The sequence below is a fragment of the Bufo gargarizans genome, chromosome 11, assembly GCF_014858855.1.
Source record: "Bufo gargarizans isolate SCDJY-AF-19 chromosome 11, ASM1485885v1, whole genome shotgun sequence".
Taxonomy (NCBI): domain Eukaryota; kingdom Metazoa; phylum Chordata; class Amphibia; order Anura; family Bufonidae; genus Bufo; species Bufo gargarizans.
This window is the reverse complement of record NC_058090.1, coordinates 45,684,538-45,887,927: the sequence shown is the minus strand read 5'-3', so window position 1 is coordinate 45,887,927 and position 203,390 is coordinate 45,684,538. Positions and strand designations below refer to the sequence as shown.

At 42.5% G+C, this 203,390-nt stretch overlaps 1 protein-coding gene across 2 annotated transcripts; it reads right to left on the bottom strand.

Annotated features, from left to right (window-relative positions):
- Positions 1–1,890: 1,890 nt before the first annotated feature.
- Positions 1,891–182,242, bottom strand: SMOC1 (SPARC related modular calcium binding 1). Of its 2 annotated transcripts, none has more exons than XM_044272697.1 (13): positions 181,955–182,242; positions 119,274–119,445; positions 115,410–115,522; positions 83,362–83,461; positions 78,920–78,967; positions 50,185–50,274; positions 45,203–45,283; positions 29,323–29,515; positions 29,161–29,243; positions 14,804–14,909; positions 12,722–12,969; positions 7,952–8,005; positions 1,891–2,351 (listed from the first exon to the last, which is right to left on the bottom strand). In XM_044272697.1, the coding sequence occupies exons 1-13, from the start codon at positions 182,045–182,047 to the stop codon at positions 2,335–2,337; spliced, it is 1,398 nt and encodes a 465-aa protein (XP_044128632.1). In that variant the 5' UTR covers positions 182,048–182,242; the 3' UTR covers positions 1,891–2,334. The 2 variants fall into 2 exon arrangements, with proteins under 2 accessions (XP_044128632.1, XP_044128633.1); XM_044272698.1 differs by having other exon boundaries at positions 50,185–50,241.
- Between the last annotated feature and the right edge of the window lie 21,148 nt (positions 182,243–203,390).

Below are 203,390 nucleotides of genomic sequence, written 5' to 3'. Positions count from 1 at the left end.
CTGTGGATGATGCACTGTTATGGGGGATCTGTGGATGATGCACTGTTATGGGGGATCTGTGGATGAGGCACTGTTATGGGGGATCTGTGGATGACACACTGTTATGGGGGATCTGTGGATGACACACTGTTATGGGGGATCTGTGGATGACACTTATGGAGGGCATCTGTGGATGAGGCACTGTTATAGAGGCATCTGTGGATGATGCATTGTTATGGGGGATCTGTGGATGACGCACTGTTATGGGGGCATCTGTGGATGAGGCACTGTTATGGGGGATCTGTGGATGACGCACTGTTATGGGGGCATCTGTGGATGAGGCACTGTTATGGGGGATCTGTGGATGACACACTGTTATGGGGCATCTGTGGTTGAGGCACTGTTATTGGGGATCTGTGGATGACACACTGTTATGGGGGATCTGTGGATGATGCACTGTTATGGGGGCATCTGTGGATTATGCATTGTTATGGAGGATCTGTGGATGACACTGTTATGGAGGATCTGTGGGTGACACTGTTATGGGGGGAATCTGTGGATGACACATAGCATCTTATAGTGACCCCATTACACTGGGTGTCAGGAATCTAACCGTGTCCCAGGCGGTAGCCTCGCTCACTGAGCTACCGGCTACTCGGGATAGCTCCGCTCCTGAACCTAGTGAATAGTTTCCTAGTCTTGGACAATCTCCGCTCGTTTTGCCTAATCAGCCACAGCTTGGAACTTCCTATATAAACCAGACCTTGTCACTTCCTCCTTGCCAGATTATTGTGCTTCCTGCCTCTATCTAGCTCCTGAGCGTTATCCTAAACTGCTGTTTACTCGTGTACCGAATTTGGATTGTTACCTGACCACGCTTCTGCCTTATCCTGACTGCTGTGTTTACCTGTTACCAACTCGGACTGTTATTCGACACTGCTTGCCTCCGCTACTCCAGGGATCCAGATTGTCTCAGACATTGGACTCCTTACCTACCTTACAGGCCTAGACGATTCCTCATTTCAGGTGAGCAATTGTGACATCACTCTTACACCGGGCCCCGCTCACAGCAGTCTTTACATGTAAAGTGTGTTTATTCAATCCTTAACCAGTGGCTCTGGTTTGTTAAACTAGCGTAATCTTCTGTAGTAGTACTCACCATCAAAGCGGCGGGCAGGTAGGCAGCGTAACCTCTCTCACTCATTCATGCTCCTCCTGCTCCATTCATGAAGTGGCAGGCGCATGAATGAGTGAGGGAGGTTACGCTGCCTACCTGCCCGCCGCTTTGATAGTGAGTACTACTACAGAAGATTACGCTAGTTTAACAAACCAGAGCCACTGGCTAAGGATTAATGTCCAGGCAGCACAGAGGAGAAGGCGATCTTCCTGCTGCTCCGGCTGTGGTGAGTGAAGGACGTGTGGGCTGGCGGCAGTACAGCGCATACAGAGAAGCCACCAGCCCGCCCAACGATACTAAATGTCATGAATGGAAGCGCGGGCTGCTGGCATCATTTAGTGAAGCCGTCAGCCCGCGCAAGGTGCTGCTTAGTGCTGCTTAGTGCTGCAATGTATGCGCGGGCTCAAGGCTTCACTGAAGGCTCTGCTGCCAGCTTGCGCTAACTCCCACCCGCACACAGTTTCATAGCAGCTCAGGAGCCGTCAGTGAGAGCTCCTGAGCTGCCGCAGCCAGCACATTTGGGGTCACCTTGCGTTTATAAGACGCACTGACTTTTTACCTCCACTTTGGAGGGGAAAAAAGTGCGTCTTATAAAGCGAAAAATACGGTAATTCTCCAATGCAGTAAAATGGCCAATACAAATTAAATGTGAAATATCTGAGTGCTCTGACCCTTTCTGTACATTGCAGGGACGAGACCACCTGCTGGAAGACACGTTACTGCTGCATCTTTTTAATCATTATTTTAATTTACAAAATACACTGAAAATAAACAGGAATGCTATTATCACAAGACGAAAATCAGGAAAAGGGACAGGGGGCCGACTAGACTCGTATAATAGACCAAAGTGTTAAGACCTGTACAAATGAGACTGTACAATTCACATATACAATTATGTACAAAACTCTCCTATCCAGAGTCACAATGAGTTCAATTACTAACATGTCAGTAGCAGATTCTTTCATTTTTTTTTTTTTTCAATTAAAAAAAATCTAATAAGGAAAAACACAATGTTTCTCGTTCTCTCCACATCGGAAATTGGATTTAAAAAAAAAATGTTACGTATAAAGTCCACTTAAAAGTGCAAATATTGAGAGCTCCTCGGCTGCCTATGTGATTGGTCCGAATACGATGACGCTCTTTGCTTTTCTCCTTCGTTCTTAATATTGTAGGAATGTCTACACTAGACGACCTACTGGAAAAAATAAAAAACAAACGTGAGCGATAACTTGGAGATATTCTATAATGAAAATTTTTATCCTAAAAAACATTGCTGCTTAAATGGAACCTATCACTGGGATTTTGTGTATAGAGCTGAGGACATGGGTTGCTAGATGGCCACTAGCACAGTGTTTCCCAACCAGTGTGCCTCCAGCTCTTGCAAAACTACAACTCCCAGCATGCCCGCACAGCCAAAGGCTGTCCAGGCATGCTGGGAGTTGTAGTTTTGCAACAGCTGGAGGCACACTGGTTTGGAAACACTACGCTAGCACATCCGCAATACCCAGTGTGCTTTTATTGTGTCAAAAAAATAATTTGATACATATGCAAATTACCTTGAGATGAGTCCTGTCCCATATGTATCAAATCGTTTTTTTTTTTTTACACAATAAAAGCACACAGAGCTATGGGTACTGGGTATTGCGGATGTGCTAGTGGCCATCTAGCAACCCATGTCCTCAGCTCTATACACAAAATCCTGGTGACAGGTTCCCTTTAAAGGGCTTCTGTCACCCCACTAAACTGATTTTATATTTTTTTGTGTACTTATAATCCCTATCCTGCGATATTGCTATACCTTATGTTAATAATAATTTTCGTTCAGTAGATTTAGCAAAAAACTTACTTTTATGATATGCTAATTACCTGTCTACCAGCAAGTAGGGCGTCTACTTGCTGGTAGCAGCCGCAGAAAACCGCCCACTCGTCTTGTTGATTGACAGGCCTACTTGCTGGTAGAAAGGTAATTAGCATATCATAAAAGTACGTTTTTTGCAAAATCTACTGAACGAAAATTATTAATAACATAAGGTATAGCAATATTGCAGGATAGGGATTATAAGTACACAAAAAAAAAAAAAAGAGTTTAGTGGGGTGACAGAAGCTCTTTAAAGGGATTTTCAAGGAGTTCAATATTCATGGAATCCAAAACTGGAAACCAGCGCCGTATTAAAACTTCACGTTTATTTTATAAACTTAAAATCCATGCATCATAGACAAGCAGCAGGAGCACATACGCATGTAAAGGTACTTGCTGGGAAACGCTTTTCGGACCAGTAATTTATTACAGTTGTTCACAACTAATATTAATGGCCTTTCCTCAAGATAAGTTATTAATATCTGATCGGTGGGGTCCCCAACTCCCTGCACCACGGTGTACTGGTGAGCGCTGTGGCCTCCTCACTGCGCCGTACATTATATAGCGGCTGAGCTTGGTATTGTAGCCCAGGCCCATTCACTTGAATGTGACAGAGCTGCGCCTAGGCCATGTGACCGATAAACGTGATGTCACTGGCCTAAAAATAGGCCACAGTGTTGATGGGTGTGGGTGCCAGGTGTTGGACCCTGATAGGCCATCAATATCGAACATCTGGAAAATGTACCATGTACAACCGTTTTAAATGTATGGGGCATTTTTTACAGAAATGCTGTAATTCTACCCAAGAAGCATTGCTACACTGAGTATACCATACGGTGTATGTGTAATATAATAGAATAGACCACCACTCTATCAAGAGCTGCCCATTTTTAGTACTGCCATTACATCCTTGTGAGTTACAAAAATGCATTTTGCTAGTTTCCCAGTATAGACTGGTGACTACCAGTAGGTGGCAGCACGTACTTGTGACATATCAGTAAATTAAAGGGTTTTTACAGTTCTTTATAACTGATGGCCCGTCCTTCAATATAAGATCAATCAAGACATTAATATAAGATTAGTGTGAGTCCATGAATCGGCAGCCCCATCGACAGTCTGATATTATTGGTTAGTCTCATTCATTTCAGTGGGATGACGCTGTAGTGACTGTGATGCCAGTAAAAGGACTCCCAATGCTTCTTCAAATGGCTGATCAGCCGAGGTGCTGGAACATGGACCCCTACCAATCTATTACTGATTGCCTATGCTGCATAGTAGGGTACAAAGCAGGGCACATGTCTAAAATATAAACTACGTAAGGCTACATTCACATCAGTGCTATAGGATCTCAATACCGGAGGAAAACACTCAGTGGCGACTCTAGGATCAATATATAGGGGGGGCACAGAAGATACACAGTCAAAAATGGGGGGGCACTAATAATTTTCGCCAGCTAATCATACTACTGAAAAATACTAAAGCAGCCGCTTCCCCTGCAGCTACGCCCCTGATGCCGGGGTAATATAATTAAGGGGTATCAGGGTACATTGGGTATAATATAACTGAGGAGGGCTATCAGACATTATAAAGAGGTAATACAGCTTACATTACCCCTGTATTACGTCCCTGATAGGATAGCACTCCTCAGTTAGGTTACCCCTGTATAATGCACCCTGATACCCCTTAGTTATATTATATAACTAAGGGATATCAGGGTACATTACACAGGGGTAATATAACTGAGGAGGGCTATCATGGGACATTATACAGGATAAAATGTAAGCTATATTGCAACCGTATAATGCCTGATAGGCCTCCTGAGTTATATCACCCCTGTATAATAATGTACCCTGATACCCCTTAGTTATATTATATAACTAAGGGATATCAGGGTACATTATGCAGGGGTAACATAACTGAGGGGTATCAGGGTACATTATACAAGGGTAATATAACTGAGGAGGGCTATCATGGGACATTATACAGAGTTAATGTAAGCTATATTACCACCGTATAATGCCCGATAGGCCTCCTGAGTTATATTACCCATGTATAATAACGTACCCTGATACCCCTTAGTTATATAACCCCGCTGAGATCATATAACTAAGAGGTATCCTGGTACATAATTATACAAGGGTAATATAAGTTACTCAGGAGGCCTGTCAGGCATTATACAGTGGTAATATAAGTTATACAGTATTACCCCCTGTATAATGTACCCCGATACCCCTTGGTTATATTACCCCCATGTATAATGTACCCTGATTACCCTCAGTTATATAACTGAGGGGTATCAGTCAGGGGACATTATGGGTTATATTATAACTAAGGGGTATCAGGGTACATTATACAGGGGTAATATAACTAAGTTATAGGGGTAACCATATCATCAAGGACAGGTTGAGGAGGGGCTGGGCGCAAACCAAGCAGGAGGGAGGGCAGGCCATGAGGCGAGGTAGTGGGGGTATAGGGGTACATTTTTTTTAAAAACTTTTTAGCAGGAGCAGAGAGAACTCAGAGTCAGAACATGAAGGCAAGGCAAGGCACTCACTGGCAGGCGGCATATTACCCTTGTATAATGTACTACCAATTATACCCTAAGTTATAGGGGTAACCATATCATCAGGGATAGGTTGAGGAGGGTCTGGGCGCAAACCAAGTAGATGGGAGGGCAGGCCATGAGGCGAGGTAGTGGGGGTATAGGGGTACATTTTTTAAAAACTTTTTAGCAGGAGCAGAGAGAACGCAGAACATGAAGGGAAGGCAAGGTACTCACTGGCAGGCGGCAGCAATTTGCAAAGTCCGTTTGCGCGGGCGGGCAGGCACGCAGCAGCGCAGCTTTACGTGTTGACGACCGTGACGTCAAGTCGTCAACTCGTCTCTGCGGCTGCCACACTCCCAGCCTGCGCCCTGCACGCTCTGCCTCCGCGAGTCCGCTGGGTCCAAACGCCGCCCCCACCACGGCACCACCCCATCTGTCATGTGACTCCACTCCATAGCCGACGGACTGGCACTGACTGTATGTTACGTATCTGTGTGTTCTCTTCTCTGTCAGTGTGTGTACTTTTAGTGCGGGCGGCCGGCGCAGCAAGCAGCGATTAGCGCTAGACTCAGAGATATTCAGCGAATCAGCGGGGGGGCACCCGGGGGGGCAAGGAATGACCTGGGGGGGGCAATTGCCCCCCCTCGCCCCCCTGTAGCGACGCCACTGAAAACACTTCAGTTTTGTCCCTATTTATTGTCAATGGGGACAAAAGTGAATTGAACGGAATGGAGCGCATCGGAATGCATTCCGTTCTGTTTGGTCGCGTTTCCATGCTGGACACAAATCAAGACGGATCTGGCATGAAACACAATGTAAGTCAATGGTGCTGGGTCACACAATGTAAGTCAATGGTGCTGGAGCACACAATGTAAGTCAATGGTGCTGGGTCACACAATGTAAGTCAATGGTGCTGGGTCACACAATGTAAGTCAATGGTGCTGGAGCACACAATGTAAGTCAATGGTGCTGGGTCACACAATGTAAGTCAATGGTGCTGGGTCACACAATGTAAGTCAATGGTGCTGGGTCACACAATGTAAGTCAATGGTGCTGGGTCACACAATGTAAGTCAATGGTGCTGGGTCACACACTGTAAGTCAATGGTGCTGGGTCACACAATGTAAGTCAATGGTGCTGGGTCACACAATGTAAGTCAATGGTGCTGGGTCACACAATGTAAGTCAATGGTGCTGGGTCACACAATGTAAGTCAATGGTGCTGGGTCACACAATGTAAGTCAATGGTGCTGGGTCACACACTGTAAGTCAATGGTGCTGGGTCACACAATGTAAGTCAATGGTGCTGGGTCACACAATGTAAGTCAATGGTGCTGGGTCACACACTGTAAGTCAATGGTGCTGGGTCACACAATGTAAGTCAATGGTGCTGGGTCACACAATGTAAGTCAATGGTGCTGGGTCACACAATGTAAGTCGATGGTGCTGGGTCACACAATGTAAGTCGATGGTGCTGGGTCACACAATGTAAGTCAATGGTGCTGGGTCACACAATGTAAGTCAATGGTGCTGGGTCACACACTGTAAATCAATGGTGCTGGGTCACACACTGTAAGTCAATGGTGCTGGGTCACACAATGTAAGTCAATGGTGCTGGGTCACACAATGTAAGTCAATGGTGCTGGGTCACACACTGTAAGTCAATGGTGCTGGGTCACACAATGTAAGTCAATGGTGCTGGGTCACACAATGTAAGTCAATGGTGCTGGGTCACACAATGTAAGTCAATGGTGCTGGGTCACACAATGTAAGTCAATGGTGCTGGGTCACACAATGTAAGTCAATGGTGCTGGGTCACACAATGTAAGTCAATGGTGCTGGGTCACACAATGTAAGTCAATGGTGCTGGAGCACACAATGTAAGTCAATGGTGCTGGGTCACACAATGTAAGTCAATGGTGCTGGGTCACACAATGTAAGTCAATGGTGCTGGAGCACACAATGTAAGTCAATGGTGCTGGGTCACACAATGTAAGTCAATGGTGCTGGATCACACAATGTAAGTCAATGGTGCTGGATCACACAATGTAAGTCAATGGTGCTGGGTCACACAATGTAAGTCAATGGTGCTGGATCACACAATGTAAGTCAATGGTGCTGGGTCACACAATGTAAGTCAATGGTGCTGGGTCACACAATGTAAGTCAATGGTGCTGGGTCACACAATGTAAGTCAATGGTGCTGGGTCACAGGACACAAAAGGAAACAGATCCGACGCCCATTGACTTACAAATGGTTTTACTGCCGGATCCGTCATGATCATTTTAGAGATAATACAACCGGATCTGTTCATAACGGATGCATTTTTGCTGATCCCAGCAAAAACGCAGATGTGAAAGTAGCCTGTCCCAGTTATTATACCAATTACTTACTGAAAGGGTTAGAGCCTGGTCTCCTCCCAGGAGGAAAACTGCCAGCGCTGGTACCTGAAATAAAAGTGTACACGATTATTTTTCAAACTACAGCTCGCACCCGTCTAGAACATTTGCATGACATATAATGTCAGTTGATGGATCGGCGGGTTACAATCAGGACACAGACTTTTCCATTCAGATCTATAAGTTATTTTTTTGCAACACAACAGCTAATAATAATACAATTACTATTTAAAGGACCCGTCCCCTCTCCTGACACGTCTGCTTTAGTAACTCATTGCAATCCCCATGCAATACAAATTGTGGATCTGCATCTATTCTTATGACTCTATGTTGTGCCCTTCCTTTAGAAGTTAGGAAAGAATTACTAGCAGTTGGCAATGAAGGTCACAATGGGTGTTACCAGTTGAGGGTGTGTCCCTGTAGAGTTTGACTTTGGCAGCACTGATTGGATAATATCAGACAGTGCAGGGAAGCACCCCCTAACTGGTAGCACCCATCTGGACTTTTATTGCAAACTGCTAGCAATTCAGAATTCATAAGAATAGATGCTACAGAATTGTTATAACATGGGGAATAGAAGGAGTTGCAAAAACAGGAGAGGTGATCTCTAATATGTTCTGGCAAAAACTGTCTCACTGTATTCCCAGATTATGCTTTTTGCAGATCATGTTTTTCCACTATTTTACGGGAACTGTGGGCACAAGGATGGGAAAGGGGCAACAGCGTGCCAGGCTTTATAGCCCCCTTTTCTTTTTCCCCCCATCTGCATAAATGGGGAAGTATGCTAATGCTTGGAAGAATTCTGCCGCTTTTAAACACTAGAGGGCGGCAAACCCTGTCTGGTCCTTGGTAGGGAATTACATTGCATGCCATGAGCAATAGGAGAAGCAGAAAATGATGATTGGCTAATGATCAGGTCCAGTTGTCATGCAGCAAGTAATAATTGTGCGCTTTTCATCTTTACATATACATATGGAAATGCTGGTTAGTTGAGGGCTGTGATAACACAAATATGAGCATTAATAAGATGACATAATGTAAACCTCACCAGACTCCACTTACAATTTTCTGCCATAATCTCTTTTGTGGGGGATTAGCTCTGTTTTCTATTACTCATATAATTATGATGAATGCATGCCAAAGTACTTTATTAACCCATGCAAGGTTCAAACAGCGCGCCTTGGATTTAGGCAGCGTAAAGGACAACCAGCTGACATGAGCAGGGTTGTCCAGCCTTTTTGATGTGGGGGTCACGTATGGAGCAAAAGAGGGTGCAAGGGGAGACACAGCGGCATCTACAACTGGCTCTCTAAAGCACAGAAATGCTATATTAAAAACAAAAGCATTAGCTGAAGCTCTGCAACATAATACAGAGTTTTATGGTTCAGGCCCCATTCACATATTGCAGATTTGGTGATTATTTTGGAACAGAGGAAATATAATGGAACGAGTTATACTGCTCTTCTTTGCATTGGCTCCAGAATATGGCTTAAAAACAAACAAACTGACCACCTCTGCCATGTGCAAATGAGGCAGACAGTCTCCATGTGCCTCTAAGGGCTCATTCACACGACCATATCCGTTTTTGCAAAACATGGATACCGCCCGTGTGCATTCCACATTTTGCAGATCGGAACGTCCTGCCCTATGATAGAAATGCATATTCTTGTCCGTAAACCAGACAAGAATAGGAATCTTTTTTTGTGAGGAAAGTGCGGATGCAGACAGCACACGGTGTATACAATAGGTTTTCAGACTACTATGAGTAGTACTATGTCAGTGTGAAAACTTCAAGCTATCAAGATTTTTTTTTTAAATGCAAACAGTGATATGGAAAATTAGAATAAAAACACTAGAAATTCCTAGAAACTGTTTACAAAACCAGTTAGTATTACTTATAAATACTGTCAATGTATCCGCCGTTAAATCTGCCCATTAAGGCCTGGGCTACACTGCGACTCTTTGTAGCACGACTGATGGTGTTAACTATTGAACTACAGCTGCAGTCCAGATGACTGCATTCAGTTGAATGAAACCTTGCGGACTGCAGCTAGGGTGCAGTGCTGCTGTCTGAGCGTGAGCTACTGAAAGGGTGGACATCCCTGCGTCCGTCCAGGCCCTGCGCCGGACAGGGAGCCAGAAAACCGGACGTCTGGCCACCCTAACTGCAGCTGTCATTCAATAGTTAAAATCAATCAGTTGCGCTTCAAAAAGTCTCAGTGTAGCCCAGGCCTTAGGCTAGGTCTACACGACGACATTTGTCGCGCGACAAAAAGTCGCGCGACAGATAGGGCGCAACAGTTGTCGCGCGACATTTTGTTGCACTAATGTCGCGTGACAATTTTTATAATGGCAGTCTATGGTGTCGCACTGCAACAAGCGACATGTTGCGACTGCGACGCGACAGTCGCAGAAAAATCCATCTTGAATGGATTTTCTGCGACTGTCGCGTCGCAGTTGCAGCATGTCGCATGTTGCAGTGCGACACCATAGACTGCCATTATAAAAATTGTCGCGCGACATTGGTGCAACAAAATGTCGCGCAACAAATGTCGTCGTGTAGACCTAGCCTTATGCTGCAGTATGGATTTAAAGGGCTACAGATGGAGCTGTCAGAGCAGCTTTCAGGTGGATCTCAGTGAAAAGAAGGAACAGTCCACACAGTCTGCGAAACGTGAATGCTGCAGAAAACAAACTGTTTTCTAATAGAGAGCACCTCGGAAAATAATTTTTAGCCTAAGATAAGTAGGTAGGTAATAAAAAAAATGCACCCATAGCCTTTTTACGGTATGTACCACTGTATAACTAGACCGATTTACTATTTTGGACCCTCTGATTCGGTGGGATCTGTAATGGCCACTATATTAGTTGTCACTAGGGATGAGCGAATCGATTTGCCTAAAACTTTGTTTCAATACTGTACAGAGCGAGCACTCCGTACAGTATTAGAATGTATTGGCTCCGATGAGCCGAAGTTATCTCGCAAGACTTTGCATAATAACTTCAGAAATTGATTTATACTGTAAAAAAAACATTTCCCAAACTCTGGTTCAGTTTCAAGTGGTACCTTGGAACCGATAGTTTTTTACAGTATAAATCAATTTCTGAAGTTATTATGCGAAGTCTCGTGAGATAACTTCGGCTCATCGGAGCCAATACATTCTAATACTGTACTGTGCTCTCTCTGTACAGTATTGAAACAAAATTTAATGTGCATCTGAAGTCTATTCGCTCATTCCTATTTGTCACCCATACCCTAGTTTAAAGAGGACCTTTCACCGATTATGACAATGTGAACTAAGAATACAGACATGGAGAGCGGCGCCCGGGGATCTCACTGCACTTACTATTATCCCCGGGCGCCGCTCCGTTCTCCCGCTATGCCCTCCGGTATCTCCGGTCACTAAGTTATGGTAGGCGGAGTCTGCCCTTGTTCTGCTGCAGCGCTGGCCAATCGCAGCGCAGAGCTCACAGCCTGGGAGGTTATTTTCTCCCAGGCTGTGAGCTCTGCAATGCGATTGGCCAGCGCTACAGTAGAACAAGGGCAGACTCCGCCTACCATAACTTAGTGACTGAAATCTCCGCCTACTATAACTTAGTGAATGAAGATACCGGAGGGCATAGCGGGAGAACGGAGCGGCGCCCAGGGATAATAGTAAGTGCAGTGAGATCCCCGGGCGCCGCTCTACATGTCTGTATACTTAGTTCACAGTGTAATAATCGGTGAAAGGTCCTCTTTAATATGTTCAACTCCCAAAGAGCTGATCTCTACTGGATCTAAGGACGAATCAGTGTTTGGTAAGCTATGTATACGAGTAGACAGGCGGTCTAATATATGGTTAATGGAATTAGTCCCTTTACCAATAAGAGTAATGAAAAATACAGCAGGGTGACCATAGGCTCTACAATTTCCAGTAGCTTCCTATCAGTTTGCTATTTTATTCACATTCAAGGACTACATAGACTGGGGATTTCCTGCCTCCAGCTACTGTAAAACTACAACTGTCTAAGCCTGAACCTAAACCACCATGCTGGGAGTTGTTGTTTCACAACCGCTGGAGAGACATAGGTTGAAGATCAAGGATCTAGGTTGTACTTTGCTGGGAGAGACCCAGGAAAACCAGCCAAAAAGTTAAACTTTTCTTAGGCTACTTTCACACTTGCGGCAGTGTGATCCGGCAAGCAGTTCCGTCGTCAGAACTGCCTGCCGGATCCGCCGATCTAGATGTGACTGAAAGCATTTGTGAGACGCACCCGGATGCGGATACGTCTCACAAATGCATTGCAAGAAAGGATCCGTCTCTCCACTTGTCATGCGGACAGACAGATCTGTCTTGTATCTTTTTTCACATTTTTACCAGTCTGCGCAAGGACGGATCCGGCATTCCGGTATTTTGAATGCCGGATCCGGCACTAATACATTCCTATGGGGAAAAATGCCGGTTCTGGCATTCAGGCAAGTCTTCTGTTTTTTTCGCCGGAGATAAAACCATAGCATGCTGCGGTTTTATCTTTTTCCTGATCAGTCAAAATGACTGAACTGAAGACATCCTGATGCATCCTGAACGGATTGCTCTCCATTCAGAATGCATGGGGATATGCCTGATCAGTTATTTTCCGGTATAGAGACCTTAGGACGGAACTCAGTGCTGTAAAGGAAAAACGCTAGTGTGAAAGTACCCTTAGTTGTAAAATACGGCAAAATGCTATATTCCTGCGAGAAGTTTCTATGCGAGAAGAACACTGCAGATCAGAGGGAATTACCTGGATCTTTGCGTACACCTAGACATCCTTTAAGCTCTGCGAGTGAGATGGATTTGTCCTTGTTTAGGTCGCAGTAGTCGGTGAACTTCCTGCTGCATTTCTTGGGTTTGGCTTTCTTCTTTACATATCTTTTGAAGGGTTTCATCTCCTTTTTGTTGATGTCTTCACTGCCGTTGCTGTCTAGTTGGCTGAAATACCAAAGAACTACACGTTCCTCCAGTGTGTGGTTGGGATCAGGTTCTGAGAATCTGTAAAATAATATTTCTAACTTTACTGACTGTAAAGGCTTATAAGAAAATTATAGATTGAGGACCCCTCTTTTGAGGTGATGACCCAACTTTGGAGCCATTTATATATACAAAAATTGTACAAGGTCAGTTTTAGGGGGTGTCAAAGTGAGCAACTGCATAGGGAACCTGTTTCTGATGAAACCTAGAGGAGCAACCTGAGAGTAAGGGCTCATACACACGATTGTTTTTTTGCGTTCGGTATACGGAACCATTCATTTCAATGGGTCCGCAAAAGATGCGTACAGCACTCTGTGTGCTGTCCGCATCCGTTGCTCCGTTCTGTGGCCCTGCAAAAATTCTGAGGCATGTCCTATTCTTGTCCATTTGGCAGACAAGAATAGGCATTTCTATAATGGGCCTCCTGCTCCGTTCCGCAAATTGCAGAAGGCACATGAGCGGCATCCGTTGTTTGCGGATCCGCAATTTGCAGACCGCAAAAAAAAGCACAGTCGTGTGCATGAGCCCTTAAGCAGCAAAATATTCCTCTTCAAACTGCAGTATTATGCGAGCAATATATGGTAATTTTTGGATTGTGTATGGTGATATTTTATGAGCATGTTGTGTGGGTATTATATGGAGCTGGCTTCTCTAAAACTGGCCCTGGAATTGCAATTCAGTAATACAGTATATGTCTATATGTGATTCTGCTTATAGTCTTTGGTCGCAGGACAGGAGCTCACATAAGACATTGCTCTCCTGCTTGTGCCCGGTCTGCTAAGGCCTGACATATCACAGGCTTTAGTGGAGCTGGTACAGGCAGGAGAAGCAATGTGCTATAGAGCTCCTGCCTGTACATGTGGCTGAAGGAGAATCCGTATTCCCATACACAGCAATGCACGGGAGCACACATTCTAAAGCGCAATAAGCACCTGAACTAAAGGAGCCTATTTCTCTAGGAAAACCAAAAATAATAGTTAAAGCATATTAGAATAATTATTTTCAGCACATACAGAACATGTTTAAATAATGTTATTATTAGGTACACTTTAAGGAACCGTTGCACTATTTCCACTATTGCATCGGAGTGTAAATGAATGCATCCTACATAAGAATTGGTAAATCTTCCCCAATTTACCAAATTTTTCAGTAAAATTGTATAATTTACACAAAATGATATATTCAAATGTTTAATTGTGTAGAGATATCTGTGGTTACCTTTTTAGCACCCCTGCTTCCCCCATGACAATGCATCCTGTCCAAAGCTCTGGTGGCATGGGATTGTCATAGAGACATTTTGTCAACCAAAATCTCCATCCACCATAATTATCACATCTTGAAGGCCTGGACCAGGGTCAGAAAATACTCCATCCACCTACCCATCCATCATTAATTTGGTATCCTTAGTTAAAATGGTATAAAATAGTTGATGGTATCACATATTTCAAGTAAGGGATGAGTTTTTAAATTTTTGTTTCGTGAGATTTTTTATTTTTTTTTTACCCTTTCAAAACAGTAATTGATGTTCCCAAGCACAAAAGCGGTGATATTGGTAAATCGGGTCTGCCAGGTTTATGGCCTAAGGGGAAAGCTACAGGCATGCCTAATCCCTCTCAGTTTCCCTTAAATGCCATAAAAGTAACATTCTTGGGAGTCATATCTGACCCGTCTATTCATAAATATAACTGCAAACCCATGTTCTACACCAGGCATTAGGATCCCACATGACACAGGCATCATGACACTGCTGACTTGCAATGAAGATGATTTATGTTGTAATATTTCGGGGATTTTTATGACGCTTGGTTGGAATGCACCTGGGAACTCTTGGCCCTGTCTGTATTTGATGACCGACCTGCCGCCTGCTGCTGGGGCCGCTGAGTTGATTGCTTGCACCATGTCTGTGGTGAGGGCATCCAGTAAACTTGTGATGAATTCTAGTTTCTTCCCATCAGGACAACCTTTAAGAAGAACAAAAAAAATATTAGAATAGCTATTAACTGAGGACACATTCATTTTTTTCCGGCACTTTTACTTGAGGAGTTTTCCTCTGTGTTGTCCCTACAGTTCCATTCCATGCTGCCTTTGACAGGTAGGAGAGGCAGGAGGGGACTGTCTCCCCTTCTACCTCTAGTCTGACACTGCTAATCCTTGTAATTGAGCATGGTCTGACTAGGAAGAAGGTCCTATTATACTGCCACTCTGGCTATAGCTTCAGCCTGTGGATTGCAGGACTTGAAAAGAGTCAAACATCTCTTGTAAAGGCAACACATAGGGAGAAATCTTTTTTTTTTTTTAGGTGGCTTGTTCTGCCAGATGTATTTTTGGCCATGCTTGCCATCTTTTATGGAGAGGGGAGGCTGCAGAACAGGAAGAATGCGGCTAAAACAGTTTATTAAACCACACCTTCATTACTGCTGCAAACAACATGCCCCCTTTCTAATGGCTCCATGCCCCCTCAATGTACATTTGGGCATCAGGGGCTGTGTCTAGTGACATATCATCCTTGCACCACATATCATTGAAGTTCATGGATTGCTGCTTTCCAGGAGCAAGCAGGTCTCAGTGCTCGGGAGATTTGCCAGCTCGTCCAGGAGAGTTAGCATGTATAGAATAAGGGCAAGGATTTTTATTAGCCTGATTTATAGTCGAAGAAATCTGCAACATGTGAACACCTTTATTCCGTAGGCACCACTGACTGCGATGAGAGATGCAATACGAGGAGCTGCTCTAATGTGCTATAGGGTACTATGGCAGTCCTGCTCCTAAATCTGTATCTCACTGTGATCTGCACTGCAAGGAAGATACAGTGGATATAAAAAGTCTACACACCCCTGTTAAAATGTCAGGTTTCTGTGCTGTAAAAAAATGAGACAAAGATAAATCATTTCAGAACTTTTTCCACCTTGAATACCACTCAATTGAAAAACTGAAATCTTTTAGGTGGAGGGAAGAAAACATGTAGCTGTGTTCAGAATTAAGCAATCACATTCAAAATCATGTTAAATAGGAGTCAGCATACACCTGCCATCATTTAAAGTGCCTCCGATTAATCCCAAATAAACTTCTGCTGCTCTAGTTGGTCTTTCCTGAAAATTTCTTAGTCTCATCCCACAGCAAAAGCCATGGTCTACAGAGAGCTTCCAAAGCATCAGAGGGATCTCTTTGTTGAAAGGTATTAGTCAGGAAGGGGTACAAAAGAATTTCCAAGGCATTAGATATACCATGGAACACAGTGAAGACAGTCATTATCAAGTAGAGAAAATATGGTACAACAGTGACATTACCAAGAACTGGACGTCCCTCCAAAATTGATGAAAAGATGAGAAGAAAACTGGTCTGGGAGGCTACTAAGAGGCCTACAGCAACATTAAAGGAGCTGCAGGAATATCTGGCAAGTACTGGCTGTGTGGTACATGTGACAACAATCTCCCATATTCTTCATATGTCTGGGCTATGGGGTAGAGTGGCAAGACGAAAGCCTTTTCTTACGAAGAAAAACATCCAAGCCAGGCTACATTTTGCAAAAACACATCTGAAGTCTCCCAAAAGCATGTGGGAAAAAGTGTTATGGTCTGATGAAACCAATTCCCAAAAATATGTTTGGCCCAAAAACAACACTGCACATCACCAAAAGAACACCATACCCACGGTGAAGCATGGTGCTGGCAGCATCATGCCAAGGGGCTGTTTTTCTTCAGCTGGAACTGGGGCCTTAGTTAAGCTAGAGGGAATTATGAACAGTTCCAAATACCAGTCAATATTGGAACAAAACCTTCAGGCTTCTGCTAGAAAGCTGAACATGAAGAGGAACCTTATCTTTCAGCATGACAACGACCCAAAGCATACATCCAAATCAACAAAGGAATGGCTTCACCAGAAGAAGATTACAATTTTGGAATGGCCCAGCCAGAGCCCAGACCTGAATCCAATTGAAAATCTGTGGGGTGATCTGAAGAGGGCTGTGCACAGGAGATGCCCTCGCAATCTGACAGATTTGGAGTGTTTTTGCAAAGAAGAGTGGGCAAGTCTTGCCAAGTCAAAATGTGCCATGCTCATAGACTCATACCCAAAATGACTGAGTGCTGTAATAAAATCAAAAGGTGCTTCAACAAAGTATTAGTTTAAGGGTGTGCACACTTATGCAACCATATTATTTTATTTTTATATATTTTTTCTTCCCTCTACCTAAAAGATTTCAGTTTGTTTTTCAATTGAGTTATACAGTTTATAGGTCACATTAAAGGTGGAAAAAGTTCTGAAATGATTTATTTGTCTAATTTTTTCACATCACAGAAACATGACATTTTAACAGGGGTGTGTAGACTATTTATATCCACTATAGATGCAAGGTTTAGAGAAAAAATATCCTTGTGGAGATTCCAGGTATTTGTATATAGAAATGAGTCTCAGAACAATTCCTAGAAAGTTTTGGAAACAAATTACTACATAGAACACATGTCAAGCATGTGCCCCTATGCACTGTTGTGTAAAAGAGGTCTTACATAAAAAACCTTACAGATGGTATGGTAATCGTGTTCAGATGACATGTTGGATTTTGTAACTCTAGGTTTGAGCTGAGTGATAATTTCCCTGGAACCATCAGTGCAGTGATTCCCCCTGGGGAGCTGAAGTTGAGGGTAGGAGTGGTGTTGGTCTAAGGAGCCAGTGTAGAGGATGATGAAGGGCTGTGTCACAGTGCACTCCCTCAGGCCATTGCTCCCTGGAGATCGGTGCAGTGGAATTATAGTACTGAAGAATGAGGCCAGAGTCTAACTTAAGATACATACAGTAGCTGCAGGCTTTAGTGCAGTTCTTCTCTGGCATCAGCAATGATTTGGTGGCTGGCAATTCAACACTTCGGTGATACTGGTCTAGTGGTTGCTTGGCAATGGATGGTTTGGCTGTAATGCCTCACCTTGCAGCAGTGTCTGTAGAAGATGATGTAGCAGTTCATGCTGGTGTCTGGAATCTCAAGGCTTTACTTGAGGACTTTAGGAGTAGTGCTCCCTGGAGAAATCTGCATCAGGAGAAGGAGCACAGGAACTTAGTGCTTCCCCTCTTGGCAGTGAGCAGGACCAGCCTACTCCTACCAAGAGTGGAGGAACATGGTTGTTAGCCCTGTTCCTTGCCAACCATTCCTTGCTGGGAACTGCAACCAGAAGCAAACAGTAAAATATGATGCAAACTATATACAAATTGTAGTACCCCCAGGTCTGGGGTACTTACACAAGTGATTTAGTTTTTGGTTTATATAAGGCTTTGTGTAAACTTTGTTGTACTCCATTGCTTTATATAAGCATTTTCACATTTCATGTTTGCCAGACTTCATTTATGTACAAGTTAGATTTGCAACCAAATTTAGCTATTTATGTTCTACTACATAGTTATAGTCAGTCCAAAATTTGCTGGGATTGCTTTGAATTTTGAGATACAATCCCAGTAAAATTTGTCTGGTCCTGCCCAGAAGTGAGCAAGGCTTATGTAAAGCCTTTCCATAGGTTGGCATTCCTGGCTCGGTTTGGGCGTATTCGGGGTGGCTCCTTTGCATTAAGTGTCTTCAGGAAGGGCAACCATATTGGTTGTCATCATGTTTTGAATTAAACCATAACTTGCATTTTTCTATTGATATAAAAGCCCAACAAAATCTTAGCCTACTACCAGTTTCTGTGAAACTAACTCAAACCTGACAACCAATATGTCTGTACTTCCTGTTGTCACTTTTGCAAAAATGGCTGCAACAATAGAGAAATTGTTTCATAATAGTAAATAAAACTGATTTTGGCTGCTCCTCTAATATATGTCCATTTACATACCTAGCAACCAGCCAGACCCATACTAAATACAATTTATTTCATTTTCAGAAATATATTTAGATTGAGGACCTAATTACAACTGGCCACAGAGAACTATTGTTTTGCCCAAAGTAAAGATCTAGGTGAGTATCTGGTCATAGAGAGGGTGCAGGTAACCAGTTCCTAATTATTACCCTATAGATTTATGCCATGTTGTGATTCTCAGTCATCCTGACCCTTTCCATTCCCATAGAAAAGGAAGGGTCAGGACTATGCCCTGCTGTCAGAATGGTAACAAATCAGGAGGAAACAGATGTCTCGTCTATAGTGGATGTCAGTGAGGCAACTGGTGGCATCTATGACCACCTTCACATGGTTGCACTGTCCTCGATTTCTGATGCATTCAATTCTCCCATTTGGCTTTTATTAAGTGTCTGTAGCTAGACTGACTGGACAAAAGGTAATTCTACATTCATTCCTTTGCCCCCCCTCTCTGATATATTCTCCTTGCAATATCAACAGTCTTATAATCCATGTAAGAAGGTCAGATTCTCGAACAATGAGCAGAGATTGAGAGCAGAGCAAAGGGAAGCACAGATGCTTTTCATTTTGGCTGTCCGTGTAACTTATGGACCGAGGATTGCTTTTGTTAAAAGAATTTGTGTGCGCTACTCTACATCAGGGGAACAACGTCCCTTAACCCCTTAAATCCTGAACATGAATAGAGATTGGTGGTCAGGTACTATCAAAGCACTAGGGTAGGAATGTTTTAAACTCCCTGTACCAGAAAAGTAGCACCAAAAAGTCAAACATTATTGCGCACAAAATATAGCATTTTTGCTCATTTATGCCATGCTCACCACATTTCCAAAAGTGGATGGGGTGGAAGATGGCAGGGTCTATATGACCTGACCGAGTTAACACACCAGAAAACTGGTGCAAATCACACCTAAAATGTACTCCAATTCTTAGTTATTGTTATGTTATAAGGGAAAATAATAATGATCGGGTCTCCATCCCGATCGTCTCCTAGCAACCGTGCGTGAAAATCGCACAAAATAGAGCATGCTGCGATTTTCACGCAACGCATAAGTGATGCGTGAAAATCACCGCTCATGTGAACAGCCCCATAGAAATGAATGGGTTGGTATTCAGTGCGGGTGCAATGCGTTCAACTCGCGCATCGCATCCGCGCGGAATACTCGCCCGTGTGAAAGGGGCCTTATGCTTTTGTTGAGTGTGAATAAAACACTGAAGTTTGATTTACATCCTGGTTCCTTGCCTCTATACTTGTCACATCTGTGACAGGTCTCAGAAGGTCTGAAAGATTATCTACGCATTAGTGATCTGACAGCCTCTTTTGGTTTCACTTTGTCTGTGTGTTGCTGGTATGTCCACACCTCCTGTTCAGGTGTGGATCATGTGACCTTTACCTCTCCCTATTTAGTCTGACTTTTCACATCACTCCTTGCTTGGGATAGCTTCATTTGGTCTTGGAAGAGCTGGAGTGTGGTTCGTGTTGAAGTCTTGTTCATCCTTCATCCTCTGAAGTTAAGTGTTCTGCTTGTCGTGTTTTGTATCCCCCCCCCCTTCCTGGTTGTTTACTAGGCCTCAGTGAGACGCTAGTTCCTTCACCAAGGAAGGAATGGGTGGTCTCTGCCCTGTCATTATCTTTAGGGCATCTGAGGGTCACCAGGGTTTTCTAGGTTCCCGTGTATGGGTATCTCTACCATCGAGAGGTGCCCATACGGATAGGAGTTATGGCCAGGAGCAGGGTTTTATAGGTGGTGACCCTTTTCCTTCCTTAGCGGTGAGGCCTAGTGTCTTTCCCCTTCCTTCTTTATTGGCTTTTGGTGTTCTCCCCTACTACATCCGTGACAATACTGCGTCCGCTAACCTGTCTACCAGAGCAAATCCCCACAAGGCTTTCAAAATCCTGCTGAGTATTTGTGGACCACTTGCAGTACCTTGACCCTACCAGACTTCTTCAGTTACTTGGGCCACTGGAGAGAGTATTTCTGGATCAGTGGAGAGGTCCTTTGTATACTGCAATTGGTTGCTGACCACTGTCAGTGCCCTAACCATACCAGAATTATTCTGTTACTTGGGTCCACTGGTTAACATTCTCCTGGATCGGTGGAGAGGTCCTGTATGTCCTCCAAGTGTCTAGTTGTATCAAGGTAAGTGTAGCCATGCTGTCCTAGCCTGTGAGTGCGACCAGAGACCAAGGTAGTGACAGGATATGTCCTGTCATTTGCTCTGTGAGAGTAACAAAGACTGTGCTGCAAAGTTGTTTGTCTATTGAAGAGTGTAACTACCTTCTGTGTTTCACTTGTAACCACCAAGCAGCGTGCCCTTTAGAGACTGCAACCATCAAGCTGTGTGCCAATACTTGCAACCACCAAGCAGTTCGCCCAGTTGTGAGTGCAACCGCCAAACTACATGCCATTGTTTGTAACCATTAAACTTGCTGCACCAACTGGAGCAAATTTCAGTTCTTGTAAGCTCTCAATTGCTGTGCCACCCACAAATGGGGTACCATATAAGAGCCAAACACCAAAATAACGACCCTCTTACAGGCTCTTCTAGTTTTACCCCATCCTAGTATGTATTGTTCATGCACACGATTAGCACCCAACCCTGAGCTAAAAGGCTGCTTTAAGCAATACAAATGACCCAGTTTGCAGTGGATTATCCTTCAACAGGGCCTTGAAATGTATAATTCAGTATGGACACGCTCTTATTCCAAATAAGCTTTTCCAGTAACATTTTCTCCAGTGCAGAGTTTACAAAATGACTCGTGGACTCCAGGTGTTTGAGGTTAAAAACTGTCGGACTTGCCAAGACAAACTGAAGAAATGTACAAGATTGAGAAGGGCTGTGAAATCAATTATATATGTTACTGCCAGTAACTGTGCAGATAAAGTAACGGCTCAATTTATCCTACTGATATAAATGTTACAGATTATATTTATTCTATTCTTACTACTAAATGGGGAAAAGGCCAAATCTTGGTATAATTTCTGCTGGCTGGCATGTAGCGGAGAGTAATGCTATAAATTACAGCTCTGTCCCCACCTATTTTATTTTAACCTCCTGCATAGATCTTACACAAACTTGCCTTAAAATAGGGCTAACTTCACTAAAGGTTTGTAAAAACAGTGTGTGAAAACTAAAGCAATAGCATAAAAAAGTGTGGACAGTTGAATGTCAACACCTTGCTCCATGTATTACGGATCCCGAATATGGTGCCCCCTAGACTGCTATGGGTCCATATTGTACCACGGATTTTACACAGAGGTTCTGTCTATGTAAATCCATGATATGCAGAAATATATTTTTAGAATAGAAGCCTTGGTCCTAGAAGAGAATACAATGACTCCCAGATGGTAATACAGTCCCCTAGGCACTTCAAGTGCAGAACCCATGCACATGTTGTTGGTGTATACGCGAGCCCTTAGGGTGGGGGAGGGAGCCTTGCAGAGGTACAGATCTGCTGTAGTAGTATAGAAGTTACTAAAGCTTTACCATGGAAGACAATCGACCATGTTTAGGCCTTATACAAGGCGCTCACAATTTGAAAAGTATTGTGGCTTTGACAGAAAAACCTAGAATATTTGCAGCATATTAACATCTTCTCAGAAAAGAATGTATTCATTGGCCCATAGGAGGCACGGATGCCTAAGTCAACGTGACAACAGAAGCAAAGCGAGAAGTCCTCATAGTGACTGGTGTGAAGAATCTGACCTGACATGTTGGATGTTTTTTGGTGGTTGTCAGACGAAGTTGTTGGTAACACTTGTAAACTTCTTTATGCGAAACAACAGATTTTCACCCCATTTATAGAAGCACAGATCCAAGCAGAATCCCAGGTCACCTACTTGTCATTTGAAATTCTGGTGCTATCATTCAGAACGTTCACACACCAACCGTGAAAGTCGAACCATTTAGAAAACTGAAATCTCTAGTGTATAGAAAGCTTAAGGCATTGTGATCTACTCAGGATCTGTCAGGGAATTTACCAGTAGATCCTGGTCTTTTGGTTGCCTACCGAGACCTTCAGCATTTTGCAACTGTCTGCATACCTCTCAACTTTAGAAAATCGCAAAGAGGGACAATATATGCCGGCAATTTTTTTTCATACTAGGCCCCGCCTCTAACTCCGCCCAAAGCATAATTACTGACTCCTACAGAACTGCTGTAGCTGGGGATCGGTTTAGGTGAGTATAAGTTCCTTTTTTTCTTTACAGCATGTGGAGCCCCTGGGACAATTTTTTTTTTCTTGCACTATAAATCATTGGATTATAGATATTTTAAGGTCCAAATTGCACCAAATAATGAAGTTATGGCCTAATATACAGGTAGAAACCATACAGATAGTTTAGTAAGGAGAAATTTTGTAAATTTATTAATGCACAAGTATGCATTAATTCCCCGGGTCAGAAAGAGGGATATTTAAAGGGAACCTGTCACCGGGATTTTGTGTATAGAGCTGAGGACATGGGCTGCTAGATTGCCGCTAGCACATCCGCAATATCCAGTCCCCATAGCTCTGTGTGCTTTTATTGTGTAAAAAAAACGATTTGATACATATGCAAATTAACCTGAGATGAGTCCTGTATGTGAGATGAGTCAGGGACAGGACTCATCTCAGGGTAATTTGCATATGTATCAAATCGAGTTTGTTACACAATAAAAGCACACAGAGCTATGGGGACTGGATATTGCGGATGTGCTAGCGGCAATCTAGCAGCCCATGTCCTCAGCTCTATACACAAAATCCCGGTGACAGGTTCCCTTTAAGGATCAAAAGGGACATTAGAAGGGTCTAAAAGAGGGACTGTCCCTCCAAAGGAGGGACACTTGGGAGGCACGTGTCTAAGTTTTAAAAAAAAAATTTCATCTAAAGCTGGAGAAGCATATGCAGGTTAGGCTGGGGCTTCTCGCAACATGAAAATTGTGCAACACTGCATCTAAAGATTGTCAATGGTGTCATAGTGCGACACACGACATGCCGCGACTGTAATGCGACAATCGCAGAAAACCCAACACAGACCACAATGCACGCCACGTGCTACATGAGACTTGGCTGTTTCTTTACTGCCAATTCACAGCTATGATATAGTAACGTGACAGCAAATTGCTGAAATGTTTCTGGTCACACAACTTTTCTGAGACTTGCTGTTGCACGACATGTCGCAGTGTAGCCCCAGCCTTATTGTCATTATTTTACAGCTTACAGTAAATGCTGCTAATCCCTTCATATTTCTATTCTGGGTTGTAAACAATTATCACGTGAATTCATTATGGTTTGCAAACGTGTCAAAATCTTTGGTTATCCATAATTTTGGGATTTGGATAAGTTGTCCAGAAAGAGAGAATCAGGTCGACAACTTAGCAAGCCTAAGGCCCCTTTCACACGGGCGAGTTTTCCGCGCGGGTGCAATGTGCGAGTTGAATGCATTGCACCCGCACTGAATCCGGACCCATTCATTTCTATGGGGCTGTGCACATGAGCAGTGAGTTTCACGCATCACTTCTGCGTTGCGTGAAAATCGCAGCATGCTCCTCTTTGTGCGTTTTCCACGCAATGCAGGCCCCATAGAAGTGAATAGGGCTGCGTGAAAATCGCAAGCATGTGCGAATGCGGTGCGATTTTCACGCACGCTTGCTAGGAGACAATCGGGATGGGGACCCAATCATAATTATTTTCCATTATAACATAGTTATAAGGGAAAATAATAGCATTCTGAATACAGAATGCATAGTACAATAGGGCTGGAGGGGTTAAAAAAAATATATATAATTTAACCCACCTTAATCCACTTGTTCACGCAGCCCGGCTTCTCTTCTGTCTTGTTCTGTGAGGAATAGGACCTTTTGTTGACGTCACTACGTTCATCACGTGGTCCGTCACATGATCCATCACCATGGTAAAAGATCATGTGATGGACCATGTGATGAGCGTACTGACGTCATCAAAGGTCCTATTCCTCACAGAACAAGACAGAAGAGATGCTGGCTGTGCGAACAAGTGGATTAAGGCGAGTTAAATTATTTTTTTTATTTTTTAACCCCTCTAGCGCTATTGTACTATGCATTCTGTATTCAGAATGCTATTATTTTCCCTTATAACCATGTTATAAGGGAAAATAATACAATCTACACAACCTTGAATCCAAACCTAAACTTCTGTGAAGAAGTTCGGGTCTGGGTACCACATTCAGTTTTTTCTGACGCGCGTGCAGAACGCATTGCTCCCGCACGATAAAAACTGAACAACGAAACGCAATCGCAGTCAAAACTGACTGCAATTGCGTACATACTCGCGCGGGTTTGCCGCAACGCGTCTGGAACTTATCCGGACACGCTCGTGTGAAAGAGGCCTTAGGCTGGGCGTGACGGATTGGCTCAGGATGCGTTCAGGGTGCGTTCAGTGAAACTCGCACTATTTTGCAAGCAAGTTCAGTCAGTTTTGTCTGCGATTGCGTTCAGTTGTTCAGTTTTTTCCGCGCGGGTGCAATGCGTTTTGATGCGTTTTTTACGAGCGTGATAAAAAACTGAAAGTTTACAAACAATATCTCTTAGCAACCATCAGGTGAAAAACGCATCGCACCCGCACTTGCTTGTGGATGCAATGCGTTTTTCACGCAGCCCCATTCACTTCTATTGGGCCAGGGCTGCGTGAAAAACGCAGAATATAGAACATGCTGCGATTTTCACGCAATACAGAACTGATGCGGGAAAAACAATGCTCATGTACACAGAACCATTGAAATGAATGGGTCAGGATTCAGTGCGGGTGCTATGCGTTCACGTCACACATGGCACCCGCGCGGAAAACTCGCTCGTGTGAAAGGGACCTTAGGGTATGCTGCCAAGTACTGTTTTTACTGGTTTGAACATTGGTATTGCCATGCCTTTTCTTTTTGCATCTCCTCCAAATGTGGATCCTCAATGTGGTCTGGCAACACGTATTTTATTCTCTCAGCATCCACTAATTTTTCATAGTACATGTATTCTATTCATCTGTATCCTACACTGCAAAAAAAAAGTGTGCTTGTACTTGCTCTTATCAATTCTCATGACCACTTCTATCAGGGCAGTAAAACTGGAGAGAACTGAAAGCTGACTATGAATAATGACTCCTACAGTGTTCCCGAGTTGGTAGTGAGAGACCCAAACTTGCACCTAACCGTCTTATATTTGTCATTCTGGGTTATTTTGCAGTTCTGTGCTGGAAACAAGTGCCAGAATCACCGAATTATTGGATGCTGAGCTAATTTTCTTACATTTATATTTCACTTTGATTATTGAAGAGTTAAAAGATGGTAGATAGGTTTGATAGAGGGTATGTACACACAACATAGTTTTCTATCAGAATGATCAAAAATAGATTCCACAGCAGAAATCTGACGTTTTGAACCTCTGACTTACAGTCATGTGAAAAAATTAGGACACCCTTTGAAAGCATGTGTTTTTTTATAACATTTTTAATAAAAGGTTATTTCATCTCCGTTTCAACAATACAGAGAGATTAAAGTAATCCGACTAAACAAAGAAAACTGAAGAAAAGTCTTTTCAAGATCTTCTGTAAATGTCATTCTACAAAAATGCCTATTCTAACTGAGGAAAAAGATAGGACACCCTTGCCCCTAATAGCGAGTGTTACCTCCTTTGGCTGAAATAACTGCAGTGAGACGGTTCTTGTAGCCATCTACCAGTCTTCGACATCAGTCTGAGGAAATTTTACCCCACTCCTCAATGCAGAACTTTTTCAGCTGTGAGATGTTTGAGGGGTTTCTTGCACGTACAGCCCTTTTCAAGTCACCCCACAGCATCTCAATGGGATTCAAATCTGGACTTTGACTTGGCCATTCCAGGACTCTCCATTTCTTCTTTTTCAGCCAATCTTTGGTTGATTTACTAGTATGTTTTGGGTCATTGTCATGTTGCATGGTCCAGTTCCGCTTCAGCTTTAATTTTCTAACTGATGGTCTCACATGTTCTTCAAGCACCTTCTGATACACAGTAGAATTCATCGTGGATTCTATGATGGTGAGCTGACCAGGTCCTGCTGCAGCAAAGCAGCCCCAAACCATGACACTTCCACCTCCATGCTTCACAGTTGGTATGAGGTTCTTTTCTTGGAATGCTGTGTTTGGTTTACGCCAAACATGTCCTCTGCTGTTGTGTCCAAATAATTCAATTTTGGACTCATCTGTCCAAAGAACATTATTCCAGAAGTCCTGGTCTTTGTCAACTTTATCTCTGGCAAATGTCAGTCTGGCCTCGATGTTTCTCTTGGAAAGCAAAGGTTTCCTCCTTGCACACCTCCCATGCAAGTTAAACTTGTACAGTCTCTTTCTGATTGTAGAGGCATGTACTTCTACATCAACAGTAGCCAGAGCCTGCTGTAGTTCTCGAGATGACACTTTAGGGTTTTTGGAGACCTCTTTTAGCATCTTGCGGTCTGCTCTTGGGGTGAACTTGCTGGGGCGACCAGTCCTGGGCATGTTGGCAGTTGTTTTGAGAGCCCTCCACTTGTAGACTATCTTCCGGACAGTGGAATGGCTGATTTCAAAATCTTTTGAGATCTTTTTAAATCCCTTCCCAGACTCATAGGCTGCTACAATCTTTTTTCTGAAGTCCTCTGACAGTTCTTTTGCTCTCACCATGGTGCTCACTCTCACTTCAACAGTCAGGAGCACACCAAACTAAATGTCTGAGGTTTAAATAGGGCAAGCTTCATTCAACATGCAGAGTAACGATCTACTAATTATGTGCACCTGGTGTGATATACCTGTGTGAGATCTGAGCCAATTTAAGAGGGAATACATGTGAGGGTGTCCTATCTTTTTCCTCAGTTAGAATAGGCATTTTTGTAGAATGACATTTACAGAAGATCTTGAAAAGACTTTTCTTCAGTTTTCTTTGTTTAGTTGGATTACTTTAATCTCTCTGTATTGTTGAAACGGAGATGAAATAACCTTTTATTAAAAATGTTACAAAAAACCACATGCTTTCAAAGGGTGTCCTAATTTTTTCACATGACTGTATGTCATGGATTTACTTCATTCAATGGGGCTAGTCCATGATTGGCAACCAGTTCTTACACAAAAATAACCACCCTTTTTCACATGGTAAAATCAGTGCTGTATAAACTACAGCACGGATTTCCTACTGGCAACAATGAGTGGTGGATGCTAAGTGCAATCCATGTCACGTGAACATCTACAAATAGTACCCTAATATTTGTATGGACGCATCTCCTGCCCCATTGTTTGTACAATGATACAATCAGTTACAGAATTAGGAGCTGTATAGTATATATACCATCAAGGCAAATTAAAGTTATGTCTAGGCACTGAAATGAGATGAACTGTAGTGCTCACCGTTCCACTGTATCATTGCCAGGCTATATAGAAAACCAATTATGAAAGAGTTAAAAGGGATTCATAATATCCTCATCAGTTGTCTTACGAACTTTTGGAAACGTACTTAGGCCCAGTTCATGGTGGTAGTATTAGTGCTAGTCTTTTTTTATTCTTCCTTGCAAAATGCACTGGTACAGCCTAATAAGAGATGTATCATTAAAAGATTTATACATATTCTTTTAGGGATACTATTGTGAAGCGGGTGTGGACCCACTGTGTCACTGAACAGATTTGGCATGGGGCTACATTTCAGGGCATTATCTGGCACCAGGGAAAGATCCACCAGGGAAATCATAGTCAGTGGACGAGCCAAGGTCAGGGCAGGCAGAGTTCATTCAGTCCGGTTATCAGGTAAAAGGCTGAGGCAGGCAGCACGGGGTCAGATCTGATAAACAGTCACAGGATGGGCACATGACATCAGAACTTATGCACCTTAGTGGGGATTAACTAACTAGAACACCTGTTGCTCAGGTATAAAATAACCTAGGAAGGCTAGCAATAGGTTTGGGAGATTAGGACATGCTGACCCTTTAAGAATAGGAGGGAGCATGTGTGCCCTATGGACAGACAGAGGCACTGCAGGCACAGGAGCAGGCCACAGCCAGCATAGAGTGGATGGAGCAGCGCTAGTCCGCTGGCCATGCTCCCCAGGAAAGAGCATGGAGATGCTGGCAAGTGCGGGCTTCTGAAGCAGGGGGGAATCAGGTGAACATTCTGGTGGCCCTGCTCATAGGCAACAGGGAGATGCTGACAGCCACGGACCACCATTGTCACAAATATATTACCAGTTTGGGCTGGAAAAAAAATGCATAAAAAATTCTGTAAAAACTACAAAGTATGGGTTATAGAATAGCCACATAGAGGTGGCGCTGCAGAGAATATTCTTCCTTTTCAGAGCATTGTTTCTCTTGCAGACTTCTGTGGCTTTCCCCAAAAGTAGGATAATTAGAGGGGTGTACTCAACACAAAAGACTCCAAACCTGGTAACTCTCTGTCCTTAAATGGATCCTCGGCGTCTGTATTTTTCCACCTTGCATCACTTTCACACACTGGAGTTTCATATCTGTGATAAATTATAAATATAGATTTTAATAGCTTTTGTAGTTATCACATTTGAGAACAGTGGGTGAAAAATACCTTACCGTGTCGACGTTCCAGGTAATGGGCGACCTGTGTCTACTAAAACGCACCAGCAATAACCAGTGGACTGGTGACACTGTACTGGTTTGTAGAGACCTCCTGGTGCACACTCGGGAATCACAATTCCCTCCCTTGGATTTTCTCTGGCCTCTTCCAGAGCACTTTGCCTCTCCTGGTCACAGGAGTTTATTTTCTCTGCAAAGAAATTTGATATTCTTCAATTAGGGATTTGTAACGTATTAATAAATGAATGAAATACAGTGCTGCATGGGATCTGCATGTTGTAGAAATAATATACGGTAGTACATCGGGTGATCTGCTGCACCTTTAGACGAGCATTCCTGGTGACAATGACTCCTTATTATCCCTGTACACTGCCCTGAGTGCATTTACCACACTTGTACAGTGAAATCATTGGGTTCATTACACCTGGAACGTGACATCACTGCAGACATTATCCTTTCATTATGATGCTGTTTGACTATCCTATGACACCATTAACTGTTTTGTGACATCACAATAGGCAATAACCCTTTCCTATGACTTCAGCGTTATTGTGCATATGCTGTGACATCACTGGATTTGTTACTGCTGTTTTGTGATGTCACTTTGTGTATTATCTCTGCATTGTATCTGTTTTATGGCATCACAGTATTTTATCTCTAAACTGTGACATAAGTGTGTTCCTTATCTGTGCAGGGTAATATCATTGTGGGCATTATCCAAGTACTATGATAAAACTATAAATGTTATTTCTGTGCAGTGACGTCACTCCCATTTTTCAGTGTAAGTATATGAAGTACATACTTATATGTAATATATATATATATATATATATATATATATATATATATATAAAATATACACAGTCGTTCAAATAGAAACAATAAAGTCCAGCTTCCGGAAATGCAAAATTCTTTGTTTCATGCGGTAAAATCCAGTTGTAAGATCAGTTATACAGTCTACGCGTTTTGGACCACACAATCTTGGTCCTCACTCATGTTATGAGTAAGGACCGAGATTGTGTGGTCTGAAACACATAAACTGTATACCTAATCTTGCAACTGGATTTTACCGCATGAAATAAAGAATTTAGCATTTCAAGAAGCCTGACTTCATTGTTTCTATTTGAGCATTTGCATGGCCGAGTCCAGGCTGCGTCCTTGCTTCTACAGAAATCAATGCAGGTGAGCGCTGCATTCATCTATTTATATTTATATATATATATATATATATATATATATATATAGTCGTGGCTGAAAGTTTTGAGACTGACACAAATTTAGTTTTTCAAATAGTTTGCTGCTTCATTGTTTTTGGATCTCTTTGTCAGATGTTTTTATGGTATACTGAAGTACAACTATATGCATTTTATAAATTAACTTTCCTTGACAAATACATCAAGTTTAGGCAAAGATTTAATATTTCCAGTGTTGACTCTTCTTTTTCAAGACTTCCACAGTTTGCCCTGGCATGCTAGATATCAGCTTCTGGGCCAAATCCTGACTGATGGCAACCCATTCTTGTCTAATCCGTGCTTAGAGTTTATCACAATTTCTGTGTTTTTCGTTTGTCCACCTGCTTTTGTGAGGATTAAACAAAGGTTCTGAATGTGATTGATATCTAGGGAGTTTCCTGACCATGGATCTAATATAGTTTGTTCACCGAACCACTTGGTTATCACACTTGCCTTTTGACACAGTGCTCCATCATGCAGGGAAAAGCATTGTTCATCACCACTTTGCTCCTGGAAAGATGGGAGAAGTTGCTCTTGCTGGATGTTTTGAAACCATTCTTTATTCATGGCAGTGTTCTTAGACAAAATTGTGAGTGAGCCGACTCCCTAGGATGAAAAGCAACCTCACACATAGGGTCCAGAGAAAAAAAGGTGAGTCAATAAAGCATCCTGGGACCAATTACTTTTCCAGATGTCCCAAATGGTCTCAAGGGGGCTTTATCAGAGAAATTAACTTGACCCCAGTCCTCTGCAGTCCAATCCCTTTACTTCCTGCAGGTGAGAATATCAGTCTGTCCTTGAAGTTTTTCTTGGAGAGAAGTGGCTTTTTTGCTGTCCTTCTTGACACTAGGCCATCTGCCAAAAACCTTTGTCTCACTGTGCGTGCAGATGCGCTCACACCTGCCTGCTGCCATTCCTGAGCAAACTCTGCACTGGTGGTGACCTGATCCCGTAGCTGAATCCTCTTTAGCAGACTGTTCTGGCGCATGCCGGTCTTTCTTAGGTGCCTTGAAGCCTTCTTCAAGACAATTGAATCTCTCTCTTCGAAGTTCCTAATGATCCAATAAATGGGTGATTGAGGTGCAATCTTACAAGCAGCAATGTCCTTGCCTGTGAAATCCTTTTGATGCAAAGCAATGATGACTGCACATGTTTCTTTGGAGGTAACCATGGTTAACAGAGGAAGACAATGATTTCAAACATCCCCCCCTTTAAAATCAACCAGTCTGTTCTTCTGATTCAATCAGCATGACAAAGTGATTTTAGCTGGCTTGTCACGTTAAGACTTAATACTGAGCTAACCACAAGATCACTGAAATAATGTTAGCAGGTCATTTTGTGAAATGCAGTGGAAATGGAATTTTTGGGATTAAATACATTTTTCATGGCAAGGAATGATTTAGCAATTAATTGCAATTCATCTGATCACATAATCTAGAGTTAATGCAAATTGCTGCCATAAAATTTGAAGCGGCGAACCAAAATTTGTGCCTGCCTCCAACCTTTTGACTTTGCTGGTAGTGTATATTTATATACTCTAAATTGCATTGCATTAATTCCCTAGTGACATCAAAAATTGTGTGCAAAAAACTGTTGGATCTATGCTCCCACCCCGTTTTTGCAATGTTAGCGAACTGCCCTATGATTGAACCTATCTGTCATGTTTGCTTTGAAAACCTATTTGTTTGCATTCTATTGCAGTTTATGCTAGTTGAATTCAGTCGATTAAAAAGACCTTTTTAAGCATGCTGCAGTTGCAAAAAGTTATTCGAGTCTGTCGAAAGTTTCCTCTGAGAAGATGTTGAGATTTGCCATTTCTTATCAAACTGTATAAATAAAGTAGCACACTTGTGTATAGAAGCCAGTGGGCTATGTGTGAGAATATCAGCTCTGTACCTTATGTGACAGCCGGACAGCAGTGCTCTATATTAGCCATACACTTCTCAGTTCTGTTCTACAAGCAGCTGTACAGTTCAGCTAGGTTTTGGCTGTATGACAGATAGGCATAGCCCCAGAAAGGCTCGCGTTGGCCTTCTCCATGTACTGGCTGCCAGTCCAAGTCTTGGCGTCATTATTGTAACTGGAGAAAGCTTCTGCTTCTCAGACAGAATTAATTAGTTAGGAGACCAAGGGAACGTATTTCGAGTGACATGTCCCTTTATCCATAAAAGGAGAAGGCAGGTGAGTTATGAGAGGACATAGTTGCTTGGATATGGTCCAGATAGATTTCAAGCCAACTTACACACATTACTCAAGCGGCATGGCAGCACAGCATACCTGTATTCTATACAATCAGTATATTTACTTATAACAGCGCTGTTCTATTCATACTATAACACAACCCTGCATTATGCTGCAAACACTACCGTGCTGCTATAAAAAGCGAAAGGCCTTAATAAAACGCCATTATTCACCACCATTAAATATTTATGCTTGCTCCATTAGATGGAATGTCATATGAGATCACAGCGAGAGGACAGAGTACAGACTACTCTGTGCGGAGCTGTGGGATATTTTGGAGATTTATGCTAAGTAAGTAAATCTTGATATAACATTATTTCTGTAGGTAGCTGGATAATACACACTATACCTTAAAATTGCCCTCCTTTCCCCAAAAAAGTGAGCTTGGTGTTCATAATTTGTCATGTTTCATTTTAGCAGTGCAGTTTACAAAATTAAAATTGGTTTCTACGAAGAACAAGGAATCCTTCTGTCTAAGTCTTGATAAATTAGGCATGGTGGACCAGCAGTGTCCCTTAAATATGAAGGTATTTGTTTTGGATAGGTTGGAGAGGATACAGCTTGGTATTAGGGGTCAATATCAAAAAATCTTTTCTAAGCATCAGGTACAGTGTTGTCTTGAAGACTTTGCTTTGATCCAGTTTGCCAGATAGATGTATGACTGCATGTACCAGAAGATAGTACATATCATAATTGAAGATTTGGATCCACACAAGGTCTACATGACAGTACAACTTCCAAGACAACCACCTGTTTAGTTCTCATTCATCTAGGTCATGGTGCATCAGAAGTCAGAGCAACTGGACTTGTATTTTTTTTCCATTGAAGATGTTTCGCTACAAAACAGCAGCTTCATCTTAGCCTACATCTGTGGTCAGGACATAGTTGTGCACCTACATATTAAGGACACTCGTTTGATGACAGCAAGGTTTGCACCTTAAACAGAAAGGAGGACTGGTTCAGATGAGGTGTGAAAGAAGCCATCTATGGTAACTTAACTTGGAGAAACCAAGGCGAAATAGAAGTGGAGGGATGCAACATCTATTGTCTGCCACTTAAAATGCTGTTCAAACACCTCCCCCAAGGTAGTTTAATCAAACCTAATAGCTTCAGTCATGAAAGTGCAATCAACACGTCCAAAACTGAAGCATAAGTCAACAGTATTTAATGCCAGAGATTTTTCGTACAAGCCATTCTAATTCAGAAAGCCAATCGGATGACTAGTGAAACACCTTCAAGAACAAAATACAAGAATTCCAGTTGCTCTGGCTTATTCATACTGATATAACAATGTTCGTGTCACTTATCAAAAATGGTGGTCTATCTTTACCTAATTTTAGTTTGTATTATTCAGTATCCCAATTAAATTATTTGACTCTATTCCTTACATATTTAATGCAGGAAATTACAGGAAAAATTGCAATTTTATAAGGAGTGCTTCAATCAGGGAAACTCTGTTATAGTAAATGACTTTGCTTTCAACATCTGCTCTGCTACCCAAGAGCTGGACAAGGTTGAAAAGATAAAAAAAAAAATACCATTATCTCCTTTGAATTTACATCAAGGTGGAGTAATTGTCATTTCAATGTTTGCACACTTGGAAGCTTTTGCAACTTGTTGAAAATAAATGTTAGATAGATAAGTGAGGTTTTGGATGGAGGGAAAATTTTGGAATGACTCAAATATGATACACAATAGAAATAGATAAATTACTATGGGGTTTTTAAAAACCTGACAGAATCTAGTTTTGCAGATAAGAATCAAAACATATTTTGGACTACTGGGTAAAGTCGCTATAAACAAAAATCACTACCTCATTGCATACTCCTTTCTTCACTATTATTCTTTGGGCTGATGGTTCAGACCTTCTTCCACTGTTTGTATTCAGAGTACAGCAATGATGTGTCGGTGTACGGAATGTGACTGCTGCAACCAGTCACTGTTCTCAGCAGTATATGGCAGTGATTGGCTGCAGTGGTCACATATACTTCAACAGTGACCAGTTGATGGGAAGATGGATGAAGCTAAATACAGGACTATCCTGGAGGAAAACCTGGTGGAGGCTGCAAAAGACTTGAGAATGGAACGGAGGTTCGCCTTCCAGCAGGACAATGACCCTAAACATGCAGCCAGAGCTACAATGGAATGGTTTAGATCAAAGCATATTCACATGTTAGAAAGGCCCAGTGAAAGTCTGGACCTAAATCCTATTGAGAATCTGTAGCAAGATTTGAAAATTGCTGTTCCATCCAATCTGCCTCTAGATCTGCAAAGCTTGCAGGAACATACCCCCCAAAAACTTGCAGCTGTAATTGCAGCGAAAGGTGGTCCTACAAAGTATTAACTAAGGGGGGCTGAATACAAAATTTTAAAAACCATGTATCATTTTCTTTTGACTAACACATACTTGCTACTTTGTGTTGGTCTATCACATAGAATCCCAATAAAATACATTTAAGTTTGAGGGTGTAACATGATAAAATGTGGAAAAATTCAGGGGGTATGAATACATTTCCAAGGCACTGTAATTTCTTTAAGTTCTTTTAAATGCTCTTGATCCAGGCAGTTAGCAGATAAAGCTGGCCATGCTAACATTACCGCACATGTTGCGAAAAACCTCTTCTAAGAAAACACATGTAATGCATTAGGTCATTGCTTGCTGCGTGAAGAGTTTATATGAGTGCTCAATCTTTACCTGGCAGACGGCCGCAAGACAGTCATGAGACAGATTGACAGCTTGAAGGTTGTAAATAAATAGACTTATTTCTCTCCTTTGCCATAAGGCGGGCGTTTACAAGTGACCCCTTACAGATGTGACCTATGCCACTGCTAAGGTATCACAGCACACACCGCCATATATTATTACAGCATTGCACAAACTTTCCATAGCATTCATAAATAGTCATTGAAAGCGTCATTAAATTGTGGCGTTTCAGCTTTTGGAAGCAGAGGACATAACCCTTGGAGCACCAGAGGAAAACGTCTGAAGCTCAATATTTAAAAGGTTTATGTTATAAGCTTGAGTTGTCTATAAACACAAGTGTATGAGTTATAGGCCAAGATTGAGCTTTAAACAAAATGGGTTCAGGATTTAGAATAAAAAAAATAAAAAATTTCCTACAGATGTGTCTATCCATATATATAACCCAGGGTAGGCTTAAAAGCTCTGAGATATTATGCACAAATGCACTTTGTAGTCACTGTATTACAGATGGCAGACTCTCTGCAGATGTGTACCAGTATGGCTGTGCTTTATAATGGTATAATTCCTGCATGGCGGAGTAATTACTATTACTGGCTCCGTTATATCAGGCCGCTAGCAGTAAGGAGCCGTGTAATATGAAAGCAAATATAAAATCAATATTGGCTTTACAAATGAACATCCTTCATAGGAGCAATCAATTTTCCCAATTTAGCACCGACAGTGTAATTTATACATATTATTACAGAAGGGGGTGTGCAGCGATTTATATTGATGACCTATCCTCAGAAGGTCATCAATATCTGATCTGCAGGGTCCAACACCTGGGACCCCCGCTGATCAGCTGTTTGAAGAGGAGGTGGCGCTCTATGCGAGTGCCACTTTCCATTCATTACACTGCACTCCGTCTCAGAAGTGAAGTTTTAATGATGAGACAAATGGAGCGAGTACTTGTAATTACACTAGGCCGCTACTCCACAGGAGACGACGACATGTAATGTAATGACCTCTTCGTCAAATAGCTGATCGGGTCCTGGGTGTCGGACTCGGAGGAGAGGCAATACAGCTTGCTGGCATGGACCTGCTCTGTCCATCTCAGCAGACAAAAAGTATTGTCCCAATGCATCTTAAATAATAAATGTTAACGAGCATCTGTCAGCATGATCAACCCTATTAAACCAGGCATACTGCCTGGTAGAGTTGGTCTTGCTGAGTGCAACAACCCCTGTCTTGTAGCAATCCAATCTGTCATTTGAGAAAAAAACCTAATGTTATTTTTATGCTAATGAAGTGCTCGGAGCACCGAGGGTTGGACCTAGCATCGCTTTAACTCCCTCCCATTGATTGACAGGACAAGGCATAATTACTGGTCCAAGGCGTGACTCTGAAATGTCACGCATGCGCCAGCAAGAGTTTAATTGATGAGGTTCAGATGTCAGGGGCAAGGACAGCCAAAAGAGATCTACTGCGCATGCGCTGATTGAACTCTCTCCAGCGTATGCTTGAGACTTCAGTGACAGAGTGTGGGAGAGAAGGAGTCACTAAGGATGAAAGGCAGAGGTGAGGTGGTGATCAGAGGGGTTAGGCCCACACCTTGGTGCTCCAAGCACCTCATTAGCATAAACTTAAAGTAGTATTTTCTCTCAAATGACAGATCGGATTGCTACAAGACAGGGGTCGTTGCACTCAGCAAGACCAATCCTATTAGGCAGTATGCCAAGTATCTTTTCTTGAAAGTTGCATGGAACTGCTACTCACTTGCAGCATGGCATGTCCATATATTTGTTTGGCTGTCTAATGGGTGTTACAACTCTTAACCCCTTAAGGACCCTTGCCGTACATGTACATCACAGCTGAATGTGACTTAAGGACCAGCGATGTACATGTACGGTGGGCTGATCGGGCAGGTGCAGGAGCTGCGCCCGCCCGATCAGCGGCACGGACCCGGCAGTCACTGACAACCTGGTCCCTGCTGCATACGCCGGCATCGGTGAAGACACCGATGCCGGCGTATTAACTCCTTATATGTCGCAGTCAAAGCTGTCCGCGGCATGCAGAGGATTTGCGGAGGGTACGGGTGCCCTCCGCATCTTCATCGGATCCCCGCGCTGCAGTGGCGGGGACCCGGTGGCAGAGAAGGCAAGCCTGATGCCTTCCATAGGCATCGGGGATTGCCTCCTACAGAAGCCTGTGAGATCCAGCCCTTAGTCTGGGTCTCACAGGCAGGCTGTCAGCATAAAAGCTGACATGCAATGTATTACAATACAGGTTGTATTGTAATGCATTGCAGAGGGGATCAGACCCCACAAGGGTCCCATAGTGGGACAAAAATAAAAAATAAAGTGTTTTTCATAATATATATTTTTTTGTTTCAAGTAAAAAAAAGAAATTCCAAAATAAAACACATAAAATTGTGAAAAAAAATAGAAAAACAGACACATTGGGTATTGCCGCATCCGTAACGACCGGCTCTATAAAAATATCCACCTCCTCACCTGAACTCCATAGAAAAAATAAAAACAGCAAAAACAAAATTTTTTTGTCACCTTACATCACAAAAAGTGCAACACCAAGCGATCAAAAAGGCATATGCCCCCAAAATAGTACCAATCAAACAGTCACCTCATCCTGCAAAAAATTAGCCCCTACCTAAGACAGTTGTCCAAAAAATAAAGCTATGGCAGAATATGGAGACACTAAAACATGATTTATTTTGTTTCAAAAATGCATTTATTGTGTAAAACTTAAATAAATAAATAAAAGTTGACATATTAGGTATTGCCACGTCCGTAACAACCTGCTGTATAAAAATATCACATGACCCAACCCCTGAGATGAACACCGTAAAAAAATAAAAACTGTGTCAAAAAAAGCTATTTTTTTTCACCTTATATCACAAAAAGTGTAATACCAAGCGATCAAAAAGTCATATGCACCCTTAAGTAGTACTAATCAAGCCATCATCTCATACCGAAAAAAATGACCCCCTTCATAAGACAGTCGCCCAAAATAAAAAAACTATGGCTTTCAGAATATGGAGACACAAAAAAATATATATATTTTTTTAAAATGCTTTATTATGTAAAACTGAAACAAACAACCAAAAAAAGTAGTCCTATTTGGTATTGTCCGTAACAAACTGCTCTATAAAAATAGCACATGATCTAACCTGTCAGATGAACATTGCAAAAAATAAAAACGGTGCCAAAACAGCAATTTTTTGTTACCTTACCTCACAAAGTGTAATATAGAGCCACCAAAAATCATATGTACCCTAAAATACAGTCCTGATCAAAAGTTTAAGACCACCTGAAAAATTGCACAAAATCATATTTTACATTGTTGGAACTTAACAAGGTTCCAAGTAGAGCTTCAACATGCAATAAGAAGAAATGAGAGTCAGACAAAACATTTTTTGAGCATTCATTTAATTGAAAATAACGATTAAACTGAAACAGGCTGTTTTTCAGCTGATCCAAATTTTAGGACCACATGCCTTTAAAAGGCCAAATCTGTGCAAAGATGTGGATTCATTGTCATTTTCTGTCAGGTAGTCACACGTTGTGATGGCAAAGGCAAAAAACTCTCCCTTTTTGAATGTGGTCGGGTCGTTGAACTGCATAAGCAGGGTCTCTCACAGCGCGCCATCGCTGCTGAGGTGGGACGCAGTAAGACAGTAATTTGGAATTTCTTAAATAATCCTGAGGGTTATGGAACAAAAAAGTCAAGTGGAAGACCCAAAATAGTTTCATCAGCACTGAGCCGGAGGATCCAATTGGCTGTCCGTCAAGACACTGGACGATCCTCGACCCAAATTAAGGCCCTTACTGGTGCTGACTGCAGCCCCATAACCATCAGACGGCATCTGAGACTGAAGGGCTTCAAAAACAAAAAACGTCTTTAAAGACCTCGTCTCCTTGAACGCCACAGAACTGCTCGTTTGGACTTTGCAAGAGAGCACCAAACATGGGACATTCAAAGGTGGAAGAAAGTTTTATTCTCTGATGAGAAAAAATTTAACCTTGATGGTCCTGATGGTTTCCAACGTTACTGGTATGACAAGCAGATCCCACCTGAGATGTTTTCTACGCGCCACAGTGGAGGGGGCGCCATAATGGTCTGGGGTGCTTTTTCCTTCAGTGGAACAATGGAGATTCAGGAAGTGCAGGGGCGTCAAACGGCCGCTGGCTATGTCCAGATGTTGCAGAGAGCAGAGAGGGATAGATGGCAAGGAAAGTTTACAAAAATGGACAACAGTTCCAGACAGTAGATGGCCTTCGTGCGGCCGTCTTCACCACTTGGAGAAATGTTCCCACTCACCTCATGGAAACGCTTGCATCAAGCATGCCGAAACAAATTTTTGAAGTGATAAACAATAATGGCGGAGCTACTCATTACTGAGTTGATGTTTGGAAGTTGGATTTCCGTTTTGGCGGGGTTTAGTTTTTTTTGGAGGTGTGGTCCTAAACTTTTGATCAGCTGGAAAACAGCCTGTTTCAGTTTATTCGTTGTTTTCATTAAATTGAATGCTCAAAAAATGTTTTGTCTCACTCCCATTTCTTCTTGTTGCATGTTGAAGCTCTACTTGGAACTTTGTTAAGATCCAGCCATGCTAAATATGATTTTTTGCCATTTTTCAAGTGGTCTTAAACTTTTGATCAGGACTGTAGTACAAAACTGCCACCTTATCCCGTAGTTTACAAAATGGGGTCACTTTTTTGTAGTTTCTACTCTAGGGGAGCATCAGGGGGTCTTCAAATGTGACATGCCAACTTAAAATTATCCCAGTGAAATCTGCCTTCCAAAAACCATATGGCGTTCCTTTCCTTCTGCGCCCTGCCATGTGCCCGTACAGCAGTTTACGACCACATATGGTGTGTTTCTGTAAACTACAGAATCAGAGTAATAAATATTGAGTTTTGTTTGGCTGTTAACCCTTGCTTTGTTACTGGAAAAAATGGATTCAAATGGAAAATCTGCCCAAAAAGTGAAATTCTAAAATTTCATCCCTATTTTCCTTTAATTCTTTTGAAACACCTAAAGGGTTAACAAAGTTTGTCAAATCAGTTTTGAATACCTTGAGGGGTGTCGTTTCTAAAATGGGGCCATTTAAGTCTCACAAAGTGACTTCAGACCTGAACTGTTCTTTAAATATTGGGTTTTGGAAATTTTCGTAATTTTAAGATTTGCTTCTAAACTTCTAAGCCTTCTAACGTCCAAAAGAAGTGGACATATGGGAAATGTAAAGTAATGTCTATTTTAGGAGGTATCACTATCTGTTTTAAAAGCAGAGAAATTAACATTTAGAAAATTGCGACAAATTTTTGGTAAATTTTATTATTTTTTTATAAATAAAAATAAAATATTTTAATTCAAATTTACCACTGTCATGTAGTACAATATGTGATAAGAAAACAGTCCCAGAATGGCTTAGATAAGTAAAAGAAGCGTTTTAAAGTTATTACCACATAAAGTGACACGTCAGATTTGCCTGGTCCTTAAGGTGAAAAATGGCAGGTTCCTGAAGGGGTTAAAGTGCGTGTGCATCTTGTGGACTGCGAAATATATATGGCCGTGTGAATGCACCCCTATAATCACGCATCAGCAAGGTACAGACAAATTGTGTACATTTTGAGGGCTGTCGTGAGACCAAAGTTGCAGAGTAGTCAGAGTCTTTGGGGCACATTTTTTAACACGACATGAAGCGCTAAAATATTGGCTTAAAAGTGGATTAACTGATGTGCATCTAATTTATCAAGCAATTAAAACAAGAAATAATAAAAACAAGTAAAGTAGGCTTTTACCACCTTTTCTTTGGATAGTTGAAAAATGCTATTCAGAGGATAACCCCTTTAACTGTGCTCAGTTGTGTGGCTCCAACAAACATCGAAAGCACCATTCACATCAGTGTGCACAAACACATGACTATGGCTGCCACAATGTAAGCCAGCTCAGATGGGAATATTGATGTAAATGGGGATTTAGGTCCATAAGACTCACTGTCTATATAGAAACCTTCTGTTACCTGGATGCTGTAAAATCTAGCAAGCGTAGATTTGTGTAGATCTGGGAGAGTGGATGGCACTCAATGGAGATTACCGATACCTACCCCTGTTGTAAAATTTGTGTGATGGGCGCCATGCAGTAACTAATAAACAATTTTTGCTTACTAGCGCTCATTGGTTATTACCACCTCTTGTCCCTCAGTGATAAGTTATATCTGTGTGACAGGAGCCATGCAGTAACCAGTAAGCACTATCCCTTACTGGCACTCATTGGTTAACCCTTTAATAGCCAGGCCTGAAAATGCCTTAAAGGGGTTGTCTCACTTCAGCAAGTGGCATTTATTATGTAGAGAAAGTTAATACAAGGCGGCACTTACTAATGTATTGTTATTATTCATATTGCCTCCTTTGCTGTCTGGATTCATTTTTCCATCAAATTATACGCTGCTCGTTTTCATAGCTACGACCACCCTGCAATCCAGCAGCGGTGGTCGTACTTGCACACTATAGGGAAAAGTGCTGACTTCTCTAGTGGCCAGGACCATGGGAGCACATGGTCCTGGCCACTACTGCTTTTTCCGACAGTGTGCAAGCACAGCCACCACTGCTGGATTGCAGGGTGGTCATAACTATGAAAACGAGCAGCGTTTAATGTGATAGAAAAATTAATCCAGCCAGCAAAGGAAGTAATATGGACGATCACAATACATTAGTAAGTGCCTTGTATTAACTTTCTCTAAATGATAAATGCTATTTGCTGAAGTGAGACACCCCCTTTATTGACCAGACACTTTTTCGTGATTTAGCACACAGCTGTAACTTTTTATTTCTTATGTGACACACTGGACTTTAAATGATAAGGTGGCAGTTTTTAAATTTTTTTTTTTTTAGCATTTTTAATAAAAAAAATTTCTTTAGGGAAAACTGTATAAAAAATGTTTTTTTTGTTTTTTTTTAAACTGACACTAAAATAAATTATTAAAATTGGCTCCCTATATTGTGTCAGTCGTTTTAATATAGAATATGTATAGTTTCACATGAATAGGGGGATAACGGCCATAGTTTTGGTTGGCTGGGGTGTTTTTTAATTTTTCTCTAAATCTTATTATATTTTTTTACTTATTTTTTATTTATTTTTTATATAAGAAGTCATCAAAGCTTTTGGTGGACACTGACACTGTTGCTCTGTTTCCACTGTAACTTGGGCATCCAACGGTGCCCGACTGTGGGGGCATTTTACACAGGCTCTGCTATGCCTAAATCACCCGGAAATCACATGATTGCTGGGTCCCAATAGAGGAGGCATTATAGTCGCTTCCTCTATTAATTCCATAGCTATCATTGAGCACTATGCGTCGAGGAAAGGAGAAGACAGAAGCGGTAGTAAATTGCTTCCATCTTCTCCTCAGGGCACTGACAGCTGGGGACCTGACCTTCTCCTTCTTTGTTTCTGTCCAGCAGGATAGGGGTTGCAAAATGTAGCTGTGTGCACCCCTGGTATAGAGGATGGGTATCTCATCCCACCGGTCCATGCAACAGCAAAACTGTCATAAATAAAGAGTTAGAATGAAAGAGAATAGTCCATTATCCAATACAAATATGTCTGCTCATGGTCATGTTCCCCTGAATGTATGGGTATTATGCTAAAAAGCTCAGAAATAACTCAAAATACAAGGACTGTATGTTCAGTTTCTACTGCATTTCCCTGAATTAATCCCCCTAGTATCTCTGATGGGTTCAGTGACATTACTTAAGTCATTTATTTTCTTTCTCTCCTTCTTTCACTCTCATAGAAGAGGAGAGCTGAGGAAACCTAAATTCTTTCACAGTCATCTATCAAACCCTGCCAAGAGACCCTCATTTATTTTTCTAACCACATACAGTTTTAGCGCCAATGGCTAGATGTAGAATTTTTTTCTTTTTGGGAGTATATTACCCCTACCATCTTGTATACTTTACACCTTTTCATAAAGTAGATTAGCTGCTCTCTAGGGGAGTATTATTTATGACCTAGAAGTTGTCAGTCTCTGAAAGCTGAAGTTAAGCCTGCTGCTCTCCATTCCTGTAGCTAAGACCTGTAAAATCAGACGTCTTAATGCGCTCAATATTAGGGGCTAGCTTAATCTAACCATAACACCATTAATTCATTTTATGGCAGTGTATGACCAGCTAATGCATGTAAGCTGGTCATACACACTGGCATAGCTTATAGGGGGTGCAGCTCTAACCGGGCAAACAGGCCCATTCTACTGCAGTAAATAAGAAGACAGCAGAACTAAACAGTCCAGTCACATTATTCTGACCCCCAGCTAATATCCAGAGTAACCTCCATGTGCAGCACCGACAGCAGCTAGGTGGGCAGGGAGTGACTTAATAAGGTCCTGGTAGGTTGTCACAGGTATCTGGAGCCAGGCTGACTGCAGTGCATCCCAAGCTGCTGGACGTGAGTGGAGGAGGATCCATAGAGATGATCCCACAAATGTTCAATTGGGTCCAAGTCTGGGGAATTAGGGGTCCAGGGTAGTACTTGAAAGTCTTGGTCATGCTCTTCCAACCAATGTCAGACATTTCTAGCTGTGTGAAACGTTGCATTTTAGTGCTGGTAGATCCCATCCGCCCCAGGGAAGACAATCAGCATGTATTGGTGTACGTGATCTGCCAGAGGATGCCACGAAAACATTCCCCAGACCATAACGCTGCCATCAGCAGCTTGTGTTTTTCCAGCAATGGCTTCAGGGTGTTTGCTCTCTGATGTTTCTCACCTGACACGCCAACATCAATCTGTTTGATGAAGCAGAAAACGTGACTCATTGGAGAAGGCAACCCTTGGCCAATTAGTGGAAGTCCAATTTTGGCGGTGAGCTGCTCTACTATAGCGTGTCGTTCTGCCCTCGCATATCTTCGTAGCTGATGTTCACCTCACACATCAATGGTAAGTGGTGCTTCACAGTTTCCACGTTGTTTATTCACAATGCTGCTATTTGTCCACTCATGATACGCTTTCACCACAGCAGCACACAAACAGTTCACAAACCGTGCAGTTTCTGAAATACTGCCACCCTTGGCCCGAAAGCCAATAATCATGCCCTTTTGTAACTCTGAGAAATTGCCTCTTTTACCCATGACAACAATAAGGGCTATGTGTGCAGACAGCCTATTGCACACCTTATATACCCACCGGGTCAGCTCACCACACGGGACTTCTTTCATGAGCTAACGTGCTGCTGACATCGAAAAGTAGAAAGTGGTCATAATGTGACTCGACTGTGTATATGAGCTTCACGTGGAGGTACAAATGTGGACAACCCCTTTTAAATCTAGAGGTTATATAACCAGTGCATAACTTTTTGTCATATGATGATAAATATAGAACTGTAATAGTTAGACCCTGTAGACTGGACAATTTATATCAGACACACAATTGTTATCTAATGTTATGAACATCCCAGATATGTCTATCTCACATCTATCTATCTATCTATCTATCTCATAGCTATCTATCCATCACCTACATAGCAGACACTGACGTCCCATTATCCATAATTGTTGATTAATATACTATTGTCTTTGGACTGCTCAGTGACAACCACTATTGGCACTGTAACCATTCATCACATCAATAGGTTCACATTTGTTAGACCCCTGACTATAGAATAATAAATATCTATTTAAATAAAGGGTGATAAAATTCTTCATACCTGATTGCCTCATGCTAGAGCCATTTATTTTTGCATCTTTGATAACGAGGTGCTTGATCCATAGTGTCGGTGCTGTGATGTCTACAAAATAATAAGCTCATGCAATAAATGAGTTGTTTCCTTATGCAACAATATAATAACCAGATACATTTAGAAACAGTCTTGGCAGTGTCGAACTATGGTGCCAGGGGCCTACCAGTAAAATTCATTAAGGGGCCCACTGTGCAGCTGTATGCAAATATTACCTCTAAGGCTAATTTCACACTGGTGTTTTGGCTTTCCGTTTGTGAGATCTGTTCAGGGCTCTCACAAGCGGTCCAAAACGGATCAGTTCTGTGCCATGTGTTACTTGTGCAGCGGGTGGCGGACTAGGGGCGCACCGGGCAGTTTTCAGCTTTGTTTTCGCCAAGTCTGTGCTTAACTTTGAATGGTGCATGTCATCATAAATCCAAAATGCTCTTGCCTTATTTCTTAAAGGGGATTCAGGGTTCAACTTCCCTGAGATGAAGAATAGTAATGGTAGTAGTGGGTGTAGAGCCATCAGTATCCTATCAGTTGTGCCAGGCAAGAAGATCCACCACTGCAGTTAACCAATTTAACCGACCACATGATGTATCTGGACTCCCGTGTCTGAGGTCACACATATCAATTTTTTGGTGCAAGGTTTTTGTTTTAACCCCTAGGGTATGTACAACACTGCATGCTTCACTGTCATGGTGGGGAGTGGGGGAAACCCCCCACTGTACAATGTAAAGCAGACGGACAAGCAATTAGGCCTGAGGCTGGGATAAGGGAGTTGGTCACCTCCTATTGCATCCCTAATCCTCGCCCTAACTCCTCACCGTATGAGCGGACCTGGATGGTAGGACGGCTCATACCCTGGAAACCTAGGACCCTGAGTCACCCTGATAGTCCCTTAAATAGAGAAAGGGGATGAGATGACCTGTTCATCACAGACACGGATGAACAGGAATCTCATTGGCCTAGCTGCCAGGGAAGAGACAAACAGCGCACAGCTACTGGATCGGCAGGTAAGAGCCCCGAACAACACACTTACCTGCCGCTGCAACTACGATGACTGGACCCCATGCAGATGTACTGGAACCCGTTCACCTCACAGGACACAGCACAAAACACAAAAAAACGGAATCCAGCAAACCACAAACTGCCTGGACCCCCATGCGGATAGGATGCATGGCAGCCCCAGCAGAGCTGCACACTTATTAGTGGTTCCCCCTCCGAGGAACCCCTGAGACCCCCTCACCGGAGGTACAGACAATCAAGGAGGTGTCTAGCAACCATGCCGGGCATTACACCAAACATACCAGAACTAGAACACCAAACTAGGAATAACAACAAATCCCAAAAACAAACCCACACCAAACATAACAACAGGTAAGGTAGGGAACAAGGAGGACAACATAGGGAGAGATTCCTAAAGACCTTGGTGTTCCACAAGGAGGACCTCACGGACAGGTGAAACATCCAGAGAGCAGCAAAGCTCCTTCTCCTACAAAGGCAGACAAACAACTGACCTCATTCTCACATCTCCAACATAAGAAGAGCCATGAGGCCACACCCATCTCCACCTTGCACACTTCTTTAACCCTAAACAAAACAAAATGGGAAGGAACACCAGCCTTAAAGGGGAAGTATAAAATCATGCTAACAACACGTTGCCACCAGCAACAAGCATGCACGGCAAAAGTGTCATGGTCCACTACTACCTGACCATGACAGCCGTGACATCCACAGAGGGGTCCTGTTACTAGATCAATTGAGCAGATAGCCAGGGAAACCCATGGAACCGGTGCTGCGTTCCTCATTCAGTGGTACTACATCTTCTACTGGTTCAGTTACATCTATGCAGAGATGTGGAGCACCATGTCCACCACCGACTGGCTCATGAAGTTCTAAATAAGGTTAATTAGTCAATTCTGTAACTTTTTCAGGTTCCAGATGCTAACGTTTGGTTTGGAGCCACCTCTATACACAATATGTGAACATTGTTTTAGTTCACTCAAATCCCTTTTCAGAAGCAACAGACTTCTCTATGAATACATTTATTCATTTTCATACTGGCTGACGCAAATCTAGTCTAGAAATATTCTGGAACTGTTCCAAAGATGTGACAGCAAATGCAGCTTTATGCAAAACTCATTCCAATCAAGATGAAAGAGACCAAGCTGTGTGCGGCAATTGCAACAATCAACTGAATACAAGTATAAGATCCACATACTCTATAGTTGGTCTGCCCTTTGACCTTTTTTGGACCAATGGATATATTTGGCATGTGAAAATCTTTTTTTTTTTAAATGTTGATGAGGAAGAACTATGAAATAAAAATGTGAATTTAAAGGGCAATTCAGATTACATGTTATAGCATATAACTAGGATATACCATAACATCATGATTAATGGGTATGTATTATACAGCATATTGCCTATCTTGTACATTTATATATTGCCCCCACATTCCACAGAGCTGTACAGAGATGGTCACTGCTCGCATTGGTCCTGTTCTCCAATGGGGCTCACAATCTAAATTCCAATTTCACCTATTAGTATTTTTTTTTGTACTAGAGAAAAAAAGGGTGGCAGGGGAAGAATATAAAAGCTCAATGTAGACATTGCCCTTGGTCAGAAGTTTCTCATCTGATTCCACTTAGGTTTACCTTGGGGTTTGCATTTCCATGAGCAGCAGCTACGACGACGGCAGAGGCCCAGGGCGGATGTATGAGATCAGCCATAAGGGTGATCGCATACGTTTTAACCTTTCAAATGCCATGGTCAAATGTGACCACGGCATCTGAGCGGTGCAGACATGGGAACCGTGCGCTACCGTGCCCGTAACAGCGTTACCCGTCTGAGATCGGGGTGAAGAAAATAAAAAAATTGGTTTTTTTTCAGTATTAAAATGCAAAAAAAAACTATACAAGTGTGGTATCATTTTAATCGTACTGACCTGAAAAATGAAGGTAATAGGTAAATGTTACCATGCAGAGAGCACATGGAAAAATAAAAACAGCTATGGCTCTGGGAATGCAGGAAGTGAAAAATGAAAATGCAAAAACTGAAAATCGCAAGGTTAATGCTGTCTTCCTGTTGTGTCTAGCAGGTCTGAGATGACTGCAGGCATACTCAGTAGTGAACTTTCTACTGAACATGTGCAGCACAATGTCAGGCATGGCAACTAAGGGCCTTGGAGCAGCATGAAGATACCTCAAATATAGGACAGGGGGAGTGAGGACTGATTATCTATCACCACTAGAACATTCTGCTTATCACTAATTATAGTATAAGGACAGGAGAGAACCCAGGAGAGGTGAGAACTGATTCTCTATCACCACTAGAACACCCTGCTTATCACTGCTTATAGTATAAGGACAGAAGAGAACACAGGAGAGGGGACAACTGATTATCTATCACCACTAGAACACCCTGCTTATCATTGATTATAGTATAAGGACAGGAGAGAACACAGGAGACGGGACACATGATTATCTGTCACCACTATAACACCCTGCTTATCACTGCTTATAGTATAAGGGCAGGACAAAACACATTAGAGGGGATAACTGATTATCTATCACCACTAGAACACCCTGCTTATCAATGATTATAGTATGACAGGAGAGAACACAGGAGAGGTGAGAACTCATTATCATCACTAGAACACGCTGCTTATCTCCGATTATAGTACAAGGGAAAGGGGAGGAGACAGGAGAGATGAGAACTGATTATCTATCACCACTGGAACTCCCTTTTTATCGCTGATTTTGATAAATAAGGGATTTTGCTTAACAGAACATAAAAACATATTTATAATGAACATTTCCAAAATTTTACTAAATTTATATGAAAGTTAATACATGAATTACGCAAATTAATAGCAGGTAATATTTTTTTAAGGTGGGGTCGGAGTGGGTACATTTGCAAGTTGCGGTTGATAAATCTGGTGTACATCTAATTAACATAGCTAGCCACATCCACTTTTGAAAAGTGGCAAAAGCGGCATAAAATCATAAAAAGTCGCACATTTTTGCTAAAAATTATATGTGATAACTTTTGAAACTTTTTTCCACCATAATTCTATCTCAAAGGGAGTGATAAATTCCCCTTATGAGGAACCTCTGAGGGTCTTAGCAGGATTGTCCAAAGTGTATGTTTTCAAAGGGTGTTATTCCAATTTTAGCACTATATTGGGGAACTACTATTTATTATTCATTACATTTGTTTGCTCAAAATAAGTTACTTTTAATTTCTACATGTATTTCAACTAATGTAATAAAAACATGCCAGTGATATTTATTTAGCTAACTTAAAAATATCAAATGCTTAGTATTCCAACTAAACGAACTCAAACCTCAACATTGGGTATGATGTATTATCTTGTACACATTTTAACGGCATTATATTACTACTTGAATCAGCCTGTATTGCATGCAATGACATATGGCCTGCATTGTATATCACCAAATATAACCTGACCAGGATGGAGGTTATTTCCTGAGTCCAAAAATGAACCTGCCCCTGTGTTGAGAACAGGAAATTGCTGACCTGTAGGTCATTGTCACTTTTGGAAACCATCAAGTGGTGAAGAAAATGAAACAAGAAACAGGTGTTGATCACAGCTCCCAGGAAGGAGACAGTTGAATAGCTACAAGGCTTGCATGCAAAATACATGTGAAGTTTGGTGACATTATTTTGATTTGACACATGCCTGATAATGGCCAAATATCTTTGTTTTAGACTGTCCATACGTGATGCATCCCTGGCAGCAGGATTCACATGCCACTGACTCAATGCTAATTGCAGGGCCTTGCCTTCATGTGCAGCCAGGAAAGGTCTGGCCCGGTGATCGCCAGTGAGTGGCAGTGTAATGCTATGTAAATAACCATAAATATGCCAAAAGATGGAACAGGTAGGATTCATCAGATCATTATTAGGAGTGTAGTATTAATCAAGAAATTATTCCTTACCGTCTCCTTCAAATACAGGCCGCGTCTCCATGGTAGGCGTAGGTCTGGATCCGTCATCTGAATTTAGGGTTAGAAAGAAACGGAAAGAAACTACCATTATTGAGGTAAATGCTATCTACTCTACAGAACTGTTGAATGGTTCGGGTTTTGCATGTGGCCCGGCCACGTTAACAGACAAAAACAAGGACACACAAACAACAAATTGTTAATTGTAGTTAAAAACTAAAACTTTATCTACCAGAAACAGTAAAGGCATTAAAATTCTTAACCAGTAAGCTATTCAGTGGGGTGCTATAATAACTTCCTTCTTCCTTTCATCTGAGGTTCTGTGGTTAGATTTATGCACAGCAATATTGTCTGGGAAAATTTAGCACATAAGGGGCCACTAAACAACTCTGATGGGAAAGGGCATATATATATTTTACTGTGCCTCTGATAGTATAGAGATTCTTGACTTAGAGTGGGCCTAGTGTACCTTGGCTGCTGTTCTTTTCCACCTCTCTGTTGTAGCTCTCCAACTTTATTTCTTGTGCTTTCTGATCTTTTTTTTACCTCACTTATAGTCTAGTTATCCTGAGTTGTATTTAGATACCCCTTTTGGCAGACTTTCCCTTTATGTGACCCCCATACATTGTTTACCAGGACTGCCAAGTACATGGAATTCTGCCTGTCAAACAAAAATGGATGGTAGGACAGCACCACTTACTTGAATGCATTCAAGGTACTTTGCGGCAGTGCTCGCGACGCCAGGTCTCGGCCTCAGAGACCCCAAAATTACCAGTGAAGATGAAGAAAGTCATAGCACTCCAAAAGCTTGTTCAGTGTTCTTTAATTCACCAAAGGTTCAGCAGCAACGTTTCGACAACAGTCTTTATCAAGCTTGATAAAGACTGTTGTCGAAACGTTGCTGCTGAACCTTTGGTGAATTAAAGAACACTGAACAAGCTTTTGGAGTGCTGTGACTTTCTTAATCTTCACTGGAATTCTGCCTGAACACAACCTCTGACTTGTTGAAGACCACCCTGCTGACAACCACCTATGGATGAAATCTATATAGTTGTTGACTTGCATGTTATTGGCTGCTATTTTTCAATGACTTCTAGCCTTATTCTCGCCTCTTGTCTTGTTTGATGCTTGTCTTGCCTTACAATTAAGTCATATACCTTGGTTTCCAACCAAAAAAGTTATGATTTTCCAGACACCGGATTGTTTTTTTAAAACTTTTTTAACAGCCCCTCCAAACAGTAGCATTAAAGAAGAAAAGTTGCTGACTGGCAGTTGTTACCTTGTAAGGTCCTGGTCAGCAGTACTTGTTCCTGTCTACTGAACAGAGACATAGTGCTGCATATTGCAGAAGGTGCCTTGCCCATGTAGCCCAGGCTGCCAACTACTGGGTAGTGCAAAAGCTACAGTTCACCTTTCGTCCGATAAAATGACTGTGCCTGTACCAACATCTTCTTACACCAATGGTTTAGTTGCCTCTTGAACCTTTAACTTGTCATGCCACACTCATGTACACCTTTTCCAGCAACTTCACGTGTTACAAAAACACAACTGATAAGCACTGGCATTTCTTCTACATCTCCTACCTTATCCTTCTCATAGCACCATGCAGTGTTCTCCATGACCCTTCCTGCAATTTGCAGGTTTCCTGAGTGTAATACCCTACAGTCTATAAGCTCACATGTACAATGTGCCAGATAACAACCCATGCTCTGCTTCCATAGGTTCTTATTTGACCAATGGATATTTGTGAGACTCAATAAGACCCTAGATGAGAGAATTTTTTTTTCAACAATTGCAAAAGTTTTGGAAGCAAAGTATCCTATGATATCAGCACAAACATCAAGAGAAAGTTCTTCCTAGGGGAGCTGAGATGGACATTGCTCTTCAGCATCTGCTTTTCTAATATACTGTGTGATTAAAGAAAATCAGAGGGAAAGATCAGAACCTTTGTAATGATGATTTGATTAAACATATATAGTAATGTAAGAAATTACATCCATATATCAATAGACTTTGAGGATGAGCCAAGTTGCTGTACCTGAAGTTGGCATTTGAATTACAATAACCAGATTAAGGCATTTCTGTGCCCCAGACAAACTAAAACCTCTAGTTCCTAAAGACTTCATGTGCAGAATTTTAATATTTAAAAATGATGTGGTGGGTGGCATGACTCCATTCTGGCCTCTTAACTGATATATACAGCAAGGACTCTTGAAATATAACACAATGGCACACTCATGTTGTTCCACGCAAAAGTAATTGAAACAAGTCTTGTGAAATCCAGGATGTCTAGAAACCAATCATTGGATGATGAACATCAAAGGCAGCGGTCAGCCCTTGATCTTTTGTTTACCGCTACAGTACATAATGCGACCAAAGTATTAGTTGTGTGGGAAGATAACATTCCCTATGGACCCAAAAATGGCCATTGTTTTCATCTTTTGATAATCTGCACCTATTAAAGTACATCTCCGGTGAAAAGAAAAACTGCACAGTACCCTTAGAGCATCATATACAGTACCTTTGCACAACCTTTCTATGTTACCCTGTATGCATGGTGACATGACTGAGTGCATTTCACCTGCCTTGCTGTTTGTATAATTCCTGTGTTGTAACATTTCTGATTAGATTATCTCTGTGACATCAGTGTTTATTATTCCTGTACTGTGACATCATGGTGTGCATTATCCCCGTACTGTGACATCACTGTGCTCATTATCCCTGTATTGTGACATCACTGTGTTCATTATCTATGTACTGTGACATCACTGTAGTTATTGTCTCAGTACTGTGACATCATTGTACGTGTTAACCTTGTATTGTGACATCACTGTGTGCATTAACCCTTTACAGTGACATCACTGTTTGCATTATCCCTGTACTGTGACATCACTGTGCTCATTGTCTCAGTACTGTAATATCACAGTGCTCATTATTCCTGTATTGTGACATCACTCTGTTTATTATCTCTGTATTGTGACATCACTGTGCTTGTTAACCCTGTATTGTGACATTACTGTGTTCATTATCTATGTACTGTGACATCAATGTGTGCATTAGCAAAACCATTCATAAACTTTTTTGAACTTGCATCTGAAAGTGGTCCTGGTGGAGTGGGACCCCATGGTTATTTTTTACACCCTTGGTTGTCCATCCAAGATCTATCATCAAAGCTCTTTATATCACTACTCAAATATTTACCACTCAGTCCTAATGTAATAAATACAAATATTCAAATATTTACCACTCAGTCCAATGTAATAAATAAAAAAATACTCGAATGTTTACTACTCAGTTCAATATAATAAATAAAAATAAATGTACAGTTAGGTGCAGATATAACCTATAAATCCACAGCACTTGACTGACATAAGGGTGAATGAGCATGACCACCTTCCCGACAATGAACGACAAATGATCAAATAAACCATTCATTAGTTAACACAATGAGGTGTAACAAGCCAAATGGTGAACTTCTTGGCTGTCCACAAAACAAAGACCCAGTACAAAGAAAACCTAAATATACGAGAACAAAGAATACACTTTACAGCGAAAAGTCACGCTTCTTTAATGCTGCAGTTGGCTGAAAACAAGGCATAATACTGACATAATACCTTTGCTGGTACGCTCTCAGAGCTCCCATGTATGTCATGAGTAAGGGCAGACATCACAACAGCCCGAAACCAGTAGACGAGGATTTTGTTTAACTGGATGTTTGATTTTTAACAGCTGAAATAAAGTACCGTTGCATCGTCTGCGTATTGAGCTGGATTACCTTTCTTTCTACTGGATTTCCACTTACCTGCATCCAAGTGCGGTTGTTCCGTGCTCATAGCAGATGAAGAGCAGGTGAGAGACGTTTCATCTTTTTTGCTCTCGGAGTGAAGGTGCAGGTGAATGGAAATGGTAATGCGTGTGATTCTAAAATCCTTGCGTTTAATAAGATCTGGTTGTGTTTTGAAATGTATTTGGAAACCCATCGCCAAATTCAGTGACCTTCAAGCAGAGGCATAACTTTAAAGGGTTTCTGTCACCAGAATTAACCCTATTAAACTGGCTGACATTCGTGATGTGCTAATGTCAGCAGACCCTAACTGTACTATTTTTAGTACTGCCCCGGTTACTGCACAATTTTAACTTTGATGATATGCAAATTAGCCTCTAGGAGCAGGTGGGGCGTTGTTCCTGTTCCTAGAGGTTCCGTTCTCCCACCTCAAGTCACGCCCTGCTGTCCTTGATTGACAAGGCCAGGCAGCGGTTCGTCTCCTCCTGCTGGCCCTGTGTGCTGGGACTGTGCAGGCGCGAGATTTATCCAGTGCACAGGGCTGGCAGGAGAACATGAACACTGGCCCTGTCAATCAAGGACAGCAGGGTGTGACTTGAGATGGGAGAACGGAGCCTCTAGGAACAGGAACAACGCCCCGTCTGCTCCTAGAGGCTAATTTGCATATTCATCAAAGTTAAAATTGTGCAGTAACCGGGGCAGTACTAAAAATAGTACAGTTAGGGTCTGCTGACATTAGCACATCGCTAATGTCAGCCAGTTTAATACAGCTAATTCTGGTGACAGAAACCCTTTAAGAGGGCAAAAGTTGCAGCTGCACCTAAACCCTGGTGCCTGATGAAGCCCTCTGGGCCCCATGTAATGTACATAACATACTTGGAATGGACTAGTAAAGATTTAGAGATGTTGTGCCTCTGCTCCTAGGCTACCCCTAAGAGGGCAGGTTGTCTGATTGTAGACTTACACGATATAAGAAAAAAAGGAACATTTTTAACTGTACGTCTGGACAAAAAGCTGAAAATGCTTTCTACAAGCTGGGCAATATGTAAGTCCTCTTTCACATGAGCGAGTTTTACAGCGCGGGTGCAATGTGTGACGTGAACGCATAGGACCCGCACTGATTCTTGACCTATTAATTTCAATGTGTCTGTGTACATGAGCATTTTTTTCATGCAGTCAGTTCTGTGTTGCAGTGAAAAACACAGCATGTTCTATATTCATGTGTTTTTCACACAGCCCTGGCCCCATAGAAGTGAATGGGGCTTCAGGAAAAAAACGCATTGCATCCGCAAGCAAGTGCGCATGCAATGCGTTTTTCACTGATGGTTGCTAGGAGATGTTGTTGTTTGTAAACCTTCAGGTTTTTTATCGCGCGCGTGAAAAACGCATCAAAACACATTGCACCTCTGTGGAAAAAACTGAACAACTGAACGCAATTACAGACAAAACTGACTGAACTTGCTTGCAAAATGGTGCAAGTTTCACTGAACGCACCCTGAACGCATCCGGACCTAATTCGTCACGCTTGTGTGAAAGAGGCCTAAATGGGGTTTCTCCTTGCCTTATTATGACACATAATACCCTCAGTGTCTATACTGAATAATGTTATAACTAGTGTTAGTTGAGCACCAAAGTGCTTGGGTGCTCGAGTAGAACACCTCGGGATGCTAGGGGGGCTCTACCGAGCAACCAAGCACAATGGAAGTCAATGGGAGAACCCGAGCATTAAATCAGGCACCCCCTGCTCTGAAGGTCAGAAAAGGTCAGAAATTGATGGAAACACCACTGAAATGGTTTGGGAACAGCATGGAGAGTATGCTTGGATGCATCTTGGACTCCCAGGTCGCTGCTGGGATTTATGTTGTCCGAGTAGTACGCCACTTTTACAGACTGACAATAATACGCACAAAACCGAAGATAAAATCGATTTTAGAGGTAAGATTGTTAGAAAACATTCTTTCCTGTATATTTACTTGTATATAAAGTGCAAGTGCTGCCAGAAATTACAAGGAAGAGGTACTCCGATACAACCTGTATATCACATAATTGGAGGACCTCATTCACATTGTGGTACAATTGTTCAGGTAGTGGGACTCCTACACTCATAAAGCCTATGTACTAAGGGAAAGGGCTGCCAAAAATTACAAGGAACCGGAACCGGAATACACCCTTTATTACACATAAAACAGGGCATCATACACACCCTTGAAAAATTATGATTGATGGCCTGCTGGTGACCCTCAAAAACATTAGGAGCAAGGGCCTGCTGCCGAGCTGACCATCTAAAAAAAATTGTGGGCGAGGGCCTGCTGCTGAGCTGGCCCACTAAAACATTATGGTTGAGGGCCTGCTGGTGACCCTCAAAAACATTAGGAGTGAGGGCAGCCTAATAAGCATGTTGATATGATAAAGGAGGAGGACGAGAAAAGGGAGATTGAACCATATTCCTTTTTAGTGGTAGGAAGGGGTGCATTGAGAATACAGTGTATTCAATACACCATAAAAGCCACATTTAGAGTGGCTTTATGTTCAGCCGCTTTCCTCTGGTGGAGTAGAGAAGTCAGGGGCAATCCAGGCCTTGTTCATTTTTATAAGAGTCAACTGGTCAGCATTTTCAATGGACAGGTGGATGCGCTTATCAGTTATTATGCCCCTAGCAGCACTAAATACACACTGTGACAAAACGCTTGCGGCGGGGCAGGCCAGCACCTCCAAGGCGTAGAGCACCAGTTCGTGCCACGTGTCCAGCTTGGACACCCAATAGTTGTAAGGCACACAGGGATCACTGAGGACCCTGACATGGTCTGCTACATACTCCTTCACCATCTTCCAAAAATGTTCCCTCCTCGTGACACTAGGCCACGCATCAGGTTGAGGGTGCCGGCGGGGTGTCATAAAATTGTCCCAGGCCTTGGAGAGTGTTGCCCTGCCTCTGTTGGAACTGCTGTGTGTTCCCTCAGTCTCCCCTCCTCGGTTGGCCAAGGAACTACGTACTCTGCAGCCAGCGTTGTCATATGGAATTTTTTGGAGCCATTTTTACACAAGGACCTTCTGGTATTGCACCATTTTGCTCGTCCTCTCCACCACAGGAATGAGAGATGAGAAGTTCTCTTTGTAGCGGGGGTCGAGAAGGGTGAACAACCAGTAATCGGTGTTGGCCAAAATTCGTACAAAGCGAGGGTCACGGGAAAGGCAGCCTAACATTAAGTCAGCCATGGGTGCCAGAGTCCCAACAGACAAGACTTCTCTGTACTCATCAGGCGGATGACTCTCAATCGCCTCATCCTCTTCCTCCTCTTCTGCCCACCCACGCTGAACAAATGGGTACTACCCTCTGTAGCGTCGCATAACAGTCAGTGAGCTGGCAATTGCAAGCGCTGCTGCAGCATTGCCAGACCGGCGGAAGCTGTTGATGACTTGCAGAAATGGGCACACATGAGGCGCACCTTCACCAGTAGCTCAGACAAATTTGGGTAGGTTTTGAGAAACCACTGAACCACTAGGTTGAACACCTGGGCTAGGCATGGGATGTGTGTGAGCTTGCCGAGCTCCAACGCCACCACCAAGTTATGGCCCATTATCAGACACAACCATGCCTGGTTGTAGGTTGAGTGGTGAGAGCCACAGCTCAGTCTCGTCCCTTATCCCCTGCCACAGCTCTGCGGCGGTGTGCTGCTTGTCACCTAAGCAGATCAGTTTAAGCACGGCCTGTTGCCGTTTCCCCACTGCAGTGCTACACTGCTTTCAGCTACTGACTGATGGCTGACTGGTGCTGCAAGATGATAATTCAGGAGTGGAAGTGGAGGAGGAGGCGGAGGAGGAGAAGGGGGGGTTGCAGCCACTAACGTAGGTGGCGGTGGAAACCCTGATGGAAGTAGGGCCTGCAATCCTTGACGTCGGTAGCATTTGTGCCATCCCAGGGTACGACTTGCTCCCAGCGTCCACAACGTTCACCCAGTGTGCTGTCAGGGAAATATAGCGTCCCTGGCCAAAAGCACTTGTCCATGTGTCAGTCGTTAAGTGGACCTTCCCAATAACTGCGTTGGTCAGGGCACGGGTGATGTTACGTGACACATGCTGGTGTAAGGCTGGGACAGCACACCGTGAAAATATTGGCTGCTGGGGACAGAGTACCGTGGGACAGCCGCCGCCATCAGGCTGCAGAAAGCCTCAGTGTCCAGGAGGCAGTTGTGTGCCCAGCAGACACTGGTTGTGGACCCAGGCGTTCGGCCCACCTATTAGGGTGCTTTGATGCCATGTGGCAGATCATGCTGCTGGTGGTGAGGTTGCTAGTGTTCACACCCCTGCTCATTTTGGTACGGCACTGGTTGCAAATGACAATTCTTTTATCATCCGCACTTTCCTCAAAAAAATGCCAGACTGGGGAACACCTACCCCTTGGCAAGGTACATTGCCACAAAGGGATGCTCCGGGGAACAGTTGCAGGCCTGTTTGGTGTGGCCTGCCTTCTCCTTTTTAACACCCCACTGCCTCTTCCAGCCTATTGCGGTGCTGCGGATCACTCCCCCTCTGTACCGTTATCCTTGCTCGGCTTGTCACCTTCTCAGGTTGGGTCAGTGACTTTATCGTCCAGCACCTCCTCTTCCACTTCCTCACTCTGGTCATCCTCCTGACTTGTTGACATATCTTGAGATACTAATTGCGGTTGACTTATTGGCAACTGTGTCTCATCATCATCATCATCCACCTCGTGAAACACGAATTGCCGTTCCCCACCGTCATCTTCTTTTGGGAATTTTGGGAGTTTGGGAATCAAGGCACAAGATCTCCTCATTTCCCTCTTCAAGCGGGCTTGGCAAGAGGCCCAAATTAAGGAATGGTGATAAAAACAGCTCCTCGGAATATCCGAGTGTGGAATCACTTGTTTTCCAAGACTCTCCATGGTGGGTGGAAGGAGTATCAGGGTGAGGATTCTGTTGACCAGACTTGGCTACTCACACTGGACTTTGTGGAAGACAGGGTGTTGCTTAACCGACTGGAAGCATTATCTGCTGCAATCCAACCGACCACCTGGTCGCACTGGTCTGACTTCGAGAGTGGTGTCCTGCACCGCCCTGCAAACTGGGACATTAAGCTATGTATCGTGGATGAGTGTGTTTCTTGTGCTCTGGCAGCAGGCACAGTTTCACCGTGCCCAGGGCCACGACCCCTGCGTGCACCATCAGCAGCACGGCCACTTCCCCGTCCCTTACTGCTCGCCTTGCGCATATTAAATGGTATATATGCTTGCAAGTATGTCACACGTACAGTAGCGCAGGTTTTGTAAGTGTATGAGCAAATAAAGTACACAGAATGTCACAGATATTTTTATGATGCGCACAAGTTAAGCAGGAGGCATAGTGCAAGTAATGTCGCTGTCACCACCGCCTAATAAAAAATGACACTGAATTAATGTCACTGATATTAAGGATAGGCAAGCGTTATACTGGAGATGTAGCGCAGGTAATGTCGTTGCCACCAGCAGCAAAAAAATTCGACTGAATGTCACTGATATTTCGGACACGCAAATGTTATACAGGAGATGTAGTGCAGGTAATGTAACTGTCCGCAGCGGACACTGTCTACATAAAAAGTACTTTGAATGTCACAGATATTTTTAGGCTGTGCACACGTTACACAGGAGATGTAGCGCAGACACATAATCATAATGAGGTGGTTATTATGGGGGACTTCAACTACCCAGATTTAGACTGGGAAACTGAAACTTGTATATCTCATAAAGGAAACAGGTTCTTGGCAATAACCTCTCCCAACTGGTTTAGGACCTGACTAGAGGGACGGCCATACTGGACTTAGTATTAACCAATATGCCTGACAGAACAACAGATGTGCAGGTTGGGGGACAGCTGGGAAATAGTGACCATAAAGTAATAACCTTCCAATTATCATTCAAAAGAGCGTTTCTACAGGGAGAAACAAAAATACCAAACTTCAAAAAAGCTTAATTTAGCCAACTAAGAATGGCCATAGGCCTAACTAACTGGGACAGAGTCCTCAAAAATAAAAATACAGCCACAAAATGGGATATCTTTAAAAGCATCCTAAAATCTTATTGTGAGAGGTACATACCGTATGGGAATAAAAGGTTAAGGAACAAAAAGAAGCCAATGTAGATAAATAGAACTGTAAAGAAAGCAATAAATGACAAAAAGAACAGGAGGGTAGCATGGAAGCACTGAAAAACTATACAGAAAAAAATAGAACACGTAAAAAACAAATAAAAGCGGCCAAAATAGAGACAGAGAGATTAATTGCCAAAGAGAGTAAAACTAACCCTAAAATGTTCCTCAATTATATAAATGTTAAAAAGTATAAATCTGAAGGTGTCGGTCCTTTAAAGAGTAATGAGGGGGGAGTCGCAGAGAGCGACGAGGAGAAAGCAAAGCTATTAAATATTTTTTCTCCAATGTATTCACTGAGGAAAATAAACTGTCAGATGACATGCAGAATGCAAAAATAAATTCCCCATTAAAAGTGTCCTGTCTGACCCAGGAAGAAGTTCATCAGCGACTTAAAAAGATTAAAATAGACAAATCGCCAGGATCGGATGGCATACACCCCCGTATCCTAAAGGAATTAAGTAATGTCATAGCCAGACCCTTATTTCTGATATTTGCAGACTCTATACTGACAGGGAATGTCCCACAGGATTGGCGCATGGCAAATGTGGTGCCAATATTCAAAAAGGGTCCAAAAACAGAGCCTGGAAACTATAGGCCGGTAAGTTTAACATTTGTTGTGGGTAAACTGTTTGAAGGTTTTCTAAGAGATGCTATCATGGAGTACCTTAATGAAAATAAGAAAATAACGCCATATCTGCATGGCTTCATGAGGGATCGGTCATGCCAAACTAATTTAATCAGTTTCAATGAGGAGGTAAGTTCTAGACTTGACAGCGGCGAATCAATGGATGTCGTGTATCTGGACTTCTCCAAAGCATTTGACACTGTACCACATAAAAGGTTAGTATATAAAAAAATGAGAATTCTCGGACTGGGAGAAAACGTCTGTATGTGGGTAAGTAACTGGCTCAGTGATAGAAAACAGAGGGTGGGTATTAATGGTACACACTCAGATTGGGTCACTGTCACTAGTGGAGTACCTCAGGGGTCAGTACTGGGCCCTATTCTCTTCAATATATTTATTAATGATCTTGTAGAAGGCTTGCACAGTAAAGTATCCATTTTCGCAGATGACACTAAACTGTGTAAAGTAATTAACACTGAAGCGGACAATATACTGCTACAGAGGGATCTGAATAGATTGGAGGCTTGGGCAGATAAGTGGCAGATGAGGTTTAACACTGACAAATGTAAAGTTATGCACATGGGAAGGAATAATGCAAGTCACCCGTACATAGTAAATGGTAAAACACTCGGTAACACTGACATGGAAAAGGATCTAGGAATTTTAATAAACAGGAAACTAAGCTGCAAAAACCAGTGTCAGGCAGCTGCTGCCAAAGCTAATAAGATAATGGGAAGGGGAATAGATGCCCGTGATAAGAACATAGTCCTACCACTTTACAAATCATTAGTCAGACCACACATGGAGTACTGTGTACAGTTCTGGGCTCCTGTGAACAAGGCAGACATAGCAGAGCTGGAGAGGGTCCAGATGAGGGCAACTAAAGTAATAACTGGAATGGGGGGACTACAGTACCCTGAAAGATTATCAAAATTAGGGTTATTCCCTTTAGAAAAAAGACGACTGAGAGGAGATCTAATTAATATGTATAAATATATCAGGGGTCAGTACAGAGATCTGTCCCATCATCTATTTATCCCCAGGACTGTGACGAGGGGACATCCTCTGCGTCTGGAGGAAAGAAGGTTTGTACACAAACATAGAAGAGGATTCTTTACGGTAAGAGCAGTGAGACTATGGAACTCTCTGCCTGAGGAGGTGGTGATGGTGAGTACAATAAAGGAATTCAAGAGGGGCCTGGATGTATTTCTGGAGTGTAATAATATTACAGGCTATAGCTACTAGAGAGGGGTCGTTGATCCAGGGAGTTATTCTGATTGCCTGATTGGAGTCGGGAAGGAATTGTTTATTCCCCTAAAGTGAGGGAAAATTGGCTTCTACCTCACAGGTTTTTTTTTGCCTTCCTCTGGATAAACTTGCAGGATGACAGGCCGAACTGGATGGACAGATGTATTTTTTCGGCCTTATGTACTATGTATATGTTAGATAATGTCGCTGTCTGCAGCGGCCAAACAATTGCAAGCTATTTAGCGCAGGTTGCTCTAAAAATATATATTGCTGCCAGATACAACTATAGTCCATAAAAGGACTTTTGGGTCTCTAACAAGTTTTAGCAATTTAGCGCAGGTTGCGCTAAAAATATATATTGCTGCCACACACAATAGTCCTTAAAAGGACATCTGTGTCTATAACAAGTATAAAAACTAAAATATTGCTATTTCAATCCCTACACTATCTCTCCCTTCTGCTCAGCAGCTCTCCCTTACTAATACTGAGCCGAACATGTGTCATTGGGTGCTATAGCACCCGATGAAGCGTTCCGGCCAGCCAATCACTGTAATGTCAGCAGCCAACATGGCTACGGAATTACAGTGAATGGCAGTACTTACCTGCTCATTTATTGGCTGCGTAGCAGCCAACAAGCGCGCAGAGAGAAGACTTGAGCTTCGCGCTCGAGCACACACGGTATTCGTCCGAACACTGCAATGTGCCGAGCATTGCGATGCTTGAGCCAAACTAGTGTTCAGCCAAGTATGCTCGCCCAACTCTAGTTATAACCCACGCCACACACTTTATAATTGAATACTTCTTCTGTTGGATCAACTTTGCTAAAAAGCTCATGTCCTATTCAGAGATATGGGAGAGTCACAATTGCCTAGAGCAGGGGTCAGCAACCTTCGGCACTTCATTTCTATGGGAGTTCTGAGAAAACCAGAGCAAGTATGCTGGTGTACTAGGTTTGAATCCAACCAAAGACAACATCTGCACGGAGTTTGTATGTTCTCCCCGTGTTTGTGTGGTTTTCCTTCGGGTACTCCGATTCCCTCCCACACTCCAAAGACATACTGATAGGTAACAGATTGTGAGTCCCATTAGGGACAGTGTGATGCCAACGTCTGTAAAGCATTGCAGAATATAGCAGCGCTATATAAGCGCATAAAATAAATAAGTAAGCATGCTGGGAGTTGTAGTTTCACAACAGCTGGAGTGCCAGAGGTTACTGACCCCTGGCCTAGAGTTAGGGCTGTATTAGACCTGGAGATAGTCGGACAGATCATTGCTAATAAGCGTTCATAGCAACGCCCGTTAGTGATGATCTGACTGTGTAAAAGTGCCGCCGATTATCCAATAAACTAGAAAATGCTCTTTAATTGGGCAATCTCAATCGTTATGCAGGCTAAGAAATCATCATTTGGCAGCAGATCGTACTGTCTAATCATGGTCTGCTGACGGCAAATACTGATTCTGTATGGGGACGAACTGATGCTCTGACTCTCCTCACTGCAAAGGATGGACCTGAGACAGGCCCAAAGACTTCTATTGAGCCCATCTCCTGCAGCGAGGAGAGTGCGTTATGCGAGCGCTTCTCTCTCCTTGTTCTAGCAATCAGTGATGGTATTAGTACTCAAACCTCCACCAAAGGAAACTTTTGATATGTCTCTATGACATATCAAAGGTTTTCTGAAAACTCAGAGTCTTTAAAAGTGCGTGGCATATTACTTCTACGTTAAAGGAGCAAGCTCAGGTTCCATAGTGCCAGTATAATACTTGATCAAATAATAAAACCAGTCTAACCAGCTGATCAGCGTTTGGACACAAAATGTACCCATATGGGTTTCCCTGTAATTGTGCAAATATCGACATGTGTTTGTATAGAAAATAAAAAGTGCAAAAAAAAATACACACACAAAATATCAAATAATAAAAGCTAAAAATGAGTAAAAATTCACATGATTTCTTTGACTGTCTCTTTCTCAGCTGCTTTGTTGTTTCCAAAACATCAAAGGTCGCCAACTCTACAGATGTAAAATTAGCATGCAATAAGGCGGGATAGGGAACAATTCCCTGGGCTTTGTAGCGCTCACAAGTGTGTTTCCTTTTTTTTTAACACACTGTGCAGGTGCATGTTGGGGAGAATAGAGACCAATTCTAAGGATTGTGAGTGCAATGCACTGACTGTGCTTAATTGTGACAGCAATTCTTCTTTCTTCCCTCTTCTGATTAAAAGCCAGGCGAGGGAGACAGTGGGAAGCCCTCCTGACCCCTAATGGCACTGCTGAAAGCCTCTTATGTTTGCCTTTTTGATTCTTGATTGACAAATTCACTGTGTGGCTCAGGCAAATGCTACCATAAGGACTATTCTTGCATGGGACTTTAGAAGAGAAAAACACAAGCGCACAAGCTTTCTGAATTCAAGTCAAACAGAGTGAGAACGAGAGGACTCTGGGTTGACTATAGAGAAGTTAATTGTATGGAGTGTACAATATGTGTATTCTCATAGGACACAAAGAACTTTCTCAGCCCGGGTCCTTCAATAGCATCATGTCAAGAGTCTCTGTGCACACACACTTCACAGCATCAAAAGCTATTCCTTATTCCTGAGTGTACAGGGACATGACAAATTATGATCGCATCCAAGATCTAACAGTTTAAGCATAGTCATAATAATCATAAGTAATATATTACCGTTTCTAAATAGCTGACCAAGATTAGTGACAATATCCACATTTATTCCGTAACATCTACAAAGTACCATTTTTTTCCCTCCATTTCGTTTAGGCCAGTCCTAGAGCATGCAATGACATGTAACATCCAAAATATTCCTCCCTTATGTCACAGGTTAGTGGGTTTGGAATCAATGTGTCAGCCTGGTGTGGTTGACAGTTGACAATACTCATAGTCAACTAAAAAGACTATGCATTTTTTTAGATTGAATGTAATTTTGTTTAATAGCTGGCCATTTGTATATTTCTGTAGAATACTCATAGTCACTAAGAGTCCGAGGTCAGGACAGGCATAGTTAGTGAAAATATGTGAAGCAGGTCTGATGTCAGGGCAGGCAGCAAAGGGTCAATACGGTGAACAGGCAATGGTCAGGTCAGGCAGCAGAGGGTCAGAGTTGGTAAATGGGCAGAAGTTGGTACACGGGCAGACAAACAGAGCAGCACACTTTACACAGTGACTAGCAAGCTAAATACACCTATTTCTGAGACACCATCTCCCAGGGAACGTACTTAAATATGCACAATTGGCCAGCCATAGGCCAGAACAGACCAGGGTACACATGTGTTGGCCCTTTAACAGAGGGAGGGGGTACCTTGTCAGCAGGAGCAGGCAGCAACCTGCAGCAAGAAGGGGCTATGGAGGACTGGTGGGTCCAGAGCTTCGAAACCCTAGCAGCAGGAGGGTGAGAGATGTGGTGCATAACACCCTATCTTCACACAGTGATCTAGGAAGCTGTGAGTGTGAGCAGAATAGGAGTAGTAGTACATCCAACAGTAACAAAGCACAGTTCCATTTAGATCACAGTGCAATTCCTCCCAAATAGCAATGTATAGATAGCAGCAATGATGTAGGTTGTAGTACTTCTTCTCTCTGCAGAACCTTAGGTGGCAATGAGGTTCTTTTTCGGCAGTTTCAGGGCTGAGGAGTACAGATTTAAAATACAGTTGACCAAAACATCTCCAAGTGTGGAAGGGTGTGTTAAGCAATGTTCCCTCTCACAGCAGCAAAATCTTTATCGGCTGTAAACATGCACAATACCTTGCTGACTGACTCCAATGAAGGCCTTGTAAATTTTGGATCAACTAATTACCCTCTCTCTGGGGCATTTTTATGGTAAAGTTGCTTCCTTGGCTGTAGAACTACCAGAGATAAAAGTTCTCTGAGCTCGGGCCTAGCTCTGAGGAGCTTACACATGTAGGTCCTTAATGTTCCTGAGCCATAACTAGACACTCTCTCTCTCTGACTAACCAAGGGGTTGACCCAGGTCCATCTCCTGGCAACCTAAGAGGACGAACCAAGGTTGTTAACCCTAAACTGTCCATACAATGCTATTAGGTATACAAATACAACAAATCAGAACATTTAATTTAACAATATAACATTGTAGCAATTACTCTTTTGCAGTAACTCTGTTCTGGAGTACTGCATCAACACTGAAGAATATATAAAGACCTACATGCAGTAGAGATTCATCATTATAACTGGGGTGAGTGAATGAAAATCTAATATGAAAATGAAAATATTTTATATGGCACAGCAATTCTAGGTTCATTTGGGCCATACAATTTTTGTAACAGGGTTGCAGAGTAAGGCATCTGTGAATGGGCCAGTTCTTGTAATGTGTTCCCTATAGCAGAATTTTTTTTTATAAATACATACCGATTGTGTCATTTTATCTTCTATGATTAATGTTACTTTGTTAGCAGCTACAGACTTATATGATGTACTTTCATTATTGGATCTTGATTCCGCCTTCAAATCCTTTTAGCAATGAATCATTTTGTAAATCAGCAGCAGCAGCAGCAGGATAAAGTCACCGTATGACTGACATGGCAGCTATTACCTTTGTCCATCACACTGATTTTGGATGATTAATCATGGCCTGTCACTTTTTCCCCAAAACAGGAACACCTCCAGCACTTTCACACTATTTAAACTATGAAGTAAATGATGAGGTCTTACATTTGGCACTGCTACCTGGCAAGAGTCATACAAAAGTATAGGGGGTATTCTAAAATTAGGCGCCAAAGGATTAGGCAGGCCATAAAAAAGTAACTGCACTTAAAGGTACCTCGAATGCTACCAGCTTAGCTACTTGATACATTGTAGTCTAAGAGTTTGTTGTAAGTATCATGAGTACAACTATTAGGGTAGGTATAGCAGCTGCTTTAGGTCCAGCAACCTATGGTGCCCACTTCTACTCATAGGAAATGGATTGTCACTGTGAATACCGGAAGTGCAGAATAAAAGGATGAAGTGGAAAATCCAATGCAGATCATTGAGAGACCAAGTAAAAAAGACAGTGGGGCCCTTCATAATGAGATGTTCAAAACTTACTTGCTGCTATATCTGCTCATGAGCCTCATTCCTGTTTTGGGGATTCATGGTTTCTTATACTGTAAAACTCCAATTACAATTTAAAGGGATATTACCATCTGGGATATTGATGGCATATCGCTAGGGCACCTGATCTGAAGGGAGAGCATGGCGCGCATGAGTTCTGAAAACAGCCCAATGAGCGCGCTTGGCTATTTTCGGAAGTCCCATAGCGGAAAATATAAAGAGCTCCGCACAAGTGTGGTCATCTCTCCATTCACCGCTATAGGACTGCTGGATAAAGCTAAGCCAGTGCTCCGCTATTTTTGAAACTCCCCTAGTAGTGAAAAGAGGGGGGCCAAGCATGCGTGGCTGCTGTCTGTTCACTCTCCGTTATGGAGAGAGGAGTGGGACCCACACCTACCTGTCATTGACGGCATATCCTAGCAATATGCCACCTATGTCTCAGAAGGGAATACCCCTTTAATATGCCAGGAAAAATTGATTCTGTGTTAGGTCTAGTATAGGGCCAGATGTAGCAGAGTAGGAAAGCCACCCCCTCAGGTCCTGCACTTGACATAGAACACTGTATCAGGTTTTTTGGATAGTTTTTGTTTTAAATTATTCACTTACTTTTATATTCATTTTAACATATTAGGGATTTGCGATAAAATCAAATCATTTCTATGACGACAACCCCCTTTCAAAAAGAAACCGATGCAGCTGATCACCATGGGTGCAACCTCTCTCTCTTTGCTGGGGAAATGCTGGCCATTCAAATGGCCCGATTGGCCAGAGTGGGCAGTGGTTCTTACAGGGAGGTTCTGGCACATAGAGAGACGTTCCAAGCAGGGAACCCTACCTTAATGACCTACATATGCCTTAAAAGTGCATGTGCAATAGAGTTTTCCTGAGCAAACAAGACCTTTAAATACCTGTATTGTTCTCTTTAGACATGGGAGTGATTCAACAACAGTGAGCAGTAGTGGGGATTTTCAATTCCCTGCAGCTGCTCTTTTTGTGCATTCTTCAGAATACAGGTGTAAATGACACCATCATCACATTTTGGCAGCATCCCTCTGCCTGCATTTGGACTGGAGGGCAAGGGAATTTGATTTTTCCACTTATCACATTGTTTATGGGTATAGATGTATACTACAGTAACTCGTGGTATTCTACTTAATATACAGTATTACCTTAAGTAGTTCTTACTTTCCCAATCCACCCAGAATGTATGTTTTGAAAAACAGTAAATCCTAAAAATCACGTAACATGGAATGTTCTGTTAAGTGTCAAATGCCCAAACTCATAAAACTTACTGGATTATAGTTCCACTAAGGGGTTCTTTATAATAATTTTTGTTATATCTATTACACTATCATACTAGGGTGTTTTTAGATGTTTCTTGGTGCACCTTGTACCTCTTGATGTGTGATCAAATCATCAGGGTTGTATACAAAGGGCACCTTTTTTGTCCGTATGTCTGTTTGTTTATTTGGTAGTCCACCACGAGTCTACAGCCCACCCGCCGACACAAATCAAGGGTACAGTAGGAGGTGGTAGCTAAGGATCGAGGACAGGGAGTCCCCACCATTAGGGGCTGTCCCTGGGCAGAGGGTGTAAGCTTAGGGTAAGATTCCCCACCCAATATCAGCTAACACAGTTTTTGGTGGTTCTACCTAAATAGTCGAGTTTTGTACGTCATTCATGTATGATTATTATAAAAAATTTATATACTTTTTCATAAGGGTTATCTCTATTGCTGCACTTAGTTCCACTAATCACACTAAGTGGTAAACTCTAGGGAATTAAGTATTGAAAGTTTCAGTTTGCAAAAAAAGACATTTTAATTGCCCTATATATCAGGCATATACAGGGAGTGCAGAATTATTAGGCAAATGAGTATTTTGACCACATCATCCTCTTTATGCATGTTGTCTTACTCCAAGCTGTATAGGCTCGAAAGCCTACTACCAATTAAGCATATTAGGTGATGTGCATCTCTGTAATGAGAAGGGGTGTGGTCTAATGACATCAACACCCTATATCAGGTGTGCATAATTATTAGGCAACTTCCTTTCCTTTGGCAAAATGGGTCAAAAGAAGGACTTGACAGGCTCAGAAAAGTCAAAAATAGTGAGATATCTTGCAGAGGGATGCAGCACTCTTAAAATTGCAAAGCTTCTGAAGCGTGATCATCGAACAATCAAGCGTTTCATTCAAAATAGTCAACAGGGTCGCAAGAAGCGTGTGGAAAAACCAAGGCGCAAAATAACTGCCCATGAACTGAGAAAAGTCAAGCGTGCAGCTGCCAAGATGCCACTTGCCACCAGTTTGGCCATATTTCAGAGCTGCAACATCACTGGAGTGCCCAAAAGCACAAGGTGTGCAATACTCAGAGACATGGCCAAGGTAAGAAAGACTGAAAGACGACCACCACTGAACAAGACATATCTCAAGACTGATTTTTCTAAGGTTTTATGGACTGATGAAATGAGAGTGAATCTTGATGGGCCAGATGGATGGGCCCGTGGCTGGATTGGTAAAGGGCAGAGAGCTCCAGTCCGACTCAGACGCCAGCAAGGTGGAGGTGGAGTACTGGTTTGGGCTGGTATCATCAAAGATGAGCTTGTGGGGCCTTTTCGGGTTGAGGATGGAGTCAAGCTCAACTCCTAGTCCTACTGCCAGTTTCTGGAAGACACCTTTTTCAAGCAGTGGTACAGGAAGAAGTTTGCATCCTTCAAGAAAAACATGATTTTCATGCAGGACAATGCTCCATCACACGCGTCCAAGTACTCCACAGCGTGGCTGGCAAGAAAGGGTATAAAAGAAGAAAATCTAATGACATGGCCTCCTTGTTCACCTGATCTGAACCCCATTGAGAACCTGTGGTCTATCATCAAATGTGAGATTTACCAGGAGGGAAAACAGTACACCTCTCTGAACAGTGTCTGGGAGGCTGTGGTTGCTGCTGCACGCAATGTTGATGGTGAACAGATCAAAACTCTGACAGAATCCATGGATGGCAGGCTTTTGAGTGTCCTTGCAAAGAAAGGTGGCTATATTGGTCACTGATTTGTTTTTGTTTTGTTTTTGAATGTCAGAAATGTATATTTGTGAATGTTGAGATGTTATATTGGTTTCACTGGTAAAAATAAATAATTGAAATGGGTATATATTTGTTTTTTGTTAAGTTGCCTAATAAATATGCACAGTAATAGTCACCTGCACACACAGATTTCCCCCTAAAATAGCTAAAACTAAAAACAAACTAAAAACTACTTCCAAAAATATTCAGCTATGATATTAATGAGTTTTTTGGGTTCATTGAGAACATGGTTGTTGTTCAATAATAAAATTAATCCTCAAAAATACAACTTGCCTAATAATTCTGCACTCCCTGTATATTGATTAGAGTTGACCTTATCACGACACAACCAAATGGGTTTTTCTTCTTGAGGCTTGCTCACTCTGCCTCCTCCATACAACCCTATCTAAGATCAGTTGTCATGAAAGGGTAGGGAACAGTGCAGCCCTGTGTACGACCCGCAACACTGTGCCTACCCACTTGTACAATCCGTCCTAAGTGACAGCCCACAACTGGATGACAGTCCCTTCTTAGCTAAGTGCAGGGACCTTAACCAAAATGGGAATAGAGTAGTAAGACAGATGGAGATGAAAACCAGACAGGTAAAACCAGGACTGAATCAAAATGAAAAAAAAACTTGTACAAATACTCAGCAAAGTGAAACCAGGAAATGATGTCATAGGCAAAGGCGAGGTCACCGGCTAACAGAGTCAAATACCAGGAGGCAAAATCAGTAATCAGAGGCAATGTCAAAGAAACAGGCAAAAGTCAGTGATCCAGAGTAGCAAACACACAGCTAGGTATTGAGGCTTAGAAAACTAATCACAGGCAGCCATGGCCAGCAGCTGTTTCTTTAAATAGCCCGCCTCAGGAAGAATGTGATGCTGGCACAGAGCCTGATTGGTCCAGTGTCCCAGCTCCCTGATAGATCAAGCAGCCCCACTGTCAGCGGGGTTGGGTGCCATAGCACCCCGATCTCCCCTCCCCGGTGGGGCACTCCCGCTTATCTCTCTACGTTGACAGTTCCAGATTGACATTCTCACGATCAAACATCATTATATTTCACCGACATTGTTGTCTTTTAAGGTTAATTATTACCTATTAAATGTATGTCAGATCACCAATCCAGATAGAGAGGAGACGTGGATGGGCCTACGGAGAGTAGAAATGCAAATATATCGATATATGGACTAACGCATGGAAAACGCATAGATAACGCATGGACAGATATGTTTTATATGCGATATTATGTATGATTTGTGATATAGGAATCATTTGTAAGAAGTGCTTTGAATTAGTCATATAGTTTTATACGAATTTTATATATACTGTATAATAGGGTAATGTGTATTGATCATGTCCAACCAAGAGAGCAAACATTATAAATAATATAGTGGGAAAGATGGAGTTATGCCCGGGATACACCACATGCAGCCTGTAAGGTGTTTGGCCCAGAATCTGGATCTAGAATCCATATCTTGAGGACTGCTGACTATCCCAGCGAACATTGCGGTAGTGGGTATTTACACTATAAAAGAAATGCCGGTTCATTTACTGTCTAACCACTGAGGAAGGGGCATGTTGTAGCCCCGAAACGTGTTTGGTCGAGGACAGTGAAGAACCTATACTCCACTTGTGTGGCTCCAATATAAGGGCATCTTGTGGGAATCCGGAGATTGATGATTTCGGAACACCGACTGTGTTTATTATTGCAGCGGAGCGGCGAGACTCTAGGACCCAGAAGACACGTTCTGCTTCCTGCCTCCGTCACGTGGGACGCCACGAGGAGAAGGCTGGTTCACGTGGGACGCCGCGTAGGTCCTGGCAGGCCAAAGAGGAGGAATTAATCCTGAGACGACACAAGACCAAGCGCGAACAACCACGGCAGAGAGTACAAACACTCACCCTGAGGTTTTATTTGTTGCATGCGGCTAGATGACTGTATATATATTGATATTGATGTGGTGAGCGCATTGTCTGATACAGTATTAACTGATTATCAGAGATTGCGGACACAGTTTGAAAACTAAAGGAGGAGGAATCCAATTGAGAAGGATAAGAGTGGAGTAATACAGAGCACATTAAGTGGAACAGGGCAGGATTATGATCAGAATATCCACATAGATCTGGATAAACACCGTACCCATTAATAAATTCACTGTCTACCACCATATATGGGCATGATCATTTAATACAATACCTGAGATAGGAATATAGCTGCTTGCGGTTTTGATTGTATTATATTTATTTATATATTTTTAAGTGTATGCTGATTAACATTAAAGGGTTTTAATATTACATTTTTATAGTGGTCCGTATATTATTCTTGATATTGAGTGCCCCCTTAACTTTTATATAGCAACAGAGTGCCGCCTCTATATTGTGTCCAGAAACGCCGCTGGAGCACAGACAGGAAAGTGCGTGACATCAGTAGAGCATTTGCTCCTTTTACATCTTTCCATGAAAGAGTATAACCGACATCAGTTAACTTAGAGAATGTGTTTTTCTTCGTGACACAACCCCTTTGAAACAGAATTCTCCCTTTATCTTACTGCCATATTATTATTATTATTTTTTTGTTTTTATTTAGAGGGAACTTATTTAAAATAACAGTAAAACCGATTTGAGATGACCATCCAAAATTGCATTGAAAAATGGGATTCTAGGTGGTCTGTCCTCTCTAAGATGGCTAATATGCATAATATATAGTGGAACTGAAAATATGTCAAAGAAAATCTCAAAGAGGTAGTCTTTTAGAAGGTTTTGCTATATAACGTAACTCCAATTAAAGTTATTTTTTTCTTACTCTTATGGTGATTTATGCTGTCGGATACAGAAATTTGCTTCCAAAATTGTTTATTGATCTAAAAAGGAATAGTTAATATTTAGTCTTGTCTCAATACACGGAAATATTGTGTCACAGTTTGTCTTGGAAGCAGCCTACGGCTAGTAAAATTCTGCTAGATTTACTGCTGTAAGTTCGTAAAAGAGTCTGCATGGTAAGGTGCAGTATTTGAGCATGTAACTGTATTTTTTGACTGTATATTCAATTCAGTTTTAAGTATTTTCTGCAGAATTCCTTGCTACCCAAAAGCCAAGAATTGGACCAAGCCAGGTTAGGACGTCTTCTTCCTAGGGACCCATAGCAGCCCCGTTGGCTGCCTCTATGGTACGCGTGAACTTGACAGATGTCACTAAAGGTACCTTTACGCAATGTGATGATCGGTACGATTGAGCGACAAACAAGTCGTTTCTTGGTGTAGTGAACGTTTCAACAATGACCCTTTAGACCTTTAGACGCACTGATTATTGTTCACAAAATCGTAATTTCAATCACATATTTCATCGTTTTTCATCGATTCCTTTTTGCACATATGAGATCTTTAGTGTCCAACGATGATTTTTGTGCCCACACAAATGATTGAACCAACGAGAAATCTACAAATCGTCGGTTGTCGCTCTATAGTTCATTGTGTTTACACTGCTTGATAATCGTGAGTTTTTGCTCGATTTAATAATAATTTACATGATAATTGGCTTGTGTAAAGGTACCTTTAGCTTCATTTAAAGTTAACATATCAGTTGGTTTAAAAAGGACATTTTAGTAGTCATACACCATAGATAAGTGTTGTCTGAATGCTTGTTCAGCTCACAGCCCTTTCTCCCAAATCTCCACCCCATATAAATGCATGCTTGACTTGGCCAGGACACGTCTGACAGCAGCTAATCTCCCATGAGAGCAAAGAATTGGCCATGTTGAAATCCACCTTGCCTGAGTCTAATTTCCACCAAAATCTGCCAGGGAGAGACAGAATATACTTGACTTATTAGAAGGTCAACCAGTTTAGATGGCACTAAAGGGTACATAGAAAGGGTAAGAACTGCAAAGGAGGGGTCATAGGGCGATGTGGAGGTAGGTTAGGTATGAAGAAAGCCCATAGATAATTAGTTGGATAGTGGAAGAAAAAGAAGTTTAGGGCGGTCTATAAATAGTAAAGAAGTGGGAAAAGGATCTTACCTCCTACATTTCATGTGAAGACACTCACACTCCCTCTGCAATTTTGACTTTTCAGTTTTTGGACTTTTCGATTGTTACAGTTTTTGGTTAGTTTCTGCAGTTTTTTCCCCCTACTTTTGCAGATGTCACAGCAAGTGGGTTGTTCTGTGACTTTGAAAGGTAGCTGAGCTGTAGAACCCAGGCACAGTCAATACACGGTGGATGGAACCTTTTGTTAGTGGCTCCATCCTCTGTAAAGTCTCCGGTACTGGTGGCTTCCCAAAACAGCTGATTGTGGGGGTGCTGAATGTTGGACCGCCCACCCAGCACATAGGGATGACCTTCCGTGGTCAAGGGGTGGGGATATATAAAATTCAGCATGAAGTGAACAGTCAGTCATTGTTGGAAGCAGTAATAATGGTCAGGCGTAATGATCTGACCAACTTTAATTTGGGCCAAATTGTTATGACTAGATGACTGGGTCAGAGTACCTCCAACATTACAGGTCTTGTGAGGTGTCCCCGATATGCAGCAATTAGTACCTACCAAAAGTGGTCCATGAAAGAACAACTAGTGAGCCGGTAACAGGCTCATAAGTTCCAAAGGCTCATTGATGCACATGGGAGAGAAGGCTAGCCCATCTGGTCCATTCACACAGAATCATACAAATTGCTGAAAAAGTTAATACTGGCAATGATAAAAAAAAAAGTCAAAACACACAGCTGGTTGCATATAGAGCTGCATAGCTGCAGCGCCTGTGCTGACCCCTTGTCCACCACCATAAGTCCCTTCAATAGGTATGTAGGCAGAAGTACTGGTCTGGAACATTTTCTTGGGCATCATGTAGACAACTGGTTGCATGTGCATTGCTTACCTGAGGAAGAGATGTCACCAAGATGCACTATGGGAAGAAGGCAAGTCAGCTGAGGTAGTGAGATGCTTTGGACAATGTTCTGTTGGGAAACTTTTGGTTCTGGCATACATATGGATGTTACTTTGACATGTACCAGCTACCTAAACATTGTACAGACTAAGTACACCCCTTCATAGCAATTGTATTCTCTAATCGTAGCAACCTCTTTCAGTCAGATAATCTGCCATGGCCAGGACACAGAGCTCAAGGTGTTGAATTGGCCACCAAATTCCCTAGATCTCAATCTGATCGAGCCTCTGTGGAATGTACTGGAAAAACAAGTCCAATCTGTGGACGCCCCACCTCACAACTTTCAGGACTTAAAGGATCTACTGGAAACTTTTTGGTGCCAGATACCACAGGATACCTTCAGAGGTCTTGTGGGTCCACGCTTTGATGTAGAAGAGCTGTTTTGGCAGTACAATTGATAACTAAACAGGGTTTTAATGCTTATATAACCGTGCTGCAAATATAAACACTCTTGGTAATCCGTTAACTGGTATATACCCTTAAAAAAAAAATTTTGCTTTAGTACTGTCACATGGTCATAATCACATAGCAGGTCTACATCTTTGAAAGCATTTGCAGGGCCCATTCCTCCCATTGGTCTTAGTGCAAACTGTTCTGTTTCCGAGATTAGAACTATTTTTCCCACAACTTTCGCAAACGCGTGTCATCACTAAGGAAAGATCTGCACTTCACCTCTACATATTTAATGTTGTAAATTACCCTTACAATGTCTTGATGTTTCCCATGCTTTACTGTAATACTGCAGCTTAAGTCCAAATCCCTTATTGGGAGTGGAAATCTCAGGGTAATGTGGCAAACATCCATCAAACTGCAGGAGACTGGACACTAGTGGAATGTACATGATCAAACCCAGAAAATGACGTAATGAGATGATACCTCACTTCCAGCCATTAAGAAAAGGTTTTCGGGCCAACCCTGACAAGTCTCTTTGGAATACAAACATGAATGCTTTGCGGATTTGTCCTGACAGTGTGGATTATTATGGCTGTTATTATCATATCGTGATCACTTACCTTTTATTTTTCAACCTGCCTTGCAAAAAATACAGTTATTGGATAGTAATGAACAACAACACTTAACATGTAAGGGATATGGAACAGAGGCATTTCGGCACAATGATTCATGAAAGTGGAGGCGCACACCATTATGTGGCTTTCAAAATTATACTTACCTGATACTTCTATTCTTCGCTGATGGCTGCTTAGGCTGTTAACTTGGCTGCTCTAGAGCAGATTTGTAATGAGTGACTCCAGCTTTGCTACCATGTCTGCTGGTATCTATTGGTGTCAGAAATCTACATGCTGTCCCCAATGTCTCATTGGCCGATTTGGACATGATATGTAGAGGCCTACTTTTATGCCTCTAAGCAAAGTACAGCATGAAATCAATGGATGGAGGGCTGATTGCTACTTCAGCAGGGATCGAAACATTATAAACTTAGAAACTATAAGCCAAAAATTGGCAAAGAGAGAAATTATCAAATATAACCATCCCGGAGTTCCCTTTTAATTTAGACACACTGTATAGAGCAGGCCTAATTTCCTACAATTAATAATAATAATAATATACCTTGTTTTTTCACATTCATAATGCAGGTTGCACCTAAAGCGTAGCTAACCTTTCAACAAACTTTGCATGAAGCAATAGTACAGTGTGTGTACATGAGGAATAACACTATTGCTAGCCATTGTATGACTTGTATCTGGCATGTTTTAGCAGTGCTCCTCTGTGCATGCTGAATATCTAGTTTGCAATTCTCCCAGAGATGGTGGGAGGAGACTAGCTGCCATCCACTGCACACAGAAAGTAGAGGAGAATCTGCATCCTAACCTTATTCTACTCACTCACAGCCCCAAGATCATGGGGGCACTACAGAGAGGTACTGACCTGTATGGTTGTGAATACAGTGCTTAGGGAGTTTATATCTCAGTCCATGTAGCTTCAGCAACCTTCTTGTCTGTGTGTGCTCCTGCTCAGCCCCCCCCCTCACCCCTCCACAGACTTTGATTGACATGTGTAATATGATCCTCAGGTGGAGCTGCTCCCCTCTGCTCCTCTCTCTACATATTACCTTTGATGCACTTATTTCTCTGCCATAAACCCAGCACCTCCTTTAGCAACACCCAGATAGTTTATAGCTCCTCCCATCCAGCTAGTTACATAGACGTTCCCCTATCACTGCCCCTGTTGCTACTTTGACACGACCATAGACATAACATCAAGGAAATAAAAAATAGCCCAAAAAGGTATATATGCACAATAAAGGTAAAGCAAACTAATTACAAATCTACATCTACCTTCATAAATGAATATTTTACAGGACATTGATGCAAACCGGAAAACCCCTTTAAGGTTAGTTAGAAAGATAGCCAAACAGGGAAGGACTGACTATTAGGGCTACTGGACACCGCCAAAGGGCCTAGCATAAGAATGGCTGTCAGAATCACTGGTACTCAGTTACCATCACTGGATGACATCTTCACTGCTCGCAGCAGCAACAGGGCAAAAATTATCTGCGGGGATCCAACTCACCCAGGCCACAGCCTTTTCACTCCCCTACCCTCTGGTAGGCGTCTTAGAGCCCTACATGCCCGCACCACTAGGCTGAAGAACAGCTTTTACCCCAAAGCAATCAGTCTCCTAAATGCTCGGAGATTATTTCCCCTTCCTAGGATAGAAACTACCACAGACTGAAAGTAACTGCTGCATTCATGAACACATGATGACCTCTTGTCTGCAGTGATGTCTGAATCAGTGTATATATACTCACAAGCACTTCCTACTTTGCTCTTGCTATATATATGCTGTGAACTGTGAATATTAATGCCTTCTAGTGCAATGTTTTTTTTTTTTTTCTAGTGTAATGCTTTAGTTTAAATGTCAGTTCTTGTTCCTCTGTCCATGGCATCTAGGATTGCTCCAAACAACATTTCATTGTATTGTACATTGTATTACATTGTATTGTACAGTGACAATAAAGGCATCTTATCTTATCTTATATAAAAACTGCCCTGTGTGTCTTTATATATCACCTCCCCTGACATCTGTTTTAGTAACTGCTTGCATTACCCATGTAATAACAATTCTGGAGCATCTATTCTTATGGCTCTATGTTGTCCCATTCCTGTATTGTTCCTGCTAGATGTTTATGAATGAATTGTCAGCAGCTTGCAGTAAAAGTACAGATGGGTGCTACCAGTTGGGGATGTGTCCCTGCAGTCTGACACTAGCAGTACTGATTGGGTAGAGTCAGACACACCCGCTACTCATAACACCCAGCAGTACCTTTACTGCAGACTGCTGGCTATTTATTTGTAAACCACTAGCAGGAAAAATACAGGAATGGCACAACATAGAGTCATAAGAAGAGATGCTCCAGAATTGGTGTTACATGGGGAAAGCAAGTACTCACTAAAACTAATGATAGGTCATCTTTAAATTATATTAAATTGTAAACTTTTTGTCACTGCATAAATATTTATGTAGCTATGAAGTGGGGTTTGTACAAATCCATTTATTACGAGCTCCCCTAGAATTGTATTATGTAGCTACGCTATATGACTGTGTGAAAGGAACCATGAGATCTGGAGCCCTGTAGTCTTGCTATCATGTAATTGTATCATCAAAAGATTTTTAGTGGGGGGTAGTTGCCCAGATTGATGTTTCATGCATGGATGGCAATGTGATACCATGGGAGGATGTGACACTACTATATGGACACAAGTCCTAGTATTCATGGCAGCTGAACAACTGGAAACTAGGAGTGTATAAATATTAGACCTTTTTTTTTTAAATATATATATTTTTTTTGTCTGTCCCTAATAGACAATTATCACAATCCACATGACTTCATAAGACTTGAATTACCTTTCCGGCCTGCATTACCCTGGCTTGAGGGCTTATCCGTTACTGAACCTTCAAGAAAATAAATATATCAAATAATTACAGGTTGCACTTTTATATAATAGTATATATATATTCGGTAAAATTGGTAACATTTTGGATTTTACTTTATTCTGCAATAGTCTATTTGAACAATGAATGGATGAGCTTCTCAGCATGCAGTAAAATGTGGTAAGCACCTGACGTTCCTCCGTCGTATCATATATATGGACATACAGTGAGGAACAGAAGTATTTGAACACCCTGCAATTTTGCACGTTCTCCCTCTTAGAAATCATGGAGGGGTCTGAAATTCACATTGTAGGTGCATTCCCACTCTGAGAGACAGGATTAAAAAAATAAAAAAAACAGGAAATCACATTGTATGATTTTTAAAGAATTTATTTGTCTTGCACTGCTGAACATAAGTATTTGAACACCTGAGAAACAGCAAGAATTCTGGCTCTCAAAGACCTGTTACTGTGCCTATTAAAAAGTCCACCTCTACTCCACTCATTAATCTAACTTAGTAGCACCTGTCTGAGCTCTTTAAAGACACCTGTCCACCCCACAGTCAGTCAGACGCCAACTTCCACCATGGGCAAGACCTAAGAGCTGTCAAAAGACACCAGAGACAAAATTGTGGACCTCCACAAAGCTGGAAACGGCTACGGGGCAATTGCCAAGCAGCTTGGTAAAAATAGATCAACTGTAGCAATTGTTAGAAAACGGAAGGTGCTAAAGACGACTGTCAGTCTCCCTCGGACTGGGGCTCCATGCAAGATCTCACCCCGTGGGGTATCACTGATGATAAGAAAGGTGAGGAATCAGCACAGAACTACAAGGGAGGAGCTGGTCAATGACATGTAGAGAGTTGGGACCACAGTTTCAAAGGTTACTGTCGGTAGAACACTACGCCGTCATGGTTTCAAATCATGCATTGCACGGAAGGTTCCCCTGCTCAAGTCATCACATGTCCAGGCCCGTCTGAAGTTTGCCAATGACCATCTGGATGATTCAAGGGAGGCATGGGAGAAAGTCATGTGGTCAGATGAGACCAATGTGGAACTTTTTGGTCTAAACTTCACACGTCGTGTTTGGAGGAATAAGAAGGATGAGTTGCATCCCAAGAACACCATCCCTACTGTGAAGCATGGACGTGATAACATCATGCTTTGGGGGTGCTTTTCTGCGAAGGGGACAGGACGACTGCACTATATTAAGGAGAGGATGACTGGGGCCATTGATTGTGAGATTTTGGGCAACAACCTCCTTTCCTTAGTCAGAGCATTGAAAATGGGTCGTGGCTTGGTCTTCCAACATGACAACGACCCCAAGCACACAGCCAGGATAACCAAGGAGTGGCTCCATAAGAACCATATTAAGGTTCTGGAGTGGCCTAGCCAGTCTCCAGGCCTAAATCCAATAGAACATCTTTGGAGGAAGCTGAAACTCCATGTTGCTCAGCAACAGCCCTGAAACCTGACAGATCTAGAGGAGATCTGTGTGGAGGAGTGGCCCAAAATCCCTGTTGCAGTGTGTGCAAACCTGGTCAAGAACTACAGGAAACGTTTGACCTCTGTAATTGCAAACAAAGGCTTCTGTACCAAATATTAACACTGATTTTCTCAGGTGTTTAAATACTTATGTTCAGCAGTGCAAGACAAATAAATTCTTTTAAAATCATACAATGTGATTTCCTGATTTTTTTAATTCTGTCCCTCAGAGTGGGAACGCACCTACAATGTAAATTTCAGACCCCTCCTTGATTTCTATGTGGGAGAACTTCTGTGTGTTCAAATACTTCTGTTCCTCACTGTATGTATGAGAGAGCAAACTCAACTCATAGATCTTGATGGACCTCATGGATCAAATACAAAGATCATAGACCTCAGCTTATGTCAAGTTAAATGTTTTTTTGGGGAGTTTGATATTGAGGAGTTGTCCTCAGAATAGGTCATGAATATCAGATCTCAGATATCTCCCGGCCTGTTTCAGGAGGCTGCAGAGCTCCAGTGAGCACTGCGATCTCCTCACATCTTGTCAAGCGCATCGCCGTTCATTGTATAGTGGCTGTGCTTGGTACTTCCGATCAGGCCCATTTACTATTGTCCATAGGCTATGTGACTGATGAACGTCCTCAGCGGTCACTGGAGCTCCACAGCCTCTTCAAAGAGATGATCATCTGGGGTGCTGGGCGCTGACCCCCACCATTCAGATATTGTTGACCAATCCTCAGGAGAGGCCATTAATATATGAATCCTGGGAAACCCCTTTAACCAGCTGGGGGAAAATGAAAGCTGTACCCTGATTGGTTGTCCTGCTTAGTGCAGGAGCGCACGGTGTCATTAGTTGCTATGACGCCATGCGCTTTGTGCCGCCGCCGCAGTACAGTAATAGACTCTTATAGATCATACACATGTGTATTACTGTGCTGCGGCAGCGGCACAAAGCGCACAACGTCATAGCAACCAATGATGCTGTGCGCTCCTGCACTAAGCAGGATGCCAGTCCGGTGTTCCACGGACGTGTAAATGAAACCTTAGGCAGGGTGCTGAATCTGCTAAAAGAGACCAGTCCTTCATGGAGACTTAATGGAAGTGCTCCCTAGTATGGAGACTTATGGGTAATGCTCCATGGGAAATGAATATGCAAAGAGACATCTCCCAAGTAAGAGAACCTTCTTGTCAGCGCCACCCATGGAATTCAATATCCGAAAAAAAGTTTGGACTCATAGTGAGCCACTTCCGATAGGTGGTGCTGGCGAGATGGTTCTCTTGCATGGGAGATACCTCTTTGCATGCTCGTTTATCTCTGAAAGGAGATACTGAGAAACAGTAAAGCTGTCATGATATTCTCGGCTGTTCCTGACGAACTTGGATAGATGTGCTGATAAAAAGCTCTATGGCTGGCTTCGTGTGGTTTTTTGGTTCTTTGTAAGAAACAAAAACCCAACTAGCCGCAACATACGTAGCCCTGCTCTCGGGGGAGACGTGGATGCAACTGCATATAGTTAAAGGGTTGTCTGCCTTTTTCTTACCGATGATCTGTGCTTTGGATAGGTCATCATTATCTGATCAGCGGGGGTCAGACACCCAGGACCCCTGCCGATCATCTGTTTGAGAAGGCAGCAGGCTTTTTGCTGCTTTTCGCAGGCCAAGGACGTCACGTCTATAGGTCACGTGGCCTGGGCGCTGCTCAACTCCATTGAAATGAATAGGGGAAATCTGTGTCAACATGTCGAAGTACCCTTAAAGGGAATCTGTCACCTCGTTTTAGGTTATAGAGATGCGAACATGCACGGCTAGATCGCCGCTAGCATGTCCGCAATATACCGGTCCTATAGGGCTTTTAGAGATATGTAAATGAGCCTGGTAAGGTGCCCAAGGGGCTGCACTTACCTGGTGCCCAGCCACGACCCCGGTATAGTGTTCCTTCCCTGTTCTGGCATCATCCTCAGGGAAGGAACAGCGCATACGCGAGCTCGCACGTCGCGAGATTACGGCAATCTAACTGTGACGCAAGGAGGAGATTCAGAGGACATAGGTGGTACTGGGCTCCTTCACAGGGGGTCGTGGCTGGGCACCAGGAAGGTTAGTGCAGCCCATTGGGCTCCTTACAAAGCTCATTTACATATCTCAAAAATAATTTTTTTAACAAAATGAAAGGACACAGCCCCCTAGGACCGGTATATTGCGGACATGCTAGCAGCGATCTAGCCGTGCATGTCCGCAGCTCTATAACCGAAAATAAGGTGACAGAATCCCTTTAAAGGGGTTGTCTCACTGAAGTAGATGGCATTTATCATGTAGAGAAAGTTAATACAAGGCACTTACTAATGTATTAGGAATGTCCATATTGCCTCCTTTGCTGGCTTGATTCATTTTTCCATTACCTTATATACTGCTCATTTCCAAGGTCACAACCACCCTGCAATCCATCAGTGGTGGTCGTGCTTGCTCACTATAGGAAAAAGCGCCGGCCTCTATGGTGGCTGGGACTATGGGAGCGTGCATAGGCACACATGTGCAGCATCTCCCGTCCTGACAACCTCACATCTGTGCTGCAGGGTAGTCATAACCCCTGGAAAGGAGCCGTATATAATGTGATAGAAAAATAAATGAAGCCAGCAAAGGAGGCAATATGGACAATCACAATACATTAGTAAGTGCCTGGTATTAACTTTCTCTACATAATAAATGCCATTTGCTGAAGTGAGACACCACCTTTAAGAATGAAAATACAATTGGCAGATTTAATAAAGCCGTCCAACAGAAAGAAAAATGCAATGTTGCCCATAGCAACCAATCACAATGCAGCTTTTATTTTACCAGAGCAGCTCAGGCTATGAAACCTGAGCCCTGATTGGTTGCTATGGGCAACAGTTTTTTGCTTTTCCTCAGTCTTGCTATCGGCTGTTTTCTTACCTGAACATGTCGGTGTTTTGTTCTGCACCGAAGAGCCACTTACAGGTTTACCGTCTGAGGTAACACACCAGCAATATCCGGTATAAGTATGACACTGCACCTGCCAAATAAAATGAATAAATTACAATGGTGATAATCAGGTCTCTCCTCACACCCAGCACTCCAGAATTCTGGCTCCATAAACACCCAAAGTACTGTAGGATTTTGTGACTTTTCGAGTTATTTATGGCGTTGTGCATTTTTACACCACTCGCTCCAGTTCTGAAAAATAAAGTGGGCATGGTTGAGCCGATTTAAAGGGGTATTCCCATCCCTATATCAAGAACGGGGCCTTGCATTAATGGAGACCACACTGCGCATGTGCGTCCTCCTCTCCTTTCTCTGCTATGGCCTTGTAACCACCGATTCATTCATTTCTATGTGAATTCTGGATATAGATGAGTACAGTGCTCGGCTATCTCCGGAACTGCCATAGAAATAAATGGAGCGTCCGCACGCATGTGCGACCGGCTGCTTCGTTCTTTTCAGGGGGGCTGCAGGTGGTATGGAGCCACTGTACTCTTGAATGATGGGGGTCCCAGCATTAGGAGCCCCACCAATCTGATGGTTATCCCCTATCCTGTGGATAAGGGACAACTTTAACCAACCAGAATACCCCTTTAAGGGCTCATGCACACGACCGAATGGATTTTGCAGTCCGCAAAACACAGATCCGCAAAAAAACTAACAAATGACATCCGTGTGTTGTCCATGTTGCATCCGTTTTTTTGCAGATCCATTGTAACAATGCCTCTCCTTATCTGAAAAACAGACAAGAATAGGACATGTTCTATTTTTTTTTTTTTTTGTGGACATACAGAAATGGAATGCACACGGAGTCATTTCCGTTTTTTGGGGGGACCTATTGAAATAAATGGTTCCACATAACCCCTAAAAGCTTATGGATGGGCTAGAATATGCCTCCCAATGTCTGATAGCTGTGAGTTCCACAGGTGGGAGCCGCACCTATCTCTCAAACGGAGCCCACGAAAATAGCCGAGTGTCACGCCTGTAAGAAACAGTCATGTAATGTGTCTAAGTTTCGTTATCCTGGTAAACTGTGTTAAAATTTAATGTATAATGCTATTCTAGTAATACAGATAAATGTAAATGCCTGCAGTATTCGTTTGGTCAGTAGATGGCAGCATAGGACCAATTTGCATTGAAGTTTGCCATAGAGAAAGTGTATTAATGTGGTAGTGGCTCTTTAAAACAGCAGTTAAGTGTTGAAGTGACACGCCCCTTATGATGTCAGCCTGCCTCAGTGTGAGCAGGAAGAATGAGGAAGAGGGACTGAAACTATAACGGCTGCCATCTTGGCTAGATAGAAAGCAAGTTCTGTGCTGTGTAAGACGTGTGTGGAGATACTAAAGGACGTTCCTGTGCAGCCAAGCTGTGTGAACTTCAGTCTAGAGACGGATGGAGTATAAAGAGACCGTGCATTTAGTGAAGCCAAGTTAAAAAGGACTGTGTGCAGCAGCTAACCTGTGGAGCTGACATTGGGCTGACTGGATTGCCCCAAACAGTAAAGAGACTCACAGTGCTGTCGAGGTACCGGACAGTCACTGTAAAATTCTGGATTATATCCATCTGGTTTTCCGGCCTGCTGAGGAGGACTTCTTTGTTGCGGATCCTGCGCTGGTTATAAAGGAAAAGGACGACATCGGGCCCCACCGTGCACTTCCACAAACTGTAGGAGGTCCACTTGGACCACTGGGATAAGGGGGGTGCGCACCCGCTTGAAAGTTAGGGTCAGTTAGGGATAGTTCCTGGGACTGCTATTCCTTAGTGTCCGCACCGCGAGCACGGACACAGCAAAGGTGGAAATTGTTGTAGTATTTGACTTGAATTGTTCATACTGTTTTATTGTTAACCTGCTTTTATTAATTGATAGTAAATGCAATTTTCTTAATCTTGACTTCTGCGTACGCACTCTTTTCTGGTTGCGGAGTCATACCACCTGCCTTGCTCTCGGTTCACACGCCCACAGAGAGTCCCATAGAAACGAATGGCAAGCCCGCCACGCAAGCGCGGCCACAATTCCATTCGCTTTATGGGGCTGACGGAAATAGGCTGCCTTGGCTATTTTCGTCAGTCTCATAGAAATGAATGGAGGGCGGTCGCACATATGCGGTCTGCTCTCCTTCTCCGTTTTAGAGATAGGTGCAGGACCCACACCTATCAGACATTGGGGGCATATCCTAGCAATACACCCCAATGTATGAGATGGGCCAACTCCTTTAAGATGCACCAAATTTATCAAACATGTTTATATGGCTTGAGGTGCATTTTTTCTTTTTTTTTTTGCTGATTTTCTGCAAGAAAATCTGCGCTAAAAGGCCGTTGTGGGGCCGTTCCGTGCAGCGGGCCGAACCCATTCAACTTGAATGGGTCCGTAGTTTGTGACATGTCATATTTTTTTACGGTGCGGAACCACGGAAAGAAACACCACGGAAGCACTCCTTAGTGCTTCCGGTGTTCCGTTCCCTGACTCCGTTTCGCATCTCCAGAATTGCGGACCCAACGGCCGTGTGCAAGAGGCCAAAAATGCACGTAATCCACTACATGTGCAGGTACTCGAAGTATTCACACATGGCGGTATGCACTTGTCTTGTGCTCTGTTTTGCAGTGAATTACCACAGTCATAGGCCTCTTGCACACGAACGTATTTCTTTCCGCGTCTGTTCTGGGGTTTTTTTGCGGACCGTATGCGGAATCATTAACTTCAATGAGGCCGAAAAAAAACTGAAGTTACTCCGCGTACATTCAGTTTCCGTATGTCCGTTCCCCCAAAAATAGAACATGTCCTATTATTGTCTGCATTACGGACAAGGATAGTACTGTTCTATTAGGGGCCAGCTGTTCCGTTCCGCAAAATACGGAATGCACACGGATGTCATGCGTGTTTTTTGCGGATCCGTTTTTTGCAGATCGCAAAATACATACGGTCGTGTGCAAGAGGCCTTACAATGTGTTTTTTTGTCGGACCAGTAATTACAGATAAAACAAGGAAAGGAGATTCATCAAAACTGGTGTAAGTTACCCCTTGCAACCAATCAGATTCCTCCTTTCATTTTTCAGACCTCCTTTGGAAAATAAAAAGTTGGATCTGATTGGTTGCTATGGCCAACTAAGCCAGTTCTACTTTACACCAGTTTTGATAAACCTTCCCCAAGGTCATTTGCTGCAAAAGTGCACATTATTTTCCACAAGGCCCTACCGCTGTGTCTCTGTACATGTGAATGCGCTCTCCATAGTGTCCTAGAGCAGCCACCTGCTGAGGATTACCCCTGTGAAATGGCCAACGACAGCTCCTGCCAGTAATGACAGCATCAGCAGCCACCTGTGCAGCTCAGTCCATAGACAGGTGGGAGGCAGAGCTGTCTGTGTACTACCTCATGGCACTGCTCCCAGTGCAGACCACCAGGTAAGGCCTCTGAGGGGGAAAAGCTGCTGGAAAAAAACATGCAGTTGTCTTTTTGGGGATTTCTAGTCATTCTTAGTCTATTAGTACCTGCATAGCCCTGTTACATCTAGTTTTGCGCACATATACGACTCCATGGTGTGCACACAGGTTTTTTGTGTCTTATGTGTGATCCCTGTATTGATTTTTTTTGTTTTTCACCTGTTGCACGCTGCCTGGCTCCATTATAATGTTCCTTTCTATCTTTCACATGTCTAGTAATGTTCCCCATGCAGGGGCATAACTACCATAGTGGCAGACCATGTGACTGCTAGTGGGCCCAGGGCAAGATGGGGTCCAGTTGGGATCATCCCCTCTTCTACTGGGGGTGAAAACTTGGTCAGGACCAGTGATGGCCAGCGAACCCATGCGGGCTGCCATCTTGACCCACAAGTCCGGCGATGCATCGGTAAGCCCTGTGCTGGGAGCCGGTCTGAAACAAATGCAGTCGCTGGGAGAAGGCAGTTCCGAGAACAGCCGATGAAGGCCCCCGGCGGCTGTTCTCGGAACTGCCTGCTCCCGGTGACCGCATATGTTTCAGACTGGCTCCCAGCACAGGCATAGGTAAGGGCTTAGAACTGGCCATCACTGGTCAGGATGCTACCCTGAAGTCTAAAGGAACAACTTTTAGCAAATGAGGCAGTGGAAAAAATGGCGCAAGGGTCAACCCTCCTGTCCTGTGTGGGGGGCCTGGTTTGATCCTTGCTATGGGGCCCTTACTTCTTTATGCCACTGTCCCCATGTTAATACACAGCTTCCCTTCAAATACTAAAAGACGCCTCAGTAAGCTGTACGCAGAAAGTAATTTGACGCTTCCTGATTGATGTGACATAATACAGCCCAGGAAGGGCCTCCAGATCGAGGACATTTTTCACTCTGTTCTTCATGACCACGGTTATACATATTGGAGGCACATACGTTATATATCCCTTACACACATAAATTTGGCACTAGCAATTTTTTTATCAGTGAAAAAATGCCAGAATAAGTTCATGCATGACGGCTGGTCGCCCTGAAACCTACCCCCCTTCCCCCGCCGTAGTATACGGCTAATTAATGAATAGGTGAGCGCATGTCTTAAAAAATGAAGGCAGCCCCTGGCTGGTGTTTTTTCTTTTTCGCCTGTTTCCAGATGAAAAAGTAGTACATTTTCTGCCCCGCACTCCACCCCCATCCCACCCATCTGTCAGACTTGATGTAAAAACTCCTGTGCGGCAAAATATCGTCACACGGACATTAGAATAGTCCCAAAAATGCCATTTGCAGCAATTTTTTATGCAAGACGAACGCAAATAGCGATCCTCAATGCACGGGCTCCGGCCGTGAGCCCGTTGTTTGCGGATGTGAACCTATGGGCGTTAGTATTCCCTGAGGAACCGAATACTCGAGAAGAAAGCAAATTATTATTATTAAAGCACCATTCATTCCATAGCGCTGTACATATGATAAGGGGTAGACATACATAATACAGACAACTGCACTAATCATAAACAAGACGAGTTACAAACTGGTACAGGAGGAGAGAGGGCCCTGCCCGTGAGGGCTTACAATCTACATGGTATGGGAGAAGGACACAGTAGGTGCGGATCAGTTACTTTTACCACCAGTTAGGCTACATGCACATGACCGTATGTGTTTTGCGGTCCGTATGCCATCCATTTTTAGTTTTGTTTTGCGGATCCATTGTAAGGCTACTTTCACACTTGTGGCAAAGTGATCCGGCAAGTGATCCTGATCAGTCAGAAAAATGTATTGAAATGCCGGATCCGTCTTTCCGGTGTCCTCAGGAAAAACGTACCTGGCATACGCGCAGACCGGAAGGATGGATCCGGCATTCCAGTATTTTGAATGCCGGATCCAGCACTAATACATTCCTATAGAAAAAAATGACATTCAGGCAAGTCTTCAGTTTATTTGGCCGGAGATAAAACTGTAGCATGCTGCGGTATTTTCTCCGTCCTAAAACGTCAAAATGACTGAACTGAAGACGTCCTGATGCATCCTGAACGGATTGCTCTCCATTCAGAATGCATGGGGATAAAACTGATCAGTTCTTTTCCGGTATAGAGCCCCTGTGACGGAACTCAGCGCCGGAAAAGAATAACGCGTGTTTTGTGAGTGTGAAAGTACCCTAACAATGCCTAAAACGAACAAGAATAGGACATGTTCTATTATTTATTTTTTTTATGGGTCAAGTCAAGTTTGCCATGCAAATGATAAGAAAAAAAACAGACGCGCAGACGCGGATGACAATCTTGTGTGCCTCCGTGTTTTTTCACGGTCCCATTGACTTGAATGGGTCCGCAAACCGTTTTCCGTGAAAAAAATAGGACAGGTTATATTTTTTTGACGGACTGAAATCACGGACGCGGATGACAAACGGTGCATTAGCCGAGTTTTCAACGGACCCATTGACAGTCAATGGGTCCGCAGAAAATCACGAAAAACGGAACAACGGACACGGAATGAAACACCGGTCGTGTGCATGAGGCCTTATAGTTAGGAATACGCTGACATTTGAGTTTGCAGTTTATTTTTTTACATGTGTTGAATGCTCCATGCAATATGTAGGATGCACTACCAAACAGAATAAAACCAGGATATGGAAACCTTTATCTGACATACCTCATTATCAAACACGTAATGTTTCTTCTGCCACTCTGCATTTTGCCATTGTACATAAGGGTAACACAATGTTTTAGAGCACAGGGAGTGGAGAGGGTCACGCTCCCAGTTACCCTAAGTTCAGACCTGAGCGTTTTACAGCGCGTTCCTACGCGCTGTAAAACGCTCAACACAGAGAAACCAATGATTCCCTATGGGAATGGTTCTCACCTGGGCGTTTTACAGCGCGTACGATCGCGCTGTAAAACGCCCGACGCTCAAACAAGTACAGGAGCTTTTTTTGGCGCGTTTGTCGCGCGTTTGGGCCATAGACTCTTTGGACAACACTGCTGTCAATCACCCAAACGCGCGTCAAACGCGCGTTCACTATTAAAACAAACGCGCATAGAAACGCGCGTTTGAGAAACGCCTAGGTGTGAAACCAGGGTTAGGGAGAGGCATATTGGATGTTCGAACTTGGTAGCTGCTTTCCCACTGGCATGAACAAAAAATGTGATTTGATTTTACAATACTAATTAATTTGAGAAAGTTTCCTTGTTTGTTATTTTTTTCCCATTTCTCCTTTGTATATGTTTGGATTTGTTGTTCCACGTTTTGTGATCTGCCCATACCTGTTTTCCATGTGAGTGATTAGAGGAGGTGTATTTATATGGGAGAGTCACAGATAGATAGCATTTTATATCATGAGTAAGGCCTCTTTCACACGACCGTATGGCTTTTTCAGTGTTTTGCGGTCTGTTTTAAACGGATCCGTTGTTCCGTTTTTTGTTTCCGTTCGTTTTTCCGTTCCGTTTTTCCGTATGGCATATACAGCATACAGTAATTTCATAGAAAAAAATTGGGCTGGGCATAACATTTTAAATAGATGGCTCCGCAAAAAACGGAACGGATACGGATGCATTTCCGTATGTGTTCTGTTTTTTTTGCGGACCCATTGACTTGAATGGAGCCACGGAACGTGATTTGTGGGCAATAAGGGTCCATTCACACGTCCGTAATTTGGGTCCGCATTCGTTCCACAATTTGCGGACCCATTCACTTTTTAATGGGGCTGGAACAGATGCAAATCCACATTTCCTGGATCCGCATCCGTTTTTTCGGGATCCGCAATTATGTTCCTGAAAAAAATAGAACATGTCCTATTCTTGTCCGCAATTGCGGACCAGAAAAGGCATTTTCTATTATTGCGGATCGCACATTGCAGGTGTCAGTATTTTGCGGATCCGCAAACACTTACGGACGTGTGAATGGACCCTAATACGACATGTTCTATCTTTTAACGGAACGGAAATACGGAAACGGAATGCATACGGAGTACATTCTGTTTTTTTTTCGGAACCATTGAAATGAATGGTTCTGTATACGGAACGCAAAAAACGGCCCGCAAAACGGAAAAAAAAAACGGTCGTGTGAAAGAGGCCTAGGGACCGTTAACTTGGGATCCGAAACGCGTCGATTTTGAACTTATCTTGCACTGTATGGATTCTACCGCATCAAATAATAGATACAGTTTTATCAGAAGCAGGATCCTCCTACTTTTTGCACTTGAATGAATCCGCACCCAATTTTTGTTTAACCTGTTCTATTTTTTGTGGTGTGGAGATACAGACTGAAATCCCGCTCCGTAGTTCTTCTGTGGGCTAGTGCTCCGTGACTCCGCTACGTATCTTGCGGATTGTGGACCCATGTCTTCATTCGGAGATTAGACTACCATGACACCTTCTCTCAGTCGCGTCTTGTCTCTGCAGAGTTTCACAGAATTTTTTTTTTTTTAGATTCCTCACTTTACTATTATCCTCCCCTTCCTGGTGCCTAAATACTGTCATCCTGCTGCTACCTCCAATACTGAGCTAGTTCCATTCGAATAGTCCCCCATAATAACATGCTCCCAAACTGTCCTTAAGGGTCCATTCACATGTCCGTTTTTTCTTTCCTGATCTGTTCCGTTTTTTGCGGAACAGATCAGGACCAGATCTGGACCCATTCATTTTCAATGGGTCCGGGAAAAAATCGGACAGCACAATGTGTGCTGTCCGTTTCCGTTGTTCCGTTCCGCATGTCCGTTTAAATATAAAACATGTCCTATTCTTTTCCGCAAAATTCGGATCCTGGTACAATACAAAGTCAATGGATCCGCAAAAAACGGAAGACATTCGGATGTCATTCCGTATGTCATCCGTTTTATGCGGAATCCGTTCCTGGAAACACATAACAAATGTTTTGTTTTGTTTTTTTTTTCAAAGAAATCCAAACAACTTTATTTGATTATTGAAATTTAGGGTCCATTCACACGTCCGCAAAATGGATCCGCATCCGTTCTGCAATTTTGCGGAACGGGTGCAGACCCATTCATTTTCAATGAGGCCGGAATGTGCTGTCCGCATCCACATTTGCAGATCCGCACTTCCGCATCCGTGCTTCCGTTTCCGCAAAAAAATAGAACATGTCCTATTCTTGTCCGCAATTGCGGACAAGAACAGGCATATTCTATTAATGCCGGCAATGTGCGGTCCGCAAAATGCGGAACGCACATTGCCGCTTTCCGTGTTTTGCGGATCCGTGGCTCCGTGTATCCGCAAAACAGGTTGCGGATGTGTGAATGGAGCCTTATACATGTTTCTGTTTTTTGCGGATCCGCAAAGAACGGATGACATACGGATGACATACGGAAACATTTTCAGGAACAACGGATCCGCAAAAAACTGACCGAAAATCGGGATATAGGAAAATACTGACGTGTGAATGTAGCCTAATGGTAATAGCGTTCCATACAGCAGGGTTCCTCAACTCCAGTCCTCAAGGACCACCTGCTGGTCATGTGCTCAGGATTTCCTTAGTATTGAGCAGATGATACAATTGGTGTCAGTGCATCAGGATTTGCCACGGGTATTCATTCTGTGGGATACTCTCAAATCAGGACTGGACTTGAGGAACATTGCCCCCACAGTACCTCCAATAGCATCCCCATTAATATGTGCTCAATATTAATGCCCCCAGCAGTAACCAGGCCCCTTTATAAGATACCCCTATAAGAGCCTGCAATAGTAATAGTCCCCTATAGTGTCTGCAGTAGTTATAATACCTCCTATAGTGGTCCAAGTATTTTTATAAAGAGCCGCTGCAGTGCCCCATGTAGTTACAATGGCCCTCTGTAGTGCCACTAGATAAAAGACCTCCCCTCCCCCCGTAGTGCTCATATGTATAATGCCCTCAGTATTATTTTAATATATAATGGCCCCTCTGTATTATTATTATTATTATTATTATTATTATTATTAATATTATAATGGCCCCCGGTGTATTATTATTGTAATAATTATGGCCCCTATTCTCTATATATATATATATAATTGCCTCCATTGTATAATGTCCCCCAGTCCATGGCCCCCATTATTTCTCTATATGATTTCTTCCTTTGTATAATTTCCCCCACCCCAAAGTGCCCCCACTCCATGATCTGCCTATTAAATAAATACTCACCTCTCTTCCTTACTCCATCACCGCTTATGGCCTGTCTTCAAGTGTCCCGGCGAAGGCGCTCACAAACACATCGCCGTGACCTCCTGCGCCACGTCATCTCGCGAGAGCGGCGAGACCCACCGCAGGAGGTTGCGGCGAGGGAATCACGATCTCCTGCGCTGCTTTACTGCCTCATAGGCTGAACGGAGGGGACGGCAGCCATAGGCTCCCATGACCCATATTGAAAGTCATGCTGTTTGGCGCCCCCTGCAATTTTTCGCCCGAGACAACGCCCTCCTCCCCGCTACGCCACTGGTACCCGTATATACCCGCAGCATGTTCAATATTGAAGATGCTGCGATTTATGTTTTTTTTTTTTTTTTTTTTTTCTCCTGACTGCAGAGATGATCAGTGAAAAACGGCGCTCTTGTACACAGACCCATTGAAATGAAAAAGTCAGGATTCAGTCCGGATGCTGTCCGTTTGCAAAACAGATTGTGTCCAGACAGAAAACTCCCTTGTGTGAAGTAAAACAAAAATGGCCATTGAAAATGGCAGAACAGCCCAGCTGTTTTTTAACGGATGCTTTCTAAGAGATGGCCCCCTTTATTTGTATGGGATCTGTCGGTCCATGAAAATGGCCAAAATAAGACGTGTCATAGTTTAGAATTTTTTAATATTTTTTTACAGTTTATTAACGTTTAACCAAATTCCTGGATTCCATAGGTTTGACAGCAGAACCTTTGGTCTCCCCAAGGCGGTAAAGAATTTCCAGATACTTTATGATGTCTTACTGAGGTTGTGAATATTTTAGATGTGATCTTCAGGCAATTACAATCTCAGCAGCGAGTGTTTGCTTTGGGTCTGGACCACTTGCAAGGCATTCATTTCTATCCAATGCCAAAATCACATGTGAGGTGGCCAAAACTAACAGCATTTTTTACATGTTTTCTTAAAGAGTATATGCATAGCATCCATTTTTTATATCTCCGTAACCATACAGTGATTGAAATAAATTATTCTTAGTGGGATTATTCTTGGTAGTATGAATACACCACTCTACTCATATGTATAGAATTCTGTAAAAAAAAAAAAAAAAAAAAAAAAAGTATGAACATATGTGTGACTATGCATAGATTTCCTTTCACAAGGGTGTCAAGCTAGAGTAAAAAAGCAGAGTGGTTGTTGATTTTTATCTGAATAAGGGCTCATGCACACGACCGTTGTTGTTTTTCACTGATCCGTTGTTCCGTATCTGATTTATTTATTTTTTTCTGATTTAAGTCCTCTTCCGTTCCGTTATCGCACAAAACATATCCATATGGTTTCAGTTTTTGATCCGTTTTTGCAAATTATATACAGAAACAGTAACTTATTAATCACCAAACACATGAGCAATATGGGCTGGGCATAGCATTTCTACAGTATGGATCCACAAAATACGGATGTGTTCCGTGTGCGTTTCATATTTTTTTTGCGGACCTATTGACTTGAATGGGGCCTCGGACCATGATTTGCAGACAATAATAGGACATGCATTACTTTTTTTGCGGAACGGCCATGCGGACAAACAGAAACGGAATGCACACGTAGTAACTTCTGTATTTTCTACAGCCCCATTGCTCTGGAAAGCACTCTGTGATAATTGTATCTAAATCCTGCCCACCCACAGGAGCGGTTAATCCCCGAAATGTGTTATGGTTGGATTTCGATAACCGATAAAGATTCCTCTCTAGTTTAGGCCTCATGCACATGACCATTGTTGTGGTCTGCATCCAAGCCGCATTTTTTGCGGCTCGGGTGCGGAACCATTCACTTCAATGGGGCCGCAAAAGATGCTGTCCGCATCAGTTGCTCCGTTCCGTGGCCCCGCAAAAAAAAATACAGCATGTCCTATTCTTGTCTCTTTTGCGGACAAGAATAGGCATTTCTACTATGGGCTGCCCGTTCTGTAAATTGCGGAAGGCACATGGGCGGCTTTCGTTTGAACGGTCGTGTGCATGAGGCCTTACTAGCGCTCATCCAGGCATCTTTGGTATTTGTTAGAAGGGTCCTCCATCAAAAAGCTTGATTGCAAGCTGCCTCACTGCTGGAACCACCAGCGATCAGATACAGTATTTTTATCAATATGCAAATTACCTTACTTTGTGCCCAAGAGGCTGTCCCTCATTCAGTTCTGTGCCCAGCCGCGCCCCAACTGCCGTTTCCTAGTGCCGCCCAGCTCATTAGTATTCACTGCACTGGGCGGCTTTTTTTTCTCCCGACGCGGTGAAATCCTGCGCATGCCCAGTACTATCTTCCTGGCATCAGCCTCATCTTGTCACTCCGTGCCTGCACCGGATAAGGACCCGGCACCCTCCAGCTTTAGTAGAAGATAGTACTGGGCATGTGCGGGATTTCACTGAGTCGGGAGAAAAAAAAGCCGCCCAGTGCAGTGAATACTAATGAGCTGGGCGGCACTAGGAGATGGCAGTTGGGGTGTGGCTGGGCACAGAACTGAATGAGGGACAGCCCCATGGGCACAAAGTAAGGTCATTTGCATATTGATAAAACCACTTTTTATAAGTAACGGAAAGGCAGCGAGGGGTGATAATGGTATAGTTTAATTAAGCATATTAAGACCAATAGAAGAATAATATGTCACTTTATATGTCAGTGCCCCTTTAAAGTCAATGTGCTCGTCTTGTGATGCATGGACTTGATAAGTCCTCCAGAGAGGGAGACACCTCCTCTTTTCTAAGGGCTCATTCACACAACTGTATGGCTCCGCAATGCACGGGCACCAGCCCTGTCAATCCCATTGACTTGAATGAGTCCGCGATCCGCAAGATACAGCAAAAGTATACAACTACGGGCTCATGCACACAAACGTATTTTCTTTCCGCTTCCGTTCCGGGTTTTTTTGCGGACCGTATGCGGAACCATTCACTTCAATGGGACTGTAGAAAATACAGAAGTTACTCTGTGTGCATTCTGTTTCCGTTTTTTGCGGAACGGCTATGCAGACAAAGTAGTGCATGTCCAATTATTGTCCACAAATCATGGTCCGAGGCCCCATTCAAGTCAATGAGTCCGCAAAAAATATGGAACACATCCGTATGTCATCCGTATTTTGCGGATCCATACTGTAGAAATGCTATGCCCAGCCAATATTGCTTATGTGTCTGGTGATTCATAAGTTACTGTTTCTGTATACGATCCACAAAAAAAATTATCAAATACGGAAACCATACGGATATACGGTACAGACCAAAAGTTTGGACACACCTTCTCATTCAGAGTTTTCTTTATTTTCATGACTATGAAAATTGTAGATTCACACTGAAGGCATCAAAACTATGAATTAACACATGTGGCATTATATACATAACAAAAAAGTGTGAAACAACTGAAAATATGTCATATTCTAGGTTCTTCAAAGTAGCCACCTTTTGCTTTGATTACTGCTTTCCACACTCTTGGCATTCTCTTGATGAGCTTCAAGAGGTAGTCCCCTGAAATGGTTTTGACTTCACAGGTGTGCCCTGTCAGGTTTAATAAGTGGGATTTCTTGCCTTATAGATAGGGTTGGGACCATCAGTGGCGTTGAGGAGAAGTCAGGTGGATACACAGCTGATAGTCCTACTGAATAGACTGTTAGCATTTGTATTATGGCAAGAAAAAAGCAGCTAAGGAAAGAAAAACGAGTGGCCATCATTACTTTAAGAAATGAAGGTCAGTCAGTCTGAAAAATTGGGAAAACTTTGAAAGTAAGGGCTATTTGACCATGAAGGAGAGTGATGGGGTGCTGCGCCAGATGACCTGGCCTCCACAGTCACCGGACCTGAGCCCAGACGAGATGGTTTGGGGTGAGCTGGACCGCAGAGTGAAGGCAAAAGGGCCGACAAGTGCTAAGCATCTCTGGAAACTCCTTCAAGACTGTTGGAAGACCATTTCAGGTGACTACCTCCTTAAAGCTCATCAAGAGAATGCCAAGAGTGTGCAAAGCAGTAATCAAAGCAAAAGGTGGCTACTTTGAAGAACCTAGAATATGACATATTCTCAGTTGTTTCACACTTGTTTGTTATGTATATAATTCCACATGTGTTAATTCATAGTTTTGATGCCTTCATAGTCATGAAAATAAAGAAAACTCTTTGAATGAGAAGGTGTGTCCAAACTTTTGGTCTGTACTGTATTTTGTGCAATAACGGAATGGAAGAGGACTTAAATCAGAGAAAAAAAAACCTCAGATACGGAACAACGGATCAGTGGAAAACGGACCGCAAAACAACAACGGTTGTGTGCGTGAGTCCTAAGGCTGCTGATACCTATCAGAAAAATGTGTCCTGAAATGTCCAATTAGTCGACCGTATGGTTTCAACTCAGAATACAAGTATAAGGCATGATTGTCCGGATGTGGCCGATCATTTGCCACTGTGTTGTCTTACATGTACCTTTCTGATCCGCACATAAGCGGTCGGATTGTTCGTACAGGTGTCTGATCAGCTGCATTCCTGCTGATCCTTGTCTTTTGTCTATGGCCAGCCCAAGAACAACGTTCTCCATTAAATAATTGTAGGTTGTATGATTTATTTGTTGGAGATTTTTGATTCGGGACCCTCCTAGTATAAGAATGCCCTGTGTAACAGTAGTTCCTTCTTAACAATCCAGAGCATTGTACAAATTCTGTTCTGCCCTGCCTAGATCATGTAGTGAATAATACAAATCGTCTCACATTGACCCTCATTCCAGGGTTGTCTGAACTCGCATGGACCCAGTGTACTTTATATTGTTTTCTACTGCATTGCCCCGCAAGGAGCCTAAATATCTTCAGTATTTTTATGCTGTTGGAGCCTCTGTGCCTTTCCATATTTAATGGTCTGTTTAGTTTAGCTTTTTTGACTTGGACTTAATGACCGTAAGTCTGCAAACCTCGAATCTGCAAAATATGGATACCAGCCATGTGTATGCCACATTTACCTAATAGAGCTGCCTATTCTTGTCTGCAAAACGGACAAGAATAAGACATGTTATCTGATTTGCAGAATAGCCACGTGGATGCAGAGAGAACACAGATAACACGTCCACATTATTTGCGGCCCCATAGAAATTAATGGGTCCGCATGGGACCAATTAAAAAAAAAATACAGTTGTGTACATGAGTCCTTAGGGCTCATGCACACCACCATTTGTTTGGTCTGCATCCGATCCGCATTTTTTGTGGCTTGGATGCGGACCCATTCAATGGGTCCGCAAAAGATGCGGACAGCACACAGTGTACTGTCTGCATCTGCACATCTATTCCTCGGCCCCGTAAAATAGATAGAATATGTCCTATTCTTGTACATTTTGCAGACAACGATAGGACATTTCTATTGAAGGGAGAAAGAAAATGGCAGTATGCTCACAGCTGGGATCCGTGTTTTGCAGACTGCTAAACACTTATGGCTGCGTGAATGAGCCCTCAGGCCCCTTTCATACGGGTGAGAATTCCCACGCGGTTGCAATGCGTGAGATGAACGCATTGCACCGTCACTGAATCCGGACCCATTCACTTCAATGGGGCTGTTCAGATGTGCGGTGATTTTCACGCATCTCTTGTGCGTTGTGTGAAAAATCATAGCCTGTTCTATATTCTGCATTTTTCACGCAACGCAGGCCCCATAGAAATGAATAGGGATGCGTGAAAATCGCAAGCAAGTGCGGATGCAATGCGATTTACACGCATAGTTGCCAAGGAGACGAGGGATGAGTTACCTGGGACCCCATTTACTTTATATTATAACATGGTTACAATGGAAAATAATAAAATATACAGAACACCGACCCCAAACCCGAACTTCAGTGAAGAAATCCGGGTTCGGGTCTGGGTACCACAGTCAGTTTGTTATCACGCGCATGCAAAACGCATTGCACCCGCGCGATAAAAACTGAACATCGGAACGCAATCACAGTCAAAACTGACTGCAATTGCGTACCTACTCGCACGATTTTCCCAGATCGCAGACGCAACGTATCCGGACATGCTCGTCTGCAAGGGGCCTTAGGCTGTCGGCCAAACCTGATGCTTTCAGTGAAACTAGTCGACAGCCTTATGTGTAGGGGGGGCCCCTGACATTGGGGGAGCTTTGAATTTTAACTCCTAATTGTTTTGTTCTCCAGTAAGGAAAGCTTCCACCAGAGGTGTCTGGCAGCAGATATCTCCTCTATTCACATTCATAAAACATACACACTGGACCAAACCGAGTATGCATGTGTATGGAGAAATCGGGAGCTATGGCTGTCAGCTGAATGATGGTTCGTTCAACAGCTATTGAAAATATATGGACACCTTTAATTTCCATGCATGTCCTTCACTACTCTTTATAATAATCCATCAATCTATGGAGATTGCAGCCCACTCAACCACTTAGCAGTTTGGTTCTGCAACAAAAAAAAAAAAGCTTGGCCCCGTTCTTCAATTCACTGAGCATGTGCAGAGTACGGAGATGCCAGCAGTCGGCCAATAATCCATCCCTTCTCTTTCCTTCCGAAAGTCACTAGTTCTTGCTGACAAGATGATCCTTCCGCAAATCTATTAATGCCTGCCAAAGGCTTTGCGTTCGTGCCCTCACCCATCAGGAACAAGGGAACAGCTGCAGAAGACATGAATGCATTTCTGTACAGTTGTATTTAGATAAATCTGTTTATCTAAATACGAAACAGCTAATAATTGAACAATTTATCATACAGTAATATTATTCTAATTGTAAATCTGCTATATTGCTATTAGAAGATACTATAATATCAGGAAATTCAATAGCATGCATTTCCCTACAAACTAAATGCCCAATTGTGGGTCCTATTTGGAAAACAAAAATTGCCGTAATACCTTCCCTTAATACACCAGCACAATTGCATTTGTTCTTCCTCCCTTCCGTCCTGGTACAAAAAGGCTATCAATTGGGAGCCTCGGCAATCTCTTTAAGGCCCCCTATAAAAACATTTTTTCCATTTTATATTTATATATAAATTTATTTTCACTAAAAACAACCGCCATGGAACCATTTTAGTTTATTTTTCATACCGCATGTGGTTTTTCTATGGCCATTCTTTTTTTTTTTTTTTTTCCCTATATAGAATTAATTAAAAAAAAAATTATGCTAGAAAAATGCAGCCAAAATCTTCAACATGCTGCCTAAAAAGACAAAACTAAGAACACCACCCAATTAACAAAAATGCCAGCAGCGAAAAATGCTTATGTGTCCTGTATTTCATATCTTCCATAGTATTTCGACTTACATCTGGAGCTTTCATCGCAAGAAATGCCGCACACACTCAGGTGCAAAAAGTGCCACTAAAAACGCCAAAGTGCAGAAAAACACCAATGAACACTTACAGTGGATATAAAAAGTCTACACACCCCTGTTAAAATGTCAGGTTTCTGTGATGTAAAAAAATGAGACAAAGATAAATCATTTCAGAACTTTTTCCACCTTTAATGTGACCTATGAACTGTACAACTCAATTGAAAAACAAACTGAAATCTTTTAGGTGGAGGGAAGAAAACAAAACAAAAAACTAAAATAATGTAACTGGGGATGTAGCTGTTTTCAGAATTAAGCAATCACATTCCAAATCATGTTAAATAGGAGTCAGCACACACCTGCCATCATTTAAAGTGCCTCTGATTAACCCCAAATAAAGTTCAGCTGCTCTAGTTGGTCTTTCCTGAAATTTTCTTAGTCACATCCCACAGCAAAACCCATGGTCCACAGAGAGCTTCCAAAGCATCAGAGCGATCTCATTGTTAAAAGGTATCAGTCAGGAGAAGGGTACAAAAGAATTTCCAAGGTATTAGATATACCATGGAACACAGTGAAGACAGCCATCATCAAGGGGAGAAAACATGGCACAACAGTGACATTACCAATAACTGGATGTCCCTACAAAATTGATGAAAAGACGAGAAGAAAACTGGTCTGGGAGGCTACCAAGAGGAGCTGCAGGAATATCTGGCAAGTGCTGGCTGTGTGGTACATGTGACAACAATCTCCCGTATTCTTCGTATGTCTGGGCTATGGGGTAGAGTGGCAAGACGAAAGCCTTTTCTTACGAAGAAAAACATCCAAGCCAGGCTACATTTTGCAAAAACACATCTGAAGTCTCCCAAAAGCATGTGGGAAAAGGTGTTATGGTCTGAGGAAACCAAGGTTGAACTTTTTGGCCATAATTCCAAAAGATATGTTTGGCCCAAAAACAACACTGCACATCACCAAAAGAACACCATACCCACAGTGAAGCATGGTGGTGGCAGCATCGTGCCAAGGGGCTGTTTTTCTTCAGCTGGAACTGGGGCCTTAGTTAAGCTAGAGTGAATTATGAACAGTTCCAAATACCAGTCAATATTGGCACAAAACCTTCAGGCTTCTGCTAGAAAGCTGAACATGAAGAAGAACTTTATCTTTCAACATGACAACGACCCAAAGCATACATCCAAATCAACAAAGGAATGGCTTCCCTAGAACAGTGTTTCCCAACCAGTGTGCCTCCAGCTGTTGCAAAACTACAACTCCCAGCATGCCCACACAGCCAAAGGCTGTCCAGGCATGCTGGGAGTTGTAGTTTTGCAACAGCTGGAGGCACACTGGTTGGGAAACACTGCCCTAGAAGATTAAAGTTTTGGAATGGCCCAGCCAGAGCTCAGACCTGAATCCGATTAATAATCTGTGGGATGATCTGAAGAGGGCTGTGTCCAGGAGATGCCCTCGCAATCTGACAGATTTGGAGTGTTTTTGCAAAGAAGAGTGGGCAAATCTTGCCAAGTCAAAATGTGCCATGCTGATAGACTCATACCCAAAAAGACTGAGTGCTGTAATAAAATCCAAAGTTGCTTCAGCAAAGTATTAGTTTAAGGGTGTGCACACTTATGCAACCATATTATTTTATTTTTATATTTTTTCTTCTCTCCACCTAAAAGATTTCAGTTTGTTTTTCAATTGAGTTGTACAGTTTATAGGTCACATTAAAGGTGGAAAAAGTTATGAAATGATTTATCTTTGTTTTATTTATTTTTTTTACAGCACAGAAACCTGACATTTTAACAGGGGTGTGTAGACTTTTTATATCCACTGTACGTGTAAAAGTACTTTAAAGAACGTTCCATCCAAAGTTACTACTGCGTTTTGTCTAGTACAAGACTTTTAGGGTATGGCTACATGGCAACACTGGTCGCGCGACATCTGTCACGGCCAGGTTAGCAGAGTAGCAGTGATCCTAAGAAAATGAATGGGATCGCTGTGCGAGTCACAAAAAGTCCAGCAGTGCAGAATTTTTTGAGACTCTCACAGCGATTTATTCTTTTCTATGGGATCACTGCTACTCTGCTATACTGGCCATGATCGATATCGTGCGACCAGTGTCGTCATGTAGCTGTACCCTAAAGGTCCTGTACAAGACGGATGTCGTGCAACCAGTGTCGCCATGTAGCCATAACCTAAAGGTCCTATACTAGACAGATGTCATGCAACCCGTATCGCCATGTAGCCGTACCCTTATGGATTGTGTATGACACAGGGCTTTTTGGAAGTATCCTTCAGTCTTGGGCCTCTTTCACACTACCGTTTTTTTTTCCGTTTTGCGGTCCGTTTTTTGCATTCCGTATACGGAACCATTGATTTCAATGGTTCCGCAAAAAAACGGAATGTGTTCCGTATGCATTCCATTTCCGTATTTCCGTTTTTCCGTTCCGTTGAAAAGATAGAACATGTCCTATATTTGGCCGCAAATCACGGTCCGTGGCTCCATTCAAGTCAATGGGTCCGCAAAAAAAATGGAACACATACGGAAATGCATCCGTATGTCTTCCGTATCCGTTCCGTTTTTTGCGGAACCATCTATTGAAAATGTTATGCCCAGCCCAATTTTTTCTATGTAATTACTGTATACTGTATATGCCATACGGAAAAACGGAACGGAACGGAAACGGAACCACAACGGAAGCAAAAAACGGAACAACGGATCCGTGAAAAACGGAACGCAAAACACTGAATTCAACATACTGTAGTGTGAAAGAGGCCTTACGCTGCCCTATCTGGCCCTGTACTAGACATGAGAATGTATTATTTCTGGAGTGCTCCTTTAAGACTAGGGCCATACCCACTCCCACGGTTGGTAATTTTGCTTTCGTTGTTGAAAAGACCATTCAGACTGTAGTTTGGGAGATGGGGCCAACCTGCGCTCTCTCCACTGTAGATGCATTACAACAGGTTGTTCCTGCATATCCCATCTAAAACAAAAGTTAGTAGAGTCAACTTTTCTAGGGAATCGGGCTGGGATAACATTTGGAAATTGAAACCATGAAGGTTGGACTATCATTGCACTTCAAAACTGACTCCACAGTGTATAAGGAGACATACCTTTTAATTAGGGCTAAAGCCATTCGTTTAGATGCCTTTACATAAAGTAAGTGAGCTGTAATGGTGATAGTTACATTGCTCATTGCTAGGTCTCTAAAATTCCCGCTCTGATTTTGCTAGAACTGTAGCTGAAAGCCAGAAACTCAATTTGGGTGGTCAACCACTGCAGTAGTAGCCAGTATAAACCTTCAACTATATTTCTGTGTCTTAAAAATAACATGTTTTTCCTCTACCAAAATTCCTACAATCATCTAAAAGTAACACAACTAGTGATATAATGTAGTGCTGGGCACACAATCCCCATCCATAATGTTATTGTAAGCCAGCCTGTTCTTTAGCGGGATATTTCATGGATGGTAACGCTCTCCTTCTGATCATGCTGTGGTCTAACTTGAAATGCTTTTTGTAAATAATATTATTTTCTGTTAATGACCTAATAAATATCACCAGGAGTATGAATTACGATGTAATTGCCTCGGTAGCTTTGCAGCAAAGGCTCAGCTATGTCTAAGTAATCTCCAGATTTTCCTCTGAGTCGTATAAATATTGATGTCCCCCTTTCAATGTTCATGGTTGTTTTTTAAGAGATCACTAAGCTGAGCACAAAATTTTCGTGTTGTCACCAGCTCAGCAAGATTTGCTGCCGTAATGTTGCCTTATGTAAGCAGCTCTGTGCGGTTCCCTATATATCACTAAGCTTAGTGTGTCTGTGTGAAAACCAAGTCTTTCCAAAAGTCTGTCTGTGGTTTTAGTCCTGTGGTGTTGAATGGTACGTGATGGGTTACACATGCTGGAAGGGTCTAGAAAAATTTATAATTAGCTTAAAGGGGGGTATATGATAAATCTAGATCTCTCCAACAACAACATGTTTGACTAAGCCAGACACAAGGCCAGGGGTCGAGTGGAGGGGGAACGCATGGGAACGGCGTTCCTGCACTTTTTTCATGGCAGGAACGCCGTTCCCTTTCAGCCTCAGCCCTTTCACGGCTGAATCAGATTCACAGGGGGAGACGGAGCGCACTGTGCAGGGCAGGTTAAGGGTGGAGGGGCGGCTTCAGTTGAGAGGAAGCTGTCTGTGCCGCTGCCTGCGACTCCTCTCATGGCGCCCCGCCCCCTAATGACATCATCTCCTTCACTACGAGATCATTTAGAATGTCTTTTACAAAAGTTTGTCCTGGGATTCGAACTCACGACCTCTACACATCAGAGGAAGGCATTTACCCTCACAGCCATGAAAGCCGTCTAGGTAAATGCTTAAAAAAAAAAATATAAGACTTCTAATTATACCTAGTGTACTGATATCTAGTGTACAACCATACACATGACAGCTGCCCACTGTGTATGGATGTAGCAGAGCTGGGTGTGTTGGGGCAGCTGTCATGTGTATGGTTGTACACTAGATATCAGTACACTAGGTATAAGTAGAAGTCTTATTTTTTTTTTTTTAAACAGCTACCTTGACAGCTTTTATGGCTGTGAGGGTAAATGCCTTGCCTCTGATGTGTAGAGGTCATGAGTTCGAATCCCAGGACAAACTTTTCTAAAAGTGTTTTTTTTTTTTTATAAGACTTCTACTGATACCTAGTTTACTGATACCAAGTGTACAACCATACACATGACAGCTGCCCACTGTGTATGGATGTAGCAGGGCTGGGTGTGTTGGGGCAGCTGTCATGTGTATGGTTGTACACTAGGTATCAGTACACTAGGTATAAGTAGAAGTCTTAGTTTTTTTTTTTTTAAGCAACTACCTCAACAGCTTTTATGGCTGTGAGGGTAAATGCCTTGCCTGTAATGTGTAGAGGTCATGAGTTCGAATCCCAGGACAAACTTTTCTAAAAGTGTTTTTTTTTTTTTTATAAGACTTCTACTGATACCTAGTTTACTGATACCAAGTGTACAACCATACACATGACAGCTGCCCACTGTGTATGGATGTAGCAGAGCTGGGTGTGTTGGGGCAGCTGTCATGTGTATGGTTGTACACTAGGTATCAGTACACTAGGTATAAGTAGAAGTCTTAGTTTTTTTTTTTTTAAGCAACTACCTCAACAGCTTTTATGGCTGTGAGGGTAAATGCCTTGCCTGTAATGTGTAGAGGTCATGAGTTCGAATCCCAGGACAAACTAAAAGTGTTTTTTTTTCTTTTTCTGATACTTCTACTGATACCTTGTGTACTGATACCTAGTGTACAACCATACACATGACAGCTGCCCCAACACACCCAGCTCTGCTACATCCATACACAGTGGGCAAAGTTACCTACAGTAGAAGTCTTATATATATATATTTTTTAAGTAGCAAGCTAGACAGCTTTCATAGCTGTGAGGGCATATGCCTTGCTTCTGCTGTGTAGAGGTCATGAGATCGAATCCCAGGACAAACTTTTCTAAAAGTGCTATTTTTTTAATTTATTTTTTAGTCCGCAGCGACACAAATTACAGCATGCTAGATTTTCTGTGCTTTTTTATTTTTTGGAGGGGGGGGGGGGTTGCAGTGGATCTTGGGTGAGTTCCCACACTTTTTTTCCCAGGACTTGACCCCTGCACAAGGCCGTGCAAATTACCATGGCATCTCAAGTACCCCATGTTTTCTTATGTGCTACCAAAGCAATAGGAGAGAGTCTACTGTAATACCTCATGTACAGAAGCCTGGGTGGTCTTATAATGAGGCAGTTGTCTTGGTTAGGAGCATCCAAGCACTTGAAATCTGCTTATAATGTCAGTATTTCTACTGTATTAAAGGGCTTCTCCAGGATTTTACAAGTTAATGACCTATCCCTAGGGGCAGGGATCTGACACCCCATCTATTGCCAATCAGCTGTGCAGGAGTGACTGCTCCAGAAAGACACAGCTCTGCCCATTGTGTAGTGAAGGCTTCAATGCTGCTACACAGTAAGCAGAGCTGGCGCCCAGGGGTGTAGGGCCACAGCCAATCTGATATTGGTGGCCTTTGCTAGGGATAGGTCACTAAATCCAAAATCCTGGAGAATCCCTTTAATTTTAGAGGTTGATTATATAACAATAGACCCTATGGTGATAATATTGCAATAGTTTATATAGTACAATAGAAAAAAGAAACCCTTAGGCGTCTTTCAAAAACAAAATGGCTAAAAGAGTTATTTTAAAATTCCATGTGTTTTTTTTTTTTTCCTGGTGGTTTTTGAGACGTTTTAGTACATGTGGTTTTGTTTTCTTTGCAAGTATGGAGGTGAGAGTTTTGTGCCCCATGTGATTTTACCTTTTATGAGCTTGTTTTCATTATCTTTATAGTACGGTATATGGATTACAGAATTTTTATACCACCCTCTGCTGGTTGGTCTGCACTATTGTTTCTATTTCTTGTCTAATGCACATATTAGAGAATTGGGTAATTTTGTGCACCTCTGCGAACCTTTAAGCTGAGCTGACAGATTTTCGGGTAGAAAGCGATCCTTCTCGACAGTCAGCGGCTCGTTCGGTGAAGGAGACCGCTGCATGTAAATTCACTGTATCTCGTTCTCATACAGATTCATGGTGTCTGAGAAGCAAATCGCTGTTTAGACCGCACAATGTGCTGCCCAGAAGCCATGATCGGTGGTGCCTACATGAATGACAGGATCGCCCGATGAACGAGTCTTTCGCTCGTTCATTGGGTGATCAGCGGCACATTTACATGGCCAGATTGTCTAGATAGAACAACTGTTCGCAGGAACAGTCGTTCACAATAATCTGCCCGATTCTTGGGCCATGTAAATGCACCTTTTAGACAGAAGATGTCACGGCTGAGGATGGGGAAAACGCTTAGCCGTGCGATGCCAGAAGATGTTAGTGGCTGCTCGGCCAGGACGACAGAATTAGGGAGCAGGTCACCTCCTATCGCGTCCCTAATCTGACCCTGACTCCTAACCATATGAGTCAGCCCTAATGGTGGGAGGGCTCATACACCGGAACCTATAATCCCTGCTAGCCCTCGGAATTGCCCTGGAACAAGGAGCAGGGTAAGACTACCTGTTCCTCCTAGGCACGGAGGAACAGGAGTCTCACTGGCCAAGCTGCAAGGAAAAGGGGAACACAAACAGACATATGGATATGGCAGGTGAACTACACTAGTTCCAAACCCACCTGCCACAGCCTTGCTGACTGGATCCCGTTCACACATACATATACACACAGGAACCCATATCCACAGCTGCATAAAACATAGAAAGAAAATCAACATCAACTAAACATCACATATAACATTTATGACCACAAGGGTGGCCCTCACTGGCAGATGGTATACAAACCAGGAGGATGACTCCAGCAACATGCCTGGAGTACCCCTCAGACCTCTGCTCTGAACTGAGGCTAAATAGCCCATTTAGCCACACCCACACACAGACACACCCAGTGTTCACATAAAGAGGGAGTTAACCCTTCCTACACCAAGCAAGGGATAGAAGCCACTTAAAGGGAAAGTTCACACATAACTAAAACCCTGTGCACACCAGACATACAAAAGACACACCTAACAAAAACAGGTTGCCAGGTGCAACCACATGCACATTGCAACAAGCTGCCTACCACCAGCTCAGGCTGCTATACTGCGACATACAAAATAACAACTTGTTGCCCGTGGCAACCACAAGTGAGGCAACATACTAGCGGCCCTCACCTGTGGTTGAACAACCAAACCAAACCGCAGGCAACAGCATGCGAGTCAGGAGTCGCGACCATGACCATGGTCGTGACAGAAGACTGGAGACTTAATTGTGGGACCTGTGCACACCTGCATTCAGCTGCTGTGAAACTACAACTTCCAGCATGCAAACATGCTAGGCTGCTCTTTTAACTCTCACAGAAATGAATGAGAGAGTTTTTTTGGATCTTGGTGTATCTTGCAAGAATTTAGAGGGTGTGTCTGCACGGGACATTTCAGTGTGGAAAGTACGTTAAAATAAAATGTGGATTTTGCCACGAATTTCACCCTCTGAATTGCAAAGAGCAAAATGCATGGCATTTCAAGTTATGCATGGATTAGGTTCCAGAAATTTTCTGCAGCCAGTGGATGATATTTTTTAAAACACTTTCATTTTGGACAGCTCCTTTGGAAAATAAAAGGTGGAATCTGGTTGCTTTGGGCAACTAGGACAGTTCTACTTTACACCAGTTTGATAAATGACTCCATAAAAGTTTAAAAATATTTTACTTAATTTTTAAAATCTTATCCTCTTTGCTACTGTAAACACTGCAGATTGTCCATCCACAATCTGCAGCGTATATGCCACGTGTGAACATACCCAGACCCTACTCTTCCTTACATGAGCTCAATGCTGGCTTATTTCACAGGATTATTTTGTGCCAAAAATCTGGTGCACATAATTTATCTTTAAATTTTGCCCCTGCACGCCCACATTTATTAACATTATGCAAACTAAGCAAATAATTGGGACCCCAGGGACCAGAGGGCCCACCTCTGGTCACAAATGGTTGGCTGATAGAAACATTGAGAGGACCAGACAAGCTGCTTTACTAACTGTAGACAAGTAGCGGAAGTGCCCAGACGGCACTGCCAAGCTGAGAGTGGGGCTTAGCAGGCAAATGGCAGCTAAGTGGTGTGAAAGGGCCAAGAAGGGGCCTAGCTTTATGGGGTGCAGTCCCTACAGGGCCCAGGAGCCTTTGGGGGCCCAAAGACCCTTGTGCCACATAAGAAGACACCAGTATTATAGAAAGTATATGCTGGTCAAGTTACACCTCTGGCTGGAGGGAAGAGGTTAGGTCAAACATTTGGCATGGGTAGCCTGCCATTTCTATTTTTGCCTCAGGCAGCATGACGGCTGTGTGCTCCCCTGCCCCTAGCCACAAAGCACTGAGGAAAGGGGGGCCCAAGCTGAACCCTTGCACCAGGGCCCATGAGCCTTTAGCTACGCCTCTGGGGCCAAGCTTACCTCTGCGATGGGGTGGAGCTTAGTGGCACAATAGGGCCTTAAGACAGAACTTTTGCTTGAGGCCCTAGAAATGCCAAATTTGGCCCTAGGCGCATGGCTTGTGCATTTTGATTAGTACACCTCTCTCCTCTAGTATATTTCGCTTTGCTGGAGATTATAGAGAGATGACCTACGCCTGTACATCAAACAGGGACATAATGATTGAGGATACAGAGATAGCAGTCAGGGCCCTGGTGTCTGAGGGGGCTCCAAGGCCCCTCTGCCAGGTATGGAATACACCAGTGATGCCCAACCTATGGCCCTCCAGCTGTTGTAAAACTACAACTCCCACCGTGCCTTGCTGTAGGCGGACAGCGGTAGGCTGTCTGGGCATGCTGGGAGTTGTAGTTTTGCAACAGCTGGAGGGCCGCAGGTTGGTCATCCCTGGAATACACTAATGTAAACCAGACAAGGCAGGTGGGGGACCTGATACAGATATGGGCCCAGAAGCTTTATGTACTATGTGCTATTTATAATACCTGTGTCTATGTGAAAGAGTTAATTTTGGACCCTCTAAGGCACCTAGGCTGAGGTGGGACTGCCTTCTCTGCCCCTCTTCAATCACCTCCACCCCTGCACTTACATAATACAGGGTGCAGCTGCACATCACAATAGGCCAGAGCCTTTTCTATATTCAAAGAAAAGCTTTTGTAATCAAATGTGCTCCAATTGTCTATGGTGTAATTTCTCTTCTAACATTTCTTTAGACTTTCTTAGAAGATGGTTGTGGTAGACCTTTTATATAATGGTCAGTTGTATCATATGCCCAGGAAAACAGGGTAATGGTGTTTTACTTCTCCAAAGACTTATATTTCTCACCAGCAATTGCTAAAGTTTGCAAGAAAAATAGAATAAAAATAAGCAGAGTCCTAGAAAGGCAACATTCCTTTCCACCTGCCAACTTAAAAAACCACTAATGTAACAGAGGAGCTTTGTGCAGTGATTACGGTGGGTTACAGGACAATGAGAACAAGCAATGCGTAAGTTAAACTGTGGTAATCACTTCATGCCTTGCAATTTTTGATTTGTTTAGTTTAAAAAAAAAAAAAAACTCTGACAAGCTTCATGGTAAGCCCCCAACTGTGTTTACAGAAACACCAGGCCCGGGCATCTTGGAATTCTCCATTTAACATGTACAGAGCACTTGGAATGTGAATAAGACAGACTTGATAAATGCAGCTTCCAAATATTACACCTTAAAAGCTATGGACATCTTTGACATAGAGAAATAGATTTTTACATATGTTAGTGGTTACACTAAGTTTCAGTCTGCAACCTTCATTGCTCCATTTATTTATAGACCTCTTGATATCCAGTTTGCAACCTGCTGCTAATTTTAGACCTAACTTATGTGAGTGTGTTCCTCTCAGTGATATGTGCTGGATCTGTGTGTCCAGGATGCTGTTGTCTACCCCCCTTTCCTGTGAAAACTGACTTGTGTGCCCTTCTCCGCCCTTCTCCCTATCTACAACCTGTGTGAGCAGCCCTCCTTGGATCCTTTCCCCTCTCTCCACTCACATCTGCACCGGAAATGGGAGCAGAGCTCAGATTTAGAAGCACCACCAACTAGGCGAAAGCGCTACGTGGCGACATGTGTCGTACAACTACACTGCAACATTTGTCACGTGACCTTAACGTTGCAGCAATGTTGCGCGACATTTTATAATGCTAGTCTATAGCGTTTTTTTTTGCGACTGTCGCAGTTGCGGCATGTTGCAGTGTGACATCATAGACTAGCATTATAAAATATGTTGCGCGACATTACTGCGACAAATGTTTTTGTGTAGCCCTAACCTTAAGGCGCATTTACATGTGCTGACCAAGCAGGAAAATAACGGGAAGGGACTGTTCCTTCCTGATAGCCACCTGCTCGTAAGTGGAGGTAAGAGCTGCATTTGCAGCACCTCCACTGTTTGGGGGCGAGAGATGGCTACTGCCATCGCTTGGCCTCATGTAGATTAATTGTTTCTGGGCAGATGACCCCAGTTTACACAGCATATTCTGCTGGCCAGAAACGCTAATTGAGGTGCCCACATAAATTATGAATTGTGAATTAGTGTTTTGCTCATTCAACTGGTGATTTCCACAACATTTATACAGGGATATCATCATGCCCGGACACATCAGGACGACATGCTGCCACTTTTTTATTTATTTTTTGGCTGACAGGACACTCATAAAAGAGGCCAATTCTGCTGCTTTGCTAACACCATGAACTCCTACATTAGAGATCTGACAGGCATTCTTGAAGTTGTCTCTCTCTCTCTCTCTCTCTCTCTCTCTCTCTCTCTCTCTCTCTCTCTCTCTCTTCTCTCTTCTCTCTCCTCTCTTCCTCTCTCCCTCTCTTCCTCTCTCTCCTCTCTTCCTCTCTCTCTCTCTCTCCTCTCTCTCCTCTCTCTCCTCTCTCTCCTCTCTCTCCTCTCTCTCCTCTCTCCTCCTCTCTTCCTTCCTCCCTCTCTCTCTCCTCTCTCTCTCCTCTCTCTCTCCTCTCTCTCTCCTCTCTCTCTCCTCTCTCTCTCCTCTCTCTCTCCTCTCTCTCTCCTCTCTCTCGTGCAGGGAGGAAGCTTAAAGGGAACCTGTCATCTGGATTTTGTGTCTAGAGCTGAGGACATTGGTTGCTAGATCGCCCCTAGCACATCTGCAATACCCAGTCCCCATAGCTCTGTGTGCTTTTATTGTGTAAAAAAATCGATTTAATACATATGCAAATTAACCTGAGATGAGTCCACTCATCTCATGTACAGGACTCATCTCAGGTTAATTTGCATATGTATCAAATCGGTTTGTTGACACAATAAAAGCACACAGAGCTATAGGGACTGGGTATTGCGGATGTGCTAGATGCCATCTAGCAACCCATGTCCTCAGCTCTATACACAAAATCCCGATGACAGGTTCCCTTTAACCGATTTTCAACTCCCCTATCTTTTGCATATATTGGTCTTTTCTTTGACAGCACAACCTCATAGAAGACCATTTTTAACAGCAATTTTGGGTGGTTGTCTCAGAGAGGTTCCATGATAAATATGGGTCTGTATACATATGTACATTTTTATTTTTATTTTTTTCCGTATAATCGGACCCATGAGTATTTCATAAAATGGACAGATCTGCTGCTTTGTACCTGTTTGGAAATTCTAGATAATGATGACCTCTCAACCTTTGCAAAGCTCATGGATAAGGAATGTCCCTATTGTACAATCTATTTATTTAAAGTGATGTTCACTTTTGGACATCACACAATTTTTCAACATTTTCTCCTTCGTCCAAACAATACATTGATGCTACCTTATTGTGATTATATACAAAAGTGAGCAAACCATTTCTTAATTATAGCTAAGGAGGTGGGTAAATTTATTGGAGTCTTACTGCTGTATTTCCATGAAAGCTACGTCGCCTCACTCCAAATAAAGGAAACATAAAAAATCCTAATAAATGTATTAGAATAAGACTAGAACATCCACCGTTTTCAGTTCTTTTAGGTGAAATGCTTAAGCTCTTTCCACGTAATTGAATAATGTTACACAAGATTAGATTGCTGTTCCCAGTACATTAAAATTCATAGTTTACATAAATCCCTCAGTTTCTTGCCGTCTTGCTGACCCTTGCTATTGCCAAAAACATGATTGATGGGGCCGTTCAGAACAATATGTCCAGGACAGAAGCATCATTCATCTGATTTATGCGGCTTTGACAATAGAAAAGCTGCCAAATTAGCCACCAGTAGGGAGTAGAGTGGAGGCAACAGACCGGGTCTTACAACAACTTTCAAAGAAACTTGAGCTTACATTCAACCCCTACCTTTGCAGTGGAGCCTGGAATAGTCCTCACGCCAAACCATTATCTAATCTCTGGCCAAATCGTATTTAATACATCAAATCTAGGTAATAATTTTAATTTACAGTGTGCATATTTGGAAACTAGAACAATCATGCAAGAGTATAAAATTAAAATTGATTTAAAGCCTGTCACCTTTCAGAGAAAAAAACATTTGTTACAATGCTCAGGCAGAGTACACGCTGTGAGAATCGGCTTTGGTAGAGGCAGGATTGGCCGGCTTGCGAACAGAGACTGTGACACTTGAGTTGAAGTCCACTTTTTTTATGGTTTCAAATAACAGAAACAACAATAGGTTCTAAACAAATCAAATTTGTTTTAGGATTCGTCCTACACAAAACAAAATTGCTTCTGCTGTTTTACACATCAGAATACAGGGAAGATAGCCATAGACCTTACAGGGAAATTTCCTGGTGGGCCGATGCTCAGGGGGCCGCCTGAGCCCTCCTCACAGCCGGCCAGTGAAAGTTTTTTGGGATGTATTTTGTGCTGCTGGCGGTAGTATTTTGTGATGGACTGTGGTATTTGAGTTCAAAACAAGCCATCACTTTTACCGATACCACTGTGTGCTAATAAACACCGGCAGGCATCTGCCCCCAAAAGAGGATTATGATTGTGCAGAGTGCTTTTGAACAGGTTGTTTGATTACACCGTCTACCATCCGTATACCTATAGTTACTGTATGTACTACAGGTATATTCCCACTAAAGGGAATCTGTCACCCACTTTTTACAAATAACTTCCTGCTGTGGCCGGTAGTACATGCTTATATCATTCCACACGCTGTTTGACAAAGGTGTTCAGTGAATGCCCAGAAAAAGAACTGTTATCCATAAGCAACTCGGATCTAAAGTGCCCAGCTGAGCGGGCTTTCCTTTTCAAAGTGCCCAAGCCCTTCTCTCTTCCCTGATGTCTGCTTGTCTCCTAACCTCTCATGTCTTCCTCCCCTCTCCCCTTATGTCACGGCACTTTGATACCAAATCTCATGCACGCACCCTCTTAATCACTGATCATTAAAAGTGTAGGACCCCAGCACCTGTGCAGAACAGATCACTAAGGCAATAGCCCACAAAAGGGCAGGCGCCGGAAGACCATCTGAGGGTGCCTACATGATAGTTGGATACAAAGCGCTGTTACGTCAGGGGAGAGGGGAGGAAGGCTTAGGAAGTTAGAGGAGTAGAGCAGAGACGTCGGGGATAAGAGCAGGTCTTGGACACATTTAAAAAATTAAGCTTGTCCAGTTGGGCACGTTGGATCCAATTTGAATATGGATATTTTTTAACGTTTTTTTCTGGGTATTCACTGCACACCCTGGTGACAAACGAATATATTTACAATTGTGTTACCATGTACTGCGGCCACTGCAGGAATTTAATTAGTGAAAAGTGGGTGACATATTCCCTTTTAAAGAGCTTGACAGGGCTTGGATACACTACTAGGAGACCCCAGAGTGTTATCCACAACTTTTCAGGGCAGTTGGGGCACTTTCAATTCCGGATGAATTTATCCAGATGCAATAACTTCTGACGACTGAATCGATAGAATCGGACCCAAAATGAATTTCAGAAAATTTGCTCATCTCTAGTCTTGATGGTTTCAGCTAGAGCAGTGATGGCTGACCTCCGGCACTCCAGCTGAGGGGAAACTATGACTCCCAGCATGCTCTATTCATTTCTGTGGAGTTCTGAGAACAGCCAAGCAAGTGTGCATCTTGGGAGTTGTAGTTTTACCACAGCTGGTGTGTCGAGGTTAGCCATCACAGGCCTAGAAATTTTAGAAGGCAAAAAGTCAATTTAGACTTTTCTGGCAACTGTTTGGAAGACATGGACAAAAGCAGATAACTGTAAAAAAAGTTTTGTGCTTTAGACCTCTAATTAGGAGGCTTATTGGCTTGCTATGAAGTTGACATAAGGGCCTGATCATCTGGGAAATGAACGTTTACTCCAGAATCCCGAAATTTGCACAAGTAATGCCCAGAGTTCAGCCATAAAAACAAGCAAATGCTTAGTTCTTGTTCATCATATCTTTTATATGGATCAAAAAACAATCCTCATCCTTTTGTTTGGCACCAACGGGGGGAATGTGCTGCAACAAACAACTCTATATAACTCCAATCTTCCACCACAAGAATGATTGTTCCAACCCCTCCCAACAATTGTCAAGCGAGCACCTACAGTAGATTGTGAACCCAACACAAAGCAAGATATGATTTAAATCTGTGTACAGCACTGTGGAATATGTTGGTGCTGTAAAGATGACAGAAAATGCTAATAAAAATAAAAAATAAGCTATAATTTACTTGAGTGAAAGAGCCATCTTCATTGCACTCTGGGATGAAAACGGCCTCCTGCGGCTTCTTTGCTTGTTCCAGGGCCTGTGCTCTTTCCAGCCGACACTTGCTCTGTCCAGCATCTTAGAAACAAGATTCAATAGTTATTCTTCTGTCATGCTTTTTCCCCACTTTTTTCCCCCCATAGAAGCTGTGTTAAAATTGCATTGTATGAATGAGACTGTACAATTATAAGCGACAAAGGTCACTAAATCTGTGAAATGGTGACATAGTAGTCGTCCTGATGTGGCCAGCCTGTCCAACTCCGATGGGCACTGTTGGGGTAAAAAACTGATTGAACCTTTGTATCTATGGGGTGAAAGCCGCTGCAAGAGGGGCTGTTCTGTAGCTCATCTCTCCAAATGAAATAAACGGGCACATCACAGAGGCTAAAGGGGATATCTGGGAATTTTCTCAGGATAGGTCATCAATATCTGATCAGCGGAGGTCCAACTCCCGACACCCCGTTCATCAGCTGTTTGAAGAGGCCGTTGCATTCGCTGGAGCTCTGCGGCCCATCTGATCTGGTATTGATAAACTATCCTGAGGATACACCATCAACATCAAACTACCGGATAACCCCTTTTAAGTAAGAACATTTCGCCAAAAGCTGTCAAGTGTGCACATGGACGTAAATCACTGCTGTGTGAATCAGGCCCTAGGATGTTCAGTTATTTCACTTTTTAACTCTTTGGGGCACATTTACTAAGCCAGTCCAGTTTTTTTGGCATTAAAATGTTGCAAATATTGGAACAAACCTAAAGGTGACTTTTTGGAGGTTTTGCATCACACTTTCCACTTTTCAAAAAAGTTTTTATTTCACTATACATTTTGGGGGGAGCTAAGGTGACTGAGCCTATTAATTATTATTAATGCCAGAAAAGTTCTGGGGCACCGATGGCCCGAGATGTGGCATGTGCCTTTTAATAATTGTGTTGCATCTGGTGCCAGCAGACAACAGATTAAAATCAGCATATCAAATGCCAGTCATACAAAATGTTCTCCTATAACTATTCATGGCTTGTTTCAACCTCATGGTGATGATGATCGTGAGGAGACAGTTGGAAAGCCTTTATTTCCCTTTTTTTTTCCTGTTTTGATGTTTTTGCTGCAATAATGTGCGCCAAGAATCAGTGTCTCCATAAAGAGTGTCTGGAACTTGTAAAAAATCGTTTTTACGCTTTATAACTGACCCTAGTGACTCATCACTGACCAGAGATGTCTAACCATGATATATGAGGATGCTGTATATAATCAACAGTGGGCAGCTACATTAACATAATGGTTCCATTCTTCCTTCAGATTTTAGGCTTCTATGTGCAATCTGTGCCACAATGTATATTTAAAAGTTTTAAAGGGACACTAAACCTAGAATCCCCCCCCCCCAAAAAAAAAAACTAAAATAACATTATCTTCTTATGTGTCTTTATGTGTTCTTGTTTCATCATATATCCTGATTGTATAGAATATTAAATAGAAAAGCAGTGCAATGTTCTCTCAGCCTGCAGCCATGTCTTCTCCCTCTTCCCCCTCCCCCTCTGATGCTAGCGCACATGAGCCAGGAGGTTTAGGAGGAGGTGGCTGGGTTTGGGCTGCATAGTTTTTGTCTACACAGTTTGCATGGCCATTTTGTTGGAAGGAATCTCCTGTGGAATTGTAATAGGTACTGCAGAATGCTATATATAACAAGATAAAAGGCAGATTTGCCTTTTGGGATCCTGGGAAAGATGCTTTACAACCATGTGGGGCTGTAGTACAGAATGCAAAAAGCAACATCTACCAAGACAAATCCCCCTGTACCCTACTAAATAGTACCATAGCTAGGCAGATTTGCCTGTCAGGATACTAAGAAATTTAGGTTCTTGCAAAATGCAAGGGTAACACCTATATGGACCGTGTGCACAGCTCCACCAGACTTGTAATCCTGCTTTCCAACACTGATGAATGTCAGATTTGCCTAAATATACAGTGAGCAATCTTCCTGCCTATATGGGGAAACTTGACATTCAGGCACCTAATGAAAGGTGGAATCTGATTAGTTACTTTGGCTAACTAAGCCAGGTCTACTTTACACCAGTTTGACCCCATAAGTTTTGCAGTTTCTGGCTCTTTCACAGTGCTTTGGGCATCCTCTGAAGTGTATTGGTGTTAAGCCCCGTCCCTTTCCCCCCAAACTTCCTGTTTTGACTGTGAGGTCATGCTAGTGCGCATGACCTCACAAGTCCCAAGCCAAAGGTGGAGGTGCTGGGAGTAACGGAGGCACTTCTCTGACTGTAGGAAATTTGCTAAAACTGCTTTCTGCAGCACCTTGCAGATGTTCATGCAGAAAGAGCTAAAGACTCTTTCCTTAGCAGGTTATGATTCTTCTTTTTTATTGGTTTTTATGATTTAGTGGCCCTTTAAATATATGTGAAAATTGTGGCAAATATGGTTTCTAATATATCTAGGAAATAGCTCACCTCCTCGCAATCACGGAGAGGTGCTCAAGTCTATATTGATTCACCCTTCAAAATACAAAATAATATCCAGTACTAGAAGACTGGCACACTCAAAATATGGAGCTCTATGGATGGGTTTAAATCACAAAAAATGTATTATGCATAAAAATAAAATATTGATAGAAGGATAAAAAGGTGACAAATGCTTAATTATTCAAACATTATACAGTATAAACATTATAATAAACATTCGATATCTACAGTATTTCAATAAAAATCGCATGATGGCTATCTCAATATTTGCGTAATGAAATAGAATAGACCATAAATTTTCGCATCATATATTGTAGTACACCCTTGGTGTTGATAGAGTGTCTAACACCATTCGTGACCTATGACTATTCTCAGATAATTCTCCTACAATAACTAGCATAAGATAGCTTCATTAATTGTGTCCTTTACGGAGAAAAATGCGGGGAGGTTTGTTGTTCACTGCTGCAATGAAGTCAGTGTTGTAGCCAAGATAAGAGTTACTTAGTATTTCTTTAAGTATAGTTTTGTCCTTTTGTACAATATTGTTTGGTAGTCTTATAGGTTTTAGTGTCGGTAATGATGACCCACAATAGTGGGTCATCATCACCGACACTAAAACCTATATTGTACAAAAGGACAAAACTAAACTTAAAGAAATACCAAGTAACTCTTATCTTGGCTACAACACTGACTTCATTGCAGCAGTGAACAACAAACCTCCCCGCATTTTTCTCCATAAAGGACACAATTAATGAAGCTATCTTATGCTAGTTATTGTAGGCGAATTATCTGAGAATAGTCATAGGTCACGAATGGTGTTAGACACTCTATCAACCCCAAGGGTGTACTACAATATATGATGCGAAAATTTATGGTCTATTCTATTTCATTACGCGAATATTGAGATGCCATCATGCAATTTTTATTGAAAAAGATATTGAATGTTTATTATTATAATGTTTATACTGTATAATGTTTGAATAATTAAGCATTTGACACCTTTTTTTATCCTTCTATCAATATTTTATTTGTATGCATAATACATTTTTAGTGATTTAAACCCATCCATAGAGCTCCATATGTTGAGTGTGCCAGTCTTCTAGTACTAAATATGGTTTCTACACTGGCAAAATGTGGTAATACAATTTGACACTGCATACATATATGGTGAGGCTTACATAGTTTCATACTTAATATGGTTGAAAAAACAAAACAAAAAAAAACATAAGTCCATCAAGTGATAGGTGGGATGTGAGCCTTCTACTAGATTATGGAAGAAAGTTAACAAACTGAGATCTAAGGATAACATTACTGTTATACATCCGGTAAAAAAAAACTAAAATCGATCGACTCCCCTCGTTACCTTTGCATCTCCCTCGATGAACAATACTGAGGGCAGAATCCTTGCACTTGGCTCTTTGGTAATCGCACATAGACTCATAGGTTCGCCCATCTGAAGCACAAACCGGTTTGGACTGTGTTCTGGAGCAGTGAGGACTGCACTGTGGATCTCTGTCCCGGTCACTTATTAAAAACTATAAAAATAAAACACAAAATCGGCATTGTTAGTACAGAAAGAATACATAACCAGAATGTTGTCCAGATGATAATCGGAAAATATATGTGAAATGGTGTAAAAATCTTTTAGATGAGGGCTTGATATGTTCTTCATTGATGTCCACATGTTCTCATTATAAACACATATTGGTTGTATCTACAGATATTTGTGTGTATGTGCCCAAATATAGTGTGAAAAAAATAATTCAAGGTGCTTTTCAGGAGTAGCTATCCTCGGGATCTGTATCAATATCTGATTGGTGGGGGTACGTGTCCCTGCACCCCTGGGGATCAGCAGTTTAGAGAAACCTTGGCTCTCTTGTAAATGCTGGAGCCTCCTCACCAGGCTATGCTTGGTAGTGCAGCCCAGGCCCATTCACTTGACTGATGTACGTGACCTCTCTGGCCTAGAAAGAGCCTACATTGTTCACTGGAGTGCTACAGCCTCTTCAAACAGCTGATCAGCGGTGGTGTCGGCAGATGGACCTCCACCGATCAAATATTGGTGACCTATCCCAGCGATAGCTCATCAATATTCTACTCCAGGAAAACCTCTTTAGCGTTTCATACACCTCTTTTTACTCACAATAACAGTCTAAGCAAAGGCCAAGGCCAATCTCAAAATATCTAATCCTGAATTCCAGCAGCCAGACCAGCTTCCATCAGCCTAGCTCCTAGGGTGGCCGACATCTGTAGCCATCCTAGGCCGACTGATGACCAATTCCATGGCCATGTCTTTGCTCCCTGACTGTTGTTACGCAGCAATTGCTGCTTCCTAACCGGAGATCTTCATTCTTATTTCTCTACATGTTAACGTTTTTACCAACTTTCATATTTATGGACAATTACAGTGGTTTTTACAGGGCCGCTTATACATTCTTTATGCTTTTATTCTTTATGCTTAATGAATGGATTGCTAGCAGTTTGCAATGAAGATCCAGATGGGTGTTACCAGTTGAGGGGGGGTTCCTACATAGTTTAACACTGGCAGCACTGATTGGATAGTATCAGACTGTGCAGGAACATACCCAGAGCTGGTAACACCCAGATGGACCTTCATTGCAAACTGCTAGTAATTTATTCAAAACTTCTAGCAGGAAAAATAAAAGAATGGTAAAATATATAGTCAGAAAAATGCTCCAGAATTATTACATGGGGGAGTGCAAGTAGTTGCTAAAACAGAGTTGTCGGGAGAGATGATGGGTCCTCTTTAAATCTATTGATGGCCGATCCTTAGTATATGTCATCAGTATGTAATTGGCAAAGGTACATTATCCATCATTAAATTAATAGCCTTATTTGGCGATCGTTAATGTCGGGGGATTCTAACACTTTTTTTAAGGCCTCATGCACACAGCCGTATGTATTTTGCAGTCCACAAATTGTGGATCCACAAAGTACAGATACCGTCCATGTTGCATACGCATCTTATGTGGACCCATTGACTTCAATGGGTCCATGGTCCACATTTTGCGGACAAGTATAGGACACATCTTACAGATAATCTGTGTGCTTTCCGCAATTTTATGTTCATTTAGCAAAAAGGTAAAATGTGGACCACGGACCTTTTTGAAGTGAAAAAAAATGTGGATGCAACATGGACTGCATGTGTATTTTGCAGATCTGCAGGTTGCAGACCACAAAACTCACATGGTCGTGTGAACGAGGCCTTACTGAAGGAAAAATCGTTAATCCAACACTGATTTTGTATTTATAGATGGCATCATGTGTTTATAAGGGACGGTTACTGTATCATGCATAAGATCAGTGAGGTTTTGTAAGATCTCTGGCCTCTCTGAGACAGAACTGGCAGCCATGCTTAAAGTTTTGCTTGCAAAAATATATTCACTGTTGTTTTGTGCTTTAATCATAGTGCCCATAAATAAACCCTGGCTGTGAACTCGCAGTGACCTACACGCACGCTCACTGGCTCTGCATTGACCTGATCCCCATTATGTAGATGAAAAGACTGGAGAGATGCTCACCAACAAGTAAATATGACCCACAATGGTAATTAGGACATTTGCATGCTGTGTTTTTGGCAATCCGGGTGTTTTCTGACAGTGCCGAGTCCATTATTTAAAGGGCATCTGTCAGCAGATTTGCACCTATGACGCTGGCTGACCTGTTACATGTGCACTTGGCAGCTGAAGGCATCTGTGTTGGTCCCATGTTCACATGTGTCCGCATTGCTGAGAAAAATAAAGTTTTAATATATGTAAATGAGCCTCTAGGAGCAATGGAGGCGTTGTCGTTACACCTAGAGGCTCTGCTCTCTCTAGAACTGCCACACAGGGATGCACTACCATTGAGGCCAGGTGAGGCGATTGCCTCAGGCAGCACCAGGAAGGGGCAAGAGGGGGGGCAGCAGAAGGGCCATGGGCAATAAGCACTTTCATTGTGGAAACGCTCATCTCTACATATTTAACTGCATTGCTGTACTCAGGGCAATAATACAGTTGAATGCCGTGACGACAGTGATGTCTCCCTGGCCCACCGTTTCCTCTGATAGGCTTTAGTCCTAGTTCCTGTAGCCTATCAGAGGCCGGTGTCATCATTATTGCGCTGCCTGAGCCGGGCGTTTCAGTTTTCGCCTCAGGCAGCAGAAAGGCTAGGTGCACCCCTGCTGCCGTGCCCTCTGAATTCTGACTAATGGCCAGGCAATGAAAACGCCATCACACGCCTGGCGCTGTCAATCAAAGTGCAGAGGGTGCGGCAGAGAGAGCTGAGCCTCTAGGTGTAATGGCAACTCCCTCATTGCTCCTAGAGGATCATTTGCATATAGTAAAATATCATTTTTCTCAGCAATGCGGGCACGTATGAACATGAGATCAACACAGATGTCTTCATCTGCCAAGAGCACATGTAACAGGTCAGCCAGTGTCATAGGTACAAATCTGCTGACAGATGCCCTTTAAAATGTCTGAATATATATTTGTAATTGTCTTTTTGATATAATCTTATTATTAGCTTAAGCCCCGTTCACACAGGGTTTTTTGCCAGCGGAAATTAGGGTGGATTCTGATAGATTTATCAGCTGTCCTGTGGATCGGTGATGGATTGTTTTCATGTGAATTTTTTAAAATTTTTACTCTGGTCTCCAGCATGCATACAAAATCATATGTATTACTGCAGTCTTGAAGCTATCGTCTAGCCTCGGCATCTTCGCCGACTTGTGTCACAATGACTTCCACAGATATAAACAATATTAACACTGTTGTGGGGGCAAACCCTGGCTTCTCCTTTTTAAGTTCTGCCAGGCTAGCATACAATACAGGACTTGTCCTCTCTTACTCCACAATGGAGCTGGCACCAGACATTACCGTATATTTGAACGCCATTTCCAGCTTTGATAACGTATTTTAACAATGACACATTATAACATTTACAGAAACCCTCGTTTGTTCATCACTTGCTAGTTTACAGCGACATTTCCCACAGCCAGGTCTTCGCTCTAACAGACTAATGTTTGTATTTAGCCGAATGTAAAGCCAATTTGAAATCAGCAGTTGTGTTTCCGAAATATACTGTATATCTGGTCAAATTCAGTGGGCGACAAAATAATATAAGGTTTCTAAATACAGGGGTGAGGGAGGGAGAATCTTCACCCTATTCTGAGTTATGGAATAATTATAGAAATAATACATATTTTATTACCAGCTCTGTGGCTAAAAGGAGGCCAAATCCATAACTGATTGAGAATCCATTCATGTTTAGGGTTGTTCTGGGTTATTTTTTTTTCTTAAAGGGGTCGTCCAAGTTATATTTATTGATGACCTATCCTCAGGATAGGTCATCAATATCAGATCAGCGGGGGTCCGACACCCGGCATCCCTGCCGATCAGCTGTTTGAAGAGAAGGCGCGCGCTGTGCCAGCGCTGCCTCCTCTTCACTGTTTACCTGCTCGCCAGCACATCTGCGCAGTCCCATTCATTTCAATGGGACGACTCGTTACTAAACACTTCAAACAGCTGATTGGCAGGGGTGCCGGCTGTCGGATCCCCGCCGATCTGATATTTATGACATATCCTGAGGATGGGTCATCAATTAATATAACTTAGACAACCCCTTTAAGGGGGTTGTCTAGGGTTTAAGTGATGACCTAGTCTAAGAATAGGCCATCACTAGCTGATCAGTGGAGGTCCAACACCCCGCTCCCCCACTAATTAGCTGGTCTATGTAGCTCCATCAATGGAAGTCAGCGCCAGAGCTACACAGTGCCAGCAATATTGTAGCTGCAGGAGTGCGTTACTACTGCGCTGCACACAGTGAAGTCAATGGGAGCAGTGCAAACTTCTATCGATGGAGCCAAGCCAGAGAAGTTAATTGGTGCAGCCCCTGCTGATCAGATAGTGGAGGAGTTCTCCTTTCCAGTAGACATATACATAAATTAAGTCAAAGGAAAACAAATCCAAAATACTATAAGAATACAGTATACATTTAACCTAACTCTTCACACACGACATTATATACAGAGTAGCTTGAGCCTAGGATGAGTTACCTCATCCAAATGTGTTCACTCCACATACCAGTTATACCCATTAGGCTCCCATACATAGCGGCCTTCAGTCAGTGTTAGACTGGGGTTTCTTGGGCCCACCAGAGGAAATGATTCTGGGGCAGACCCTCTATCTATACAAAACATGTAAGTGTCCAAATTAAGCTTGCATTGTAAATGCAGATGTTTCCAGGACATATCGGTTATTTCTTAATCAACCCCCTAAGCAATAGAGCGTAGTGGCGCGTTTGTTTAGTAGACCTCTGGGGTCAACTGGAACATGTCCACACAGGACAGGAAAAAAATCCACCATAGATTTGCCACAACTCTGCTACAAAATCCAAACAAATTTGCCTGCATTACATAAGCATTTGTCGCACATTAGCAGTGGATTTCATCATATGCACTGGAAACGGTGAAGTCCCTGGTAAAAATTGGCAAAAGAAATTGACATGCTGCAGATTTTAAACCCTCACTGCAGGTGCATTTCTGTGCTGACTACCCCCTGCTTTATTACGCAACATGTGGATGAGATTTGATGAAATCTTATCCACTTCGCCCGGTAAAGTGTATGCTGATGATTTCCCTCAGGCAAAATCTGGATGGAAAGTCAAGAGCATGGGCACTCCATGTGCACATACCCTTATTGTGTCAGTAGCTGGGCCCACCTGAGGTTCTGCTGGTGCTCCATAGGGCCAATCGGACCCTAAGTATAGTTCATGGAATCTTGGGGCAGACAGACAGTTTAAAGCGTCTCTAACTTCTCACACAACTTTTGACCTGTCAAAAGTTGTGATTGGTGGAGGTCTGAGTGCTGAGACCCCCACCGTTCTCTAGAACAAGGGGAGAAAAGTGTTCACATATCAAGCTTTCTCTCCTCACTGGTGATGGATCACATCTCACGCAGTGGGGGAGAGAGAGAGAGAGAGAGAGCAATAGGCCTGCACTTCTCTCCCCTCATTTAGAAGTCTCTATGACGTATCAAAAGTTGTGTGAAAAGTTAGTAAACTGCCTATGTTTGTACCAAAATCCCATGAACAAACTGTACACAGGGTTGGACTAACCCGTTAGGGCACCAGTGGATCCTCCGGTAGGCTCAACTTTACACAATAAGGGTGTGTGCACATGGAGTCTCTATGACATATCATCATAAGTTGTGTGAAACATTTGTGATGCCTTAAATTTCAATGACTCCCTTGCTCTGTGTTGGAATCCCAGTTGTGGTCAGTGGGAGTAATCCTAAGTAATTGTAATTTCTTAAATGCTTTTGATTAAGGGTGAGAGAATCGATTCTCCCGATTCGGAATTCATCCCGAATTTCCCAAAAAGTTAAAATTCTAATGAATCCGAATGTTTTCTGATTTGTTTCAGGTGATCGCTCTTGTTCTCTCGTGCTCTTTCTCTCAAAATTAAATTCATGTCCGAACCAAATGTTTTTTTTTTAAAAACTGTGAATCTTAAAAGGTTCGCTCATCTCTACTTTTGATATTGATAGGCCATAAAAATTAGATTGGCAGCGTTCTGGCACCCCATACTCTCATACAAAAGCAGTTTTTTCTTGGAGCTCCAGTGCCAGAAGTAGGTACCAGAACTACACAGCTCTATTCATTGTGTAATGAGCTGATAACTGCTCCCAGCGAATGAGAACACCACTGCACAATGGACAGAGCCGTGCATTTCAGGGACCTACTTTTAGCATCGGAACAACAAGGAAACAGCTGATTGGCGGGGTGTCTGACCCATCAATATCAAAATCCTGGACAACCCCTTTTGTGTAAGTAACCGCTAAAACCAGAGAATACTCTAAATTACTTATAAAATTTTTTAAGGGTTTCCATTAAGATTTGCTCACCAAAACTTTCTTTTATAAAATGGAACTGGAGGCTTTTAGTAAAGTATTCTCAATATATCGCAGCTAAACCTGCAGAGCTTTATGAAAGGCTCTTATGTTGACGTATCGGAGCACGTATAAAATGTGTTCTGTATTACACAGCTCCACAGTCTGCATTATACACAGGTCATCGATATGCCACAGCAAATCATGCCGTAAGGTTAGGAAATGTCTTGATCCGGAAAAACGAAATAGCTTATGTGGGTATGTGTAAAAATGTCTCTTCCTCATAAATAACGCACATAATCCTGGATACATTTACGGGCATTTGCAGGATTAGGTCTAAACTTACAGATAATATCATCTTTGTAGTTTTTGCTTTTAAAATACCAGTGAATGAGTGATACATAGTTTACTCCCTGGTGGCCATTTCTATAAGTGGTGCATGTGACACAGCATGAAACTGGTTACATATGTCAGTAGGATTAAACAAAGTATGAAAAACAGTAATATCATTTTAAAGGGAAATCCTTGTTTTAACAAAGTAACCAAACTTGTATATAATCTGTGTCACAATATGGTCCATGAGAAGTCCTATTTGGCACTGCAGTGTTTCTTTACTAAATGCTTTTCTAGAAATCAATGTACCACAATTTGATTTAAGTAATATGCTGTGTTTGAATGCTTCCCATCCTTTGTAGCATACACAATACACAGTTAGATTTAACTAATCCTGTCTAAAATGTAGATTGCATACAATTAGACAGGCAGTCTAAAGGCGAGCCAAATTTATCACACTGGCTCAGACTGGATGATACATATGGTGCATGGCCAGACACTTTTGTCTTTCTCTATACTATGTTGCAAAGTAAGCCAATAAGTACAGAGTTTTATGCAGGGGCGTCGTTAGGTCAAAACATTCGTGGCTTGAGGATGTTTTGACCAGTGCCCCGAATGTTATGCTGGCACTGGCTGGGCCGGCCGGCGCTCTGACTCTCCTGCGCTACACCGGCCCCGCCGCTCACATATATTTATAAACTCTAAACTGTAATCCTAATCCGCCTGCAGACTTAACTTAACTTGAAATCTCATTACTCGATTCTTGCTCAGCTCCGGTAACAGCAGGCAGTGCGGGCGGCGCTCGCTCACTGAAGTCAGGCGCCTGCTTCTCCCACTAGGCGGCACAGGCGCGTGACGTCGGTGAGTGAGCACCGCGGCGCCCGCACTGCCTGTTACTGGAGCTGACTAGCTGAGAGTAAGATAGTAAAGACTAGAGATGAGCATTGATTTAAAGTTGTAGGATACGGATTAGGATTACAGTTTAAAATGTATACTCCTGTGAGTGGCGGGGAGAAGGATCTGTGGATGGCACTGTTATGTGGATAGCACTGTTATGGGGAGGGGGATCTGTGGATGGCACTGTTATGGAGGCTCTGTGGATGGCACTGTTATGGGGAGGGGGATCTGTGGATGGCACTGTTATGGAGGCTCTGTGGATGGCACTGTTATGGGGAGGGGGATCTGTGGATGGCACTGTTATGGGGAGGGGGATCTGTGGATGGCACTGTTATGGAGGCTCTGTGCATGGCACAGTCCTGTATGCTGGTGCGGCACTAGTAGCATTTTTGGCTATTATATTGAGTGGACCTGGTCCTGGGCAACCCCACAGTGGCACAGCCGCACAGATCATCCCCCAACCCCCCTTGTACTTGTTCTGCTACTTGCTGGCTGCGTGGGCATGAGTTCATAACTTCAGTCACTTTGGTCCGCAATTCTGTTCTGCGGCGCGTGATCCCGCGAGACCCGCCGCAGGAGGTCACAGGTCTTGCGGGATCATGCGCCGCAGAACAGAATTGCTGACCGAAGTGACAGAAGTTCTGAACTCATGCCCACGCAGCCTGCAAGTAGCAGAACAAGTACAAGGGGGGTTGATAGGTTCCAACTTCTGTGATTAGTTTATAGTTGGGGGGGTTGCTTAATTTTAAATTGGGCTGACCACAGGTTAGGATGATCTGTGGGGTTACCCAGACTGGCTAGGACTGAATACAATAGCATACGTCTGCCGTAGGCTGACTTTTGGCATGCAGTTGCCCACTAAAGTGTGTGGGTATTTCAGCATATATGTCTGTAAAGTTATCTAAGAACCGCCTATGCCTTTAAACTGCAAATCTAATTAAGCCGTTCCCTCCCTGTTGAAAGCAACCAGGGTCCCTAAAATACCTGAGAAACTTACAGTATATTTAGTTTTCACTCTGCATTTCCACATCAAGGTATGAACAGTCAAAAGTACACACAATGAAAACTTGGAATGATCATACAAGAGGATGTTTGGGAAATTATATTTGAGGTGGCAAGAAATACACGGTTTGTGGTTAAAGTAACTGGAAGATTCACTTGAAAAAATATTATGTAAAGCATACAGTAATAAAGACTGCAAAAGCTTCCTGGGGACATGACATCAATAACATCCGTAGCTCAAAAACAGGGATCCAACCTTTTAAACGATGATTCAGCAGCTACATATTCCTGTACTTTTTCTGTTTATCTTCATGCTGATCAACATGAGAGGTGGCTCTGCATACTGTCTACAATTTGAAGGCTTGTTTTAATTCTATCCTCCCCTGATGGCCATTTTTCTCCCTCTGTTTGTTTGATTGGTGCCTTTTTGATCCTATCTTCATGGGTCTCTTGTGCTCGGTTCAATTAATGGAAGGGCTGACATCATCAGAACAGCATAATCCTTGGCTTGGTTCCTCAAGTGCTGCAAGAAGTCTGTTCCTGACTTGCTAGGTTTGAGGGGTTGATCACCGGATCAAGGTAAAACCTAGATACGATTCCAAAATAGGACTTCTAAATGTGACATTAAAGGTGTTGGCCACTATATATATATTACTAGCTGCACATTTTCTGGGAACAGCACATACATGCAGCGAGCAAGAGCCATTGGTATCCATATAGGCTATGTCATTACAATAAAAGAAAACCAATATTGGCCCTTCCTTTTTGGGGTAGAAGGTTTGATATCAGAAAAAAAGGGTCCAAAATATTTGTCATATCTAGTGGTGATCCCTCAAAGCAGGAGAGATGGTCATAGACAAGAGTGGAAAAGACAAGTCTAACCAAAGATGTGAGCAAAATATGTTGAGAGGGCTGAGAGCAATTGGTGTGGGGAGAACAGCAGGCTAGTGTGAAGATCCGGGTTGGTTCTCCTGTTGTACCTACTGCCACTGGGGCAGCATTGAAGTTGCCGCCTGGTACTTAAAGGTCCTCTGTCAGCAGATTTGTACCTATGAAACTGGCTGACCTGTTACATGTGCGCTTGGCAGCTGAAGGCATCTTTGTTGGTCCCATGTTCATATGTGCCTGCACTGCTGAGAAAAATGATGTTTTATTATATGCAAATGAACCTCTAGGAGCAACGGGGGCGTTACCTATTACACCTAGAGGTGCTGCTCTCTGCAACTGCTGTGCCCTCTGCACTTTGATTGAAAGGGATCACATTTACACTGCTTGGTCCTGTGAAAGTGCAGAGGGCATGGCAGTTGCAGAGAGAAGTAGAGCCTCTAGGTGTAATGACGACGCCCCCGTTGCTCCTAGAGGCTCATGTGCATATATTAAAACATCATTTTTCTCAGCAATATGGGCACATATGAACATGGGACCAACACAGAGGCCTTCAGTTGCCAGGTGCACATGTAACAGGTCAGCCGGTTTCATAGGTACAAATCTGCTGACAGATGCCCTTTAATTGACAGTGCCTTAATTAATGTAAAAGATTCAAATCAGTCAAGATACATTATGTAGGAATAAACACAACTGTTTTTATTAACTAATTGGTTTAAACTAAAGGATAAAAATGGGTTTATGAACGTTACTGCCAAATTGCAAGCTTTATTGGCACCGAGACCTAAAATCCTTTGTCAAATCTTAGACATTAATGTGAGATTTTGAAAAGCATTGCCAAATCACTGGTTTAATGAGGTTTCTCTGCTGTTGTGTATTTAAGTAATAACCCATTCAATTCAGGCAGGTTTGATTTTAATAACTGCTCAGCCCCTTGCTAATGGGTTTAATGCTCTCATTTCTTGGATGAAAACTCTGATAGGCCTATGCAAGCTTTGGACACTCGTACCGAGATAATGACATTGTTATCAAACAGTTGGCTAAATATTCCAGAGGATCTAGCCCCAAAATGACCTTCATACTGTGATATGACCCTCTCGCCATCATTATTGGGCATGTCAGAAAACTTAAGCAATGTGAGGTCAATGGCCAAATAACTGGTTCTCAGTCCAACTCTTCCACCTAGACTGAGCAGTTATCCTGTGTAACAAGCCAAGAGGGGGCAGAAACTTTGAGCGGTCAACTGTTCAGACTTGGCACCGATGCATCCTACTTCTAGGCCGAAGTGCCAAGTCTGAATTTGTTTCCAGAAAGACATGGGCTGATTGGATTTGAAAATCCTAACATTGGCTTCTGTAAGATGTGTATGATGCCTTGAAGAAATCTTTTTAAAAAGAGAGAAAATGACTTGTAAATTATTCCCAGGCATTGTGTGTTTTTTATTACAGTATTTGCATGTGAAATAACTGAGACTATAAACCAATTTCCTCCCCTGGCCAAGTTGTTTAAATCCTTGAGCCGGTCATACACCTTCAATAGCTGTCAACCGAATGATCATTTGACCAACAGCTATCTCTCCCGACTTCCCCCATAGACATACACATTCAGGTAAGCGTCTATGTTGTTATCAATGGTCAGAGATCCGCTGACAGGTGGGTTATCTTCTAGTAAAACAAAAATATTGGGTAAAAAAAAATTCAGTTTGTCCAATCCTTCTCAATCATTTGTTGGGGGAGAGTCAGGAGCTCCCCATGAACCCTAAGTTGTCAGCCGTTCTCGGTGGGTTCAGCCATCAATACAGTAATGTGTATGGGAGACTTTATACCCATTCTGCAGTCTTCCTAGGCCATGTGACTGGTGAACATGACTTAACACGGTCTAAGCTAAGCTGAGAGAATGCAGGGACACCAAGGTGAGTGCCGGTGCCTTCTCAAACAGCTGGTTATCGGGAATCCCGGGTGTCGGGACATTTTAAAGGGCGCTGTTCCATTAGACTTTGATAAAACTGTTTCAAATACCCTAATAAAGGGGTTTTCTGAGATAATGAAAAATTTGGCCAAAGGAGTGTGGCAACATAAGTGCACTCCTGTTATTATACCTTTTGCCTCTTTGGTCCTCCCTAGTATGCAGTAGTAACATGCCCTTATACCCTCAATGGTCTCATACCATACATCGTTGAGGTCAGTGACTGGCTGCAATGGGCACGTCATCACTGCAGCTAAGTAATCCGAGGTTGGCAAGGATTGCTTGAGTTTGGGTCAATTTAAGAAGCAAGTGCTAGTTTTTCGTTTTATCTTTTTTTTTTTTTTCGGTGGCCTGCAAAGTTTGATTTCTCTATTACCTCTTGTTATGTTATCACATTCCCTCCCTTTGGACGAGTTTTTCATTATCTCAGAAAAACCCTTTAAAGTGCACCTGTCTACAGGATTAAACCTATCAAACCAGTTATACTGCCTAGCAGGGTTGACCTTGCTGATTAAAATGATTCCTGTCCAGTGAAAATCAGTACCAATGTTACTGAGAAAAATATATCTTATTCTTTATGCAACTGAAGGCTTCAGTGCACCGAGGGGTGAGACTAAGTCACTCAGTGCACCTCCGCTCCTCAACTTTCCAGTGCTGGCTGGACCCTCACTTCATTGAAGCCTCAGTTGCTTTAAAGAATAATTTTTTTATTATTTTTTCTCTGGAACTCCATAACTAATTTTCACAAGACGGGTATCATTTTAATGAGCAGAAATCAGGATCAACCCTTCCAGGCAGTATGCCTGGTTTAAAAGGGTTAATCCTAAGGATAGGTGCTCCTTAAAGAATTCTCAGTTAATAGATGGAGGGTCTCCCATTCAGGAACTTCATCCGGTAGTCTGCATTGAGAATGCTACAAAGAGTGCACTCAGTTCATTGATTTTAATGGGAATTGTGTAAAGTGTTAAGGCCGCCTACACATTAGTATATTGTTGGCTAAGCCCACCAAGAACGGTGAATTCAGCCAATAGTCTAAAGTGTATGGTGGGCTCCCAACATCTGTTGGGAGAGAGAAGGATCGGGCAAAGGTAATATTTTCATCTGATCCTTTTGTTTTCCTGGCATATAACCTACCACCAGAAGTGTCTGGCAGCATCTTTCTCCTCTCTCCCCACTGAATACTCTTTCAGCCAGACCGAACATGGATGTGTATGGGGGAATACGGAGAGATGGCTGTCGGCCAACAGCTATTGAAGGTGTATGGTGGCCTTTTATTTTGCTGTGGTACCACCAAAGGTAAAATTAACACTTTTTGCTAAATTTCTACACATATTACAGCTGGTTGCAGGTGGGTCCAGGAGCGGGACATCCTTTGATCTGCTTACGGCTGAAGGACCCTTCTAATAAGTACTTTGGGCAAAAATGACCTGGACTCCCATCATCATTGACTGTTATACTGTATGGTACTGCTAGAGCACTAAAGGGCTCTTTAAACTGTCTGATATTCTGGCAGATCATCTCTAAAGAGTGCTCTTAGGAATGCTCATTAGTGATAATCGGCCTATTTAAAGGTGCAACAGATTACCCATTGAACTAGCGAAAGGTTCGCTCATTGGGAAATAGATCATTGGTGCAGTCACCTAAATTATCAACTGTGGGCAGAATATCGTGCCGTCTAAACACCCTCTGCTGCCGGCAAACAATGATTTTGTATGGGGACGAGCGATGGCATTGGCAATCATTCCTAACCATACTGTGGAGGTGATCGCTGTAAATGCAGCGGTCACCTCCACTGACAAGCAGGTGATTGTCAGGAATGAACCCTTCCTTCCATGACAATTGTCTGCTCCATCAAGATCACCATGAAATTTGCAATGTTTCCAGTTCCTTTAAAGTCATATGTAAACCTTACACATCTGGAATTACAGTTGTGCAATTTAAGAAAGTATAGGGATAATCAATGCATTAGCGATCGCTCGCCCCTATACTGAGGAGGAGATCACTGCATGTAATAACAGTGGTCTCCTCTAGTGAGCAGGCCGTTGACGGAAGGGAGCGCTTCCCTCTCGACAATGTTCTGCTCTATCTGCCTGTGTATTAGCGCCCTAAGTCAAGATACAGAACACAAAAGGTGTATTTGTAGAAGTGTGGATGGGATTAATCAAGCACAGTAGTCCGGCAAACATAGCACCTCCTGCATCGGTAAACACTGAATTAACTCTGCACAATCTGTCCAGTAAACTCATTCAATCACTTTTCCATTAAACATTCATTTATTGTTCACCTCTAAAGAATCACATTTGCGTCCAGCATTTTTACAGCTTAAAATTCACTAATGAAATTCCTGCAGCAGCCAAAAAGTTGACAAAGGCTACACGTTGGACATCTACAGACACTTAGTTAATTTAGTTTACTGACCACATTTAGATGCTCCTGACAATTGACTACTTTTCTTTCAGTTTCGTTTGCATACAATGCACAGAGGTTAGTAGACGTACACTTTACATATATAGGTGATAGGACAACTTCTGCTTTCTTTGCATTTAGATGTAGACATTGTGTCTTTGTTAATTTCTTGTGGTTAAATCCGTGCTAATTACGTCATTGCCATCCATATGAGAACTTCATCAGCCATACATGGGACAATATTAGAGCCCAATATCAGGCCCAGATATTGAAAACCACCAGATGTGTACCAGATGATTGAACATGTCAGAAAATCTCTCATCATTGTATGATCCTTCACCTTTCTCATGAAGGCCCCAACCCTCATTGTCACTGAATCATCTCAAAATTTAGGGTCAGTTATACACCGAATACTATGGAAGTAGTAGAAAAGCCTTTGCTTGGAGAGCTGCATGGTAAGTACTTAACCATGGTACAGAAATGTAAATTTTCAATCCTTGATGTGCTACACAGAGCCATGATGTGTGGAAAATGCTTCCAAAAAGTGTGCTGAGGTAACAGTCATATGCTCAATATCCGCATCCTCAAGCACTTCACCCTTTTTGTTCTAGGTGGTAAGTGGTCTGAAATTTATTTTATTTTCTTTTTTTTCTCTTTTGTTAATTAATGTATAAAGATATACAAAAATGTCATATAAAACACATACTGTATCGTTACATAATTCTGTCTGTAGTCATGGCTTGAGGATATTAAATTTTTTATACAAAAGCATCTTTATACATTAATCAATAAAAGAGGAAGAAAAAACAAACGAGGGAAAAAAATAGGGAAAATACATTGAAGTGTAGCGAGATCTCATGGACAACCAGCTTTACTGCAAATTCGTCAAACTTGAAGATCCTATCTGTTGCTCGTGTGTGTTTCAACTTGTAGTTTACTTTGAGTATTTCTTTATATCCTAAACATGTTAAAGTTGGACTTTCCCTTAAGGGACCGGAGAACGACATCTATATTGTCCACTAGATGTCACTGGAAGAGTTGAGGGACACAACCTTTTGTCTTGTTTCTTTCTGCATCATTGCGGAAATCAATTTTAAATAAAACTCCTAAAGTAGTACATTAAATATTATAAACTGAATGGAAGTGCAGGATGGTATATTAGTTGGTTTTATATTTTGTATGTTTTTTATCTAAAATATTTTCTCATATATTGTATAATTAGTATGTGTATGTATGTGTGTATATGTATATGTGTATATATATATATATCCATAGAAAAATTCAGGCAGCACTCCCTTCAGTGCAGATATAATAATGCAGGTGCCCGCGGTGGTCCCTCGATATGGGACAAATTCAATAGAAAAGGAAAGTCCGCAGCACTCCTTTAAGTAAAAAAGTGAAATTTATTCACACATGTCAGACAACGTTTCGGTCCTCTCACAGGACCTTTTTCAAGTTCACTTGACTTGAAAAAGGTCCTGTGAGAGGACCGAAACGTTGTCTGACATGTGTGAATAAATTTCACTTTTTTACTTAAAGGAGTGCTGCGGACTTTCCTTTTCTATATATATATATATATATATATATATATATATATATATATATATATATATATATATATATAATATCATATCTCAATGTGCAAACTGCTTATGCAACGTTTCATTCCTATCACAGGACCTTTCTCAAGCGCTTTTCTTTAAGAGTACTGCAGATTTCCTTTTTTATTACTCTACCTGATTGGGATCAAATACTGGATCTTTTTGAATTCCTGATATGTATAGTCAAGTCAAAAGAATGTCATTTGTCCCTATATGCACTGGACCTCCACGCTACTAGAGTTGTCAACTCTGTTGACTCTTAACGGATATCTCTGTATCATTTTGGGTGATTTCCCTAATTACTTACAGCAGAAGAAATGCTATACATAGAGCATATGCTGGTTTGATAAAATTGTCACCCAAAAAGGCTGCAAAAACTCAACAAACTAAAAAGCTGTGTGTATAGACATTTAGCATGTACAAAAATGTTCATATTCCCTTTAAATGCCAATGTTGGCATGGCATATATAACGCCGGAAAACTAGGCATTCTAAGGACAGGTCATCAATATAAGACTGGCGGGAGTCCAACACTCCACACCACCAATGAACTGTTTGGAAGTAGCTCCAGCACCAGAACTGCACACCTCTGTCCTTCCTGTAGTGACCAAGACTGGTTACTGCAGGGCTGCTCCCAATTGAGTGAATGCTTTCAGATTACAGAATTTGTCTTTCTATTGTTTAATATAGGCAGCTTGGCGAACTTTTTCTATGTTGATTCATAAGGGCCCGTTAAGTCAAACAGAGTTAATAGAATTTGCTAATGATGATTAATAGCCTAATAAACTGTGTCAAATTTGTCACTAATTTGCAAATGTGTATTTATAGGCGTCAACTGAGTGAATTGCCTCCTGTACCTTGGTTTTGTGAAATGGAGCACAAGAAGAATGGGAATGCTATTGACAAGATGTGCCTTTATGTGGACAGTGTGAATTACTGTGGCTGTAATTGTGATGGAGACCTCAATAGAAACTCTCTAGAGCTTTTCTTGGTTTTATGGTTGATCAGGGACTATCCTCAGACCTGTCTGCATACCTTGCAGAGTCCGCCATAACATCGGCCTTTCATCTATAGAGGGAGCAGCTGTAGATGCTGCCCTTTTATTTATACCGCACAACAGTACACATTCAGAGACCAGCAAGGATTGATTTCCTGGCATCTAATATACATAGAGGATGGAACCTACAAACAATTACCAGACCATGAATTAATGTCATTTTATTACATGATTACAAATATCTCGCAAACATGATTAAAAGAATATAGGTGCAGGGGAAAAGCGACATCATCTGGAGGATAAACACAGCGGATACTACGTCCATCTATATACATATCCTGGAGGAAGCACAGCATGGGTAACCATTCAATGTCCTTTTGATTGTGAATGAGCATGGTTTTTGCACTTTATTGCTAATCATGTGTATATAGATGGACTGATCTATGGACGTAGTATCCCCTGTGTTTATCCTCCAGATGATGTCGCTTTTTCCCTGCACCTATGTTCTTTTAATCATGTTTGTAAGATATTTGTAATCATGCAATAAAACGACATTAATTCATGAGCGGTCTGGTAATTGTTTGTAGGTTCCATATTATGGTGTATACCATAGGCTTATGCTGGTTATTTACTCTGAGTAGTGCAAGAATCCCTGTCGGGGCATATATTGGGTTTTATACATAGAGCATATAAAGCAAAGAAGCATTTCTTTAGACTATAGCAATAGATGACAATGAGCCCTCATACCTATAGATCAAATTAGTAGAATGAGTGAGCCACCATGAAAAGCATTACCAATGATTTTCTCACATACTTTTATTAATAGCTATTATGCTAGAGTATGGAACCCAGGAAGTTTAGGGGAAGGATGGGTTTTGGCTGGATAATTTTTCTCTACACAGTGAGCATGGCCATTTTGTTGGAAGTAATCTTCTAGTTACTGATAGTACAAAATAGAGTTGATAACTGTGCCGGCCATAGTACCAGCTGCAGTATATGCTGTACATGGTATCACCCATAGTACATACAGCTGAATAGCTAATCTCCCCAGTTATGCAGTGATAATTCCCATATTCACTTCATAATTGTGCAGATTTGCCTTTCAGCAGCTTTGGAAAGCTGGGGAGCATGTAGAAGTATGCTGGAGATCAAAGAACATATATAGCATATACTCATGTTGGCTTAATTTTATATTTTTAGCTGTATGTACCACGTGTGGCCTTTATTAAATCGCTGCAGTTTTTACCCAATATACCATCATCAGCGCCCCACAGAGATTGTTACCCAGCTTTCCCAGACTGCAGAATGCCAGATCAGTCTATTTATGAATTGGTGTATATTCAATATTGTAGAATACCTAGCTGGATTTGCTAGCCAGGTGCCTGGAAAAGCTGAGTAATAATCCCCATGACAAATATTCCATACTGTAGCATAGCTAGACAGATTTGTCATTCAACGTTCTGGGAAAGCTGGGCTGTCACTATGTGGCATTGTAATAGACTGTGGAATACTAAATCTACTAAGATATGTCCCAGTCCTCACTTGTATATAGTGCCGTGGCTAGGCAAATTTGCCTTTTAGTGTCCTAGGAAAGCTGGGCTACCACCATGTGATGCTGTACTAGTGACTGCAGCATACTAAATCTATCAAGATAAATCCTCTTCCCTACTCCTAAATAGTGCCATAGCTTGGCAGAATTGCCTTTATGGGTCCTGGGGAAGCTGTGTTACTTGCACTATGTAAAGGTGCCAGTATATAGACAGTGTGTAGAACTTTTGCAGTTTTCAGCTCTTTCATAGTGCTCTGGGTGTCTATTGATCTATATTGCCATTAAGCCCTATCTCTATCCTAAATTTCCTGTTTTGACTGTGACGTCATGCTAGTGTACAGAGTCGGCCCCCTGCCGAAGATGGAGGGGGTGGGGCTGGGAAGAAGGAGGCATCTCGCTGACTGCAGGAAATCTGCTAAAACTTCTTTCTGTATCAGTTTGCAGATATCCACGGAGAAAGAGTTATATGCAAACTACTTTGCAGGCAATGCCTTTTCCCTTGTTTTTCAGCCTTTTTTCTTGTCCCCTTAAGGGTACGGCCACACAGTCAGGTTTCTGCATGCTGTTTTGGAAGCCAAAATCAGGAGAGGATCATAAAAGGAGAGAAAGAAGTACAGAACAGATAGGACCTCTTTTTTTTTTAATTCACACCTGATTTTGACCTCCAAAACTGCATCCAGAAACCTGACCGTGCTGCCGTACAACTTCCGAAAATACCAGGTTGGAAAACGGACTCAAACCATTTTTGTCAATAGGTTGGCAACTAGCGGTTCCACATTCAGCCAACATTCCTTTTAAACTGCCTTCACATATATTTAGGGTAATTGGGGACTGATCTGACAGAATTATGTGCTGAACTGATAAATGTATTCCTTCTATATTAAAACTTCTGCAGATAGTTTGAGATTTAAGCATTTCCTTCCCTTGCAAGGATTCAATTCACCTTAGAATATAGCCAAAGGATGGTAAGCATTTTACCCTCAGACAAAAAAAGCACATAATTTTCCACTTTCATAATGATGCTGGCATTGTATTTGGTACAGTATGCCAGCTTCAATATTGTTCAACTGCTCCCATATGTTAAAAATGTGCATGCCATTGAGATTTGTGAAATTCTTTTTAAAATAACACACGATTACAAGGGTGCAGATGACGAATTATTAATAATTCTTCTAAACCGTTTTTTTACTTATCCATTTCTTTCCCCATTCATCCATAAGTAATAAAAAGAAATGGTGTCCACTAAAACTAGCTCCACCACTCAGAGTTCCCAGTCTCCTAAATGGTCTGTATGTCTGTAGCATGTATGTATGGACAGCAGAGAAACAGTAATTCCTATCACACTACCTAACACCCTGCACTGGACCAGTTACAGCTACACTATATCAGGATATAACCTACACTGACTATCTCCCACTAACTATCTGTATTATATATATATGAGCTATCTAACTATCTGATGTAATTGGATAAGGAATAGGATCCAGGTGAAGGCACAGAGCACAGCAATGTCACTGCTCTCTCTCTCTCAGAACTGCAAAAAAGTGCAGAAAATGTCTGCTGGGGAGTTTCTTAAATAGTAAGGGGTAGGCAACTTTCCTATTGTTTGTTAGGGATGTTGCTAAGCTCAGACAAAGACATTGCAGCCTTTTCATTGGCCCACAAGCAAGAAGGGAGGTTACTGATGAAAATAAATCTAGACTATTCACAATTACGAATATATAGCACTATATTCTACACCTTTGCGAATTCTTGAAGTGCCGATATCTGCGATAAAAATTTGTGATTAGAATATTCGCGATTAACACTACTAACTGCGTTGTCATGTTGATACTGCACACAGAGAGGGAGCATCCCCGTCACCCACCCAGATTCTCTGTGCTCAAGCGTTATCACTTTGTTTTCTGTGGTGTTACATTAGTCTGCAGGTGTCATCTACTCAGGGGTGGACTGGGAACTTAAAATTGGCCTCAATGTTGTAGGTGGGCCCATATTGATAGAAGGTGGGGCAAGACAAGTAGATGGCACCAAGTTGGAAGGGTAAGTAATACCACAGTGTGGTGCAAAATGTCTCCCCAGCAGCTCTCCCTCTGTGGTGGCTATCAATGGCTGACAAGTTCTGTCCTCCTATTCCAATTGTCTCTAATATGGATATAGAGCAGGGAGCTTAGGAGGTAAGATGTGGGCCACAACACTAAGCCAGCCCTACGTTTATCATACTGCCTGGACTTCCTCTAATAATGACCTCTATAGTTTCCACAGTATGGATCAGCGGCAGTGAGGAGGGCACGGGTGGCCCTGTGGGCATCGGCCCAAGAGAAAATTCCCTGTAGGGTCTATGGCCAGTCTGCCCCTGCATCTACTACATTACCTGTGGTGTTACATAGGACGGCAGGTTGGTAAAAAGGGGCATGTATTGGTTAGAGGTCACAATACTTGGCTTGCCCCGGGCACTGGAAACCCAACCTATCCAATAGTCAGGAGGCCCCCATACAGAAAGTAAGAGCCACACGACTTCGTCATATCTGTATTAGATTTTTACCATTTTACTATCCGGCGAGATTGTGGCTCAAAACCACCTGTCTCATTGAAAATAGAGAGTTTGGGGTCCTCCAGCACTACATTATGGGCAATGTCTATAGTTCACATTGAATCCAGATATACTTCCCCATAGGGTAGAGTGTCTTGTTTTACAATCGCCAATTATGGATGGTTAGTTGGAAAAAAAATTATTCATTGGTATAGATCCAACATTGTTATAATGTCCGTTAAGAGGGGTATAGGGGGTTAAGATGGAGTCAAAATATGGAAAAAGTAGACGATGAGGTAGCAATCCATCTGAAGGGAAGTTTTCCAAACATACAGAGCAGAATAAACACTGCGGATTAAACGATTTTCATTATTAATCATCCTGTTCATCCTAGAAGAAACAGTTCACCAGTATGGCTCGCATTCAGATGACATTAATGCGTAATATGAAGATTACACAATACAATTTCTGTTAAGTTTCTGGGAATCTGTTATTTCATGATGGATACTGCCCTTTGAAAAATAGAAATATTCCTTTGTGCTAACGCATTTCACAGTGCTGTAGAACAATACTGATGGTGATTTGGGTGGATTTCATAAGACCACTTTACTGTGCCTAGAGGTCCTCTGTTTAGCAACTGGTCAGCTACAGGTTTCTGTAATCACAGCAAGACCATTATGACTGGCTACCAATAGAAGCTCGCAGACCCTTAGTCTCCACATACACACAGTTTTACACCAGATTTTCATAACAACCCAGCCATTTTTTTTTACTGCTGTAGGTCAGCTTTAAAAAGCCAGGGTGCTGTGGATGACACTGTTATGGGAGCAGAGTGCTGTGGAGGTCACAGTTAAGAATGCAAAAGGCAAACTTAAAAACCCTGCCCCCAGGTCCCACTAAGCCACGCCCTCACCGGTTAGGTCACACCCCCTTCCACTCCGCAGCTGGCGGGGTTTAAAAAATGAAGGTAAAAATCAACTTCTGCCACCTGCAGGGGTGGTAGGAAGGGTGACTTTCTCCCTGCAGCTCAAGCTCAGACAGCACAGTGCTGCTGTCTGAGAGTGATCTGTTCAAAAGGACATCCCTATGTCTGTCCAGGCTCTGTGCCAGACGAAAGACAGCGAGTCTGAAAGACGGACTGTCCGGCCTAAAACCGGACCTCTGGCCACCCTAGGGGCAGGCTGCTGTGGAGGTCACAGTTAAGGGGACATTCCGCTATGGAGGTCCGTGTTAAAGGAAAGATTGCTGTAGAGGCCACTGTTAAGGGGACAGGGGTGTTGTGGAAATCACTGTTAAGGAGATGGGGTACTGTGGAGGTCACTAATAAAGGGGCGGATGGCAGTGGAGGTCACTGTTAAGGGGACGGGATGCTGTGGAGGTAGCTGTTAAGGAAGTGGGATGCTGTGGAAGTCACTGTTAAAGGGGCAGGCGCTGTTGAGGTCTCTGTTAAAGGGGCACGGAACTATGGAGGTCACAGTTAGGGGGACGGTCCGCTATGGAGGTCAGTGTTAAGGGGCGGGGTGCTGTAGAGGTCACTGTTCAGGGGGCAGGGTGTTGTGGAGGTCACATTTTAAGGGAACGGAGATCTGTGGAGGTCACTGTTAAGGGGCGGGTTATTGTGGAAATCACCGTTAACGATACGGGGTACTGTGGAGGTCACTAATAAAGGGGCGGCCGCTGTGGAGGTCACTGTTAAAGGGGAGGGTGCTGTGGATGTTATTGTTTAGGGGGCAGGCCGTTGTGGAGTTCACTGTTAAAGGGGCGGGGTACTGTAGATGTCACTGTTATAGTGGATACTGTTTTTATCTTATAAATACACACACAAATATGAAATATACCCGTGCAAAGCTGCGCCCTTTTATATATATATTGGGGACTCGCTCTGCTAGACCGGATTAGTGGAGGCAGTATAGAGGCATCAACAAGTTCTTTGGATCAAGTTTAGTGTTTTATTCACACTTTAGGCAAGTGACAAAACAAGCAGTCATAGTCAAACAAAAAGTCACCTTGCGGTGTTGGTGGTAATTCACACCATGCGGCAATTCTGCCTCAGAGTCCTTGCTGATAGCAGCACCAACATGTTTTCATGCCAAACAAGCATCAAGCCTTCATCCAGACACAAGGTTCCCAGATCCCAACACAGAGACCCAGTTTTGAGCCCAGCTGCCTATTTAAGGACAGCCAGGTGCTGCCAAAACCCTGACCGTCATTTCAAATCCGGTCCAGTATTTGACCTCACCTGGCTGTAAATCAGCTTAGCCGGGAGGAAAATACCTGTTTTCCCAGACCAAACCTCTCACTGTGTCACTATATATATATATATATATATATATATATACAGTACAGACCAAAAGTTTGGACACACCTTCTCATGCAAAGAGTTTTCTTTATTTTCATGACTATGAAAATTGTAGATTCACACTGAAGGCATCAAAAGTATGAATTAACACATGTGGAATTATATACATAACAAAAGAGTGTGAAACAACTGAAAATGTCATATTCTAGGTTCTTCAAAGTAGCCACCTTTTGCTTTGATTACTGCTTTGCACACTCTTGGCATTCTCTTGATGAGCTTCAAGAGGTAGTCACCTGAAATGGTCTTCCAACAGTCTTGAAGGAGTTCCCAGAGATGCTTAGCACTTGTTGGCCCTTTTGCCTTCACTCTGCGGTCCAGCTCACCCCCAAACCATCTCGATTGGGTTCAGGTCCAGTGACTGTGGAGGCCAGGTCATCTGGCGCAGCACCCCATCACTCTCCTTCATGGTCAAATAGCCCTTGCACAGCCTGGAGGTGTGTTTGGGGTCATTGTCCTGTTGAAAAATAAATGATGGTCCAACTAAACGCAAACTGGATGGAATAGCATGCCGCTGCAAGATGCTGTGGTAGCCATGCTGGTTCAGTATGCCTTCAATTTTGCATAAATCCCCAACAGTGTCACCAGCAAAGCACCCCCACACCATCACACCTCCTCCTCCATGCTTCACGGTGGGAACCAGGCATGTAGAGTCCATCCGTTCACCTTTTCTGCGTCGCACAAAGACACGGTGGTTGGAACTAAAGATCTCAAATTTGGACTCATCAGACCAAAGCACAGATTTTCACTGGTCTAATGTCCATTCCTTGTGTTCTTTAGCCCAAACAAGTCTCTTCTGCTTGTTGCCTGTCCTTAGCAGGTTTCCTAGCAGATATTCTACCATGAAGGCCTGATTCACACAGTCTCCTCTTAACAGTTGTTCTAGAGATGTGTCTGCTGCTAGAACTCTGTGTGGCATTGACCTGGTCTCTAATCTGAGCTGCTGTTAACCTGCGATTTCTGAGGCTGGTGACTCGGATGAACTTATCCTCCGCAGCAGAGGTGACTCTTGGTCTTCCTTTCCTGGGGCGGTCCGCATGTGAGCCAGTTTCTTTGTAGCGCTTGATTGTTTTTGTGACTGCACTTGGGGACACTTTCAAAGTTTTCCCAATCTTTCGGACTGAGTGACCTTAATTTCTTAAAGTAATGATGGCCACTCGTTTTTCTTTACTTAGCTGCTTTTTTCTTGCCATAATACAAATTCTAACCGTCTATTCAGTAGGACTATCAGCTGTGTATCCACCTGACTTCTTCACAACGCAACTGATGGTCCCAATCCAATTTATAAGGCAAGAAATCCCACTTATTAAACCTGACCGGGCACACCTGTGAAGTGAAAACCATTTCAGGTGACTACCTCTTGAAGCTCATCAAGAGAATGCCAAGAGTGTGCAAAGCAGTAATCAAAGCAAAAGGTGGCTACTTTGAAGAACCTAGAATATGACATATTTTCTGTTTCACACTTTTTTGTTATGTATATAATTCCACATGTGTTAATTCATAGTTTTGATGCCTTCAGTGTGAATCTACAATTTTCATAGTCATGAAAATAAAGAAAACTCTTTGAATGAGAAGGTGTGTCCAAACCTTTGGTCTGTACTAATATATATATATAGTGGCAATGTAAACAGTGCTGGAAGGTGTGTTGTCCCACTTCAGGTATCTCAGATATGTGAGACAGATAAAATCCAGAGAGTGGCAGTTTGTATACATTTTCTGGGCTGGATTTTACTTGGACTGGTGGCTAGGCTTGGTAAAAGGAGTTTCCAGTCCACACCCTTCCAGTATGGGTTTTTCTTTCTACCTGAGGTGATCGCAGGTGAGGCCTGCTGTAAGCAGGCTTGCATAAAGCGCCTCAGAGTAGGTCAGTCTGAGGAGGGAGAGCGAGACTGTTTTGTGCAGCAGAGGCTCTGTGTGTGGTCTCAGTCAGGAGGACTGAGGGGCCACAAGGCTTTGAATAGCCTGAGGTTTGGAGGACCTAGCGACACCTAGAGAACAAGGGTTGCACGCCCAGCGTCTGGAGGACTTCTGGGCCACACTCCTCCAAAAGGTACTGGAGTTGCCACAGCCTTGAGGCTGCAGTATTGATGTTGGCTGAGGAAAGCCGCATATGTTGTCCATGTGTGAACTGAGCTAGATAGGAACGTATTGTGTTTAGGTAGCGCCTAGACGGGCAGGAGTTTATTTGTGTTTTAAGTGTTGGCGGTGCGGGAACCTCACCCCACCCAGTGATGTATAACTAGGCTATCCTTTATAAGAAGACTGTCAAAATAAATGCACAGTTTGGACATGAAAATCCATTGTCTGGTGAGATATCTGTGAGTGTGACCCCCTGAAAAGAGACGATCCCTTACAATATATATATTTATTTATATATATATATATATATATATATTTTTTTTTTTTTTTATTTATTTATTTTTTACTTTTTTTCACTACATATTGGAGTGCTGTTCATTTTTCTGGACTATTATTTGGGTAAGAAACCTATTTCCTAAGGAACGTGCACCCAGATTTTGCTCATTGGCCAGTGCCGCCATTTTTTACAGATATATATATATTGTACATAATTTAAAATATAGTGAAATACAATGTGAAAGAATATGTTGGCTTCTAGGAGTAACAGGATCCTTGGCAGGCTTTGAAAGCCAAGTACATCTTATCTAATTTGAAAGTTATGTTTCTGTCATTCTCCCAGTTGTCTGGATTAGACTAACACGTGTCTTGTGCCAGTAACTCACCATTAAACTCCTTGTATCAACCTGTATCCCACATTTGTAAACATAGCTGCACAATTTCCACAGATTGTTTGGTGTCGGTATCTAAGCATGTGATACGCGGTGCATTGACATTACATGGTCTATCAGAGTGCGCAGTCACGATTCTATGTAGAATGGACCTACATCGCATCATGTAAATCTACTGTATATAGGGTATGCATAAACTTGCAGATTATCCCGTTGACTTTAAATGGTGTTCTTCTCTGATGACCATGACCCAATTTATCAGCTCAGTCTGACTACCCATCCGATAATCTTGCCATATAATAGTTGTCCCTGTGTATAAAACTCAACTTACTACATCTCCAGTGTCTTTTAGGGCACATCTATTGTAGTTCGAAGTTTTTACTTAGTCAATGCTCTGGGCTTTACTGCCATCAGCTGTTTAAAGGGTATTTCCAAGAGTTTATTTTCTTTTCTTACTGATGACCTATCATCAACCGACAATCAACTGTTTGAGAAGGCACCGGTGCTCACAGTTGTGTGGGAGCTCTCTCCCTCCTCACCAAGCACAGCGCCAAACATTATATAGTGGCTGTTCTTGGTATCGCAGCTCAGCCTCATTCACTTCAATGGGGCTGAGCTGTGCCTAGGCCATGTGACTTGTGAACGTGACATCACATGGCCTAGGGAAAGCTGAAAGAAGGCAGCGGAAATACTGCGAGCGCCGCTGTTTTCTCAAACAGCTGATCAGCGGGGGTCCCGGGTGTTGGACTCCCACAGATCAGATACTGATAAGCTTATCCAGAGGATAGGTCATCAGTAAAAATCTCTTAGAAAATCCTTTAAAATCTGACAATATTGTATATAAAAAAATTGAATAAAGGCTACTATACCAAAACCCACTGCATCAACTATAACATGACAAATATCATATGACCGTAGGAATGGAAGAAATCTTGTCTGGTCAGATCAGCACGTATGCCATTGTACGGTAAGAAATCTCTTACACTGTAATATCCCTATAGCTTACATCTGGTAATATTTTGTGCCATGCATCCATTATGATTTTATTTTGTGTCCTGGTCCCACCTGTATGCAGCGAAGAATATGCCATCCTGTTCTCATGTACTGTTCATGTCAGAATATGCAGAGATAATGGAACAAATTTACTAATAGTGTTGCACTTTGCACTGTATAAGGGTACGGATCCCATTCCTAATATTAGATGAATTTACTTTATTTGACATTTGCAAATTTGGAGTATTGTAAATCCTGCGCCAGATTTGCACTAGAATGCCATTTGTGCGCTAAAAATTTGACCGTGCGCCAGAGTTTTGTCTGCATTATTTCCACATTTACTGATAGTACTAGGTTGAAAGGCTGTATATTACCGACCCATACATTTTAACAGTGCTAGATTCAGTGGGGTAGTCCTGGATTTCAGGTGCTGTGCCAGAAGGATGCTGCCATTTCATGGGACTCAGTCAGGACTTGTAACATATCTCCATTTATTTTCATTTACCATGCTGATATTGACTGGTGAAAAAGACTCCGGGGCTCCCTTGCCTTCCATTAAAAGCTCAGACATTATGGGCAATGGGCGATGCAGCGTAGCTGCTAGACTGTATCCCACAAGAGCTGGGTCTAATGGGCAACTTTATTACAATCCTGGTTCCCACAAGCTTTGTACATAGTACAGCAGCTTTAGGGCTCATACATACAACCACGCCGCAGTCCGCAAATTGTGGATCCGCAAAACACAAATGCTGTGTGTGTTGTGCAATTTGTCCCTGCAACCAGCAGTGCTCTTTTTTCCACTAAGGAGCCATTGTGTGTCTCTAACCCTGCTTTCACACCTGAGCGTTTCTCAAACGCGCGTTTTAGTCGCGCGTTTTTATGCGCGTTTTTTGTAATAGTAAACGCGCGTTTGCGCGATTGACTGCAGTGTCCTATGGCCACAAATGCGCGTCAAAACGCCCCAAAGAAGCTCAAGTACTTGATTATGCGTCGGGCATTTTACAGCGCGATCGTACGCGCTGTAAAACGCCCAGGTGAGAACCATTCCCATAGGGAAGCATTGGTTTTTATGTGTTGAGCGTTTTTACAGCGCGTTTGAACGCGCTGTATAACGCTCAGGTGTGAACTTAGGGTAAGAGTACAGAGACCCGGATGGAAGGCTGTGTGTTAGATTCTGGAGATCTTGCAAATGGAGATCTCCATGTAAAAAAAAAAAAAAAAAAAGACTGCAAAGCTGCTTTGAGAACTTCATTTTATTTTGCCTAAGGCTTTGTTGACATCTGGAGGAGCCTTACTCATAGATTCCTTTTAAAAATCTTCTACAAAATGGCGCTGCATGCTATTTTTTTCTGATAAAATGTTGAGCCACATACCAGAAACCTGATAATCCCACATTATCATCAATGGGGTTTGTGCCATTCATAACCTTCATGCTAGGGATCTGGCGCTCCCATTATTTTCATTGTTCTGCTCCTATAACAGAGTAGGACAAGGGAAAATACAAAGCTATGTGAACAACGCCTAGCTCTAATTCATTCGTGATGCTTTTAATTACTGATTACAGTATTACAAATAGACTAATCAGGATGAAACTATCATAAAGTAATAAGCAAACAGAACAACTTTTACCAAACCCTTTTCATCCTACAAAAGTTAGCGTATCACCACTGCATGTGAATTATATGTGCATAATTAGTCAAAAATGAAGTAAAATGATTTATGCAAAGATATAGAAATCTGTGCTATACGCAGCATTTCATTTAGTTAGTGTGTATAGGTTTGCATACTTGTATTTAGAGAGTGACTGCATGCACGCAGTGGTGTAACTAGAAATGATTGGGCCCCACAGCAAATTTTTGAGTGGGCTCCTCCACCCCCCCAGAAACTTCTTCTCAACCCCCTCCTCCCGTGCAACCCCCACTCCTGTGGCTAGTCAAGAGCGCTCTCTCAAACAAGGCCCAATAGCTGCTCTGTCCGTTTCCTACAGTTTCCCTGTATAATACTATTGAGGGGGCCCTGACAATAAAATCTTTTAGACCTCATCCTGGGTGGGCCTCAAAAATGACAGCTTCCTCTATAGGTACGCCCCATTTATGTACACCTGTATGTACGAAGTGTGTTCCTAGTGTGTATATGATGATGGCTTTGGTGGTTTTATTTGAGCACCCTACATTATATTGACACTGTAAGGCAATTATATGCACTATATCATAACATAGCATATATATCATAGCGTATACTTGGATTGCGTCACATGGATTAAAGGACCACAATTTAGTTTTCATTGCAAAAATATGGGTGCTGCCTCTCTTCTTTCTTCGTTTATCATATGCACTGCATGGTGCAATTATTTATGCACTTTATTGTGGACAGTGTATGTATTGGAGACTGGAGAAGATGGGAAAGGGGGAGGGTATACTAAAACTTTGTCTCCTAGGGGCACACATAAACCTGGAGCCGGCCCTGTGTGCAAGGATTAACTGTACTAGAAGGTCAGTCAGGCAGTGCTGCCACCCTCTGGCTCCAGTGGTGGACCCCGTGCTTGTTTACTACCTATCAGATGCAAACAAAGTATTTTTTTTGTAAAACTTTTTAAAAAGATGCTTTGACCAACGGTATGAGAATAGTCATGTTATTTGAAGGAGGAAGATGTTTGGGATAGGATGAGGTAAGAGACCTGGCATAAAAAAAGCCTCTAATGTCCTTCTTTCCACACCTTTTAAGGTGCATCCACACGTGGCATAAATGTTCTGGATTTTTTCTGTATGCAAATTAGTGGCAGGGAATTTGCATGTTTTACAGTGGCAACAATGTGAATGAGTTTTTAAGAAAGTGGAACCTGACTTGCGGTGCAGATTTGAAATCCTATGCAATGCCTAGGGTGAAATCCACAGCCAAATTTGGAACACTTCTGCAGTGGAAATTCTGCTGCATAATTACACAAAATCCACAGTGGAATTTCTGCCCAAAATCTGTTCCATGTGGTCCTACCCTTAAACTTAGAAGGCATGCATTGCCATCTTAAGTTGGCTGTGTTCTAGGTCCCACTCGGTGATGTGAATCTAAACTTTGCTCTCCCTCGGCACTGCAACATTAGCAGAACAAAAATAATTAGAGGGTTGTGCCCTTCTTTTATGCAAGGGATGAAAACAAGCATGGCCTAAATGCCCTAGATAGAGGAGGTGGCACCAGAATCAGAAGAGTGCAACAAGAGTTTTATGTACACTTCTATTAGGGCACCTTTACACTAGCCGACGCTGAGGAATGAACGCTCCTTCGCTTGATCCTTGCCTGGGGCTACCATACTCCCAATTATCCAACAAACAAGCAAACCCTTATTTGTCGGGTGATAAGGATTGCATTTTTATCTGGATTAGGAATGTGTAAATGGAACCTGTCACCTCTACTGTGCTGCTCTCGCTGAGGACATCATAGTATAGTGACAGACCCTCTGATTTCAGAGTTCTATCACCTTTGAGTTGGCAATCCATAGGTTTATACAAATGGCATGCCGAACCCTGCATAGTGCACCAGAGTTGTGAGGGAGGAGGTGAGTCCGATGAGTCTTGCTGGTCCTGACCATGAACTGCAGGTCTCTTTCCTATGCGTCGTAACAGGAAAGAAACCTGCCAGCCATGGTCCTTTAGGTGGGGAAGGCCGTGGCAAGTGAGTCTCATCAGACTCCTCTCTCTTGCGGTGTTGTGATGTTCGGCATGCCAGTACTATAAAAGTACCGACTTCCAAATCAAAAGAGACAGACTGCTTCTCTGTCACTATACTATGCTGGCCTCAGTAAGGGTAGCATAGCAGAAGTGACTAGTTCCCTTTTAATATATCTTCAAAACATATCCAGCCCTAGCAAAATGCTTCATGTCACCAGACGATCCTCTAGTGGGCCTGGGCTCTAATACCATAGTGGGCCACAAAGGTTCAGGAGGAAAAAAAAAGGTTTGGCTTCCTTTTGGAGGTGATCTCTTTCCAGTAGGGTTTATTCCTTTGATTTAAAACCTATTTACTGATATGGGGGTTGGGCCTTGAGAATAATATCCTTTGGTGGGCCCAAGGAATCCCAGTTTGACACGGAGAGCCACCAAAAAAATCTATGATTCTGGTGCTTTACGCTTCAGTGTTTAGATGTTGGCAATGCCTGACCATCGGGCAAAAACTGTATCTACCAATCTGCACTGGGACCATCTTTGGCACATTTAATTCTTGACTACCAGACTAAAGGCCCCTTTACACAGATGAACTGTGCAGGCAATTATCTCAGGAATGAACCGTTAGTTCCCGATAATTGCCTGATTGTCAACGGAGGCGAGAGCTACATTTACTTATAGCAATCACCTCCAGCAATCAATGCAGATTCATTGTTTCTAGGCAGTAGATTGCTTACACAGGATGATCTGCTGCCCAGAAACAATGATTTTGGTGTCCACAACTCCACAATAACAATGCTTTCACCCCAACAGTTCATTGGTAGCACCGCTACACAGGCCAGTTATCAAGAGTGAGGGGCCTTAAAGGAGTTTTACTGCGGTCTTTCTTGTAGCTGGTTAATACTTGCACTCAACTTTCAGCAGTTTCATGGTGTAAGGAGTCAAAGAAAGCAATATCTATGCCAGTCAAGCCGTGGAGTTTATGTATTCAGTTTACATTCAGCCTTTAAAACCCTCTCTTTCCTGTATATTGTTCTCATTGTTGAACTGTGTGCAATCCCACTGGAGCCTGTATATGGGCACTTCTGACACCAATTGGACAGTCCTGCTGCAAGGGTTACCCCATGCAGAGAATGATTCAGCCCAGCGGATCATTTCACCACTAACACCATTCAGAAATTGCTTCAATTGAACAGAGCCGCAGCTGTATTTGCTCTAAAGGGATTTAAAAGACACCAGTTTGATTCTGCTTCTTCTGACAAACTTGACTCATGAAAAAAACAGTGTATTTTCCAGGAAGCCAGGACATTAACCTTCCCACCCCTGGGACGGTGGGACCTATTGGTCTTTTATTCTGTACAAAAGCAGCACTGTATAATAAAGAATTGGAAAGCTAAACTTCAAGACAAAATAGAAATGATTTATAATATGAATACGAAATTTCTCGAGACATTTCTGTTTGCTTGTATGTGTGTGCACTAGTGTACATACTGTATATGAGTAGTACGTAACGTTTCTAGAGGGCAGGGGTGCACATGGAGAACACTCGGACCATTAAACAAAAATGGGGCCCTATCCTAGAGCTGGTCTACCCTATTACAGACATTCCTTCCCAATATCCTTGTGATGTCCGAGACAAAAAAAGCTGACAAAAACAAAGTGGTCATTGACTCATTGATTTGAACATCCATATTACTTGGATGCATCATGGCCTGACTGCGGGTTTAACTGACCCAAACTCACAGCATTATAGGGATCTATTGCTGTAAGTTCAGGTCATTTAAACCCACAGTTAGGGCTCGTTCACACGACCATATGAATGGGTCTGCATCCATTTTGCAATTTTGCGGAACTGGTGCAGAACCATTTATTTCAATGCGGATTCAAAAGATGCAGACAGCCCACCGTGAACTGTCCGCATCCCTAGTTCCTTTCAAGGCCCCCGCAAAAAAGATAGTGCAAGATAGAAATGCCTATTCTTGACCGCAATTGTTCTATCATGGGGCCGGCCATGTCCAGTCCGCAAATTATGGAACGCACAAGGGCCGGTATCTGTCTTTTGCACATCCGCAATTTGCGGGCCACAAAACACTACGGCTATCTGAATAAGCTCTTGGGTTGTAACATTATCCAAGTAACATGGATGTATATTGTGCCGTGAACAGGTGTAAATCCAGCCTAAGAAGTTGTCAGGGTTTTCATAGGTATCAAAGATTATGTCAAAACCTGACTGTAGTGTACCCCAATATTCTACTGTCCAATGTCACCCAGGAAGGAGACCAAGATACTGAGATATAGTGGTTCCTGACAGCATTGGTTAACCAAAAAGTGGATTTACAGGGCTGAAAGGGATTGTGTCACCAGAAAATGACCTATTGTTTAAATCAAGATTTTTTTTATGTTAAACATATTTTTTTGAATTTTTGGGGATTTTCTTTTTTATGTCCATGTCACTAAAATGGTGCATTTTTCACACTTGCCACTAGGCTTAAAATATATAAAGACTTCTTGTTCTTTAAGACCCACCACATGGGCCATAGACACAATGGACAGGAGGAACCTCACTGACTGACTTCTATGGGAGAATTTTGTAGGCAAGCTCTGTGACCTGCGCAGAGGTCAGGAGGGAGAAGATAAACTGTGATATCAACTATTGTAATTCTGCCTGTGATGATAATGCGATGGCTACTGAAAAGTTGCGTATACAGGAGGGAAGTCTTGACATATTATTAGGCCAATGTGAAAACTGCACAATTAATAAATAAATATATATATATATATATATATATATATATATATATATATATATATAGATATGAAAAATGGCGGCACTGACTACTCCACGGGAAAAATAGGGTGCACGTTCCAGGGGAATCGACTCCTTACCCCAATCAATGGATCCGGAAAAAGGACGGCACACCGGTCTTGAAAAAGTAAAAGTGGTTTTAATCAACCTTGCGGTACAACGTTTCGGCTCCAATACTGAGCCTTTTTTTTTAGGTCTGTAAAAGGCTTTATGGCAACAAATAGGAATGTTTGTTTTCCAGCAAAGCACAGGAAGTGTAAGCCTTTTTCACAGTAGGCCTGTAACTTCAACTGCATATAATCTGGCACAGCGTTCAAGCTCTGTCCTTGTAAAACACAGTAAATGTTGTTTTATAGAACTTTTGTTCCCTTTTAACACCAAAGTAATGTATGTCTGGCTACCACCTTTTTGGGTGCAGATTTAGGTAGTTTTTTTTAAGCCAAAACCAGTATTAAGACCTGATTTCAGCTTAAAGGGGACCTACTATCAAATTATTATTTTTTTATAATAAATTAACTTTTTTATAATTTTTTTTTTTTTTACAAAATAAACAGTTTTTTTTTAACATCCTCATTTGACTGTTGGGCACAACAGACAGCCCCGCTTGAGTTTCTCAGCCAGACCATTCACTCCATCCAGTTAGGGAAAGGGAATAAGTCACTCAATTACAACAGCATACAATACTGATAAGTGCATTGCTCCTCTTTGGGCATCTTTATCTAGGCCTATCAAGAGAACAACAAAGGTGTCATAGTGTTTTCCCAGTTATACTAATCTACTATTATACTAGCAGATAACATCTTTCTCTCACATCAGCAGTAAACAAACAATAATTTACCTATCTGTATAGGGATTCTATTTCATTTTCAATGGAACAGTACTGCCACAATGAAAAACATAACCCAATAAAGTTATTTTTCTATGAATATTGGCCCAGATTTGCTAAGCTTGTAGATGGCAAAAAAACTGCTGTCTAGACCTGGTCCAACTTTATCACAGTAGCTCAGGCTGGATAATGTGGCACAGGGATAGACACTTTTCTCTGACTCTATACAACTATTGTTTAGTTTACTTTGAGATACATTTTTAGGCCAGAATTGCACTAAAATTTTGGTGCATCTTGGGCCATCTCTTTCACATAAAGGTCTGCCCACTTTCTGTTAAACTCCATCCTTTCTTGAGTGTGTTGGGAAAAAAAGTTAAAAGTGTAGAACTCATAGATATGCAGAATTGTGTCAATTTGCACCATTTTGCTCCACTTTTTTGGCAGATTTTTGGCTCACATACATTAGTAAATATGGGCCATTGAATAAATAAAAAAATTACCCACTTCTAATGGAAATGTGTCTTTAAAAAAAAGGAATTCAAAACCACAAGGAAACCTATAAAGTGTGAACATGGCTTTTAGGGACTCATAGAGTACCCAAAGGCCTAGACCTTTCCAGTTCAGTCTTAGGACTCTTTCACACGAGTGACTTTTCCATGCAGATGCGATGCATGTTGTGAAGGGATAGCATCCAGACTAAATCCTGACCCATTCATTTAAAGCGGTCTGTCCACATGAGCGTCGATCATCTCTGTGTTCAGGAAAAATCACAGCATGTTCTATATTGTGCGTTTTTCCTGCAGCTCTGGCTTCATAGAAGTGAATGGGGCTTGCATGAAAAATGGAAGGAATCCGGTTGCGATAGCAGATGAATATGATTAAACTTGTGTGCAAAATCATTAATTTTTCCCTGGACAGACCCTGACAAAATCCATATTGCTCGTTGGCAATTAGCCATATTGAATCATTAATGACCTTGACAAGAGAGCTAATCCACCAAAACAATGGACATATTCTTGTTGTTTCTTTGCAAAGTTTCCATATATGAATATTGACTTTTTTTATCCCAAATTATAACCTCCAGACCATCGTGTAGATGGTCTGGAGGTTATAATTTGGGATAAAAAAGTCGGACAATATGTACAGGACACAATTATATAGTCTAGTTAACCTCTCACAACTGACTAGTTCCAGTCCAAGGTAGTATCCTTAAAGGCAATTAAAAAAAAAAATTCTCACAGTAAGTAGGGGGTATTTTCCGTTATGACATGGTTAACCTCTGACATGGGCAGGTCAGATCTTAATTTAAAATAAACACATAAAGAGCCAGAAAAAATTCCAACATCAGAAGACACAAGGAGGACACCAATGCAAACAAATGATCAATTAAGATAAGGGCTGCAAATGAGCAAGGCCCCATCAAGAGTTGGCCCATGGGCTTTCATATTAATTGAACTGCAATTGGTTCTTTCTAAATGATGGGTCCTGGTTTATCAGCTTGTAAAGGAAATGGAATAAAGTGAAAGCATTCAGCCATGTTAGGCTCGTCCATCAGTACTTTTGTATCCCCCATGGGGCTTTTTGGCTTTGTTTTTCCACATGGATGTGAATTAGGTCATTTGGATACTGGGAAGAAACAACAATCTGACTTGGATGCAGTTGAATGGTCCCATTAGTTAGTTACACATTGACTCTTACAGCCATTTTACATGAGCAGATATTCATATTAGTAATCGATATGATTGCTGGAAGTGGCCTAATATTGATTAAATGATAGCATTTATTCTAATATGACATGCCGACTATTGATCAAACAATGCATGTTTGCATACCACATAACACCAATGGTTATTTTTACACTTGCAAAAATGATTAAGATCAACGATTTTGTTAAAGTAAAAAATATATACCGTATATATTTGTACCGTGTTAGCCAGTAAATATAGGATGAAAAAAGATTGAGATTCCTCAGTGGTTGATATTTTTTAATGGCTAACTGAAAAGACGATGACAGAATTGCAAGCCGATGACAGAATTGCAAGACTCTGGTGCAATAGTGGGTAAGGGCACCTCTATTATTATAAATGGCCCATGAAATGTGGAGGCGAGGGGGGTCTGTTTTTAGATTGGCCCAGAGTTTTCAATTTGGACCACTAAACATATAGTCTGGTGACCTCTAGTCTTTTTAAACCATTAACATAAACAGGGCCCTTTCACACCTGCGTTATAGTCTTCCGGCATAGAGTTCCGTCGTCGGGGCTCTATGCCGGAAGAATACTGATCAGGATTATCATAATGCATTCTGAATGGACAGTCCGTCCTTCAGGATGCATCAGGATGTCTTCCGTTCCGGAACGGAACGTTTTTTGGCCGCAGCAAATAGCGCAGCATGCTGCGCTTTTTGCTCCGGCCAAAAATCCGGAACACTTGCCGCAAGGCCGGATCCGGAATGAATGCCCATTGAAAGGCATTGATCCGGATCCGGCCTTAAGCTAAACGTCGTTTCGGCGCATTGCCGGATGCGACGTTTAGCTTTTTCTCAATGGTTACCATGGCTGCCGGGACGCTAAAGTCCTGGCAGCCATGGTAAACTGTAGTGGGGAGCGGGGAGCAGCATACTTACCATCCGTGCGGCTCCCGGGGCGCTCCAGAGTGACGTCAGGGCGCCCCAGGCGCATGGATGACGTGATCGCATGGATCACATGATCCATGCGCATGGGGCGCTCTGACGTCATTCTGGAGCGCCCCGGGAGCCGCACGGACTGTAAGTATACCGCTCCCCACTACTACTATGGCAACCAGGACTTTAATAGCGTCCTGGGTGCCATAGTAACACTGAAAGCATTTTGAAGACGGATCCGTCTTCAAATGCTTTCAGTACACTTGCGTTTTTCCGGATCCGGCGTGTAATTCCGGCAAGTGGAGTACACGCCGGATCCGGACAACGCAAGTGTGAAAGAGGCCTTAATTAGACTGTTATCAATGTTATAAAGGAGTCCCTTCCATGGGATCTACTTTTATTAGTTATGTCAAGCTTGTCTCTGAAGGATTTTGGCATCCGTTGGTTTTCAGGGCACCATGCAATCCTTAATTTTCCTTCTACTAACAACTACACAATGGCTTCCTCTGAGATCACAGGTGATCGAGGGGATGCCAGCAGCAAGACTCCCTCTATCAGCTGGTCTTGGGAGTCCTGTAGTCTTAAAAGTTACTTTTTCAGCTGAACATATACATAAAAAAAAAATCCAGTCTCCATTTCCTCCATTCAGACCTCATGCTCAAGAACATTACTGATCCATTTCCAACAAAAATCTTAAAGTTAAGACCCTGTAAAAGACACTGAAAGCAAATGCAAAGTCTGTTTCCCATTCCATGTGCTCGATAAGTATAATACCTTTCCTCCTTCGTGTTTACAGATGCGAATCCAGAAAATAATTGTGACCTGGTGATTTGCAGTAATATAAATGGCTCCCGGCAACAACATTTTGATGAGCATGCCAATAAGGATTAAATCAGGATTGCCTGTCCTTTCATTTGTAGATGCCAGAAACGTATTTCTTTTATTAATAACATCTCTCATAAAAGCAAATAATTATTCCCAGAGTTATTCTGCTATTCTGAATCTGTCATAAACTATTATTACAGTTCAGAAAGACGGTCACGCATTGAAGAGATTTTCTCCCCAAAAACACCAGTAAATAAAGATGTCCTTGAGTTGTCCAGTGAGATTGTCCAGCCCACGCTGCCGCCATTATAGCTTGTACTGGTTTTATTAATCAGCTTTCCCTGGCTCCTGAATGGCAAATATACCTACTTCTGATGTAATATGGGAATGTGAGATGCACTGCAGAAAAACCAAGCAGAATTTGCACTTTGGGCAAATTGGGTGAAAACCTCTGAGGGAGCCGTTCAGTAATATGGATCATATTGGTTGTGTAAGAAGGTGCAAGGAATCATCATGGATGATAGGTATGTGTCACCGAGGTTCCTGGCCTCGGTTTTTATGTGTCAGCAGCAGTTGCTGTTTGACACCTTAATACTTAGCATGGCTGTATAGCTGATCCGGGACGGCTCTTACTGGGAGTAGTCAAAGTGCTGGGTGGGTGACTACTCCCCATGTTCCAGGCCGGGATTTGCCAGGCCTAAAAACCAGCCAACACTGCCAGGTGAGGAGGATTACCTCAGTCTGACAGTGGAGCTCAGAAGGTGTGAGTTCTGGGATCCGAGGCTTATGCCGTGTTGGAGGGCTGAGACCCGTCTGTAAGGGAAACAGGCCCCCTAAAAGCCTGCTATGGACTGCTGGAGGCAGAACTGCCAACAAGGTGATTTTTGCTATGTGGACTTTCCACTGTGTGTGAACTAACACCAAGACTGCAAAGTGACGTTTTGTTTTTGATTTATGTGTGAATAAACCCGGAAGTTTGATTTAAGATCTGGTAGTTTGCCTCTGTACTGCGTCCGCACACCCTGTCTACCAGAGCGAATCCCCACAGTTGTCACCCAGTTTTCTCAGGAAAATATACAGCATAATGAAGAAACAACTGGATGAAAAAGTGTTAGAATTAGACATTAAAGTTATTGAATGATTCCCCATCTAATGTTAGGATATGCCATAAATGTTTTCAGCGAGGGAGGACCAGGGGTGTGCGTTCTCGATTACCAGTGGAGATGTAGACATGGTTGTCTACATATTCCCTGTTTACCAAAATGGAGAGTGAGTACACAGAGGTGCAGTCACTGCTACCCTTCTACCCGTGAACCTGGCACCCGCAGTCTTAGGATTGGCATGCAGACTCCAGCTAAAGGCCCTATTACACTGCAAGATTTCAGACTGATAATTGGCTCGTATAATCGAACAGCCAATAATCGAGCAAACACTTGTTCATCAGCTGAGCAGTATCTTTCATCAGGATGAAAGATGCCCGATTATCAGCAGCACATCTCCCTCTATAATCATGGATGTGCTGTTGATAATGAATAGAACTGAATGAAGGAGGAATGCCTTTGGTTGAAATCATTCCTCCCACATTCAGTATGCATCAGCCCAGGGGCATAGCTAAAGGCTCATGGCCCCCTGGTGGCAAGAGTTCAGCTTAGGCCCCTCTTACTTCAGTGCTTTGTGGCCAGGGGCAGGAAAACACATTGCCTTCATGCTGCCTGAGGCAAATTCTTGACCTAACTGTTCCCTCCTGCCAGAGTTATAACTTGAACAGCATGCACTTTCTATAATACCAGTGTCTTCCTATGTGGCACAAGGGTCTTTGGGCCCCCTCAGGCTCCTGAACCCGGTAGCGACTGCTACATCTGTACCCCCTATAGCTACACCCCTGCAATCAGGCCGGTGCAAACGAGTGGAGTTTTCTCTTACAACGGCGCTTGCAATGGCCGAAGATCAGGCAGTGCAGCACCCCCCCGAAGGCTAGTTTCACATTTGCGGCACAGAGATCCAGCCATCTGGACGCCACCAGCATGCAGCGGATTGTGTCAGTTTCTCCGCATTTTTTGCAGGAAAGTGGCTGGATCTCCGCCAGACCCCATTATACTTAATTGGTCCGGCAGGCATTCTGTTTCCATCCAGCAGTGCCATATCCAGAGAATTTCGTCAGGCTTTTCTCTACCAGAACAGCCTGCCGGAATACACGCCACAGATGTGAAACTAGCCTAGGCAGATAATCCTGGCATATCCTATCAAGATGTCCTAAATGTATGAAGATGAAAAGCTTCAGGACTAACATGTGCCAATCATTTGCGCATTTTTGCTGTAATATCGTAGACCTTTGCACAATTATGGAAGCGTACACACAGGTTGCAAAATTGTGGACCTCATGTTCCTCATAGTGCTTCCAGATGTAAATAAAAATACTTTGTGGTACAAGACCTTGGAGTGGAATCCTTGGCTGTAGACTGAGTAGTCCCAGCAGCATTCCCTGGTCAGTCAATAACCACCTGAAGCGTCCTGTACTCCTGCAGAACTTTAGTAGACCTACACAAATATTCTGGGGTATCTCCTCAATAGCAGTTCCCTAATGTACTGTTACTACTGAGGTTATTGCAGTGGCAATATCCTGATGTTATAAAGGGGCAACCAGTAGAATTCAGACTATCTACAACTGAGCTATATTCAGAACAGTCTACAGATGTGATAGATTTTGTTTCAGAAAATTCTGCAACAAAAAATCTGTTCCATTCAACTGAATGCTCAGGCTACGAAAACATTCCCATTCAGAAGAATGGAACAGATTTTCAGTCACAGAAATTTCAGCAACAAAATCTGGCACAGGCGTTTCGGCACCAAATCCACATAAAAATCTGCATGGAACTTGCAGATTTTTTTGCAGATTTGATGCGAAGGTCTCACCCTTCCATTGAAAAGGGTGAAATCTGCACCAAAAATCGCACAAACAATTGACACGCTGCAGATTTCAAAATCCACCCAGCAGGTGAATTTCCAAACGGAAGAGAAAAGGTATGTGTATGTGAGATTAGTCTACTGTACTGTAGTACACTGCTGTTTTTCTGCACGTAATCCACAACGTGTGCAGGGAGCCTAATGGTTTGTGAGATTCTACGATTCTAGTCAGTCCCGCAGGTATTTTATTATGTTAGGACCAAATCATTCCCAGGAGGCTGAAATGACAACCTTTGTAAGGCTGCATGCACATGGCGGTATCCATATTTCGGTCTGCAAACCATGTATCCACAAAATACGGATACCTTCCGTGTGCTATATTTTTTCAAGCAAAAAGTCCCAGTAAGGGGACTGAAATGAATTTGTGTACCCATACCTACATTGTGCTGAGACCCTGGAGTTTACAGTGGAATAGTGGACCTGTGTATCTAGGAGTATTGCATGGTGCACTTCATTCCCAACTCCTTCATAAACATGTATGTGTGCATAATTTTATTTCCAGAAAGGGAGGGAGACAAGCCACTCGGACAGCTCTGGCAGTACTTATCTCATGGGGGAACCAAAGACCTTTCCTCAGTGGCACACCTTACAGAAATTGACAGGTTGGGCTCTGTTCACATCTGTTGTTTGTTTTTTTTTTGCTTTCCTCTGATGTATATGTTGGGAACATTCCTCGGATTACACCTCTCATGGTACCCTCCAAAGTATGCTACTGTATAGGCATATGTTGGCCTTTCCCATAAAAAACCCACAAACTAGAGATATGCATTTGAGGCATTGCACCCCGCCAGCCAGAATCCTACTGCGTACTAGTGAGGGGCAAGCACCCCAAAACAGATGCCTATGGATATGTGGCTTGGCTATATTTCCTTGTCAAATCCCAAGGCTTGTTGGAAAGTCCGATTTTGACTCGAGATGGTGGAGAAATGTGGAGATTAAATTTTTTTTAATTTTTTTTAAATCCCACATTCCTTTAACAGCAAACAAGGCCCCATGCTTAACGGGTAAAATAAAAAGTGGGTAGCTTCTCTTCAGGGTAAGGATTCTACCAGAAAACTCCCCATATAGCCGTTAGCGAGTATTTGGTCAATATTTAGCAGTAGTTGGTCAGTATTTGGAAGCCTTAACCAGTAGTGAAACCTGTATAGATAATGTAAAATGGAAATATTTGTGCCTCTTTTGTGTTTTGGACTTGTTCTTGGTTTTGGCTTACAAATACCAAAAGTGTCCTATCTCAACTTCCTGGTACGTGTGGCATAGGAAATGGGGGATATTGTGGTAACTTGCAGGCCTACAATTTAAGGTTAAATTCACAAACAGCCAGCATTTGTCCTCCATATTTATATGGGCAATACAAAAGAATAAAACAACAAAGCAGGTGTTTTCTAGAACACCTTCTGAGGTCAACAGATGTCTAGAAGAAAAAAGAAACTGAGCTGAATGTGTCCTGTGTCCTTCACTGAGACGTGGCAGGAAAACAAATTCCAGGCATCCTCACACTTTTCTGTGACCTGGGATCATTATTTACCTTGTTACAAAGAGACAGCAACTTCCATGATCTGTCTCTTTTCACACCATCAAAAAAACAAAAACAAAGCAATCTGATGCTTCCAACTTTCAGCCGTCAGTACTTAGGGGTATCCAGAGGAATATTCTAGAGCAGGGGGCGGTGGGGGAAGCAAACTCTCATTTCTAAAGACTCACGCACGCGACCTTACTGGCTCAGACCCTGTATTGCAGACCGTAAACGACCAGTCCACAATATATGGGCACGTGTGCACTCCATGGTGCGGATGTGGACCCATTGACTTGAATGGGTTTGTAATCCACAAGATAATAGAACCGAAAATAGAATTTCAACTATCTTTTGGGGAGCGGAGGCACAGATCAGAAACATTCAGAAGCCCTTCCGTTGGCTTTCTGGTCCATGCCTCTGCACCACAAAAAGATAGAACATGTTCTATCTTTGGCTGTATGTTGCGGATAGCGGGCCTATTCAAGTCAAGCCTTTTTGCATAATATATATGATAGTCTAACTCAAACTTGCGCCTGGTCAAATCGGCCTAAACAGCCATTGTTTTCCTGTATACCATAAACAACTGAAAGTTATTTAGCCTTTGCGGCAGAATTTCCAGGTGCCTAAATTATAGGATTACTCTGTTGCCTATGGTTTCACTAAACTGAAGCATACGGCAAACTATGACTGACCTCTCTAAAACAATAAAACCATAAGGTAATGGAAGCAACAACACTTTGATGCTTCTGACATAGCAAGATACTTCTCTGTCTCATATCTATGCCCATCAGAGAAAAAGTTATGTCCAGGCATGTGATCCTGGGAAGAGGTTAGGCACATTCCTAAAGACTGGAAGTATTGTTGGTACGCAGACCTGGACTTTATCCAGAGGGATCATTGTGCTTGGTGTGGCATGTTTATTACCAGGGGGTATTAATGTGTGTATGTTATCTGTGATAAAAGAGGAAGAGAGTGGGGGGAGATGTCCTACCATATCCTGTCTCAGAAGGGGGGAGGGAGATGTAATGAGTTCCACAGGAGGGGGAAAACCCATCAGGTACTGGCTGCAGACAAGGTTATGAACTTTCTCTAGTTGAGTGGACATCTGATGAGATGATACTGCACAGCTATTCTGTGATTGGCCATAGATGTAACAATTTTTTGGTAAAAAAACAAACGATTGTGGATGCAATGTTTTTGATCAGCGTCCTATGAATAAAATCTTGATGCAAGTTTTTATTAACTCAGTAAGTATTTAGTGATGTTCAACGTACCATACTGTAAATTATCGCTCATGACCCAGTAATGCAACGACTAGAAAGCAATTTTAGAGTATGCCATGTAAATACTTCTCATGTTTTAAGGAGCTGATTGTGTTCGATATGTGTTCGTTTCCTTACCATAAACACAATTGTTACCATTAGGAGGACTCATGGTTGTCCATTGTTGTACAAAAAATTTAAAAAATGGCACAGTAAGTGCAAAACTCCCTGAAGTGTGCCATGTGAAGATGTCATTACTTGGCAAGGTGAAGGGGGGGAAGTGATCTCAGACAATTTGAGTAGACCAGACGAGGAGATTAGTAGACATCTGAAATTGGCACTCTGGGTGACATCCTGAGGCTAAAGCATTGTTTGGGGGGTACTTATGGGTGACATCCTGAGGCTAAAGCATTGTTTGGGGGGTACTTATGGGTGACATCCTGAGGCTAAAGCATTGTTTGGGGGGTACTTATGGGGCATCTGTGGCTAGAACTCACTGTAAGGGAATGATAGAGTAAAAAAAACAGCAGTTTCATTCTTTTCCTTTGCTCCAGGCCGAGAGGAAAGAGGAGGTTTGTAAATGCTTGGAATGGGAGCACAATACTTGCATAGGCCCACCAATGGACTTAAATGGCGTTGAGCGAATGGCCATTTCTATTTCAACACTGGTTAGAGAATTAAAGTTAGAATCCGGTTTGTTTCATCCAGGATGCTTTTTGTCTCTACTAGTTTTAATGCATGAAGCCCTGTGGATTTTCTCGTCAGACTTAAAAGAATAAAGGGTGCCTAATGTTTTTGGCCTTTGAAGAAGACTGAATACTATGTTATGATAAAACATACTTGCCAACTCTCCCAAAATGTCTGGGAGGCTCCTGGACAAAGGAGAGACCCCCCTGGACTCCCAGAAAAGTTGACACATATTCTGGGCACAGAAATGAGGTCTACTTTCTCCCAGGAAGCATCACTGAATGAACTGTAACTGTATGTGGCACCAGGAATCTGTATCATTAGACCCAGCCCTGGCACCCAAAGTGCCTTCAGGGGGGCAGGCCACTGCTCAAAATGGGGCAGGGTGCAGTGCAAAAGGGTGCACAACCTATAAAAGTGTCATATTGATTGCAACAAAAACAACAACGCCGTGCACGCCTCGGCCTCCCATCTCCCAGAGGCCAACTTTCAGAAGTTGGCAAGTATGTGATAAAGCAGAGCTCCAATGAAAATATTTTACATGAACAGTCAGCGAGCCAAAACTCCCATTGTTTCATGTGACAAACCGCTATCCAACAATTATGAAGAAAGGGTGTGGAGGTATTTTGTAGACAGTCATTATTTGTGAAGTAGAAAACATTTGCTTTTCATATCAAATATACAATTCTCCTTGATAAAGCCTAACCATCTTCAAACCCCTCAGATAATGGCAGCGCTACATGGAAGGTGGGGTAGGGGGAGTTGTTTATCAGTTTCTATAAGATTAAAGTGGTTTTCTTATCTTAAAAGGGTTGTCCCATATAAAAAAAAAAAATTTACTTGAGTATCTGGAGGACGTTCTTTCCTTTCTGTGGGTGGGCAGCAGCTCATCAAGCACCTGAATCTCTCAGGATGCACTGCAATTGTCAATCACTTCCTCCCCTTCATAGAAAATAGCCCCAGAGATACACATGGTATGTAACACCCCACATTTTCCTTCTCCACTGTCTAGAGAGAGATATAGCTATATAATAACAGTTTATAAGGCCGAAAAAAGAAAATTTGTCCATCCAGTTCGGCCTGTTATCCTGCAAGTTGATCCAGAGGAAGGCAAAAAATACCCCTGTGAGGTAGAAGGCAATTTTCCTCACTTTAGGGGAAAAAAATTCTGCAATATACGGGCATTGGCCACGTCCGCACCGTATCATGGATGCAGACCGTTTCACTTGAATGGATCTGCAATCCGGAAGATATGGAGTGGAAGGCCATGGAAGCACTACAAAGTGTTTCTGTAGCATTTCAGTCCACACCTCCGCATCGCAAAAAAATAGACCACGCTGTATTTTTTGCGGTGCGGACGGATTGCGGACCTATTTAATGCAGACCACAAGGGCGACACACATTTGTGTGCATGAGCCCTTAAGCTGTACCTTTTGAGATACTTTTCTAATTGCATTAAAATACTGTGTATTTGTCGGCGCTTCTGAAATGTCTGCTTTAGTAAGTACAACTGGGCAGCACTATTCCCCTGACACACTATAGGGACATGCCTCATTGACATGGTGGATGGCAGCAACCAGTTGTCAATTTTTTCTTGCATTTCCAAAAGAAATTACAAAGGAAAGGCACAGTTCTATGAAAAGTATCGTCAGGATTTTTTTTTTTTTCCTTGCCAATACGAGTATTCACTAAAGACATGTCAGGAGAGCTATCCTCTAATATTCTTGGGAGCATGCCAATGAAATTTAATACAGCTGCAATATAGATTTATAAAATTGTTTATATTAGGTTCCTTGTAAAAAATTACCCTAAGTGGTGAATGTTGCATTTCATTTTGCTAGTTTAGCAAGATGCTCTGTCATATCATACAGCTCATGCAACTTCTGCTACCTCTGCCAAGTAGCCTTAAACTTGGGTAGATTTACACCGCACAAATTTGGGGTTGATTATCGGGAATAAACATTTCGCTCATTTCCAATAATAGACCTGTTTTAATGTGCTGCCCATCACCCGATGAACGAGCACTCTGATGAATTAATCGTTGATGCAGCACATTAAATCATAATTTGTGGGCAGTAGATTGTGCTGTGCGAACATGACTCCGTATGAGGAAGAGCAATACCAGTAGCCATCTCTTGTCCCCATGCAGTGGAGATAATTGCTGCATGTAAATGCAGCTCTTTCCTCCACTGACGAGCAGGCAGTTATCGGGAAGGAACAGTCCCTTCCCAATAATTGCCTGCTCACATGGCGTGTGTGCCCTTTAGCCCTAGGCCTGTGCAACAACAAAGGTTATGCCTCCTAGGTAAGGCATACTATAGGGGGTGCTGAGACAGGCATCCAGGCCCTGGTGCATTAGGCGACTCAAAGGTTCCTCTGTCATATAAGAAAGCACTTATATGATAGATGGCATATTGTAGTAAGTATGTGGGGGGGGGGGGGAATTACATATTTTGCATTTAGGCCCATGAACTTCAAGTTGCATCATTGCCCATATGTCTGCATTGGGTTCACAATGTGTACTTCCCAATACTGAAAGTTCCAAGTTGGCTATTGACTGTAACTTTTCCGCCTAGTAGAGCACCATCATGTGACTACTGCATATCCGTACGACACCCACTGAGGTACCAGTCGGAATTGAAGCCGAGTTCGGTTCCAAGTTTTAAAGTGTTTTTTTTTTACTTTAAAAATCATTTACCGAAGTTATTCAACGAAGTCTCAAGCAAATTCACGAATAACTAACTTCAGCTCATCGGAGCCCATACATTTGAACACTGTATCGAGACGGATGTCCGTAGAGCAGGGATGCTCAACCTGCGGCCCTCCAGCTGTTGTAAAACTACAACTCCCACCATGCCCTTCTGTAGGCTGATAGCTGTAGGCTCTCCAGGAATTATGGGAGTTGTAGTTTTGTAACAGCTGGAGGGCCGCAGGTTGAGCATGCCTGCTGTAGAGTATTAATGCGAAGTATTGAACCAAGTGACTTTGAATGTAGCATCCAAAGCTCGCTTCTCTCAACACTACTAAGAATACACACAGTTCAATCTATTTTTACATATATGTTCCCTTAGACAGCATTCCACCCGGGACCACTTGTAACCACTGGTCTACTGTGTGCCCTTTCACCCAGGACCACCTTTAAGAACTGGCCTATCTGTCTGTTCCTTCACCCTGGACCACCTATAGAAACTGGCCTATTTTGCCTATCAGTTAATTCATCCCTGGTTATTATATAGGGGGATAAAATAAGCAAAAAATAAATTAAAGAAAATATGAATAATTATAACAATAAAATTCTTGTGCATCACCACAATTCCAAAATCCACTTGCAGTGTAATGTTCAGTATTGATGAGAAACAACTCTATGATTGATCTATACATTTAATACATACAATGTGTGTGTATGTATGTATGTGTGTGTATATAAATATATATATATATATATATATATGTGTGTGTGTGTGTGTTTATATATATATATATATATATATATATATATATATATATACCCACACTCATAGGAATACATTGGAGGACCAGAACCACTTTAATTACCATTTTCAGAACGTAAAGCGTGCCATGGGTTAAGGATTAGTCATCTTGGTGTCTTCGTGCCTAATAAATTCGAGGGCTCTGATTTTCCAATAGAGACAAGTCTGTTAGGATTTTGCAATGAAGTGTATGATTAGGATGGAAAAACAAGCAAAGGCGCTGTGCGACTCGTGCTGGGCCATGTGCATGTAAGTGTGTATACAATAGCTAACATGATAAATGAAAATAAAAATGTCAGGAGACTGTCAATCTGTTTTACACATTAGCTCCTGGCAAGTATAAAACTGTTGAAGCATAAGCAAGCGATTGTTCTCACAAATGTCTGTATTCTGAATGTAAAACAAGGAGACCAGTCAAAATACTCCAATATATTCCAGACCACTTGTGCAAATGCTTTGCCTCATTGAATTTCATGCAAATATTGCCTTATTTGTGCTCCTTGCTCACCCTTCTTGTCTTATCATTACATCACTTAGAAGACCTTGCAACACTCACTACTTAGTTATTCAGATATCTAGTGTTTGGCATCTATTAAGCTGGTTTATCCATGGCACATATTCTTCTGAATAATATTGTTACAGCAGTGGGTGTGGAACCACGGTGCCAACCAACCGGTTTGACTGTGGGCTAGCTCTGAGGGTGTTATCCTGTCAATCCTCCAGTATTCAACCTGTACAGGGATCTGGAGTTCGCTGTATGGGAAGCCACCAGGCCTCTACTTCCTAAGATAGTCCCGGTGTGGTGGGCGGATGCCCTATGGGGGTCAGAGACACTGGTGCACAGTGCAAAGAAGTCAGGCAATAAGTGTAGATTGTCTGAATATGGGCCAAGGTCAGGGCAGGCAGAGTACTAGCATAACTAGAAGACAGGTCCAAGGTTGGGCCAGATGGCTAAAGAGCAATACAAGGAACAAGCAAAGATCAGGGCAGGTGGCATGGAGTCAGAGTCTGTCGTCAGGCAAAAGTACACGGTAGTCAGACAGGATACAACACTTTCGTTGGTATACTGGATACTAGAAACCTAAAACACCCTACCCTAAGGTGCACATTTTGCACACCCTGGCCCTTTGGGAAGCAGGGGAAGTGCATGCCCTATAGGACACTAGGATATCCTAGCAGGAGGAAGGCGTCCAGGCTGCAGACTGCAAAAGTCACTACATGTGCCAGCAGCTGAGACAGCTGCCTCTAGAAGAAGGGCTGGAATGGACCAGGAGATGGCCTCCTGGGTGAGTAGAACAGGGCCCATGGACAGCAGTGGGCACAGGATGCCGGTGCAACAACTATACCTTTCTTGTGCTCCGTATTGTACCTGCTATAGCAGCAGTCTGTACTTCTGAGCTGCTCTTCTTAAAGGGGTTCTGCAGTTTGTTTAAACTAATGATCTACCCTCTGGATAGATCATCAGCATCAGATCGGTTGGGGTCCTACACCCGGGAACTCCGCCAATCACCTGTTTAAGAAGGCAGCGGCGCTCCAGGAGCGCCGCGGCCTTCTCGCTGTTTACAGCAGGCCTAGTGACGTCACAACTAGTATCAACTGGCCTGGGCGCGGCTAAGCTCCATTCAAGTGAACAGAGCTTAGCCACGCCCAGGCCAGTCAATACTAGTCATGACGTCACTGGGCCGGCGGTAAACAGTGAGAAGGACCCGGCGCTCCTGCTTTCTCAAACAGCTGATCGGCGGGGGTCCCGGGGTGTCGGACACCTAGCGATCAGATGCTGATGATCTATCCAGAGGATAGATCATCAGTTTAAACCAGGCATGCTCAATCTGCTGCCCTCCAGCTGTTGTAAAACTACAACTCCCACAATGCCCTGCTGTAGGCTGTGCGGGCATGCTGGGAGTTGTAGTTTTGCAACAGCTGGAGGGCCGCAGGTTGAGCGTAACTGGTTTAAACAAACTGCAGAACCCCTTTAAATGAACACTAAACAGAAAATACACAACAACAAAAAATCTACATTTTCCCAGCGCCACTTCCCATTTTTTTTTCTTTGATCTTATTTTGCCTAATATTGCTACTAAAATTAAAAAAAATATATATAACAAAATTATGTTTCACAAGGGATCAGCTATTTTTCCCTTCTTCTCACAATATCTGGCTGTAAGGCAACGGACTGCACAAGGAACCTTCCTGTCTGCTATAGGTGACACTAGACTGCTAGTGATTAATTCATAACTCCTAGAAGGTATAATAGAGGAATAGCATATCATAGTGTTAGGGTACTTTCACACTAGCAGCAGGACCTCTTTGCCATTTTCAAAAGTTATATAGCTTGTCACCAAAAGATACATTAGAATCAGCAAAACTTGACAGTGTCAGCTATGTTTTTAATAAAACATTTAATGTAGGGTCAAAATATATGTAAACCTAGGCAACATTTTATTTATGTTGCATTTAAAGAGGAGCCGTCCCCTCTCCTGACATGTCTTTTTTAGTAGCTACTTGCATTCCCCATGTAACAATTATTCTGGAGCATCTATACTTATTAGGCTACTTTCACACTAGCGGCAGGACGGATCCGACAGGCTGTTCACCCTGTCGGATCCGTCCTGCCGCCGCTCCGCCCCTATTAACTATAATGGAGACGGGGGCGGAGCTCCGGCGCAGCACAGCAGTTCAAGGCCGCCAGACTAAAAAGTCGGACATGCAGTACTTTTAGTTCGGCGGCCTATCGTTGTGCACTGCTGCGCTGCGCCGGAGCTCCACCCTTGTCCCCATTATAGTCAATCGGGACGGAGCGCCGGTCCGGCGGCAGGACGGATCTGACAGGGTGAACAGCCTGTCGGATCCGTCCTGCCGCTAGTGTGAAAGTAGCCTAATAAGTATAGATGCTCCAGAATAATTGTTACATGGGGAATGCAAGTAGCTACTAAAAAAGACATGTCAGGAGAGGGGACGGCTCCTCTTTAAATGCAACATAAATAAAATGTTGCCTAGGTTTACATATATTTTGACCCTACATTAAATGTTTTATTAAAAACATAGCTGACACTGTCAAGTTTTGCTGATTCTAATGTATCTTTTGGTGACAAGCTATATATCTCCCAACTTTTGAAAATGGCAAAGAGGTACAATATGTGCGGCGCACATCACGGCCCTTTTTTTCATTCTAGGCCACACCTCTAACTCCGCCCAAAGCATAATTACTCACTCCATCAGAACTGCAGTAGCTGGGGATCGGTTTAGGTGAGTATAAGTTCCTTTTATTTATTTTTTACAGCATGTGGAGCCCCGGGACAATTTTCTTCTCTTGCACTTTAATATCCATTTAAATATTAGCACCTAATTCATGGGATTATAGATATTTTAAGGTCCAAATTGCACCAAATAATGAAGTTATGGCCTAATATACAGGTAGAAACCGTACAGATAGTTTAGTAAGGAGCAATTTAGTAAATGTATTAATGCACATTTATACACTAATTCCCCAGCTCAAAAAGAGAGACATTTAAGGATCAAAGAGGGACAGACGGACATGGGTCCAAAAGAGGGACATTTGGGAGGTATGAGCTATGCCACCCTTGCCCCCATTAGAGTCTGACCCATAAAATTTAGCCTACCAGGCAATCAGCCAGCTATAATGTAACATTTAAAAAAAAAAACTAGACAAGATACAGTACATTACCTTTAAAGTGACCACTATTAAAGGTAGATATCTCCCGTGTAAATTGCAATTTCCCTCAAGTGAAAGAGTCTTAGTGCAAACGCTAATATTTTCTTCATGAGATAACGATTCTGGAGCATCTTTTCTGTGTTGTTCAGATCCCCCATTATTCATCCTAGAAACTAACGAATACATTTACAACCAATGTCAGGTAGGTGCAGGTATTGGTTTAGAATGGAGCTCTCAAAGTGAACAAGAGCGCACCACACTACATTCATTTCTGTGGGAGAGCAGAAAATAGCTGAGAGTTGGCTCGGCTATTTCCGGCCGTTCCATAGAAGTGACTGGAGTGGTGGCCGCACTTGCGCAATGCCCTCTACATTCATTTCTAGAGGAGTTCAGAAAATATCAGAGTACAGTGCTTGGTTATTTTTGGCACTCCCATAGAAATGAATGAAGGGTGGCAGTGCGTGTGCGGTGTGCTCTCCTTCACTTTGGGAGCTTTGTTCTAGAGATAGGCGCAGGTCCCACCTCTAGGACCCACACCTATCTGACATTGGTGGCAAATCGCTAGATGAGACAACCCCTTCAAGTGGACACCAGTGGTGATTCAAAGCTGGTAGCGATGGTTGATATAGCTGTTGGCTACAACCAATAGAGAAAGGTCAGAACTAGTGTTGAGCAAAATCGAAGTCCACAAAGTGGAGTTCGATCCAAATTTAATGGAAAATTCGATTCACCGGGAAGCCGAATTTCCTTGTGGTTTGTGGTAACGAATCGATTTCCCTGAATGGTGGTAAAAAATACAAATAAAATCATACTTGCCTCATCCATTTGATTGCGAAAAGCCGGCCACAGCCATCTTGATTGAAAATCTTGCGCAAAATCCCATGCGCGGTGACGTATGACGTCATCACGGGCTGTGCGGGATATAGCGCTGGATCTTCAACCAAGATGGCGGCGGCGGCCATCTCTTCGCGATCAAATGGATGAGGTAAGTATGATTTTATTTTTTTATTATTTTACACTGTACTATTGATGTCAGATGCCGTAATCCGCTATAAACGTGGCATCTGACAGGTACAATGATGGGGAGCGGTGCAATAGCTGTTCCTTGTCATTGCACTCACTACTTACAAAGAAGTGATTTTTTTTATTTATTTTTTGTAAAATTAGGTGAAGCAACCGAATTGAATTTTCCAATACTTTGCTCATCACTAGTCAGAACCTTGAGATTGTTTGTATCGGTCCATTGTGGTCTACACTAGCATTTAGCAAGTATTGGCGAGAAACGGGCAATATGTATAATCATCATAGTAGAACACAGTAGAAGTCCTATTACCTGTGTGCCTCGAAAAACATAAACCGCTCCATGTTAATAAGAACGGCTTTAGCAAACAAACCCCATGATCGTTATCTACGGGGTGTGTTGTAAGTAGATGAATGAGTGTTAATTTCCTTCTCACGAGGAGATGTATCATCTGTGCCATCATAGCAATGGCATAAGAAAAAAACTGTGCCCATGTTGATAGAGCCAACCGCTAAAAGGCAAGTCACGGCGGCTTTAGAACATTGCTGCACATGTAAACTAAAGATGCTATACTGTAACAGTATTATCAGTGCTGTCTCTAGAAGGGAATAACATTGAAGTCTTACCATTACACTATGTAGATACCTATATAGATAAAATCGCCATGTTCAAAGAATATTGGTCAACTCACCAACTGCTTTTCACATTTGACGCACCAGTATACATTGCGATGAGCACTGTTACAGGCTGTTCTCTGGAGCATTGTGTGTCCGGCAATGCCCACCGGCCCTATTGACTAACTATATAATGGGATCCAGCTGCTACCTGGCAAATATGCCAGGATTCAGCTGGACAAATACTACTGCATGCAATGTTTTTTGCCCGTCCGAATTCTGGCATATTTGACTGTAGTGGCCAGATCTCCGCTGAATCCCATTATAGTCAATGAAGGACACTGTGGCAACATCTGGCAATGCCGGATGCAGAGAGCTCTGGCAGGCTCTTCTCTGCCGGAGTGGGAACGCCACTGAATGAAGCCAAACAATATGGTGTAGCACAGAAGCTAACACATGCAGCCTGTATGAAGGCACATATAATCCATACTTACTCACATTTGTGTTAGGAAATTCATGGCATTTAAGCCTCATGGCATTTAAGCCCCACCTCAGAACACCCACTTATGGGTGGGATTTACATAATCCTACCCATTTTAGAGTTTGGACCAACCAAATTTGTTGGCGTGGTCTCTGAAAATTTGGGATAATTAAGCCAAATTTTGGAGCGTTGGCAACCATGATAATCTCAGCGGTACCATTTGGCTCCATAATAAGGAGGCATAGGAATGTTCCATACATTTCTATCGGTGTCACTGTAAGGACATGCCACGTGCATAAGCCTAACTCTAAGATTAAGTTCTCTTTCCATTATGAATCATACCGCAGTATAGAAATACATGTTTAACTTGTTTAAATCTTAAAGTATTAAGAAACCTCTATTTTGTATTCGCCGGTCAGTTTGATAGGTGTCATATTCCCATTTGCTCTGTATGTCAAAAATAATTGTAACCAAATTGCAAAGTTCATAGAAACCAAAGAAAATGTTGAGTCATTGGAGCTTATTATGGGTCAAAATTGGTCCAAATGTAGAATTTCAGCAGAGTCAATGAAATTTGAACAGGAAAAGTGCAGACACATTATATATACAGTGGCTTCTTGGGAAACTCAAATATACAGATCCAGACTTCACATATTAGTGGCTGCAGGTCTACTATATGGACATATTTAAAGGGGCTTTCATGCTAATATAGATTTTTAAGCAAGTGCCTGCAGCCTGCCCCCCTGAAATAGAATATTCATACTTACCTACTCCACGCTGCTCTGGTCCTCCATGTTGCCCCCACCATCTCCAACTTCCAGTCCCCACAATATTTACATCCGGTGGCCATGGTCACATTCACAGCTGCAGCCAATAATTGGCTTCAGCAGTGATGTGCCCACAAGCGGCACGTCACCACTAAAGTCAGTCATTTGCTGGAGCAGTGCGTGTGAGCATACCCATGGCCAGCCGGATATAAGCCGTGCGGGGACCAGAAGATGGAGACAACGCGGACAGCCAGGAGGACCAGAGCGGTGTGGAGCAGGTAGGTATGAACCTTCTATGTTTAAGGTACTCTTTGTTCCAAGTCTTCGCATTCTAAGCAAATGTCTACTTCGCAGGTACAGCATTGCTTTGAAGAGCTGACAAGTGCTCACCACAGAGGCAAGAAGAGGATATTTCCACAGCAATACCATTAGAAGGTATGTGGACGAATGTAATCTCTACTGAACTATAGATCTGTATGCATCATTGTTATATGGGTCTTGGTGTCATTACCTCCTGGCACAGAATGACCTATATACTGTATTTTCTTAGAGGGTTGTATATGCACTTCCAATACACAGTGTGTTGTATGTACAGTCGGCAGAGTGTGTGCCTGGAGCAAGATTTAAGCAGGATCGTGCAATGAACAGCAAACAATTACCATTTTATTAAGAGTCTAGCCGCTCTGACATTCTATCTGATTTACACTGAAGACACATTCAACCCAACAGAGGCTATTACAGTGGTGATTCCATGGGTCAAAGATGGCCCTACAGGATTTTTACACTGAGCAGAAAAGCCTTGACGTGGCAGTGTTTATAGCTGGAGATAAACCAAGGTCTAGATCCAGAGGGGATTACCAGGATCCTGGTCTGGACAAATACTTCTCTTCTGGCCAGAGGAACCCAAATCTTTATGTCCCAGGAAGCATACAGCACAGGACACAAATATTGTTCTCCAAGTCTAACACAAATTCTTGTTATATTTTGGCCTATCTTCTAAATCCTATTATCCGCTATGATTAAGCATGAAGCATCTGGTTTAAGATGAAATACGCAGATGTGATGTGATTAATCCTTATGTGAAATAGAGAGAAAATTGTTCAGAGCTGCTGAGTTCAAGGGATCTACAAGGCAGTTCAAAAAGGTAGGATGCACCCATAAAAAATCTGGAAATTTTAAGGTCCACATTCGTTGGTGGTGGGATAATGAAGTCGTTTATAGTCCAACCGTACAGCGATGCATTCGGATTGCCGTTATGGAAGCCAAAATCAGGAGTGGATCATAAAAAGTCCCTTTCTGAGCTCTGCCATACATGTATGGAGGAGGTTCAGTATTTAAACATGGTGCCCGCTGTGAAGATGAGCGGAGAGGTTTTACACAGCAGGCACCCAGAGCTAATAATGCCGATCACAGACATTTCAGTCCTCATATGCCATGGTCAAGTGTGACCATGGCATCTGAGAGGCTCCTCTGCACTAAGATTGGGGAAGCTGTTCATTCACTATCGTAGCCTTGAACCTGCTATAGGCTCCGAGGCCTGCCACAGCTGTATTCTTAAGGCAGGGCTCCATAGGAACTCACTGAATCTCCCATAGGCTGCAATGGTAATTCTTAGCAGTCTATGGGACAAGCGATCTGACGATCGCAAGTTAAGTTCCCTAAGGGGATGTTGAATTTAGTTAAATTTTATTTATATATATATAATAAAATAGAAAACACCGCAGCACATCCGTTGGTGAAAATAGTGGATCTTTATTCACCCAAGATATACAGACGTGGACAAAATTGTTGGTACCCTTTGGTCAATGAAAGAAAAAGTCACAATGGTCACAGAAATAACTTTAATCTGACAAAAGTAATAATAAATTAAAATTCTATAAATGTTAACCAATGAAAGTCAGACATTGTTTTTCAACCATGCTTCAACAGAATTATGTAAAAAAATAAACTCATGAAACAGGCATGGACAAAAATGATGGTACCCCTAACTTAATATTTTGTTGCGCAACCTTTTGAGGCAATCACTGCAATCAAACGCTTCCTGTAACTGTCAATGAGACATCTGCACCTCTCAGCAGGTATTTTGGCCCACTCCTCATGAGCAAACTGCTCCAGTTGTGTCCGGTTTGAAGGGTGCCTTTTCCAGACTGCATGTTTCAGCTCCTTCCAAAGATGCTCAATAGGATTGAGGTCAGGGCTCATAGAAGGCCACTTTAGAATAGTCCAATTTTTTCCTCTTAGCCATTCTTGGGTGTTTTTAGCGGTGTGTTTTGGGTCATTGTCCTGTTGCAAGACCCATGACCTGCGACTGAGACCAAGCTTTCTGACACTGGCTAGTACATTTCTCTCTAGAATTCCTTGATAGTCTTGAGATTTCATTGTACCCTGCACAGATTCAAGACACCCTGTGCCAGACGCAGCAAAGCAGCCCCAGAACATAACAGAGCCTCCTCCATGTTTCACAGTAGGGACAGTGTTCTTTTCTTGATATGCTTCATTTTTTCGTCTGTGAACATACAGCTGATGTGCCTTGGCAAAAACTTCGATTTTTGTCTCATCTGTCCACAGGACATTCTCCCAGAAGCTTTGTGGCTTGTCAACATGTAGTTTGGCATATTCCAGTCTTGCTTTTTTATGATTCGTTTTCAACAATGGTGTCCTCCTTGGTCGTCTCCCATGTAGTCCACTTTGGCTCAAACAACGACGGATGGTGCGATCTGACACTGATGTTCCTTGAGCATGAAGTTCACCTTGAATCTCTTTAGAAGTCTTTCTAGGCTCTTTTGTTACCATTCGGATTATCCGTCTCTTAGATTTGTCATCAATTTTCCTCCTGCGGCCACGTCCAGGGAGGTTGGCTACAGTCCCATGGATCTTAAACTTATGAATAATATGTGCAACTGTACTCACAGGAACATCTAGTTGCTTGGAGATGGTCTTATAGCCTTTACCTTTAACATGCTTGTCTATAATTTTCTTTCTGATCTCTTGAGACAGCTCTTTCCTTTGCTTCCTCTGGTCCATGTCGAGTGTGGTACACACCATATCACCAAACAACACAGTGATTACCTGGAGCCATATATATAGGCCCAATGGCTGATTACAAGGTTGTAGACACCTGTGATGCTAATTAGTGGACACACCTTGAATTAACATGTCCCTTTGGTCACATTATGTTCTGTGTTTTCTAGGGGTACCATCATTTTTGTCCATGCCTGTTTCATGAGTTTATTTTTTTACATAATTCTGTTGAAGCATGGTTGAAAAACAATGTCTGACTTTCATTGGTTAACATTTATAGAATTTTAATTTATTATTACTTTTGTCAGATTAAAGTTATTTCTGTGACCATTGTGACTTTTTCTTTCATTGACCAAAGGGTACCAACAATTTTGTCCACGTCTGTATATATATATATATATATATATATATATATATATATATATATATATATTTTTTTTTTTTTTTTTTCACATCACCCCTTTTCCCCATATTGAAAGTAAAAACAAATGAGCAATAAAAAATAAATAAAGGTCATTGGTATCGGTACCCAAAACACCCTTACCATTAAAATATAAACATATTCATACATAGGGCAAATGCCATAATGTAAAAAAGAATCAAAATGGCCATTTTTGTCACTTCACCTTCCAAAAAATTGAAATAAAAAGTGATCAAAAAGTCATACACACTCCAACAGCATCAATAAAAACTAGACTGCCCCACGATAAATGAGGCCCCACTCAGATCCTTAGACATACTGTAACTATTAAAAAGTTATAGGGGTCAGAATATGATTACAGAAAGAAAAAAATAATTTTTGTTTTCCCCCTCAAAGTTTTTACTTTAAGTATTAAAACACAAGAAAAAACTGTAATTGTACTGACCCACAGATGAAGGTAACAGGTCCGTATTGGGAACGCCATAAAACTGCGGCGGAATTGCATTTTTTTCAAATTCCACCCTACTACATTGTATGCAATATTAAATGGTGCCATTACAAAGTACAACTTGTCCCGCAGAAAAACAAGCCCTTGTGTGCCTATGTGAACAGAATAATAAAAAAAGTATGGCTTCGGGAAGGCAGTGAGTAAAAAATGATAACGCAAAAACAGAAGATTGCAAGGGATGAAGGGATAAAGGACAAATACGACCTTTGGCAAGGTCCTTGTGCTGGAAGCCCGGTGGGCACTGTATGTCTCCTTAAAGGATAACTGTCACACTTAGACCCTAATTTCAATTTTCATATATGTAGTTACTAATAACATGATATTTCAGAATCAGTTACTATTAGACTGACTTACCCCATATTTAATAAGATTCAGCCCTTAGCAACCAGTCTGCATAAAACTGCTATATCACTATTCAGTTAAGATGGCCGTCGCTGCCCTCACCCTGAGGCTAATCCCGCCTGCCCTCACTAGCCAGTAACAATAGCCCCCCAAAAGTGTCAGTAACCAGAGCCCTCCCCCCAAAGGGTTAATCTCCTGCAGCACAAAGGGGTCCTCTTACCACATGTTGCTGTCATTTATACACTGAGCAGATGGCAGATCTCCCTTCTCCGGTCTGCGCTGCTCCAACTCTGCATTCTCCAGCTCTGCTGAGTGAGGGAGCGTCTGCCAAGTGCAGGGACAGGGAGAAGTGCACACAGCCCAGGCACTGTTATCTGCTGCTGGGGAGGACCTGGCTTTAATTATTTACTTACAGTCCCTGGCTGTCAGTGATGTGACCTTGCACGCAGCGTGCTTCTGCGTCCTCCGTCCTTCAACACATAGACGGACCATGCCTAGCAACCTGATTTTAAGCACAGGTAAAAGTAGGCAGTAGAGGGGACAAAACTGTGGAATTAAGGGGTAATTGAATACACAGTGAAAAGTTTAAATAGGGCCACCAAGGAGATATTAATCACCACAATCCAATACTCCCAAAAAATATATATACGACAGTTATACTTTAATGACAGTCAGTACTAGATAATATGTATTTACCATTTTAGTGATTTTTTTTTTTTTGTGTGACCAGCACATGGGAATATATAGGATATTAACACCGGCGTCTAAAAACGCTGGTCCTAATAAATGAGCCGCTTAGTTTCTATTGGCAATGTGTGACTTGGAATAACTCCTCTATAATTTAATGCATACAAAAATATTAAACTAAACTAATTTTTGTCACTGCTGTCTGTCTATCTGTCGTGTATATTTACACACACAGTTGACATTACTATGACCACCAGCTAATATCCAGAGGAACCTCCATGTGCAGCACGGACAGCAGCTAGACGGGCAGGGAGTGGCTCAGTAAGTCCTGGTAGGTTGTCACAAGTATCTGGAGCCATGCTAACTGCAGTACATTCCCAATCTGCTGGAGGGTACGTGGGGGAGGATCCATAGAGTGAACAAGACCATCAAGATGGTCTCACAGATGATAAATTGGATTCAAGTCTGGGGAATTAGGGGTCCAGGGTAGTACTTGGAAGGCTTGGTTATGCTCATCCAACCAATGTCAGACATTTCTAGCTGTGTTACATGTTGCATTGTCTTGCTGGAAGATCCCATCCGCCCCTAGGAAGACAATCAGCATGTATGGGTGTATCTGATCTGCAGTTATGGATTCATACCCATATCGGTTGATAGTGCCTTCCAAATGAAAAAGTGGACGCAGAGGATGCCACGAAAACATTCCCCAGACCACAACGCTGCCACCACCAGCTTGTGTTTTTCCAGCAATGGTTGCAGGGGGTTTGTTTTATGATAATTCTCACCTGATATGACAACATCCATCCATTCAATGATGCAGAAAATATGACTCATTGGAGAAGACAACCTTTTGCCAATCAGCGGAGGTACAATTCCGATACTGCCGTGAAAATTGAAGTCTTTTCTGACCTTGCAACTTTGTTAGCAGAGGTTTATTGACCTTCCTTGCATAGTAGGGTGCCCTGAACTGTTTTAGATACACATCTGGTAGCCCCCTGGTTCATTTTACCTGTGAGCTGCTCCACTGTGGCATGTCGTTCTGCTCTCATGTACCTTCATAGCCGACGTTCTCACATCAGTGGATGTGGAGCTCTGAAGTTTTGCAAACTGTTCCCAAATTGCGCAGTTTCAGAAATGCTGCCACCTTTGGCCCCCAATGCCAATAATCAGCTCTGATAAATCGCCCCTTCTACACATGACCGCAATGAAGGATAAGTGTGCAGACAGCCTATCACACACCTTATATACCCACCGGGCCAACTCGCCACACCTGACTTCACGAGCTATGCAGTGTCTTTGTCTAGAATACTTTATTATTTGGGTACATCTGATATATGTGATGGTGAGCATCAGGTGATAGCAGGTTATGTCCTAAGATGGTCACTGATGCTCCAGGAATATGTGACAATATAGTGCACAGTGTGAGATAACTGATGCATCTATGACCAGAGGACAGAACCATCTGGACCTGCGTACTTGTCATGGTATTACTGATCTGCCACAGTGCATGTACCATATGAGGGAAGCGCTCTGCAAAGTAGTCCTATGTGGTTTGACTGGGAATGTGATGGTACCAAAATGTTCTTTTGACCTCGGTGAAAGCTTTGTGCTTCTGGCCACCTTATTCCCCAGGGGGTTTTACTGTGTGGCGCAGAGTGGCCCTGCACAGGTCACACTACAAAATGACATATCATAAGCTCTTTGCAATGTAATGCAATATGACATCCATAAAACTGCTTGTGATATTACATGCAGTTTTCTCTGATTTCGAGGTGGGACTTTCTTTTTAAGGAATGCAAAATAAAATAAAAATACCAATTAGAAATGAGTGAATCAATTTTAAACAACTTGGATTCTACCTAAATCACCGCATTTGCAAGTAATTTCATGTAACCAGAGGAATACAAGATGCGATATATCGCTAATCATCCTGCACAACGCACTGCCCCAGCCTTATTGGTAAGCATTGCTTTCATTAAATCCAACTTTACACATAGACAGTTACATTATAATTTATGTCTAATAGATTGTCAGCCAATTTTTTTAATTAACGGGGCAGCGTATTGTGCTATCCTTTACTGGGAAGAAATGCGTAGCACTTTGCACCTTCTGAACAATGCATGAGTGTTAGGACTGCAGTATCTCCTGCAGCTCTCGTGGCCTCTGTTCCAGTGTTAATGGCTTTAATATAGAGATGTAGCAGAGCTGAACCTGTTGCATACAGAAGAGCCTTAATGCAACTCATATGATCAGTTGTCTGTGGTTTTTACATTGGAATACAGGTAATTCTTGGCTGATGCTAAGGTTGAATGACGCATTCACAGCTCTGCTGCTGTCCATCTCTATTTCCTTACGACATCTTCATGAGAACTTATGTCATCTACTATTTTTTTCTGAGAAGACAGAATACCAAGAAAACGGAAAAAGGCCATTGAATGAAACCTGACCCCGCTCTACAAGATCAGCATCAACCTCTACAATAGAGAGATTAGATAGCATTCAACTCAATGGAAAAAAAACTGAGCAATCCGATATTGCATAGGACCAGAACCAAATAACTTTCCCCAACAAGAGGTTGCACTGCAAACACTTTCGAACTATCAAGACGTTGACGATGAATACACCAGAATTTTGAAGCTAGAGATGACAGAAACAGCCGCTGAGACGCACCTTACGGATCACGCTTTAGCCATAACTAGAAGTGAATCTACTCCACAATGATCTGTAATAGAGACTGTCCATAGTTCACCCCCCCGACTCCAATATTCAGCTAATCCTTATACAGAGCAGCTTTCTATGTCACCGGTTTTATGTGTGCGGACTGCAGCGTTTCCGTGTTTCACGTTTTAATAATGCGTACCACCATAGCAGAGCTAAATCTGTGAAGGGGGCACAACTGTGCTATCTATGGTTTTCCATAGGACCTGCTAGTTATCTTAACGCAGGCCTCATGCACACGACCATGTCCGTTCTGCAGTCCGCAATCCGCGGATCCGCATTATACAGATGTGATCCATGTGCCATCCACATTTTTTTTTGCAGACCCATTGACTTCAATAAGTCCGTGGTCCACATTTTGCTGACATATATTCTATCTTTTTGCGGACATAAGGATGCGGAAAGCACACAGATCATCCTGTGCGTCCGTTCCACAAAAAGTTAGAACATGTCTTATGCTCGGCTGCAAAATGAGGACCACGGACCCATTGAAGTCAATGGGTCTGCAAAAAAATACAGATACAAGACGGACAGTATCTGTATTTTGCATGCCACAAAATACATACAGTTGCGTGCATGAGGTCCAATAAAGGCAAAAAAAGGTCACAAACTCAGCCCTGCTACATCTGTACAACACTTTTTTTTTTAAAGAAAGCTCCGCAGAGCACTGTGATAATAAACTAATACCAGGTCTTCAATATTTCTGTTAACATTGCAACAATATCTGTAACAAGCTAATATATATAATATTCAAGACAAAAAAAGTGAAACTATATTTTCATATCCTAAAACAATAATGATTGAATCTCAGATTTGTCTGCAGTTGGTATTGTCTTGTCATAGAAGCTAAGAAACCCTGCAGGTCAGATTATATGTAGAGACCAGAACATGTGTGTGTGTGTAAATATATATATATATATATATATATATATATATATATATATATATATATATATGTGTGTGTGTGTATATGTGAGATCTCTTACCCGGGGTCCAGTTCCCCTGTGGTTCAATGACTGTGTCTCATGCAGCAGGACAAGGAGTAAAGTGACAATCATGGCAAAACGTCTCTGGATCATTGCGTTTCCTCTTCAAAACAGGTGCAAAAGTTTATAAAACAGACGTATAAGGGTTAATCTTCAGATTTTCTGCCGTTTGGAAAATTAAGCCAAACCTAATACTTAAAAAAAAAAATTATTCAAATAATAATATAAAAAAAAGAAAAATCTAGGAAAGCAAAGTAAGTGGACATGCACAGATGTCTCTCCTGTGGTTCTCGCCTTGTCCTTTGCTGGCAGCAGGTTTAAAGCATTAACACTTCCATTGGGATCCCATTATAAACCCGCCTGAAAGGGGAGGGTGAGTAGGGGAGGGGGGGGGGGGGGTAAATTAGGTCTGACCCCTTCTTTTTAACTTGCTTATATGGTACTACCTTGGGAGTGTTGCTGCCACCTACTGTTCAATAATTGAGCGACAAAAGTTTTCATTTTTAAGCCGCATTACCATAGGTTAGATTGGATTTCCTTATCAGTTGTGTTTAAAAGGTGTTTCCTAATCTAAAATATTTATAAAGCAAAAAGAGATTTGCTTCCCGAGATGAGCCATACACATGCTAGGATCCCCTTATACGTGGTAATACGGGAGATAATGGTGACATAATCTTCACACCTACAGTTTCCAATTGTATGAATCACTGGCAGGCACAGTTCTCGTAAGGTTAGGACTAAAGAGATTTTGAGCTCTTGACAAGAAGAACATGATGAGTCTTTTTTTTTTATCATTAAAGTATGTTAGATTTACCCCCCAGTAAAAACATATTATATTAGCTGCGATTCTCCTGGTCTGCTGCCTTGAAGATCCACCATTCCTAGAAGTCTAGTTCTTTAAACGCATCCATTGCTATGTGTGTTAATAATATTTGTGCAATTATAACGTTCTGATGTCAGACTATAAAAAGATGAGCGGCGCTACATGGACACTGCTTATCTTCTTCCAAAGGCAATCTTGAAGTTCCTTCTACTGAGGCTAAAAGGAGGTTCTGTAGCATCTGAGGTGAGTATAATGACTAATGTACCCTTTTGATATGAATGAAGAATATTAGTTATGATCAGTGGCATACAGTCAATGGAGACAGATCATGCATCTGCTGTGGGGCCCGGGGGAGGGGAGCCCAGCACTGAACTCCTCCTTTCTCTTCCTGATGTGGAAACACTGCATTTCCATGCAGCCACCACTAGGTGGAGCTCAGTGCAAACATTGAGAATTACTGTAACTGTATGAATTCCTATGCACTGAGCTCCCCCTAGTGGTGGCTTCAGGCAGCCAGCTTTGTAGTAGGGGGGAAGCAGGAGATTTATCAATGTATTCATGCCAGTTGTCTGGAAATATGGTTGTCAGAATGAAGCACCTGCTCCACTTTACTGACATAAAATTTGGATAAAGTAGATAAGGCCAGGTGATTAATATTTTCTTATTTTGTTTTTAATTAAAATTCCTTCCAATTATTAAAAAAATATAATTCATCAGAAATCTGGGGCACTGCATTCTGCATTTCCTGGAAGTGATTGAAACACACATACTGGGAAACTGGCTGGGGTAGGAGGGCCCATACTAAGCTTCTGTATGGGGCCCTAGGAGATCTATGTACGCCTCTGGCTATTATCCAAATAAAACTCCTTGTATTTTTAAATCGTTATCATGAAACTTCACAGATGCATATCGAATGTTTTTTGGCCGTCTGAGCATAGCCTAACATTTTTGTGATTTGCAGTTGGAGTACGCAGTGGCAGGGTTTGGGATATCCCCAACGCTATGCTGGGTCCTCTGGACACCATTGAGATGTCATCACGTGTTGCTACTCTCTGGAAGTGATGGTAGGGCATGGTGCACCCCAATGGAAAATAAGTTCACAGAGTCAGGGTGTTCAGTAAACCAATGCGATTCTTTACTGGAGGAAATCAAGTGCAAAACAATACAGACATGGCACTGAGCTGGCTTCTTCAGTCTCCTCCTAACAAAAGAAGATTTCATGCTGAGGAAAGGTCTGAGAGTTAGCTGTCCCTCTCTCCCTTAGAAGGCTGGCTCCCTGGCCAAATTCTGGTGGCCTAGGGTCCGTGGCTCAGTGGTCTCACCAGCTCCTTGGTCACAGAGCTGGTGACCTAGAATCTGTGGTAGAGTATACCTGTCGCGGAGTCTTCTTTTTCTGAGAAACACAGGCAGAGTTTCTCCTACTAAGCATGGGTCCTTATCTGCAGATTGGCAGAGTATCTACTACTTAACACTGGTCCCTATCTACAGAGCATTAGGGGCTCTGACTGCTCTCCTTATATATAGTTTCTAGCTGAACTAAAACTTCTAGTTGGAGGGGTGGAGTGGAGAAGCACAGCCTAAACAGAAACATTCTTACAATTTGTGTTTAATATAGACTTGTATAGAGCTTCAATTCAAATCTATGGGAATGATTAAGCCATTTATGCAGACATAAACAAGTCTTCAGACACAAACAACAGAGGTAAACCAGACATTTTACCTCCAAAACTTTGCATAGTTAGAAAGTCGTAAAGTATCTTAGTATTAGCTGGCTGTGCATTGATCCTTTCTGCAGTGCAGCTATAGTGTGATAGTGCAAATGAACAGAATATATTATAATAAACATATAAATGCAGTATGAAATATGAAACTGTAAAAGTGCATGCAATAGCATAAATCACGGTGCAAGTTAACCCTTCAAAGTGCAGTGAAGTAGGGAGTTGATGGCTTTGCATAGTAGCCAAACGGCTACAGAGTTCTAAAGGTACATCCTTCCATATATAATGCATACATGACTTATATAGTCTCCTCTAGATTAAAAAGTTTTAGTGGTACATACAGAAAACCTAATAACTATATAATAAAAAGTTCTACAACTCATATACTTTGTGTTTTGACCACTCGCCATTACACTATTTCTGCTTGCAGGCTAAAATCAGAGGCAGAAAACCCTGTGCAGACCTGATACTTCACACAGTTGGGAGATATACTATATATTATGACACTGCATTTATATATTTGCTAACAGCAAGAGGGTATATTAAATATGGAAAGGAATTGAAAACACAAAAGTATAATAAAAGAATTGCGCAATTTTTCATTATTCAAAGGGTGTGATACATATAGGGGTGCACCTAACCTTTCTGCTGCCTGAGGCGAAAACTGAAATGGCGCCCCTCCCACGCCAATGCCAATTTCTTACCCTAACCCCTTCCTTTCAGCCCATGGCCCTTCAGCTGCCCCTCTCTTGCCCCTACCTAGTGCTGCCTGAGGCAATTGCCACACCTAGCTTCTTTGGTGGTGCACCCCTGGATACATAGAATAGTGTATCAGAATCTAAATCGGGCAAGTCCAACTGTGGCCTTCCAATTGTTGCAAAACTACAACTTCCATCATGCCTGGACAGCCTAAAGCTATCATGGCATGCTGGGAGTTGTAGTTTCGGAAGGATGCAGGTTGGACATACCTGATCTAGATAATTCTAGATAATTGCTACAATTTGTCTATCCCTGGGGAGCAGAAAGCTGACCAGATGTGACTTGACCTATGCACTTGACAGATGCAGTATTTTAAGATAAGGGGTTCTCCACTTTAGACACTCTGTAGTTGTTAAAATGATTTTCATTATACATAGTAGTATCCCCCTGCTGGAAACCCCTGTGATCAGCTAAAATCTGTGAGGAAACCTGTCAGGAAGTGCTCTGTTTCCCTGCAGTGCCACCACAGGAGAAACTAAACATAACACATTCAAGGGTGGACAGGGAACTTAATGTGGCCCTGGAAAGTGGCCACATATTGTAGGTAGGTTCAAGTTGACAGAAGGCAGGGCAACACATGTAGGCAGGGGCCAGCAATACCTTAGTGCAGCACAAAACGCAGCCCCAGCAGAACCAAATTTCATAGTGCAGCACAAAACACTGCCGCCCTCACCACAATATTCAACGGACACAAGGTCCTGAGAATGGTGATACAGTTTAACCCTGGGTTCAGACCTGAGCGTTCTGAAACGAGCGCTCTGTATGCGCGATTGTACGGGCGTTTACAATCGTGCATACAGAGACAGGCGTGCACACATTGTTGCGCGTTCCCGAATATCTATGTGCGGGAACGCGCGACAAACGCCCCAAAAAAAGCTCAAGAACTTGTTTGAGCGTCAGGCGTTTTACAGCGCGATCGTACGCGCTGTAAAACGCCCAGGTGAGAACCATTCCCATAGGGAATCATTGGTTTCTCCTTGTTGAGTGTTTTACAGCGCGTAGGAACGCGCTGTAAAACGCTCAGGTGTTAACTTAGGGTTATTCTGGAGGGCACCTGTGGCCAACAGCCAAGTGCCTGATGCTTCTAGCATTAGTTAATGCTGAGAGGGTATGATCGTTATGTACCTGGCTGGCAGAGGTGCTGAGGCCACCTGGGTATTGGCCCACTGGGAAATTTCCATGTAGGGTCTATGGCCAATCCACCCCTGGACACATTCAGACCAATGGGCAGGCTGTGTACTGCAGGACTGGAACGGTCCTTCAGAGTGAGAGACACTCTTTGCAACTGATCTCCAATATGACCAATTGTAGAAATGCAACAAATGCCTTATAGGTGTGCTCAGCTCATAAAGGGCTTGCGCAGTGGCATAATACTGTATTGATGACCCATCCTAAAATGTAAGTTATCAATATCAGATCGGTCCTTATCCCAGCAGCACCACTGATGGGCTGTTTGAAGCTTCCTTCTAAGGGCTCATGCACACGACTGTATGTATTTTGCGGTTCCCAAAACACGGATCTGCAAAAAATACGGGTGACGTCCGTGTGTATTCCATATTTTGTGGAACAAAACAGCTGGCCCCTAATAGAACAGACCTATCCTTGTCCATAATGTCGACAATAATAAGACATGTTTTATTTTTTTATTTTTTGGGGGGCGGAACGCACATACAGTAACGGAATGCAAACTGAGTAACTTCCGTTTTATTTGCAGACCCATTGAAATGAATGGTTCCGCATATGTTACGCAAAAAAACCAGAACTGACACGGAAAGAAAATACGTTCGTGTGCATGAGCCCTAAGTCTGTTGGTGCAAGACTGATATAACAGTCAAACCTAATAATCTAAATGTGATCACAAATGTTCCTCTTCTCTTTGTTATATACAGTAGTTCTCTTGTTAAAACAGTAGTCCAGATAGTTCTACTGTATCTGGATGCAAAAAGTTACAATCATAGTCTGTTTTTTTTTCCACTTGGTCACCTACCTTGCCTACACCTTCCTCCTTGCTCCACCTCTTTTTGCTCCATGTCTTATGTATGGTAACATTTCTGTGCATTCTGTACACCTATGAAATAGTGAAACTCCCCTGGATGAATTTAAAGAGGTTCCCAGGGAATTAAGAAAATGAAAATACTCAAAGAGATTCTGTCACCTCGTTTTAGCTTATAGCGATGCGGACATGCACGGTTAGATCGCCGCTAGCATGTCCGCAATATACCTGTCCCATAGCGCTGTGTGCTTTTATTGTGTTTAAAAAATTATTTTATAGATATGTAAATTACCCTGGTAAGGTGCCCAAGGGGCTGCACTAACCTTCTTGGAGCCCAGCACCGCCTGTGTCCTCCAAATCTCCTTCTTGCTCACAGTTAGATCGCATCGCGAGATTACGGCAATCTAACTGTGAGCAAGGAGGAGATTCGGAGGACGCAGGCGGTGCTGGGCTCCTTCACAGGGGACATGGCTGGGCACCAGGTTAGTGCAGCCCCTTGGGCACCTTACCAGGGTCATTTACATATCTATAAAATCATTTTTTAAACGCACTAAAAGCACACAGCCCTATATGACAGGTATATTGCGGACATGCTAGCGGCGATCTAGCCGTGCATGTCCACATCTCTATAAGCTAAAACGAGGTGACAGAATCCCTTTAAATATTACTTTATTATAAATACATTCCCAATTACCTTTCATTAGTTATAATAGCTTGTTTTGTCTAGGGAGCAATCATTAGGAGAAGCAAAATGGCTGCCGTCCTATTAGTACACAGAAAACCTGTCCCAATCATACGGCAGGACAAGTTACTTCATAGCACTGAGGTAAAGAGCTGCCTCATCCTCCTCTCTGCTTGTCAGGGATTATGATCCTAAATGCAGTTGATAAGATCTTTAGCTGAATCTCTGTAGGAATGGAGTTTATGAGCAGCAGCACTTGTGTGCAGTCTCCATTACCACAGGCCCACAATGCCACAGTCTGTCCTGTCCTTCCTCTCTGTACTTCATGTCTCTTCTTGAACTCCATTCCTACAAAGATTCAGATAAATATCATATTAAGCTGTATTCAGGATCATAATCCCTGACAAGTAGAGAAGGATTAGGCAGCTCTTTACCTCAGTATTGTGAAGTAACTTGTCCTGCTGTGTGATTAGGACAGGTTTTGTGTGTACTAATAGGACAGCGGCCATTTTGTGTCTCCTAATCATTGCTCCTCCCCAGAAAAAACGAGCCATTATAACTAATGAAAGGTATTTGGGAATATATTTATAATAAAGTAATATTTACGTACTTTCATAATTCCCAGAGAACCCCTTTAAATTGCTGGTTGTCTTTTTATTGCATGCTACTGTTAAGCCCTGCTTTCATACAACATTTTTTTTGTTGTTGAATTGTACACACAATGTGATAAGCTAATAAAAAATTCACCATTTTTTTTCTTCTGCAGCCTGCATTTGTTCTGATACATTGCAGACTGCTCAGTCCCATTCAGAGTCAAATCTGTCAGACGAGCTGTGATGGCTCAGGGTGATAACACAGGCCAATGCAAAGTGAATGTGGGAGGAATGATTGTAATGGCAGTGGTTCCTACCATATTCAGGGCTATCAATTATTAGTAGGACATCCCTGATTATACAGGGAGATGTGCTGCCAATAATGAGTCCTGTTTCATCCTGCTGAATGAAGGTTGCCCATCAGCCAACAAACGGGCATTTGCTTGTTCATCAGCAGATCAACTGCTTGATTATACAAGCCAATTTTCGGGAACGAGCGTTCCTATGAGTGCTTATTCCTGATAATTTGCCCAATTATCATACAGTCTAATAGGGGCTACAGGCTGTAGCCCTCATGTCTGCTCTCCTGAATGATCCTTTATAGAGTCACTGTACTTTCACATGTTTTCATTTCATTTAATATAGAGAATGGTGTGACCAGCAAATTTCTAAATCACATTGAATTTGAAGCGACCTGAAAAAAGCTGTAAAGTCATGACCACTAGAGTTCTCACTTTACCTAAGTTGCAGTCCACTGCCTGTTGTCAGGCAAGATTCATCCCTAGTAACAGAGACACAGAGGGTGGTAGAAAAGTGAGGGCGTCTCGGAGCTAGCTGAGATACTGAGCTTGATAAAACCTTGGCTTCTACACTGCTTCTGCGCAAAACAGGAGCCTCATGTGTGTCTGTAAGTGTGATTTCCATCTCCTTATCTGTTCTGTAAGCTCTAGTGCTGAAAACGAATATAGTGGGAAGTAAGGAAAGCACAGTGCTGGCAGATTCCCATAGAAGGGATACACTCCCTGCTTCTGAGTGAAATGCATCTAGCTGTGCAGCTGAAAAGTTATGATTGTACAAAGAAGCAAAGCAATCTTTTTTTTTATAACTCAGTTATATTTTTTTGGGTTGTAAGGATATCAGTTTGTTCAGAAGACCAGAGATAAGGCTACAGAGTGAAATGCTCCATGTTGTTTTTTTTTTAAGAAGGGCATGCCTCAGTGCATTTGGTGTATCTTGGACTGTCCTAAAGACAGAAACTTCCATTGCAGGTTTAGATTTCTGCTACAGTTTGTTCCATTTTGTCTTTAGTGATGATACATCTGTCGGATAGTTGTTTTCCGTGCTCCAGAGTAGAGAAATTGGAAATTATTGTGCAAATAAGACTTGCAACATAATGTGCCACCTTTTAAACACCTCAAAACTAATGTAGATAGCTTAAAACGGCCTTGTCAGCATGTTCACTCTTATTAAACTAGACATACTGCATGGTAGGGTCGATCATGCTTATTAACACAATTTATTTCACTACTTTGTACCTGTTAGCGTTGGAAAGATAGGTGGACTTTTATCCATATGCAAATTAGCATTTGGAGCATCGGTACAGCGACACCATGGTGCTCAGAACACTCCCTCCCCCACACTTGATTGACAGGGAAAGACAACTCGAGATGTCTTGCCCTATGTTCTGTGTCCGGATCCATTTTGCCTGATGACACCGGAAAAACGGATCCGGTATTGCAATGCATTTTTCTCACTGATCAGGTATTTTTCAGACTGATCAGGATCCTGATCAGTCTGAAACATGCCTGATCAGTCAGAAAAAATGACATGCGTTTGCATACAGTTTGCCTGATCAGGCAGGCAGTTCAGGCAACGGAACTGCCTGCTGGAATCAAACAAAGCAAGTGGGGAAAGTACCCTAAATAAGGGTACTTTCACACTAGCGTTTTTCTTATCGGGCACTGAGTTCGGGCTCAATCCCGGAAAAGAACTGATCAGGTATATCCCCATGCATTCTGAATATATAGTAATCCGTTCAGGATGTCTTCCGTTCAGTCATTTTGACTGATCAGGCAAAAGAGAAAACCGTAGCATGCTACTGTTTTATCTCTGGCGAAAAAAACCTGAAGACTTGCCTGAATGCCGGATCCAGCATTTCTTTCCATAGGAATGTATTAGTGCCGGATCCGGCATTCAAAATACCGGATGACACCGGAAAGACAGATCCAGCATTTCAATGCATTTTTTTGACTGATCAGGCATTTTTAAGACTGATCAGGATCCTGATTACTAATGCCATCAGTTGGCATATGTTTTGCCGGATCACTCTGCCACAAGTGTGAAAGTAGCCTAAGCATCTTATCTTTAGATCTGCTGCTACTTGCCGAGAAGCGTAGTTTTATAGTGCACAGACGCCGATGACGTCAGTGAACTCTGAAGTGGAGGCTCCGATGTCTCCGAAGCCAGTGGCACTTCCAGGTTCAATTATGTCATCAGAACCTGTGCACTATGGATCTGCGCTGCTTGGCCCTGCAGACGTAGAAGACGAGATGTCTTGCCCGGTCAGTCATCTGTCGGGGGAGTGTTCTGAGCAGCAGGGCATTGCTGTAGAGGTGCTCCAAGCTCTGTAGCCCGCCCCTCAGTGCTCCAAATGCTATTTTGCATATGGATAAAAATCTACTTATCTCACCAATGCTAAAAGGTACAGAGTAAAGAAATATATCATTTTAATCAGCATGATCAACCCTACCCTACCAGGTAGTATGCCTGGTTTAATAAGGTTGATTATGCTGACAGGGTCGCTTTAATAAATTTCCCTTATTCTTTTGTGTAACTTGTGGCATAGTTATACAAGGAATTTGTTTGAAAAACAAAACCAAACCATAAAAAAAAAATCGAAAACTGGCAATTTTTTATCTGTTTTACATCCGTTTTTAATGGCCTTTAAAAACACATACATTTCATAGTTTTTTTTTGTTTTTTTTTGTTTAAAACCCAAACCCTGCAGTGCCTTCAGAATATATCACTGCCCCCATACTGTCCCACATGGTAAATAATGCCTCCCATAGTGTCCTTCACTGTAAATAATGCCCTCCATAGTGGCCCCCATTGAAAATAATGTCTGACACAGTAGCCCCTATTGTAAATAAAAATAATAATAATACTCACCTCCCCACTTGTATGTGAGCGAACACTCATCCCACACTGGAGGCAGCAGGACCTGACGCACACAGCATGATCATATGACGTCAACACGCTGGCAATATCCAGACCTGCTGCCTCCAGTGCGGAGCGGGTGTTCCCTTGCGTGCAGGTAGATGAGATTTTTTATTTTAACCCCTGAAAGGCCATTTTTTTTAAAACAGTGTAACCATTTTTAAATGGCCATTAGATGGGTGTACTCCTGTTTAAACTGCATTAAAAACGCACCAATTGAAATCAATGGGGTCCGTCTGGCCATGAAAACGGCCAAAAATAGAACATATCCTCTTTTTGGACTGCCGCTAATTACTGGCCATTAAAAAAACTAGCCATATAAATAGCTCCATAAACTGTTCTGGAAATTGCCATCACACAGCCATTTTTGTGTGCATGAGGCCTAGTTCACACTTGAGTGATTTGGTCAGTGTTTGATCAGTGATTACCAAAAGTGTGGAGGGGCCTGGATGTATTTCTGGAGTGTAATAATATTACAGGCTATAGCTACTAGAGAGGGGTCGTTGATCCAGGGAGTTATTCCGATTGCCTGATTGGAGTCGGGAAGGAATTTTTTCCCCTAAAGTGAGGAAAATTGGCTTCTACCTCACAGTTAATTTTTTTTTTTGCCTTTCTCTGGATCAACTTGCAGGATGACAGGCCGAACTGGATGGACAAATGTCATTTTTCAGCCTTATAAACTATGTTACTATAAGTGGAGGAGTGGAACCTACACAGAGATGAGGTGTAATGGAAAGATCTGCACCTGTTCTGTGTTTTTGACCCGCACCTGGCTTTGGCTCACAATCACTGATGGAAATCGCTGACCAAGCACTGACCAAATCTCTGAAGTGTGAACTAGGCCCGAGGCCTAAGAATGACATTTGACATTTGTGTTTGAGGGCACATGAGACATAAGAGTTCAGAGCTGTCCAATTTCCTGCACAAATGTTAAGGGTATAACACTTGGCAGCAATGGCTGTCTAATTCAGCAAAGCTCTTCTTACACCCCAGAAATGACAGCCTGGTTGAAGTTTTACAATGTGCAATAACCTCATGCTGAGCAGTGACAGGAGTATAGGGTGGCGGAAAGGTTAGGATATTGTCTCTGCTCGGAGCAAGCAGGAATAGCTACAAGAATCACTGATACTTCTCCTCTCTGATGCCCAGGGGGTTTGCAATTCACACTCCACCACTGAACTTTGTGATTAGCAACTTGTTAAAACCAAACTGCTCAAGGGGTTATGTGCTGTGGAGGTTGAACGGCAGGGACAAGTTATTTTAAGATGGGAAGAAGTAGAGCTATGTGATAAAAAATGAAAAAAGTGCCTTAACACATTCAAAAAAATAGTATACAGGGGGCAGACATGGCAGAGGATTTTCATGCCAAAATACTCTGTTAAAGCCTCATGCGCATGGGAAAGCCGTGTGGCAGGACACCTCAGTGGTTCCATACAAGATCCACATGTAGAAGCGGGCGCAGGTCCCCATTATGGTGCAGAATGCCGAGTTTTGCCACCCAACGCAGAAGACAGAACTATAATAATATAACTATGGCACTCTGGGTCAAAAAAATTAAGAGCCACAAATTCCTAATAAAGAAGATTCATTTGAAGCCCTGAGTGTGCTGCCATCTATCTCCATATAGCTACATGCGATCCTGGCCAGGGGGGTAAAAGTCTTGCAGGTGTATTGAGTTTATCCTGCAGACACCCCCTCCAGCGAAGTGAGTACACACATTAAGTTTTTATTTGAATTTGAGACAGATTTCATGCCACAATAACTGGTCTTTTTTTATATGGTTTAATTTAGCCCCATAGATATGGGATTCTGATGTCTATGCTTTTACAACCACTTATGAACCACCTATCTGTGCTATGCTAATGCTCCCATTCAGTTTTGCTATTTCACAGATTTTGCGTTCTAGAACTAATGGTATATACAAACCTGAAGGATCTAGGGTGCACTGATCTATTGATCTGCTATATTCTCTTCACCTGATCAAATTTATCTCTACATAAGATCACAGGGAGTGGCGCTTCAATCTAGATATTATATGTCTAGTATAGTTATCCTTTACTTCACCACCGTTATCTGCCTTAGGCCTCATGTTTTTTCACTGTTAGTGATTTGGCTTCAGTGGTCCGTGTCCGATTTTGCTTCAATGGTGTTTCCTCGTGTCTTCCTTTTTTTTTGTCTGACGGGGGGAAAAAAATGAAGGTTAATGAAAAGTGTAATTTTATTGCACCAAGGTCTTGTAAAAAAAAAAAAAACTGACGCGGACACGGATGACATACCAGTTGTGCATCAGTTTTTTTTGACGGACCCATTGACTTGAATGGGTCCGTCTTCCGTTTTCCACTGACAAGAATAGGACCGGTTATATTTTTTTGACAGACTGGAATCACGGATCACGGACGCGGAGAAAAAACGGAGGACTATCAGTTTTTTTCACAGCTCCATAGAAATGAATGGGACCTCCGCTAAACTGTGAAAAATGAAGGAACGGACACGGATGCACACAACGGTCGTGTGCATGAGGCCTTAGGCTACATGCACACAACCGTATGTGTTTTGCGGTTCGCAAAAAAAAGATGACATCCGTATGCCATCCGTTTTAGTTTTTTTTGCGGATCCATTGTAACAATGCCTAAAATGGACAAGAATAGGACATGTTCTATTTTTTTTTGCGGGGCTATGGGACGGACATACTGATGCGGACAGCACACGCTGTCCGCATTTTTTGCTGACCAGTTGGATGCGAATGTCTGTAAAGAGCTGCGGAATATAGTAGCGCTATATAAGTGCATAAAATAAATAAATAAAATGAATGGGTCGGCATCCTATCCGCAAAATCAAAAAGGAACGGACATGGAAACAAACAACGTTCGTGTGCATGTAGCCTTAACAAATTATTATTTACTCTGGGTCAAACGCACTCAGTATGCCGAGAAATTTTGGTAAGGGCACTGAGGTATATCGCCCCAGCCACTATGCAAGAAAGTCTATAGCTTGTTAAAGATACATGGGGAGGGGCATGTCTATGACCTCTGGGATCCCCCCCCCCCTTCCCGTGAATGAAAGAGGCCCCTTCAATAGTTTTACTGGTACAGCGGCAGTCCCAGCCACCCAGTTATACGAGAAACTGTAGATGGCGCTAACGGTCAGAGAGGTAGCACTGAATTAGCGATACAGCCCTTTCATTCTCAAGATTGATGGGCATTCCAAAGGTCAGACCTTCACTGATTATAAAGCTATGGTATATCCTAGTAATGAGCTTTCACTGTATGAGATAGAAAAAACACTTTGATCAAATTATCACTTTTGAATTGTCTTCTCAGCAAACAACTGGTACTCTGTAATAGAGAAATGTATCTTAAGTTATGTGATTGATTTATTTAACATTTACTGAAATGCTGATTAAAAACTGATGACGATATGGCTGCATTTTCTGTTAGTTTTCACCAAGGTGTTTTTCTGTTTTTATTATTATTATACTAACTTAGACTACTTTCACATATGCATTTGCATTCCGGTTTTGAGATCCGGCAGAGCTTCCGTTTTGTCCCCATTCATTGTCAATGGGGACAAAACAGAACAAACCAGATCAGGATGCATTCCGTTCCTGTTTGTTCCGGTTTTTGACCGAAACAAAACCAGTACAAGCTTCGGTTTTGTGTCCTGTCTGAGAAACTAAACAAACCAGATCCAGCATAAAAATGAATGTAATTCAATGGTGCTTGATTTTTCTGGTAACGAAAAAAACGGTTCTGGCACCCCTTGGGGCTCACAATCTAAGTTTCCTATCAGTATGTCAGTAAATCCACGTAAACATGGGGAGAAAATACAAGCTCCTTGGTCGGATTCAAACCCAGGACCCCAGAGCTGCAAGGCAACAGTTTAGTCCGGCGGCTTTCGCCGTGCACCTCCGTGCTGCGCCGGAGCTCAGCCCCCGTCCCTATTATAGTCAATGGGGACGGAGCGGCTGTCCGGCGGCTCGGCGAAACAGCGGAAGGACGGATCTGACAGGGAGACCAGCCTGCCGGATCCGTCCTGCCGCAAGTGTGAAAGAGCCCTTAACCACTGAGCCACCATGCTGTTTGACATCAATCCATGTTTTAAGATTGCAAAATGTAAGTGGGATTTTTTTTTATAAATCTCATTCATGTACATACAGCATCTGTCCATTTTGAGTTCTTTGTGAAAAAAAAAATCTCTCAACTTGACCATACAGGGAGTTTAACAAAGGTATAAAAAAAAAACAAAAGAAAAAAAAAAAAACATTGTCACGGTTGATCGGTCTGCCATCTGGTGGTTGGTTGGTGTTATTTCAATGTAAAATTACCATATAGAGCTGTTGTTTTGCACATGCAGTAAACAGTACCTGATAAATCCATACAGATGGTCTGTCCTGTCATTACCCAAGCACCGTATACCGATATCACAACAATTAAAGTATATAATTAACTTGAATATGCCATGTAAATGCATATGTGCGGGGAGAAGAGTGGAGGACATGAGTGGTGGTAGCAATAATGGTGGTAAAAATCATTCCAGTTTTCTCCAAGGTTGTGTGTATAGGATAATACGCAGTTTACTAGTCCCTTATGAGTCCCTTTTCTGTAATCAGCTTGTACAACCTCTCTTCTCCGGCCTAAGGCCAGACAAGGACGAGCGAGATTAGTGCGAGAAACTCGCTGCGTGTGGCAGTGTGAGTTCCCGTTCTCACCTCTGCTCCTCCATAATGATTTATAATGCTGTGTGTCCCTGTGAGACCTGTATCTACTGTTGGAAGTGGATGCAGGCGCCACCAAACTGCTATTACCACGGGGCTGGGCTGGCAGGTTAACCACTACTTCCCACGCACAATCTTTGAGATACAAGGTGCATAGTGCTACTACATCAACCCCTTATGCGGTGATAAGAATGGTTTTAAAGGATAACTGTCACACTTAGACCCTAATTTCAATTTTCATATATGTAGTTACTAATAACGTGATATTTCAGAATCAGTTACTATTAGACTGACTTACCCCATATTTAATAAGATTCAGCCCTTAGCAACCAGTCTGCATAAAACTGCAATCTCACTATTCAGTTAAGATGGCCGCCACTGCCCTCACCCTGAGGCTAATCCCGCCTGCCCTCACTAGCCAGTAACAATAGCCCCCCAAAAGTGTCAGCAACCAGAGCCCTTCCCCTAAAGGGTTAATCTCCTGCAGCACAAAGGGGTCCTCTTACCACATGTTGCTTTCATTTATACACTGAGCAGATGGCAGATCTCCCTTCCCTGCTCTGCGCTGCTTCGGCTCTGCATTCTCCAGCTCTGCTGAGTGAGGGAGCGTCTGCCAAGCGCAGGGACAGGGAGAAGTGCACACAGCCCAGGCACTGTTATCAGCTGCTGGGGAGGACCTGGCTTTAATCATTTACTTGGCTGTCAGTAATCTGACCTTGAACGCAGCGTGCTTCTGCGTCCTCCGTCCTTCAACACATAGACGGACCCTGCATAGCAACCTGATTTTAAGCACAGGTAAAAGTAGGCAGTACAGGGAACAAAAATGTGGAATTAAGGGGTAATTGAATACACAGTGAAAAGTTGAAATAGGGCCACCAAGGAGATATTAATCACCACAATCCAATACTCCAAAAAAATAAAAAAATGACAGTTATACTTTAAGTGTATTTTTCCCCTAAGAGTCTGGATTTTATTGGTACAGTCGTATATTACTGACACCCTTCTGGTAGAAGTGAAAGATCAGATTTCTCCACGGCACAACCAGATGGACGTAGCTTTCATGGCTAGCATCTGGAGGTTGAGGTTGTTCTTGATTTCAGGGCTCCATGGCTGTTAGCTGATTCTTCCCACAATATGAAATGTATGAGGGCAGCCTTACTGTCCTGAGGTCTGATAGAGATACTCTGGGTGGCCTAGTTCCTTCTCTCCATACTCAATTAGCATACATGTGGTGGAGTTAAGTCAGGTTAATGAAACGGTTGAGTCAGTCACCCAGTCGATATCTTGTGCCTGTCATAAGGGCATTGTAGAATGACACTGGAGATATTGTAGATAGCACTGATATAGGGCATTGTAGGACTTTAGAAATCTGTGTTTACATCTCCATGCCTCTCAAGTGGAAGGTGGTGGGGATGTATAGTTGTGACAACACAGGTAGCTTATTACAGCAGTCCTGACACCTCAGACGAGTCATATATCTTGGGAAGGGGTTTCGAGGGGCATGTGCAGAGGATGTGTATTAAAAACTGAAGAACCTCAAGGGTTCCAGTGGGAGATGCACTGCTTGTGATGTTTGTTGCATTGTAATATGTGAACCATTGGTGGCAGTTCAGGGTTAACTGCCTGGTAACATGGCAAATGGTGGCCAGAGTCAGGGGTCAGCTTGAGTGTCACACTGTTAGCGTCCCAGAGCAAAATAGCACATCCCTAGGTGGGAGAAATTAGGAGTGCAGGCAGACCTTGCAAAGAACACGGAGAGACGCACAGCACTAGTCTAAGCTGGAAGATGCTGCAGATTCCTGCATGTAGCTAGGTAGCAGTAGAGGTTAATACCATGGCCATTAAGTTGCACCACATCAGGGCCTAGATCAGAGGTGGGCAAACTTTTTGACTTATGGGCCACAATGGGTTCATATATTGGACCCGGGGGCCGAACCAAGAGTAGATGGATGGGGCGTTTGTGTGAATTAATATAAATTAAATTTAAATTTCGTAACATTAAAGGTTTAGTTTAATTCAAGGTAGAAAAGCATAAAAAGTTATTGTACAAAACTTTTATGCAATGTATTGCTTTCCTAACATAGTATGTATAACTCGCCTTCAATTTTAGTGGGAACAGTGTTGTTGGTCTCCCTTTTTTGCTAAGGCATCAAAGTCTGGAGTTAGCTTTGTTGTTGCAATTCACAGAATAGATACTGTGCCAGTATATAGGGCCCCCACATATTGTGCCAGTATATAGGGCCCCCATAGTGCTTCCCCTCTTCTCCATAGTGGCCCCCCATAGTGCTTCCCCCTCTTCTCCATAGTGGCCCCCCATAGTGCTTCCCCCTCTTCTCCATAGTGCGTCCCCTCTTCTCCATAGTACCAATCCATATTGAGCCAGTATATAGGGCTCCCACCCCCTTCTTGCCACAGTATACTATAAATAATAAAAACAATAAACACATATACTTACCTTATGCTGCTGTCAGTGATGCCATGTGATGCCTGTGTCCCCCTCAGTATGGCTCAGGCGGTGCGAAAACATCGCGCCGCCTGCACCGGCCTCTGATGGGCTACAGGCTTAGTGCCTGTAGCCTATCAAAGGAACGGCAAGGAAGACGTCTCTCCCCTGCTCCTCCGCACCATTCATCTGTATCACTGTCCTGAGGACGGCGATACAGATGAATATGGAGATGAGCGCTTCCACAATGGAAGTGCTCATCTCCACTCCTGTTTCCTCCGGACAGCTCTGCGGGCCGGATAAAAAGGTCCGCCGGGCCGTAGTTTGCCCATCACTGGCCTAGATACTGCAAAGATGCTCTTAAATTCTGCAATGAGGTTAAGATCTGAGCTAAGGGCAATAAGAAAATGCCTAGCATCCTGAGAGCAGCTATGACCTGTGTAGCAAACAGGTCTGTAATCAATACCAGCCAACCTGCCACCAAGTGTGACTTCCTCACGTGACTTCCTTTTTTTTACTCAAAAGTGAGGGAAAAATGGTAGAGCGTCATCTAGTTCGAATGCTAATGACAGCTTCCATTATGGAAGTTGGTATTTGTATACAGGAGGTGCGGGGAACATTGAGGGGAGCGCTGGAAGAATACCAGGGAGCGGTGAGTCCTGGATCTACAGAGTTGCAGCGCAATCTGGAGCAAACAAGGCAAGTATATACATTTTTGTAATGTCTCATCTGAGGCTGATGGAGCCTGGGCGTCTGATGGAGCTTGAGGGTCAGATCTGAGGTCTGATGGAGCTTGGGGGGGCTGGTTTTGGGGTCTGATGAGGATTGGGGGTCTGATCTGAGGTCTGATGAAAAATATTATTTTTTCTTATTTTCCGCCTATAAATCCTAGGTATGTTTTATAGTTCAATACGTTTCAAGAAAATACACTAATAGGTTCTAGAACGACCATTGTATGTTGAAACCATTGTAACTTGAGTCCATAACTCTACCCAAATAGTCACCCCAAAATAAGAGAAAATGAAAATTAAGAAAAATAAGCAGATAAAGTAAGTCTTTACATGTAAGAGCCAGGACTAGATACTGGCAACTGTAAATTATATTCTATGATGAAGGCTGGAGCTTCTTCCGGGTCCTGTATAGCAAATAGTGCACCAGAAAACTAAAATAAAGCCAACCTTGCCTTACTTTTAAAGGAGCAGCTCATCCTAGCACAGACAGGGGGCAGTACAGGACATGATTTCCGGACCGTACTATAATGAGGGACTACTAGACAACCAATACATGTGTTTTACCAGAAAAATGGCCATGTCAATTGGTTGGATCTGAGTATGAGACATTCTATGTTGAGTCTAATTCCATCTTGTGATGGCTCTGGAAAATAACATTGGAAATTGAAATTATTGTATTCTGAGGCCACTTTGATTCTTCTAGTCTCCAATCCTATGGACCATATTTTTTTGGTAAATTATTTGTATACTGAATGACAAGTTATGCAACATAACAAAAAAGTAATTTTTAAGAGATTTTATTTAATGATTGAATTATTTCCTGCTGATGATATAGCACCAGTATATTCTACACCACTGTACAGGAAATTACCATTCATATTAATGACAATTTTTAGTAGGAAGCCAATTAACTTATTAGTATATTTTTGGAGTGTGGCAGGAACTTGTAGTACACAGAGGAAACCCACACAAACATGGGGAGAACATACAAACTCCATGCAGATAATGTTTTTGGTCAGATTTGCCCCCACGACCCTAGAGCTGCAAGGCAACAGTGCTAACCACTGAGCCACCGTGCTGTCCTGGAAATGATTAGCGGATGTTATTTTGGTGGAACGTCTTCATGATGACTTTGTCCATTTGCTGCCATTTTGGCTGGGCCTTTGTTTTGGCTGATGGAACGTCTTTTCAGGTGTGTGAGAACCATCTTGTTGTAACAGGAGCCACACACATACTTCTCAGTGTCAAGAGAAGCTGACCAACATCAGACTCTAGAATGAGAGACAAAAATTACATTAAAGGCATTGTAAAAGCTCTAACATATCCAAAATCAATAAGATAGGTTTTCATGTGTGTCTACAGAAACCAGGATGAAGCTCCAGTCTGTCCATTGTTTATGTACTAAGAACTATGACCCAACATAATGTTGCATGTTACCTGAATTCGCACCCTAAGCATTGATAAATTACTGAGTAGTGGAGCTCTTAGGTATGGTGTTGAGTAATTGGTGGTAGCTCAGGATGAGTCGTCATGGCCTTTGCACAATACAATCACTCATAACAAGCCATAGACATGATCGGATTGTCCATCAATGACGTCATGGCACATCTCATAAATTAATATGTCTCAAGGTCATTCTGAAGACAGAGGAGGATATACATACAATCAATACTAAAGACCTTTAGGAATTTTTTACAGCAGCAAATATGTGAAATGTACATAATATAAAACGTACCTGCAGAATCGCAGACTTTATCAAATAATTAAATGATGGCATAGCTATTCTACCGGAAGTCGGTGCGACTAGATGTTTTTGTCAGCCTTTGATTCCAGCTGATGTCCATATAAGCATGAAGCTGCAGAGAAAGGGAGACGAAAACAAGAAGGGTCTGATCATGATTCTAAAGATATATTCTATCTATCTATCTATCTATCTATCTATCTATCTATCATACTAATCCTACCTTCTTTCTCTGCACCCACATATTACCCAATATCTGGCTGTTTGTTATAATTGAATACCTATTTATCAAAGACTATTTGGTTATAAAATTTGTATAGACGTCTTATCATCTCCTATTTGTGCTTATGGAAGTTGGTCGCATATTTGGATGTGGGAGAAGACAGATCTTTTAAGAGACAGTAATGAATGGAACAATTGTGTCTCTGGGGCCTGTAACATATAATAGAGGATCACACATCAACAATATTCAGAGAATATTCACTACATGCAAACGCACGTAACCCCTTAGCTGAGCCTACACCAAATTATACTACAACCTAATGACCGGATAATATGAAGCGAAGAACATGGTTTGCATAGAAATACACTACCTTGGTGTCTCCTCCTACACAAAACTGCACAGTGGAGAACTTTGCTCTGGAAAATATACTCAATATCATCATTAAAGGGATTCTGTCACCTTCCCTAACCCAAAATCGGATTTTAAAGCAGTCATGCAGCACAGCTTACCTTGAATAGGCTGTGCTCTTCTATCTTGTAATCCGTCCAGTAGTTTATGAGAAAATCTACTTTTATGGTTATGCAAATTAGCCCTGAAGGTGCCCAGAGGGGCGTTTTGTTCCCCTTAGTGAGCCCAGTAACGCCCCTCTTACAGTGCCCAGCCCGCCTTCCTTCCGACTGCCTAACCTCCCACAGCCTCTCATCCCTCTCCTCCCTCACGGCCGAACGAACTCTCGCACAGGCGCAGTACCCACTGAGGGCTGCGCCAGTGCGATCTGCAGGAGACTGAGGGCAGGAGCTTCATCCTCGTCACTGGGCATGCGCCGAGCCCAGTGACGTCCGATGCTCGCTCTTCCCCCAGTCAGCAGGGAAGAGTGAGCATTGGACGTCACTGGGCTCGGCGCATGCCCAGTGACTAGGATGAAGCTCCTGCCCTCAGTCTCCTGCAGATCGCACTGGCGCAGCCCTCAGTGGGTACTGCGCCTGTGCGAGAGTTCGTTCGGCCGTGAGGGAGGGGGAGGAGAGGGATGAGAGGCTGTGGGAGGTAAGGCAGTCGGAAGGAAGGCAGGCTGGGCACTGTAAGAGGGGCGTTACTGGGCTCACTAAGGGGAACAAAACGCCCCTCTGGGCACCTTCAGGGCTAATTTGCATAACCATAAAAGTAGATTTTCTCATAAACTACTGGACGGATTACAAGATAGAAGAGCACAGCCTATTCAAGGTAAGCTGTGCTGCATGACTGCTTTAAAATCCGATTTTGGGTTAGGGGAGGTGACAGAATCCCTTTAAGTACTTCTAATTCACTTTCAGTAATTCAGTTTACTAATCATCAAAAAGTCTATGTCCATTAAATAGCCTGACACTATGTATAGCAGGTGGGGACCACAGCCACCATCTTCATCTTCAAGGTTCCTTGGATACCTTGGAATAAGTGTATGAGACTGGAATAAAGAAACATAAAGACCCCAATCACTTAGAATTAAATAAAGGATGCAATATAATAATCTAAACACAGAATGTGTCGGTCACAGCTGGAAACCAAGAGCCATAGAGCACAGTGTGCGAAGAGACTGGCTCACCTCAAAAATTTGGAAACATGTACAGCCAGGTCCATAAATATTAGGACATCGACACAATTCTAAGATTTTTGGCTCTATACACCACCACAATGGATTTGAAATTAAACGAAGATGTGCTTTAACTGCAGACTGTCAGCTTTTATTTGAGGATATTTACATCTAAATCAGGTGAACGGTGTAGGAATTACAACAGTTTGCATATGTGCCTCCCACTTGTTACG

Excerpts from the sequence above, each read along its gene's own strand:
- SMOC1 (XM_044272697.1), bottom strand. The coding sequence starts at position 182,047 with ATGATCCAGAGACGTTTTGCCATGATTGTCACTTTACTCCTTGTCCTG. Across the intron at positions 29,516-45,202 it reads CTCTAGCATGAGGCAATCAG|AGAAAATAAACTCCTGTGAC; the intron begins GTATGAAGAATT and ends ATTTCTTTGCAG. Across the intron at positions 14,910-29,160 it reads TAAGGACAGAGAGTTACCAG|GTTGTCCTGATGGGAAGAAA; the intron begins GTTTGGAGTCTT and ends TTCTTCTTAAAG.